This window comes from Salmo trutta, chromosome 29 (assembly GCF_901001165.1).
Source record: "Salmo trutta chromosome 29, fSalTru1.1, whole genome shotgun sequence".
NCBI lineage: Eukaryota > Metazoa > Chordata > Actinopteri > Salmoniformes > Salmonidae > Salmo > Salmo trutta.
Window position 1 is genome coordinate 26,220,829 of NC_042985.1, and position 251,290 is coordinate 26,472,118.

Sequence of the window (251,290 nt, forward strand, 5' to 3'; positions counted from 1 at the left end):
GCAGTGGCTTCTTCCTTGCTGAGCGGCCTTTCAGGTTATGTCGAAATAGGACTCGTTTTACTGTGGATATAGATACTTTTTACCTGTTTCCTCCAGCATCTTCACAAGGTCCTTTGATGTTGTTCTGGGATTGATTTGCACTTTTCTCACCAAAGTACATTCAACTGTAGGAGACAGAACGTGTCTCCTTCCTGAGCGGTGTCAGCTGCGTGGTCCCATGGTGTTTATACTTGCGTACTATTGTTTGTAGAGAAGAATGTGGTACCTTAAGGTGTTTGGAAATTGTTCCCAAGGATGAACCAGACTTGTGGATATCTAAAAAAAAGTTCTGAGATCTTGGCTGATTTCTTTTGATTTTCCCACGATGTCAAGCAAAGAGGCACTGAGATTGAAGGTAGGCCTTGAAATACATCCACAGGTACACCTCCAATTGACTCAAATGATGTAAATTAGCCTATCAGAAGCTTCTAAAGCCATGACATCATTTTCTGGAATTTTCCAAGCTGTTTAAATGCACAGTAAACGTAGTGTATGTAAACTTCTGACCCACTGGAATTGTGAAACAGTGAATTATAAGTGAAATAATCTGTCTGTAAACAATTGTTGGAAAAAGGACTTGTGTCATGCACAAAGTAGATGTTCTAACCGACTTGCCAAAACTGTAGTTTGTTAACAAGAAATTTGTGGAGTGGTTGAAAAATGAGGTTTAATGACTCCAACCTAAGTGTATGTTAACTTTCGACTTCAACTGTATATCATACACACACCGCAAACACCCTCTGTCCATTCTTCGTTTCTGTGGTATTCTGCTTTGTTTCCTCATTCTGTGAATCAGGAACTAAACAGCTTTGTAATCTAAGTTCAATGATCATGGATATGCTATCTATCTTCATGGTGATGACTCTCGTAGGAAAATGTCAAGGTCGGTAACTATTTTTATTAACAGTTTTAAGACTTGAATAATAGGGTTTGTGAGTCTACAATCGAGGAGCTTGTTTCTAACTTTGGAAACCTTTTTCTCTCTCAAAGGGAACACTTATCTAAATTATCAAGAGAAAGAGGAAGCTATATCCCTACAATGTGAAGAGAGAATTTGGCAAGTTGATCTAGATGAAGACAACATAGTGGATTGCACTTTTAATTGCAGTCTTAGTGACAATGAGAAGAAATGTGACCGAGATTTGATGTGCAATAATACAGCATTTGAATTAGAAAAAAAACCCTGCAAAAACATTATCAAACAATGTTTAAATATGAAATTGGAGAAACACGTCACTGGATTCTTTGCATGTTTTCGCACCTTTCCATCAAACGACAAATCAATATTCCCCTTTAAACCTTCAAAAGATCAGGTGGAATCATTTATTATGGCATTTGTTGAACCAGAGTGTAAGTTCACATTTCCTAACTTTCACAATTTCTAAATGATATACAACTCACATTACAGTATACTGTACAATATATTGTATATTGACATGTTTATGAAAATATTTAACATCAAATTATGTTCTGTTTCTGTAGTGGTGATACGCTACCCTGGTGTGGAAACTAAAACGTCTGTTACCAAACAGCATGGAGAATCAGTCAACCTTACATGTCATTTCACAGTAGCCAAAAATTACTCTACCTTTCCATTTTCAGTGTATTGGATCAAAACAATCAGTGGCAACAGTAGCACATGTCTTTATTCTTATTCTTTTGATAGTAATATACAATTATATGACCACCATTGTCTTATTGATGAGGCCCTGCTGAAACGAAGGTCATATACTTCATCTGAACCCCTAACAAACAAAAACTTTCATAACCTTAAGATCAGCAATGCCACATATTCAGACAGCGGACAGTATGTTTGTGCCTTACAGGTGCTTAAGAATAGCAAAGGGCACTGGAAGGTAATAACTAATGTCACAGTCACTGTGAATGGAGAATTCAACAACCACACCAACAGGAATGACACAGCCCCGTTATATCCTCCTGGTGAGTCACAGAATATTGTTATTACTAATACATAACATGATCATGAATAATACCTAATTGATCTTCATTCTGAATGCTTTGTGTTTTATTAAAAGGGGATCCTTACATAACACCCTATGTAGTGGGAGCCTTGTTCATCTCCTGCCTGTTTGTTGCTGCCATTGTCATTGTCATGATGAAAAATACCAGGATTTCGCAAGGTGAGTAAAAACCCACATACTGTATGTTCTATCATCAGATATGTGTTGTTGTTTTTTTAAAATCATATAATGTTTTTGACATGGGCTTTCTGTTTCTTTCTTCCTCCAGCAGAATCTCACACTCTGAGAATGAAAAGGTATTTAATTATTTGAAAATAACATTTCCGATAGCCATTAATTAATTACATGTTGCTGATATGGAATTTTATTATAATAAATACTTTATTTAATCATTGCAGAGAACAAGATGGAGAGGAGACTCTTAACTCAGACTGTAAGTTGGCATATTATTTCCGTAGAAGGAATTTGCAGTACTGACAGATTTTCAAACTCATCTAACCCCACTGCTCCCTCTTTCTGGGTGCAGGCTCCCCATATGCTGAGGGCAGAGGAGAGGATGAGGGGCTCTACTCACTTCTGAAGCTGACTGAAGTGAGAGATCCTGTGACTGCACAGAACGGAGCTGAAGAACATGCTGCTGTTGCTGTCGAGACCTATTCTGTAGTCATGCTCAATACTGAGTATGAGGCCTTTGACCCCCAGGCCACTCAGACATCATCCACCTGCTCCCTCAGGATTGGAGTGAAAGTATGAGTTACAAGCAGCCAATAGTTACTCATAGGATGTAGATAAAGTGAGCTAAAGATAATGTTTTCATGATTGGTCTTTCATATTGGATTTAGACCAGGATTGGGGCGGGGCTGCCAGGGGTTTGTTTGGGATGAAGGGTGGGAGGGGTTGAGTGTCGGTTAAAAAAACATTTGTGATTCTTATTGATTGTACAGGTTATGTGACTAAAAAAAAACTTAGCTCACAAAAATGAAGTTACATTAAAGTGAAAAGGAGGATTTACTTCCTTTTTTAATTGAATGTTTTTGTGTTTATTCATGCTCTACTGAACATTTCCACAAGATGGTGCTAGTGCTCAGAACTACTGTTGTGCTTACTGTTTCTCTGATATAGTGTAATATGTGTGATTACCTAATTATTTTGTAACATTGAATAAACATTGCAGAAATAAAATGTACGTGATTTTTTTGGGGGAGGGGGGGTCCATGGTACTCAATCATTGCAATATGAATTGGATTATCAATAGGCGACAGTGTATACTATACATGATTAATCAAATCAAAATTAGTCGTAAATAGACATAAATGAATGGACCAGACGATGCTTGAGGAATCAAGAGAGTAAGATATAGCACTTTCTGGGGCCCTCCCTACCCTCCGTTGTAGGTCAAAAGCCCTTAAGTTTATTTTTTCTTTTTTATCTTAAATCTGAACAGGAGTCAGTTACAGCTGGTCCCAGATCTGTGCTTGGGGGTGCAACATAGACCGATGCTCCTCCGCTGTCTGTCTCCTCCTGAATGTAAACATGGCCGTTGTGTCCATAGCAAAAAGGATAGCAAAGCCTTGGATATAATGCTGCTAGCTAGCTAAATACGAAAGTTGTCACTGCTGTATGCCAGCAGGGTTTACGTTGTGGAGTTCTTCTCTAGTAAGATTAGTGAATTAACTCACGGTCTGCAGCGAGGCGTTCGCAAAGTTCTGCGAATGGAATGCTTGCTAGTTAGCTAAAGCTAGCTAGGTTGTTTGACGAAGTAAAACTTGCTTGCTAGCAGCTAACTACAAGGCTAGCTGGCTACTAGTAACTTGCTCGCGAGGAGGACACCCAGAGCTCGCCAGCACAGTACAGCAGCTGTGTTGACACGAAACGAAAGGAGATACCCAGCAACAATCCCAGCCTGATCCAGATGGGGAAATATATCTCTAAAAATTGACTGTATTGTTGACTACTTCACATTTTCAGCAATTTATTTTTTTGCTGTTGTTATTGTGCTAGCTAACGTACAAGTTAGTTAACGTTTGACATTCTTTTTTCACTGAAATCTTGGAAGTATCCATTAATCATCTTCAGTCATTGGACTCAAGCTATTAATAATGTTTTCTGTGAAGCCCTTGAAACCAACCTTTAAATCCTACCTTCTGCCTGTACAGGTGAGTAACCTTACTTGACTAGCAAAGTTACTCTGTCCTCAGTATACTAACAGTTACTTGCTATTACTGAGCAGTTAGCTAGCTAGGATTACTTGTTCAATTCACTAGCTATATGTTGTGCATAATTTAGTTTGCTTATTATAGACCAACAATCTGTCTCTGTTTTATATTTCATGCAGACTGATCTGAAAAAAACTCCACAGCCACCTATCAAGAAGTTAGAGGCCAAGTTACTTCCAGGTGAGTTTACGGTTCCCTCTGCCACAGCTAGCTTGTTGTTTCTGACTGTTCTATTTGTAACTAACAATTATGTTATGAATATGTAGAGGCTACATAAATTAAACCACCCATCAAAATATCCCGCTCCTGAAAAATAACCAGTAAAGGCTGACCTCATCCAGCTATAGTCTTTCTTCTCATGCTAAGGTAGAAGATGATTGATATTTCAATGACCAGCCAGTGAAAACTCCCATATCTCTTCAGCCAAATGTAATTTCTTGTTTTGAATGTGTTGTCTATCAGTGCACCTCACTTGTGGTTTTCCCCACAGGTCTTTGGCATCCCTTATTGTCGCATCATTAGGCTGTGGTAATCTCATCCAACTGAAAGTCTATTTTCTCTGGGCTATCTCAAGTCACCATGACAATGCGGTGCCTGCCTGGCCCCCTTTTCATCACTGCAACTAACTGTGCATAATTTAGCCTTAGTTAACAATGGGCTGGTTCAGATATGCCTCCTGATTTTGCAGTCAAATCCCAGCTCAGAGAGGATGCGAGTTGGTTAATGACTGTGTCTTAAGGAGGTTACAATAAGAGATTCACAAGGGTATTTCCTGTTCACAGAGCATCGGTCACTGAAAACTATTTTTTGCCTTTTGTGTGTTTTTCTTCGCAACTTTGAATTTTTAATGCGTGGCAGGGCCTCAGGTTTGTTTACTTTTTTCCATTTAGTTGGCAGTGTTTGTGTGTGAGCTGAACTGACACCCAACCTCTCCATATTACATTTTGCTCCAGTGTATTAAGATAAACAAGGAGACATTTAAAGAGAATGGAAATAATGAAAAGTCTATATGTGTCTAACCGCCACTCATTAATCTGTGTACAGAGAGGGGCCATGACCGTCCACTCAATTCATGTTGCCCACCCATAAACTATTGTTGCAAAAAAGCCAACAACATTCTTAAGCATTTCGGTTCATTCATGGCTGTTATGGAGGCGGAAGCTCACTGATATAATGGAGCAAGATTGAGAAACACTTGACCATATAACCTTGAAGTATCATTAGGCCTATATCTGAGTCTGAGGGCAAGTTGTGAATCAGAGGTTGTGCTGTGGGACGAATTTCCCTTTGAGGCGTTCACTCCTTATAATTAAGCAACAGAGGATGGACCTTCCTTCATTCTAAAATAGAAGTGACTTGCCTGGTTGTACTTACGCTGCTGAAATAAAAGCAAAACCTCCCTCTTGCACTCTATTGCTATTTCCTCTGCTTTGCAGGGATCTACACTGACTTAAATTGGAATATGTTTGCGTACACAAATACATTTAGGAGCACATTGACTAATATTTGATGAAATAAAACTAGAATCCTTCATTTTTAAAAATTGCACAGCAATATTTAGGCGCATATGTGAGTAAAACTCCCACTGTATAGCCCTGCTTTGGTTGTATAGTTTTACCCTTATCTGTTGCAGCTGATTATTTTAAGAGGCTGCTATGTTTTATAGAGGGATACCGGTTGTTCCTTGACTGGAGGTTTAGCTATTGTTATTGCTGGGTTCTGCCAGTGGGTTTCAATGAATGCTGGCAGTGAAAGTAAACATGACGCACTCATGCAGTGCCACCTGGCCTTGCTTTACAAAATACGATAGTCACCTCCTCACCCTCAACCTGACTACAAACAGTTTAGCCTACATAGAATCTCAGGTTTGATTTTACACTATGGTCTATCTTTAGTTCATGGCTCTGTGAGGGTGGCCCTGAATGGATAGACTTTGGCTTTATTTGTGGGCATCCCAGCTCCTCGGTAGTGTTGCTATGCGACTTGAATGTGACCCATTCAAAAGGGTCTCTGATTGAATGATCCGTTCAAGTCCACACCAAACTGACCAGACAGAGGAACACAGTGGGGCTAACTCATCTCAGCAAATCATCTCAACTGTCCTCCTCTCTCTTCTATCTTTCCCTCTCTTTCTGTTCATCTGTCCTCCTCTCTTAATTTCTGTAGCTCTCTGTTTACCTCTCTGTCCTCCTCAGATTCTCTCTTCATCCCTGGCTGGATCCTTTGCTGGCTGCCCACCTCTAATTAGTGAACTGTCTGGTTGGGTTTCTCCCTCTTCTCTCTGAAAGTTTTTCTTTTTCTCCTCCTCTAGGCCCAGTTCTCTCACCCCCACACTCTCTCTCTCTCTTTGTATGTGACCTGTGTTTCTGGAGTGTGTGTGGGTGTCCAAACATAGACGACCAACATTGACTGTTTTGTTTAGGCTCCTCGCTGACACACTGTCACCTTTATGACACACGTTCATCTGAACTGTAGGCATCTGTAATGATAGTTAGACAGGTACTGTAATAGATGCTGTTGTTTTCTCAGTAGGAGAATGTGAGCTGAGGCCTCTCCTGAGGCGGTGGAAAAATGTGCCTAGCAGTGGTGTTTGCATGAGGCAAAGCTAACTCTCTGTACTCCCAAACACATTCTCACATCTCTGGCCCACATACTCCTACTGTCCTCAGTCTCTCTTCACCAGTTAGTTTGTCAGCACATGAGTTCTGCTCCATTAATCACACAAGCTAGGCTAATATGGGCAAAGTCATGAGTTTCTCAAAATGACGTGTCGCTATCCATCAGCAATGTGATGTTGATACTGGCACACTGTACTCTACTGTTGTACAGGTGGAATGCTGAAGCATATCCGTCCCTTTAACTGCCATCTTTGTGTTGTGACTGAGACATTTCTCCCTGGTCTCGTGTGACTCAGAGGATTGTGATAATCACTGTATACGGAGACCATGTTGGGTCTCTGAGCCTGTGTCCCTCACCACCAGATGTCCAAACTGTGATGTGGTCTGCTAGGTGCTGTACACAAACACAGGTGGCCTGCTTTGAAAGCTTCAAAACCCCAGGAAGCAAAGCAGGTTGTGGTTAGTTGGGTCAGTTGGCAGGTGTGATCACATGAATAGCCCTATATGATTTAGGGTTTTGTGGACTTAGTCAAAAAGGAGAACCAGATCCTAGGAAGTGTTTGTTTCCACCAGTATGGTTACATGATATACATGTTTTTGACATGCCAATCACACACAGGATAGGCCTTGTGATTGTTCTGAATCTGTGTTACCTCTGGTCACATGATAGACCACAACCTTGGCCAACTGACATTTATCTGAATAGGCACTGAAAGTAGCCAACTCTGTGATAAACAGAGAGTGCTATGATGTAAGCAGTTGATGACATGACCACAGTACTGTTAGATGTTGTGGTAACCCAGGTTACTTACTGGCAGAGTTGCAGTCCAGTGGGGGTGAAAGGCTGCAGTCCAGGCAGTTACTGTACCCTTTGTGTCAGACCTGTCAGCATTTGTGCATAAGTTAAAAAACTTGTGATGCAGTGACATGGGTGATATAATGTAGCTTGTAAACAATGTTTAACATGGAATACAGGTAAGAACAAACAGGCCTAGCCTTGGGCGTAATTCATTAAGTAACATGTTCACGTTTGTTTATTCGTCATATACAAGGAGTAGCCTACACAGTGCAAGATTCACCTGCAAGTCAGCATTTCATTGCACCGTGTACTCCATGTGTATATACAGTTGAAGTCGGAAGTTTACATACACCTTAGACAAATACATTTAAACTCAGTTTTTCACAATTCCTGACAATTAATCCTAGTAAAAATTCCCTGTTTTAGGTCAGTTAGGATCACCACTGTATTTTAAGAATGTGAAATGTCAGAATAATTGCAGAGAGAAGGATTTATTTCAGCGTTTATTTCTTTCATCACATTCCCAGTGGGTCATAAATTTACATACACTCGATTAATATTTGGTAGCATTGCCATTAAATTGTTTAACTTGGGTAAAACATTTCGGGTAGCCTTCCACAAGTTGGGTGAATTCTGGCCCATTCCTCCTGACAGAGCTGGTGTAACTGAGTCAGGTTTTTAGGCCTCCTTGCTCGCACACGCTTTTTCAGTTCTGCCCACACATTTTCTATGGGATTGAGGTCAGGGCTTTGTGATGGTCACACCAATACCTTAACTTTGTTGTTTTTAAGCCATTTTGCCACAACTTTGGAAGTATGCTTGGTGTTTTTTTTCCATTTGGAAGACCCATTGGCGACGTTCATCTCTAGGAGACAGAAGGCGTCTCCTTCCTGGGCGGTATGACGGCTGCGTGGTCCCATGGTGTTTATACTTGCATACTATTGTTTGTACAGATAAACGTGGTACCTTCAGGCATTTGGAAATTGTTTCCAAGGATGAACCAGACTTGTGGATATCTACAATTTGTTTTCCTGAGGTCTTTGCTGATTTCTTTTGATTTTGAAGGTAGGCCTTGAAATACATCATTAGGTACACCTCCAATTGACTCAAATGATGTCAATTAGCCTATCAGAAGCTTCTAAAGCTATGACTTAATTTTCTGGAATTTTCCAAGCTGTTTAAAGGCACAGTCATCTTAGTGTATGTAAACTTATGACCCACTGGAATTGTAATACAGTGAATTATAAGTGAAACAATCTGTCTGTAAACAATTGTTGGAAAAATAACTTGTGTCATGCACAAAGTAGATGTCCTAACCGACTTGCCAAAACTGTAGTTTGTTAACAAGAAATTTGTGGAGTGGTTGAAAAGCGAGTTTTAATGACTCCAACATAAGTGCATGTAAACTTCCGACTTCAACTATAAATGTACGGTCAGGCTCTAATTTGAGTGTACGGTCAGGCTCTAATTTAAGTGTACGGTCAGGCTCTAATTTGAATGTACAGTCAGGCTCTAATTTGCTCATAGACAATGCAGTGTATAATCTAAACGAATGCATCAAAAGAAACCAGCTAAATAGAAAGTGACAGATTACAGCTGGGCTGAATGGGTTAAACTCTTGCTGACTCTGAGGGAAAAACTGTCATTTTGACATGTGATGATCCTGTTTACAGTGCTGGGCCTGGTTCTCTTTGGCTGTTCCCTGCCTGTCCTACGGTAACCCTCTGCAAAGCAGCTCCAGCTGTTATAGTTTAGCGATGCTGCAGTGTCACTCACAACCGTACTGCCACGATATAAAACGAGAGGGAATCACCACTGCACTGCACTGCATTCATGTACTAGTCTATCATACAGTCTCTTCTACTTTAGGTCTTCACTTCATGCAATTGTAAATTCATGCTTAATCTATCATGAAATGCCAGGATATTTGCACTATGCAAAGGTAGCAGCTGCATTCATTGAACTGGTCATTGTTTAGATTTGAAGTGTTTAAGAGAGAGACAGTGGTTTGTCATAAACATTCATGTCCTTCAATGTTGCCAGCGAGGTTGAGAGCTAATTACTGTCAGACCTCTTAGGTCCCTGTTCAGTGACACAGGAAATGGCAACATCAATAAAAACAACATGAATGGTTAAGTCTAGAAAGTTAAGGCCTAGTTTAGGACTGGGTACACCTGTCTTTGATGAAGAGGGGTTTTGATCTGGATGTAAAACTTGAGAGGAGGACCTCGATCCATCAAGCAGCCTTACTAACCAAAGCGTTCTTTGTCCGTTTGAGGCTGGGCTCAGTTGAAAGTTTATGCTGAGCTCTCAGTTTTCTTAATGGCAGATCGTTTTCCCAGGAGGAGGACAGCTAGGCCCACCTGATCCCCATTCTCTGGCTCATGGGGTTTTCCTGGCAAGCCTGTAGTGCATGGGCTGAGTCTGTGAACTCCCACTGAATGGCCAGAGAGAGAGAAGGATCCTGGAGTAGAAACAGTCAGCAGTGTATGTGACTCATCATGGGCTCTTTTTTTATATTGAAAAAGAAATACCTCTTGGAGCTGTGTGCATCTGGGCTATGGAGGTAATTAAAAACATCTGTTTGTGAGGAGGAAAGGAAAGTCCTGTAAATGGAGGGAACCCTCTTTGGTTCAGACACCAGGTTCTGGTCAGGCTGTGGGTGTTTGTGTTTTTTCCTGAGATGCTACTGGAACCAAAGAGGGGTTAAAGAGTAGAGGTCAACGGGCAACTAGGTCTATAGGTTAGGCAACAGAGAGTGTTGTGTTGACCTCCTCTGTCATGAAGAGGTCTAGCTATTCTATGACAGGTATTTCCGTCACCCTGACCCAACGCCTCAGACTGGAATGTGGGATCATTAGAGCCAATTCGAGGGCCTGAGAGGAGAAATGCACAGATCACTCTCCGGCAGCGTAACAGGATGCCTCTGGCTGGATGGCAGAATCCTGAATGAGACTAGGAGATAGCCATCTCAGTATGTATGTGATCATTCCACTTCCATAGCACATTTTCCCAAGCTTCATTCATGTCATATTACTCAGCCATCAGCCCATGTTTTGTTTCATCGCTATAAGACTTAAAATAACTTTGGTTAACACTCACACCTTCAATTTCTGGCCATTTTAGGCCTATGTTTTCTACCTCTTTTTCTTTGAAACCTAAATGTCATGGTTCATGTTACTTCCTGTTTGTCATCCTCAGGGGAGATTGTGGTGAACGAAGTGAGCTTTGTGAGGAAGTGCATCGGAGCAGATAGCAGCCATGGTGACCTGTGGGGGAAGCTGATATGCACCAACTTCAAGGTTTCCTTCATCACCCATGATGCCCTCCCCAAGCAGGTATATTTTCAATGTGAGTGCACTCCAGTGGAGGCTGCTGAGGGGAGGATGGCTCATAATAATGACTGGAACGGCGAGAATGGAATGGCATCAGACACATGGAAACCGTGTGTTGATGTATTTGATACCATTTCACTGATTCCGCTCCAGCCATTACCACGAGCCCGTCCTCCCTAATTAAGGTGCCACCAACCTCCTGTGGTACACTGTGTGCCTCTCTCCCAAAAATGACTGTAGCTCTATGGGCTAGTTACCCAGACACGGATTCATCCGAGACAATCTCCATTACAATGTATTTTTAGTCCAAGACTAGTCTTAATCTGTTTCCCGGGAGACTGGCCCTACATGATCACACCTGAGTTTATTGGAGGTTTATTGGAGAAAGTGTGGTCAAGGCTGTCACATGATAAGCAACATGTGGGATTGGCCTGTTGTTTGTTGTGAAATACCCATCAACAAAAAGATTTGTAAGACACTGGTGTCTTTCTTCCCGTGTCAGATGTTTTATGTAACTTTCCACCCTGTGCTTTTAGACCACCTGTTTTGTGTTAAGCTTATTTTGATGCCTTCACCTCTTAAACAACTTAAGTGAGTCATCCCAGATCTGTTTACTTGAAAAACAAAAGTTTATAGGACTCGTGGAAGGATTGCACTGCTCTGGGAAATCAGCCTTGATCTTAACGGTCCTCATTGATGGCAAAATTGTGGATTTGCCTTTCAGTGCAAATGGGGTAACTTTTAGATTCACACATTTGCTCGAAAGTTGTCAATGATCTCCATTCATCAGCTGATTCCATGTTAATCATTACATTTCACTGAAATACGAAAACGACAGTATCATCATCAGTGTTCCTGGCAGAGCATTTCCAGATGGTTGAAATGTTCTCCTCTCAGCTGTTGATAACATGTGGTGCGCTCCAGTTAAAACCTCTGGTCTCCCTGGAACTATTGTGTGCTTTTTCCCCAGGTACCTCCACTCCTCACCATGTTGATCTCTGTGTTGTGTTCTGTTCTTTCAGAGGTTCCAGGTTGCCAACCGTCTGCTTGGAGAGCACGATGTTCCCCTGGCATGTGTGGAGCAAGTGGTGACAGGTAAGACCATGTGCTATTATGCTAACCATGGTGACGAGATGCCAAACAAACTCAAACAGCAATCTCCACCAAAATATAACTCTCAGTGGAAAGTAGCCTACTCGTATGACACTGGAAGTCCCTTTAGTTCAGAAATAAACAGCAGTTTAGGTTCCTGACAGGTAATGTTTTTTTTTAATAGCCTGTGTAAAATAAATTACCTATGAAACGCATTGCCCCCCACGATTCTGCCTTTATGACCGATATAATGGATTTTGTAAGACCCCCACACTTCTTGGACCGCTGCAGCTGTAACGCTTCATCAACACCCAGCTGTTGAATTATGAATGCACAATGGACAGGTTGTGCTCTCCTCCTTTGAAATCCCCATGAATGTTTTTTTTCTGATGGCTGAGGGACCAGTCGGACCTCTCAGATCCAATCACGTCCCATCTGGCTGACCCCAGTCTCTGTGTTTAGGCTGATACCAGGCTGATTTTTGACACACACCATTGACTTAAACCAGTTTTGGTGACTGCCTGCCTGCTCCCCCTGGTCACCGATCCATTTTTAGTATCTACATAGATGAGGTCATAGCCCAGACAGAGGGCCCTGGCTGAAAAGCCTGTTCCGGATTAACCTTGTTTGTGTAACTCATAGCCTCGCTCTCTGCTGACATGGCTGGGAGCGTGGCGCTGTTGTGCTGAGCTGATAAAGCATGAAGCAATGTTTTCTACTCAGTACGCCCTCAACAAAGGTCCTTTATGAGAGCCTTGGCTTGGCAAAAACACTGACCCAACACTCCACCCACCACAAACCGAGACGAGGCATTGGTCTTATCCTTGATGGTAAGGTAGTGAAGGTGTGTGCAGGTGGTGGTACACAGGCCAAGACTATATTCCTGGTGTGCCATGGAAACATGCAAATCATCCCCTTCTGGTTCTAAGATCATTATATACTGAACAAAAATATAAACGCAACATGCAACAATTTCAAGATTTTACCGAGTTACAGTTCATATAAAGAAATCAGTGAATTGAAATAAATTCATTAGGCCCTAATCTATGGATTTCACCAGTGGTGGAAAAAGTTACCAATTGTCATACTTGAGGAAAAGTAAAGATACCTTTTATAGAAAATGACTCAAGTTAAAGAGAAAGTCACCCAGTAAAATCCTACTTTAGTAAAAGTCTAAAAGTATTTGGTTTTCAATATACTTAACTGTCAAAAGAAAATGTAATTGATCAAATATACTTAAGTATCAAAAGTAGGAATCATTTCAAATTCCTTATATTAAGCAAACCAGACAGCACCATCTTCTTGTTTTTTGTTTATTTACAGATAGCCAGGGGCACGCTCTAACACTTAGACATAATTTACAAATAAAGCATGTGTTTAGTGAGTCCGCCAGATCAGAGGCAGTAGGGTTGACCAGGGATGTTTTCTTGATAAGCGTGTGAATTAGACAATTTTCCTGTCCTGCTAAGCATTCAAAATGTAACGAGTACTTTTGGGTGTCAGGGAAAAGGTAAAGAGTAAAAAGTACATACTTTTGTTTAGGAATGTAGTGAAGTAAAAGTTGTAAAAAATATAAATAGTAAAGTAGCTAGCTGCTTTTATAGAAAAGTTCAACCTCTTTGTTTATGTGGCAGTTAGCAGATGTGTGCAAACAGGGGTGGGGAACATAGTGTATAAAAGGTGTTTAGTTTGTCTCTGTAGATAGCTGACGTTGCCACCATAGTCTGTTCTTTCCTGCAAGTTTCCATACAGAGGAGTTCCTACAGATGGTACAAACGGGATGTCACATACTGCGGTCGAACCCAGCTCTTATCTGTACGCCCAGACTTATAACTGTCCCACAAGACAACAAGCCTGCATCAGTGGAAAAAACACTATCATATAACAATGGACAGTTATCTAAGTCAAAACAGCATAGTATGTCTAATTTAGTAATTTTCCACGACAACATTACTACAGCCAGCATGCCAATTGCACACTGTCAACTTGAGACATCTGTGGCATTGTGTTGTGTGACAAAACTGCACATTTTAGAGTGGCTTTTTATTGTCCCCAGCACAAGGTGCACCTGTATTTCAGCTCATGAGACATGGCACCAACACTTTACATGTTGCGTTTATAATTCTGTTCAGTATATTTCAGAGGGTGAAATAAACAGTTGAATCTTGTGGAAAATGTTTTACCATATGTAATACTCGAGGAACCTCTGAAAAAGACTTTTCTGTATTCAGAATAACATAAGTATATTTAGAGTATTACCCCATAAAGGGTCATCCGAACATGAAGAATGAAGTTCCTCATTTGTTTTTAGACAGCTCAGGTCTGGAGGATCAATTTCAGTTCCTACTTGGTTGAATTTCTCTGAAGCTCTGTGGTGACATAGATAATCAGTTTTTCTGTGGAATCTTTGGTCACTCAGCTGCCCACTTCCCACATGTACATTACCCCACACTATACTAGTGTTGTCCCAGATCTGTACTGTATGTGCTTTAGCCCAACTTCTCTAAAAAAAACATTAGGCTTACAGACCTGGGACCAGGCAACTACTGTTACTATTTGCTTATCCATTAGCCCTAATAATGTGTGCACCTTAGCCACGATCAAGGTACTAAACGATATCATAACCGCCATCGATAAAAGACAGTACTGTGCAGCTGTCTTCATCGACCTGGCCAAGGCTTTCGACTCTGTCAATCACCGCATTCTTATCGGCAGACTCAACAGGCTTGGTTTCTCAAATGACTGCCTCGCCTGGTTCACCAACTACTTCTTAGACAGAGGTCAGTATGTCAAATCGGAATGCCTTTTGTCCGGACCTCTGGCAGTCTCTATGGGGGTACCACAGGGTTAATTTCTCGGGCCAACTCTTTTCTCTGTATATATCAATGATGTCGCTCTTGCTGCGGGTGATTCCCTGATCCACCTCTACGCAGACGACACCATCCTGTATACATCTGGCCCTTCTTTGGACACTGTTAACTAATCTCCAAACGAGTTTCAATGCCATACAACACTCCTTCCGTGGCCTCCAAATGCTCTTAAATGCTAGTAAAACCAAATGCGTGCTTTTCAACCGTTCGCTGCCCGTACCCGCCCGCCTGACCAGCATCACTACTCTGTCTGGTTCTGACTTAGAATATGTGGACAACTACAAATACCTAGGTGTCTGGCTAGACTGTAAACTCTCCTTCCAGACTCATATTAAACATCTCCAATCCAAAATTAAATCTAGAATCGGCTTCCTATTTCGCAATAAAGCCTCCTTCACTCATGCCGCCAAACATACCCTTGTAAAACTGACTCTCCTACCGATCCTCGACTTCGGCGATGTCATTTACAAAATAGCTTCCAATACTCTACTCAGCAAACTGGATGCAGTCTATCACAGTGCCATCCGTTTTGTCACCAAAGCCCCATATACCACCCACCACTGCGACCTGTATACTCTAGTCGGCTGGCCCTCGCTACATATTCGTTGCCAGAACCCACTGACTCCAGGTCATCTATAAGTCTATGCTAGGTAAAGCTCCGCCTTATCTCAGCTCACTGGTCACGATAACAACACCCACCCGTAGCACGCGCTCCAGCAGGTATATCTCACTGGTCATCCCCAAAGCCAACACCTCCTTTGGCCGCCTCTCCTTCCAGTTCTCTGCTGCTAATGACTGGAATGAATTGCAAAAATCGCTGAAGCTGGAGACTTATAATTCCCTCACTAACTTTAAACATCAGCTATCAGAGCAGCTAACTGATCGCTGCAGCTGTACATAGCCCATCTGTAAATAGCCCATCCAATCTACCTACCTCATCCCCGTATTGTTTTTATTTACTTTTCTTCTCTTTTGCACACCAGTATTTCTACTTGCACATCATCATCTGCTCATCTATCACTCCAGTGTTAATTTGCTAAATTGTAATTACTTCGCTACTATGGCCTATTTATTGCCTTACCTCCTCATGCCATTTGCACACACTGTATATAGACTTTCTTTTTTTCTAATGTGTTATTGACTGTATGCTTGTTTATTCCATATGTAACTCGGTGTTGTTGTTTGTGTCGCTCTGCTTTGCTTTATCTTGGCCAGGTCACAGTTGTAAATGAGAACTTGTTCTCAACTTGCCTACCTGGTTAAATAAAGGTGTTTTGTGTTTGTTCCTCTCAGTGAACGATGCTAAGGGGAAGCAGAAGGTTCTGTGTTCCAACCAGAAGCTGAAGTTTAATCCCACCGAGCTCATCCTTTACTGCAAGGACTTCCGAATCATCAGGTTCCGCTTCGACGAGGCTGGGCCCCAAAGCGCCAAGAAGGTTTGCGATATAAGTTTTCTGAACAAAATGGACACTTTTGATGTATAAACACTATATACATTTACATGGTGTTGACTCTTGAATTGAACTTGAGGCTAGATACCAGCCATCTAGCATGGTAATCCTCCAACTCAACTCTGCCTCACCACTACAGTGGATTAGTTTCTAAGAGGATTTCACTGGTAATTCACTGTGGAGTGGAATGCCGCTGCTGTCAGTATAGCTGTTCCCAAAAGACTGCCACTGTCAGATTTAAATATTTTTTAATCATCTCTTGCTAGCCTACATGATTATCAGCGTTAAGTCCCATTATGTGAGTATGAGAGCAAACATGCTGCCAATGACACTAGTTAATCCTTTATTTTGGATGAGTAAGAATGCCATGTGTACTATGTCCTCTCCCAGAAAACCAAACAGGACTGTATGTGTATGGTAACCCCATTGACAAACACACTGAGGAGGCCCTTCTGGGGCGATGTAGGCTGCCCTGTAGGCTGCCCTGTATCCTCCTTTCTGTGCTTTTCCTCCCCTCTCCACCCCTCTTCTCCCCTCTTCTATTTCTGACAGCAAAGCCAACAAACAGGCCTGGTAAGAGCATTCACCTGGAGTATTTATTTTTATTTATTTTTATTTCACCTTTATTTAACCAGGTAGGCTAGTTGAAAACAAGTTCTCATTTACAACTGCGACCTGGCCAAGGTAAAGAAAAGCAGTGTGAAACAAACAACAACAACACAGAGTTACACATGGAATAAACAAGCGTACAGTCAATAACACAATATAAAAAAAGAAAGTCTATATACAGTGTTACCGAGCCCTGTGGGCCTGTTGAGCTCATGCTAGACAATGTGATGCTGTGTTCAGTGAGAAGGAGCCGGGTAGGAGGGAGAAGGAGCTGGGTAGGAGGAAGAAGGAGCCGTGTAGGAGGAGCCGGGGAGAAGGGAGCCGATTAGGAGGGAGAAGGGAGCCGGGTAGGAGGAAGAAGGAGCCGTGTAGGAGGAGCCGGGGAGAAGGGAGCCGATTAGGAGGGAGAAGGGAGCCGGGTAGTAGGGAGCCGGGTAGGAGGGAGAAGGGAGCCGGGTAGTAGGGAGAAGGGAGCCGGGTAGAAGGGAGCCGGGTAGGAGAGAGAAGGGAGCCGGGTAGTAGGGAGCCGGGTAGGAGGGAGAAGGGAGCCGGGTAGTAGGGAGCCGGGTAGGAGAGAGAAGGGAGCCGGGTAGAAGGGAGCCGGGTAGGAGAGAGAAGGGAGCCGGGTAGAAGGGAGCCGGGTAGGAGAGAGAAGGGAGCCGGGTAGGAGGGAGAAGGGAGCCGGGTAGAAGGGAGCCGGGTAGGAGAGAGAAGGGAGCCGGGTAGGAGGGAGAAGGGAGCCGGGTAGGAGAGAGAAGGGAGCCGGGTAGGAGGGAGAAGGGAGCCGGGTAGAAGGGAGCCGGGTAGGAGAGAGAAGGGAGCCGGGTAGAAGGGAGCCGGGTAGGAGAGAGAAGGGAGCCGGGTAGAAGGGAGCCGGGTAGGAGAGAGAAGGGAGCCGGGTAGGAGGGAGAAGGGAGCCGGGTAGAAGGGAGCCGGGTAGGAGAGAGAAGGGAGCCGGGTAGAAGGGAGCCGGGTAGGAGAGAGAAGGGAGCCGGGTAGGAGGGAGAAGGGAGCCGGGTAGAAGGGAGCCGGGTAGGAGAGAGAAGGGAGCCGGGTAGAAGGGAGCCGGGTAGGAGAGAGAAGGGAGCCGGGTAGTAGGGAGCCGGGTAGGAGGGAGAAGGGAGCCGGGTAGAAGGAAGAAGGAGCCGTGTAGGAGGAGCCGGGTAGTAGGGAGCCGGGTAGGAGGGAGAAGGGAGCCGGGTAGAAGGGAGCCGGGTAGGAGAGAGAAGGGAGCCGGGTAGGAGGGAGAAGGGAGCCGGGTAGAAGGAAGAAGGAGCCGTGTAGGAGGAGCCGGGGAGAAGGGAGCCGGGTAGGAGGGAGAAGGGAGCCGGGTAGGAGGGAGAAGGGAGCCGGGTAGGAGGGAGAAGGGAGCCGGGTAGAAGGGAGCCGGATAGGAGGGAGAAGGGAGCCGGGTAGGAGGAAGAAGGAGCCGTGTAGGAGGAGCCGGGGAGAAGGGAGCCGATTAGGAGGGAGAAGGGAGCCGGGTAGGAGGGAGAAGGGAGCCGGGTAGTAGGGAGCCGGGTAGGAGGGAGAAGGGAGCCGGGTAGTAGGGAGCCGGGGAGAAGGGAGCCGATTAGGAGGGAGAAGGGAGCCGGGTAGGAGGGAGAAGGGAGCCGGGTAGAAGGGAGCCGGGTAGGAGAGAGAAGGGAGCCGGGTAGTAGGGAGCCGGGTAGGAGGGAGAAGGGAGCCGGGTAGGAGGGAGAAGGGAGCCGGGTAGAAGGGAGCCGGGTAGGAGAGAGAAGGGAGCCGGGTAGTAGGGAGCCGGGTAGGAGGGAGAAGGGAGCCGGGTAGGAGGGAGAAGGGAGCCGGGTAGAAGGGAGCCGGGTAGGAGAGAGAAGGGAGCCGGGTAGGAGGGAGAAGGGAGCCGGGTAGAAGGGAGAAGGGAGCCGGGTAGAAGGGAGCCGGGTAGGAGAGAGAAGGGAGCCGGGTAGAAGGGAGCCGGGTAGGAGGGAGAAGGGAGCCGGGGAGAAGGGAGCCGGGTAGGAGGGAGAAGGGAGCCGGGTAGGAGGGAGAAGGGAGCCGGGTAGAAGGGAGCCGGGTAGGAGGGAGAAGGGAGCCGGGTAGAAGGGAGCCGGATAGGAGGGAGAAGGGAGCCGGGTAGTAGGGAGCCGGGTAGGAGGGAGAAGGGAGCCGGGTAGAAGGGAGCCGGATAGGAGGGAGAAGGGAGCCGGGTAGTAGGGGAGCAGGGTAGGAGGGAGAAGGGAGCCGGGTAGTAGGGGAGCAGGGTAGGAGGGAGAAGGGAGCCGGGTAGTAGGGGAGCAGGGTAGGAGGGAGAAGGGAGCAGGTTAGGGGGGAGAAGCAAGCAGGGTATGAGGGAGAAGGAACCGGGTAGGAGAGAGAAGGAGCCACCCTGGATATAACCTGCAAGCCCCTTGGAACATATGAAGCCGGATAGAGAGGTTTTAAAGTCACCACAAAAAACATCCAGGGAACAAAACATGCATTCAGCCTTCTAGTTTCTGATCACTCTGCAACCACAGATGCTGTTGCACCTCAGGTTCTGGTCCAAAAGGGAATTCTGTGTTATGTGGAGTAAGGCCTCCAAGAGTTCTTAGCAGCAGCCCTGAGTCCTCTGCATGGCCGTGGCAGGGAGACCGCAGACCTCAGTATATCTTCCTGACAGCCTGCGTCTATGTACACACGTGACCTTAGATCTCCAGCCAGAGCGCATGGTGCATGCCACATGGGAGCAGTTTGTCAGAGAAAGGGGGAGGTAGCGCTTGAAGGGCCTCAACACATACCTGAAAGATATTGAACTAAGAAGTAACTGTTAACATTACCTGGCTACTCTGCCTTCCAGGGCCTTTTATTTTTTTGGGGGGGGGGTTTGGTAACTCATGACAATTTGATTTGTTGTGTCTTGGGCACTGTTATGACAGCTGTTTTGAAGTCCAATGGTAACTCCTGGTTGTTTCTGATTACACATGGTGTTTTTTATGAATGGGTGTTTCTGCTGTAAGTATTGGAATGGTACGGAGTGGGATTTAACTGCACTTCCTGTGCCTATTTCTATATGGGGACACACAGTGTAATTACTGTGGGGAGCTAAACCAGGGCTTGTTCCTTGTTTTTCTTTGTGACATATGGAATGAAGCCATTCTATAATAGCTTATAATACCAAAGGAATTTACAGAGTTGGGAGCAGTCTCTCAAATATACACAGGCACATACATACATACATACACGCATGCATGCATACATACATACATACATACATACATACATACATACATACATACATACATACATACATACATACATACACGCATACATGCATGCATACATACATACAAGTCCCTTCCTTGTGTCCTGTGTTTTGGTCGCAGCTCCTCCAATGAATGGACAGCATTGTGTAATTCTATGCCACTGCCACCGATGGAAAGCTCCAAACGCCAGACTCAGCCCTCTATCCCAATAGAAATAGGCGTTCTGCTAAGGTTTGCTTTCCTAGGTTTCACTTAATGGAAATCCTGGCTGCCACGCTTAAGTCTGAATGCTTGGAGCAACTTAGCTACCCAGATAGTCCCAAGGCACACTTACAAATACATGAGTATGGTTCAATGGTTGAAGTCTTTCAAATGTTTGCCCTTGCTTTTCAACGTTTGTCTTTTATTAGAAATAGTGAGACATACCCTTCAAGGTGCAGAAAACATGACTTAGTGCCTCAGCTGTTGAGAATGTCTGGGCTAAATAATACATTCTACTGATTAAATGGTGGGATCTTGTAGTAAAGGTAGAGGCCTTGGCTACAAGGGGCACAGCTTGAAGTGTTATTGAAAATTCCCAAGCAGGTTCCTGAGTCTTTAGCCAATAAAATCATCACCTCTAAATGAATAAAAACAACTCCTGTAAAAGGTGAACAGAAAAACACTGGCCGTGGTCAGCAGACTCCGAGGCAGCCAGAATGTGCCTCAGAGTGCATTTCAACGACACAACTCATTGAAAAGGGACAGCATATCCTATGGAGTCACTGAAACCTGTCTCCATTCACAGTACAGAATTATCTGCCGTCACATCTTAAAGATTCTAGCAGACCATCTCCCTTAGATTGTATTGTTGGGGCCAGGAGATTTTCCAGACTCCCTGACCTGACAAGTGGTGCATTTCCATACAGGATTTACCGCAGGGTTTTACCCAAAAGTCTAAGACTTTTCTATTTCCATCTTTGTGTGCCGGCACCCATGTCTCATTGGGCCATGGCTCCGTCAGATCTGCTCTCACCTGGGGCCAAAGCCAGGCCACTGCTACTTTTCAGCCTGCATTTACATAATAATGGTTACTCTGAACTTTAACACCTCACAAAGCAACTGTTTTGATTCTTCAGAGGTTGTTTATTCTGCTCTTCACTAGTCCTCACTGCCAGCCTTAGCTATGGAAACAATTTCCCTAGTATAATATAAAGGCTGTAAAGGCGTTACAGTCAAAAAGCAGCAAAGGAAAACTTCCAGGCTCGTATAACTAGGCCCTACAGTGCATTCGGAAAGTATTCAGACCCCTTGACTTTTTCCACATTTTATGTTATGTTACAGCCTTATTCTAAAATGTATTAAATAGTTTTTTCCCCCCTCAACAACCTTAACACAATACCCCATAATGACAAAGCAAAACAAGTTTTTAGAAATCTTAGCAAATAAAAAAAAAATAAAAAAAAAAATATATATATATATATATATATATATATATATATTATTATTTTTTTTGCTAAGATTTCTAAAAACTTGTTTTTAATACATTTTGTATTAAATGCATATATATAATACATATATATATATAATACATTTGCGAAGAAATCTAAAACTGTTTTACTTTGTCATTATGTGGTTTGTATGTAGATTGCTGAGGAAAAAATGTGAATGTTATTCATTTTAGAATACGGCTGTAACGTAACAAAATGTGGAAAAAGTCGAGGGGTCGGAATACTTTCCAAAGGCACTGTATGTACTGTATATTTGCCTGGACCTGTTCAGTTCCTTCCTTTTGAAGTCATGTGTTTGCCCCACCCTGTGATTTAAGGTTTGCCTGGCCATCGCTCACTACTCCCAGCCCGCTGATCCCCAGCTGCTGTTTGGCTTTGAGTACGTAGGGAAGCAATACTATGGATCCTTGGGTAGGTACACAGTACACTGCTTAATCATCTTGTTCTGAGTGAAAAGGCTTTGAAACACCCTTATTCCCTGTGGCCTGCCAAACTGTTCTAGCTATCAATAGCATCCCCACTGTACATGTCTTGACATGTCAGGAACCTAAAGGAAAACATGCCGAATACACTGTTAACAGAACAATGTGATCAGTTGAGTTTTGTTGGAACACCGGGGCATCAACAGATATTTACAATTGTTGCAATGTTTGAGTTGAAGGAAATACAGCAAGCAGGTGTGTGTCTTTAATTAGCAAGAACTCACTGCTGCATGTGCAGGGGAGCGAGTTAATGGCGTAGATCCCGGAGGAGGACTGCAGATGCCCCTGTTTGACCGGCCCTCTGAATGGGACAGAGAGATCAAGAGAACAGGTGCAGCAGAGTGGAGGGTGTGCTCCATCAACGAGGGCTACATCGTCTCATCCAGGTGGGGCCCACATAGTTTAGGGGAGTGGGGATGAGGGGGAGGGAGGGTTACTGCAGGCCTTGAGCTCATTTTCTAAATGACATCATGGATTATTACCAGATTTGGATTATGATTAACATAGCTCATTAGAGTGTCATAATCCTCATCAGGCAGAATGATAATAATTTATGTAACACACTTAGGTAATGGCTTACATTGACACTTTATGTAATAGAATCTTTGTTGAGATGGAAATGTAGTTATTGCTTCACTTGCTGCCACAGAGTTATTTCTTTTCATATTGTGGTGAACCATTCAGAATCTGCTGTGGCTAATATGACGCCTGACTCAGTGACATCAAATGTTAACCTTTTGTCGTTTGGAGCATCTCTGTAATGCATATTTCCTCCTTATATTTCTCTCTCCAGTCTCCCAGAGTACTTTGTGGTCCCAGTGTCCCTGGCGGATCAAGACCTGAAGCAGTACTTATGTTTTTTCACTGCTCACCGCATCCCTGTGAGTGGCCAGCCTCTTTCATCCCCAAAAACAACAGCTTTTGCTAAATAAAAGCCGTTCATGCTGTTTTAGACAGAAACAGTCGGTCTAGAGAATTCTATCAAGTATTAATGACTCCGATTTGTTAAGTGCTTTGAGAGGAGTGACTATGCATTTGAGCGTATGTGAGTGTTTGTAAGTGAGAGAACGAGGGAGACCGTTTGTGTGTGACTGCTGAAACATGATAAGGTGGTGTGTGTTTGTGTGTGTTTCCTTAGTTGTGGTGCTGGAATCACCCCAACGGGAGTGCCCTGGTGCGCATGGCCAGCATCAGTGACCCACTGCAGCAGAGGAAGCTGGACCAGAGGTATAATAAGACTGAATGGAATATCAATGAATCCATTTATATTTGTTGATGTTTTCATATTGTTTACTACAATCGTATGTTTTCAATTTCCTTTCAAATAGTGTGATTATCATGTCAGCACTGTGATTTGTTATTTTGGCATAACTGACAAGTGAGATTGCCAAACTATTCTGTCCAGACTCGCAGTACCAAAGAGAAGTAAATAAACTGCCTGTCAAATAAACAGTGCTGTTAAGACCATTTCCAACAGTCTTTTCCTGCTCTGTGCTGTGGTAGGATCTGTAGTGCCATAACAAAGAGCCACCCACAGCGCAGTGACGTCCTCAAGTCCGACCTGGACAAGAACCTGCCCAACATCCAGGACATCCAGGCTGCCTTTGTCAAAGTGCGGCAGATCTGTGTCATCGGTAAGTCGGAGGAATTGAAATCAATCAATCAAATGAATGTTGTGATCTATTTGTTGCTTAATACATTTTTTTATGAAGGCACTTTGTTGTTCTTAGGATTTTATTGCTGTTCTTAGGGATTCTGAAAGCTCTTGGGATGTTTGACTGTGTGTTTGTTTGTGTGCAGAGCCCTTTGAGGAGTCTGAGGAGAAGTGGCTGTCGTCCATGGAAAGCTCTCGATGGCTGGAGTATGTCAGGTATGTACAAATATTTAGACGCCACTGGCCCAGCAGGTTGGCTCACCGTGCTGTTTGCACTGGCATTGCCGCTGTCCTGCATGAAGTTTCATTTAGAAAAGTACTAGCATTGATAAACGTTCCTGCTGGTTCTCTCTCTACCATCTGATATATATATTAGTCATTTTATTTACATTTTTTAATGGTGGTAATATTTCATGAACAAGTACAGGATAATTTTGGTTGGACTCAACTTTTGGTCAGAGTTAATGAATGTCGTACTTAAGATGTATGTGTAAATGTTACATATTTTTACCTAGAGTAAAGTCAACTGTATCCTTTCATATTCCTGGCTCCAGGGCCTTCCTGAAGCATTCAGCCGAGGTAGTCTACTTGCTGGAGGGAAAACATGTGTCTGTCATTCTGCAAGGTAACGAAATACATGGTTTTGTCCTTTAGTTGTCTGTCTCTGTCTGTCTGTCTGACCTGTATTTCTCTCTTTTCTCTCTCTCTTCTCTCTTTCACCTCTCTTCTCTCTCCAGAGGAAGAAGACAGGGACCTGAGCTGTGTGGTGTCCTCTCTGGTACAACTGATGCTGGACCCTCACTTCCGTAGCCTCACTGGCTTCCAGAGCCTGGTGCAGAAGGAGTGGGTGATGGCTGGCCATCGCTTCCTCGACCGGTGCAACCATTTGAAGAAGAATGACAAAGAGGAGGTAGGCTTAGTCTATTTGCATACTTGACATGGAGCTTGACATGGAGATGTACTTTGAAATGTTGTCATTGTTTTTGTGCCCAGTGATTTTAGTCATTTAGCAAACACTCTTAACCTTAATTGCTCCTGTAAGTCTCTCAGGATAAGTACCTTGCTCAAGGGCACATCAACAGATTATTCACCTAGTCGGCTCAGGGAGTCAAAACAGCAACCTTTTGATTACTGGCCCAACGATTTTAATCGCTAGACTACCTGCCGCCCTTAATCACAATATTCTCTACCTTTCCCCCTCTTCCTCTCCTACATCCCCTCAGTCTCCTCTGTTCCAGCTGTTCCTGGACTGTGTGTGGCAGATTATAAATCAGTACCCAGCAGCCTTTGAGTTCACTGAGACATACCTGACTGTGCTCAGTGACAGCATGTGGATCCCTGTCTTCAGCACCTTCCTCTTCAACTGTCCCCAGCAGCGCACTGAGAACAGCATGGTGAGGAGCTCACACACAAAAAGCCACAAACACAGGAAGTTCCCCCTTAACATAGTTGCGGTTGTATTCAACTCCGTCAACCCACCTCTGATATGATACAGCTCAGCTCTGTGTGCAGCTGTGTGCAGTATTAGTAACCTTACCTGTCCTCCACAGGATTTTTCTAAGAGTAAGTGCATCCCTCTGGGGGAGGAGAAGGCCCTGCGTTTCCCCCCTGTCTGGGACTGGTCACAGCAGTTCACCCCCAAAGACCAGGCCCTCTTCAACAACCCCATGTATGTTGGAAAAGGTGCCACCTGTGTTCAGAACGGAGCAGTGAAGTCCTTCAGACGCACCAAGGTCAGTTTGCTCTCTTTGTTTGAGAATGCAAATGAATACAATGAAAGAGAGAGTTGTCAACTAACCCTAAATAACTTGTAAATGAGTGTGTTCCTTTCTCTTCCAGAAAAACTACAGTTCTACACTCCGAGGGATGCCCTCTTCCCTGAGGAACATCCTGATGGACGGCCATGACAGCCTCACCCTGACCAGGCGGAACTCTCTGGTGCCGCGGCTCAAACCAGACTTCTCCCAGATCAGAGAAGTGGTGGAGAGCCCAACAGAGCGCTTCTTCAGGGACTGGGTCTCTCGGCCCGCAGACCTACAGGGGATGCTCATCCCCCAGCTCCTGCCTTCACACCTGGCCCTGTGGAGGCTCTACTTCCTGCGCTGGGTCCCTGAAGCCAGCATCCTCAAGGGCGGCCCTGTAACCGCATACCACAAGCTCTCCCAGCTGGCTGATGAGGTAGAGAAGCTGCAGAGCCAGCTACGCCAGTACAAGGGGGCCACTCCGGCCAGCACCCCGACCTCCAACCCCAGCGCCCCCCCATCAGACCACAGCAGGATGTACTTTAAGGCCGGTTCCACCCTCGAGCCCTCTTCAACTCCAGAGTACCTCAGCTCCTCCTTCCCCTTCTCTCCCGTGGGGAACATGTGCCGCCGCAGCATCCTGGGCACTCCTCTCAGCAAGTTCCTGAACGGGGCAAAGATATGGCTCTCCACTGAAACTCTGGCCAATGAGGCACTCTGAGGTCCCGTGGCTAAAGTTCTCACTCAAATCAGTGTTTTTAGTCCAGAAGGGATGTCCTATCATGCTAGAGGCCGGAGGCTAGCTCAGTTGAATGTGATGATGTGGCTGTTTTTTGCACAAGATTATTCATCTTTACTTAAATCGCACATTTCTTCAGGGGTTTGCCAGGGTTGCTCTCTGTAGGAAGTGAATTTTGATTTCCAGTTTCACTTTCTAGTTTTAGATTCAGTTGAGTACGTAGAAGAATGTTAGTGGAATATGATTTTGTAGTGACATTGATGTAGTGATGACACTTTGCGAAGGAAAAAAGGAGTTATGAGGAGGAGTTAAATCTGTGGTAGACACTTATTGCTTTATTTGTATCACTTAATATAGTTTAGTTGTATTTCTAGAGACCTTCTGGTAAGGTACTGCATTATTTCTAGAATGAATAATAACCAAATCATGAATAGTGAAAGGAGAAGGACAGACAGGGCTATTTACTATTAGGCCTTCTTGCAGGAAATGATCTTCAATCACACAACACACCAATAAAATACCAGGGAACAGGCACTGGAAAATGTCTTCACCGTTTGAGACAATACATTTGTAGACATTCATCAATCAACTTTTTCCTTGATGGCTTTGGCATTGAAATGCAACCGTTTCTGGACATGTATGATTTGGAGCTGTGGGCAGAAAAGAACCCCTGGGCATGCTGGATACCTGTCCTATCATTACTGTACACCCACACAGCCTGAACTGATGCTGCTAATGGCTGGACGCCGCCTGAACTGATGCTCAGACAATCGGCATGTCTATTCACCATAGTCAGGTGATGTGTTTCAGAGTGGGCTTGAAGTGGAGACATGTAAACAGTTGGAATCTGTTTTCTCTAATGAGCCCTCATTGCTCCTTCACCTGATATTAACAAGACAAATCCCAAATAAGAAGTGAAGCTGTATGAAATAAGTGAAGCTGTATGAATAAGAAGTGAAGCTGTATGAATAAGAAGTGAAGCTGTATGAAATAACTACTGGTAATGGTGGTGGTTGTTTGAATCATGAGAAGGTGAAAATAATATTGGCAAATAATGTACAGTTCTATTGCTTGAAATATTATAATATATAATATTATAATATTTTCTAATTATGGTACTTACTGATTTTTAGCCCCTACTTTTAGTTTATATTCCATTAATGCACAGCCCTTGTTTTACTTTACCACTAATTCACACCATTGGTGCACTCAGCATTGTTATTGTATAACAATTGTGCTCTTCATTTGACACAATTTGATATTGATCAACAGTGCACATATTTATTCAGTTATGCAAATGATCTTAAACAGGAATGTAGGAAATTCCTTTTTAGATGGAAATGTGGGTTACTTACTGTGTTCAATGTACCGGTTCACTTCTATCACTTATTCTACTATGCATGTTGTTACACCCAGAGTAATGACATTAGGAGAGACTGAGTACTTCAAAAGCTGCATCTGGAAGCCACATTTAAGTGCTTGATCTGAAGTACCATGTTGGGATTAATGTTATGTTGTACCTTTGTGCTCTGTGGAGTATCAATGTGTTAGGTCAAGTTTGGAGATACACATTTAATGCTTGCAGAACACTTGTTGGAAAATTGAGGGTTCTGAAGTGCAAAAGCACTGTCAACACTGACCACAGGGGATCACAGCTGTAAGGCCAAATGTCAATGTTAAAGAATTTAGAGCAAATAAAAATGCTAACAATTTCTGAAGTTGTTGTTTTTTTTATGGGGGGGCGTTTTGTGTGAATATTCTTGTACTCAGTATTTCATTGACACCCAATAAGATGGCTGCAACGCTTGTGACTGGACTGGATTGCGAAGCTGAGACGATTAGCAATGTCTGCAACACAGATTTATAAGGGAAACTGAAAATATTCACATGATATTCAAATTAATATATTAACCATGCTATATGCAGGTCTGATATTACATTCAAACCAGATCATACTACAGTCAGTGTATGGATAAGAAAATGCAAAGCTACTGTACACACTGTAACGTATATCAATAAGCATGCCACCAGCACCCCCTGTTGTAAATTCGGAGCATCAACCGGGAAAATTGCAAAAACAACACGTCACAATAATATACCGGTACTGTAAATCTGAGAAATTACGGCATTCGTAATTCAAGCACCTCCTAAAGAATCTCAAGGAGATACCCATAATGCTAAAATACCACCTGTTTTCATTGCCTGAGGATTGCCATTTAGAGAGGAACAAGGCAATGTGTGTTCTAAAGGGAAATAGATAATTGTGCATGCAGACATTCGGGGGGAAAATGGCAAATCAAGTATTCCTAGCAGAAGGTAAGCATGCGTATTTTTTTATTGGCTATGAAGCTCAAATTTATGAAAATGATCGGATTTATACGCTTCAAAATCATCCAGGAAATCGAATTTACTATGTCTGACGTCATCTAGGAGCGCCACTGGGTTTTCGTCTGCTGGCCTCCGAAATGGGCTCGACTAATCAGCCCTGATTTCATCCATATTTCTTTATCATATTAACTGTTCCGAAAGCTTAAGGCAGTCGAGGCATATCCACAATGGTATTTGGAGGTAAGTGCACGAGAAGACAGGAAGTCGTGGCGTCTTGAGATATATTTGACCGATAATAACAGGTGATAAATGGCTATCCAGCTAGCTAGCCATTACTAGTGTTCGCTGATGTCAAGCCATAAATTCTGACGTTGCCTGGCCTTCTCACTTCACTGTTATTTTCATCCCACGAAAGTTTCCTTTTCTAACTGCCCACAACAGTAGGTAATTGTCATCCAATTATTTGATCATGTTTTGTAGCCATTATGAGTATTCTCAAGCTTGTTTGAATGACATGAGGAAACACCCAACTAGATTGCTACTTTTTACTCCTATCACAACTCAAATTTCAGTTTTAGCTATGGAACTAGCAAGGGAGCGTAATCAATTTGATATCAGATGTGAACATGTTAAGTTATAGTGCAGTTTGTCCAATGTTCTACGTTGCGAATGACAACATGATCTATGCCTTGAGATCATTGCTCCTATTCAAAGAAGATGACAACAGCATTCTTCACCAAATAGGCCTACTGTAGCGAATAACGCTAATTTCTTCATGGACATGTCAAAGATTGGCTATATTGGGGGAAATGTTGGCACTAGATTTATGAAAATATCAAGCGTCCTGCGCTCCTCTTCACATGGAAAGTGAGGCATGTGATATGAATGTGGGTCATTTAACACGTTTTATATAAGGTTTTATAAAGAAAGGGAGGATATGTGTGGGTGGAAGAGGGTTTGTTGTGTAGGTGTTTAACAGTCTCATTTGTCTTCACCTTTACGTTTCCCTCCCCTGGCTTCCTACTAATTATCCAATTGACTGTGGAGAAAATACACAACCGTGTCATGGGACAAGACAATATAATTAGGCTAGTTGGGGGGAAAAAAGCTTCTGAATAATCTGAAAGCATTTCTGGTTGCAGCAGCTGAGGTAGAGATTTCTCCATTACTCTCTTACTCACTCTTCCTCTTGTGCTGTGATTCACTATGTCATACAGTTCAGCCAGTAACATAACTTGTTGCCATGGGGAGAAAGCAATATGGCACAGACCATAAATTAGCTGAAGTGTGTGCCTGATATTTATGGTGCTGTTGGTTTTCTCACCTCCTGTCATCACATGATGGCAAATAGGGCTAAGTATTCAAAGAAATAATATCCAGAGTTAAAAGCTGCAATATGTAGCTTTTTGGGCGACCTGACCAAATTCACATAGACGTGTGTTTTATAGATCTGTCAATCTCATTGAAAACCAGTCTGAAGCGGTAGATGTGTTCTATGTGCGCTATTTCTATTTGTCCCTTAAGCTTCAAACAGCTGAATATACAATATTTTTGGTTATGGAAAATATACTTCAAAGCGGTTTAGAAGGTACAATGATTCTCTATACTATACTTGCTTGTTTTGTCACCAAACTGAAATGAGGTGAACTATTAGAATTTTAGCAATCAGTAAATAGCGGAGCGATTTCTGCATAGTGCATCTTTAACTGAAATTCTGTTTGTGTCCATCATTTTGTGGATCTCCTGTGTCTAGGTCTGAAAACACAAGTTTCCTTTCATCTACTATCTCTCTCAAACATCTTGGCACTCTAAGCCTGGCTTGTGACGTGGGTCTAGTATGTGTTGATGTAGTATGTTAAGGTGAATCCCTGGGGTCGTCTGGCAGCTGGTCACACAGTCTCTCTCTGTGTTTCTAGGTGAGGCGGTGGACGAGGTCAGCTGCAGGTTCTCAGAGCTGGTTCCTGTGGTGCTGACTGCCTGGCCAACAGATTCCACTCCCCGTGCTGCACAGTAAAGAGCCTTTCACGCCCAGACAAGACCACACGGCACCGCCATGAAGCCGGGACACGAGCGCAATCAGGAGTGCCTGCCTCCCAAGAAGAGGGATCTCAACAACAGCACCAGTAGTAGTAGTGCGGGAGGAGGGGCAGGAAGTGGGGTGGGGGGAGGAGGGGGAGGGGGGGAGGAAGTGCCCTCCACTCAGAGCTCAGGGGTCGGTGGTGACACTCAGGGAGGAGGCACAGCAGAGGAGTGGCTGCGTGCTCAGCCTGGTCTACACTATGGAGTAGAAAGTGCTGAGGGCCTCCAAGGGCTGCCTGTTGACCAGTACAGCATGCTCTATAGGGTGGCTCTCCCCTCTGTCTCCTACTCCCAGACCAATCTACACCCAGTGTTAAGCCATATCTCTCCAGCTTACACTGTCCCCTCATCTCTCCTACAGCATCATCCAGGGATCTCCTATCCCCCTCTAGGCTATGCCCAGATCCCCCACTCCTCTTTCCAGTTTGTCTCTCCATACGGTGCAGTCCCTTATGCAGTCCCCCCTGGCTTTGTTCCCAGCACCCTGATCTCCCCCTCAGTTGCCCTCTCCCAGCCCCACCTGGTCCCCTACCAGTCAGTCATCCAGGAGGGGTTGGTCTCCCCTCCTACCCAGGCCCATGTATCTGCCCATGCCTTTGCCAAAGTGGGGTCGTCCGGAGGGGTCCCGCTGATGCTGACCTCGGAACAGGCTGCCCAGCACCAGCAGCACCTGGGCGCGCTGCCCGCCGCAGAGCTCAGTCCTCGGGGAGTGCCTGTCTTTTACCACCCTCAGTGCACCAGGGCTGCACCTGCCCCCAGGGACCCCTACAGTGGGGAGCAGGAGACAGACAGGGATAGGGAGGTGAATGGAGGGGAGAGGGAGCAGGCAGCCAGGGAGATGCTCCAGGACTCAGTCTACAATGCCAGGAATGCAAGGCTGCTGCAGGCAGCATCTGCCTCTGCAGCACTGGAGCACGCACAGGACAGAAGCCTGAAGAGCCGCAGGCTGGACGAGAGGGCTTCGCCTGGGCAGCGCAGCACCCCAGACACTGACCTGGAGGTAAGACTTGAGGTTTTGTTGTAGTTACTTACACGCATGTATTTATTTATTTTAAATAAATGTTTTATTTTCAAATTGTTCTCGAGTAAGAGTTTTGATTTGATTTTGAATTGTCCAAAATTCAGACTTTATTTAGTGCACTTGACTTTTTATAGTGTCTGCTGTGACAGTTGCACAATATCCATGTTCCCCTCCACTTCCTTCCTTTACTTTGTTGAGGGTGTGCTGATCATTGGGCAACCAGTCACATCCACACACTGCCTGCTGCTTCTAGGAAAGACTAAAAATGTTCTGGTTTGTGGTCTCGACTAGAGTTGATAGGAAACCACTGCTTTCTGAGGCTTAATAGTGGGGGTTGAGAGGAGGTACAGGAGGACAAAACTTCAGTCTTTTTTTTCTTTTTCTCAGACACAACAATTTATTACATTTTAAAGATAAAAAGGTTGATTGAAATGTGTTAATAAGATGTATCTTTTGTCATCCTCAAGGTTCAGCAGGTCGTTGGTCGCCTAGCCTCTCCTGTCCAAGGTGTGAGTGGAGGGCGCAAAGAGGTGTCCTTTGGTCCCCTGAACCTATCCCAGGGCTCCCAGAGAGGCAGAGAGGCTCATGGGGAGGCAGGGGAGAGTGCTGGCCGGACAGCGTACGCGATCCACCCTGCAGTGTATGGAGACCCCAGGGTGACGGCCCATCAACAGCAGGCAGGGCAGCCAGGCCACGCGGTCATCTTGGCCAATGGGCAGACAGTCCTGGTCCCCTTAGACTATCACCAACATCAACAGCTACCCCAGCACTACCTCAGCCAGACCAATGATGACACCTCTGCTGTCACCATGGCCTCCCCCACCACCTACTCTAAAGCCTCTGAGTCTCCAGCCAGAGTGTGCCTCCCAGACAGGGCTGTGGTGGAGCTGGCCGCCGTGGAGCAGCAGCCTATTTCTGTCCCAGTCGCGGCAGCCCTCACGCAGGCCCTGGCCCCGGCGCCCACCCCTGCCCCCTCCAATCCCTCCCATTTCATGAAGGGGGCCATCATCCAGCTGGCCACGGGGGAGCTGAAGCGCGTGGAGGACCTGCAGACTCAGGACTTTGTGCGGAGTGCTGAGGTGAGCGGGGGGCTGAAGATCGACTCCAGCATGGTGGTGGACATCAGGACCAGCCAGCAGAGACCAGGCCTGGTGGCGCTGCACTTCACAGTGGGCGAGCAGCAGAGCAAGGTGACCATCGACGTGCCCCCGGAGCACCCCTTCTTTGTGTTTGGCCAGGGCTGGTCCTCCTGCAGCCCAGAGCGCACGGCCCAGCTCTATGGCCTGGCCTGCCACCACTTGCAGGTAGGAGACGTGTGTGTGTCCATCACTCTGCAGCAGCCGCCCCAGCAACAGAAACAGCCCCTGCAGCAGCAGCAACAACAACAGCAGCAGCAGCAGACCCAAGCCAGGACTTCCACCAAAGTCAACTCCACATCAGGGGCCATCGGCCAGCCCATGGGGCCCCCTGCCCCCCAGCAGCCCAGGCCACAGCCTCACTTCAGGATGGAACGCGTCCACAGAGAGAGGGAGAGGGGGGATAAAGAGGAGCCCATGCAACTAGGGGGTGTTGTGCAGAGTGAGATGCCCACCAGACCAAATAGGACTTCAGCAGAGCACACTAGGAGCCAGAGCAGTTACTATTTGCACACGGAGGGTTCTGCTCGTCCAGGGGCGGGGGTGGGAGTGGTGTCGACAGTGTCGAGCGCGTCTCAGAGGCGCTGGTCCGCCCCCGGCCTTCAGAGATACATGAAGCTAGAGGAAGGGGCGCACCCTCAGCTGGGCCCCTCCGGCTCCTCTCGACCCTCCTTCATCCCACAGGAGGTCAAACTGTCCATTGAGGGGCGCTCTAACGCTGGGAAGTAGCACCAACCATGGCAGTCCACACCACAGGAGACTGTCAGAGGAGCGAAAGCATCAGAGAGGGGGAAAGGGGAAAAAGAGTGGAAATGTAGCCCCTGTTTGATATTTTGCACACCTAATAAGATTACAAGCTCTTTGTTTTCAGGGGAACTACCTGGTCTGGTGGCTGGTCAGGTCCGCTCTATTTGCCTGTCAGTCAGGACAGCTCCTGGTCCAGTGATCAGGAGATTGGGTCTCTGCTCTCCCAGGCTGACAGGGAGGGGATGCAGAAGCAGGGAGTGTATGTAGCTGGTGAATCACCAACCAAAGTCTTCAGACTGCATCTTCCTTCCTTCCGCCCTACCAACCCCTCAGAACCATCCTTATCAGAGGTGAACCAACCCTCAGAACCATCCTTATCAGAGGTGAACCAACCCTCAGAACCATCCTTATCAGAGGTGAACCAACCCTCAGAACCATCCTTATCAGAGGTGATCGCATTCACTGGACTTTCTCTCTTCTTTGACCAAACCATCTCCTCTGGAAACCCAAGACTGGGGAGAATATATAGCCCATGTCTGGTAGACAGACAGGGTCTGACCGTGACAAGAACATAGCCATCCTATTATGCTCTGTTTCCCCCCACATTTCTATTTTGGTCTGTTACCTTCAAAAGCGTTCTCCCAAAAAGAATAAAAGACTAAAGGTGTACTTGCGGTGCTGAATGGCTGGCATCGGTACATAGATGCTTTTCCCTCTAATGATGTTGGTTCTCTTGATGCAGACTCTTGACGTGTCATCGTCACTTAGTGTGCTTCTCTAGTAGGAGCAGAGGACTTCTACCAAGGCACAGACACTCCCTCGCCTCCCTGCCTCTCCTCGTTAGGCGCCGTCTGCTGAGAGAGGGTCTGAGAGGAGGGCAGGCAGCCTTAGAGGTCTTTCAATCAGCTCCTTCAATCAACCAATCACAACCTAGGAAACCGCTCACTCCTTTCATAACGCACCAACCACACTTCCCCGTTTTTCATTTTACGCCCCAACCCCACTTTGTGCCACGTTTACATGTCAGTTTTCCTTTCGAAAGAAACCAAAAGAGATGCATTCCAGTATCATAGTGATTATCAGAGTGACCACAAGACAACACTCATCTTCCCGAATGCAGCCCTCCCTGCCTGCTATACCTCTCAGCATTCCTCTGCCTGGCTGGTGACTGTTCACTGTCATTGTATTAGTAGGTACCACTACTGGAGGCACGGGCTGCTCCACCAATGTCACCTGTGGGAATGAAGCCTGCATGGAGCAGTACTGGCTGCAGGCAACTGGCCTGCTCAGGCTGCAGCCCGTCGTGGATGGGGAGGGCCAAAGAGTTGGACCCCCGCCCCCATAGAGCCATGTTGGCCCCCATAGAATCTCTTTCAGTGCAGCAGCCCCTGGGCCTATGAGGGGGAACCCTGTGTGTGTGTGTTGGAGGGGATGGAGTTGGCCCTGCTTCATACCTTTTTCACACTATTGTCTCAACACAAACTGGGGGGATCTTTTGGCTTGCTTTCCAGTGAATATAATTGGTTTAAGGTTAGCCTGCCATTTTCCAGCCTGGTTTAGGTTGTTCATGGCTAGCTAACTATGTGCCTCTGCTCGTTTAAAAGCAGGATGTCACTAGATATGTTATCTGGCCAGGTCAGCTTACACGATTGTGTGAAATGGGTATATGAGTCCAGTCAATCCTTGCTCAGTTACCAAAATCAAAGCAATAGTGGGTGTTCTGTTTATTTGGGGTATTTTGTTATTGTTTATATATAAATATACAGCTTGCTTATCAGACCTAATACTATCTTTAACCCTGACCTGAAACGTTCCTGCTTTTCAAAGGTGATGCACAATTTGGCTCTGAAATGTTTTGTTCTTTGTATGGTTATTACAGATTCACAATCAAAGCATGCCTTTTGAAAATTATTTTATTTAAAAAAACATGCATTTCTTCTGGAGAGAATAGTCTCATTTTTGATGGACTGGTGGTTCGGGCTCTGATCCTCACTGATATTATTCATTATAGTTTTATATGGTTTTATATAGTTACCCTATATGGTTTTATTCAAGTGCATCTCCCAGAGAGGCTTGACTCCAAATCAGTGGTGAGCATCTTAACTGTCCTCTGTTTTGTCCTCTCCTTTGTCTTTTAATCTACTTGTGTACATGGAGAATTGTTTTGTCCATGGCAATATTATTTCCAGTGGACCTTAAGATTGTCTTGTATTGCACATAGAAAACTTCACCTGTTGATTCACACTGACCTTGTAATGGGAATTACAAATGTTTTTGTAGTTATTCATTTTTTTTAAAGTATTCTTAAGGTAGTTTTGGCAATAGAGAAACTAACTTGCATGGTTGACACTGTTTACAAATTAGCCAAGACACAATGCTGCAGTTTCCTTTTTCGGACACAGATTTTAGTCACAGAAACTTCAAGTGGATGAAATCAAGATGAAGTGCAATTACAGCAGATGTAAAAATCCCTCAGACATTTAGTTTGATATGTCATTCCACAAAGCAGCCAAACATTTAGTTTGATATGTCATTCCACAAAGCAGCCAGACATTTAGTTTGATATGTCATTCCACAAAGCAGCCAGACATTTAGTTTGATATGTCATTCCACAAAGCAGCCAAACATTTAGTTTGATATGTCATTCCACAAAGCAGCCAGACATTTAGTTTGATATGTCATTCCACAAAGCAGCCAGACATTTAGTTTGATATGTCATTCCACAAAGCAGCCAGACATTTAGTTTGATATGTCATTCCACAAAGCAGCCAGACATTTAGTTTGATATGTCATTCCACAAAGCAGCCAGACATTTAGTTTGATATGTCATTCCACAAAGCAGCCAGACATTTAGTTTGATATGTCATTCCACAAAGCAGCCAGACATTTAGTTTGATATGTCATTCCACAAAGCAGCCAGACATTTAGTTTGGTATGTCATTCCATAAAGCAGCCAGATATTCCCATTAGATTATGGTAATTCCAGTTATTTTTTTATTCTAAAATGTCTTTACTGTTAATGCTCTTGTCAGAAAGACCTCAGTTGTGTCTAGTTTTAATGTCTCTGGTCACTTCTGAACCGGTAGTCCTTGTCTGTAAATGATGTGTATTTGTTTTGATATCACCTGTGTCATAAGATGTGCTCCAACACAGATCCAAGCATTAATATCCCAGGCACACCCATACTGTGTGAGATGGTAACTGTGTGTTAGAGCATCTCTCAGCTGACCTGTCTGTATCTGTATCCTGGGCTTTGAGCTCTGGGGTGAAGACTGGTGATTTGTGTGTGGTGACACCCAATGCCTTCTAATGGACTGGAGTCCCTCATCCATGCTATTTATAGATGACTGTGTCAAATCTAGTTCATACACCCCTTCCAACCCCACTGCCTCCACAACATTTCTGTTGAGTGGAGCCCCCAAGGACTCACGGTTCACTGAGGATAAAACCTCCGACTGTCTTCGACAACAAGGAGAGGGGAGGTCCGTTAGGCCTGATCAGGGCAGAGTCACATGCCATTTGATACTGTCATGATAACCAATCAGACATGTTGTTGAAATATGTTTTTAAATACGGTAGTGGTCAAATGCCATACAGAGATGAGCTGGGGGGTTTTCCATAGTGGAGCAGTAGACATTTAGCCATAAACCGCTCAATACTTAATTTATTTTTTAGTGATTACGTTTGTTAAATTTGTTTATGCTATAAGCAATACAGTTACACAGAATACCTGAAAACGTCATGTAGTATAAGCATGTGCTATGCAGTAAACTCTGAAGTAATCTGCTCTTCAGTGTCCAAGTGTACCTAGTACGGGGTAGGACAGGTTTGTAATGTATATAAGAAGGTGGCTGATGCAGTCATTGTACACTGATCTCTGAGTACTATTGCTTATCAGTGCCCACTCTTGGGTGTCTGAATATAGTGGATTTATTTTGTCAGGTTAGGTTTTTCTTCAGACCCTTAGTTGTCACTAACCTAAGTTCAGCACAGTGTTTTGTTCCAGTCAGCTCAGCCTATTACCTCCACCTTCCGCTGCCAGGCAGTACGGGCCAAATCATGACCAGAGATGGGTATGCACGTGTAACTCAAATTTTGATGTAAATCTGTCATTGACGTCTATGGATTTGTGCTGAAATTCAAATTATGTGCATGGATATCCAGTTAGATTTTGGCCTTACGATCTCTCTTGGTCACGTGTAGCAATACCTTGTTTAGATATGGTATGAATGTTAAGGTGTGTATTCAGCCCTGTAGGGTCAGAGTCTTCTCTTTGGTGAACTTTTACTCTCCAAAATGTACTGCCTTACCAAGGCCTCTCAGCTGGGCCGGTCTCACATTTTATAGGAGATGGTGTGAAAAAGGACGCTGTCAACAGCCTGCCTGTGTCTGTGCACTGTTGTCAAATGTTTTGTGAATGGGTTGCATCTCATGTCCCACCTCCCTGGGAGCTCTTCCAGAAAGCAGGATCAATGAGTTAGCCGGCTAATGGTCCCCCCAAAAAACGTAAATAACAGCATTTCTTTTTAGAGAATTATGAACTTGAAATTGGTAATGGTATAATTGACTTGACAACCAACAATCCATATTCAGGTTTAGTTTTCTCAATGAAAATTGAGATGTATTTGGCTGCTTATCAAAGTTAACTGGCTACGGTAATGATCCTGCTTCCTGGAACACTCCACTGCTCATCAACACACTCTTTCCTAGTTATTCCTCCAGATATTCTTACTTCAGTAAAATATCATTAACAGAACTCCTCACATGCACAAACAGCACTTCTGTGTCTTACCACCTCCTCTCCTCCCCTTGCCATGCCACACAACATGTGTATCAAACTCAGTATTCTGGTCTGGGACATCCATTCTAGGTGCAAGCAGTGCCTCCTGTTTCTTTACCTCTTCCTCTCTGTCTTGAACACAGTATGTGGTAGTGGCTGTATGACCACTCTGACTCTCAGCAGACAGGCACATTAGCAGCACGCCCTCTGTTACACTCAGACTAGCATCGTTCTCAGACTTCTGCTCGGAGCGTGAAAGTGCTACTTCAGCGGTTTTCTGGGTTCTTCTCTTGACTCTAACCATCGTAAGAAAGGGAAAACATTTGACCTGTACGTTTTTGACCTCACTCTTCTTATTACAATTTTATTCAAGAAAGAAAATTGCACTAATTTTCCATCCTTTATAGTATTATAAAATTAACGGTTAGTTAATTGAAGTTTTTAATTATTAGCGCTAAACACAAAACCCAATGAAACAATCACTTGACAGTTGTGCATGTTTGTAGAGATAATGTTTTGTATGGCTATTATCAAGCTTGTCAATATAACGCCTTAAGATCTGCTTTGTACAATGTGTTCATGGAATGATGCTTACAAGTGACCCAGTTTCCCTGTTTTTCTGTAGCTGCAAAGGTGGATCAGTTCACTCTTGTTGTATTGACCCCCTCTTGGCACTCTCCTGGTGTTTTATTCATAAGCAGAAAGGCATTTGGAGATGGACTGTATCTCTGGATAGGTTACAGTGAGGGATCATGTTGGGGTGAGTCCCTAGCACTGCTTGAAAGCTGGACCAGTAACTGACTGCTGTTGTTTTTTTAGTTGTTTTTTTTACACACGCACAACCCTCTGTTGTTAATGTGAGTGGACGTTGGGAGTAGGTCCCTGAAGGTGAGGTTGTGCTCAATGTATTTTAGTTCTGGCCATGTCTGATCTACATGGGAGAGAATGTGAGGCTTTTCAACCCAGTGAAAACTTTCCTTTATTGGTAACTGTATGATCTGTTTTTGTTTTGTGATTATGGAAAAAGGCTTTATGACCCCTGTATAAAGTAGCCCTGTTGGTCTGATCTTGTATGACTGAGGTAAATAGACTGGATGGGATGGTGTTGTTGCCAGGCACTAGAGATGCAGAATTAAATCAGGAAGATGAGAATGGTTAAAAGTTTTAATGGAGTTGTGTATTTTCAGATTTGACATTTGTATTTTGGCACTAAAGTTACTGCTTTTTACGTGACATTTGACCCGTTTTAAAAGAAACAGCATCCTTTTTTTAAAGTATAAAATCTGCAAAATATATGCAATGTTTATGTAATATTCAATCCTCAAATATAATCCAGGTTGTATAAACTTTTGTATTGTTTTAATATCGTATGGCCGTACCAATATGTATTGATTCTTATCAAAAGCCTTAGTTGTCTACCCAAAGTGCTCCCTTAGAATACAGTACCCTACACCTACCTGAACTTTACAAAGCATTAATAACTATTGTTGCATTTTTTTTTATTTGTACCCTTTTTGAATAAAATAGATTTGTACTGTATATTTGTACCGCTGTGAACTACTTAAGGCTGTTTTGTTTTTGTTTTGCTGTTTTAATTCTATGTACTTAAGGACACAAAGATATTGTATTTTTATTGTTACAGCTAACTTCTTGGAGACATTGCATTTATCATGTTAAGTAAACACAATAATATATATATACTTACTATTACCCTATGTCCAGAGTTGTGTTTTATTTGGTCTCTTCTTTGACTGGTCCACATGGAGAGGTGATATGTGGGTTCTGGAGCTAGTTCCAGGGTTATAAACCATCATCTGCAGCTTTGGGTTATCAATGATTTAATTACCACACAGGTCAAACTTGAGTTTCAGGGTCATGTCTGAATGAACTATAGAGTTGTTTAACTACAGTACACCAGTGAAATGTCCATTCCTATCATTCCATGTTTCTGCTCTGTTCACACCCCAGAGTTAGCATTGGATAGCACTACTCTGTAGGTGTTATAGAGGTTTATGACACTGTGTCTGCTATGAATAGAGAGGCCGTTGTGGCCTGGAGAGAGCCAGTCCATTTGAATGGCATGCTTTATTTGCTGACTGGTGCGTAGGGTGAACTGAAAGAGAAGAGACATTACTACACAGCGCGGGTGTCAAAGTCAATGTTTATTTCCACATTCTATTGCTGCTTTTAATATAATCTGTACATCTGTTAATCCAGTAGCAGAACGGCTGCCGTAAAAGTACCGTTCTGAGCAGTGACAAAGGGCATGAAGTGTTCTGTTTTTCACTTTTGTTTACCCTCATTGATTTTGGCCTTCTTAAAAGGATTTCCTTTGTAAACATGGACATCAAGAGAATATCCTGATAGACTAGTAAAAAGGCCAAAGTTCAAAGAACATCTTTAGATTAAATTGAACAAAAACAGGCAGGCATAGAATAACAGAATACAAGCTCATATTGAACCATTCTAGGACAAATGCAGTTTCACGACATGCAGTGTTAACCTAATCCATACTGTCACTCTAGGCAGAGCTTTAGAAAGTGCTGTTCAAAAGCACAAACAGAACCTGGGAAACTGTCAATACAATTTCCTTTTGTAGTATTTTAATGTCAAAGAAGAGCGTACTCCACATTTTCCATTGCATTATTCCACTGTGTGAGGATGAGGACACTGATATCAGCTGCCAGTTCAAATCAGTCAGAATACCCAGTATTCATTATTGAAAAGGTGTCCATACGTTCAGTACTTGGCAGAAATGTTGATACAGATTTTGTAGCAAAGATAATGACCGTGTGTGACAACTTTGTCTTGAGCATGGCTCTGCTCTCTGTGTATCTTAAATTAGGATAGTGATATGACCCTGCTGAAAAGAACTTCATGGACCAGGGCGCTGAATCTATGGCCAAAGAGGCCTCACTGAGTTGCATCGCCTGAGTTGCACAATTCCATACATTTGAGTCCATTTGTTTTTTACTGCACTCTGCATAGTTTTAAGAGTCAAATTTCCCTTGGAATAAACAGCACTGTTGCATAGAGGTTTGAACCGCTCCTAGACTCTTAAGGACAATTAGAATATAATAGCTTTTTCCCTGTTGAGAGGCATGCTATTCTGTTCTGGGCTTTAGCCTGGTAGTGGCTCAAACTGAGAAGCAGTCTTAGTTCCCATCTTAAGGAATACTCCAGAAAACTAATCATGTACTGTAACATTGTCAATATGTGTCTGCAGAGCTCAGTTGTGAAACATTGCGTATCGGAGGTAACCTTTGTGGCAAGAAATTGAGAACATATGACCAAAGAGAAGGAAAAAAACAAATACATACAGTATAGAACCAAGCATGGCAAAATGTGTACTTTCATCTATTATATACCAAACAAAAAAAATATCCCCCAATTTGTTTTACAAAATATATATTCACATGTTGCATAAATATAAATTGGAATGAGGTCAATGAAACAGATAAGACCAGAGATCTCTCCCAACTGGTCGAGGGTCAACAGGTTTAATAATGAGTCTAGAACATGCTCATTGGAGAGTGGAACTCTGCAAAGTGAGATCACTGGAAAAATGCAAAGATTAGTTATTCAAAATATAGCTTTTACCCTGACACATGCAGTTGAAGTCGGAAGTTTACATACACCTTAGCCAAATACATTTAAACTCAATTTTCACAATTCCTGACATTTAAACCTAGTAAAAATTCCCTGTCTTAGGTCAGTTAGGATCACCAATTTATTTTAAGAATGTGAAATGTCAGAATAATAGCAGAGGGAATTATTTATTTTAGCTTTTATTTCTTTCATCACATTCCCAGTGGGTCAGAAGTTTACATACACTCAATTAGTATTTGGTAGCATTGCCTTCACATTGTTTAACTTGGGTCAAACGTTTTGGGTAGCCTTCCACAAGCTTCCCACAATAAGTTGGTTGAATTTTGGCACCTTCTTTCTGACAGAGCTGGTGTAACTGAGTCAGGTTTGTAGGTCTCCTTGCTCGCACACGCTTTTTCAGCACTGCCCACAAATCTTCTATAGGGTTGAGGTCAGGGCTTTGTGATGGCCACTCCAATACCTTGACTTTGTTGTCCTTAAGCCATTTTGCCACAACTTTGTTAGTATGCTTGGGGTCATTGTCTATTTGGAAGACCCATTTGCCACCAAGCTTTAAAACTTCCTGACTGATGTCTTGAGATGTTGCTTCAATATATCCACATCATTTTCCTGCATCATGATGCCATCTATTTTGTGAAGTGCACCAGTCCCTCCTGCAGCAAAGCACCCCCACAACATGATGCTGCCACCCCCGTGCATCACGGTTGGGATGGTGTTCTTCAGCTTGCAAGCCTCCCCCTTTTTCCTCCAAACATAACGATGGTCATTATGGCCAAACAGTTCTATTTTTGTTTCATCAGACCAGAGGACATTTCTCCAAAAAGTACAATCTTTGTCTCCATGTGCAGTTGCAAACCGTAGTCTGGATTTTTTATGCCGGTTTTGGAGCAGTGGCTTCTTCCTTGCTGAGCGGCCTTTCAGGTTATGTCGATATAGGACTTGTTTTACTGTGGATATAGATACTTTTGTACCTGTTTCCTCCAGCATCTTCACAAGGTCCTTTGCTGTTGTTCTGGGATTGATTTGCACTTTTCGCACCAAAGTATATTAATCTCTAGGAGACAGAACGCGTCTCCTTCCTGAGCGGTATGACGGCTGTGTGGTCCCATGGTGTTTATACTTGCATACTATTGTTTGTATAGATGAATGTGGTATTTTCAGGCGTTTGGAAATTGCTCCCAAGGATGAACCAGACTTGTGGAGGTCTACAATTTTTTTTTCTGGGGTCTTGGCTGATTTCCCCATGATGTCAAGCAATGAGGCACTGAGTTTGAAGGGTAGGCCTTGAAATACATCCATAGGTACACCTCCAATTGACTCAAATTATGTCAATTAGCCTATCAGAAGCTTCTAACGACATGACATCATTTTCTGGAATTTTCCAATCTGTTTAAAGGCACAGTCAACTTAGTGTATGTAAACTTCTGACCCACTGGAATTGTGATACAGTGAATTATAAGTGAAATAATCTATCTGTAAACAATTGTTGGAAAAATTACTTGTGTCATGCACAAAGTAGATGTCCTAACCGACTTGCCAAAACTATAGTTTGTTAACAAGTAATTTGTGGAGTGGTTGAAAAACTAGTTTTAATGACTCCAACCTAAGTATGTAAACTTCCGACTTCAACTGTATGAGCATATTTCAATACGTTGGCTGAGTGTGGAAGGAAATATGACAATTTGGGGCATTTAGAAAAATGCTAGTAAATTAGCATTCTCAGTTCACATGTTGAGTCCTAAATGTCCTAGAGGTAACTAACATGTACAGAACAGTAACAGCAGCAAAGATTGTGGTTTGATGAGCCAAAAATTTCAATGCAACAGGAGATGCATAAAGTAAAAAGGAAATTATTACCAACTACTTGGCAAAGGTTATGAGTGTTGAGAGGGTACTTTGGAAAAACAGATTGAGGAAGGTCAATGTGACTAATAAAAGGCAAAGAGACCTACAGTAGTGGCAGTATATTTTGAGTTTTAGAGAATATGCTGGAATGGAGGATAATGTTGCTCAAAATAGGGCTCATTAAATAGTACAGCATATTCAGAGCACAGCGGATAGAAATGTGATGTATAGAACAGGGCCGTTTTCTATCGTTCCCGTTATATACCGTATATTTCTGACTGTCTTACTGAATGTTCTGTCCTGTTGAATATTCTCCCGGTGAGCTGTGAATACGTCCTAAAGATATAAACACACCCTCAAACTAAGGAAACAACCCACATTCTCTAATGTAGTGTACGTGTAAAGAAGCTTGGAGTCAGAACGTAGGCCACAGAGGGCTCGGCTTCAGCCCTTACTGAGGTAGTTGATTGGGTGGATATGAGCTAGCCAGAGCAGAGACCCACGTTGGCAGCGTGAGAGAGGTGTAGCTACCAGTAAACTCCAGCGACTGGGCTAGCAGAAGGGACCAGAGGCGAGGGAGAGAGCTATGGGCTACGTGAATCACTCCCACCACTGAAGGTCCATGTGCAAAAGATGGAAGGGTGTAACTGCTCCTGTCACAATGGGCTGCTAAGTCAGTCTGCTAGCCCCCAAAACAGAACAGATAAAATCTCTTTAGAACATGCTTTATCAATACCTACCATTAAGTGAAACATTCTTGAACCTGCTCTTATTTCCTGCTAGTCTGTAATAAATTAATGTTATTTGTTGACACAGGAGTTTGGGTATCAAGTCGTTGGACACACAAGCTGCTGGAATTTCAACCAGCATGGAATGGTTCTATCTGTGGCCATGGCAACCCATAGGTGTAGTGGAGTAAGTCATTGTAACTGTTAGTGGTCCAGTGTGCTGCCCCCAGTGACCTGGTCCTGCTAGGGCAGCTTCATGAAGAGGCTGTTGTCCAGAGAGGGGACAGGCATGGGGCAGGGGAACTGGAACAGGCTCATGTCTGCCGTCAGGGCAGCCATAGCAGCTGGGTCATGCTCTATCTGACCTCTCAGGGAGGGGTCAATCTTCTCCAGCCGCCGTTTCAGTCTCTTGGCCTCTCTCTCACGGATCAACCTGGCCTGCCTCTTATCTGGCGTCTCGTTGGCCCTCTTCATCCGCATGGCCTCCCTGTCGCGCAGAAGCCTCCGTGTCCGTTGCTCCTCTGTCTCCTGCAGCCTCTGCATCCGCTTGGCTTCGCGGTCCCGCAGCCTCCGCAGCTCCCGCTCCTCGGGCGACTCGTGCTCCCGCTTGGTCTTCTTGGCGGAGCGCTCGCGCTCTAGACGGTGCATGCGTGCCTCCACTGGCTCGTTCTTCCTGCGCATGGCCCACTTCCTCATGGGAGACTGGGCATCCACCAGCTGCTGGTAGGCCACACAGCTGTTGCACACCAGCAACACTCCGGCCGGGTGCACAGGCATGGGGCTCAGGATGTCTGGCAGCAGGGGTAGGCCTGGTGAGGGGCTGAGGGCATCAGGGAAGGAGGGGGGCGAAGAGAGAAGGCTGTGGTGCAGTGAAGGGAGTGGGTGGCCTGGGAGGTGTCCGAGACCTTGGCCATGGTTGTGTCCTGGGCCATGTCCTTGGTTGTGGCCGGGGTTGTATCCCGGGCCGTGGCTGTGTCCCGGGATGTGGCCTGTGCCACGGCCAGGGTTGTGTCCTTGGTTGTGGCCAGGCCCATGGCCGTGTCCCAGGCCATGACCGGGGTTGCCCATGGGGCTGCTGGAGAGAGACCGGGACATGGAACAGTTCTCATCTCCGCTGCTGCATTCCATACTGCTACCTGTGTTCAGGACCTCTCTGAGCTTCTCCCTATGTAGGGGGCAGAGATATGAGTAGTTACAGGACACAGCTGTTACAGGCTAGCTCAGACAGACAGCCTAACTCCCTAAACTCTGTAGATAACCCATGTCATTGTGTGTGTGAAAGGCTGAAGCACTATACTAGGGTATAGGACTGAAATGAGGTAGTAGTGGTTGTAGCTCCCTCCAGTAACCACGAGCACAACCGTTCCTTGATTTTAACTGGCGGCTTTATTCTGTAGTTTGTCAGAATTATCACCTTCCGTAAGAACTATAAAGTAAATGAAAATAGGGTTAAGCACACTCTTACAACTTTCTTGTCTTACGAGTGACTTATTAGCTTGATATAACTCTGAAGTTATATCCTTAATTATTATAAAGTTACCATCCTAATATAGAATTCAACCTTTACGAACTACACCCGAAGACATGAAAACTTAGCTAACACAGTGCGGGATTGCCTTCACTCCAAAGGTGTGTTGCTACGATAATAATCCCCGTTACAACAGTTCTTAGCCACGTAGTTCCGCTTGTCTTATCATTTCCCCTGCATAGCAAACACGTAAACAATTAAAACAACGACAGACTTACAGGTCAATTGTCAGTTACACTCCCACCAATCACCGGTGATTTCTGTGAAAGGGGTCTGCTGGTTTCTTGATCGGCTTCCAGGAGGGTGACTGTCTTATGGACGGGCCTCTCCAGATAGGTGGGTTTGGTGATGCGTTTACCTCTCTCATCCAGGGTTGAGTCGCTGATCAGTAACTTGAATCTTCTCAACCGGCCATCCAGTCCGGGTACACTTCTGTAAGCTTTGCCAATTTCCACTGGTTGCGTGGTGCAGTATCATCTTGCAAGATGACAATGTCATTAATCCTTGCGTTTCGTCTGTCTTTATTCCATTTCTGTCTGTGTTGGAGGTACTCTTTCTTTCACTGTCCAGAATTCATTGGCTAAGAATTGTACTCTGCGCCATCTCTTGCGGAGATAAAGTTCTTCCTTGATGAACTGTCCAGGTGGTGGTAAGATAATTGTGAACTTCATTGTCAAAATGTGATTTGGTGTGAGAGGTTCTGGACCTAATGGATCATTCAGATATTCAGTAGTTAGGGGCCTACTATTTAAAATTGCCATGACTTCATAGAGAAAAGTACACAGAGAAGCGCTGTCAAGTCTTCTGTCTGACTGATCAAGAATGGATGTTAAGACACTTCGTATCGTGCGGATTTTCCTTTCCCAAACACCACCCATGTGACTTAAAGATGGGGTGTCCGTGATAAACTCGCATCCAAGTTCCTTCAGTCGTTCTTGATCCATTTCTTTCAGGGCGTCCACAAACTCGCGTCTTGCGCCAATGAAGTTGCTGCCTTGATCAAATCTGATTTGACGAACATTACCATGTATGGCAATGAATGAACGCAGGGCATTGATAAAGGCATCGGTGGTTAAGTCATCAAGCATTTCAATGTGAACTGCTCGAGAGCCCATGCAAGTGAGTAGAAGCCCATAACGCTTTAAGCCTCTTCTTCCGCCCTTGGCATAGAAAGGTCCAAAGCAGTCCATCCCACAGTATGTGAAGGGAGGCGTGGTCTCCATGCATTCCTTCTGAAGATCTGCCATCCTTTGCTCTTCTGTACATCTGAATTTCCTGCATTTCACACATTTGTAGATGTGAGAGGAAACTGCATTGCTGCATCCTAGGATCCATATACCATTGGCTCGCAGCTCATTGATCGTCATTCCACGTCCTTGGTGTCGTACTCTTTCATGATAGCTACTTGTCAGTGCTGCTCATCAAGCACTCTCTCTTTGCAGGATTGCAGGATGCTTCACATGGGAATGAAGAGTTGCATGAGCCAAGCGACCTCCCACCCTGAGGATACCTTGCTCATCCAGAAATGGACTCAATTTATGCAACTTGCTTGCTTTATCTTTGGTCTTGATGTCTTTCTGGTGCATCTCATGGGAGAAGGCTGCTTCTTGAACCATCTTTATAATGGTGAGCTCTGCCTCTCTCCTTTCTTCTATGCTTGTAGCTTCACTGGACCTCAGTTTTAAGCCCATGGCTTCCTTGACACGTCGTTTGAGCCTGGCAATAGCTTTCGCCACTCTTGCCCAGTCGGATAACTTGTGAAGGTGATCTAGTAACAATCTTTCTTCCTTTGCCTGAGTATCATGGACCAGGGATCATGGACCAGGGATCAGAGGTTACATATCTCCATTGTTCGGGATCTGTGCTTTGCTTAATGCGTTGAATACGGTTAGCTACAAAGATGTGGAATCTTCTGGCTTCATAGTTGATGTAACCAAGAACTACCTTCGAGTCTGTCCAGAAGTATTTCTGTAGACCTTGTATCTCTAGCTCCTTTTCGAGCATGTCACTTGTTCGAACAGCTACCACCACTGCTGAAAGTTCCAGTCGTGGTATGGTCGTAACCTTGGAAGGGGCGACTCTCGACTTCCCCATAACTAGGGAGCAATGAACTTCTCCTGCTGTGCTGATTGTTCTGAGGTATGAGCACTCTCCATAACCTGAGGTACTAGCGTCGGAGATGTGATGGAGCTCATAACTCTGCACTTCCTTGAAACTTGATGGCAAGTAGCCTCGTTGGATCCTTACTTCAGACAAGTTTTGTAGACCTTGGAGCCAGAATTCCCACTGGGAACATTGGTCATCTGGAAGGGGGTCATCCTAGTCGATCTTGTCACGACACATCTGCTGCAAGATCTGCTTCCCTGCCAGGACAAAGGGTGCCACAAACCCAAGCGGATCATATACATAGGCTACTGTAGACAACGCTCCTCTTCTTGTGAGTGGGCACTCCTTGACAACTCCTCTAAACTGGAACTCGTCTGATGCGACACGTCACAGTACACCAAGCGCTCTCTCCATGTGTGGTTCACCAAGAGCCATATCCAGGTCTTTGGCACCCTCGGCACGTTCTTCCTTGGGAATTGTGTTGAGAGACTGTGAAATGAGCAGCTTCTGTACATTACTTCTTTCACAGATTTGCAGTTAGTGTAGTTCTCTCTTCTCGTCCTCTGAGTTTATCTTGCTCATACACTTGCATCCACGCCTTGGCAGCATTTAGTTTCTTGAGCACTTCTAGGTGCTCTAGCTCTCAACGCTTGTCGTCTGGCAGAATTTTCTACCTCTATCTTCACTCGCAGCCTAGCTTCTTCTAAGCTGCGTTTCACAGCCTCAGCTTCTTGCTCCGCTGTCCTCTTCTTATCTTCATCTTCGAGTCTCTGAAGCTCTTCTAGTTGGCGTTCTTGCTTAACCATTACTTCTAAAGGTGCTTGGTTAGCAGCAACTTCCACCGCAGCCTCTTGTCTCTTGACAAATGACCAGCTTGAGCGTCTGGAGATGACCTTTGAGTTGCTTTGAGACAAGGAGGAAGCACTTGAGTGCTGATAGTTGAGACTTGACTTATGTGCGAGTTCAGACATGCACAAGGAATTGCTGTCATTCCAGTGCAGCTCTATCTGGTTACTTTGACCTTATTCCTTGCCTTTTAAAATGACACCTTACAGTCTTGTGAAGCAGTTACAAGGTCTATTTTCAAGTATCAACTCTGCGGCATATATCATTGTCGGGAAAGTCGATTTGACGCAAATTTACATAGGCAAGGTTTAGATCTGTAGAGGGATGGCTAAACTTGTTTAAGAGGTCTTGTAGTAGGTCTTCAGAGCAACAGCCTATCATTAACAGTTTTTCCTCCTTTACCAGAGCCTTCCACTTCTCATAGCTGACCCTGAAACGATGTTTGAGCTGTCTCCACTTTTCGTCGCGCAGTTCTCTGCCTGTTTCAGTTAACCTGCAGATCCTCTCACCTCTTCGTGGCTCTTGTTGTGATGTCTCATTAGCAGCCTCTATATCGTCATTCTCTGGCAGCCGTGACTCCACACCAGTCTGGGTCTCTTCCTGCTGCTCTGTTTGTTCTGATGAAGGCTTGAAGTTTGCGAGGTGTTGCTGCGGCTGCTCAACTTGACCCACCCCATCTTTATCACCTTTAGTGAAACTACCTCTTCTGACATTCTAGGTAAGGTTTGGATAAGTGAGTAGGTAATTTATACTCCAATTCACTGTAATTTAAACCTTAGTACGTGGTATAAACATGTATAATGCTTGTAACAAAGGCTTGAATAAACACCTTACCAAACAATTACACTATTAACTTACAGGTGAAAATAGAATTAATAGGTGTACGCTGACCCTTAATGTTTGGTAACTAATATATATATATATATTTTTTTTATTTTTTTGTAAGTATCAAATAATATTTTTCCAGTAATACACATACCGACGATACATTAAGATAGAAAGAGCAAATGCATAATACCAGCGTCTTGATGAAATACACAACTATCTCCAGTCCTTACGAATTGTAATCTTAAAGTCTCTTATTAGCAGTTCACAAGGCTAGGACCACCTTGACTTGTACTTGCGTGTCTGACTTTCCTATTAGCCTTGACCTTATGTTGCTTCACGAGTGTTGACCCTTCTTTTTCAAGACCTCTGCAAATCCACCCTGCCATGCTGTCAATTAACTTCTGGGCCACATTCTGACTGATGGCAGCCCATTCTTGCATAATCAATGCTTGGAGATTGTCAGAATTTGTAGGTTTTTGTTTGACCACCCGCCTCTTGAGGATTGACCACAAGTTCTCAATGGGATGAAGGTCTGGGGAGTTTCCGGGCCATCGACCCAAAATATCGATGTTTTGTTCCCCGAGCCACTTAGTTATCACTTTTGCCTTATGGCAAGGTGCTCCATCATGCTGGAAAAGGCGTTGTTTGTCACCAAACTGTTTCTAGATGGTTGGGAGAAGTTGCCCTCGGAGGATGTGTTGGTTCCATTCTTTATTCATGGCTGTGTTCTTAGGCCAAATTGTGAGTGAGCCCACTCCCTTGGCTGAGAAGCAACCCCACACATGAATGGTCTCAGGATGCTTTACTGTTGGCATGACACAGGACTGATGGTAGCGCTCACCTTGTCTTCTCCGGACAAGCTTTTTTCCGGATGCCCCAAACAATCGGAAAGGGGATTCATCAGAGAAAATGACTTCACCCCAGTCCTCAGCAGTCCAATCCCTGTACCTTTTGCAGAATATCAGTCTGTCCCTGATGTTTTTCCTGGAGAGAAGTGGCTTCTTTGCTGCCCTTCTTGACACCAGGCCATCCTCCAAAAGTCTTCGCCTCACTGTGCGTGCAGATGCACTCACACCTGCCTGCTGCCATTCCTGAGCAAGCTCTTTACTGGTGGTGCCCCGATCCCGCAGCTGAATCAACTTTAGGAGACGGTCCTGGCGCTTGCTGGACTTTCTTGGGCGCCCTGAAGCCTTCTTCACAACAATTGAACCGCTCTCCCTGAAGTTCTTGATAATCCGATAAATGGTTGATTTAGGTGCAATCTTACTGGCAGCAATATCCTTGCCTATGAAGCCCTTTTTGTGCAAAGCAATGATGACGGCACATATTTCCTTGCAGGTAACCATGATTGACAGTGGAAGAATGTGATTCCAAGCACCACCCTCCTTTTGAAGCTTCCAGTCTGTTATTCAAACTCAATCAGCATGACAGAGTGATCTCCAGCCTTGTCCTCATCAACACTCACACCTGTGTTAACGAGAGAATCACTGACATGTCAGCTGGTCCTTTTGTGGCAGGGCTGAAATGCAGTGGAAATGTTTTTTTGGGGGATTCAGTTCATTTGCATGGCAAAGAGGGACTTTGCAATTCATCTGATCACTCTTCATAACATTCTGGAGTATATGCAAATTGCCATCATACAAACTGAGGCAGCAGACTGTGAAAATTAATATTTGTGTCATTCTCAAAACTTTTGGCCACGACTGTACATAAACAGTTTAGCCGGAGCTATAACAGTATCAGATTAAACACATGAATAAAGGAAAAATACCTCATTGGCTGCTTATTACAGGAGGGGGGAAATCAAAAACGTCACACTTATTATTCCTGGCATGAATTCACGCTTCATCCTTAATTATTATAACGTTACCATCCTAACACACAATTCAACCTTTACGAACTACACCCGATGACATGAAAACTTAGCTAACACAGCGCGGGATTGCCTTCACTCCAAAGGTGTGTTGCTACGATAATAATCCCCGTTACAACAGTTCTTAGCCACGTAGTTCCACTTGTCTTATCATTTCCCCTGCATAGCAAACACGTAAACAAAACAAAAAACGACATAAACTTACAGGTTAATTGTCAGTTACAGTGGTGGAGGAGGCACAGACCTGTTGAAGTTGTTGGTGTCGGTGAAGCGTGTCCCACACACAGCACAGTTGGAGAGGCGGTCCTCAGAGTGGATGAGAAGGTGGCGCCCCAGGGAGCCTGGCGAGCTGAGCGTGCGCCCACACACTGGGCACACGTAGTTCTTACTGCTGCCCATCAACGATGTGTGCTGCTCCACAGAGAGAGAGAGACCAACAGGGAGAGAGATGGAGTTATAGACAATTAATTAGGTAAAGCACAATGGTTTTCTTTGCTTGTCAGTGTATTTTATAAGCAACCTAAAAGTGAGGGAAAACCCCAACAGTGCATATCTAAAAATACACATACAGAGGGGAGAACAAGTATTTGATACACGGCCAATTTTGCAGGTTTTCCTACTTACAAAGCATGTAGAGGTATGTCATTTTTTATCATAGGTACACTTCAACTGTGAGAGACGGAATCTAAAACAAAAATCCAGAAAATCACATTGTATGATTTTTAAGTAATTAAATTTGCATTTTATTGCATGACATAAGTATTTGATACATCAAAAAAGCAGAACTTAATATTTGGTACAGAAACCTTTGTTTGCAATTACAGAGATCAAACGTTTCCTGTAGTTCTTGACCAGGTTTGCACACACTGCAGCAGGGATTTTGGCCCACTCCTCCATACAGACCTTCTCCAGATCCTTCAGGTTTCGGGGCTGTCGCTGGGCGATACGGACTTTCAGCTCCCTCCAAAGATTTTCTATTGGGTTCAGGTCTGGAGACTGGCTAGGCCACTCCAGGACCTTGAGATGCTTCTTACGGAGCCACTCCTTAGTTGCCCTGGCTGTGTTTCGGGTCGTTGTCATGCTGGAAGACCCAGCCACGACCCATCTTCAATGCTCTTACTGAGGGAAGGAGGTTGTTGGCCAAGATCTCGCGATACATGGCCCCATCCATCCTCCCCTCAATACGGTGCAGTCGTCCTGTCCCCTTTGCAGAAAAGCATCCCCAAAGAATGATGTTTCCACCTCCATGCTTCACGGTTGGGATGGTGTTCTTGGGGTTGTACTCATCCTTCTTCTTCCTCCAAACACGGTGAGTGGAGTTTAGACCAAAAAGCTCTATTTTTGTCTCATCAGACCACAAGACCTTCTCCCAATCCTCCTCTAGATCATCCAGATGGTCATTGGCAAACTTCAGACGGGCCTGGACATGCGCTGGCTTGAGCAGGGGGACCTTGCGTGCGCTGCAGGATTTTAATCCATGACGGCGTAGTGTGTTACTAATGGTTTTCTTTGAGACTGTGGTCCCAGCTCTCTTCAGGTCATTGACCAGGTCCTGCCGTGTAGTTCTGGGCTGATCCCTCACCTTCCTCATGATCATTGATGCCCCATGAGGTGAGATCTTGCATGGAGCCCCAGACCGAGGGTGATTGACCGTCATCTTGAACTTCTTCCATTTTCTAATAATTGCGCCAACAGTTGTTGCCTTCTCACCAAGCTGCTTGCCTATTGTCCTGTAGCCCATCCCAGCCTTGTGCAGGTCTAAAATTGTATCCCTGATGTCCTTACACAGCTCTCTGGTCTTGGCCATTGTGGAGAGGTTGGAGTCTGTTTGATTGAGTGTGTGGACAGGTGTCTTTTATACAGGTAACGAGTTCAAACAGGTGCAGTTAATACAGGTAATGAGTGGAGAACAGGAGGGCTTCTTAAAGAAAAACTAACAGGTCTGTGAGAGCTGGAATTCTTACTGGTTGGTAGGTGATCAAATACTTATGTCATGCAATAAAATGCAAATTAATTACTTAAAAATCATACAATGTGATTTTCTGGTCTCTCACAGTTGAAGTGTACCTATGATAAAAATTACAGACCTCTACATGCTTTGTAAGTAGGAAAACCTGCAATATCGGCAGTGTATCAAATACTTGTTCTCCCCACTGTATCTACAATTGTGGCATAAACGTATGTGGTTAACACTACACCATCAACAACAACACGAATGGAAGGAGGAAGTGGTTGGTGTCAAATGTGTAATTCTGGCTCAGTTAGAAGACACTGATAACTTAAAACAAGTTGAAACATCCAAACCTTAGGTTTGACACATAACCCAGAAACTGATCACACGACTGGATCATAATTATCCTTCCCTCTTTAGTGTAGTGATGACAGTATCTCCTAGGAGGTTTAAAGGTGATTATCTACCCCTAGCCCATTATCCCCCTGATCCAACCTCTGAGGCTAAGGAGGCTTTGGCCCCGTCTGAATACTTGGTGCCATGGTGGGCTGTCTGGTACTGTACTGTCCTCACCTGGTAGACGTGTGTGATGAGCTGCTCGGGGCTGCTGAACTCCAGGGTGCACAGAGGACACACACAGCTGTTCATCAGGTCGGCCCCCTCCTCGCTCTCCTGAGAAACACAGAGGCATCAGTACTACTGTACACTCAAATACTGTGGATGCTATGTGGAGCAACCATACAGATCTGTTTCATCAGTAATATGTATGCTAATGATTGTGTAATAATACAGTAAGTTATGTAATGGTGGTTCTGCCTACACTGAGAATGTAGGGCAAATATTACAAGAGGATTTCATGTGTACATCTAAAGGGTGGATATGCTCATCCTCTCTACAGTACCTCTATGGCTGGTCCTGGGAGCAAGAATCCTGACTGGTAGGCCATAAGGTTCTGTGTGTGTGTGTGTGTGTGTGTGTGTGTGTGTGTGTGTGTGTGTGTGTGTGTGTGCGTGTGTGGTTGAGAGTATGAGAGAGAATTACCCTCAGGCCCCCAGTGACTAATTGACTGTCACTATGACACATTGTATGACTCTGCCATGGTTGTGAATCACACCACACAACCCGAGATGCTTTCTGTTTCTGGGGTCTGAAGGTGTGAGGATATTCTGTAATCGCCAGTTTACAATTTACAAACGCAATGTATTCAGGCGTATTCTTGTGCTGCATCTCTTTTTGTAGGATTATTGAATAACATAATTCTGGAAATGGATAGTGCGGGGTGGGGCAATAACCTTTCCACATAAGTCTAGAGGGCCAGATGACCCTGAGATCTGTAGAACACTATCAAATCAGGAAGGAAATGCATGTGTGAATCAGCAACCAGGCAGGCCCGCACTCAGTGGACACACATGATAACAGTACTAGGAGGAGAGAACACCCCTCCATGGGTAACCCTGACAGGGACACTCACTTCTTTAACTCCCCTGTGGTGTGTTCTCTTGGTGGAGGTCATGTGGTCATCAGCTGAGGTGTTGGAGGATGAGTCGTGGTTGTCCAGGTCGCTATCACTGTCTTCTATGGAGGCAAACACAGCCCTATCAATATAGACAACAGAGCACAGAGCTAGTCATATTCTCCCACGACACACCCTACAGAGAGTATGTCACATTAGGGTCAGGGAAATGCCCTAAATCCCTACCTGAAATGCTGTCCTGCTGGGAATTGTTGCTGTGGCATTCGCTGTCCTCAATGAAATCGTCCCTGCCATCCATGTTAATAGTGTGGAGGGGGCCTGCAAAGCCGGTGCTGTGGAAGGGCCCTGTGAACATAGAGGAGTCACAGGGAGATGATAAGACCATCAGAGGGAGGGGTAATGTAAATATGCTCTCTCTAATTCTCTCTTTCTCTCTTTCTTTCTTTCTCTCGGAGGACCTGAGCCCTAGGACCATGCCTCAGGACTACCTGGCATGATGACTCCTTGCTGTCCCCAGTCCACCTGGCCATGCTGCTGCTCCAGTTTCAACTGTTCTGCCTGCGGCTACGGAACCCTGACCTGTTCACCGGACGTGCTTGTTGCACCCTCGACAACTACTATGATTATTATTATTTGACCATGCTGGTCATTTACGAACATTTTAACATCTTGACCATGTTCTGTTATAATATCCACCCGGCACAGCCAGAAGAGGACTGGCCACCCCTCATAGCCTGGTTCCTCTCTAGGTTTCTTCCTAGGTTTTTGGCCTTTCTCAGGAGTTTTTCCTAGGGAGTTTTTCCCAGCCACCGTGCTTCTTTCACATGCATTGCTTGCTGTTTGGGGTTTTAGGCTGGGTTTCTGTACAGCACTTTGAGATTTCAGCTGATGTACGAAGGGCTATATAAATACATTTGATTTGGGTAGCCCAATTTAACTCTAGGCAAATCCACCTAATTTTCAAACACTTAAAACACCGAAGCCAAATGCAGAAAATACGGATACAACTTCCTTATCATAATTCACATTCGAGCCACTAGAAATCCCTGCATTAGCATGTTTCTTTTCGCTGATAAATCCTGAAATAAATACACCATATTACTGGCCTGCTAATGTGCCTGGACCTTGTAGGCTAACAGCTGAGTAAAAACCCATAACTGATCCAAATGTTTGCCCAATGATGCAAGCTAGATGCAGCCATGTCTAAATGAACATTTAAAAACGCTAGGCTTTTGAGCATTATTCAAATGACAAACTACAGTGAATAGTCTACAGCCTAGACTAGAGTTTTGTACTCAATTGAAAACAATACAATTCTTCATTACAGTGTGTTGTTGTAGCCTAGGTAGGATACATTTCTTGTCCCAAAAACAAAGAATAGGGTAGCTTTTCCAGCTGGTACCAGGGGACTGGGAGGGAGAGCACTCAGCATAGCCTAAATAGCACACAGTGTAGACTACCTTTGATATCCTTAGCTGATAAACTTGTTTTTCCTTTTGTAAATTGACTAATATACACTGCTCAAAAAAATTAAGGGAACACTAAAATAACACATCCTAGATCTGAATGAATGAAATAATCTTATTAAATACTTTTTTCTTTACATAGTTGAATGTGCTGACAACAAAATCACACAAAAATAAAATCAATGGAAATCCAATTTATCAACCCATGGAGGTCTGGATTTGGAGTCACACTCAAAATTAAAGTGGAAAACCACACTACAGGCTGATCCAACTTTGATGCAATGTCCTTAAAACAAGTCAAAATGAGGTTCAGTAGTGTGTGTGGCCTCCACGTGCCTGTATGACCTCCCTACAACGCCTGGGCATGCTCCTGATGAGGTGGCGGATGGTCTCCTGAGGGATCTCCTCCCAGACCTGGACTAAAGCATCCGCCAACTCCTGGACAGTCTGTGGTGCAACGTGGCGTTGGTGGATGGAGCGAGACATGATGTCCCAGATGTGCTCAATTGGATTCAGGTCTGGGGAATGGGCGGGCCAGTCCATAGCATCAATGCCTTCCTCTTGCAGGAACTGCTGACACACTCCAGCCACATGAGGTCTAGCATTGTCTTGCATTAGGAGGAACCCAGGGCCAACCGCACCAGCATATGGTTTCACAAGGGGTCTGAGGATCTCATCTCGGTACCTAATGGCAGTCAGGCTACCTCTGGCGAGCACATGGAGGGCTGTGCGGCCCCCCAAAGAAATGCCACCCCACACCATGACTGACCCACCGCCAAACCGGTCATGCTAGAGGATGTTGCAGGCAGCAGAACGTTCTCCACGGCGTCTCCAGACTCTGTCACGTCTGTCACATGTGCTCAGTGTGAACCTGCTTTCATCTGTGAAGAGCACAGGGCTCCAATGGCGAATTTGCCTATCTTGGTGTTCTCTGGCAAATGCCAAACGTCCTGCACGGTGTTGGGCTGTAAGCATAACCCCCACCTGTGGACGTCGGGCCCTCATACCACCCTCATGGAGTCTGTTTCTGACCGTTTGAGCAGACACATGCACATTTGTGGCCTGCTGGAGGTCATTTTGCAGGGCTCTGGCAGTGATCCTCCTTGCACAAAGGCAGAGGTAGCGGTCCTGCTGCTGGGTTGTTGCCCTACTACGGCCTCCTCCACGTCTCCTGATGTACTGGCCTGTCTCCTGGTAGCGCCTCCATGCTCTGGACACTACGCTGACAGACACAGCAAACTTTCTTGCCACAGCTCGCATTGATGTGCCATCCTGGATGAGCTGCACTACCTGAGCCACTTGTGTGGGTTGTAGACGCCGTCTCATGCTACCACTAGAGTGAAAGCACCGCCAGCATTCAAAAGTGACCAAAACATCAGCCAGGAAGCATAGGAACTGAGAAGTGGTCACCACCTGCAGAACCACTCCTTTATTGGGGGTGTCTTGCTAATTGCCTATAATTTCCACCTGTTGTCTATCCCATTTGCACAACAGCATGTGAAATGTATTGTCAATCAGTGTTGCTTCCTAAGTGGACAGTTTGATTTCACAGAAGTGTGATTGACTTGGAGTTACATTGTGTTGTTTAAGTGTTCCCTTTATTTTTTTGAGCAGTATATATATATATATATTCACTGCAGTATTAAGCCTAACATTGAGCTTATGAATTATGGGCTAATATGCATACGTTTCTAATTTAGGAGACAGTCTACATCCCATGTCTGTCTGTCGCGCAATTACCCACCTGGGGTCTCTTCCTCTTAAATCTTGTGGAGTCCCAGAAAAAGCCAGACTACAAAAGCTTGTTGGACACTTATTTCGACATATTTTCTTTAGCCTACTAATAGCCTATTAGAGGAGAGAGACATGCTTGTAGAATGTAAAATAGGCTACAGCATTAAGAACATGCAGGGAGTTGGAAAGGAGAAGCCCATATTTTCCTATAGTAGGCCCATCTTAACACTGGGGTACATCCTGACAGAACACACGAGTGGCCTGCTTATGTACCTTTCTGGACCTTCTTAACTGTTGAGAATAGTCCCAAACTGATCCAAATGGTTGCATAACCAGGCCTAGGCTGTAGGCATATGCAGTTATCTTTTTACAAAATCGGACATTTGAGGTGTTATTCAAATTAGCCTACATCACATGGACAATAACTGTGTACTCAATTGATAACAGAAACTTTTTTTTCTTGCACTTTGACTGGTAAATATTTAGCTTATAGCACTAATATCGAGCTAATATTTAGCTTATTACGTCAGCTACACATTACCAGCCTCTCTGTCCAGCTGTTCCCATTCACAACAGGCTAGAGCAGGGGTAGACAACACTGGTCCTGGAGTGCTGCAGGCACTTCATGTTTTTTTATTTAATTGACCTGGAGGATCAGGTGTGTTGAATTTAGACAAACATTGAACTGATCAATTAGCTCAGTTGGTCAGGTGTGGTGCCTAGTTGGAACAAAATCCTGCAGATTGTTGAGGAGAGAAAGTGCATTGGTGTGATCACTTTTGGCCACTTATTATGAGAACACTGTTGCATTGCAAATAGTTGCACAGGACAGAGAGATGAGCAGTGAAAAATAAGACCCAAAGAAATTGACAACCATGAGAAAAATGGAAGTCACTTGCAAACCACTTGAGCAATGGTGTAATAGATATGCAGGCAATATGGCGTTTGTTGTTGAAATGCTACATTTAAATACAGTAGGAGTTAGTATATTGTTTTACATTAGGCCTACATTGACGTATTATTTGCAGTTGTCACTATGACAATGAACACACCCTGAAAGTACCGAATTGTCTGAACCAGTATCTGTGTGTTAGAGAACTCATGGTCACCTTAATAGACAGCGTGCAGTAGGATACGTTGATTGACAGGTGTAGGACTTCAGAACAATAAAAACGTTCCTCTAGTGTGGATGCTCACCCTGTGTTATAGTTATGTAGTCTATAGCTTATCATTATAGTTATTGGCTTGGTGCCTGGCCCTTAACTCTAACACAACTAACGTTATTATCACAACAGAACTAGCCTAGTAGGTCTAGCTAACGGAGAAAGTGGATGAAATCAATGTAAAATGATGCTTATATACTCGTTTACTTAACTTTTATACTGTATACTATAAAATGTCTCCTTCAAATAATTGACATTGGCAAATTTGCCACCAGCGAGCTGCAGTAGAGAAGTAAAGCGGAAGTCGAATCCATCACTTCCGTTGTTTGGCTGTGCCCATAGCAACGTTGAAAAATAAGAGTGGATAGGATGGGAAAGTGTGACCACTACATGCCGACTTTAGTTTTTTTTATGTTCTTGAAACGCAACACACACAGACGCAAACGGGATGCAATTGAACATCTTAAAAAGGCATCAGGTAGAAGTAAATTAATACACAAATAAGAATACAATTATATATCTTAAATGACAGCATTTGGGAATTTGGTTGTATAATCTTAAAGCCCATTCAAAAAACGGAAGATTGAGGAACCAAGGCAAAATGGGCAGTCACTTTCCATCATATTCTTGATTGAGGCTATCCTCAATGACATAGAAAAAATATATTTTTATTCATTTGAGAGTCAGGTGTGTATAAAAAGACAGTTGATATATTACAAGACAATGCAGGAAAATACAGCCAGTAGAAGAGCCTTGGAGGTAAAACGTGCTAGGCATAGGAATGACAGCCCTGGAACAGAAGATTGACAGGTCAGTAGTGCAAGGCGGAGCGTGATCATGAAGTCAGGGGAAGACATTTCTAGAGCACAGACCTGTAATATTTAACATGGAGGGCATAAACACCAGAGAGCCTGGTTTATAGCCTGCACTTCAGTTACCTGGTGTAGGTGCTGACTAGCCACAAAATCCAAGCAATCTACCACACTTAGCATACTGAAGAAAGTGCTTCAGATTAGAATAGCAAGCCTATCCAGCATTAAAGCAGTCGTAGCTACACATAAACCCATCATAGCTGCTATAATACACTAGCACAAGACGGTTATAGAAACACAACAGAATACATGAAAGGCCTAAACCTTTAAACACAATCATTCACCTAGCCTATATGCAGTTGACATGGATGCTTTCATATTCACTGACATGCCAATATAATGCTGCATCAACACATCGCAGAAGTACACATTGACACATGCACACACACAACCAGACCCCCAATTTTCCCAGAAGCAGAACGAACACACACGCTTATCCAGGCATGCTGCAGTCCCAGGGGGAAGCAGCCTGCACTCCTTTCCAGTAGCAGCCTGCAAGGCACTGTATCTCCCTCTCTCAGTACCACCCACACACTGCACAGCCTGGCTCACCCTCTGTCCTCCCTGCTCATACGCAGCTCTGACTGTTCTATATCCATACCAGCAGCTCTGAGGGGGAGGCCAATGCCTCATACCAAGGAGCCCATATGTGTCTGCTTAAACCCTCACATGGCGCTCAGCATTTTACAGCATCTCTGCTCATTGCATTAGTATCCCATATCCCCTCCGATCTACACCCAAGCTTGACACGGTTGGAATGGGAGCACAGGACCTCTCCAGTTGTTAGTGACGGTACACTCATTCCTGTCATCAGTATACGTTAACGGGAGGTTTTATTTTGATCATTTTAATATTTCTCGAAGGGAAAAATATATATTTAAACTGCAACAGTTTAGGTGCCATAGCCCTCCAGTTATCACCCTCTGCTTCTGAATGCAATGAATTCCCCCTCCCCTTCCTGTCCAGTCTTTCCATTCAGTGTGATGGAAGGAAAATCTTTCATCCAGTTACCTGAGGCTGGCAGAGGTAATTACAGCCTCTGTTCTAATCCTGGAGTAACACACCACTGAGGAGCATGGTCTGTGTGCGAGAGGGTTGAGGAATAAAATCTATCATTTTATTTTAAAACTCCCCTCTAATCTTCACAGGGCTGGCATTCCTGCATTAACTTTTTAGTGGAGTATAGTATGTGAAAATAGTTTGGGCACATTTCCCATAGTGATCCAGGCACTCATTAGCATTGGTAGAGTGGGTCTGATTGTTGAACTATGAACTGCTACAGACTGGCTCCATGGCACACAGCCAATGATTGATGTGAGAGCTACCCATCCCCCACTGCTAGGCTCTGTCTGTACATCTGTCTCTCTTCTCCCTCCCTCCCACCCCATGTCTCTGCCACTCTGATGTTATCTCTGAGTCTGCGTGTCTGTAGGCAGGAGGTGACGCAGTGTCTGACTGAATCCAGACAAAGACAAACTCATCAGCCAACAGACAGAGGGAGAGAGGAGGAGGAAGGGGGGACAAAACAAAACAGACAAAAGAGAGAATGCCAAAACTCTACTCAAACACTAAGCAATGGGGCTCCTGTTGAATTCAAGCTCCCCTCTTTTTACCCACCCTCTGCTCCAACACAAACAGACAGACGCCACACACACACAAAATACTGTCTGAATCTCCAGGAAGTGCTGGGGCCCCTGCCTTCCATCCATGTACAGGCACTGTGGTGTTCAGGACCATGGGAATGGTGAAACACAGACATCAGATAATCCCAGACTCCCAGATCATTTCTCACTTCGCCTAATTGGCGGCCTGGTATTTAATTAAGGCAAGGAGGACACCGCCATCACCCCTTTCTCCAGAATCCCTCCCTCTCTATGGAGCCCTCCTCTCCAGTGGAGTGTCTGAAATGATCCCAACTCTGCTCTCAGACAAATCAACACAAAATGACCCATCTGTATGGCTTCCTCAAGTATGTGTGTTGTGAAGATGATACATTATAGATCCACAATGAAGACTATTCTGATACAACCTGAACACATGCTATCAGAACAGACCTGTTTATCATCACTAACCCTTTCAGGGCTAATGAGACTTCTAACAGAGCTGCTATGCTTTCCCTCTACCCCAGCCATGATTGGCTCAGACAGGCTATCTGATTAGTTTTCCCATGCTGGTAATGTCTGTGCTCTACATCGAGGGACATTTCACATCAGTTCAGGACACACACACACACCACTTTTAAGGATTATTATTATTTTTAATTAAATGGTGGGTGAAAAAAAAGGAGAATTATCATTTTATAAACTATGTGGTATGTGGGTGTGCATGTGTGAATTTGTCTTGGACCAACTGTATGTGGTCATAGGAAAGTGCGAAAGTCTGGTTCATTCTGAGGGTAATAAAAAAGACCTTTGTTATTTCATAACTATCAGTCAGAAGTAGTATGTGAAGCTTGGAGATGTCACTTTAGAAGCCCCCCCAAAAACACCTTAAGATTGATAATGTATGTTGTTGTTTTACTATACTGTGTTTGAACAACAGATTTCTATGGACCAATACGTCTATCAGCACATCATGCATTCTTACTGTGTTACTGTTTCCTGTGACAGATGTTGTTAGCATATAGGGATTATTGAGGCCATTAGAACAATACGTATTTCAACACCATATTTAAACAAACTAGCCTCACCTGTGTTTAGAAAAGGACCCTAAAGGCTACATGGTCACCTCACTGTATTGTTGGGTTCGATCCCCTTGGGTGGACTTATGCGTCCTCAGGCATCCAGTAGCCTACACTGTGAAGGATCAGCAGGCCAATACATCATGCTCTCAGTTTGACCTTTTAGCATGCATAGGAAAAGGACATCATCATCACCATCAGTAGAAATGTTTGTCAGGCAACTACACAGCTACCAAACCTGTAGTACCTAGACTATACCTGCTCTGGAGTAGTCTCCCATTGGAATTGGAAGAATGTTGCTTGCAGATAGCCAAAGTAGTCATTTACACTGAAAAACACCCTCCGCTAAGCTGGTGACTATGACAGAGACACAACAGCACTCATGGAACAGAAACGTAAAAAATAGATTAACGAAACGTGTTTTAGTGGGTTCTGATTACAGGAACCAAGCAGTGCACCTTTCTAAGAAAAAAATATATGGTCTCTTATTTTGGCCCCATTGACAATGCTAGTGGTATGACCGACACTGCTATTCTCCACTGGCTGTACTGGTTCTGTATCTGAATCTGAGATGTCAACGTGAGAGCTTATCCATAGAAACAGAACGTACAGTCAATGCAAAAGCATGTTGTATCTAGTTTAAACTGACATTATATGAGGGACAACATCTTAAATGGATTCTGAGACCAAGAAGGGTAAAATCTGTCCTAATCTCAAGACTAACATTATTTATTTTCATTGGTAGGCTATATCGTACTCTCAAAACAAGAGTTGAAAACAGGGACCAGCATGCCACAGCAGGTTTTCATGCTGCCTCAAACAAAGAATCGAATTAAAAACCTAAACGCAGGTAAACACATGGAAATAACTATCTGAATAGTTTCCCTCAGAGAAAACAACCTGCGCATGCAATTGTGAGGTTGTCATCTCCATAAAAATATTAATATCATAGTATTAGTAGCCTAATAATGGTTGATGATCATTTTTTGGGTTCGAAGATACAGACAGTCTTCGGTGTCACGCGCGTTGATTCAATGCATCATCAAAATTATACAAATATTGACGTCGCGCCACATAGGTTGAACTAAAACATTGTATCAGGCCCTTGTATCAACGATGGTGATTGACACTGTCTTACAGTTCACAACTGCAACGGTGGCGAAAACAATTGTCTAGTTAGATGGATGGAAATGATCCTCCTCACTACTTTTCAACAAGTAAAAATTGCATTTACAATACCTGAGATACCTACAATTAACTTTGAAGGGGTTGTTCTGTTTTCGCCTGGACATATTATCCCCCACTCCCGGTTGGGGAAAAAATCGAATCTCCTCCTAGCTCAGACAGATTTGAAGATTCCCCTAAACAATCCAGCTGTATTCCGTAAAGGGACTCCCTTTCGAGAGTACAATATCACGTAAAAAAAATATTTAAAATAAATAACAAGATATCCGATGATCAAAATGGTTTACCCATGTAGAGATGAACACAGCTTACACCATTGGTGAGAGTCGGGGTCATTTAAATGAATACAAAACAAATAGCCTATATAAAAAATGTAAATAAGCCCAAATGGCTTTGTTACAATCTGATCCACTTAAATTTAAAACACTCTCCAGTCGATCTATATATAATTTTCAAATGATAGAAACTGCGATAGGGTCCTATCCAACCCGGCCTGAGATGGTATTTGCTCAGCAGCCCCGAGCAGTTACAATCCTGCGTTGCTGTCGCTTTGCCAATGCACTGCAGCGATACACAGGCAAAGCTTTTTCTTCTTCGGTTATAATGAAGTTCGCACATTTTGTTTGTGCATGCTGCCACCTACTGTGCGGTAGTGTGTGGTCGATCATGTCAATTTTTGACACAAAAAAAGGGGGGAAAGGAAAAAAAATGCACCACCAAATAACCCTACACTTATTTCATAAAAAAAATATATATATAATAATCGCCACCTCATTCCACTCCTTTGACCCTAACTGATCCTACACCAGTCCAACGGCCTGGGAGGACCGGACTCTCGTTCAACACACCTTGTATCTCTTCCGCAGTAAAACCTTAATACACCCAAGTACTGCCACCACAACTACTGCCACCACAACATCTACTTTCTGTGATTTACATTCCATTTCTGCAGAACAAATTGATAACCATGGCAATGAATGCTAAGAAGCCAACCTTACTGAAGCACAAATTCAAATCACTCTTTATTGGCCTAGGCCTACTACTCACCCTTGATCCATCATCCTCTACTCTCTACCCTGCCTCAGCGTGACACCTTTTGTTCTACTTTGACCCTGGCAACTTCAACTCGCACCAGGCACCAGATCCCCAGCAACACAATTGACCGTTTTTTCACACCGATAATACCTTCACCGATTTAACATTACCCAACTTATTTTCTACCCAGCCTTAGACTACACATGGATCAGCCAAAAGGCAGGATCCGCTTTCTCCAAAAATCTCACTCCCACTGGGCCAGAATCCTCCTTTGCATGACCATCGGAGGTCTTCACCTCACATGCCACCACAGATAATTCATCCCTGGGTTCATTTTCTGAGCCATCAGATACAGCAGAATACGGTTTGTACTTGGTGCCATTCTTCCTCAACACACATCTTCCCACTGCACTCGGCTCTTCTTCCTCCATAACCACGTCTAACCATTCACCACGCTCATGCCATGGCGTCATCTGCAGTGCTGCTTGCAGAACATGCACTGCTGGCCTTTTTCCAATACCCATCTTCTGGTCCTTAGCCCAATTTAGTAGTCTGGCTATCTCTGGCCTCTCCATGCTCCCAAAACGTGCCACAATCGTCAGCCAAGTCTCCTCCTCGTCATCCATCTTAGCAAACAATCTCGGACTGCATCTCTGACCTTGACATGGTCTTAATTTTCATCCCACAGGCACAGCTGATATCTATGTTCACAACATGCACACAGCAATGCATTGTGGGATGTTCAAAACATGAGGGTAGATGACATAGGAGCAGTGGACTACAGTCAACAATGCACACAATAATACATTGAGCCTACTTTTTTCTCTCCTCATTTCATGTATTATAATATTTGAATATTCCATATTTAAGGATTTTAGGCTGTATGTTAGGTCATTTTAAAACATTTTTTACATTTACATTTTAGTCATTTAGCAGACACTCTTATCCAGAGCGACTTACAGTAGTGAATGCATACATTTCATAATTATTTTTATTTATTTTTTTGTGCTGGCCCCCGTGGGAATCGAACCCACAACCCTGGCGTTGCACACACCATGCTGGCATTGCAAACACCATGCTCTACCAACTGAGCCACAGGGAAGACAAAACACACTGACAATTTTAATATTGTGAATTTGAAATAGGCCTATATTCACAAAGCCCCCCCAAAAGTAACAAAACAATTTATACCAACTGATTCAATGACATGGTTGCAAAATTCAGTCTGCTCTCCAACATTACAGTCACATAGCCTACCTGTTGTACGTGGCACGTTGCGCACTACAGCCTCTACCAAGAGGTCTAGACTAGAGGTCGACCGATTATGATTTTTCCGCGCCGATACCGATTATTGGAGGACCAAAAGGTCGATACCGATTAATTGGCCGATTATTATTCTGATTTTTTTTATATGTGTGTATATATATATACTACTGTAAGTCGCTTAAAAATAGAGTTTATTATTCAAACAGTTGAGAGTATTTATCTCCTAAGCAGACTCTTCAGTATCGTTGTCACTTCAGAGCTGTGTGTGTGTGTGTGTGTGTGTGTGTGTGTGTGTATGTATGTATGTATGTATATACACACACACAGCTCTGAAGTGACAACGATACTGAAGAGTCTGCTTAGGAGATAAATACTCTCAACTGTTTGAATAATAAACTCTATTTTTAAGTTACCTGTGATGAATGCTGAAAACAAAAACTGTAATTTCTATATGCAGGAAATCCTATTTTAATAATGTGCATGGTAAGAATTGACTACCAAAGTGCGAGTCACAATTCCCATGACACCTTCTAGCAAAATCTGAAAAGCAGTTCCTTCATTTATTCCATAGGATATTTTTAAATTAACTTAAAATAAGGTCTGTGTTTGGTTTAGGCTTACACCACCTTGCCAATTTTATAACTGTGTAGATATCCATAGGATATAACTCTGATCAATATAAGCGAAGATTCATTTTTTTGTAGAGTGGATTTATGAAAATATGTTGACAAACGTTACCTAGTGAGATTTACACGGGTATCAAAACGCCGAGGTGGTTTAAGCACAAAACACAGACCTTATTTGAAGTAGATCAAGACATTCTCTATGGAAGACATGAACGGTAAAATAACGAAGGAACCCCTTTCAAGTTTAGCCGCAAGTTATTACAGGAATTATGACGCGTCGACTATTTCTCTCTAAACCATATATCTTTGACTATTACGAGCCTGCTGCTGCCTACCACCGCTCAGTCAGACTGCTCTATCAAATATCAAATCATAGACTTAACTATAATATAATAAACCTTAGGTCATTAACATGGTCAAATCCGGAAACTATCATCTCGAAAACATTATTCTTTCAGTGACATACGGAACCGTTCCGTATTTTATCTAACGGGTGGCATCCATAAGTCTAAATATTCCTGTTACATCGCACAACCTACAATGTTATTTCATAGTTCCGTAAAATTCTGGCAAATTAGTTCGCAACGAGCCAGATTCTGTATACCCTGATTCTGCGTGCAACGAACGCAAGAGAACTGACACAATTTCACCTGGTTAATATTGCCTGCTAACCTGGATTTCTTTTAGCTAAATATGCAGGTTTAAAAAAATATATACTTCTGTGTATTGATTTTAAGAAAGGCATTAATGTTTATGGTTAGGAACAGTCGTGCAACGATTGTGCTTTTTTTTCGCAAATGCGCTTTTGTTAAATCATCCCCGTTTGGCGAAGTCTGCTGTCTTTGTTAGGAAGAAATAGTCTTCACAGTTCGCAACAAGCCAGGCGGCCCAAACTGCTGCATATACCCTGACTCTGTTTGCAAGAGAAGTGACACATTTTCCCTGGTTAAAAGAAATTCATGTTAGCAGGCAATATTAACTAAATATGCAGGTTTAAAAATATATACTTGTGTATTGATTTTAAGAAAGACATTGATGTTTATGGTTAGGTACATGTCGGAGCAAAGACAGTCCTTTTTCGCGAACGCGCACCACATCGATTATATGCAAAGCAGGACAGGCTAGATAAACTAGTAATATCATCAACCATGTGTAGTTAACTAGTGTTTATGATTGATTGATTGATTGTTTTTTTTATAAGATAAGTTTAATGCTAGCTAGCAACTTACCTTGGCAACGTAAAGCAGGTGGTTAGAGCGTTGGGCTAGTTAACGTAAGGTTGCATCCCCAAGCTGACAAGGTAAAAATCTGTCGTTCTGCCCCTGAACAAGGCAGTTAACCCACCGTTCCTAGGCCGTCATTGAAAATAAGAATGTGTTCTTAACTGACTTGCCTAGTTAAATAAAGGGTAAAAAATAAATAAATAAATAAAATCGGCAAATCGGTGGCCAAAAATACCGATTACCAATTGTTATGAAAACTTGAAATCGGCCCTAATTAATCGGCCATTCCGATTAATCGGTCGACATCTAGTCTAGACCTTTATGGTACAGGTGGTACTGCACTCAATTCACCCCATAACCACAGCATTGCTGGTTCAAAACCTGCTCCAGCTGTTCGCTCTTATTTTGGAGAAATCAGAGGGAAGTCACAACTGGCAGGGTTTGAAGACGGGTGTTTGCGACTGTCAAACACATTAGCTGTTACACTAAGAGATCAGAATCTTACGGTCACAACACACTACAAACATCCATCGAGGAGTCCAGCTCGCACTTCTCTAGTTCCCTGTGCCTGCACCCTTGGGGCACAGGAGCAATCAGGGGCCATCCCATTTCTGACAGTGTAGCGAAGTCGGAGTGGTAGTCCCGACTCTTTTGATGAGGTTGCTAGGTGTTGGATTAGGGCAGCTACACTACTGGTACCAGCAGTGGGAAACCCATGGTTTTTCTGGCTTTTAATGGACGTTTTTCACTGTTCACATTCTGGTTTGTGCATGGGATACTTTCGGAAGAAGGGGAATATAGTGCCTCCAAGTATGGGAGTGTACTATTGCTTCTGCTAAGAGGTCTGGACCTTTATTGCACATGTAGTAGTGTGCTTGTTGGTCCGAAACCTGGTGACGCTGGTTGAAACACCGCTCCAGTTGTTCCTATAAAGTATATTTTCAGATGGCGGAAAGAAATGTATAATATATTTTAAAAAGTATAAAGAAGCTATGAAGCGCGTGTCCTGATTGAACTTAGCGCGGCATTGTCTGTGAAGTACACTAGATGGAGCCCACAAACCTCACAAAATTACAAATGTCATAACATTACATGTTGACGTCATCACTGACTGCCACGAGGTGAGGTGTGCGAACCGCAGCACGACGTTTATAGACACATTATTACTCATCCGCACATTTCGGACACATCTAAATACATCAAATAGCTACCTAGCTAGGTAGAACACCAGCCAAGCAACATAATCAGATTGTGGTGTGATATAATAACAATACTCGAAGCCTGCATTAATATCTCTAAACGGCTCACAAGTGTAGCTATAAAGGCATGCATATGCTAGCTAGCTATAAGGGGTTATTTAGCTAGTTACTAGTAGCTATAGCATTATTGCAGTGGTAAAATAAACATTTTCGTATTACCGTAATGCTTACATACATACCAGCAACCCATGTTACTCAATCAAATATCACATAGCAATGTCGAAGCTGCTGGATTTGCTAGCCAATTGAGAGTTCTGCAAATCATTTGCACGCTCGCCTGTTTGAGGTCTTCGTTCCTTTCTCATTCCACAAACGTTGAAGTTTTGTTTTTTTCGGTGTAACCCTCCGCCTGCGGTAGAAGTGCTGAGGCTAGGAGAGCCACCATTTTGAATGTCTGGTCTGTTCCTTCCTCCGTCGCAAATAGAGAAGATTCCAGCTATTTTCTGGTATCAATACGGCTAGTGAGTATAACTTTATACAACTATGTCAGTTAAACAGATTTGTTTATTTGATTATAGCTGAAAAATCAGAACGACTTTGTCTTAAACCGCGGTGACAATAATCAATGTTGGCGCTACAGAGGATCGGAAGTGAGGCTGCGCTAACCAGCCAGTGTACGGGGGGGGTGTCTGTCAGAGAAGCGTTAGCCTGGTGTCGGCTAGCTGGTATGCTTACCTAATCTGTACTTGTTCGATCTTTAACCTTAGAAATCTGTTTTTATACTAAACTTTTACTTGCTTACACGCCTTTAATGTATGTCAATATTGCATTTGGTTATTTGCTGTGTTACTCAAACGAGATGTACCGGTAGGTATGTAGGAAAGGCAGCTATCTAGTTAACTAATCCTACTAGCTAGTTAACTTGCAAGCTAAGTCAGTGCGATGAAGGCCTCTTCGCGATTGCGTAGCTATCTAGCTATGCATTGTATGTTCACTTGCTAAAAGGGTTTACTTATGTCTGAGAAATTAGAAGGCTGTAATTGTGCCATGTTCGCCCTGAAATGGCCTCTGCTCGGACGTTAGATTGCTAGCTTGTTAGTGCCAATGCTAACTAGTGGTAACGTGACAATGCATAATATATTTGACAGGTGTGGTTAAATGTTCGTAAAGTATTGTGTTCAAGAGATGATTAGCAATGTAACAATCTTTCCGTGGGCTTGTGATCTACCGTAGCAAGCTAACCACCCTACCCAGCTAACGTTACTGGCTAGCCAGCTACTTAGTATGCAGAATGTAGATATGTACCGACGTGGAAGTTACCTAGCTAACTACTGTAGCTAGCCAATTATGTTAGCTAAGTAGCTAGCTAACGTTAACTTAGTTAGCGCAATACCTTGCTGTGTTCAAGTTGAACTGTAACGTATACCCACGCTTCAAATAAGATGTGTGTTTATACCTAGCTTGGGTATAACTGTTGTAACGTTAGCTTTGGCTGTTTATACGTGGTTGCAATGAATTTAAGGTTACTAACGTTACTTAAACTAGCTATCTACTATGGTATTGTTGCTACTTAACGTTAATTAGCTAGCTACAATACTCACATACTGGTTGTGGGGAAGTTACATTGAATGTTAATATACTAACGTTATTATGGAAGTTGTTTACACACCTCGACAAGTGTCAATTCTCAAGTGTGTTAGCTATTTGTAGCTAACCTCTTTCATTTCTTCAGTTGTGCCATCCCCAGACCTTTTAAAGAAATGGGTTATTATGCCACCTGCTTCACTTGTGATTATTAGGCTATTTATATGCCATTACAGCCATTGTTTTTTTTTATTTGGGCTTGCTTGCATCTGTGTAGAAAAGTTCTTAAAATATTTGACTCCTTTTGAATTGTGATTTCCTGTTTCCCTTTTGCCACCTCTTCTGTCAGTCGATTCTCCTGAAGTCAACATCAGTGTCATATACTCAGATCGACTTGCTTTTTAATTGCATGTTCTTTGTATTTGCATTAAACCAGCTGACAAGTGTCCATATTTCTACCTGCATTTTCAGCCTATTCAATGAAGGCTTTCTGAGAGTACACGCTTATATTAGTAGGCCAATACTTGGCTAAACCATGTAGGCCAATGTTTTGCATAAATGTACTGTCATACTACTTGTAGAATTGTTTTTAGGTTGGAATGGAGGTAGCAGCCTGCTGTAACACTACCAATTAAATATTCTGGTGAGAGCTTGGCTGAGCAGTGACAGCTAAATGAGTGTCAAAGAGAACGATATGCTGGGATATTGTGTTGAAAGGAGTGCTCCCTCTACAATGGTGGCATTGAATTGTTTCTGTAGCTTAATGAACTTCATCTGCATAACTTTGGGTAAGGAGAAAGTAAATTGTGGCACATACTCCTATACAGTTGCTGTATTATTGTATAGCGTCGGGGTTCTCAATTGGAAAGAGCCTCATTGATGGTGTGTTTTGTCTCTGGAGTCCGGACATTGGAAATTTAGTAGCCTATGCCCCCAGTGGACTCAACCGTGTGTTGAGGTTGTTTTCTCTTACCACTGGTTGCTAGGCTCAGCAGGCTTGTGTATCTTCTAGCGTCTCAGGAGAGGAATGGGCAATTCCATTCGCTCAGGAAATCTGCCACAGCTGGTGTCAGATATGATTCCTTCTGTGGCTATATGAGGGTGTTGATAACAATCACTATATCATCATTGTGTCTTCCTTTATGCCCAATTTGATCCCAAAGCAGTCTTAAATAGCATGATCAAATGCATCAGTATGCATTTGGAGGACAAGGGCCTAATTCAACTGGGACAGGAATAAGTTCAGGGGTGTTTGACATCCACCCCCTCTAATTGATCAGGATAATGTCTTGCGTCAGTCATTCCATTTGACAGCAATGTTTGCGTCACTTGGCTTGACCAAATGACACTGTGTTGGCTGTCCAAGCTCCTGTGAAATATAGCGGGACTAAAATCTGTAGCGTGGCCATACAGCTGAACAGTACTGTTTTCATCCTGGGAAAGTAAGTAAGGCTGAGCGAAGCGGATGTTGGTGAGTGCTTCTTTGGTGGTAGCTGCCCAACAGTTCAGCAAGTGCAAACTTTCTCCACCTATGGTCTTCATAATCCATCTATTGTGCTCAACCTGTCCTCTCTGTTGAGACCAAACGCATCTTTTGTGCAAGCTTTTGGGGATGTAATAAAGAAAAAATTAATAAAAGAATGTGTGCCTATAAAAGCTATTGCAACATTGTAGTAGAACAGAAATTTCCTCGAAGTCTTTGTTAGTCTAGCAGAGACTGGATTTTTCATCTGTTGTATGCGCACACTTATGAGCACAGAGGCTGATTGGGGCTTTGGTTACTTGTCAGATGTCAGTCACAGGAAATATACACCTTTGTTTTGCTCGAGTCATTAAGCCTAGGTGCTGAATGTGTGTTGTCATGATTCATGCATTTAAACAGATTGCTGGACTATAGGGTGTGAATTACTTGTTGCAGTTAATTGTACTTTCTTGTGCTATCAGGGTAGCGACGGAGGTTGCTAATGCATTGTGCCTAAGAAGAACACCTCTAAGCCATGTACGATTTACCATGGGATCTCATCTATGCTGCCCAGTTTCCATTTTAATGGAAAGGAGGGAGTCCGAGTCCCCCTGCTCTTCTGGAATGTGCACTGACCTTCCATTGCACTTTGATCACTGTGAATTCTGACATTATCAACATACTGGCTCATGCAACTATGTTCCTTTCTCTGCACCTTCCTTGTTCCATTTCATTTCCTCCAGACTCCACGGTAGGGCTGGGCGATATGGCCTAAAAATCTGTATTTTATTTTTTTTTCAAACATATGGGCTATTCACAATGTACACTATATGACCAAAGGTATGTGGACACCTGCTTGTCAAACATCTCATTTCAAAATCATGGGCATCAACATGGAGTTGGTCCCCCTTTTGCTGCTATAACAGCCTCCACTCTTCTGGGAAGGCTTTCCACTAGATGTTGGAACATTGCTGTGGGGACTTGCTTCCATTCGGCCACGAGCATAAGTGAGGTTGGGTACTGATGTTGGGCGATTAGGCCTGGCTCGCACTTGGCGTTCCAATTCATCCCAAAGATGTTCGATGAGGTTGAGGTTCGGGCTCTCTGCAGGCCAGTCAAGTTCTTCCACATGATCTCGACAAACCATTTCTGTATGGACCTCGCTTTGTGCATGGGGGCATTGTCATGCTGGAACAGGAAAGGGCCTTCCCCAAACTGTTGCCACAAAGTTGGAAGCACAAAATCGTCTGGAATGTCATTGTATGCTGTAGCGTTAATATTTCAATTCTATGGAACTGAGGGGCCTAGCCCATTGTTCCTCCTATACCAAACTTTACAATTGGTACTATGCATTGGGGCAGGTAGCGTTCTCCTGGCATCCGCGAAACCCAGATTCGTCCGTCGGACTGCCAGATGATGAAGCGTGATTCATTACTCCAGAGAACGTTTCCACTGCTCCAGAGTCCAATAGCGGTAAGCTTTACACTAGAGGTCGACCGATTGTTTTTTTTCAATGCCGATACCGATTTATTGGAGGACCAAAAAAAGCCGCTACCGATTAATCAACCGTTTAAAAAAAATTTTTTTATTTTTTTTATATATATATTTGTAATAATGTCAATTGCAACAATACTGAATGAACAATGAACACTTCTATTTTAACTTCATATAATACATAAAATCTACTTAGTCTCAAATAAGTAATGAAACAGGTTTGGTTTAAATAATGCAAAAACACAGTGTTGGAGAAGAAAGTAAAAGTGCAATATGTGCCATGTAAAAAAGCTAACGTTTAAGTTCCTTGCTCAGAACGTGAGAACATATGAAAGCTGGTGGTTCCTTTGAACATGAGTCTTCAATATTCCCAGTTAAGAAGTTTTAAGTTGTAGTTATTATAGGACTATTTCTCTCTATACCATTTGTATTTCATAGACCTTTGACTATTGGATGTTCTTATAGGCACTTTAGTATTGCCAGCCTAATCTCGGGAGTTGATAGGCTTGAAGTCATAAACAGCGCTGTGCTTCAAGTATTGCGAACAGCTGCTGGCAAACGCAGGAAAGTGCTGTTTGAATTCATGTTTACGAGCCTGCTGCTGCCTACCACCGCTCAGTCAGACTGCTATATCAAATCAGAGACTTAATTATAATAAACACAGAAATACGAGCCTTTGGTCATTAATATGGTTAAATCCGGAAACTATCATTTAGAAAACAAAAGGTTTATTCTTTCAGTGAAATACGGAACCGTTAGGGTTGCCACCCGTTCGATAAAATACCTAAGTCTAAATATTGCTGTTACATTGCACAACCTTCAATGTTATGTCATAATTATGTGAAATTCTGGCAAATGAATGATGGTCTTTGTTAGGAAGAAATGGTCTTCACACAGTTCGCAACGAGCCAGGCGACCCCAAACAGCTGCATATACCCTGACTCTGCTTACACTGAACTCGAGAAGTGACACAATTTCAGGCACCACATTGATTATATGCAACGCAGGACAAGCTAGTTAACCTAGTAATATCATCAACCATGTGTAGTTAACTAGTGAATATGTTAAGATTTATTTTTTTATTTTTTTTATAATATAAGTTTAATGCTAGCTAGCAACTTACCATGGCTCCTCGCTGCCTGTACTAGCGTAACAGGTGGTCAGCCTGCCACGCAGTCTCATGGATTGCAATATAATCGGCGTCCAAAAATACCGATTGTTATGAAACCATTGTGCATGGTGATCTTACCCTTGTGTGCGGCTGCTCATTCATGGAAACCCACTTCATGAAGCTCCCGATGAACAGTAATTGTGCTGACGTTGCTTCCAGTGGCAGTTTGGAACTCTGTAGTGAGTGTTGCAACTGAGGACATTATTTTGATGTGATACGTGCGGTCCCGTTCTGTAAGCTTGTGTGGCCTACCATTTTGCGGCTGAGCCGTTGATGCTCCTAGACATTTCCACTTCGCAATAACAGCACTTACAGTTGACCGGAGCAGTCTAGCAGGGCAGAACATTTTACAAACTGACTTGTTGGAAAGGTGGCAGCTTATGATGTTGCCACGCCTTCCCTGTAGCTCAGTTGGTAGAGCATGGTGTTTGCAACGCCAGGGTTGTGGGTTCGATTCCCACGGGGGGCCAGCACAGAAAAAAAAAATGTATGAAATGTATGCATTCACTACTGTAAGTCGCTCTGGATAAGAGCGTCTGCTAAATGACTAAAATGTAAATGTAAAAAATTTAAATCACTGAGCTTTTCAGTACAGGCCATTCTACTGCCCATGTTTGTCTAGGAGATTGCAGGGTGCGTGTTTGATTTTATACACCTGTCAGCAACGTGTGTGTGTGTGTGTGCTTGAAATAGCTGAATCCTCTAATTTGAAGGGGTGTCCACATACCTGTGTGTGTGTGTGTGTTTTTTAAATCTAAATAAGCTTTGCAAAACAATTAAAGGTCAAACAGTCAGCAATAATCTAATGAATTGAGGGCTTGTGAAGTTACCTAGGTTACATTTAAGCCTTCCACAACCACAAGATCCACTAATTATTTTGTAACAATAGTTTAACCAGCTTTTTTGCAATAATCACTAAACTGGCTTTGAAGTCTATGAAAATGCCCTTTTTTATCATTTTTTTACAAATTGAACTTGTTGAACCAATTATAATGCACAAATTACTAATAATGACAGTTCTTGTAGCAAGCATTATAGAAAATTAACAATCTCTCAAGCGCAAGCTCACGTGCCCGTGAGTAGCCAGCTAATTTCTATTTGAAGTTTAGCCAACTTGGATCTATTTGCTAGTTAAAAGGTAGGACAGTTGAATTGTTATGAACACACCCTTCTGTCCATCTCTAGCTGTTTGAACAGTTTGCTAGCCTGTCCACTTTGTTCAGATGTGTTAATCAACTGTTGTTTTTTCTCAATGAGAACGAGTTGCCAATTCTTTATATAATTGTGTTTATTGCACATTTATAAGACGCATACTAGACTGCTATTATGAAGGTGTTCTGCGGAATTGCTGCTAGCGGTACAGCAATGCTGTGCGTGAGAAATTGAGCCTTCATTTTCCAGAATCAATGATAATGTCTACTCCCATTTTAGTGTCTGCTCTGCGCGCAATTACAAAGTGTATCGTTAAAGGGGAATTGACTGACTCTGTTGGACCAAACCTCGAATTGAAACTGCTTATCAGAGGAAGAAGTGATCTCTAATATTTGTTGTTGGGGGTGGCAGGGGGAGGGACTGGGTGTGTGAATGAATGGGAAGGTGCATACAGCCTACAGTCATTGCACACAGCAGAGAAAGAAAGATGGAAACAGCCGAGACCAAAAAGACATGAGAACAAGCGGACAAACGCTCATAAAAATGAATAATATATAAGAACTTGATTCTTGTGATAAAGGCATTTGGAATATCGCGCAAAAACATGCATGCAAATGAATTTGATCGCCAAGCCTTACTCCATGGTGCTGCTAACTCGACCTGACATTTTTCTCAGGGGGTGCATGCTTCTATACATGTATAACTATACGCTCACCTGCCAGTTTATTAGGTACACCACCCTGTTCCCGAAAATGGATCGATCCTACAGACAGTGAGTCACGTGGCCATGGCTTCCAATATAAAGCAGGCATCAAGACATTCAGTTACTGTTCGATTGAACGTGTGATTGTTGGTGCCAGGCGCGCCCGATCCAGTATCTCAGAAACAGCTGCCCTCCTGGGCTTTTCACGCAAGGCAGTGTCTAGGGTTTACCGAGAATGGTGTGACAAACAAAAAACCATCTAGTCAGCGGCTGTCCTGTGGGTTAAAACTGCTTGTTGATGATAGAGGTCAAAGGAGAATGGCAAGAATCATGCAGGCCACAAACGGACAAATAGCAGCGCAGTACAATTGTGGTGTTCAGAACGGCATCTCGGGAAGCACAACTGGTTGATCCTCGTCACGGATGGGCAATTTCAGCACACGACTACACCGTGTTCCACTCCTATATGCTAAAAACAAGAAGTGGATCCAGCGGGCAAACGATCACCAACACTGGACAATTGATGACTGGAAAAACATTGCCTGAAACATGACAGCGAGTTCAGTTTACTTGAGTGGCCTGGTCAGTCCCCAGACCTCAACCCAATAGAGCATCTTTGGGATGAAATGGAACGGGCTGTTGGCAGCATGACTGTACCGCCATCCAATCTGCAGCATCTGCGTGATGCCATCGCGTCAGCATGGACCAACATCCCTGTGGAACGTTTCTGACACCTTGTAGAATACCCCAAATAATTCAGGCTGTTCTGGATTGGTGTACCTAATTAACCTGCCGGTGAATGTAAGTTAATTATCTAAGATGTGCCACATTTAAGTTGTATCCAGCTTAGGGCTCCAGCTATGCATTTGGTTTTCTAAGGGGCTAGATGTCAAGATAAGGCTTGTTGGTTACAGCAGAGACAATCAATTCCCTCCTGGATTAAGGTCATGTTGCCTAAAAAAATATATATTTTTTTTTGTTTAAAGAAATAGCACCATTTGTGTGCACTTACGGTAATACCGTATACCCTGGTATTGGAAAAAGTATTTGATGTGATAACATAACTGGTGTTATTATTGGATTGTCTGTAATCTGTTGGACCTTTTTGTGTGTACAGCCTTTATATTTTCCCTAGTTCTAAGAGGGTCTCTGCTCTGTCCATTTAGCAAGTGCATTCTTTTTTCAGTAACAGCGTCAGCTCTGAGGCGGCTAGATGCAGAAAATGGCTTTGTTCAGCAACTAATTACTGTCATCCCTCTTGCTATAACTGCTTAATTACATTATCCATGCTAACAGATAAGAGCCATGCTTCTTTTGAGATGGGAAGCCATAAAACACCTCTTCTCTGCACGCAGGAGCCAGCGGTAATAACTTTCCGTTTGTTCCTGGCATAGTGCGCGTGATGGATCCCCTGTTGTGGTGGTGGTGCATTAACACATACCCCTCTCACAAGGCCCTTCACTGCAATAAACAAGGCCTCTTCCAGACCCACTGCTGGTGCCAGGCCCTTGACCTTGTTCTGCGTACTCCAGCCTGCCCAGGGTTTCTCTTACATTCTCTGTCACTCTGCTGTGTCTGACTGTAGTACTGTAAGTGTACACTTTCTGAATGTACTACACTAGAGTGTAGGCCGCAGTGTTAATTGCTTTAACTCGGGTGTTGAAAGTCAAACGTGTCATTGCTATAGGGGTTTCTGAAAGCAGGAAGTAGAGTTTGTTTAGCACACCCAATGACGCCTTTGGAATGCCGAGATCTGTTGGTCTTTTGTCGTACAAGTCACTTCATATGACTTGGCACCTGTGTTTGATGTGTAGTTATTACACATTCGTAGTTTCCCCTCAAGGGAGACCGCATATCCATGGCTCTCATTGTGCCAGTTTGTTACTTCTTTCTTTACTGAATCTTTAAAGCTAAAAGCCTATTGAGCAATTTTGTCACACTATCTCTTAACTGCCAAGAGAGCAATCCTTCCTCTGTGTTTCTGGATTTCTCTCACACCACTGCTAGGCTCATCCTCACTAGCAGACAGTTCATGAAGGATTGTGATGCAGCTCAGTGCTCATGCACCATTTACCCAACGAATTCCTGCAGGGTTTTAACGCAGACTTTCTAAACCCAGAGGCGCAACATTGTGAGACTTCGGGAACGCTTGCGAAACGGAACAAACAGACCAGGCCGTGGCTTGAGAATTCAATGAGGGGAAGTGAAGTTCTTCCTTGGTTGTCAATTTTCTCGAAGTCTAAAGGCATCCTAGATTATAGAAAATGTCCTAATTAGTTGAACATGTTATTACTTCAACCTTGTGAGTGACAAACTGACACGTTTTCATTTTTGTCAAAAACGACTTTATATCGAAGGGGTGCCTTAGATTTGACGGCCTGCACATGCGCCGTTCAGTGCGAGACGACCGTTAGACCCGATGACGTGTTTCTGCGGATGAGCTTAGCTAGCCAAATTTACCATGACATCGCCTACAAGTGTAATCGGGGAGAAGCAGTTTTAACCTATCTTCATACTGTACTCTTGACTTAGTCAAGGTCTCATTTACCTGTTTGTATATTTGATCCTCTGAAATGGGCATGAGACTGATTTAGTCAACTAGTGTACAGATCCAACATGCAGGCTTCTTCTTCTTGACCAGAGGCCACTGGATTGTGGTAGTTGTGTGCACATACAGACTAGTTGGTCAACCTGCTGTACCTTGCAGGCCTCTGAGACCACAAGCTGTGGTGAATGTTATACCACACAGGAAGTGTACTTATCAAATAGGAAGTAGTACAGTGTATTTGTCATTATCATCTTGCCGCCTACCTATAAAATCAAATCCCTCTATCTCTGAGTCAGACACATATCATTAATGGGGTGAGAGATTAGACAAGCATATAATCATTTAATTCTGAATGCATCCTCTCATGGAGCAGCATTCTTGTTAGAATGGGAGTACATTAGTAACATCAGAGGCACGGTACTGTGAGTTCCCTTGTGTTTGCCAGGTCTGTACCTGGCTGACGTTTTAGAAATGGGGCACAGTGCTCCTATTATTATTCATCTGTCTGGCTGCATGTAAATACTGGAGAATGTAGTCTCACCGCCAAGCATGTGCCCCTTCAATATTTAATCACCCTTCACTGGTTTGAAACCTTAGTACTCTCTTCACAAGCTTCTGAGCAAGGAATTCTCCATTTACTTGTCACATTTGAGGCTGTACTCGCAGAACAATGCTAATTTGCTATTCAAATATTTTTCATCACATAGGCTACCAAAAAATACCATTACAGGAGTATGCATTTATCTTATAGAATGAATGAGCACCCATGGCTTCCTAATGATAACCATAATGAGCTAGACAGAAGTGGTGGTCAGGTGATTTTACTAGCCCCCCAGCTACGTGCACTGTAACTCAGAAATGCATACAGACAGACACTCTGTGGACCCACCATCACCCCAGGCATTTTTCTTTCATTCGTGTTAATGGATTTGTCCTCTTTATTTACATCTGTAGTAAAGCCTTAAGCAATACAAATGTTGGAGAAACAAATAAGTTACTCATATTATTGTCATTTTTCCCCACCATACTTTCATAATGACACAGACCTACTTTCACCTAGCGGCTGTCAGATTAGAATATGACTTTGCAGTAAGGCCACCTGTGCCAAATGTTTAGTTTCTCCGTGTTTTCCAGAGGATGCCAGCGCCGATCAGACTGCGGGAGCTGATCCGGACCATCCGGACGGCTCGGACCCAGGCAGAGGAGCGTGAGATGATCCAGAAAGAGTGTGCTGCTATACGCTCGTCCTTCAGAGAGGAAGACAACACTTACCGCTGTAGAAATGTGGCTAAGCTACTCTACATGCACATGCTGGGCTACCCAGCGCACTTTGGGCAGGTATGTTTAAAAAGAACACTGTTCTTAATTTATTAATCTACATCTGTGAATGTCTTGTTGTTTCTGGCAGTGAATGTGTCTCTCGCTGAAGAGAGCAGTTTTGTGAATGGATAACTACAGCTCAGCGTTCAACACCATAGTGCCCTCAAAGCTCATCACTAAGTTATGGACTCTGGGACTAAACACCTACCTCTGCAACTGGATCCTGGACTTCCTGACGGGCTGCCCCAGGTGGTAAGGGTAGGGAACAACACATCCGCCATGCTGATCCTCAACACGGGGGTCCTTCAGGGGTGCATGCTCAGTCCCTTCCTGTGCTCCCTGTTCACTCATGACTGCATGGCCAGGCACAACTCCAACGCCATCATCAAGTTTGCCGATGACACAACAGGCCTGATCACTGACACTGATCACTGACAACGATGAGACAGCCTATAGGGAGGAGGTCAGAGACCTGGTCGTGTGGTGCCAGGACAACAACCTCTCCCTCAACATGATCAAGACAAATGGTGGACGACAGGAGAAGGAGGACCGAGCACGCCCCCATTCTCATTGACGAGGCTGTAGTGGAGCAGGTTGAGAGCTTCAAGTTCCTTGGTGTCCACATCACCAACAAACTATCATGGTCCAAACACACTAAGACAGTTGTGAAGAGGGCACAGCAAAGCCTATTCCCTCTCAGGAGACTGAAAAGATTTGGCATGGGTTCTCAGATCCTCAAAAGGTTCTACAGCTGCACCATCGAGAGCATCCTGACTGGTTGCATCACTGCCTGGTATGGCAACTGCTCGGCCTCCGACCGCAAAGCACTACAGAGGGTAGTGCGTACGGCCCAGTATATCACTGGGGCCAAGCTTCCTGCCATCCAGGACCTCTATATCAGGCGGTGTTAGAGGAAGGCCCTAAAAATTGTCAAGGACTCCAGCTACCCTAGTCATAGACTGTTCTCTCTGCTACCTCACGGCAAGCGGTACTGGAGTGCCAAGTCGAGGTCCAAAAGGCTTCTTAACAGCTTCTACCCCCAAACCATAAGACTCCTGAACAGCTAATCAAAGGGCTACTCAGACCCCTCTTACGCTGCTGCTACTCTGTTTATTATCTATGCATAGTCACTTTAACCTCTTACATCTAGATGTTCCGCTAGCAGAACACCGCTCCAATATCCAATGATAGGGCGTGGCGCGAATTACAAAGTCCTCAAATCCAAAAACTTCCATTTTTCAAACATATGACTATTTTACACCATTTTAAAGACAAGACTCTCGTTAATCTAACCACACTGTCCGATTTCAAAAAGGCTTTACAACGAAAGCAAAACATTAGATTATGTCAGCAGAGTGCCCAGCCAGAAATAATCAGACACCCATTTTTCAAGCTAGCATATAATGTCACAAAAACCCAGAAGACAGCTAAATGCAGCACTAACCTTTGATGATCTTCATCAGATGACACACCTAGGACATTATGTTATACAATACATGCATGTTTTGTTCAATCAAGTTCATATTTATATCAAAAACCAGCTTTTTACATTAGCATGTGACGTTCAGAACTAGCATACCCCCCGCAAACTTCCGGTGAATTTACTAACAATTTACTAAATTACTCACGATAAACGTTCACAAAAAGCATAACAATTATTTTAAGAATTATAGATACAGAACTCCTCTATGCACTCGATATGTCCGATTTTAAAATAGCTTTTTGGTGAAAGCACATTTTGCAATATTCTAAGTAGATAGCCTGGCATCACAGGGCTAGCTATTTAGACACCCAGCAAGTTTAGCCTTCACCAAACTCCGATTTACTATTAGAAAAGTTTGATTACCTTTGATGTTCTTCGTCAGAATGCACTCCCAGGACTTCTACTTCAATAACAAATGTTGGTTTGGTCCCAAATAATCCATAGTTATGTTGAAACAGCGGCGTTTTGTTCGTGCGTTCAAGACACTATCCGAATGGTAAATAAGGGTTACGAGCACAGCGCATTTCGTGACAAAAAAATTCGAAATATTCCATTACCGTACTTCGAAGCATGTCAACCGCTGTTTAAAATCAATTTTTATGCCATTTTTCTCGTAAAAAAAGTGGTAATATTCCGACCGGGAATCTGCGTTTAGGTAAATAGACGAAAGAAAATAAAGCACGGGATCGACTCGTGCACGCGCCTAAGCCCATTGTCCTCTTATCGGCCACTTGCCAAAAGCGCAAATGTGTTTCAGCCTGGGGCTGGAATGACATCATTCAGCTTTTTCCCGGGCTCTGAGAGCCTATGGGAGCCGTAGGAAGTGTCACGTTACAGCAAAGATCCTCAGTCTTCAATAAACAGAGACAAGAAGAACAAGATCTTGTCAGACATGCCACTTCCTGTTCAGAATCTTCTCAGGTTTTTGCCTGCCATATGAGTTCTGTTATACTCACAGACACCATTCAAACAGTTTTAGAAACTTTAGGGTGTTTTCTATCCAAAGCCAATAATTATATGCATATTCTAGTTACTGGGTAGGAGTAGTAACCAGATTAAATCGGGTACGTTTTTTATCCGTCCGTGAAAATACTGCCCCCTATCCTAAACTGGTTAACTCTACCTACATGTACATGTTACCTTGACTAACTGGTGCCCCCACACATTGACTCTGTACCGGTGCCCCCTGTATATAGCCTCGCTTGTTATTTTACAGCTGCCATTTTAATTGATACTTTTATTTTAAATGTTTTACTTAACACTTTGTATTTTTTTTTCTTGACTTCTTAAAGCATTGTTGGTTAAGGGCTTGTAAGTAAGCATTTCACTGTAAGGTCTACACCTATTGTATTCGGCACATGTGACAAATAGAATTTGATTTGATGAGTTTTTTTGTTTTCCAGCTGGAGTGCCTGAAGTTGATTGCATCCCAGAAGTTCACTGACAAACGGATAGGGTACTTGGGAGCCATGCTACTGTTGGACGAGAGGCAGGACGTCCATCTATTAATGACAAACTGCATCAAGAAGTAAGGCAGACCAGAATCGCATTGGCTCAAACACACTATCCTGACAGGAACAGCTGCTTATTTGTAGTGTGGGAGTAGAGATAAGAGCTGTGCTGCGGGAGGTGGTGATGTGCACCAACACCAGTGTTCTGTTACTGCCAGAAATGTTACTCATGAGTGGTGCTCTCGCCAGAAGCGTGTGCTTCTGATGTTGGATACGGAAACAGCCCCATAACCTGCCGGACCAGCTGTTGCTTCTTTTTCTCAATCTCTTGCCTTCGTGCACATTTTTCTTCTTTCCTGTAAACCCTGCTCTATCCTTCGTCGTCCCTTTTACCCACCTCTTCCTGTTTCTTATATATTTTTTCTTTCTCTTCTACATATCGGCGCCATCCTATATTTCTGATCTATTATCTCCCTACGGGAGACAGGGATACAGCCACATTCCAAAGTCTAGGTTGAAAACAAAAGGCATTTGCCATTAAGACCCTTAGACTTTGGAATTGTCTGCCAGAGATCAGGCTTGCAGATTCTGTGCCTGTTTTTAAATCCCTTTTAAAGACACACTTTTATAAAGATGCTTTTAATGTATGATTTTAATTAGTTATCTTTTTTCCTTCTCCTTCCTCCTGTCTTTATTTCTTTGCTAGTACTTTTATTTTATGATGTGAAGCACTTTTACTTTATACGCTATATAAATAAAGTTATTATCTGCTACCCACTCATTCTTCCCCCTGTCCTTCCTCAGTGATCTGAATCACAGCACACAGTATGTCCAGGGCCTGGCCTTGTGCACCCTGGGCTGCATGGGCTCCTCAGAGATGTGTCGAGACCTGGCTGGAGAGGTGGAGAAGCTGCTCAAAACATCCAACTCCTACCTGAGGAAAAAGGTACCTCTCATTCTCACCTAGCCCATATTTACTCTTTACAAAGAAGTGTTAGTCAGGTGATCAGTTTATAGTTTGTTAGCAGACCTGCCAACCTGCACTCGTTTTATGTACCATGCACACAATTTGAGGTCAAAGTATGCTGGTACGAAAAAGTACCCCAAAATACGCTTCTATTGGTACCACCGTCTGAAGTTGGCGCTGAGCCAATCAGGACTTGGGCGAGGAGAAAAAATGTCAAGCTCTCCACTCCGGCCCGCCCCCCGTAGTAGTCTACTATTTTCCTCCCTCGAGCTGAATGACAGCTCTCCACTTTGTCCGTTGATACCGCTGATGTGTGACAAAAAAGGGTAGGGAAAATGGAGAACGAACTATTCTGCGAATACATTTTCCAAAGTTGTATGTGTTAGTCAAGCACATTAAGACAAATGTAGTTAGCTACAGTGTTTAGTCAACAGACATGGCAGAGAGAGCTGTTCCGCTAATACCGTCCTTCACAGAAAGTTATATTAGACTGTCTTAAGATTATTAGGCCTATGTTGATTTAATCAGTTGTTGATCTGGCCTCTTGATCCAGCTGTATGTCAACAGTAGGTAATGTGATAATAATCAGTTCACCAATGACAAGGCATGTTGATGAATGGTAGCCTAGTAGTCAGACCTTGATGGATTAGGTCAGGGATGGAGATCTGAAACAAGCTGATATAGTCCTTGTTCAGTTGTTTCATATTCCAAATAGCCTACAGTAAGCTAGACCACTACATTACATCCAGTAATTGAATTATTCTCTTATTCTAAATGTTCTCCCCAAACAAAATTTAAGGAGCCAGTTTACATTTTTACTAGACTATCCACATAAAGACACCAACTTCTTACGAGGATTGATTTTTGACAATAGCCAGTGAGAAATCAGAGCGCCAAATTCAAAACTACAAATCCAATAATTTCAATTTCTCAAACATACGACTATTTTACACCATTTTAAAGATGCACTTCTCCTGAATCCAACCACGTTGTCCGATTTCAAAAAGGCTTCACAGCGAAAGCAAAACATTAGATTATGTTAGGACAGTACATATACAAAAATAACCACACAGCCATTTTCCAAGCAAGGAGATGTCACGAAAACCAGCTAAAATTATGCACTAACCTTTGACGATCTTCATCAGATGACACTCCTAGGACATCATGTTACACAATACATGCATGTTTTGTTCGATCAAGTTGATATTTATATCCAAAAACAGCATTTTACATTGGCGCGTGATGTTCAAAAAATATTTTGCCTCCAATACTGCCGGTGAATCAGCACAACAATTTACAAAAATACTCATCATTAACGTTGATAAAATATTAAACTGTTATTCAAAGAATTATAGATGAACATCTCCTTTATGCAACCGCCGTGACAGATCTCAAAAAAGCTTCACGGGGAAAGCACACTTTGCAATAATCTGAGTACTGCACTCAGAAAAATACACCAGATACCCGCCATTTTGGAGTCATCTAAAATCATAAATAGCATTAGAAATATTCACTTACCTTTTGATCTTCATCAGAAGGCACTCCCAGGTCCACAATAAATGTTGTTTTGTTCGATAAAGTCCATCATTTATGTCCAAAATACCTCCATGTTGTTTGCGCGTTCAGTAAGCTACTCCAAATGTAGGAAGCGCGCAGAAAATTTCACGACGAAAAGTCAAAAAATTATATTTACGTTCGTTGAAACATGTCAAACGTTGTAAAGCATCAATCTTTAGGGCCTTTTTAACGTAAAACTTCAATAATATTCCAACCGGACGATTCCAATGTCTTGAAAAACGTTATGGAACACAGCTACCTCCTCACGTAAATGCGCGCCAGTGAACTCATGTCATTTTCTGGGTCACCAACTTCCCCCACCTTCTTGTTCACTCTCTGTTCACTGCAAAAGGCTGAAAGAAGGTTCTAAAGACTGTTGACATCTAGTGGAAGCCTTAGGTTTCATTTTGCACTTCCTAAGTCACTGTGTGTTAGGTAGGCAATGACTTGGAAAGATTCCAAGCATCAGATTTCCACTTCCTGGTTGGGTTTTTCTCAGGTTTTTGCCTGCCAAATGAGTTCTGTTATAATCACAGACATCATTCAAACAGTTTTAGAAACTTAAGGGTGTTTTCTATCCAAATCTACTAATAATATGCATATCCTAGCTTCTGAGTTTGAGTAGGAGACAGTTTAATATGGGCACGTATTTCATCCGAAAGTGAAAATACTGCCCCCTACATGTAAGAAGTTAATTAGAATAACAATAACAAACTAAATGTAACCTAGAAAAATGTGAGTGTCGTTGAGACCACCGCAATTTCATTTCGGAGACTTCTGTGTAATCTATGGATTTCACATGGCTGGGCAGGGGCACAGCCATGGGAGGGCACAGGCCCACCCACTTGAGAGCCAGGCCCACCCACTAGGGAGCTAGGCCCAGCCAATCAGAATATGTTTTTCCCCACAAAAGGGCTTTATTCCAGACAGAAATACTCCTCAGTTTCATCAGCTGTCCGGGTGGCTGGTCTCAGACGATACCGCAGGTGAAGAAGCCGGATGTGGAGGTGTCATGGTTACTCTTGGTCTGTGGTTGTGAGGCTGGTTGGATGTACAGCCAAATTCTCTAAAACGACGGCGGTGGCTTAAGGTAGAGAAATGAACATAAAATTCTCTGGCAAAAGCTCTGGTGGTCATTCCTGCAATCAGCATGCCAATTGCATGCTGAGACGTCTGTGGCATTGTGTTGTGTGACACAACTCCATATTTTAGTGGCCTTTCATCGCCCCCAGCACAAGGTGCACCTGTGTAATGACCATGCTGTTTAATCGGCTTCTTGATATGCTTCACCTGTCAGGTGGATGGATTATATTGACAAAGGAGAAATGCTCACTAACAGGGATGTAAACAAATTTGTGCAGAACATTTGAGAGAAATAAGCTTTTTGTACATATGGAACATTTAATTTCAGATCATGGGACCAGCACTCTATATGTTGCATTTTTATATTTTTGTTCAGTATCATTTAATGCTGTAATTCAGGAAATGTCAGTTTTAAAGGTTTTTCAAAAATGCAAAATGCTCCAACTTCCTGAGGGGGAAGTTGACTGACCCCCTCCAGATCTCCCCTATACTTCCCCCCCCCCCCCCCCAGAAATGTCAACACATTTCTGGTTAGATACTGAAGAGCAGCCAAGTACCCATAACAGTCTATAGCCTAACATTCCTACTGAGACTGTCTTCTGCCAAAATTGTTGTTAGGCACAACAACAAACAAGTGCATTTTCTTATGATTTGAGCAGTGTGGGTGTTGCCTCGCTAAAGTCGTACTCATAAAAAATATTTAAGGTTGGCAGGTCTGTGTTAGCATGTCATAGTTGAGCACTTTGGAAAACATTAGAATTCTCTCCCCAGGCAGCGTTGTGTGCAGTCCACGTCATCAGGAAGGTCCCAGAGCTAATGGAGATGTTCCTCCCAGCCACAAAAAACCTGCTGAGCGAGAAGAACCACGGTGAGACAACAGGGGGCTGGGGGCTACTATGTCCTGCACAGAGAGCATTGGGTTTGGTCACTCACAGATAAAATGGGGATACTGTGTCCTTCAAAGGGAAAATTGGACTGGTGCCCTCTATACAGTTGAAATGTCCTTCAGTGAACAGAGCTGGATTAATGACTGTTTCCTGATGAGCTGGGGGGGCTGCTGGGTCCTTCAGTTTTTCAATTGATCACCTCAGGTGTTTTCACTAGACACTGATGGTTGTCATAGTACAATGGCTGTTCTGACAGCTTTATAAAGTGATGCTCTTGTCAGAACCAATGTTGCTACGAATATGTTTCTAAACGAGTTTGACAGTTGAAGTTGCCCATAGAAACTGTAAGTTCAGTTGTGTTTTCCCCCTCAATGGTCAAGGTAAAGATTTGGGGAGGGTAAGTTGATGCTAGATACATACCTGTAGTTGCCTTGTAGTGCTAAATTTGGCCTTAATGACATTAAACTGACACTTACTAAGAGTGAGAATCCAGATTATAGACCACCACAACGGAACCAGCAAACAGCTTCCCCATAGACTATGTTCCTTATTTTAGTAACAATGCTGTGACATTGACTCCCAGGGAATTGGCAAGGAAATTTGTGCACATTTTGTGAACTACTACTGTTCATCAGGGATGCTGTTGTTTGTTGACCTTTTTTCAAACAACTAGTTTCTCTTTGTCTCCTTAAGGTGTTCTCCACACTTCTGTTGTCCTCCTCACTGAAATGTGTGAAAGAAGTCCTGACATGCTCTTACACTTCAGAAAGGTATGGCTAGCTACAATCTAATTAGTGAAATTACTGCTATCATGAGTCTTTGGGTAACAGCGTAACACGTCATCAAATCTTTAGGGAGTTAATTAAGCATTTCTCCTAAGCTCACTCTACATTTCATTCTCTCTTAGTACTCATTTTCCTTTCACTATGCCTGTTTTGGATATACTTCAAACATATTTTGCCTTTTGAAACCTTGGATTACATTTTCCCTTAAGGTTTGCTCTACATTCAAAGTAGGCCTATGTCTCAGTCGTATCTCCTTGCCTTGCTTTTTTCCCTTGCTGTATCTCTAGTGGTTCTGTACCTCGTCCCTTAGCCATAACAACCTTGAGCCAGCCTCCCACCACTCATGATCAGAACATTACTTTGAGCTCTCTAAAAGTGAATCTTCCCTAACATCTACCTCATATTTTTTCTGTCATTTGTCTTTGTTACAATTCCTGCATTGTGTTAGAATGAGAAGGTAAGAGTACATTCTGGTTTCATAGCTGGTGCATGCTGTTACTAGTAATCACACGGTCACTGTAGATGTAATCAAATCTGTGTTCCGTAAAGTACCTTTTTGTCTTTTTGATTTTTACTTTTACAGCGGTTATACGTTGGTGTTCTCTTTTGATATCATGACAGGATTTTTAAAAATGTTTCTTAGACATCCCTCACTATTGTCAATGTGTCATCATCAACCTAATGTGTAACTCATTTGATCACCATATGTTGAAAACAACATGATGGGTCTGTTTTCAATTGATCACCTCAGGTGTTTTCACTAGATACTGATGGTTTTATGTCTGTTAAAAGGGGGGTATGTGTCTGTATGTGTACAAATATATATTTCAGAAAAATATATTCGCATTGGTGCAAATTGTCTATGAATATTCTTGCCTAGCATTCCTGGTAAGAATTATGATTCGGGTTAAATTTCATCCAGATGTGATTGAATGTGACATCACAGTTCGATTAGCTTTTTAAAACCCAACATCCTAACTGAATGTTTTCATACAATCAATGCTGTCTTGATTACCATAACCCAGAAATGTAAGTTACATTGACAATTAAATCAAGAGAATGTAAAGAATAACTGCACATTCTACAAAATACTTTGTCAAGTTATTTCAGTAACAAGGTTGGACACCGATTCTTTAGAAATAAAGACCTTGACCCTTGATGGTACCCCTCCTCTCCTGTTGTTGGTCTTTTGTAGTTGGTTCCACAGCTGGTGAGAATCCTGAAGAACCTGATCATGTCTGGTTACTCTCCTGAGCATGACGTGTCTGGCATCAGTGACCCCTTCCTGCAGGTGAGACCTTTGACCTTGTGTTTAGTTCCAATCATTTGATCTTCTGTAACATCAACTTGGCTAGGCCAGTCAGTGATGCCCCTTCATTGCAGGTGCGGATATTGAGACTATTGCGAATTCTGGGCAGGAGTGATGATGACTCAAGTGAAGCAATGAATGACATTCTTGCACAGGTGAGAATATAGGTTAATCAATAGTACTCGAGGCTTACTGCCCTAGAGATATGGCCTTACAATCAGACTAACGGTTTCTTCGCCCTTGTAGGTGGCAACCAACACTGAGACCAGTAAAAATGTAGGCAATGCAATCCTCTACGAGACAGTACTGACCATAATGGACATCAAATCAGAAAGTGGATTGAGGGTGTTGGCCATCAACATACTGGGACGCTTCCTTCTCAACAATGACAAAAATATTAGGTAAGTAACACCCTTGCGGAACTAATTAATTGAATGATCTGAACATAGGTCATCAAAGTCTGAGGTAATATAACACTTTTATGGTGTATTTTTGTCCACCCTCAAGATATGTGGCACTGACGTCCCTACTGAAGACTGTACAGACGGACCACAATGCAGTGCAGAGGCATCGGAGCACCATTGTGGACTGTCTAAAAGACCTGGATGTGTCCATCAAGAGGTGAGACCTACACCTAAATGAGGAGAACATGAGTGACATACAGTATAGACATTAGTACATAACACACTAGTACAACACACTGCTAGTCACTGTACATACATTTCTCCACAAAATAAGGGTCAGAAGATGTAGAGATTTCCTTGTCTTATCGTCCTCCCATTTTCCTCTCTAGGCGTGCGATGGAGCTGAGCTTCGCCCTGGTGAATGGGAACAACATCCGAGGCATGATGAAGGAGCTGCTCTACTTCCTGGACTCCTGTGACCCAGAATTCAAAGCGGACTGTGCGTCCGGGGTCTTCCTGGCTGCAGAGAAGTAAGGCTCGGGTGTGGTCCAGTTAGAGCTGGAAGATCCGTAGAGATCAGTCTTTGCCAATCAGAAGGCTCTTGCTAGTTCCATAGCAACATTAAGCAGTTGCACCATGTGAAACCGTTCTCAACATCATCCCGTGGCTTGTAGGTCTTTACCACCTCATTTTGTTTGTATTGGCCGCTGCTCAGCAGTTGTAGTAGTGGTTCGAGAGGTAATAGAAGGATTAGTAGTGATTGCATGAGAGGCCATGGCAGCAGTCATTTTTGCATGTTGGCTGTTCACACAGATCCTGACTGAATGCCTCAGTTTCCTTGCATTAGGAATGTAGGCTTAGAGAATAGATTACAGTCAGTGGCCTCAAGCACCTCCAATGATTAACTATTGTTTCTGCATCCTCCGGTTAATGTGTGTGGCTTACTTACTAAAATGCTGTGTGATGAAAAAATGAGTGATCCATCGTCAGAGCATGACATTGTTGATACCATATATTTTCTGACAGCGTAAACCTCAGTCCAACTTTTTTCAGTTCATGGTTATATGATCCTCCGCTCAGTGTAATGCAGAGGTGACTGATGCGTGTTCTGTTTCACAGGTATGCGCCTTCAAAAAGATGGCACATTGACACCATCATGAGAGTCCTGACAACGGTATATGTATAATTTCATCAAATACTTTTCTCTGCACAGATGATGGTAAAATAAATAATTATGCTTGACTGTTGAGTGATGAATCCTTGAGTGATCCATCGACTGAACTGCAAATGATGATCTCATATCTGACAACAGCCGCTTTTTACCGTCTTAGACACGGTCTAGTCTTGAAATTGTTTTTGTCACTGACCCTATACAAAATTATCATCTGCCTCATTGTCCATTTTGAGATGTTTATTTTTAACAACACCTGTTTGTGTCCAGGCGGGGAGCTATGTCCGAGACGACTCTGTCCCCAACCTCATCCAGCTCATCACCAACAGTGTGGAGATGCATGCCTACACGGTGCAGAGACTCTACAAAGCTCTGCTGGATGACATCTCACAGGTCCGAGACATCTCTGGTCACACACACGTCATACACACCCCTTGTATGATAAGGGGAAAATACACACTGAAACAGCCGTAACCAGACAAATAAGTGGAACCTGACAATGAATATGTTGATTGAAACGTTATTGGATCACTAAAGATCACATTTGGAAGTAGCAAACAGTGTGCGGATGTTTCCCTTCCTCTCTGAGGAGGACTGGTTACAGTGAATCTGATCCTTCTGAAGTATAAGCGTTTGTCTCCCATAGCAACCACTGGTCCAGGTGTCATCCTGGTGTATAGGGGAGTATGGAGACCTGCTGGTATCTGGACAGTGTGAGGAGGAGGAGCCCATCCAGGTAGACTTCCTGAAGCACTCAATCACCTCAACTATTTCATCTAGAATGTTACACACAACACGTCTATGTGCACTGCCGACCTCAAGTTGAAGTGTATATATTTTCAGGTGACAGAGGATGAAGTCCTGGATGTTTTGGAAGGTCTTCTTGTGTCCAACTTGTCCACCCCTGTAACCCGTGGTTACTCCCTCACTGCCATCATGAAGCTGTCTACTCGCTTCAGCAGTGTCAAGTAAGTCCATCTGTGTTGAGCAGAGAGAATATCCAACAGGTTATGATGATTTTTCCCCCCCTTAGCTCTGAAATGAATGGCAGGACGCACACTCAAGGTTAACATTTTTGTCTTAAAATCTCCAGCCGAATCAAGAAGGTGGTGTCAATATACGGCAGCAGCATCGACGTGGAGCTGCAACAGAGAGCTGTGGAGTACAATGCACTTTTCAAGAAATATGATCACATGAGGTGAGTATGCTCCAAAATGTATTTCCATTTATTATAAGCACTTTTCTGTAGAAATGATTGGTGCTTCCCCTTGTTTACTGTAATTTCCGGACTATTGAGCGCACCTGAATATAAGCCGCACCCACTGAATTAAAAAATCTATATTATTTTGAACATAAATAAGCCGCACATGTCTATAAGCCGCAGGTGCCTACCGGTACATTGAAACAAATGAACTTTACACAGGCTTTAACGAAACATGGCTTGTAACAAAAATAAATAGGCTTTAACGAAACACGGCTTGTAACAAAATAAATAGGCCTTAACGAAACACGGCTTGTAACAAAAAATAAAAAATTTGCAGTAAACAGTAGCCTACCAAGAAAGTCATTGGTCACTATCTTCCTCCTCCTGTGCACTGAAACCACTGAAACCATCTCCTTCGGTGTCGGAGTTGAATAGCCTCAGAATTGCTTCATCCGATATTGGATCGTTTTCATTGTCGCTCTCGTCACTTTCATCCGGAGGCAAATCCCCCGCTGAGCCCTCTTCAACACGCAGCAGTCCAGCCTTTCGAAACCCGTTGATGATAGTGGATTTTTTGACAATGCTCCACGCTGTCAGGACCCACAAATTTGAAAGCGGGAAAAATCCATATATTAACCGCGTCATTGTTTAAGCCGCGAGGTTCAAAGCGTGGGAAAAAAGTTGCGGTTTATAGTCCGGAATTTACGGTAGTTCCCATTAAGTCAAGGAAATTTACCTATTTCCTTCTCCCCCCCCCCCCATCTCATTCTCTTCCTCTCTAAAGGCCTGCCTTACTGGAGCGAATGCCCATCATGGAGAAAACGGCCTCCAATGGCCCTACAGAGATCGTGCAGACCAATGGGGAGACAGAGCCCTCGGTGCCTGACACAAAACACCCGCCCCTAGTCACCCAGCCAGCCAACCAGGTGAGGGAAAGGTCACGGTCACATGACATATCTGTACTAACCATTGCTGGGAGGTTTTCTGTCACAGACGATGTGTAGCTGAATCAGTGGATCAACATCTGATTCAATCCGTATCACTGAAGTTCAGCGTTATACGCAAATGAAATGTTAAGGTCATTTCTGTTTGAGCTGACATATGTAGCAGCTTTTACCATGAATGCGGTCTTTGCTGATGTGGGAATGTTTAAAAAAAAATGCAGATTGCGCTGTAGCGCAGATCTTTAGCGATACGGATTGAATCGAGCCCTTAAACTCTGTGGTGAAAGTCCACAAATCAGAGTAAGTCTGCTAATGCTTTTACAAACTGGTCAAGCAAGGACCCCTGCTGATAGGAAAATTAAACTGTGCTGGGCATGTCAATCTATAGATTAATATATAAAGTAGTCTACATTTTCCTTTTTTGAGTTACAAAATATTTTACCATCATGTTCTAAAACAAAGCATAAATGAGATGTTATTCAGAGCACTGTTGTTTTGTCCAAATCCTCCCTGTATTACAGGTTTAATCTACAAATCTGCCTTGTATTACAGGTTCAATCTACATGTGCTTTATGATTTAGTTTCTCTTCTGTTCCAGGCTAATGACTTGTTAGACCTGCTGGGAGGTAATGATGTGGTGCCTGTGATCCAAACCACCCTGCCCACCAAGCCTGCCTCGGCTGGAGGAGAGCTGCTCGACCTACTGGGGGACCTCTCACTGTCTGGTAGGACCACAGTCTCTCTCTTTCTCTCTCTTTCTCTCCAGTCCAAAGCACAGGTGGACCAACCGTGGTCATTGGTTAGGGCAACTTGATTGGTTTCTTCTTTTCTCTTTCACCTATTCTCTCTGTCACCCTCCCTGTACCTTCCTTCATAAAGTAACCACACTAGTCACTCCACATCCTGCTTGACTTGGTCAGGAATCAACTTGTCTTGTGAACTATCACCAGTGGTATCACTGTTATGTCTGTGTGGTTCCCTGTATCCTGTTGGAACCCCCTGTGTTGTTGTCCGCCTCCCTAGGTGGTCCAGCTCCTGCCCCCTCTGTGCCCATCTCCCAGCCCCCCTTCCTCCTGGATGGCCTCTCCTCACAACCCCTGTTTAATGATATTTCAGCAGGTGAGAGCTAGCGCTCATCAGGGAAGCTTTCAAATTTGTCATTTGATCCAAACCCCTCTCCCGCCATGTTTATTTTTTTATTTGATTTATTATTTTACTTGGCAAGTCCGTTAAGAACAAATTCTTATTTACAATGACGGCCTTGCAAAAGGCCTCCTGCAGGGACGAGGGGGCTTGGGATTTAAATAAATTATATTTATAATATTAACATAAGACAAAACAAACATCACAACAAGAGAGACAACATCACATGACAACACAGCATGGTAGCAACACAGCATAACAACAACATGATAGCAACACAACATGGTTGCAGCCTAAATCATGGTACAAACATTATTGGGCACAGTCAACAGCACATTGGTCAAGAAGGTAGAGGCAACAATACATCACACAAAGCAGCCACAACTGTCAGTAAGAGTTTCCATGACTGAGTCTTTGAATGAAGAGATTGAGATAAAACTGTCCAGTTTGAGTGTTTGTTGCAGCTCATTCCAGTCGCTAGCTGCAGCGAACTGAAAAGAGGAGCGACCCAGGGATGTGTGTACTTTGGGGACCTTTAACAGAATGTGACTGGCAGAACGGGTGTTGTATGTGGAGGATGAGGGCTGCAAGTAGAGTACTCTCTGTCCCTATGTATCCCTTTCAAAACAATGCAAGCTTACACAAGTTCATACAATATTTTTGGGGGGTTATGTTTGGTACTACTTTTTCACTCTGAATTGTATTGACTTGTGCGTTCATGTCTTTAGCTATTCCCCCCATGACAGCATATAGCAAGAATGGCCTGAAAATAGAGTTCACCTTTGAGAGGGCCAACCCGAACATAGCTGTCATCACTATCCACGCCACCAACACCACCGAGGCTGACATGACAGAGTTTGTTTTCCAGGCTGCAGTACCAAAGGTGAGCCATGACTTGACAGTCACATTTGTGTAACTATGTAATATTAAGAAATATATGTGTGGTTCTATGATTGACTTCTGTAGCAATGTACAGCTTAGTGAAAGTTGGGAATATGCAGGTGCATGTCCTACGAAGCAGACTTGGCAGGAGCAGTCTTTTAAGCTCTGTGTCCCTCTCCTTCAGACATTCCAGCTGCAGCTCTTGTCCCCTAGCAGTAATATTGTCCCAGCACTCAACCAGGGAAGTGTCACACAGGTCATCAGAGTTCTCAACCCACAGAAGGTAAGAGATGTTCCTGTTTGTCCTGATCAATGGGTGCTATCAGAGGAATTTAGTGCAGAGGGCTCCTATAGAGTTCAGCTCTACATTGAGTAGTTCATATTGCTTTAATAAACACGTCTTTCTCATGATTTACAGCAACAACTCCGCATGAGGGTCAAGCTGACGTACACCCACAAAGGCTCACCTGTCCAAGACCTGGCCGAGGTCAACAACTTCCCTCCTCAGTCCTGGCAATGATGACCGTACCCTCTCACTCTTAAAGACCCCGCCAAGGGAACTATGGGAAAGATTCTCCCCTCCCCCCTTTACCCCGACTGATCCCCCTGTGACATCACTGCAGACTGCTGCCCTGGGGTTTGCATGGGAAGCAGCGGAATGTCTAACACACACAAAAAAGATGGTATGAAGACCATGATGACCGCAACAACGACGGCAACGACGATAGACATCACCAGAAATATGTGAAAACATATTAATTTACTAATCCTTCTTTTCCTTGATTGGTTTCACCTCAATCTGTCTGCTTTGCAGTTGCCACTATTTCTATCTCCTTGCCCTCTCAATGCACGTCCGCCCACATTGCACTCTCTGTGGTACGCCCACCCCTCTAAGCCACCATAGAAAATAGCTGTTGGCTATGAGCACTTGTTTAAGCAGTCTTTTTTTCTTTTGTTTCATGTTTTACAGGAATTTAACATGGGTATTTTTTTTCTTCCTATTTTCAAGCCTGAATGAGATGCAACTTAATTAACTCTATGAAATTTGCACACTGTCCGTTCACCACTTTCCCAATTGGGTTTGGAAACTTGGGGTACTTCGGCTCTCAGTATTTAATCTAGTTTGGTCTCCAAAGTGACTATAACACATTCTGTTATAAAGATCTCCAGCTCTATGCTTCAAATGCAAGGTCTTCGGTTGCAATACAAAGGTTAATCTCTCGTGGACAGATTCTGGGTGTAAACCGAAAAATCTGTCGGGATGGGATGCGTAGGATCAGTTTTCGTCACTGATTATTTGGATGTATCAGGATTGGCCGAAGTGCTTAAACTTCGACTGCTTCGCTTGTGTGGGGAAATTGGTGGAAGTGGGGGGGGCTTTAGCTAAGAGTTTCCTTTTGCGAGGGAAGAGATTTCGCAAACCGGAACTCACAATTTCTAATACGTATGGACCCACAACTACATCACGCAGCTGACCAAATTACGGGAGATTCTAGTTCTGGGTTAACTGAGATTTATAAAAATATTCACATTGACCTTTTCCCTCTTTAACATCCATTAACTTTGGCAGCAGAAAGGTTTTAAAGACCCAGAGCACTCATTAATTTTGGGGGAAACTTAATTTGACCCTCCATCCTGTTAAAAGGCAAAAGATGTGTGGAGTCGTTTTGAATTCCATCAGTTTTCTCTGAAGTCAGTTTGAGAGTTGTTTGAATCCCATTCACCTTGGTTGGCCAGAGAGGCCTTTCAGCAGGGTTGAGATACTGTAAATGGATAAAGTGCATATTTCGAAGGCTGGAGTGTTTGTTTGTTTGTCATGGGCTGGTAAACACACAGTATAGTTCCATTTTCTTTAGTTTGGTCAGCAGTTTGGTAGCCATAGTACGCCGCTATCTTGAAAAAGTATTTTCTGAGGTGGAATCTAGAGGATGGACATTTCTGCTTTGTTTGACTGCCCTGTATAGCACCGTTTCCCCCACATAGATGGGCACTATTTACAGTTTATTCAAGCCATGTTGTTAAATTCAACAGTTAATTGCTTAGATCAAGCCGAGGTTATTGAAGCAATATGGATATTGTATATCAGTGCGGGTCTGAGACACATCTTAGTTATAGGCAAATCCTTAAACAGAGATTCATTGAATATTAACTTTGTAAGTATTGAATCTTCCACGCATCTGAACAAACAGCCTGAAATGTAAGATTCACAGCTTTGGGACGTCAAAACATCTGTCTCTTTTTAGACTATTAACCTGGCTGGATATAGCCAGCCTAGAGACGACACGTACGTACATGTACATTAAGTCTATTTTGAATGTAGTTATATGCACTGAATGCTTTTCCTTTGCAGTCTTTTTCTGTGGCTCTCCTCTTTGAGGGCGCTGGCCATTTTGTTGGCACTATTTTTGTGGTAGTATGATTTTGTTTTTTTTGCAGTGATTTGACTTTAACATTATTGTCTGATATCAAAATGATGTGCCTTTTGACAACTAGATGGGAAGTCCCTAAACTGGTCTCATCTGATCTGTGTGAAGATGGTTTGTGTGTCAGGGAGTGCTTATTGTGGGTAATATCCTGACTAGAGAGCAGGCAAGACGGACAGGCTGGATGGAAGGAAGGAGTCGAAGAAGAATGTGACCTTTATATTTTAGACATCTCACTCTCTGATTTTCTGGCATTTAGAGTGGAAATGATGTAGTCGGATATCAGTGTAGCTTGGTGTGATTCCTTGGCTGTCATACTTCTCCAAATCAGAATCCCGACCTAGCTGTCGGAAACATTAACCTGAATACCTCACAATGTTTTCTCTTCCTCTTAACTATCAACAGTACCTGGATAGCTGTATTTAGTCTTATGTATGATCTGCAATCAAGTGGGCACCTGTCGGGCATCTCATTACTAACACGCTTAGCTGCCCCATGATGCTGTATGTGTTCAGACCTTCAGATGTTCAATCGCACTATATGCTTATTGATATTCACTATGCTACACTATCAAACTTTTGTGACCAAATCGGAGATGCTATTAGCTTTGGAAATAAGCTTTGGAAATATTTTTGAGCAATGATATGTGTATATGGAGAAAATGATTTCATTCTATTAACTTTTTTTTTCTTCTGTTTTTGACAATGCTATATTGGCTTTTTCTGTATATATTGAGGGCTTTTAATATTTGTCAAATATCCTTTCTTTCATCCCTTTTTTTAGATACCAACCATTTTCTAATACTTCCAATTACTCACGGTGTATATTGTCTGAATAGATCTTAATCAACAATATGATCTGAAGGAAAGACTTCCCTATTTCATCAGTCATCGCAAAATATGTATAATCAGCTGCCTGTACATTGTATATTATTGTAAAACGAAACGACAAAAGATGATCAAATTAAATAAAACCCCATTTGAAGACTTATACAGATTAGCTAAGGACTATAATTGTATACATATATGTAAAAAAGAATCATCTTGAAACGATGCAAATGAGCTGCGTTCTCTTCATATTCTTGAAGTTTGGACGTATCTTCTATTTTCTGATTTAGTGGGTGAGTAGGCTGCTGTTGATTTCTTATAGATGTCCTCTTAAGGTTTGGTTGGGGAGAACTGGTGTTGTCTGTCAGTGACGTACTGTACTACTGAGAGGTCTGTGAGCTGAGCACAGTGCTGCACAGTGACCGAGGTGGCACCTTGTCGGTATTCGTGGTCCTCAGAAAGGCCTAATCTGTTTTCATATGCTCCTTAAGAGGAGTAGGCCTCTTGCTAAGATGCTGTAATGCCTCCCTTGGTCTGTAATGTGCTTTATTGTTTTTTTTTCTTTCCCAGAAAAAGTAATTGGAGAAAATGTATGTTGTCAGACATGCAAGCTAATTAATGGACGGATGACCTACCTACATTGCACATGGTCCTTCTAAGAGAGTGATTCTCATTGTTGGGCCCCTTTTTACGTCTCCTATTCGCAGGTCATTCTGTGTTTTTCTCCGGTCCTATAGATTCTCTCCCCATTCATCTGGCATCTCACCTCCCATGTTAATTGTATTGGATTTCAGAGACATGAGAATGGGCCCAGAGTTTCTCTGAAGTGTTGAGGTCTTTTTTTCTCTTTTTTTTTACCCTTGTGATGCTGTTGCACATACCTTTTATTGTAAGGTGGAGATTGAATATCCTGAGTATTATCAGGCTATGAGAGGTTTAATCTGTGTGTGGTGTATATGATTCATTAAGTAGTTAAGTGCTTGTCCTCTCTTGGGGTTGACAGATACAAGGTGCTCTTGGCTGCCTGTCATCATCCACTCTATTACTGAGTCTGGTCATTGCTCCTGATGACTGCATTAAGGAACCCGTCTTGAGGACTGGTTTGTAGAGAGGGCAGAGAATAGGCCTGGTTCTGTTACAGGGAACCGGCCAGCGGGGTAGATGATGTTCGGGCTCTCTAAGATGAAATATGATCCTTTCTATTTATTGAAATCCAATTCAAAAATCAGGACTGAAGTGTGAGGCTGATCTCTCTGCTGTGTGTATGGCCTTTTGGTGTCTACATTTTTTTCAGAAGACCTGTGATCTTAATGCAGTGCTGCTTAACCTGTCATTGTGATATGACACAACTAAAACACTGAGCTGAAGCTGCATGTTAGCTGTGCTGTGAGCTCATTTCCACAAGGGGGAGCTGGTCAAGATAGAAGGCAATAGGGAAGGGAAAGACATCTCATACTTGTACCTTGTCTTGAATATTTTGTTTTTATCGGTTCGATTCCGTCAGCATGACCCTCTGTCAATCATGTTTGACCAGTTAACGCGTTTAAGGATACAGTGCCGTGCCCCCATATTGTTTTAAATGAGAAATGCTTATGAAGGTGAAATCCCATTGGTTTGTACACTGCATCTTAAAAAGGACATTTGTAATGGAAAGAACCCCTCAGAGGTCTGAGCAGCTTTTGAAGCGTTTTGTTTGTGTAATCAGCCAGTATACGTGTGTGTGTAAATATCTCTGAGAGTGTGTTGGCATGTCTTGCTACAGTCACCTGGTAGGACATGAAATTGGCTGCAATGATTTCAATTCACAACTTCTGAGCTGCATGTGAGAACCAATGTAAATAGTGTCATTTCTACTCTTTACGTAATCCTCTTTTTGAAATGCAAGAAAAGTTCAAATTTTTCAACAAATTCAACACACCACCTTGTTGGATTGTACATTTGAAAATGTAGTGTTTTTTTTAATTTTTTTTTTGTGGAAGTGGTTAAAAGTGCACACCACTCATTCGGATGTAATTGTTTTTTACTTCTATATTTAGCCAGGTGAATTCTGTGTGTAAAGGGGTTTGAAGGCGCATCTGACTTTAGCCACTATTATCCCTTTCCCTGTGAAATCATAAAGCGTCCATTGTACTTTTGAAAGAGAATCTGTATATGTAACCCTCAGATTTATCCCGACTATACAACAACATATCTGATTTGAGAAGGGGAGGAAAAAAACATTTTTTGAAATTCACTTTTCCAGACAGGTTTAACATTTTGAACTGAATCGGAGTCCCATGTCTTCAAGGTGGGTGTGAATGGACTGAAAATATGAATAATGATGATGTTGATGATTAAACCTGAGAGGCTGTAAACTACATGGGATATTTTAGACTTATGCTGTGTATTATTGTCTTTGGGTTGGAGGAAATGATGATCAAGAGTATAAATAAAAAGTCAAACAAAATTGTTGACCGGACTCATTAATTTATCAACTCTTAGGGAGTGCATTCGGCATGCTGACTGCAGGAATGCCCACCAGAGCTGTTGCCGTAGAATTGAATGTTCATTTCTCTACCATAAGCCGCCTCCAACGCCGTTTTAGAGAATTTGGCAGTACATCCAACCGGCCTCACAAACGCAGACCACGTGTATGGCGTCGTGTGGGCGAGTGGTTTGCCGATCTCGTCGTTGTGAACAGAGTGCCCCATGGTGGGGTTATGGTATGGGCAGGCATAAGCAACACACATCGAACACAATTGCATTTTATTGATCACCATTTGAATGGACAGAGAAACCGTGACACGATCCTGAGGCCCATTGTCATGCCATTCATCTGCTGCCACCACCTCATGCTTCAGCATATTACACAGCCATATGTCACAAGGATCTGTACACAATAACTGGTTGCTGAAAATGTCTGTTCTTCCATGGCCTGCACACTCACCAGACATGTCACCAATTGATGTTTGGGATGCTCTGGATCAGTGTGTTCCAGTTTCCGCCAATATCCAGAAACTTCAGAGCCAGTGAAAACATTCCACAGGTCACAATCAACAGCCTGATCAACACTATGCGAAGGAGATGTCACACCAGATACTGACTGATTTTCTGATCCACGCCCCTACCTTTTTTTTAAGGTATTTGTGACCAACAGATATCTGTATTCCCAGTCATGTGAAATCCATAGATTAGGGCCTAATGAATTTATTTCAATTGACTGATTTCCTTTTAGATCAGGCCTACACAGATATTTTCAGCTTAACATAGCCTATCTGACATGTTTCAGTATACATAGGCTACTTGTCCTACTAAACTAGATTGAGTCACAGTAAGGTTGGAGCGGCGTACAAACAAGGAGAATTCCGATTGAAGTTCCGGTATCTGTTTCCACGGGAGTAGTTTCTTAGGTCAGTGATTCTTGATTAGCTTTCGAGGAACATTATCAAGTCCAATCTGTTAAAAGTACCTCTGTGTGGGCTGGTAGTTGAGTATTGATTTTCTGTGAGCCAAACAAACTACAGTAGTGGAAGAAGCCAAGTCATGGCAGTCAATTAACAGTGATCCAGGTGGAATAGAAGTGACAGGATTCTCTCATCCAGCACTTTAACACACCTGTTTGCTTTTACAGTTGTGGTATATTGATGTCTGCTGATGAACCCATTGGCTGGACATTGCTATAAGTTCGAGAGGTCGACCGTTTAATCGGAATGGCCGATTAATTAGGGCCGATTTTTCAAATTTTCATAACAATCGGTAATCAGTATTTTTGGCGGCCAATTTTTTTTTATATATATATATATATATTTATTTTTTAAATGTATTATTATTATTTTTTTTTTAAACATTTTTTTTAAACATTTTTTAACTAGGCAAGTCGGTTAAGAACACATTCTTATTTTCATTTGACGGCCTAGGAACGGTGGGTTAACTGCCTTGTTCAGGGGCAGAACGACAGATTTTTACCTTGTCAGCTTGGGGATGCAACCTTACGGTTAACTAGTCCAACGCTCTAACCACCTGCTTTACATTGCACTCCACGAGGAGCCTGCCTGTTACGCGAATGCCGTAAGAAGCCAAGGTAAGTTGCTAGCTAGCATTAAACTTATCTTATAAAAAAAACAATCAATCAATCATAATCACTAGTTAACTACACATGGTTGATGATATTACTAGTTTATCTAGCCTGTCCTGCGTTGCATATAATCGATGCGGTGCGCATTCGCAAAAAAGGTCTGTCGTTGCTCCAACTTGTACCTAACCATAAACATCAATGTCTTTCTTAAAATCAATACACAAGTATATATTTTTAAACCTGCATCTTTAGTTAATATTGCCTAGTAACATGAATTTATTTTAACTATGGAAAATGTGTCACCTCTGCAACAGAGTCAGGGTATATGCAGCAGTTTGGGCCGCCTGGCTCGTTGCGAACTGTGAAGACTATTTCTTCCTAACAAAGACAGCCGACTTCGCCAAACGGGGGATGATTTAACAAAAGCGCATTTGCAAAAAAAGCACAATCGTTGCACGAATGTACCTAACCATAAACATCAATGCCTTTCTTAAAATCAATACACAGAAGTATATATTTTAAAACCTGCATATTTAGCTAAAAGAAATCCAGGTTAGCAGGCAATATTAACCAGGTGAAATTGTCACTTCTCTTCCGTTCATTGCACGCAGAGTCAGGGTATATGCAACAGTTTGGGCCGCCTGGCTCGTGGCGAACTAATTTGCCAGAATTTTACGTAATTATGACATAACATTGAAGGTTGTGCAATGTAACAGGAACATAGACTTATGGATGCCACCCGTTAGATAAAATACGGAACGGTTCCGTATTTCATTGAAAGAATAAACGTGATAGTTTCCGGATTCGACCATATTAATGACCTACGGCTCGTGTTTCTGTGTGTCATTATGTTATAATTAAGTCTATGATTTGATAGAGCAGTCTGACTGAGCGATGGTAGGCACCAGCAGGCTCGTAAGCATTCATTAAAAATAGCACTTTCGTGCGTTTTGCCAGAAGCCCTTTGCAATGCATTGCGCTGTTTATGACTTCAAGCCTATCAACTCCCAAGATTTAGGCTGGTGTAACCGATGTGAAATGGCTAGCTAGTTAGCGGGTGCGCGCTAATAGCGTTTCAAACGTCACTCGCTCTGAGACTTGGAGTAGTTGTTTCCCCTTGCTCTGCATGGGTAACGCTGCTTCGAGGGTGGCTGTTGTCGATGTGTTCCTGGTTCGAGCCCAGGTAGGAGCGAGGAGAGGGACGGAAGCTATACTGTTACACTGGCAATACTAAAGTGCCTATAAGAACATCCAATAGTCAAAGGTATATGAATTACAAATCATATAGAGAGAAATAGTCCTATAATTCCTATAATAACTACAACCTAAAACTTCTTACCTGGGAATATTGAAGACTCATGTTAAAAGGAACCACCAGCTTTCATATGTTCATGTTCTGAGCAAGGAACTTAAACGTCAGCTTTCTTACATGGAGCATAATGCACTTTTACTTTCTTCTCCAACACTTTGTTTTTGCATTATTTAAACCAAATTGAACATGTTTCATTATTTATTTCAGGCTAAATTGATTTTATTGATGTATTATTTTAAGTTAAAATAAGTGTTCATTCAGTTTTGTTGTAATTGTCATTATTACAAATAAACAAAATAAAAAAATTGTCCGATTAATCGGTACCGGCTTTTTGGTCCTCCAATAATCGGTATCGGTGTTGAAAAATCATAATCGGTCGACCTCTAATAAGTTCAGTACTCAAGAGGACAACTCAAGGGAGAAGTCATGAAGGAACAGGCAAGTGGTGCTTGAAAGACACCTGGCTGAATTTGCTGTTTCAGACCCACCCCCTATACTGCTTTTCCATGACCCTGAAGAGACATGAGTGCCTTGGTTACCTCTCATTCACTCCTCTTTTTTTTACATTTTATTTTTATTTAACCTTTAGCCTTTATTTAACCACATAGCCCAGGCCTGCCTTATTGACATATCTTGACATGCCATATTAACAGGGTCATGACATACTTGTTCCAATTTAGACGATAATGACATGGGATATTGGCTGCTCTGATTCCCTATGAGGAATAATTTGAGTGCTTATGTATAGATATACCATTTTTCAAAATTTAAGTATCATGAGCATTTAGGGCAGCTATAAGAATCAGCCTACATTCATGGCCAAAAGTTGAGAATGACACAAATATTAATTTTCACAAAGTCTGCTGCCTCAGTTTGTATGATGGCAATTTGCATATACTCCAGAATGTTATGAAGAGTGATCAGATGAATAGCAGTTAATTGCGAAGTCCGTCTTTGCCATGCAAATTGACTGAATGCCCCAAAAACATTTCCACTGCATTTCAGCCCTGCCAGGACCAGCTGACATCATGTCAGTGATTCTCTCGTTAACGCAGGTTTGAGTGTTGACAAGGACAAGGCTGGAGATCACTCTGTCATGCTGATTGAGTTTGAATAACAGACTGGAAGCTTCAAAAGGAGGGTGGTGCTTGGAATCATTGTTCTTCCTCTGTCAACCATGGTTACCTGCAAGGAAACACGTGCCGTCATCATTGCTTTGCACAAAGAGGGCTTCACAGGCAAGGATATTGCTGCCAGTAAGATTGCACCTAAGTCAACCATTTATCATCAAGAACTTCAAGGAGAGTGGTTCAATTGTTGTGAAGAAGGCTTCAGGGCGCCCAAGAAAGTCCAGCAAGCGCCAGGACCGTCTCCTAAAGTTGATTCAGCTGCGGGATCGGGGCACCACCAGTACAGAGCTTGCTCAGGATTGGCAGCAGGCAGGTGTGAGTGCATCTGCACGCACAGTGAGGCGAAGACTTTTGGAGGATGGCCTGGTGTCAAGAAGGGCAGCAAAGAAGCCACTTCTCTCCAGGAAAAACATCAGGGACAGACTGATATTCTGCAAAAGGTACAGGGACTGGGGTAAAGTCATTTTCTCTGATGAATCCCCTTTCCAATTGTTTGGGGCATCTGGAAAAAAGCTTGTCCAGAGAAGACAAGGTGAGCGCTACCATCAGTCCTGTGTCATGCCAACAGTAAAGCATCCTGAGACCATTCATGTGTGGGGTTGCTTCTCAGCCAAGGGAGTGGGCTCACTCACAATTTGGCCTAAGAACACAACCATGAATAAAGAATGGAACCAACACATCCTCCGAGAGCAACTTCTCCCAACCATCCAGAAACAGTTTGGTGACGAACAACGCCTTTTCCAGCATGATGGAGCACCTTGCCATAAGGCAAAAGTGATAACTAAGTGGCTCGGGGAACTCCCCAGACCTTAATCCCATTGAGAACTTGTGGTCAATCCTCAAGAGGCGGGTGGACAAACAAAACCCCACAAATTCTGACAAACTCCAAGCATTGATTATGCAAGAATGGGCTGCCATCAGTCAGAATGTGGCCCAGAAGTTAATTGACAGCATGCCAGGGCGGATTGCAGAGGTCTTGAAAAAGAAGGGTCAACGCTGCAAATATTGACTCTTTGCATCAACTTCATGTAATTGTTAATAAAAGCCTTTGACACTTATGAAATGCTTGTAATTATACTTCAGTATTCCATAGTAACATCTGACAAACATATCTAAAGACACTGAAGCAGCAAACTTTGTGGAAATTAATATTTGTCATTCTCAAAACTTTTGGCCAAGACTGTACATTGAGTGAAATTACAATGTCATGCATTAATTAAATCAAAATGTGTAATACGTGTATAGGAAACCTAATGAATAATTCAGTACGCCTCTACTCTGAAATGGGCAGTGCCTTATGAATAATATGTTACCCTGCCTCTCTAATGTTTATTGATTGGGTCTATCTGACAGCGGTGAGGTTCAGAGTCGTTATGGCGTCGCACCGAACGAGAATGTTATTTTTCAGCTGCCCCATGTATTGGAATTTACCAGTCATGTTCCACGTTCTTTTGGGGGTTTTGTAGTTAAATATACACATGCAAATGAAGGAAGAAGATAATATACCGGGCACGGTCAATGGCACCGTCATGGAGCGAAAAAAAGGTGGTGTCGAAGATAGCAGGGGTTGTATGGACACAATGGTCTACGAAGCGGGATCAAATCAAGCTGCAGGTCGTGGCGACCGCAATGGTACAGGAAACCGTGTCGGAACGGGGATACGCGTTCTAAAGGTAACTATCAAGCAGGTCAAATTTGAAGGTTTATCAAAATACTTCAATCGCACAGTACCCGGTTCTAACAGGGCCGAAGTGCGTGTGAAATTATACTCACGCGTCATCCAGTTTGAGCATCATTGATGTTCCCTTATATAGTGGTAATTATGTTGGCTTTGAAAGTATAGCGTTCAGTGCAACAATGTGTCGAACCATATCGCCAGAGAGCAGCTTCCTTTCACTGTAGCTCTTTCTAGATTGTAACAACAACATTTGACTGAACTGTTACTGTAGGCAGTCGTTCGAGATGTTGCTACATATTGTCGTGCTAAGCTGTTAGTCTATCCTACTGTAAATGTTTCATATGCTATATTTGCTGTTGTGTATCATTTGCAAATATGACAACAGTATAGCCTAGGCTATAGATCAGAACATGTCAAAACATGTTTTAACTTGCTGTTTATTGCTGAAAATGAATAGCTTAAGCTATTATGGATAGAGTAACATGTGTAAACTTTTCAATGTGTTTCGCTATTTAGGCTACATGTTTGTCATTGGATAAAATCCACATTGAAATTCTTAAATAACCTATTGACTGGGTTTTGCATAGGCTAACGGACCACCGGTAGGCCCCATCGAAATCTTGGACTGAGATTGTTCAGTCGTTTCGAGCCCTCAGTTAGCAAGCACTATTGACAAGACATGTGATTAACTGTTTCCTTACTCATTCATGTGCTGTTCTTCTGCCATTATGTCACTCATGAACCCATTATTCTCATTTACATAAAACATAATGGCTTGTGCCAATTATCCCCATGCATAATAATTTAGAAAATACATTTCATAGGCTGACATGAAACTCATCCATGCTTCTATGGATAGACTGCTTATCTCACCAATCTCTCATGTGATATTGTCATGGACTGGAGAATGACACATTCCAGTTACAATTGCACTAATAATAAATATCCAAAAGACAACTTCATTGGAAGGACCATTACATTTTATGTTCATTGAATCATGAATGGCTGCTGCTGCTGCAACTAACGGTAGCCTTGTATTCAACCAACCAAGATTTAAACTTATGAGTGGTGAGTTTATACACATATCAGTGGTGGTTGGTGCCATTATGATGATGGAGGATGATAATTGTTTTTCATGAGTATGGCCTTATTTCTATTACAGCATATTGGATGACTGTCATTCATATTCTATTCACCCAGCTCAATGTAACATCAATAGGTTTTAGGCTATTCCATGATACTTTCCCTGTACCTACCCATCATGAGGTTCATTAATCTAGCCTATGAATGAAAGTTTACAAGGCAGGTGCACATGTCGAGATACTTTTCAGTAATCAAGGTCACCGTGACACATTCAAAACCGCCTTGCACACTGTTGCAAGTATTCAGACCCTTTCAAAACCGCCTTGCACACTCATGTAAGTATTCAGAACCTTTACTTGGGTTCAAGTCCGGGCTCCAGCTGGGCCACTCAAGGACATTCAGTGACTTGTCCCAAAGCCACTCCTGCATTGTCTTGGCTGTGTGCTTAGGGTCATTGTCCTGAGCGCTCTGGAGCAGGTTTTCATCAAGGATCTCTGTACTTTGTTCTGTTCATATTTCCCTCAGTCCTGACTAGTCTCCCAGTCCCTGGCACTGAAAAACATCCCCACAGCATTATGCTACCACCACCATACTTCACCATAGGGACGGTATTGGCCAGGTGATGAGCGGTGCCTGATTTCCTCCAGACGTGACGCTTGGTATTCTGGCCAAAGAGTTCAATCTTGGTTTCATCAGACCAGAGAATCTTGTTTCTCATGGTCTGAGTCCTTTAGGTGCCTTTTTGGCAAACTCCAAGTGGGCTGTTGTGCCTTTTTACTGAGGAGTTGCTTCTGTCTGGCCATTCTATCATAAAGGCCTGATTTGGTGGAGTGCTGCAGAGATGGTTGGCCTTCTGGAAGGTTCTCCCATCTCCACAGAGGAACTCTGGAGCACTTTCAGAGTATCCATCGGGTTCTTGGTCACCTCCTTGACCAAGGCCCTTCGCCCCCGATTGCTCAGTTTGGCCGGGTGGCCAGCTCTAGGAAGAGTCAACTCGAGGGGGTTTCAAACTTCTGCCATTTAAGAATGATGGAGGCCACTGTGTTCTTGGGGACCTTCAATGCTGCATACATTGTTTTGTACCCTTCTCCAGATCTGTGCCTCGACGCAATCCTGTCTCAGAACTGGACAATTCATTCGACCTCATGGCTTGGTTTTTGCTCTGACATTCACTGTCAACTGTGGGACCTGATAATAGACGTGTGTGTGCCTTTCCAAATCATGTTAAATCAATTGAATTTACCACAGGTGGACTCCAATCAAGTTGTAGAAACATCTCAAGGATGATCAATGGAAACAGGATGCACCTGAGCTCAATTTCAAAACTCAGAGCAAAGGGTCTGAATGTTATGTAATATGGTGTCTGTTTTTTTATTTTTTATAAATTTGCAAAAAATGTAAACCTGTTTTGTGATTATGGGGTATTGTGTGTGTGTGTGTGTAGATTGAGGCTGTATTTTAGAATAAGGCTGTAACATTACAAAATGTGGAATGTCAAGGGGTCTGAATACTTAACGAATGCACTGTATGTTTATCCCTGTTTGACATCTCAGAACATGGTTTGTTAATTGAGCTTCTGATCACTGAGTTGTTGGAGCTTTATTTTACAGATTTCCTTTGCCCTGTCCTTGGATGGTTGTAGGGGTGATGGAGTGAAATGAGGGCAATGACTGACTGGGCAATGGTCTGCTCAGGGTCGTGGCAGCCTCTCTGTGAATGAGTTTGCCCGTCTTGTAGACTCATACAGAGAGACCTGTGGTGTGTGCCTTTGTTGCCTGTCGCCCTTGATATGTATGTTGTCATTGCACATAGTGAGGTTCTCTGCTTTAGGGAGAGAGTGTGTGAATATGTTGCCTGTCACCCATTGAGCTGTGTGTTGTCATTGCACATTGAGGCCTGTTGTGTGCATCTTTGGAGCTGTCGTGCTGAAGAGCTGCGGCTCGGGGCCCTGCTGTCTCCTCTGTTGTGTGTGTGTGTGCGTGTGCTGCGGTGCAGTGTAGTGTGGATGCCAGCAGCTGCCTCCCTGTGCCGGGCAGCCATGGGGATGCACGGCATCGTGGGAGGATGACTTCATCAGTGTCTAACTAATGACCTAATGCCTGGTCACCAGTCTCAAAAGCCAGGGTCCAGTTCACACAGCGCCGTTCTTGCCCTGTGTAAATATTTGTTCCGAGCTTCTCCAGATTTGAAAATAAGGCCAGTGATTCTGACATAAGCCACACACGTCATTCAGGGTTGGGCTCCCAGATTTAGCAAGGACCCCGTTTTAATTTCACCAACGCCCATGAGCTTTTTGCAGGTAATCTCATTTGAACTTTCAGTTTTGCAACCTGACAAATTGACTCAATTGAATTTGTCCTCTGGATGTGTTGGAACATGATGCAGCTTGAGATATCCTTGATTCTGAGCAAGGCTGCTGCAAGACAAGTTATCTTCTCTTACACGCCCAATACATTTACAGTGTATCTGTGGTGGCAGTCTTTTAATCTAATGTTTGTTTCTCCAGCGAAACATGAAGAGGAATGGAAGCAGAGGCTGTGTTACCAGGAAGACTCGCTTTGGATCGCGAGAGCGGGATTGGCTGAAAGGGGATGCCCAGCGAGGCTGTGTGTGTCTGTACGGGGGAACAGTTGACCCCCAGCCCCCAGCCTCGGGCCCACAGGCCTCCTCCACCCTCCAGGCAGACCTGCGGCTGGTGCTATGCTCCACCACTACCACGGTGGAGGAGCTGTGTGCCCAGAGAGAAGTAGAGGGACTATACCTGCAGCTCCATGGAGACCTGCTCAGGTAATACTCTCCTCTCCCACTGACACTCACGTCTAGTACCATGGTGTTATGTTCACAACTCTTGAATATGTTAGAAAGATGGCATTCTCATAGTGTCATTGGTTCTATTTATTGCTAGACAGTGTTAAAAACCAATTCTAAATAATCCCATTCATGTTCAATATCACATCTTTGTGCTTTATTCACCTAGTCTCAACGCTCCATCAGTCTCAAACTTTTTCATACTGTTGTAGTTACAAATTACCTCATTCCGGCACTGCCGATTCCTCCATTCTATTTTTACACATTGGGTCAGGTTTGTACTCTGTTTTCTTGAGTGCTTATGAGAACTGTGCTGCTTGTCTAGAACAGGAGCAGGCTCATAGATCTAGACTTTGACTGACCTATGTGGCCCACAATTCTGCACGTTCCGGTGGCCGTGTCCGAAATCTGTCTTGCCTTCTACTTACTTAAACTGCATGCTGTGTAATAATCGTACTACATGCTATTTAGAACTTATTGTTTAGTAAAAAAATAATGCAGTAAGCAACAAATATCAGTATATTAGGCTCCTTCTAATGAGAATGTGTCATCTAATGCACAATTGCATTGATTACCGCTATTCGTTCATTTTGATACAGCACGTCCCCTCAACTGATTATCAGCTGTTGTCAAACACGTGAGTCTCGAAAGACCATCTCTTCCTCAATAGTGTGCAGCGAATTCTACTAGATGAAAAGCCTAAATGAGAATGACATCCTGGCATTTAAAGCATACAACATTTTTCGAAAATGCACATACTATAAAACATTTTTTTCGCATACCCAGAACGCCTTCTATTTAGAAATGCAAGTACGGGTTTTCAGACACGGACAGTGACTTGACAGCTGTTTATGACAGCACTTTTCCATTTTCACTCCTCATGATGATGCCTCTGACACAGGCTATAATCTGGTTACACCCACTTGCTCTCCTCTTGGCTTTTTTTGGTCAGGCCAGGCAAGGGAATGCTTTTTACTCCCTCTAAGACTATTTTTGGTTAAACGCTCAGCAGGATGCACTAAATGGGTCATGTGGTTCAGTGTTGTGCAGAAGAAAAACAAGGTATAACATGACTGAGATTTGTAGTGAATTACACACCTTGCTGCAGGATGCTCTTTACCTCCCCCTATGGTATTGATTTTACCAGCTGGAGCCCTCAACCACGTGAATTGCATTTCTACATTCTATTAATACAGCTGGATATGCACTGGCAGTTTTGCACTATGCAGGTAAAGTGCTTTTCTGAAAAGACTGGATCAGCACAGGCATGTCTCTCTCTTTCTTATTTGAGCCTGAAACCCTCTCAGGTTTGGTTCTGTAACCACCTAGGCCTCTCCTCTCTCCCCTTAAGGGAACTCGGATCAAAGTAATTTCACATACAGGTGATACAATGTCAGATTTATCTCGGTAGTGCCATGTCTCCTCCCACACCCTGAAGACTGTTGGATAACTGTGCTGCCTGGTGGAAATGTCAACACTGAGTCATTTCGCGTACCTTTTGATTTTATTATTTGTGTTTGTTGTATTCTTGTTATTACAATTTCAAGGCCCATAGTAAGAGATTTTCCGGTACTTTGTACACTTTTTAGCCAGTAGTTCTGAAAGTATTGCTCAGAAGCCAAAGATGGACCCAGAAAATGTGTAGATATGTGCATCATGTTATTTCTCCCTCTCTGTCTGCTGTGTGTGCGTCTTGCTAGCTGTCACTCAAATGCCGAGGAGCTAAAGCTCATTGGCTGAAACTCTAATTGCTAGGGGCTGGCCATACGTGGAGGAAAATGGCGCTCCACAGCTTCCAGTAAAATCCCTTTCAAACTAGGGATTTTGTAGCTAATTGAGGTAAAACAGTAATTCTGCTCATAGATTATGCATGTATGAACTACACTTTGACACATCTAGCGCTAGATTTAAAATATGTGTGTGTGTGTGTGTGTGTGTGTGTGTGTGTGTGTGTGTGTGTGTATATATATATATATATATATATATATATATATATGTGTATATACATACATATGTATGTATGTGTATATACATACATATGTATGTATGTATGTATGTATGTATGTATGTGTGCGCACACACACACACACACATACATTCACACACACTTCTCTTAGACATTCTCCAGAATTTGGGTGATCACCCACATATACACAACAAATTAAGGGAAAGTATCTAGCCACCCAAATGAAGGAAAGGAGCTTTTTGGTGTCTTTTGACAGAGATTAAGTGACTATATTTTAGAGCCTCCTGTACTCGTGGCCACAAGGCAAGTGGATTTGTGAATAAATGTACATGCTCTCAGAGCTTGTGTGAATGGTCTACAGGCAGTCCTGTACTGACAGTCATCGCTCCGAGCCTGCCAGGGTTCTGTCTAAATCCTGTGTGAGGTGCTGGGGCCACGACTGTGTGTGACCAGCAGACATGATCCTGATTGTTAGACCCCGCTGGCAGAAGGAGTGTGGGCAGGGAAATGCCACAGCAGCCACCAGACGCTGTGTCACCTCACCATCGCCCTGGTGTGACAAGGGCTGTGGCTGGAAACTAGTCACTTCTGCCTTAGCATCATGGTAATCCTAAACTACAGTACATAGAGGCCCTGCGCTAGGAGTTAGCTATCACAGACGTACCGACTAGGGTGGGTCTCTCTCTTAGAATGTATGGAGAGAGCCAATGATGATGACTTCTAAAGTGGTAATGTGTAACAATTGCTTAACACTATGGGCTACTCTTTAAGATTAACCTGTAATGGACCAGTTAGGTTTGCTACTGGAGCAGTAGGGAGAAATGAAAACCAGATTACTGAATAATTTAGGAAAAGAATGTATCACCTTGAGTTAATATTGATGTAAAATGTGTACAATGAGCTCAACATGGATGAAGAACATCAATGGTACAATAGATATCGGACATATATCCTGCCTATAGTTTACTAGGGTGCACCCAACTCTGTCTTAATCTGACGGTTTCTCCGATTTCAAAGTTCAATAGCAATACAATAAACATGAATCCACTCAATTCACAAATACTGACTTATATTAACCACTATGACATGGAATCGAATGTGAGTGACTGTGCCTATCAAAAAACACTGAAAGGTGTTTAAGTGTAGCATGTGCTTATAACAATCCCAATGCAATGTATGATGCCTTGTAAGAAAAATCCTACCACACCGCAGTATGGCAGTGTAAATTCAGTGTTTTCCAAGGAAAATAAATCTTAGCATGCAAATCTTATTGATGTCCTAGGTTAAGGCATCCTTGGTGGAACTGAATCCATACTCAAAAAACCTGACCTGTTTTACAAACAGGATCCCACAATATATTTACCATGAGTACCTTTTCATATAACCATTAATATAGTGCTTAGCTTTAATCTCTTACAGGAATAAGAAAATAAAACTTGACACTAACTATTGCACTAGGCTCATGTGGACCGAACGATAATTAGCCCGGGCAAATGAAAAGTACTAGTGCTTACACCTACACGTAATTTCTTATAAAGTCATCTAAAACATAAGTGAACCAAAATGGATTGATGCTATATAGTCACATTTTATAAAAGTATGAAAACTAAAATAGTTTGCCATGCATGATTAGCATGATCACCAACGTTTGCTATTTCAATTGATCGATAACTGAGCTAGCCTAAATGTTAACGGCTTGTGCGTATGCTTGGTTCAGTATGAACACGCACAAAATGCTAGAAATAGCTTAGCTAGCCTAATCGCTAGCAGCTTGTTATCCTTATGAAAACTCACCCAATCCTGGCGCCAATCTTTCCCTCAATCCCTTCACAGCCCGTATGTATAGATAAGTGAGTGTTAATATCCAGTTCTCGCTTTTTTTAGTTCAGTTTTATACAACTTCTCAACAATTTGAAACGTAGTTTTTATTCCATCGAATGGCGGTAGCTCTTCACGTTCCGTTCTAGCTCTTTTATTTTTGTTGTTGGCGCCAACTGGTGTTATAACGTGAGGTTAGGAGAGGGACTAAGGGTATTTCGTTTTGATTGGCTCAAAATAAACTGCTCGTCATACAGCTTCTGACAGCGGAATTGTAATAGCTGTAAATTTAAACATATCAATAGTATAATATGATTGGTTACTGGAATCTCACTAGCAACGATAAGAATTCAACATTATTTGACCTGCGTTACAAATGCGTTAGAATAAGCAACACAATCACACACTGTATGCCACAAAGAGTTGTAAGATCTGAGGCTTTTTGATTTACAGCATATTATGAATTATATTGGGCAAAGCTGGGGCTTCCATAGACAGTGGGTCATTGTGAAAAATACCCTCACACATTTTGACTGGTTCTGGCTGTAATGTCTTCACAGTGGTTCTGTAGCAGATATCCTTGGTGTGTTCAGGTGCGGATCAGATGTGTTGTGTTGAAGGCGTGCCATTGCCAGTGACAGGCTGGAGGTCACAGATTGCGGGCACAGCAGACCTCATGTTTGATAGCAGCATGAGAGGCCCTTTAACAGGATTAGCCATGGAATGAGCTGGTGATTTCATTAGGGCAATAAGGCAGAGGACTCACACAGGGGAATTAAAAGAAAGGGGTTCCATCACCATACCATTCAGACGCGTTATTCAGATGAGCTATTGTTATTAGAGTGCATGTTGGTCATTAGCAGGTGCTTCATATGATTGATGTTCTTCCTCCATATCTAACTATGAACTTTGGACCTGATACCTGTGCGGAGAGAGTTTCTCTCTCTGCTTGATTGACATCCGGCACGGAGTCGGACTCTGTAGATGTTTTGATAGAGGAGCCTCGTCAATTCCCCGGTCTGAAAGTGAAACACCTGTGTCCAGCTCTGCTGATTGGCATGACAGCTGTCCTCTGGATCTTACCTGTCATAACACAGGGAATGATGGCTTGGAATGTCTCTGCTTGCGTGTGAGTGTGTGTGCTTGCGTGCATGCAAATGTGTGCCAGAAATGGTTGTTGAACTATGCCCCTTTGGTTGGATTCCAAGCGTGGAGGCAAAGATGTACACATTTAATTATACGTGTCGGGGAGAATCTGTGTGCCTGTTAAGGGTATTGATTGTGATTGGCGTATATCCTGACGCTTTCTATTTCTGTCACTGTAGGAGGCTGGACCCCTCTGAGCGCCCTCTCCAGATGGTGTATGACTACCTGGCTGCTATAGGCTACCAGGACCCTCTGCGGGTTCAGAGAGAGGCAGCTAACTCGGACCTCAGCTGCATGATCCGCTTCTACAGTGGTGAGTAGTGACCCAGGGGGCCCGTCAAGGCTCTCCTTCACTGGGCTCTGACTGGGCTCAGCCTGCTCTGCTGGAACCAGGCCTGGAGCCCTGTCAATGGACCTGGCTCTGTTGGTTATGGAGCAGTCTAAACTGTCAGCTTCTGGGATGGGTCTTGTTTTTCTGGTCCATAGTGTATGTGTTGGTGTGTTTTTGACGACGTGTGTGTGTGTGTGTCTTTCCGCTACTCTCCCGGCTGCAGGGCTGTTAGCACTACCCTGACTTAATGAAGTAGGCTTCACTCACCTGGATTGGGGTTTCTTTTTGCGTAACCTTTTTATGCATATAAGTCTTTGGGAAAAATTGTACTCTTTCTACTATTATCATGCTTTGATAGGTAAGGAAACTATGCATATCTGTTCATATTGTATCTCTGTGTCTGGTTCTGCATACTGTCTGTCTGTTTGCAGGAGCCAAGCAGCCTGGGCTTGTTGTACTTTAGCTTTCATACCGGCAGCAAGACACACCTCTGATCGTGCTGGCGGATCGGTCTGTCAGAGATTGTGGAGCAGCATTTTGTACTTAGAAGAATTCATGTTTTCTACTTAAAAGATTATGCTTTCTCTGTCTGCGCCTCTCTACACTTTAACACCTGAGTGAAGACACTGTCCTAGCTTCAGCACACATCTAGTCTCAATCTGTCTAGTACTTTAAGAGGAATCGGACTGGTTTATCAGGGCCAGAGTGGTGAACTACGAAGCAAGCTAGATCTACTCAGGGTTTTCTAAAGGTAGCCAGCTTCAGTTAGCTTTCCATTCCAGCTCAGGCTTCATCCATACTACAACAATGAATACTGCTCGTCTGCCTGCCGCTAACTCTAGCACGTGGCTAGTCGAAAACCAAACTCTTCATTTTTTACCTTTATTTAACATGGCAAGTCAGTTAAGAACAAATTCTTATTTTCTTATTTTCAATGATGGCCTAGGAACAGTGGGTTAACTACCTTGTTCAGGGGCATCACGACAGATTTTTACCTTGTCGGGGATTCGATCTTGCAGCCTTTCGATTACTAGTCCAACGCTCTAACGACTAGGCTACATGTCGCCTAAGACAATGCTGAAACATCAATCCATGGGCAAGTCAGTGCCGCATTTATTTTTGTATTTATGTTTTTTTGTACTTACCCCTTTTCTCCCCAATATCGTGATATCCAATTGGTAGTATGTCTTGTCCCAATCGCTGCAACTCCCGTACGGAGTCGAGAGCCATGCGTCCTCCAAAACACAACCCTGTCAAGCCACACTGCTTCTTGACACACTGCTCGCTTAGCCCGGAAGCCAGCCACGCCAATGTGTCGGAGGAAACTCCGTACAGCTGGTGGCGACCCAAGTCAGCGTGCATGCGCCCGGCCCGCCACAAGGACTCGCTAGAGCACGATGGGTCAAGGACATCCGGCCAGCCAAACCCTCCCCTAGCCGGACGACGCTGGGCAATTGTGCACTACCTCATGGGTCTCCCGGGATCGAACCCGTGGCTCAGACACTCAGGATCAATGTAGTTAGCCCGGAGTTAGCCTGCCCGGTGCAGGTTAGATCTGAAGGATTTGTTGCCATAAAAATTCACCTGGCTAAAAGGTGAGCCATGTTTGTGGTACCAGTTATCCCAAGTTACTCGATTTTACCAAAGTTACCTTGCTAAGTCCTCAAACTGCATTTGTAGTACAGGGCTGAGGTGACCTCTGTTTAATGTTTCCATTGTTTGAACCGGGTTGTATTGTGGTTTGGGTTGCTACTACAACAGTTCAATCCCACATCCTCAAGATGAGGGCCCATAAGTGGCTGCCTTCTCATCTGGGAAAGGGTTAAGTGACAGCTGCTAGTTCAGGCCTGTGAGGGATGTGTGTCAGATGCAACCCTGGGCGTGGGTAACCTTCATTATTCTGAGGCCAGGACGCAGCCCAAACAGCCATACATCAGGGCTGTGTGGTCCCTGACTGACCATCCTTCTTCCCTGGGCCTGGCGCAGGTTAGCGTTTTTTGTAGTCAATCTTGTTCTTTAGGCAACTCTGCAGTGGTCACTAGCTGGCACAACCACAAAGTCATAAAATCTGATTTTAAACCTAACTCTATAAGCACACTGCTAACCTTAATGCCTAACCCAAACCATAAATTAAATTTTGGGGCGGCAGGTAGCCTAGTGGTTAGTGTTGGACCAGTAACCGAAAGGTTGCTAGATCGAATCTCCGAGCTGACAAGGTAAAAATCTGTCGTTCTGCCCCTGAACAAGGCAGTTAACCCACTGTTCCTAGGCCGTCATTGTAAATAAGAATTTGTTCTTAACTGACTTGTCTAGTTAATTTTTAATTAACCTTTACGTTTTTTGTTTCATTAATTTAATTAACCTTTACATAACCTTTTATTTTATTAACCTTTAAATTTTTTGTTTCATAAATTTTTCAATATAGCCAATTTTGACTTTGCAGCTGGCCAATCTAAGGGGAAATTGCTCAGTTTAGCCCACAAGACAAGACTCATGACAATAAACGTCAAGCTGTGGGCCTGGCTGGCAGCGTCACCGCTCTGTCACAGCCCCACCAGTAAGTAACTATCCCTGAGTCACTGTGATGTATGGCACCAGGTACAGGATGGATGTGTCATGCTGGTTCATTTTAACACACTGGTCCCCTTAGGGGGGCGGGGAGATGGACAATGGTGTGATGTGTCCATATCATTTAGTCTCTCTCTCTCACACACCTCGAGTCTCACACTCCTCCCTCTTTGTGATCCTGTGTGGTAGTGGCAGGTCTAATGATCCTCTTATCAGTCCTGATAGGCTTTGCTGTAAGGAGAAGAGGAGCGGGGACCTGATGTTCTGTAATGCCTCTCCTATTAATAACCAGGCTGGTGCTGAGACTGGCTGGGCCGAGCACTGTGTTGCTGAGTCAGTGTCACTGTCTGACTGGCTGGGGCGTTGGCCGCGCCCATGCTGTGGTGAGAGACAGTGAGAAGGAAAAAGAGAGAATGAAAACTAGAGGGAACTAGAGCGAGAGGGGAAGAAAGCGTGACCACAATCTCTGGCTGGCAAAGCCTTCTCACACTCTGTCACACGCACACGCGGTGAAAGAGCCCCTCCCTCCCCATCCACTGACTGCACATGCTCAGGCATTCACCACACAGCCTCGTGATACCTCCCAGAGAAATCCTTCTGAACATACTCCGGCTGTTTCAGTGCATGTACTGTCACTATGTACTAAAATACACTTAAACTACAGTTAGTGGATGTGCATTTTGTATTGAGAATAAGCATGCCCCTCTTGTCTGTCTGGTTGATTCTCAGTGCTGTAACTCTGTCTTGCTGTCGGCTCTCCAGCACATTGCAGGCCTCATTCTCAGTCACAGTGCGTAGGCTACAGTGGGAACAGAACAGCGCTGGTTTCTCCCCTGCTCGGCCCAGTCCTGTGAGAGCTGGCTGTGCTTTGCCGTGGTGTTATTGAGCAGAGCAGATCTGTGACCCGGAGGTTGGCCAAGCCCTGGGAGAGATCTCCCTCACCTTTTATTAGCTGCTTGTGGGAAAACACAGGCAACTCTGGCACCCTGGCAACCTATTTAGGCTAGCAGGGTGGCTGGATTGGATCAGATGAGGACTCTCATACAGAACTATGGTAAAATGTCTTCCACTCTCAACCCATACAGTCATGGGGTAACAAGTCTTTCCACCCACACATCTAAGGGGTTGTTAAAGAGCTCTCCACCCACACAGTGGTGATGAAATAGATGGGCTGTGTTAGTTGGAGAACTCCATAACAACCCTGTGCTGTACATAGCTCTTTCTCAGGTGCCTGGCAGCCGTTGTCAGGGGTAACCTAACCCCCTGATTGAGCTGATGAGGGGATCTCTGCCGCAGCTGTAAACAGTACAGCCATCATAGGAAGAGTTTGTCATTATGTTCACGCTTAATGATGTCTTTGTAAGCCCTTTCTAAGGCCTGCATAAAGGCTTCACAAATCAGTTGTTATAAGCATATGCCATTCTATATAAAGGGTGGAATAAGGGTGATCAGTTGACACATGACAAAGCACCTCTTATCACCCTTAAATAGTTCAGCTTTATACGTAATAAAGTGTGTTGCTATTAAAGTGTGACCATGAATCCTGCATTCACTGTGCTGTATGTTGGTGCACATGCCTGTGCAAGGGCTGCGCTGTGCGCACCTTTCTAAAATGTGTTGGTATTCACACTGCAGAGGTGTTGAAGGGTTTTGCTAAGCACAGGTTTATGACTTCCTTCTCTCTTTCCATGTCAGAGAGGTGTTGATAAGGGAACATTGTGTGAGTTATTAAAATACACACGGCTCTATTTGTACAGGAAACTAATCTCCGAACCCCCCCGAACCACAGCCCTGTTGCCCACTCACAACAGCCTGCTGTGGCGCTCCAATGAGATGAAAACAAACATGGAGGGGGGAGTAAACATGAATAAATGCTGACTTAATAAAGCACTCTCTATGAAAACAGAGCTCCAGAGACCTGGGGGGTGGCGTACAGCTGCAGCTCTGAGGGGGCATGTGAGTCCTGGCGCTGGTCCACTGGGTCTGGCTTCACCTCGGCCGGTCCAGACCTGGTTCTGCTGCGGAGCTCTGGAGCTCACATCCAGCCTGGGAGCCTTAGTGTCTCAGCAGAGGGGAGTTAATCATATGAGGGCTGACCAAGTTTCATCAACTAATGAGTTATTGATCTGTCAGGATCTTATCAGAAAATACTAATGAAAACTAAGTAAACAGCATGGAAGCCCTAAGCTGCGCTGACAGGGGCCAGAGAAAACCGTAGGGGGTCCAGCAGCCAGGCCAAAGAGCCCCCTGGGCTGCTGCTCACACAGGGGTCTGCTGGCCCCTATTACAGACTGACCCATCTGTAATGGTCAGTGCCTGGAGGGACAGGTCAGTAGAGAGCAGACGGAGCGGGATTACAGTACACTACTTCCTGGTCTCACTAACTGATGAACTGAATAACAGAGGGAGGGAGAGGAGAGGGTAAGAGAGGGATGGCATGACCAGGGGGAGAGGAAAAGTGCTCCTACTCATGAGACATGACCCCCCCCCCCCCCACTGAGCAGCGTCTCTGCATCTCTCTACCTTCGCTTCTCAATATTATATGCAGATTCTAGATGTTAGTCAGCAATCAACTGCTAGAGATTTTCCAGGGTCACACACTGGCTCCTCAGCCTTGAGTCACGCAAATCTGTGGCTTAAAGAGCTGGGTGTCTCGGAGGTGGAGGGGATCCTGCCAGTTTAGATTGGTCTATTTCAATGCAATCTTTATTGGGAAATTACCCCTCCATCCTATTGCTGAACCATAGAGGGATGGGGAAGATGTGCATATTGGAAAGATGCTAGCTTGACTTTCTACCTTCCCATTGTTCAGTATCCAGTAAGCACTGCCATTGTCCCATAGTTCTGTCCTGTCTGACTTGTCTGCATTATTCTGCTGAAGCAGTTTTCATTTTATTTGATTTCCCTAGTATGGAAGCGAGCTTAGGGACTTTATGAATTGCATTTCTCACAGTAAGAATAGATCACGGAGGGGGCCTGCACGGCTCTGATTTGATGTTATTGCCAAAAATGACCTGCTGTTCTGATCCTGGGCTGCAGTAAGCCTGTGTCTCTGCCTCCACTGGCCCCCCACTGCAAGCTAACCTAATCTATGCAATATTCTTCTAGTTCTCCCTGTTGGAGACAGAACATCAAGGCAGTTGTTCAGTCTGTATGGACAGGGCTGTCTAGAGTCATGTCTGGCTGACAGCTGAAACCTGGTCTGGTTTGGGGGATTCTCAGGTTCTGATACTCCATAGGGAAAGTTGATGTACAAGTGTTGGGTCTACAGAATGCATTTGGCCCATTGCCACCTCCTTTGACTCTCGCTCTCTCTCTTTCTCTGTCTCTGTACGGTAGTTTCAATGCCACAGCGGACACTGTTTGACCTACCTCACTCCCCTGCCCATCTGGTGACTGTTGAGGAAAGACTTGACCACTGTCGCCAAGACTACCGTCAACAGGAGACACGGACATTAGAGCCGAGGGACAGAGGGCAGAGGTGTGAGGGGGGGTTCACCCAGGACATGCACTGTGATTTGTCACTCTGTCCCTGTGGCTTGGCAGTGTCTGAGCAGCGGAAGTGGGACTAGGTTTAGTTATTAGGCATGTCCTCTCTACCCCTGCTGCTGAGGACTCCCACCCTGCTGCTATTGGAACTGCTGCTGGAGTCTCGCCTGAGAGAGAGAACAGAGAGAGCGAGAACCGAGTTAAACAACATCTGCCGCTCTGCCAGACCTGTACACATTTTATGACCAATGAGATTGGTCCATATAATAAATCACTGGTGTGGGATTGGCTGACTGCTGCTCAGGGGTGAAGGGGTAATTATACACTCCCTGACATACCTGTATTTATTTGGACAGTGAAGCTAAAACTTTTAATTTGGCTCATACTCCTCAAATGCTAACCTCCCCTGTTAATGGTAATGATGAGAGGTTAACATGTCTTGGGGGTATGATCTTTGTGCCTTTAACTTAGTCACTCATTATTATTCCCGATTCATTCATGATTATCTGTAATCATGGTAGCATCCACATTAATGTAGAAGTGTTTAGAAAGATATATGTTGTTCTTATTTACAATAAAATAGACTCCAAAATGACACACTACATTATTTACCATTAATTTCAATTGGGAGCAACATAATCTGTAACAGAATGAAAACAAACTGAAAATGCATCCAACAAGATTGTATCGTATCTAGCATGATGCAGTCATTACGTGCTAGGAAAATGGGACCAAATACTAAGCTTTTGACTGACTACTTTAATACACAAGTAAATTTTTCCAAATACTTATGACACCTTCAAATGAGGGGACAAGACACATAGATTGCTTTCATTTCTAAACAGTAAAACAGATCTGTATGAAAATAACCTCAAATAAAAGGTAACATTCTGTACTGTTGCCTCAAATGAAAAATGTGATCTCAAATCCAAAATGCTGGAGTACAGATCCAAACTAAAAGTTATAGCTTCACTATTCAAATAAATATGCAGGGGAGTGTAGATGGTGCAGATGCACCAGGCTGGAGCAGACTTGTATTCCAAGGTACTCAACGTTTCCCTGGCAACTCTGACATGATAGGAAAGCATTTGTGTTTGCTTTGGGTGCAGCAGTTTGCTGTGAGTGGCTGAGACTTGTTTTCATTGTGATTGAATGCGAGAGTGATTGTCAGAAAGTGTTATTGTTGTGTTGGGAGAGGAAGTTGAAGTGTCAGTGTTCTCGTTTTCCCGGGCACACTGCAAACATTAGTGGGGTTGTCTTTCATTAAAGAATGAACAAAGAATCTTAAATTAGTGTTTTTGTGAACGTTTCAGGTCTGTTGGCTGGGTGTTTGAGCTGTGCTGACTGCTGTAAATTGTTGTACATTAAAGCCTAATGCAACAGGGGAAAAAAGTTGTGGTAATTGCGTACCATTGGTGATAAGGCCACATCTGATATACTGCGAATGTCATTAGCCTATATTATCAATTATAAACTGGGTAGTTCGAGTCCTGAATTCTGATTGGCTGACAGCCGTGGTATATCAGACCGCATACCATGGGTATGACAAAACATTTATTTTTACTGCTCTAATTAAGTTGGTAACCAGTTTATAATAGCAATAAGGCACCTTGGGGGTTTGTGATATATGGCCAATATACCACGGCTAAGGGCTGTATCCAGGCACTCTGTGTTGCGTGGCGCTTAAAAACAGCCCTTAGCTGTGGTATATTGGCCGTATGCCACCCCCCAGGCCTTATTGCTGAAGTAGGATCTTGTATTCTCCGTCATTCTGATAGCATGAGATGATAAAGTACGTACTTGCCAAAACCCTGTAGCAATGCAACAGTATAGGCTGTGGGTATTTACACACAACCATGTTAATGGGGGTGGCATTTTTCCATGGCCAGAGCAGGGAGAGCAGAGCACAGCTCAGTGTCTCTGTGTGTTCAATTTTTTTCAGCTTGATGCCGCTCTGTGCAGAGGCCTGCTCCTCAGATTTGGAGTCAAGTCCAGGGGGGATGTCCAATTTAGAAACGCTTGTTGACATCTTGCATGATAGTCAGAAGATCTCGAAGTAGATTTGATTTGAAGGGCTTTTTAGGGCTCCGCTTTGTTTAAAATAGCACTGTATTGTCCTTGAGCTACATTCTGCTGCCGTCTCTCAAAATGCAATCAAACCCCCAAATATTGAGTGACTTTCACTTTCCTGTTATTGCTGTACAAAACGCTAACTCTAGTTAGATGTGGTGTCTTCAGTCTGGCCCTCTGGCTCCATTGTTCAGAGAGGGCTTACATCTGTAGTGTTTCTGGGGGTTGTTCCAGCTTGGGTCATCACTGTGCGCTAGCTACAAACACAATATCAACCATTCCCTCTCTCACAACCCACTGCACCAGAGTCAACACTATTTATAATAATGAGGCAGTGTTTTTCCTGTGTGTGATGTTGGAGGTGAGAATGCTCAGTGGGACTCTGAGTCAGTAGTCTGAGATTGTATTGACGTGCTGTATTGGCATGCTGTGTTCTTGGATCATTTCACAGTGAGGTGGAAAGAACAGGGAGGTGATTATTAGGTGTTTAATTCAGTTGAAAGGCGAGATATGAAAGTGAGAAAGAGATTTGTGGTGAGGGGGCTGGTAACCAGCAGTTCATTGGGGGATAGAATGGGATGAAGGAGGAATGTGGCTGTTTGTAGTGGATTTGCTATGGGGCCAGTGGGAGAGAGCGTCCTGTCTGCCCGTGTCTATTCCTGGCTGTATGTGGATCCCCTACAGGGCTACAAGGCTCTGTCTTTGACAGGTCAGCCTCCTTCACCCTCACTGACACATAGAGGACAGGGCACTGATGCAGCTCTCCCCCCTCTCTCTATATCCTTCTTTCCCTCTCGATTGCTCTTCCCCTCTCCCTCTCAGGCTGGCTGCCCTTGGCCCCTAGGGCCTTTGTGCTGGAACTGAGGTACTCTGGTCCTCTTCTCTCTGACAGAGTGGAAGCCCGGGGATCAGAAACCTCTATTGATCCCCAGCCAGCGCCAGCGGCCCAGTTTTGCTGTCAAATGCCACTGTCTTGTTCATTATGGGTTTTCCAGACAGCACAAAATCAAGCAGCCTGACTTCATGTTGATCCCTGGCTGCCACTCCTTAGACGTGAAAGAGAAGAAAAGGGCAGAGAGAGCGAGGACATGTACGCCTGCCTCTGGGAGTTGGAGACAAGGAGGTGGTATTAAGAAAAACGCAAAAAAAAAGGACAATAAAAAGCTGTTGTGTGCCCTTTGTGCTTATTTGACCAGCCTTTAACCTGAGTGTACTTGAGGCCTGGCAGAGCAGAGGGAGGGAGGCCTGCTGTTTGTGTCCTTCAAAAGCAGCATACTCAGGCTGCAACACTACCCTCACCTCCCTGCTACATAATTAGATTGAACGAGGGTTTTGATGTGACAAAAGCCTGACTCATTCATCAACCTGACTGATGCATCTGGGTTAGAGCATCTCTGAGAACAATCGCAAAGTTGTGTGTGTGTGTGTTAATGAAAAGGGGAGACTGATTAAAAGCTAGGGACACCTCAAGTTGGGCCAATGAATGCTCACCGTATCACCTGGTGTTTTGATCAACCTTGTCAGCAGCCTAGACATGCAGAGCCCAGTGATCTCTGATCAGATGTTAGAGGGAGTGACACTCACACCTTTGATCTCTACCATGGATGAGCCATAGATTATAAAGCCTTCGAACTATCTTTAGATTCCATCCAGCGAATAAATGGGTTTTGATACGCTATTACAGTGTGTCATAGCAGATGTTAAGCATGCTCTAGAGATATCAGCTGTCTATGAGGAGGATAATGAGACTATAGGCTGGGCTGATCTGCTGACATAAGAACACTTCCAGGAAGAGATGTCCTATTCATTGACTAATGCATAGGTGACATCGTGACCTGTATCAGTGTGACTTCATGTCCTGGCAACGTCTAGCCCTCTCCTTGTCTTTGTCTCTTGATAACACTATCCCTTTTGAGAACATCTGGTATTAATTAACGTAATGTTTGTGTACAGGGTGTGGGTGGGATGTATGTGCACTATGTACGTACAGTATGTGTGTGTGATACAGTGTATTCGGAAAGTATTCAGACCCCTTGACATTTTCCACATTTTGTTAGGTTACAGCCTTATTCTAAAATCGATTTAATTGTTTTTCCCCCTCATCAATCTGCACACAATACCCAAAAATGACAAGGCAAGAACACGTTTTTAGACATTTTTGCAAATGTATAAAATAAAAAATAAACTGAAATACCACATTTACATAAGTATTCAGACCCTTTACTCAGTACTTTGTTGAAGCACCTTTGGCAGTGATTACTGTCTCAAGTCTTCCTGGGTATGAGGCTACAAGCTTAGCACACCGGTATTTAGGGAGTTTCTCCCATTCTTGTCTCCAGATCCTCTCAAGCTCTGTCAGTTGGATGGGGAGTGTCAGAAGGGTTCAAGTCTGGGTTCTGGTTGGGCCAGAAGGACATTCAGGGACTTGTCCAGAAGCCACTCCTGCGTTGTCTTGGCTGTGTGCTTAGGGTCGTTGTGCTGTTGGAAGGTGAACCTTCGCCCCAGTCTGAGGTCCTGGGCACTTTGGTGCAGGCTTTCATCAAGGATCTCCCTGACCAAGGCCCTTTTCCCCTGGTGGCTCAGTTTGGCCGGGCAGCCTGCTCTAGGAAGTCTTGGTGGTTCCAAACTCCTTCCATTTAAGAATGGAGGCCAATGTGTTCTTGGGGACCTTCAATGCTGCAGTAATGTTTTGGTACCCTTCCCCCCTCGAGTTCTATCTACAATTCCTTCTACCTCGTGGTTTTTGCTCTGACATGCACTGTCAACTGTGGGACCTGATATAGACGTGTGTGTGCCTTTCCAAATCATGCCCAATCAATTGAATTTACCACAGGTGGACTCCAATACAGTTGTAGAAACATCTCAAGGATGATCAATGGAAACAGGATGCACCTGAGCGCAATTTCGAGTCTCATAGCAAAGGGTCTGAATACTTATGTAAATAAGGTATTTCTGTTTTTTCTTTTGAATACATTTGCAAAAATGTCTAAACCTGTTTTCATTTTGTCATTATGGGGTACTGTCTGTAGATTGAGGAAGACAATTTTATACATTTTAGAATAAGGCTGTAACGTAACAAAATGTGGGAAAAGTCAAGGGGTCTGAATACTTTCTGAATGCAGTGTATGTGACCATGTTCTTTAACTAACCCCTCTCCTCCCCAGAGTGTCCAGTGAACGCGGACCAGCAGGAGCGAACCCTGCTGACCGGCGTGTTCAGCGTCAGGAAGGGGAAGACCCAGCTGCACAAGTGGGCAGAGCGCCAGGTCCTCCTGTGTGGCACCTGTCTGATTGTGGCCTCCGTCAAAGACAGCCTGACGGGGAAGATGCACATTCTGCCCCTGGTGGGGGGAAAGGTGAGGGGTTAGTGGTCAGGGGTTGGAGAGATGTTGTTTTCCAAACTCACACATTCCCCAGGGGTCAAAGAGAGACGGAGACAACAGCAGATCATAGAAATAACAACACAGCTGGGACTGACAGACGGACAGAGGGGATGCACTGTACAGCACAATGAGAACGGAGTAAATACACACTGTGTTTACACAGATGGCTCAATTCTGATCTTTTGCCCAATTATTGGCAAAAGAGCTGATATGATTGGTCAAACAACCAATTAGTTTAAAATAATATCAGAATTGGGCTGCCTGTGTAAATGCAGCCATAGACATGCACACTTAAGCACATGTCTCTGCCTTATATGGATGGAGCCAGTAGGCACCATAATGTCTTTATAGTAGTTTCTTGGGAACATCAGTGGATGTTTCTGTTCTGTACGTTCAGGTGGAGGAGGTGAAGAGGAGACAGCACTGTCTGATGTTCAGCTCAGCCGGACCTCAGGCCCAGACATACTTTGTTAACTTCGACACAGTGGCAGACTACCAGAGGTGGCATCGGCAGGCTTCAAAAGTAAGTGTGTTTACCTGTCCAGAGTTGATGTAGGACAATCTGTGTGCCAAAGCTTTGTGTATGTTTTCTCTGATCAATTATGCAAGGTCTCTGTCAGGAAACACAATGAGGGGTGGTCCTGGTTGGTTCCTCTGGGCTCAGAATCAGTGTACAGTATGCTGAGAGGGCAGAGTTACAGAGTGCCCACTACCTGGTCTGTCATCCAATTATAGTCCTGCTGTGGAACATAGGGGACCTCGGTGATTGGCTCTGCAGCGACGACAGAGGACCAGCAGTGTCTGGCTTTGATTAAACAACTGGCTAGGAGGGTGCATGGGTCATTGATTGTGTGTACTTGTGTCTGTGTGTACTGCGTGACTGTGTGTGTCTGTGTGCTTGCACATGGGTCTCAGTACAACTATATGAAGTTAGTATCCTCAGACCCTTTCTCTGTCCCTCACTGGCTGCTCTGCTCCTCTTGCTGTGCCTCTAATTTCTGAATGAATGGCCATTGTGTCCCAGCCCCTTACTGGGCCCTAACGAGCTCTGTGAATGCCTCCATCCAGGCAGAGCAGGCACACAATGAGCCATGGAGAAAAAAAAAGCAACTGAAAATGAAAATCCAATTAGTAGTAGATCCATGCTAAGTCAAGGAGCTTTCTCTCTCCAGCTCTCTCTCTCTCCTCACTACCTACCCACCTACCCACCTACCTACCTACCTACCTACCTACCTACCACTGTGGTGCGGATCACTGAGCTGGAGTGGCCCTGTTACTACGAGAGCCATTTAGGAGAGTTCCTATGGCGACATGATTGGCTGGAGATGAAGAGGGGAGGGCAGGCTGAAGAAGAGGGAGAAATAGAGAGATGTAGGAGTGAGAGAGAAGACGGAGGTATGGAGGAGCAGAGAGAGGGGGTGCTTGAGATGGAGGGGAGGATAGAGAGAGGTATGGAGGAGCAGAGAGAGGGGGTGCTTGAGATGAAGAGATGGAGGGGAGAATTGAGAGAGAGAGGTATGGAGGAGCAGGGAGAGATGAGGGGAGAAGAATTAGAGGAAGGGTGGAGGAGATGGTGGATTTCGGGCAATCCTCATGCCAGCCTGGACACAATCAAGCCCTTGTTTTTTTCTGTGTGTGTGTGTTTCTGAATCAGGGAGTGGGGTTGTTGTGGTGTTTGCTGTGTGATGGGGGCTGTGCTGGCTGGTTAATGGCTCCTTGCTCTGTATGTGAGTAGCTGAGCCTGGTGAGTGGCCTTGTGGCGGGCCCCGTTCCTCCCAGACAGAAAGGCTCGGAGGCTGTCTGAATGCACACAGGGAGGGGGTCATCTTCCACAACCACACACACTGGGCATCAAGAGCTCCCACTGCTGCCTAGCTGGCCTCTACCCTACAGGCTGCTCTCCTCTCTCAGGCCAGTCAACATGCAGGTCACTTCCCCAGCCTTTCTCTCTATTTCAATTTCTATTCTCTCTCATTTCCCCAAATCTCTCTTTCTCTCTCTCTCAACTCTGTCTTCATCTGTCTCTCTCTGACCAGTGCTCAATGTCCTTTTTAAAAGCTAGCTGATGATTATTCTAAGATTTTGTGTTTGTTTATCCCTAAAAGCAATGATGTGACGACATGCTCTGCTGAGCAACCAATCTGTTTTCTGTGGTGTTGCACAGTATGCAGTCCTGTGGTGGATTGAAGCGAGCATGTTTTCACACTGAGAAATGTATTAAGCTACAACCCCCAGACAGACAGTGTCCTCCCTGTGCTGACAACTATACTGTCTATCTTTTCAGAGCTGAAGGAAATGCTGTTCAGCTGCATTCTGCACATGTAGATAAGTGAGCAATGACTGATCGAGCATAGCCAATGAAAAGCGGTGGCGGGACAGGGAGTGCTGAACAATGCAAAAAATCTAGACTGAAATCAGATATAGTCAGGGGTGAAAGTAAGCCAGAGTGGTCCAGTACGGAGTCCTGGCAAAATAAATAGTAAGGGTACACCGTACCGGTAAAACACGAGCCTGTCATAATAATTAAAACGGATTCCAAGAAAACTGTAGGCTATTACACTATTTATCATTAGTCGTGTGAAAGATTTGTGAATAGACTTGAAGAGGTGTAGAATAGTGCTGTTTGGTTCGATGATAGGACTGAAATTTTGCCAAGGCAGAGATGAGTGGCCAAGACCGAGATGCGCACGGACAGTGTACACGTCATTTCAGCTTACAAGACTTGTAGGCCTAATGAAGGGCAATCACAGAATGCCATTCGTAAGACTTTGGTGTTTTGTAACTGATGTCTCTTGGCATTTATCAAATGGCGGGTGCACAGTGCACTGTATGGATGCCAGGATGATAGTTGGAATAGTAACAGAAGTCTGGACACTGAATGTAGGCTTCATATGTAGCCTACTATAATGTTAACTCCTGCGGAATTGTGTTCCTCGCAGTAAAATGATGGACCAAATGTACATTTGTCTCGAACAGGAGTGGCAAAATATGATTATTATTCTTTTTTTTTAGATGTATATTTGTAATAATGACAATTACAACAATACTGAATGAACACTTTTATTTTAACTTAATATAATACAGAAATAAAATCTACTTAGTCTCAAGTAAATATTGAAACATGCTCAATTTGGTTTAAATAATGCAAAAACACAGTGTTGAAGAAAGTGAAAGCGTAATATGTTCCATGTAAAAAAGCTAACGTTTTGGTTCCTTGCTCAGAACATGAGAACATATGAAAGCTGGTGGTTCTATATTCCCAGTTCTTCAATATTCCCAGTTAAGAAGTTTTAGGTTGTAGTTATTATTGGAATTATGACGTGTCGACTATTTCTCTCTATACCATTTGTATTTCATATACCTTTGACTATTGGATGTTCTTATAGGCACTTTAGTATTACCAGCCTAATCTCAGGAGTTGATAGACTTGAAGTCATAAACAGCGCTGTGAATCAAGCATTGCTAAGAGCTGCTGGCAAAACGCAGTAAAGTTTGAGCCTGCTGCCGACCTACCACCGCTCAGTCAGACTGCTCTATCAAATATCAAATCATAGACTTAATTATAATATAATAAACACAGAAATATGAGCCTTTGGTCATTAATATGGTCAAATCCGGAAACTATCATTTAGAAAACAAAACGTTTATTCTTTCAGTGAAGTACGGAACCGTTAGGTATTTTATCGAACGGGTGGCAACCCTAAGTCTAAATATTGCTGTTACATTGCACAACCAATGTTATGTCATAATTATGTAGAATTCTGGCAAATTAGTTTGCAACGAGCCAGGCGGCCCAAAAGGTTGCATATACCCTGACTCTGCGTTCAATGAACGCAAGAGGAGTGACACAATTTCCCTAGTTAATATTGCCGTTTAACATGAATTTCTTAACTAAATATGCAGGTTTAAAAAAAACAACTTCCGTTTATTGATTTTAAGAAAGATGTTTATGGTTAGGTACATTCGTGCAACGATGGTCTTTTTTCGCGAATGCGCTTAAATCATCCCCCGTTTGGCGAAGTAGGCTGTGATTCGATGATAAATTAACAGGCACCGCATTGATTATATGCAATGCAGGACAAGCTAGTTAACCTAGTAATATCATCAACCATGTGTCGTTAACTAGTGATTATGTGAAGATTGACATTTGAATTTTTTTTTAAATATAAGTTTAATGATAGCTAGCAACTTACCATGGCTCCTTGCTGCACTCGCGTAACAGGTGGTCAGCCTGCCATGCAGTTTCCTCGTAGAATGCAATGTAATCGGCCATAATCGGCATCCAAAAATGCTGATTACTGATTGTTATGAAAACTTGAAATCGGCCCTAATTAATCGGCCACGTCGATTAATCAGTCGACCTCTAACGTTTAGGGACCGTGCTGTGTAGGCTAAAAGTGCAATTTCTGTCAGCGACGTAGAAGCTGAAAGTATTCAATTTTCAACCACATAAAATATCCATCAAAGACTAATTGAAATACTCTCAGAAATATGTTGGATCGTTTTCACAGCTTTTCAATTATTTTCAAAGATTTTGTTGATGATCTGATGATCCCGCAGGTGAAGAAGCCAGATGTGGAGATCCTGAGCTGGCATGGTTACACGTGGTCTGCAGTTGTGAGGCCAGTAGGGTGTACTGCCAAATTTTCTGAAATGATGGTAAATGCGGCTTATAGTAGAGAAATGAACATTCAATTCTCTGGTGGACATTCCGGCAATTGCACGCTCACTCAAAACTTGAGACAACTGTGGCATTGTGACAAAACTGCACATTTTAGTTGCCGTTTGTCCCCAGCACAAGGTGCACCTGTGTAATGAATCGATTATGCTGTTTAATCAGCTTCTTGATATGCCACACCTGTCAGGTGGATGGATTATCTTGACAAAGAATAAAATGCTCACTAACAGGGATGTAAACAAATTTGTGCATAGAATTTTAGAGAAATAAGCTATTTGTGCGTATGGAACATTTCTGAGATCTTTTATTTCAGCTTATGAAACATGGGACCAACACTTGACATGTTGCGTATATATTTTTGTTCAGTGTAGATTGTTGATGATTTATGACATCATTCTGGTGAGCAAGTCTTTATTTAGTCTTCTAGACAAGCATCAAGTATTGACGAGAGGCTGCATGTACCTAATTATAGACACCGTGGCTTAGAAGTAGCCGACCAAATATAGGAAATTATAAGCAGAAAAAGATCTAAATGAGGCTTAAACAATTTATTTCCGCACCCCCCTTTCAAAAAAGTATTACACCATCCGGGAGTAAAGTGTGCAGATAGCCTACTGTACATGAGCCTTTTGAAGTAATTGTTTGACAATCAGATTAAAACATCATGACGGTGTGTATGCCACATTAAAAGGTAAGCTAATACATTTTGAAAGTTAAACGACAAATCGTTACTATTAGACCCATAGAGATGTTGTTTAAATTAATAGGGATTCTATGTAATTCTATGATTAGGACTATAACAATTTTAAAAGCACTTCCACACATAGAAGGCGCCGTTCCGGGAAGAAATTAAATCTACTTTCACCCCTGGATATACACAGCACTCACTGTGAGGATCATGATTAAGTACCACACAACTCTGTGCAGTTCATGCTGCCAAATCTACTAGACCACAACACTAGAGCTGTGTGAACATCCTGTTTTGTTATGGACTCACAACATGACCTTATCAGTATTCCTTTATTTATAATGCTCCATAAATAATTCTGTAATGCTGAAGACAGCGTATGATTCCAACTTCCCTTCTGTGATCGAATCATTATTGAACCGACTCAACCTTTTTTAATTAAAGTTGCCCGTTACTCTGTGTGGTGTGTGTGTGGTGTGTGTGTGTGTGTGTGTGTGTGTGTGTGTGTACAAACCTCATTTGCTCCATGCAGGTGGTTTCTGGTCAAAACCTTGTTCTATTATCACTAAGTTCATTAAAAAAACTATTTGGGAGCAGTAAAGGGACATGTCCTGTGTTTGCAGGTGGTTTCTCAGACCATCAGCCTGGTGGATCTGTCATGCTACAGTCTGGAGGAGGTGCCAGAGTACCTGTTCTACAGCCAGGACCTCACCCACCTCAACCTCCGACACAACTTCATGTCCCTGCAGGGCCCCGGAGGACTGCTCAACCTCCCCAGGTAAATACACTCGCTCACCAGGCAGGGCAGCACCCAACCACTGACACACCTTACTCAGGAAAACCCTACCTAATACTAAGTCCAAACATGCCAAGCAAAACCTCTAGCCCAATACCAATCCTGCCAAATCTCCCAACTCAACCTGCCCAGTAACACCCTTACCTCAATACTAAACCCTAATCCGTCGGCAGATCAACTTGTCCTCACTGTTACAATGCAATGTGTGGTAGTGTTACAACACAGTCTGACCGTTTTACCCAAATGCATTATGTAAGCATGTCATATGATGTTCTACAAGTACGTACGTTGTTTATCACAGATCTTGTTTTATGGTCTAGTCGGTGCTGATAAGTTCTCCTGACTGTATATCTCTCGTTTGTGGTCTGCTCAGAGAAAGTGGTTCAGCCTGCATATCGTCTTGTGGGAGGGTGGAGGGGCGCTTAGCTCAGTGTCCAATCCTATGTTACAACTGGAGCATATTTGAACAAGCTGGCATTCTCAAAAGAGATAATGCTATTAAATGTTAATGATCTACTACCCTCTGTAGTATTTCTTGTTGTATGGCAAGCATTACAGGAAGGGCCGAGATGGGATAAGTGGTGTACGTGTGTGAAGGGCTGTGGAAAGAACACATTCTAGAGGATCTACTGTACCGGGTAGCTGAGGGGAATAAAATGTACACATCACTGCATCTCTCTCTCTCTGTGTCTTGTCTGTCTGTGTCTCTCTCTGTGTGTGTTTCTGTCACTCCCTCTATCTGTATATTTTCGAGTCAGAGCAGGGCTAGGAGAGTGAGGCAGGCTGATGGAGCCTGGGGGGGGAGGGGGGGGTGGTTCTTCTCAGATGGGGTCTGTGCTCTAACATGTGTTGTGACTCACAACGGCCACCTCCATCCCCCATCCGTTCTGCATCACTTCATTCACTAAAATGCTTGTATTGCTACTTTGTGTGTGTGAGAGATGAGATTTTAGTTTGATAAGGATATGATACCCACCGGTCCATGAAGAGGACTCGATGCGAAAATGTAAAATATCAGCAGCCCGTTGTAACTAGGACACAAATTCCAATGGAGCGATTAAGATGAACGAGACTACCTGAACCAACGCAATGAGCCCACAAAATACATCTATTTTTATAATCAGACTTGACGCAACAAGCAAAGCGTTGCAAAAAGAAGAAATATTTATATTTGGTCATTCAATGAACATGTCAGAAAAGCCAGGTCCAGTCTTTCAAACCCTCTCTTTCACCCCAGGTTTTCCCAGCTGAAGAGCCTGAACCTTTCCCATAACCGCCTGGGAGTGTTTCCAGAGTCTGTCTGCGAGATCCTCACCCTGACAGAGCTCAACCTCTCCTGTAACGGCATGAACTCTGTCCCCGCACAGATAGGCAACCTCCAGAGGTAAGACAGTCACACATATACACCCTATATCAGTCCGCCAAAAATATACAGTTGAAGTCGGAAGTTTACATACACTTAGGTTGGAGTCATTAAAACTCATTTTTCAACCAGTCCACAAATTTCTTGTTGTTAAGTCGGTTAGGACATCTACTTTGCATGACACAAGTCATTTTTCCAACAATTGTTTACAGACAGATTATTTCACTTACAATTCACTGTATCACAATTCCAGTGGGTCAGAAGTTTACATACACTAAATTGACTGTGCCTTTTTAAACAGCTTGGACAATTCCAGAAAATGATTTCATGGCTTTAGAAGCTTCTGATAGGCTAATTGACATCATTTGAGTCAATTGGAGGTGTACCTATGGATGCATTTCAAGGCCTACCTTCAAACTCAGTGCCTCTTTGCTTGACATCATGGGAAAATCAAAAGAAATCAGGCCTCAGACAAAAAAGACCTCCACAAGTCTGGTTCATCCTTGGGAGCAAGGTACCACGTTCATCTGTCCAAACAATAATACGCAAGTATAAACACCATGGGACCCCACAGCCATCATACCGCTCAGGAAGGAGACGCGTTCTGTCTCCTAGAGATGAATGTACTTTGATGCGAGAAGTGCAAATCAATCCCAGAACAACAGCAAAGGACCTTGTGAAGATGCTGGAGGAAACAGGTGCAAAAGTATCTATATCCACAGTAAAACGAGTCCTATATCAACATAACCTGAAAGGCCGCTCAGCAAGGAAGAAGCCACTGCTCCAAATCCGCCATAAAAAAGCCAGACTGCAGTTTGCAACTGCACATGGGGACAAAGATTGTACTTTTTGGAGAAATGTTCTCTGGTCTGATTAAATAAAAATAGAACTGTTTGGCCATAATGACCATCATTATGTTTGGAGGAAAAAAGGGGAGGCTTGCAAGCCGAAGAACACCATCCCAACCGTGATGCACGGGGGTGGCAGCATCATGTTGTGGGGGTGCTTTGCTGCAGGAGGAACTGGTGCACTTCACAAAATAGATGGCATCATGATGCAGAAAAATGATGTGGATATATTGAAGCAACATCTCAAGACGTCAGTCGGGAAGTTAAAAGCTTGGTCGCAAATGGGTCTTCCAAATGGACAATGACCCCAAGCATACTTCCAAAATTGTGGCAAAATGGCTTAAGGACAACAAAGTCACGGTATTGGTGTGGCCATCACAAAGCCCTGACCTCAATCCTATAGAAAATGTGTGGGCAGAACTGAAAAAGCGTGTGAGCAAGGAGTCCTACAATCCTGACTCAGTTACACCAGCTCTGTCAGGAGGAATGGGCCAAAATTCACCCAACTTATTGTGGGAAGCTTGTGGAAGGCTACCCAAAACGTTTGACCCAAGTGAAACTATTTAATGGCAATGCTACCAAATACTAATTGAGTGTATGTAAACTTCTGGCCCACTGGGAATGTAATGCAAGAAATAAAAGCTGAAATAAATCCTTCTCTCTACTATTATTCTGACATTCCACATTCTTAAAATAAAGTGGTGATCCTAACTGACCTAAGACAGGGAATTTTTACTAGGATTAAATGTCAGGAATTGTTTAAATGTTTTTGTCTAAGGTGTATGTAAACTTCCGACTTCAACTGTGTCTTCTTTTCAGTTTGGTATAGAGTACATTCTAACATTCCCACTCTAGCTGTGTTAGGTAGGGTGTAATTCCATGGTGGTCAGTATGAGTATCAGTTCCTCTATGTACTGGATGTTGGGTTGGACATTTTGTGCTGCTGGGTGGAGTACACTCCACTCGCCCCGCTGCTCGCCTCTCCACATTAGCCCCTTTCTGGCCACATGAGCCCACATGCTCCTCTTAGCAATGAATCATTATTGAGCATGTTATAGCTGTGTGTGTGTGTGTGTGTGTGTGTGTGTGTTTTATTGACCCAATGCATTAAGTTCAGCTGTTTGTTGTTATGCAATCAGATGAAATAAAGCTTTCAAATCAGGCCAGTTTTCATGCTCTCAGCTCACTTTCTGCAGCATGATTTTCAAATATACAAACACTGACATTTTCACCTCTTATTATGGAATTCCAAACAGTTGTGTATCCTCAGAAAACAGAGATGAAAGAAATGTATTTCTGTTTCTGTCCCACAGTTTGCAGACCCTGTCTCTGGATGGGAATCAGTTGAGCTTTCTTCCTGAAGAGCTTGGCGGCCTAGCTCAGCTCAGCAGCCTGGGGCTTTCCTTCAACAACTTCCCCCACATCCCTGGTGTGCTGGATAGGCTGAGTGGCATGGACAGGCTAGCCATGGCTGGGAACAGGGTGGAGACCCTGGAGCTGGGGATCCTTGCCAGAATGAGCCACCTCAAGAACATCGACCTGCGGTGAGGAACTAGATCAGTCTGTACTCTCTGCCGTCGTACAGGCCCCCCGTCTTTCTTTCTATTCCTATTTCTCGCTCGCTGTCTCTTTCTCACTCTCTCTCTCTCTCCCTCCCTCATCCCTCAGTATACACTCCACTCATCAGTCACAGCATGCATAATGCAGGATCAATACACAATGGTAATAAGAGCTCACCTGTCAGTAAATCTCAGAGTTGGCAGCAGCAGTTCAATGCCCCCCCCCCCCCCCCCCCCCCCCCAAATGCCCCACACCCCGATACCTGACCCTGCCTCACCCAGCCAATTTCATATAAAACACCTTTCTCATCTCTCTATCCAGCTCTGATGCAGCCATTGATAGTGAGGTTGATCCCCAAAAAACCTGCAGTATCATCCCCTTGATTCCCTGTTACTGTTTTAAAGTTTAGTTGTTATTCATCTCTCTCCTCCCATATTTCTACCTCTCTTGCTCCCTCCCTCTCTTGCTCCCTCCCTCCCTCTCTCGCTCCCTCCCTCTCTGTTGCGCCCTCTCTCTTCTCTGCCTCACCTTGAGAATTAGTTATTGGGTGGAGGGATGGGCTGGATTTATGGGGGCTGGGTGCCTGCAGGATTAGGAGGCCAGTTGTAATTAGGACACAAATTCCAATGGAGCGATTAAGATGAACGAGACTACCTGAACCAACGCAATGAGCCCACAAAATACATCTATTTTTATAATCAGACTTGACGCAACAAGCAAAGCGTTGCAAAAAGGAAGAAATATTTATATTTGGTCATTCAATGAACATGTCAGAAAAAGCCACGTCCAGTCTTTCAAACCCTCTCTTTCAGAGAGCTGAACTTAATGCATTGGGTCAATAAAACACACACACACACACACAGCTATAACATGCTCAATAATGATTCATTGCTAAGAGGAGCATGTGGGCTCATGTGGCCAGAAAGGGGCTAATGTGGAGAGGCGAGCAGCGGGGCGAGTGGAGTGTACTGCACCCAGCAGCACAAAATGTCCAACCCAACATTCAGTACATAGAGGAACTGATACTCATACTGACCACCATGGAATTACACCCTACCTGCAGAGTGAGATCAGATCAGCGAGACACACAGGGGCAGTCTGGAACTCATCAGCCAGGCAAAGAGGATGAATGGACTAATGCTCTTCTCCGCTCCTCACCTGAACTGGCCTCTGGTTTGGAGGGGGAGCACCAATACTTTTTTTCTAGTTGCTGACTATATTCTGTCTAGTGTCTATGTCTGCTGTCAGCATTCTAACCCAGTGTTCTGTTTGTCTGAAGCCAGTGCTTTAACATCATGTTGATGTTAATATCTTCATTCTATATGTATGAGGCCTGTGTGTTAATTAAGAAATAAGGCCCGAGGGGGTGTGGTATATGGCCAATATACCACGGCTAAGGGCTGTTCTTAGGCACGACTCATTGGATACAGCTCTTAGCCGTGGTATATTGGCCAAATACCACAAATCCCGAGGTGCCTTATTGCTATTATAAACTGGTTACGATCGTAATTAAAGCAGTAAAAATGCATGTTTTGTCATACCCGTGGTATACCACCGCTGTCAACCAATCAGCATTCAGGGCTCGAACCACCCAGTTTATAATGCTGTTTATACCATGGTATTGTTGAATACTCATTTCTGATTGGCTTGAAGGGCATTCTAGAGCGTGCATTATTTCCCTATAACGCACGGAATATCAGCAGGGTTCACTGGCTAACGTTAGTATTCAGCTAACCACGGTTGGCGGTCATCAGCTATCCTTTAGCTATCCGAGTGACTATTGGCTAATGTCAGTCCGGAGCAAACATCAATTATTCCGGAACTAGCCAGCTGAAGAGTTCCATCAGCCGCTCCTGGGCTACAATCACCTATCCGGACCCATTTTACTGCCGATGCGGAGCCCCACCGGGACTTCACGACTGGACTACAGACGTTATCTGCCCGAGGGAGTTATCCAACTGGCCCCTACGTTGCGACGTAACCTGAACGCTCATCTGCGGCCCGCTAATCGTTAGCTGTCTTATCGGCTACTATCTGAATAGGTCTATCGAACATTTTCTTGGGCCACTATAACTATAACTATTCCCCTCTACCACACGGAACCCCACTAATCTACCGACGGAAACGCATGAGGTGGCTAAAAACAGACCATCTTCTGCCAGCTTGCTATCCATGGCCTGGCTAGCTGGCTGAATCGCCGTGACCCCAACCAACATCACTACTCACTGGACCCTTATGATCACTCGGCTAAGCATGCCTCTCCTTAATGTCAATATGCCTTGTCCATTGCTGTTCTGGTTAGTGTTTATTGGCTTATTTCACTGTAGAGCCTCTAGCCCTGCTCATTATACCTTATCCAACCTTTCAGTTCCACCACCCACACATGCAATGACATCACTTGGTTTCAATGATGTTTCTAGAGACTATCTCTCTCATCATCACTCAATGCCTAGGTTTACCTCCACTGTATTCACATCCTACCATACCTTTGTCTGTACATTATACCTTGAAGCTATTTTATCGCCCCCAGAAACCTGCTCCTTTTACTCTCTGTTCTGGACGTCCTAGACGACCAATTCTTATAGCTTTTAGCCGTACCCTTATCCTACTCCTCCTCTGTTCCTCTGGCGATGTAGAGGTGAATCCAGGCCCTGCAGTGCCTAGCTCCACTCTTATTCCCCAGGCGCTCTCTTTTGATGACTTCTGTAACCGTAATAGCCTTGGTTTCATGCACGTTAACATTAGAAGCCTCCTCCCTAAGTTTGTTTTATTCACTGCTTTAGCACACTCTGCCAACCCGGATGTCCTAGCCGTGTCTGAATCCTGGCTTAGGAAGACCCCCAAAAACCCTGAAATCTCCATCCCAAACTACAACATTTTCAGAAAAGATAGAACGGCCAAAGGGGGCGGTGTTGCAATCTGTCAGAGATAGCCTGCAGAGTTCTGTCCTACTATCCAGGTCTGTACCCAAACAATTTGAACTTCTACTTTTAAAAATCCACCTCTCTAAAAACAAGTCTCTCACCGTTGCCGCCTGCTATAGACCACCCTCTGCCCCCAGCTGTGCTCTGGACAGCATATGTGAACTGATTGCCCCCCATCTATCTTCAGAGCTTGTGCTGCTAGGTGACCTAAACTGGGACATGCTTAACACCCCAGCCATCAAACAATCTAAGCTTGATGCCCTCAATCTCACACAAATTATCAATGAACCCGCCAGGTACCACCCCAAAGCCGTAAACACGGGCACCCTCATAGATATCATCCTAACCAACTTGCCCTCTCAATACACCTCTGCTGTTTTCAACCAAGATCTCAGCGATCACTACCTCATTGCCTGCATCCGTAATGGGTCATCGGTCAAACGACCTCCACTCCTCACTGTCAAACGCTCCCTGAAACACTTCAGCGAGCAGGTCTTTCTAATCAACCTGGCCCGGGTATCCTGGAAGGATATTGACCTCATCCCGTCAGTAGAGGATACCTGGTTATTTTTTTTAAATGCCTTCCTCACCATCTTAAATAAGCACGCCCCATTCAAGAAATTTAGAACCAGGAACAGATATAGCCCTTGGTTCTCTCCAGACCTGACTGCCCTTAACCACACAAAAAACATCCTGTGGCGTTCTGCATTAGCATCGAACAGCCCCCCGTGATATGCAACTTTTCAGGGAAGTTAGAAACCAATATACACAGGCAGTTAGAAAAGCCAAGGCTAGCTTTTTCAAGCAGAAATTTGCTTCCTGCAAAACAAACTCAAAAAAGTTCTGGGACACTGTAAAGTCCATGGAGAATAAGAGCACATCCTCCCAGCTGCCCACTGCACTATGTCACCACCGATAAATCCACTATAATTGAGAATTTCAATAAGCATTTTTCTATGGCTGGCCATGCTTTCCACCTGGCTACCCCTACCCCGGTCAACAGCACTGCACCCCCCACAGCAACTCGCCCAAGCCTTCCCCATTTCTCCTTCTCCCAAATCCAGTCAGCTGATGTTCTGAAAGAGCTGCAAAATCTGGACCCCTACAAATCAGCCGGGCTAGACAATCTGGATCCTTTCTTTCTAAAATTATCTGCCGAAATTGTTGCAACCCCTATTACTAGCCTGTTCAACCTCTCTTTCGTGTCGTCTGAGATTCCCAAAGATTGGAAAGCAGCTGCGGTCATCCCCCTTGTCAAAGGGGGGGACACTCTTGATCCAAACTGCTACAGACCTATATCTATCCTACCCTGCCTCTCTAAAGTCTTTGAAAGCCAAGTCAACAAACAGATTACTGACCATTTCGAATCCCACCGCACCTTCTCTGCTATGCAATCTGGTTTCAGAGCTGGTCATGGGTGCACCTCAGCCACGCTCAAGGTCCTAAACAATATCTTAACCGCCATCGATAAGAAACAATACTGTGCAGCCGTATTCATTGACCTGGCCAAGGCTTTCGACTCTGTCAATCACCACATCCTCATCGGCAGACTCAACAGCCTTGGTTTCTCAAATGATTGCCTCGCCTGGTTCACCAACTACTTCTCTGATAGAGTTCAGTGTGTCAAATCGGAGGGCCTGTTGTAAGGGCCTCTGGCAGTCTCTATGGGGGTGCCACAGGGTTAAATTCTTGGGCCGACTCTTTTCTCTGTATACATCAATGATGTCGCTCTTGCTGCTGGTGAGTCTCTGATCCACCTCTACGAAGACGACACCATTCTGTATACTTCTGGCCCTTCTTTGGACACTGTGTTAACTACCCTCCAGATGATCTTCAATGCCATACAACTCTCCTCCCGTGGCCTCCAACTGCTCTTAAATACAAGTAAAACTAAATGCATGCTCTTCAACCGATCGCTGCCTGCACCTGCTCGCCCGTCCAGCATCACTACTCTGGACGGTTCTGACTTAGAATATGTGGACAACTACAAATACCTAGGTGTCTGGTTAGACTGTAAGCTCTCCTTCCAGACTCGCATCAAACATCTCAAATCCAAAGTTTAAATCTAGAATTGGCTTCCTATTTCGCAACAAAGCATCTTTCACTCATGCTGCCAAACATACCCTCGTAAAACTGACCATCCTACCGATCCTCGACTTCGGCGATGTCATTTACAAAATAGCCTCCAATACCCTACTCAATAAATTGGATGCAGTCTATCATGGTGCCCTCCGTTTTGTCACCAAAGCCCCATATACTGCCCACCACTGCAACCTGTACGCTCTCGTTGGCTGTCCCTCGCTTCATGCTCGTCGCCAATCCCACTGGCTCCAGGTCATCTACAAGACCCTGCTAGGTAAAGTCCCCCCTTATCTCCGCTCACTGGTCACCATAGCAGCACCCACCTGTAGCACGCGCTCCAGCAGGTATATCTCTCTGGTCACCCCCAAAGCCAATTCCTCCTTTAGCCGTCTCTCCTTCCAGTTCTCTGCTGCCAATGACCGGAACGAACTACAAAAATCTCTGAAACTGGAAACACTTATCTCCCTCACTAGCTTTAAGCACCAGTTGTCAGAGCAGCTCACAGATTACTGCACCTGTACATAGCCCATCTATAATTTAGCCCAAACAACTACCCCTTCCCCTACTGTATTTATTTATTTACTTATTTATTTTGCTCCTTTGCACCCCATTATTTATATTTCTACTTTGCACTTTCTTCCACTGCAAATCTGCCATTCCAGTGTTTTACTTGCTATATTGTATTGAATTTGCCACCATGGCCTTTTTTGCCTTTACCTCCCTTACCTCATTTGCTCACTTTGTATAGAGACTTATTTTTCTACTATATTATTGACTGTATGTTTGTTTTACTCCATGTGTAACTCTGTGTTGTTGTATGTGTCAAACTGCTTTGCTTTATCTTGGCCAGGTCGCAATTGTAAATGAGAACTTGTTCTCAACTTGCCTACCTGGTTAAATAAAGGTGAAATAAAATAAAAATAATAATAAAAGGGTAGAATCCAATGGCTATAGTTCTTACATGTTCTATGTTTGAGCTGCTTTGGAAAGCAAAGTCAAATTGAAAACATTATTGACACTGTTAAATTAACACTTCTAGTGGTAAATGTGTTAAATTATAGTATTATTATGGTATAAAAGGGATAATCAACTCGGGGCTCTGTGTTCTCTGGAAAATGCAACTCCTTGGAAGGTCAGTTCCACTCCTCTAGCGCGTCGTGTTGGAACACACCTTCCACGTCGTGAATGCATAGCCCCTTGTGTTGATTTTCCCTTACGTACCGTATGAGGCCTGGGTGTTAATGCTGTGTACCGTATGAGGCCTGGGTGTTAATGCTGTGTACCGTATGAGGCCTGGGTGTTAATGCTGTGTACCGTATGAGGCCTGGGTGTTAATGCTGTGTACCGTATGCAGGCTGAACGGTCTGCGCTGGGTGAAGAGTGAGGCCCTGGAGGCAGTGAAGCAGGTGATCCAGCTAGACCTGAGGGACAACCACTTGGCCACCCTGGACCTGAGCTCCATCTGCAGCCTAGAAACGCTGCACTGTCAGAGAAACCAGCTGAGGGCGCTGACGCTGAGTGGCTTCACCCTGCGCACGCTCCACGCCAGCAGCAACCGTGAGTGGAGCACCTCCCTCCCTAGCCCTGTCTCTCCAGGCCCTCTACCACTGTTACTATTACATAATACATATAGCCATCACTAGCTTGGCTGCTGATCACTGCTTTTCCTCTACCCACAGGCCTGACCACAGTCAACATCTACCCAGTACCCAACCAGCTGACACAGATGGACCTATCACGGTGAGTGCTGTGTGGCCAGGGCCTCAGTTTCTCAATCAGTAAGGAAGAGGTGTTATTAATGTTATTAATTCATCAACATTATTCTTCTCATCATGAACTTGGTATATTGGTACCTTTTTTCCTATACAGTGCATTCGGAAAGTATCCAGACCCCTTCACTTTTCCATATTTGGTTACATTACAGCCTTATTCTAAAATTGATTAAATAAAACAATTTTCTTCATCAATCTACACAGAATACCCCCACAATGACAAAGCAAAAGCAGGTTTTTAGAAATTTGAGCAAATGTATACAAAAGAAAAAACATATCTTATTTACTTAAGTATTCAGACCGTTTGCGATTAGACTCGAAATTGAACTCGGGTGCACCCTGTTTCCATTGATCATCCTTGTTTCTACAACTTGATTGGAGTAAATTCAATTGATTGGACATGATTTGGAAAGGCACACACCTATCTATATAAGGTCCCACAGTTGACAGTGCATGTCAGAGCAAAAACCACGAGGTAGAAGGAATTGTAGATAGAACTCCGAGACAGGATTGTGTCGAGGGGGAAGGGTACCAAAACATTACTGCTGCATTGAAGGTCCCCAAGAACACAGTGGCCTCCATCATTCTTAAATGGAAGAAGTTTAGAACCACCAAGACTCTTGCTAGAGCTGACTGCCCGGCCAATCTGAGAAATCGGGAGAAGAGCCTTGGTCAGGGAGGTGACCAAGAACCCAATGGTCACTCTGAAAGTGCTCTGGAGTTCTTCTGTGGAGATGAGAGAACCTTCCAGAAGGACAACCATCCCTGCAGCACTCCACCCATCAGGCCTTTATGGTAGAGTGGCCAGATGGAAGCTACTCCTCAGTAAAAGGCACATGACGGCCCGCTTGGAGTTTGTCAAAATGCACCTAAAGGACTCTCAGAACATGAAAAACAAGATTCTCTGGTCTGATGAAACCAAGATTGAATTTTTTGGCCTGAATGCCAAGCGTCATGTCTGGAGGTAACCTGGCACCATCCCTATGGTGAAGCGTGGGGGCAGCATCATTTTGTGTGGATGTTTTTCAGCGGCAGGGATTTTGACACTAGTCCAGATCGAGGGAAAGATGAACGGAGCAAAGTAGAGAGAAATCCTTGATGAAAACCTGCTCCAGAGCAATCTGGACCTCAGGCTGGGGTGAAGGTTCACCTTCCAACAGGACAATGACACTAAGCACACAGCCAAGACAACACAGGAGTGGCTTTGGATAAGTCTATGAATGTCCTTGAGTGGCCCAGCCAGAGCCCACACTTGAACCTGATCGAACATCTCTGGAGAGACCTGAAAATAGCTGTGCAGCAACGCTCCCCCACCCAACCTGACAGAGCTTGAGAGGATCTGCAGAGAAGAATGGGAGAAACTCCGCAAATACAGGTGTGCCAAGCTTGTAGCGTCATACCTAAGAAGACTTGAGGCTGTAATTGCTGCCAAAGGTGCTTCAGCAAAGTACTGAGTAAAAGGTCTGAATACTTGTAAATGTGATATTTCATTTTTTTGCTTTGTCTTTATTGGGTATTGTGTGCAGATTGATGGGGGCGGGGGAACTATTTAATCAATTTTAGAATAAGGCTGTAACAAAACAAAATGTGGAAAAGTCAAGGGGTCTGAATACTTTCTGAATTCACTGTATATGTACAGTTGGAGGTAAAAAGGTCTTCTATCCTCTCTGACCTCTGTGAAAAGGAACCTGATGGAGTACCTTCCAGACTGGGTGTGTGACAGTAGGAAGGTGGAGGTGCTGGATGTTACACACAACTTCCTGTCTGAACTACCAGCCAGGTTAGTCTCCCTACGAGGACTAGTTCGTCCTTCTCAAACTCCTCACTTCCAACTCCTCTAGTTATTCATCTAAAGATGTTCTAAACATGCATATTTGTTAAGGTAGATTTAAGGCCGTTACTTTGTCCATTATGTTGTGCTATATGTTTAACCTGTCCATCTCGTATCATCCGGATTTGGCTTTTAAACATTCTGCAATTATTATTAGGATGAGCACCATATTAATCTGATTACCTTTGGGCATCATTTAGCCAATGTCCGGCCAGAAATAACTGTCCCTAAAACATCAGCAGATGTGTTGACAGTCAGCTGATGAGAGGATTGAATTGGTTGTGTGAAGCCAACGTACGGCTTGTCATCTTTCTGTCAGCAGACTGTGATCTCAGTATGACGGTGCTGGAGCACTCTGCTCAAAGCAACCATCATTTAACGTTACCCTTTAACACAAATATTTGCATTTGAATAGACCAAAGCCTTCGCAAACAAGATAATATTCATCTTTTCGGCGTAGCTGCAGATGAGACCTCTGTTATTCCTTCTGGAGTAAATTGTGCTGTGTTGGTATCTTTAGGTAGCCAAGTTGAAAAAGACATTGATGGATTTGTTGGCTGTGGAGTTTCTGTACCTCAAGATTTTCCCCAGTTTCAGAAGTGATCAAATTCACAGCAGGAGATGTTCTCTCTCTCTAGCTCTTTCTCTTTCTTTTCATCTCCCTCTCCGCTAGACTGCTCAGCAGCCTGAGTCTGAGGAAGCTGCTGGCTGGGAACAATAGGCTCCAGAGACTGCCTGACCTACTTGACCACGTCCCCCTGGAAGTACTCGACCTCCAGCACAACAAGCTAGGCGAGCTCCCGGAGAGCCTCTTCTACAAGGCCTTAAAGTGGGTCAATCCCCCTTCCTCTCTCTCTTCACACCACCCTCTCTCCTATCCTTCTCTTTGGTGCTTGTCCTCTCTCTCCCTCTCTCTGCCTCTCTCTCCATTCCTGACAGGTGTTTTGAAGGCTACAGCTGATGCTCTGTCTCCCCTGGGCCTGAGGACGCTACTGCTGCTGCTTTAAACCCCGGAGCAGCAGTGGCCCTGTGCCTCTATTCAACCACAACAACCAATTAAAGGACAAAATAGGATCGGGAATATTGAAATGAAACACTGCCCTACAGTACATTCTCCTTACATCATGCAGTAGAAATACACTATAAATATTTGATGTGGTTGATGTATCTTGCTTAAATTGGTTGGCAGTCTGTAAGAGATGTCTTACTTCACGTAGACATGTGATGGCCCTGGTTAGCTGCTCCGGTAGAGGTGGACTGACTGGGTCCCCTGGGCTGTGTCTGCCAGGCTCTGGAGGGTGTGGCTCTGTGGACTAGTCAGAGAGTCGGACTGTAACGTGAGCCCCCCCCCCTACGAACAGCCTGACGCTCTACCGTTTCCTGGGCACCCATTAGGCCTGGGCTACTCTACTCTGTCTCCCATGCTGAGACATCGAGCGCCAGTGTGACGGCTGTAAAGTGCCTCATTGGTCAACAACGTTTGATTGTCAGTGTTTTAAAAGAGCCACCACTAGAAGATGTATTCTTATTGATTTTCTCCCTGTCATCCTTTATCTGAATCTGTTTTGTTAAAGGAAATTTATGGCCAGAGTGTTGGTAATAAGAGCATTTAACTCTCCTCTGTCATAACAGCTTTAAGAGGAAGTTCTGTCTAAATCATCTGATGTTGACTTGATATTACACATTTAAATCACTTGTATCACTGGCAATTAATTCTGGTTTCTTTCCTATTTACATACATCGCTCTCTGCTCCTCCTCCTAGCCTAAAGTACCTGAACGTGTCAGCCAATGCCCTGGAGATAATTCCCCCCAGCAGCCAATCAGAAGAGAGCCTCAGCACTCTCCAGGAACTGTACCTGACGGGGAACAAACTGAATGCGAACTGCGCTGCCCTGCTGGTGGGACACCAGAACCTCAGAGTCCTGCACATGGCCTACAACCAGCTGCTCTCTTTCCCTGCCAGGTAACCAACACCACACCCAGTTATACTGCCTTCATACAGTACCTATGAAGAATGGAAATGCCTTCAATCAGTGGACGTGTTCTACACAGGGGGTTAACCACTACTTTAGAGATTGCGTCTCTAGACATAAAATGTTTTCTATTGCTCCTAATATACTGTAGCTATTCTCTAGATCTGATATGAGCCATTGTTCTGTGGTGGAGACGTCTCTATACTGCTCTGTGTGTGCAGTAAACTGAGTAAACTGGAGCTGCTGGAGGAGCTGAATCTGAGTGGCAACAAGCTGAAGACCATCCCCTCCACTGTGTCCAGCTGTAAAAGGCTACACACCCTCATAGCACACTCCAACCACATCAGTGTGTTCCCCGAGATCCTCAACCTGCCAGAGATCAAGGTCAGTTTTACTCATATCTCTTTATATTAGGGCTGTCCCCGACTAAAATAAATATTGGTTGACCGAGAGTCGTCCTGTTCTTTCAACCAATCGATTGGTTGAAATATTGAAACTTATTTTTCCATATATAGACAGACACACCCTAATAAAATCAACTACATTTGCACTGAGCTAGTCTGATGCTTTAAGCCCACTGTTTGATTAAATAATTAAGACACACAAATGACTCAAGAAAGATCCCGATGGTCACACTGTGTCAAAGAAAGGACAGCGAGTGCCTGTGTGACTGGTGCACGTTGTCTCTCTCCTCCCTGCTGCAGCAAAAAGGCACCACAGCACAGCAAGTGTTTATTGCGCTGTCCATGCTGAAGCTGCAACATAATTACAGCCATTACCTGTTTCTGACTGAAAAGTTCTGTTACCGAGATCTCTAATTTGTTTAGGAAAAACATTCCCTATTCCTTCAACCCTTGTTCTCTTTACGTGAAACATGTATTCATCACGTGACCAATAGGCTATAGGTCAGGCCCTATCATAATCACATCAATAAATTGGTTATAACAAATTCTGAACACAGTAACACATGACAGCAAAATGGATGTGGAGGGTGTGAAAATGAAACTCAAAACAGGCGAATGTTTCCTGGTTGTGTGCCAAACAGTTGCTGTTTAGATTATAATATTCAATTTTTTTCTGACCATTGTAGAAAACACTAAGTGTACCAGAGTCTGTTCTAACGAAAATAAATAAATAGGTAAAGCCTTTATTACAGCAGACTAAAAACAGTTGCATGCATTTGTGAATTGAGGTTTATTTATTGTTTAGTCTAATTATTCAAAGCCCCCTTTGTTATTTAATTTTAAAACTAAAATGCTTGATTGCATTTCATGCATGAATGTCTCATCTGCTGTGTGATGGCATGAACGAATTGATGATTGATTGATTGGTACAGTAGCCTATATATTGAAATATAGGCCTAAGTAAGTTACGGTATCAAGACTAAACTGGACACGCTCTTAGGCCTACAGCTCGATGGTGGTTATACAAGGATACTATACCAAGCCTACTAATGACAACAACATTACTTATTATTATAATGAGGATCATAATGATAATTGTAATAATAACAATAAGAAGGAGATCAAGGAAAAGGAGGGTATAGGAGCGAGAGCTGGGTGCATATTATGTGTGACAAACAGGTGCTGTTAGATTACAATATCATTTTTCCGCCTGTTTGGAACAGTGTAAACAACACTAAATACATTATAAGTAATACCGGTCTGTACTAACCCAAAAAAATTGTAAAGCCTAAATTACAGCATAGCAAAGATTAAAAACAGACGAATCTGTGAAATTGCTTTATCTGACATTTTGCTGTTGCATGAGGCTTGGTGTTCACGGAATCAGTAGGCTATTAAACAAACACTCAAACAGGCAACAGAAGCAGGATCTACCGTTCAAAAGTTTGGGGTCACTAAGAAATTTCCTTGCTTTTGAAAGAAAAGCAACTTTTTTGTCACTTTAAAATAACATGAAATTGATCAGAAATACAGTGTAGACATTTGCTGATGTTGTAAATGACTGTTGTAGCTGGAAACAGCAGATTTTTTTATGGAATATCTACATAGGTGTACAGAGGCCCATTATCAGCAACCATCACTCCTGTGTTCCAATGGTACGTTGTGTTAGCTAATCCAAGTTTATCATTTTAAAAGGCTAATTGATCATTAGAAAACCCTTTTGCAATTATGTTAGCACAGCTGAAAACTGTTGGTCTGATTAAAGAAGCAATACAACTGGCCTTCTTTAGACTAGTTGAGTATCTGGAGCATCAGCATTTGTGGGTTCGATTACAGGCTCAAAATGGCCAGAAACAAAGACTGACGAGTTTCAGAAGAAAGTTCTATTTTTGTTCTGAGAAACGAAGGCTATTCCATGCGAGAAATTGCCAAGAAACTGAAGATTTCGTACAACGCTGTGTACTAATCCCTTCACAGAACAGCGCAAACTGGCTCTAACCAGAATAGAAAGAGGAGTAGGAGGCCCCGGTGCACAACTGAGAAAGAGGACAAGTACATTAGTGTCTAGTTTGAGAAACAGACGCCTCACAAGTCCTCAATTGGCATCTTCATTAAATAGTACCCGCAAACACCAGTCTCAACGTCAAAAGTGAAGAGGCGACTCTGGGATGCTGGCCTTCTAGGCAGAGTTCCTCTGTCCAGTGTCGGTGTTCTTTTGCCCATCTTAATCTTTTCTTTTTATTGGCCAGTCTGAGATATGGTTTTTTCTTTGCAACTCCGCCTAGAAGGCCAGCATCCTGGAGTCGACAAAAAAGTAGCTTTTCTTTAAAAAAACAAGGACATTTCTAAGTGACCCCAAACTTTTGAACGGTAGTGTATATGGATGATTTGTAAAGACATTTGACAGTTAAGATGGGGTTTCCTCTCTCCTCATTGTTTTTTGACAATTAGGCTAAGGCAAGGGCTGTTTCCTCATCTCTGCTTCTGCTGGCTCCGCCGCATTGTTTTCAATCCCAATATGCTGGTTAACTTTTCTATTATGCACATAGCAATATAGGGAAAGGCGTCAATTCTACGGCGCACTGAAGGTTATGTTTCAGAACTGTGGACAGCGACCGTATCCAATGCGGGAGTAAGCGCATTTGTTATTAAAAAATATTAGATTTATTAGTGTTGTACTGTTATTTTTACATAATATAACCAAATACAATTTCAGTATCACATGTCTTAGAGTGATGGACTGTGCCATCCCCATGGCCTCAGCAATGGATTAGTCCACTGAGACAGGTGTCTTGTGCACTGTTCGACTAATGAAATCTGGGTCAATCGACCAGTCGACTAAATGGCGTCAGTCCTAGTTTGTGTTTTGTTTATGCGTATGTCTTTTTAGATTTGTATGTCTTTATTACAATGTTATACCATGTAACCGTGTGTGTTATCTTCTCCCTCCACTCTGTGTGTGTGTGTGTGTGTGTGTGTGTGTGTGTAGCTGGTGGACTTGAGCTGTAATGAGCTGACTGAGATCCTACTGCCAGACTCTCTAACGGCCACCCTGCACGAACTGGACCTGACTGGCAACAGCAGCCTCTTGCTGGAGCACAAAACACTCAACCTGTTCAGGTGACACACAGAGACCACAGTGTCACGCCGCACAACGAAGTATCAGGCCGCTGGTGTACTTGGATAAGCTATGAGATAAATAATATGACCTGTGCTACGCTGTGAATTATGGTTTGGTAATGAGGTAATGCCCCCATCTCTTTGTGTCTCTCTCCTCAGTCACATCACCACCCTGAAGCTGGACCAGAAGCCAGCCATGACCACCGGGGACTCCCTGGGCTCCTCCACCCTGTGGAACCACGGCTACTCTGAGATGAGCGGACAGAGGAACAAGTGAGCAGGAGGGAGGGCTGAGGGAGAGAGTTACATTATGAGACAGTGGTTCCATGTATGTGAGAGAGCATCATAAAGTGTATTCTGCCTGAGTGAAGCCCTAATTCATGACAATCTGATGAGAGGGTATAAATGGGATTATGAGGTCACGTGTGGTTTTAGAGAGCACCTTTAAGAAGCATTTCCTCTTTGTCAGGGAATCGCTGTGAGCAGCACTACATTAAATGGTCTGAGAAGAGGATGTGCTTCTCATAGTCCATATCAGCCCGTTTCTTTTCTGCTCTGCCTCTTGGCTGGGATCCTATTTTAAACCTTACCCGGGGCTATAATATGCATGTTACTTAGTTATCTAACTGTACAGCCCCAGCACAGCTTCCACTGCCTGGGTGAATGTCTGTTGGGGCTGGCATCTAGGCCCCTGGGCAGCGGATCTTGTTTAATAGTAGGGAAGGCGGTGAAGCCTAATACTTCCTGTGGATACAATGGGTATAAAGCAGTGTCCCCTGCATCATTGATGGGGGCCCAGTTTGCCTGGCTGCTGCCCTAACAGGGCCTCACAGGGTCATGACCACCACAGTGTTACAGGGGGCCGTGTCTGGTGTCACACTCAGCCCCTGCGGCCTCTGTAGGATTAGGGATCTGTCTCACTGTGTTCAAGTATAAATGAGTTATTCCTGTTTGGCTTGAATTTGAGCAAGATTGTATGCTTATTTGCAAGATTGTATAATGGGATTTACACACAAAATGTAAACACATTTTGTTTACACTTTTTGTGTTTATCTTATCTATACATACGGTATTTTCTCTTCCTTGGGGACAGGTTGTGTGTGTCTGTGCTGGCAGTGGACCGCTTTGGGGATAGTGTTGAGGCGGCCTATGGCGTCTTCGACGGAGACCGCAATGAGGAAGTTCCTCGTCTGCTGCAGTGCACCATGGGAGATGTGCTGTCGGAGGAGCTGCTGCATTCCAGTGTGGACAGTGTGTACATGAGTAACACCTTCCTCACCTCACACAGGTATGAGCATCATGCGTACATAGACACACACCCATTTTGCTTGTATTACTTTAATACAAGCAAAATGTAGGAACATTTCAGTATTCTATGAAACAGGGGCGTAACTTTGGTTTTTGAAGTGGGGGGGCATCATTATTATTATTATTATAAAAAAATGTATCCAGTTGGATCAACACTCCAAACAACCTACCCGACCGCTCCAGGCGTCCGCATGGTCCTAAAGCACACTGTTGCCTCGTTTTGTATCACATTCCAAAGATAAAACTGGGGGGGACAAAAATGCAATTTCAGAATGTGGTGGGACATGTCCCCCGCCGTCCCAATGAACGTTGCGCCCGTGCTATGAATTACTGCTGCCTCTTAGGGAAGACAAGCCTACAATTGTACTATCCCGTGTTCATTTACATTTGATTAACTTAATTCACAACTGCATTAGCTAGTAATTAACATATGCAAATAAGATAATGAATATTCATAATGGTCTACTTTTAATGTTTATTTAACAAAGAAGCTAGCTAATTGCAGGGCATGTGCTGATAGTTGCATTCTGTGATGTATGATGCAGGAAACTGGGCATGGCTGGTCAGAAGCTGGGTGCATCTGCCCTGCTCTGCTACATCCACCACGAGCCGTCGGAGCTGGGCAGCTACTTCAGCCTGACGGTGGCCAACGTGGGCAGCTGCCAGGCGGTGCTGTGTCGAGACGGCCAGCCCCTGCCCCTCTCCAAGGTCTTCAGCCTGGAGCAGAGCACCGAAGAGATGGACAGGGTCAAACTCAGCAAGGCGATCATCACTGAGGTACTGTGGGGAGTCAGGCGTGTGTGAATGCACGTCTTTGTGAGGGCCTTTGTGTTCATTAACATCTACTTGTTAACATTTGATGTGATGCCTTGTGCTCAGAGGTATTCAAAGTGCAGAGCTGAGTCCCCTCCTGTGTTATTGTGTTGCAGGATAACAAGGTGAGTGGAGTGACATGCTGCTCTCGCCTGCTGGGATGCTCTTATCTGTCTCCCTGGGTGCTGCCCAAGCCATGGGTGCGCACCGAGCCCCTGTGTTCCCAAGATTACTTCCTGATCCTGGGGAACCGGGCGCTGTTTGAGCGGGTGTCCTACCAGGAGGCCGTGTGCACCGTGCAGGCCGTGAGGGACCCCCGCGCAGCTGCCAAGAAGCTCTGCACGCTGGCCCAGAGCTATGGCTGCCGGGACAATGTGGGGGCGGTGGTGGTGTCCCTGCACATCGGGGAGGACAGCTGTACCTGTGAGACACCTCACGCCAATACTGGTACTGGACCCCCTCCAACACCCCTCCCCGTCACTGCTCCCCCAGGGGACCTGGCCACGCCCTCCTCCAGCAGTGGCATTGCCTCAGAGTTCAACAGCGAGACTTCGGCCTCGGAGGTGGGGAGTGAGGCGGGCTCCACGGCCTCTGACGAGCACCCCTCCACTGGCCCCACGGCCCGACCTGAGAGGCGCTGTAGCCTCCACCCTGCAGCCACGCTCTGTGCCCCTGCGGGACACGGCTCAGCTGGGGTAGGGGGGCCCCACCAAGTCCTGTTTCAGCGCCAGCCCTCCTGTGCCACCTTCTCCAGTAACCAGTCTGACAACGGGCTGGACAGTGATGACGAGGCTCCCCTAGAGGGGGTCATCTCCAACGGGAGCAAGCTGGAGGTGGAGGTGGACATCCACTGCTGTGCTTTCCAGATCCGTTCTGGGCCAGCTGCGAGCCCCAAGGACCACAACCTGGACAAGACACGCTCAGACTACCCCAACGGAAAGATGCGTCGTCAGAACAGCGTGGTGGTGTCAGCCACTAACGGCTGCCTGCTGGCTGTGTGTGGCAGGGAGATCTCCGACCTGAAGAAGTCCCCCTCCACCTCCAGCCTCTTTGGGAAGAAGCTCTCCAACGGCTCCGTGGTGGCCCCGGAAGATAGCCACAACCTCATTGAGGTAGCCGTGGAGGCCCCTAAGAAGAAGTCGGGTTACTTCACTGCCCCTGCCCAGCAGGACCCCGAGGACCAGCTGGTAGTGCCTCCCAGTCTTGAGCAGGATGTTAGGGAACAGCTGAGGGGCCAGAGCCCTATGGTCCCTGGACCTCCACCTCCTTTCACACCCCCCTCCATCAGAGACCCTGTGTGGGACCACCCTCACCCTCCTGCTCCCATGATGCCCCAGCGGGACCTCGCCCCCAACCCTGTCCCTGCCCTACAGCAGGAAGTTTATGATACTGCCCTCTAGAGGGGGCCAGAGCACAGCGCCACCCTGTGGTAGTCCTGTGACAGTGCCATACCAGGGGGGCAGAGGAGGTCTCTCTGGCACAGGTGGGATATTCCAGTTCAAGTTTCCATTCAGCTCTGTCATGAAGATATGTGGGGCCTTGACTGTTCACACATGAATGCGTTACGTCACGTTCGACGTAGAGAGGTGCTTAGCTAACTGTCTGATGAACCTGGTGGAACTGTCTGAGTATCAGAGCTGAACAGGCACTGAAATCACCACCCATGAAAATAGGTTGTGAAAAGAAGGGGGCCACCGGAGGCCAAAATACCCCAGCCTGAACTAGAATACCTCATGCGTTTTAGACAGCAGAACCTTTTTGCAACATTTCCCTTTACTTGGAAGGAAGGTCAAGTAATGAAACAGTAGAAGAATTCCTTTGAGTGTGTTATCATTCCATTGCTGGGGGCTGCAGGGGCTCCTAGATCCCAGGGACAAGTCCTGTGACCAAAAGGTGAAAAAGTGCCTACTGTAGATCACTCAGCCCCAGATGTCCCTGCCTCCCTGCCTGTGTGTGTGTGTGTGTATGGAGGGGAGGGGGGGAGGGGGGGGACATCAGTATTAACGCTGGAGGAGGACGTCACTGTGTGACAGTGTCCTCCAGGGGCCACCAATGGTACAGCCACTTGTCTGTCTGTCGCTGTCTGTGTCTGTGTCTGTCGCTGTCCGTCGCTGTCTCTGTGTGTCTGTCGCTGTCTCTGTGTGTCTGTTGCTGTCTTGCTCTCTCTGTCGCTGTCTCGCTCTCTCTGTCTCTGTGTGTCTGTCTCGCTCTCTCTGTCTCTGTCTGTCTGTGTCGCTGTCTCTGTCTGTCTGTCGCTGTGTCTGTCTGTCTGTCGCTCTCTCTGTCTCTGTGTCGCTCTCTCTGTCTCTGTCTGTCTGTCTGTCGCTCTCTCTGTCTCTGTCTGTCTGTGTCGCTCTCTCTGTCTGTCTGTGTCGCTCTGTCTGTCTGTGTCGCTCTCTCTGTCTGTCTGTGTCGCTCTCTCTGTCTGTCTGGGTCGCTCTCTCTGTCTGTCTGGGTCGCTCTGTCTGTCTGTGTCGCTCTGTCTCTCTGTGTCTGTATGTGTCGCTCTGTCTCTGTCTGTCTGTCTCTCTCTCTCTGTCTGTGTCTCTCTCTCTGTCTGTCTGTCTGTCTGTCTGTCTGTCTGTGTCTGTCTGTGTGTCTGTCTGTCTGTCTGTGTCGCTCTCTCTGTCTGTCTGTCTGTGTCGCTCTCTCTGTCTGTCTGTCTGTCTGTGTCGCTCTGTCTGTCTGTCTGTCTGTCTGTGTCGCTCTCTCTGTCTGTCTGTCTGTGTCGCTCTCTCTGTCTGTCTGTCTGTCTGTCTGTCTGTCTGTCTGTCTGTCTGTCTGTCGCTCTGTCGCTCTGTCGCTCTGTCGCTCTGTCGCTCTGTCGCTCTGTCGCTCTGTCGCTCTGTCGCTCTGTCTGTCTGTCTGTGTCGCTCTGTCTGTCTGTCTGTCTGTCTGTGTCGCTCTGTCTGTCTGTCTGTCTGTGTCGCTCTCTGTCTCTGTCTGTCTGTCTGTCTGTCTGTCTGTCTGTCTGTCTGTCTGTCTGTGTCGCTCTCTCTGTCTGTCTGTGTCTCTGTCGCTCTGTGTCTCTCTGTGTGTGTGTGTGTGACCTGTTGACTGCACAATGGCAGCCGACATGGCTGGCAGGACTGGAAACTGGGCTGACTGGCCTTACTCTGTGGTACAAGGATTCAGACTGTGTATGCTAGAGGCAAGTAGGAACATAACAGCACGACCACTACCACCTACTGTATAACAGATTCAGAACAAGCACAGTGTGTTTTTGTTGGCAGGACAGAAAAGCTCATTGTTGTCTTGGCGACAATAAGTGCTGGTTTGAGTAAGAGGGGTGGCGTGAAGCTCACATGAGTGGCAACATCAATTCAACAGGTGTTTGCTAGAGGCAAGTAGATGGGGTATTGTGAAGGAACAACGGTTCAAGGGGCATGTAGAACACCTGACCTAATGCTGAGGAGGACGTTATCTTACTTTTCTTTCACAGTGTGGAGACAAGCCTTTGTCTGCTCCATATGTTCCATAGCTGTCAGAGGACCTTTGGTTTATACCATCCAACCAACGAGAAAAGTAAGTCGCTCTGGATAAGAGCGTCTGCTAAATGACTTAAATGTAATGTAAATGTAAAAGGGGTTTATCAGATTATGTTTGTGGAATTTTAGCAAAAATCTACAATATACAATACTCTTATCTACAAATCAACTCACCGGAGCTAATGATTGCATCATCTCAAATTTGTGTCCTGGGATGATGCGGATGTGGGTTAAAGTATTGACTGTATTTTGACACACAAAATAAAAACCCAGGTATTCTTATGTATTGGGTCAATGAGACATTAACTTAGACATTACATATCCACCTCACTGGATAATCAAGTGATGACATCACAATGGGCAAAGCACTTTTGTGTCACGATAAGAGCGAAAAAACTATTGAAAAAAACTAAAGTATTGCGTGTAAGCCATTCATTTTGCATCAGAATTTGAGTTCAGGCTTTATTTGGGGCATTTGCTAATGGTTTTAGTGTTGCTGAGGTATGGAGTGGTCCGCAGTATGGCCCTGGCTTTTATCTAGCACAAACATGGTGAAATATGTCAGTCATAGACATTACTTTGAATAAAGGCATCTGCATAATATGGGTCAGTAGACTGTGAATATGACATTTCTATAAAGATGCACTTGTGCTCCGCCGATGTTAGAGGATAGTATACCGCTAACTGACTCATCATTGATATAACAAAGCTGCAGACCAAAATCTATCCCCCTTGTGCCAAACTGCCTAACCCATTCTAGAGAGGACAACAGTCTGACTTAGTAAGAGGGGGCTTGTGGTCTGACTAGAGAATGACCAGGATGTGTTCCTAGATGCCGCTGTGAAAAGGCCAGTAGCATGGTTGTAGTGTTGTACTTACCATAGCTGCTTAGCTAGCTACAACCCTCTCTATGCTTGTTCATAGCCTTAATGCAGCGCTGCCAGTCCTAATGATGATGGGGACTGTCTTTTTCTGTTGGTTTTATTTCCTTTAGTGGAGCTGGTTTTGCACTTTGACCTTACGTGGCAAGATCAGGAGCATAGAACACCTAAAAATCCAATATTTTGCATTATTTTCTCCAAATTGCAGAGGGAGCAAGGCAAAGTAAATGTAAAGTTTCAGGGCAGTAGAACAAGGCTTGGGACCAGAGGGGTGGATTCTAAAGGTTTAGTAGAATTGGCAATATTTTAGATGCTCAAAAACCTCACAGCGGCTTCGAAATGGCTATTTACATTCTTAACGTTATTGACTGGAATGATTGGTGAATTTGCCTTTCTAAAGCCTGCTTGCTTATAATATGAGATGTATTACGTAAGTCTAATTCACTTATTTTGTCCCAACTTCAGACAAATCTGCTCTTCAAAGGATCGAACACTGTTTAAAGCACTTTGTACATAGGGAGATGAATATATTCAAAGATTGATATTTGAGTATTATGTGAGATATTTATCAAAAATGCACATTAACTCATAGGGCTTGAGTTGTTGTTGTTGTGGCTTCTGTCAGCCAAACATATCATGTCTTCTCTAAGAGAAAGTATCCAATAGAAGTGCTAATAATTCAAAGTCAAGTGTGAGAGAATTACAAAACTGCTTTTTCTGGTGGATGCAAGTTTGTCTTTTAGCACAAAGACGGGCATTGTTCTTCCTTGTTCAAGTCTTAAGGCTTTTTTGTATTGAGTCATTCTGCTTCCATGAGAGGAACAGCAGCTGGTGTTGAGGGGTAAAAGGTTAGCTCATTCTAGGGATGATAAGTGGCAGAAAGCAGGCCGTTTGAATATTGCTTTGTTTGCTAACGGAAGCCACCTGCTGTGCCTCAGGTGGCAACACAGGTACATGTCAGCACCACAGGTGTGGGTTTGCCCTCCACCCTAAAAACAAAAATAGCATTTCAGGACATACTAAAGAAACAGATTTGAGCTTGCACACATTTGACATTTTCATGTGGCATTTAAGTTGAGAACATAAGAACAGTATGAAGAGGAGATTGTCTTTGATGTGGTTGGTGGAACAAGATAATTCAAAGTTCTCAATCCTCTTAATGAATAGGAAGTTGGACTTCAAATACACTACACAATGTCGATGATTATGAACATGAATTCCCTCACATCAAATATGCAAAGTGTCACCTGTATATATTACTAACAGGTTACACACCTGACCTGAAAATAGGAGGATCCTTTTTTTCTTAACTATGACAATGAGTAGTAACTGAACATTCTTGTCTGTGTGCGTATGCATGTGTGTGTGAATCATGAAGTGCAGTGTTCTGCCATCGTGTGCGTTTTGACCTTTTGTCAACTCTCTCTGCGCAGTGATCCATGTAGAAAAGTTGATCAAGAGGCTCCATAATTGGGCCCTAGTTTGCCAAGTGGGGACCAGCAAAACACTACTAAGCTCTGTGCGTCCCAAATGCACCCATGCTACGTGCTCTAGCAGCCAAAAATGCATTCCGTATGTCAGAACATGCATCTGCAGATCCTTAGCCAAGTATTATTTGCTATTTTATTTAGTCAACTCTCCCTTGTTTTTGTAAAGAACCAAAAAGTTGACTCCTGCTAACAAGAGCTAGAAACAATATTGATTGAGAAGGTCATTAATCTAGATAGAGGAATAAATGTGCCTGTACATATGCAAACCGTATGTATAGCTACAGTAAGATGGAACACAGAGTAACAGATCAAGGTGACATCACAATGATGGCAAAGTATTCCCTTTAATTATTTAGTAGAGGAGATCAACTACTGTTCATGATCTGAGAGCACCATAATCCTATATAAATACAGCGGAGTGTGTGTGTGCTAGGGTATGCATATTTAAGTAGGTTATGGTGTCAATGCTTTTCTGATTCAGTTAATCCAATCTCTGAAAAACACATTCTAGGTTTTATTTCTCTTCTCAGAGGGAGAACATGCTGCCTGTTTGTAATTTGCGGTCTGAGTGAGAAAGTATGCACACGTGCATGCATGTGTTGCTGTTATATTTAACAGAATGAATTTCCATACTGTTAAATGATTATGGTGAACTCTGGAAAGAATCTGAGATTGAGGATGTTCCAATTGTTTAACATGTGACCAAAGTAAACATTGTTTGATCTCACCTTTCTTTCTGTACATTCTTTTCTAGAGATGCTTGAATATTTTCTCTCAATGCCAAGAAGCTGAGGTTTATTTTTGTACATTGTTTCATGCAAATGTATAGGTCCTTCTCCACTACAGAATCTAGAATAAAGGGATTCTATAGTATACCGTCACAGATTATTGTATTTTTATTTAAGACACTAATTCATATATTTAATGTCTGAAGCATGCCATATATAAATGCATATAAATATAAAATATATACAGTGCATATATGTGATTACTTTGTACAAAATGTTAACATTATGTTTGTAAGCCAAGGCATTGTTTTGAATATCTGGAGCATATCTAATATTTTTGTTTATATTTTAGCATGCAGAAAACTGCTACATATTTTAATGATGTTAAATATTTGATGTAAATAGTTTGAGGATACCTTGTGTTTTATAATTTAGGAAAATGACTAACCATGAGCACTTTTGCTGTTTGTCAGCCAGAATTGTACTCCTTAAAATTGAGTGGGCGATGGTTTATTATTTCATTTGAGATGCTGCTATGACTAGTTTTGAGCAGAAAAGCTGTATTTTTAATTAACTTTCAGCCAAGTAGCAATAAAAATTTATACTGTGAAAAACCTGGGCCTTGGAGCATTTCTATCATTTCCCTACCTTCTGTTCCCCTCGGTTGTCTTTCTGATGATAGAGTTGGCCAGACATTGTCCTCAGAAACACCATGGATTTGCTTCTCAGCTGCATTACGGAAACCGTTTCAGAACCAAATGGAAGAAAAACGAGATCTTTATTGGATTAATTCAGGTAGATCCCTTTCCGTTCGCTTCCGTTTAAGAAACGTTTTGCAACAGAATCGGCGAAATGAATACACCCCTCATCTCTTTGCTCTGCTCCACACCAATAAAGATTTGTTTTCAGTCCCACAGACAATAACTATTCTTCAAGGTAAGATAGAGATATTCTAGGCAAGAGGGTTCATGAGGAAGAGAAATGCATCTATTTAAGATTTTTATTAGAAAATGTTTTTGACACTGTAGATGTCTCACATCTGTAACATTTAGTAAAACAAGTGTGCGTTTTTGAAGTTTTATAAAACTTATCAGAACAAAAGTCACAAATGTACAAAATTGCTCTTTGTACAGTTCAACACTTTTTTTTTAATCACAGTTCATATAAAATGCACTAATATTTATAGCTGTTTGACTGAATTTGATCTCAACCCTACATTTGTATCCTTTATATTCACAGTGGGGGATGAGCAAACCTGTTCTAAGTTACCATCTTCCATCGCTCTCGGTCTCCATCTCACGCACTGCCCTGAAAGCACGGAAGGCAAGACCATTCCAAAGATGAAAACAATGATTCCAAGCACCCCCGAAGAGGCCTCCAGCGATGTCTGCTCCATTGAGTGCACACGCAAAGCCTTGATGCCCTTTGCTCTTGTAGAGCGCTTCCCTCTCCGTACAGGGGTTGTCGTAGGTCTCCTGCAGCTTGATGAAGTAGAAGGGCAGGGATGTAGCCCAGGCCGATCAGGAAGCTCACCAGGGCCTCACCCAGCAGCACAGGGGGCCAGCGGTAAGGGACTCTCAGGATCCTCAAAGCCAGAATGATGCAGGCATAAACCATCAGAGCCCCTCCACAGGCCATGCTGAAGATGTATGGAGGCAGCTTGAGCTGGTGGAACAGTTTGTCCAGCTCCTTGACCCTGTCGGCTCCAGTGAAAGCCTGTGCTCCTCCATAGTAGTACTGGTAGAGACCCCCGAGGCTAGCCAGGTCCCGGTAACCCCCGGAGTTACTGTAGGACACTCCTGAGCAGATGACGACCAGCAGGCTTACAAAGACCTCCATTATCTGGCAAAGACCTGAACAGATCAAGAAATAGCTAAATTCAAATACTTATCATACAGTAAGAGCTTCCGGGAGAAAGCGAGCTGAGTAGAAGGTCAAGTTATACATTTCACAAGAGATGGAGGTTTATGCAGCTAAATTGAGGTTGATCCAAGTTCAACCAACACTGCCTAAAGGAGTGATGGTTAATTTCAGTGGAAATTCCACCTCAGAGGGAGATAGAACATACAGTATGCCATAGTGTGAATTAAACATATCATGGATGAACAACCAATTTGGAGAAAGAAACCAAATACAAAAACTCCTAAACGTTGAGTAATACAGATATTATAATACAAAACTACAATCCCGTCATTATAAAGACCCTGTACCCTCGGAGAGGCCTGGTCATGTGGTTGGTTAGGTCATTCGTAACCTACCCAACTACATTCCTACTACAAGGGTGTAATCATTAGTCCAAAACGTTTTGCAACGGCAATCGGTTACGCCCAACGAAAATGAGAGTTTCTATTGGACAAATTCAGGTAGGTCCCTCCCCAGTTGGTTCTGTTCGGTTCCTAGTGAATAAATCCCAGGACCAATCAAACAGAACAACGCCTACTACACTGTACCAGCGAGATTCACCCACAAACAATTCTACCACCTCAACATTTCAGGTGTAAGTTGTTGCTGGTTGTTATTTAATTTAAACATGACTTGCCTCTGGCTGTTAAGGCATATCTGAGGTTGTACAGAGCCTGTCTGTTGTGGCTCATAGTATTTTGCCACAGAGGGAGACGTGGAGTCTTCTGTATACCTGCAAAGACAAAATCAGAAGTTGACGTCTGCCAAATCTTACATTGAAACTATACCACATAAACCCACCTTAACAACCCTCCATGGCAGAGAGCAGGTTTTGTATTCCAGGGGTGTGTATTGACTTTGGGTACCCAAAGAGTCAATGTGCCATTCAAACACTAGCAGACAGACATTACAAGGAGTCAATCCCAAACCAGTGAAACCGAAGCCTTCTCAGGCTGTGCAGTATATGCGGGCAATTCGACTGTAACAGAATGAGGCAGACACAGATTTTTCACTTTAAAAGGTATGCCAAACAAAAACCAATGATTGGAAAGTTAAACAAATGCTGCAGGGTTTCTCAAGCTCAAAAGTTTCCCATGTGTATCAATAATGATCCACCACCCAATGGACATCCAGCCAACTTGACACAACTGTGGGAAGCATTGGAGTTAATATATGTATTTATTTCACCTTTATTTAACCAGGTAGGCTAGTTGAGAACAAGTTCTCATTTGCAACTGCGACCTGGCCAAGATAAGGCATAGCAATTCGACACATACAACACAGAGTTACACATGGAATAAACAAAACATACAGTCAATAATACAGTAGAACAAAAAGTCTTTATACAGTGAGTGCAAATGAGGTAAGTTAAGGCAATAAATAGGCCATGGTGGCGAAGTAATTACAATATAGCAATTAAATATTGGAATGGTAGATGTGCAGAAGACAAATGTGCAAGTAGAGATACTGGGGTGCAAAGGAGCAAGATAAATAAATAAATACAGTATGGGGATGAGGTAGGTAGATAGATGGGCTGTTTACAGATGGGCTGTACAGGTGCAGTGATCTGTGAGCTGCTCTGACAGCTGGTGCTTAAAGCTAGTGAGGGAGATATGAGTCTCCAGCTTCAGAGATTTTTGCAGTCCGTTCCAGTCATTGGCAGCAGAGAACTGGAAGGAAAGACGACCAAAGGAGGAATTGGCTTTGGGGGTGACCAGTGAGATATACCTGCTGGAGCGCGTGCTACGAGTGGGTGCGGCTATGGTGACGAGTGAGCTGAGATAAGGGGGAACTTTACCTAGCACAGACTTGTAGATAACCTGTAGCCAGTGGGTTTGGCGACGAGTATGAAGTGAGGGCCAACCAACGAGAGTGTACAGGTCGCAATGGTGGGTAGTGTATGGGGCTTTGGTGACAAAACGGATGGCACTGTGATAGACTGCATCCAGTTTGTTGAGTAGAGTGTTGGAGGCTATTTTATAGATGACATCACCGAAGTCGAGGATCGGTAGGATGGTCAGTTTTACGAGGGTTTACGTTTGGCAGCATGAGTGAAGGATGCTTTGTTACGATACAGGAAGCCGATTCTAGCTTTAATTTTGGATTGGAGATACTTAATGTGAGTCTGGAAGGAGAGTATACAGTCTAACCAGACACCCAAGTATTTGTAGTTGTCCACGTATTCTAAGTCAGAGCCGTCCAGAGTAGTGATGCTGGACGGGCGAGCAGGTGCGGGCAGTGATCGATTGAATAGCATGCATTTAGTTTTACTTGCATTTAAGAGCAGTTGGAGGCCACAGAAGGAGAGTTGTATGGCATTGAAGCTCGTCTGGAGGTTAGTTAACACAGTGTCCAAAGAGGGGCCAGAAGTATACAGAATGGTGTCGTCTGCGTAGAGGTGGATCAGAGAATCACCAGCAGCAAGAGCAACATCATTGATGTATACAGAGAAGAGAGTCGGCCCGAGAATTGAACCCTGTGGCACACCCATAGAGACTGCCAGAGGTCCGGACAACAGGCCCTCCGATTTGACACACTGAACTCTATCAGAGAAGTAGTTGGTAAACCAGGCGAGGCAATCATTTGAGAAACCAAGGCTGTCGAGTCTGCCAATAAGAATGTGGTGATTGACAGAGTCGAAAGCCTTGGCCTGGTTGATGAATACGGCTGCACAGTAATGTCTCTTATCGATGGCGGTTATGATGTCGTTTAGGACCTTGAGCATGGCTGAGGTGCACCCATGACCAGCTCTGAAACCAGATTGCATAGTAGAGAAGGTACGGTGGGATTCTAAATGGTCGGTAATCTGTTTGTTGACTTGGCTTTTGAAGACCTTAGAAAGACAGGGTAGGATAGATATATGTCTGAAGCAGTTTGGGTCTAGAGTGTCACCCCCTTTGAAGAGGGGGATGACCGCGGCAGCTTTCCAATCTTTGGGAATCTCAGACGATACGAAAGAGAGGTTGAACAGGCTAGTAATAGGAGTTGCAACACTTTCGGCAGATAATTTTAGAAAGAGGGTCCAGATTGTCTAGCCTGGCTGATTTGTAGGGGTCCAGATTTTGCAGCTCTTTCAGAACATCAGCTATCTGGATTTGGGTGAAGGAGAAATGGTGGGGGCTTTGGCGGGTTGCTGTGGAGGGTGTCGGGCAGTTGACCGGGGTAGGGGTAGCCAGGTGGAAAGCATGGCCAGCCGTAGAGAAATGCTTATTGAAATTCTCAATTATAGTGGATTTATCGGTGGCAACAGTGTTTCCGAGCCTCAGAGCAGTGGGGAGCTGGGAGGTGGTGCTCTTATTCTCCATGGACTTCACAGTGTACCAGAACTTTTGAGTTAGTACTACATGATGCAAATTTCTGTTTGAAAAAGCTAGCCTTAGCTTTTCTAACTGCCTGTGTATATAACTTCCCTGAAAAGTTGCATATCACGGGGGCTATTCGATGCTAATGCACAACGCCACAGGATGTTTTTGTGCTGGTCAAGGGCAGACAGGTCTGGAGTGAACCAAGGACTATTTCTATTCCTAGTTCTAAGTTTTTAGAGTGGGGCATGCTTATTTAAGATGGTGAGGAAGGCATTTAAAGAATAGCCAGGCATCGTCTACTGACGGGATGAGGTCAATGTCATTCCAGGATACCCTGGCCAGGTCGATTAGAAAGGCCTGCTCGCAGAAGTGTTTTAGGGAGCGTTTGACAGTGATGAGGGGTGGTCGTTTGGTCGCAGACCCATTACGGATGCAGGCAATGATCGCTGAGATCTTGATTGAAAACAGCAGAGGTGTATTTGGAGGGCGAGTTAGTTAGGATGACATCTATGAAGATGCCCGTGTTTACAGATTTGGGTTTGTACTTGGTAGGTTCATTGATAATTTGAGTGAGATTGAGGGCATCAAGCTTAGATTGTAGGATGGCCGGGGTGGTAAGCATGTCCCAGTTTAGGTCACCTAATAGCACGAGCTCAGAAGATAGATGGGGGGCAATCAATTCACATATGGTATCGAGGGCACAGCTGGGGGCAGAGGGAGGTCTATAGCAAGCGGCAACAGTGAGAGACTTGTTTCTGGAAAGGTGAATTTTTAGAAGTAGAAGCTCGAATTGTTTGGGTACAGACTTGGATAGCCTGCAGAGTTCTGTATTACTATCTTTGCAGTAGATTGCAACACCGCCCCCTTTGGCAGTTCTATCTTGGCGGAAAGTGTTGTAGTTAGCGATGGAGATTTCAGGGTTTTTGGTGGTTTTCCTAAGCTAGGGTTCAGACACGGCTAAGACATCCGGGTTGGCAGAGTGTGCTAAAGCAGTGAGTAAAACAAACTTAGGGAGTAGGCTTCTAATGTTAACATACATGAAACCAAGGCTTTTACGGTTACAGAAGTCAACAAATGAGAGCACCTGGGGAGTGGGAGTGGAGCTAGGCACTGCAGGACCTGGATTAACCTCCACATGAAAAGAGGAGAAGTAGGATAAGGGTATGGCCAAAGGTTAGACGAACTGGCTGTCTAGCACGTTCGGAACAGAAAGTAAAAGGAGCAGGTTTCTGGGCACGATAGCATAGATTCAAGGCATAGTGTACAGACAAAGGTAAGGTAGGATGTGAGTACATTGGAGGTAAACCTAGGCATGAGTAATGATGAGAGAGATATAGTCTCTAGAGACGTTTAAACCAGGTGATGTCATCGCATACGTAGGAGGTGGAACAACATGGTTGGTTAAGGCATATTGAGCAGGGCTAGAGGCTCTACAGTGAAATAAGACAGTAATCACTAACCAGGACAGTAATGGACGAGGCATATTGATATTAAAGAGAGGCATGCGTAGCCAAGTGAACATATGGGTCCAGTGAGTGGTTGGGCTGACTGGGGACACGGCGATTCAGACAGTTAGCAGGCCGATGCTAACAAGGTAACAGTTAGTAGGCTGGGGCTAAACAAGCTAGCAGTTAGCAGACCGGGGCTGGCAAGTTAGCAGACCGGGGCAGGCAAGCTAGCAGTTAGCAGACCGGGGAAAGCAAGCTAGCCTCCCTGTGGAAAGCTATAAACACCTTCTAGAATCCATGCCCTGACGAATTGAGGCTGAGGGCAAAAGGGGTGCAACTCAATATTAGGAAGGTGTTCCTATTGTTTTGTACTCTGTATATTTCCACACTGAGGTTGGAATAATATTGTGAAAATTATAATAATGCCTTTTTAATGTTTTGGTGGGATGGAGTTTTGGCCTGCCTGGTGACATCACCAGATGGTAAATTAGTTAATAGACCAATAAGAAAGAGTTCCAAACCTCTCTGCCCATAGAGGGGTTGGTTGTTAAGCAGCAAAACCAACATGTGCTCAACTATGGGGCAAAACAGAGAAGGTTGGTTGTTGACAACATGTGAACTATATTTCTTCTCCAAATGTTTATTGAAACAAATACCTTTTCACAATGAGCACTTGTCTCTCATACATTATTCCATTTGTTGGTTAGCTAGCTAGCAAATTTGACCATATTAGCAGTGACATAAAATCAGTCAAAACACCTTAAAACAAGACATGGTATCAATAACAAGATACAATGAGCTGAAACAAGCCACCGACAATTCCCCACAAAGCAGCTTCTTGTCATTGTTGCTAGCTATCTGACCATTCAGAATCATAACGTGCGGCTACACCGATGCGTGTGTATCATTTCCGTAATGTCAGCCAACCTGTCTACAGTATAACAGCAAGCTTTCAGTTTTCCCCTCTTTGCAAATCTATTTTCATTTTAATTGAAAACAATCACAGTAACGTACTAAATTGTTACCCAGAAATTTGATATTGAGATAAAAATGTCTGCGTTGGACAAAACCACATTTACTTGAAGAACAGTGTAGATGCAAAGTTTGGTAACAGAACGACAGCACAAACCGTAAATGTGTTTTTGTAATAAAAAAAAGGTGGAAATTAAGTAGTCCTTGTGCATAGAGTTGTGCAGTATGGTTTGTTATGATTTTACAATGATTGGTTTTTGTTTTGCACATATTCTAAAGTGAAAAATGTGAGTTTCTGAATCATTCTGTTACTGTGGAATTGCCCATGCCCAGGATGGTAACAGTGGAAGCAACTCTGTGACAGTCAGATGGTCTCTTACGCTCTCTGTTGTCCTTGTTGACTACCGCCTCTGTGGCCAGGTGGTGGGTCCTTGTGAGAGCGGGGTGTCATATCCCGCTGTCGGTCAGAGTAGTCCTTCTCTCTGTCATCTCCAGAGCCCTTCTCATCTCTGTATCTCTCATCCATTTTGTCTCTCTTCTGCCACTCTCTCTCTCTTTGCCTTTCCCGGTCTCTCTCTTCATGTGAGGAGCTTCCTCTGTCCTGAGTGCGGTCCCTCTCCCTGCTGTTGTATCTCGTTATACTCATCCCTCTCCAGGTATCTGCTCCTCTCTGGCATTGTCTGGTCTCTTGGCCACTTCTCTGAAAAATTATTAGAATGAACATTGTCATGATTAATTGAGTATTAGTGTAAAGGTGTCATACAGATATCTCAGGGAGATCAGATGACAATCCCAATCTATTATTTGTGCATGTAGCCCTACTAAACATTGGTGGCAATGCTTGTTGGCACTAGTGACAGTTACCATGTGGCATTCCTCCGATTCAGAAATGACTGCCCCCATCTTTACTCAGTAATCTAACAGCAGCAGTAAGGGGTATCTCTCCTTAAGGAGCCCAGGGGCAGGGATGAAACCCGAATTATACAATATAGTCTGACTGTGACCCACATCCTGGGCGGTTCTTACCTTACCAGGCAAAAACGGCCCAGGAGAAACCCGCCAAAACCCACCCCTTCTTTCAATTGGCTCCTGGAAGCTTATCTTTTCATTGTCTTGTGGCTATTTCGGCATTCTACGGGGCGCAGTACCGCCCGGCGACACTGTGATACAGCTGCCCAGTGGGAAGCATTTCCCCATGACTCACTGCAACCCATAGAATGAGGAAGTAGCCTGGAGCCAATAGGAAGAGACGCATCAGGAGCCAAATGAAAGCGGGGCAGGTTTTGGGGGTGTTTTCCCTGTATGGTTCCAACCTGGTCAGGTAAGAACCACCCAGGACACGGGTCACTGTCAGACCCAACTCTAATGATACTGTGATGATTCTGCACATAACTGAATACACATTGAAAAACTGATAATGGTTTAAAACGTCAAACAGAAATGCTGACACTGACTCGCAACCTGGTCTCCGAGCATTTCGTATTATTCTGTACGTAAATCCGAGGTACACCATTTAGTATGATGTTTGGTATAGTTACATAAAACAGATTGTTACTTATGGCAAAACCGAAAGTATAACGTGAGCGTCTAGCAACCCAAAGGTCATAACATATCATACGAAATGGACATCCACAAATTAATACCATACGAAACGTAACATAACATACTAACCGGTGTGTCTCAGATTTACGTACAGAGTAATACGAAATGCTCTGAGACCAGGTTGTGACTCGAGGGCAGTAGGCACTAGGCAATAACGTTTGTTAGTATATTTGATGAAGATTAAAAAAATATATGCATTTTCATGTTACCTGTGACGAATGATAAGGCTCACAGGTATGCTGTTTGTTGAAGCGAACCAAACATTGAGATAACGAATTGATGAATGAAGAATCATAGAATAAAGAAATTAACAATACCTCTTAATTCTAGTTCTTATCTGGATTCATTTGTGCGAATGATTGGATTCTTTAAGTCTTTTACTTTTCCTGTATCTTGGCACTTCTTTCGTTTCCAAGCTCCTCCCTCTCACCTGTACGCCCTATAGAACTCCACCCCTACTACCAAAACAGCATTCCGAGGGCATGGGACAAAAGGGAGTGTAGTGTCGGTGGATAAAGTGGTGTTTCAATTGAGGAAGTGGCCATGTTGCTGGGGATCAGACATGTCCGTGCAAGTGAGACAGGTTGACTGTTCCGGGGTGAGAGCAGCGCAGCAAGTGTCTTATGCTGATGCGGTGATGAAAGTAGAGGATAGGATGGTGGGCAAATGGTGAGGGAGCCTGAGAGTATTATTTTTTTATATAACCTTTATTTAATAACTAGGCAAGTCAGTTAAGAACAAATTATTTTTTACAATGACGGCCAACGCTGGGCCAATTGTGCGTCACAATTGGGACTCCCAATCACGGCCGGATGTGATGTAGCCTGGATTTGAACCAGGTACTGCTGCAGTGACGCAGTATCTTAGGCCACCTGCGCCACTCAGGAGCTATCCCTGTGAGTAGTAAGGGATTCGAACAGTTTGTGCTTTAGTAAGGTTGGCTTCTAGGCGTTTATTGCTATGGTCATAACATAGCCGCACAGATGGAAAGTAAATCACAGAAGGTTGAATTTGTAGTAGCTGCAGCAGAGAAGTTTTTTGTGTTAGATTTTAGTGCAGAATAACTACAGGTGGTTTTAAGAGAAAGGGTTCCAGGTTCCCAGGCCGACGGCTCGGTTGGTGCCAAAGTAGTGGGAAGGGGTGTTTCCTTTAATTTCCTTTTCCCCCCACATTTCCCCTTTTTTATTATAATTTTTTTTTACAAATGTGCATGGATGGAATGTTGAAATAGCAGTAAATCTTAGTTATAACAACACAATCGGTCTGTCCTAAACAATACATAACTGACAGCTCTTTTAGCTCCTACTCAAGCTGTCAAACGTTCACTACTATATCCTCCTACCCGGACGTAAACGCACGCGTTCCCAGAGCACACTAGCCATCCGCGGCGCGCGCAGGCCAGAAGCGAGGAGGCGAGACAGAAATGGCGGCGACGGCGGGGGAAGCAGCGTGATATGATGGAGCAATAAAACAACCTAAAAATACAAATGTCAGTCCATTGTCGAGAAAACGAGAAAGATGTCGAATTAGGCCGTCTTTTGTAATAATTATTACAAAACAAACTAACACCTTCCCCGGAGAACGTCCATCTTCTGATTGGAAAAGAGAATCTCACAGGGAGCATGGCTTCTCAGAGTAACGTTAACCAGGTAACGTTAGAACTCTTCACGCTACTGATACGTCTAGGATTTTTAACTGTTTCACATTGTGACATAAGATTAATGAAAAAGTAGTCTTAAGTAATGTTACATTTGTAGATGTTACTTGGCCGAAATATAGTGGTAACTCGTGTCATTGAAAAGTGTGATGAAATTGCTTGCTAATGCTGCCCTAAATAGCCTATTTCCCCATTGAAACACCAGCATGGTACAGGCCCGAGGAGCCTCCATTCAAATTAGCCAACAGTACTCGAAGTAGGGTTAGCTGAAAATCAAAAAATTGACACAAATCGTGTGTGCACGTTTTGTGTTGCTAAAATGCCACATTCAAAAGACTCCCAACAGGTGTAATTTTCCTTTGACAATTTGTAGTTGATAAATTGCTGCGTGTATGTGCATGGCCCACCTGCTCTGGCTGATGCGACAGGCCTGTTTGATTTTCATAACTGTTTGTTAGCTAGCTTAGCATTTAGATATGAGTGAATTGTAAAAGTGCCGACGAGTTATAAGCAAGGTATTAATAAAATTGTATATGGTAACTTTTTAATTGATTTGTCTAGCCAGCTAGCTACCTAGCTTAATATAGCTAGCTGGATAACTAGCCACAGTTCGTGCGGACGCAGGTGGTGTGGCTAATGACATAGCTACTAGCTACAGTGGGCCTGATCAGAGGCGGTTTAGGTAGATTTCCGAATCTGAACCATTCAGGATTCTGCAAACGGTTCGGGACTTGAGCATTCTGCACTCCGTTTTTTATGTCCCCTTTAGAGCACGTAGCTAGTTGTGCTTCTTTCAAGGGAAGCTGACTCATGTGGACAGACTTCCATGATCTGTTTAGATGTAATGACTTGTCACGGCCTGAAGTCTAACTACTAGCTAGCTATCTATCCTACATTGAAAGGTAGCTAGCTATATCTTCTGTCCAGGTATAATAACATTAGTCAACTAGCTAGATATGGCTGTATACATCCATGTAGCTAGCTTGCCTGCTGGGGATTAGACTGGTGAATTTCAAAATGCACCAACCTATAGAACATCTGTTTTAATTCAGGAAATGGTCATCTAATTACAAGCTGGAATGTCCAATAAAATTTCAACCTACTCTACCAGTTGTCTGCGTGGGCAGGAATGAGACTATAATATATCCACAATAAATTATTATTAAACCAAGTTTTCAAAGTGCTGGTAGTGTTAGATTTCTCACATGAAGCATAAACACAATGCATATACATGCATGCGAGGCATGTATACTTACCAAGCTCGTGCTCTTGTTTACATGGTTTGTGCATGCTTCAGGTGATAGACATCTGAACACACTACCAGCAAAAGTTGGTTTAAAAATACTTTCCTGTCGATATATTCTCATTCCTGCCTATATAAGGACCAGCCACGCAGACAACCGGTAGGTTCAAATGAAATTGTATTCAACATTCTGGCTTGTAGAGAACGTTACCTAAATTAAACACTGACGTTCCAGACCTTGGTGGATCTAGAAAATCACCCATCTGCTCCCCCAGGCAAGTAGTTAGTAGTGCTGAGCGATTAACATAAATCTTGGTTATTTTTCATTTTTTAAACAACTAATTGACCGATGTCTGTTCAATTATTTTAATTAAACTTTTAGTTTTTTTCTTAACTCAATGCTCAGTTTCTGTAGAGAAATCGGTTAAAGTCTGAACTGTGACATAGTAGGGAGTTGTAGTTTTCAACAGGCTAATATTCTACGTACTTTGGTGCTGAAAACGTGCTGATTGACTACAATGACCATTATCTATTGCGCGCCATCCTACTTTTCCGGACTGTTTGGAGCGCTGAGCTATAATAAAAACGATGTGGAGCAGACACGGAGACTAAGCGACGAGAGAGTGTGCGGTTGAGAGGGGTAGAAAGCGGGTTCTTCATGTATTTTCAGGTAGATACCCCTTGATCGAAGTGATCGATGGTTGGTATTCAGAAGTCAAAGTATGCCTTATTTACTTTGAATAACAACTAAAATAGTTATTTTGTCAGACAGCATAGGCAGCAGATCTATAGAGATGAGACAGTCACTTCCATTAATTGTTTATTTTATTCTGTTACATCATTCAACCCGCATAATTCATAGTGCATTTAATGTCCCAAAGAATTATTGAAGATCATGAGTGTTTTTAATAAAGAAAACAACTGACCTAAAAGCACGAATCGCGCAGCACTACTAGCTAGCTATGTTATAAAAGATCATAGCAAGCTAACAGTTTAGCTTCGAGCTAATATTCTATCATAACTATTACTGTTAACTTTCCGTTGCTAATGTCTGCTTGCTAGCTAGTGTTGGCTAGCAGCTTGTTAGTTTGCAATGGGGGTCCGCTAAGATATTAGCTTTCAAGCTGCAACAACAAACATCTCTGCCACATGACAAAATGTGTCGATTGCTGGAAATTAGCTTAAACTGACAGATTCTCTTCGCTGCCAAGAGACGGCCCTTTAAAAATGTTCCTTCCCAGGGCCCAAGACTTGTTTCATCTGACCATGCACTACCGAAGTCTTAATAAAACTCATTGTAAGCTATATTTATCAAATTCAAGTTGTGTTCTGATTGAGGGAGTCCCACATGAATTTACTATCACAAAAGGGGTCCCCGGCTGCAAAATTTTCAGAACCCCTGGTTTACAATACAAGGAATGGCAGACGTTTCAAATTTGAGGGTATAATATACAGTGCCTTCAGAAAGTATTTACACCCCTTGACTTGTTCAGCATTTTGTGTTACAGCCTGAATATAAAATTAATTGAGGTTTGTCACTGGCTTACACACAATACCCCATAATGTCAAAGTGGAACTATGTTTTTACATTCATTAAATGAAAAGCTGAAATGTCTTGAGTCAAGTATGGTGAAGTTATTAATTACACTTTGGCTGATGTATCAATACACCCAGTCACTACAAAGATACAGCCGTCCTAACTCAGTTGCCGGAGAGGAAGGAAACCGCTCAGGGATTTTACCATGGTGACTTTAAAACAGAATTTAATGGCTGTGATAGGAGACAACTGAGGATGGATCAACAACATTGTAGTTAACTTCTCTGGGCTAGGTGGGACGTGATCGTCCCACGCTATTCAACAGCCAGTGAAATAGCATAGCGCAAAATACAAAACAGCAAAAATCTCATAAATCCATTTTCTCAAACAATCAACTATTTTACACCATTTTAAGGAAGACTCTCGTTAATCTAACCACATTGTCCGATTTCAAAAAGGCTTTATAGCGAAAGCATAAAATTAGATTATGTTAGGACATAAACTTCACAAGAAAATCCACACAGCCATTTTCCAAGCAAGGACATGCATCACAAAAACCAAAAGTACAGCTAAAATATTCACTAACCTTTGATCTTCATCAGATGGCACTCATAGGACTTCATGTTATACAATACATGTATGTTTTGCTTGATAAAGTTCATATTTATATCCAAAAACAGCATTTTACATTGGCGCGTGATGTTCAGAAAATGTATTCCCACCAAAACATCTGGTGAATGTGCACATCAATTTACAAAAATACTCATAATAAACGTTGATAAAATTTAAAACAGTTATTGAAAGAATTATAGATACACTACTCCTTGACGCAACCGCTTTGTCAGATTTCAAAATAACTTTACGGAGAAAGCACATTGTTCAAGATTCTGAGTACATAGCTCAGCCATCGAAGCAAGCTATACAGCTACCCGCCAAGTTCTGGCATCAACAAAACTCTGAATTAGTATTATAAATATTCTCTTACCTTTGCTGATCTTTGTCAGAATGCACTCCGAGGACTCCTACTTCCACAAGAAATGTTATTTTTGTTTGAAATACTCCATATTTATGTCCAAATACCTCTGTTTTGTTTGTGCGTTCAGATCACTATCCAAAGGCATAATGCGTGAGCGCAGTACCAGAGACGCAAAGTCAAATAGTTCCATTACCGTTCTTAGAAACATGTCAAACGTTGTTTACAATCACTCTTTAGGGTATTTTTAACGTAAAAATGCGCTAATATTCCAACCGGACAATAGCGTATTCATTCCAGGAGAAAAAGGAGGGGCGTGCTGGCGGGATTGGGCATCACCAAGCCCTTTGTCCTCAGGCAGTCCACTCATTGACTGAGCTACTATTCTCTGCCCGGTAACAGGAGAATGATGAAAAAACTTTATGAAGGCTGTTGACAGCCAATGGAAGCCTTAGGAAGTGCAACGTGACCCCACAGACACTGTAGTTTCGATAGGGATTCAAAAGAACTACAATTCTCAGATCTCCCACTTCCTAGTTGGATTTTTCTCAGGTTTTTGCCTGTCATATGAGTTCTGTTATACACAGATATCATTCAAACAGTTTTAGAAACTTCAGTGTTTTCTATCCAAATCTACTAATAATATGCAAATATTTGCCTCTGGGCCCAAGTATTAGGCAGTTTACGCTGGGCACGCTTTTCATCTGAAATCGAAAATACTGCCCCCTATACCTTGACAGGTTAATGTGGCAAAGCAATTCACTTTCCGTCCTCAATACATAGTGTTATGTTTGGGGCAAATCAAATAATATATATCTGAGTACCACTCTATATTTTCAAGCATAGTGGTGACTGTATCATGTTATGGGTATGCTTGTAATCATTAAGAACTGGGGAGTTTTTCAGGATAAGAAGGAAACAGAATGTATCTAAGCACAGGCAATATCCTAGAGGAAAACCTGATTCAGTCTGCTTTCTACCAGATGCTGGGAGATTAATTCACCTTTCAGCAGGAAAATAACCTAAAACTCAAAGCCAAATCACACTGGAGTTGCTTACCAAGAAGACAGTGAATGTTCCTGAGTGGCTGAGTTAGTTTTGACTTAAATCGGCTTGAAATACTATGGCAAGACCTGAGAATGGTTTTCTAGCAATGATCAACAACCATTTAGAATTTTGAAAAGAATAATGGGCAAATATTGCACAATCCAGGTGTGGAAAGCTTTTACACATACCGAGAAAGGCTTGCAGCTGTAATTGCTGCCAACGGTGATTTTTAACACAGGAGTCCCCTAACATTTTATATTCTTAATATAAGGCTCTGGTATCAGGGATTGAGCGAAGTGGCATTGAATGCACATAAAGGAGACACTCATTTATGATTCACAATAAAATTACATTTTACACTATATAAGATGTCTCGGGGCATAAAAGAAAATTGATTGAATGACAATGCCGTTGCAGAAAATGGAATGTAACTGCAATGTATGGGTTGTGCACAAGGAGCAGCAGAAGCCACATCTTTGCATTATGACTCAGGGTTGCTAGATTGAAGAAAAGGGCAGAGGAATGGTAGCTGTTAGACACCGTTCCACACCACAGCAGTGGGTTGTCTGAGAGTTGCGTACCAAAGTACCATCACAACATTTTTTAAGTTAGTAAATGAGTGCTAGGAATCTTCAGCTGAGTAAATGCTTCCACGTATTGTGGACGTCAAGCATAAAATGGTTCATGGGCCTGTATAGTTTCTACCTAAGTATATTGTACTGTGTATTTGCCCATATTTTAGTTTTTGACAGTTTCGTCAGTTGGTGTACAGCATGGATTTGGGAATGGTGGATTGTCTAAATGTCACATGACAAATGTGCGGGTTAGGAGTGGGTAGCTGTGGGTAAACCTAGACCTAATTACAGGTTTGTAACTGAAGATGGCAACCTCTTGTCACAGTGAAGATCTGATGTGTTAATTAAAGTCAAAAAAATTAACAACGGAAAGGGTTATGGTTAATTTCCAAGGATGATCTGATATTTTGGTGGTGGCCTTCATTTTTTGAATGGTGAGCTCCTGATTCAACATAATGTAAATGGATCATGAGGCTCAGCGTTGCCTGGCTAGTTAGGTATTTTCCTGAACAGCAGGGTGGAGCAGTGTTTAGAAAGCAGAGCTGCCTCCCATTTGTCGTACCCTTGAAAGGTCCTGCAAAACCATCAATCAGCTGTTGGTAGTGTTTGAATGACATCGCCCTGTATTAAAGTGTCTCTTATGTGAATAAATTATAGTGTTCTTCTCTGTCATGTCTCTGCTCAGTGTTTAGTTAATGTTTTTTCAGTTCTTGGGCATCACTCACTGTGCTAGCTCATCATACTTAACTTTTCTTCATAAGAATGTAATACGCAAGCCCCGGCATGCATCATCGGTTGATTCAAAACGTGTTTGACCTTATTTGTAGTGTTGCATATTCATGGTATGCCAAGTTTACTAATAGTGACTCTTTGCATTCCAATTTGTGAGGCCTTGTAGAGCCGGGCTGGCTGAGTCCCAGTCCAATAGGGAACACTGGGTAGTAGTAGTAGTGATGAGGGAGTCCCAGTCCTTGTAGGTATACCTCAGGTGGGAGTTGGTAATGTCTGGTAACTTGAAATTCCAGTGGAACATCTTGTTTGACTGGCTCTTGTTTGACATGTTCTAATACACCCCCACTCCTCTAAGCCATCCACTTCCTTAAAGCTGTCTTCCTCATAAAGCAAACTTTGGATGTATTTATGTTTATAGTTAAGCAGAAGCCTCATTGATTGCTATCTGCAATATATGATTATCATTCTACTCTATTGACATAAAGTATACTAACATTAGAAATGAGCATGTGTTCAGTTTCTCTAGTTTAGCTCCTTTTATCAGCTACAATGTAATTGTGCTTTATATTTCATATGGATCCCACCTTAGAATGTAAGCCCCACCCCTGCTCCCTGATCTGTAATTAACCACATTCATTAAAAGTGTGTGTGTGTGCGCACGCCGTCTCACTGGAGCATGTTGAAGTAATACAGTTGGCCATTTTGTGGTAATCCTCAATCCAAACGAACAGCGAGGGAAGCTTAGTGTGGTACGTGTAGCACGCCTGTAGAAAGAGGCAAAGTGACATTCTTTCTGTTGTGATTGTATTAGCTGTCCTGAGGCCATTGGATTATAGCTGGCTGTTTGTCGCTTGTAGTGCCATTTCAGCAATGTTGGGCCCTCATTTGCAAAGAGTTACATATGCTTGAACTGCACTTTCTTTTCTCTGTGCCTCCCTTTTCATGTCCCACAGTTAAATGCGCTGGGAGGATTCTGTGTGGTTAGCGAGCTTGTTTCAACCTTTTTCTTTACTGCTCCATATCATTGGACACCTTCCCCTCACCATGCACCACCAACACTTGTTTTGTTTAGAAATCATTTTTTATTTGTTGCCTACTGAAAGATTTCAAGAATGTATTTTCAGGCTGTAATGCTATGCAGATATGTTTTTGGCCCCTGCTATTCTGTAATGAGCCAAACCAAGAAAAGTCGCCATGCGATTGAAGGACCAATTCACGTCGGTGTGCAGCAAGTGCAAGAGACCTTCAATTACGCAGTGCGACTGGGATTAAGATAACCTGCCTTCCCCATGCTGGCTATAATTATCTTTACAAAGTAGTGTATGGCTGTGGCCAGCACGTGGCTGGCTAGAGTACTATCCCACTGTTAGTGTCTGGTCTGGAGGGGGATTGCCTTGTCAGGTTTGTACCGACATTTTAACGCCTTCCCTAAAGATTCCCGTTTAGATGAACACACATTGATTGGCCTTGGTCCAGTTGGGTTACAAACTGATTGATGATGGCAGAAGGGTTTGGTGTGTGTGTGTGAGATTTGGAGATTCCTATATTTGAAAGTATTTGAAACCTCCGATGTGGGTCATTGAAAATTAGCAATATGGACTTGTTATTTCTGCATGATTCTGCAAACAATAAGAATGACCACCCCACTTCCAATTTATTAATATGGGGAATTTGGTTGTGTGTAGTGTGTAAAGTGTTGCCAGTACTCAACTCAATTTGCTTAATCATATTAGTGTGGAGTCTTGTGTAAAAGGTGCAGCTAGAAGGAGTAATCACTGGACAGGGCTTAACAGTAACTTTTTTTTGTAACTTGTCCAAAACCACATGTCACTTGTCCAAAAATAGAAAAATGGTCTAACACCATTTTTACATAGTTGTATGTTACAAGGAACCACTTTACAAAATAAAATGCATTACTGTATTTTTTTACCATAGAAAAGAGAATCAGACGGCAATGTTGGCTGCACTCTCCTTATTGACGACTGCATATCTGTCTCAAAATAAAACACTGCCCCTTTAAGGCTTTCCTGAAGGATGTCTGGCCACCTTTTGGTAGCCTATAAATTACTGCAACATTAAAATGTCAACCTTGTACTTTAGTATGTCTACGGTTTAAAACACTCTGGGACGACAGATCCAAAATTCATAACCACTGCAGATTAAATAAAAGTGTAAAAAAAACAATGAGGCAGTAACTTTTTTGTAATCTAATCAGACAGTTTTGCTTAAAATGTTGATCAATTTTTATTCATTTTATAAGCTCAATAAAAAAGACCATTAAATAATGAAATAGTTTCAAAATGTTGGCCACCTCCGCTCAGATTCAAGGTGGGTGATGTGCAGTGTGCACCATGCACTGTCCTTCACTCTCCGGTCTTGTGACCATTTGATCTGAATGAAGCGTGCCTCGAGTATGTCGACAAAATCAAGCCTTCAGATGTTAATTATCCTTCATTATATTTGTCAAACATGACTGGTGTTTAGCCAATATTTATGTAATTCTCATAAAAGTTTGACTACATTTTCTGGCGCCTCCTTCATATCAGCATCGGTTTGGACCTGAGGCTGTACCCAATATATGCATATCACATATACTTTGTCATGTAGGAATTATTATTCCAATGTTGGCCTCTGATCCAATTCTGATTTGGAGTAATTGTTTGATATTGTGATTACATTTTTTTACTTGTCAATTGGGGAAACTTAAATCTATATTATTATTGTCCAGCAAGCATTAATATCAAGCCCAGCTGGATGAACCCATGGGATTTGAGTCCAAACCAGCATACCAGATAATGATACTTCACTGCCATTAACATTTTCCTTCCCCAGAACATTGTGTGAACATTTTTTAAGTTGTTACATTTGGGGACATAAGATTGATCAAATAATGCATTGTAGCCAAATGTCTGCTAAGATTTCAAAAGTGCTGTTTTACTCCACTTGTGAAGAAATGACAAAAAATGGCCTACAGTACAGTTGTTTTAAGTTCATTCCCGCCTTAGAATGTGCTACATATTGGCTGAAGCCATTGAGTCGGGTCTCTCCATTTGGCTCAGTTCTCTGGGAAGTGGGCTGCCGGGAGCCATTTTGCCATTCTAATGCTGCATGACTCGTCACTTTTCCATGTTGTCCCTTATTTTTACCCAAACCCATGGCGCAATCTGGGCAGACTGATTATAAGAAAGGCCTCTCCCAGTAGGCCTAGTTTTACCTCTCCAACGGGTCTGTCACAACTGTGTCAGTTCATCAGTAAGAGGTGTACTCCTCGTCTGTAAAATTCTCCGTAGACAAATGGAGGGCTAATGTGGACTTTTTTCAAAGTGTGTTTCTCATGGGGTCTTGGATGTTTGAGCAATATTTCACACTTAGGCTTCCTACACATGTTAATATCGAAGATACCATATGTGTGTGTGTGTGTGTGTGTGTGTGTGTGTATATATATATATATGTGTATATGTATGTATGTATGTATGTATGTGTATATATATATATATATATATATATATATATATATATATATATATATATATATATATATATATATATATATATATATATATATATATATATATATATATATATATATATATATATATATATATATAGTGATTTAAATAATAATATATTGATTTAAAAGGTTGCACATGACTATCCTCAGTATGTTGAATCATGTGTTTTATGTAAATGTATATTTTCTCTCTGCAGTACATCTTCGGGGAGTTCAGCCCTGATGAGATCAATCAGTTCTTCGTGACTCCACGATGTTATGTTGAGGTAAGACAATGAGTTTTGAATGAAACATTTATTCACATATGTTTCCTCCAGCTTATAGCTGTTTTGACACGATATAGTCTACGGTGTTAAGTGTTGGAGTGCCGGTGGCTCTTAATGTTAACCAGGTCGATCTTAAGAATGGCCTTTTGGAAGCTCATTAACACCAAAACCGCTGAGTTTATAGATTTAGTCCAGTGTGTTTATTTACTTTGTCATTGTCTAAAACACAGAAGACAATGTTTTATTGCTCATGTTCTCAGTTTAGTGAGTGTGAACAATATAAGACAGCACAAAATAACATGTTTTTATCACCTATACTGTCATCTGCCTCCCTCCAAAGTGCACATTACACAGATGTGATTCATTGATAAGCAGGAAGGCCCAGACTGACAACAGTTGTGGTCTGAGGTTAACGCTATGTTTGATTATTTACTTTAACTAGAAATTGTTTTTAATTTGTAATCTAATCTCTCTGCTCTTTGACAGCTTCCCCCCTTCAATGACAAAGTCTCCTGCGTCAGTCAGTCTTCAGGTAAGAACGTCTACTGGATTGCTCTGATTTATTTAAGTTTGTCTTGTAGACATTCCGAACGTCATCTGCATGAGGCCGGGCCAGTGCTCTCTGGGTTGACCTCACTCTTGCCCCCACATGATGTAATGGTTATGACCAAAGTCAAACATACGCCCGTCTGTGCTAGTTGGATCCAGACCTACCTGACTGAACTGCATGTAAGAGAGTGACAGTTTAAGTCTGAATTGACATTGTTTTAAGATAAGATTTTACTTGTAAAAATATGTCCGAACATACCTGCAGAACAAGGATTTTGGCGCCACCAAGTTACAAAAAGTCTGTCAACCATACCCCTCCCCTGCTCATAACACTTGATTCTTACTCTGATTTGTATGAATTATTCAGGAAGTTACTGCACTCCTGCTGTGCCTTACATTACGGAGTCTATGAGACGGCAGGTTTGCGGTGAGTTTTGGGTCCGACACTCTGTGCTTATTACTTGTTGCTGAAGCACTCAAACCCAGGTCTTAAAAACTGGTGGCTTTCTAAACCTTGCCCCTATTTACTCTCATTCTTGTCCGTACGATCTGTGAGGCTTTGCATGCTTAGATGCCGTTAAATATCTCCTCTCTATTGCATTAAACACATTGGCACCGTAGCAGTGCTTTAAGTTGACTTGTGATTGATTTGTATACCCCCTCCCTCACTTAACTGGATGGATTGAGAAAACCCTTTTTTATTGGACTTATAAGGGCATAGTAATGGTCTTATATGGAAGCTAACAATTACAGTAGGTATTTTGTTTTGCTAGGGTTTATCACTCTCAATTCATCATTATGACTCTGGAATTAAATCCTTTTGGTTAAAACACTAACAAAGGACACTCTAATCCACAGAGAAGAGCGAATCTCGACGTACTCTCTAACCATACCTTACATTCCCCCTTAGGGTTTCCGGTGGCTGGTTTGTATGGATGATCAGTCGTGTCTTATATAAACCCCGGCCGTACCATTTTCAGTGTTGGGATGATCTGAATTTACTAACGTTTTCCTCGTGTTCACCTTCAGCTGTTTCTCTCACTGCCTATCATCTTTCAATTTGAAATGTTAGCAACTTGTTAAATCTAATCGATATTGAACTTACTGTTCATTGCTTGATACTTTTTTATTTGTGTACATTTACATTTAAGTCATTTAGCAGACACTCTTATCCAGAGCGACTTACAAATTGGGAGTGTAGTACTCAAGGTCAATGTTTGATATATTCAATTGAGTTTGTGACAGTTAATAAAGTTGTAAATTGTTGTATATTTCATGATGCCAAAATTTGTTTTGAATGCCAGATATTGGCGAAGTAGTAAGTATGAATAATTGGTCACAACAGTATTTAGTGCCTTATGTTCCCAAGCTGACTGACATATCCTCCTCTGCAGGTGAAGACTACCAGCGCATTGAGTTTGGTGTGGACGAGGTGATGGACTTGGAGCCTGTGGGAGTGAAGGATCCTCTCTTCAAGGTGTCCAGCACTCTGAACCCCCAGGCTCCAGAGTTCATCCTGGGATGCCAGCCGTCTCAGAAGGCCCCGCAGACAGCCACAGCCCTCTCTCCGGCAGCAGACGTCCCAGACGGAGCACAATACAACTCACTGGACGTATCCGACGGCCCGGACGGACCTGATGGCCCAGACTCTGAGCCCTCCGCCATGGACAGCAACCAGAACTGCCAGGATGGGGACGGGGGCCCGGGCAGCCTGGGCCAGCGGGAGAGGAAGAAAAAGAAAAAGCGCCCTCCAGGATACTACAACTACTTGGAGGGCTCAGGTCCCAATAGCGGTGGCATGGGTGTGGACGGGCCTCCTGGAAAGGGGTTGGTGAATGGACACGCTCTTAGCGGCCCTCACCTCGGGTCGCAGGACATGGTTGGTAAGGCGTTGTCAGGGGGCGGACTTTCCACCTCAGCCCCTGTCGCTACGGCAGCAGCGACGGATGCGTCGGCTGCTGTGAATCAGAGGACTTGTGATAGCCCTGATGAATCGTCTTTGGACTTCACGAGTGGAGCCGCCTCTTTATCAGATGGTAAAGACGCGGCCTCCTCCTCCTCTTCTTCCTCCTCCTCTCAGAGCAGTGGGGTGGCAGAGGGAGGCAGAACTGCAGAGCAGCAGCCTGAGAACATGGCTCCAGAGAGCCCTGAACTGCTGGGCAGCGGCAGGCACAGCCCCTGCCCCACCTCCCCTCCTCCCCCCTCGGTTGCTGTGGCCAGCCCCCCTGCCACCATTGCTACTGCTACTACTGAAGAAGAGGAGGAGGCTAGGGACAGTGGGGTGGCTAATGGGCTGACTGAGCCCCATGCTGGCATCAGTGCAGACAGACACAAGGAGGCCTCTGAGGCATTGGAGCAGCCCCAGCAGCAGCCCCCAGCTCCCTCAGTGGAGCCTGCTTCCTCCCCAGACTCTGAGGCCCAGCCGGCGGTGGCAGAGCAGCCTAAGTCGCCTGCCTCTCCGGCTGCGCCCGCTGCCAACCCCCTCAAATCCTGGGCTAGCCTCTTCCACAACTCCAAGCCTCTGCCTGGAAGCCCTCAGGCCTATGTGGAGGTGAAGAACGTGGTGGAGGTAGTGGCTCCCTCCCTGGCTGCCGTGGAGCAGCATGAGAAGGCTGGGGAGGTGAAGGAGAGCCCTGTCCATGTATCAGAGGATCCCATGGCCCCTAAACTTGCAGGTAGTGTACTCACAGATAGACCCACTGTGTGAGGAAGGAGAGGTCACAGGTTAACCCTTATGTCCTTTGGAGTGTGTTAGGGCTGTCCCTGACAAAAAAAAAAAATATATATATATATATATATATATATATATATATATATATATATATATATATATATATATAATCATGGTTGACCGAAAGTCATGTTCTTTCAACCAATCGATTGGTCTACATTTTTTACGTTTATTTTTCCATATATAGACACCGTGTGTGTTTTAATAAACTCAATACATATATAGTTAATTTTATCTGACGCTTTAAGCTCACTGTTTGATTAAATAAGACACAAATGACTCAAGGGAGCCAGAAGACAAAAATCTTAACCTGTCCCGAACATCCTCCCGCTCCTACTGGCTTTTGCAGATTTTGCCATTACTGTCCTGAAGTTGCCAGCAATAGGCTACGTAAGGAGTCGGCAACCTTTCTCATGTGGAATGCCAATTTATTTTTGTGGAACAGTTTCATTTAATTTATAACAATATCCTTCGGATCTCAAAATCATTGTCATGTGGTTAATCAAAATCTAAATGATGCAAACCTAAAAGTAACTATGTAAAAATAGCCTATAAAGCCAACAAATTAAAACAATGCATCCAACAGGTAGAAAATATCCTGATTTTAAATCACATTGGCTACGCATGTGTTGTCTAACGAACTTGAAATGTTGTATCAGCTATTAACTTGAGTCCAGCCTAAAGCTCCTTGCAACATTGTATAAAATATTCTGGGCCCTCAGTTTCCCGTGCCAGTGAACTCTGGACACACAGCTGTAGGCTATTTGTGCTAGGGATAAGAAGTAATCAGGTAGGCCTATTTTATGACGGATGAGAGCATGACATTTATATATTTTTTAAATGCATTGAGGAATCATTGTCAATCTCAATGGATGTAAAAACAGACTCTGTTTGCTTGCTGTTTGAGGTGAAGAAAACATTACATTGAGAAGCTCCACGACTCATTAGTGGTGGTGCGTTAAGACAATCAGAAATACTATCAGATCCCCAAATGGGCACATTTATATTCCTACATTTACGCACAGGCCAGGTAGCCTATAGGCCTACTTCTATGCGTAATCAGGTGCACATCCTTACTCAACATTGACAGGAGCGCTCCAAACAAAAGACAATGACTAAATTGACAACTCGTAAATGGAATGAAATAAACCAAAACTTGTTTCTCACAGGTGTAGCATAGGTTGTGCGCTCGGCAAATAACCTGTCCGCTCTGACAGTGAAAACGGTAAAAGACTGGAATAATAATAATATTGAATGCATTAAGACTTTACTGTAACCAAACAAACATTATAGATTAGAAATGATAGGAATTAGCCGTGTGTACTACTGGTGATATATGTAATGGGGAACTGATAGACACTAACAATCAAAAGCAAACAATACACACAATGAAGTTAGGAAACAATGAATGTGCACAAATTAGCGGGAGAGTGCATTATGGAGAGAGACGTGCATTGTGCAGCCACACTCGCCGCATGGGACTGTGCCATCCCCGTGGCCTCCGCAATGGATTAGTTCACTGTGATGGCCGCCAATAAGACGGGTGTCTCGTGTGCCATATATTTGCAACTGCTCGACTAAAACAAATCTCGGTTGACCAACCAATTGACCAGTCGAGTAATTGTGGTCAGCCCTAGAGTGTGTTGACGAAATTATACCCATTGATTATTATAATAGTAATTCATTTGTGCACATTGAATGTTCTGTATGCATGTGCTGAAGTTCAGCCTACCGTCCACTTGGTGTCAACATTGGGACATTTAGTTAGACTGATACAGATGAGCACCAGGTGGTGCTAACACTCAATGCTTGGTAAGGCCCTGATTGCTATGACACATCTCCGTGACATGCTTTACCTCACCACCCTATTTTCCCCAATAATGCCCCAATGAATGGAGCTGGGGAATGAATGTCAGGCCATGTGAGCCCAGGGAGACTCCCATGTAGCCAACTGCCCTTGCTGGTGTCAAAGAGAGTCATTGTATATAGCAGTAATACTAATACATGTTGAAGGCCTCTATTCCGGACTGCATTCATGAGAATACAGGCAGAGGGTGGGCTAAAGCTACTGCTTTACCAATAATGTATGAGCAGCACTAATTATACCCATTACCATGACATCAACCTTATGGATTTTCAGATGCAGTAGACTAGAGCAGGATAGATCTCTGACCTCACCCCTTTCTCCTAACACACACACAGAATATAAAAGAAAATTGCAAGGCTGCATAATGAGTTGATCTTGTAAGCTGCCTAATTAAAAGGGATATGTAGGATCATATCCTGGTTACTCACTTCCCAACAACAGCCTCCAGGTGTTGGGACTACACAGGGTACACTGGTGGTTTTAAACAGCCTGTGACAGGGAGGATTGCCATGTCTGGGTAATGTGTGGTTATTGTCTTGATGGGATTATTTCTTGTCTCACTCAGTGCTATGACCCTGGGGTTCCTCAGGCCTCATGGATATAGTCCTGTGTCTGGAGGAAATATACAGACAGGCCTTATCTCAGTGGGTTACTTAAGCCTCCTTGTAAATTGTGGTTGACACTGCATTTTTGTCATCCTTTTAGTAAACTGGGATTTTTCATCTATTCAGCACCCTTATGAAGTATTTATGAGAGAGAGGGGTTCTGGGCAGCCTAATGTGCTTCTGTCTAGATAAACCTGATGATTTCCTGTGCTCTACGGCTGTAAATAATTCAACCAGGCTCCACGTGGTTTCCTTCACCGTCCAGTAGAAAGGCTTATTTTGTACCCACAATACAGTGCTCAGACTTTCACACTCCGGTCAGGAAATGAACAGAAAGCTATTTATAGGACCCTGGTGTCACCGCTACCACATCTCATTTTGATTTCCAACCCAGTATACTATCTTATCTCTGGACTGGATTTTATCTGGAGTGTGCATTTACTCTTTAGCCAAACTATATTTCTCTTCTCCTGGAATGACCGTTTCACTTTTAGCAAACCTGTTATCTATAAAAAAAACATGTTTCTATAATTTGGAGGAAGTTCATAATATGCTATGTACGTAGGCGAAACTATCAAAAGAAATTGCTGGTATTTTTAACCTTTTGTTTTCTCGTTGTGATTATGTGCTATTGTTTTATGATACTTTCTATGTTGTAATGTCTGTCCACGTTACCATGGAAGCTGTGTTGCTAGTGACAGTCTCCCTTCCTAGGCGTGGCACAGTATCTCCTTGTTCTGACAAACCAGCCTTGTGTGCCACTGTCATGATGTAGAGTTGGAAGAAGGGACACCACAGTCTATATAGCACAGTATGGAGTAAATAGATTTTTTTTTTTTTGCTTCAGGGTTACAAACTAACTTCTATTTTAACTTTTTGTTTGATTTAGTAAGGGATGTGTGTTCAAAATCATGTGTACTTGTTTGAATCCCCAGAACTAATTGAGAATGTGAAGTTGATACACAAACCAGTGTCTTTGCAACCAAGAGGACTGATCAACAGGGGAAACTGGTGCTATATCAACGCTGTATCCTTTTCTCAGCTGCATGCGAAATGCTTGAATCACACCATGTCAAAAACAAAGTTACATTAAATGACTGTATTTAGTGTTCCAATGAGGTGATTTTACCCTTGACTGCCACCCCCAAGACATTGCAGGCCCTGATTGCTTGCCCCCCCATGTATCACCTGTTGAAGTCCATTCCCCTGTTCAATGACACCCAGAGACCCTGTACTTCCACACCCATGATGGACAACTTGTAAGTAGCCTCTCTCCCTGGGAGCTGACTGGCTGTTTTTAAAAGGGAAATCTCACAATCAATGGAGGTCTTGTTTGTGTGCAAATAAGCAGCGATGACAAATTCCTGCCTGAGCTAAATTGGTGAAACTGTGTTAAGGGTATTGAGAGTAGGTGTTAAATGTGTGCTCACTGCATTGGGTTGTGTGTGTACTTCCTTTGCTAATTACAACTCCCTGACCTTGTTCCTCCCCCCATTCCCCCCATTCCCTCCAGTGTAAGGCTTGTCAATGAGTTCAGCAATATGCCTGTGCCATCCAAAGCCAAGCAGCAAGGTAAGCTGTCTGTCAGCATCTTCTAAAAGAGCTAGAGTTTCTTTTATTTCCTGTTGACGTTAATTTGATGTGTTCCTTGTTGCTTTTTCCGTAGCTGCTGGCGAGAAGATAATAAAAGACATTCGACCAGGTGCTCCTTTTGAACCCAACTACATCTACAGACTCCTCACCCTCATCAAGTCGAGTCTCTCAGAGAAGGTAAAGCCATTGGACATCCAGTGTATTGATTTCATTTGAACGTTTTAGAGATGAATATCGTAACTATCTTTTTTTATGTCTGCTTGTTGTCATGTTTTCCTTTGCTCCCATTTACACACACACACACCAAGCCCCTCCCCCTGCCACTCACAACAACAAAGATGAGAGATCACTTCTTCCTCTCTTGACAAGCGGCTTCAACTTGCCATTTGCGTTTGCGGTTTGGTCCAACAGAATGGGTCATATAGTCACAAACACATTGAGACATTATTTTACTGTAATGGAGGAAGTTAACCTTTCTAACGATTCCCTTTTATGTCTCAACTCAAGTTGCTCGCAGAGCGGACACTACTAAAACAGGAGTATCAATGAACATTGGTTCTGGAAAATTTATGCTCAGCATTTTAGCCAAAGACTGTTATACTAGCTGTCTATTCTGTGTTTTATAAATGTGCAATAAGCATAAAACACAATTTACATAAGGAATTCTAATGCTGAGAAATAAGGTAGGCTGCATGATTTCAACATCTGAACTAAGTGGACAGGCTAGCATGCTTTTCAGACAGCTGGAGACACAGAATGGTGTGTTCATAACAATTGAACTGTTATACCTTGTTAGCTAGCAAATAGGCCCAAGTTGGTTAAACTTGAAATATAAAGATTAGCTGGCTACTCACTAGCGCTTGTGCTTGACTGATTGAGATGTGTTAATTTTCTATAATGCTTGCTACAAGTTAGTCATTATTAGTGAATGTGCATTATACATGATTCTGGTTACATTTGTAACAAAAAGGTTATTTTCATAGACTTAAAAGCCAGATCAGTAATTATTGCAAAAAAAGCAGGTCAAACTATTTTGGTAAAATAATGAATTAGTGGGTCTTATGCTTGTGGAAGGCTTATATATTTAGCGTAGGTATAATTTCACAAGCCCAAAATTAGATTATTGCTGACTGTTTGAAATGCAGTGTATTTGACCTTTAATTGTACAACAAAGCATATGAAGGGAAAACATATTAACATGTATATCTTGAATTGCCGAGTTTTAAATAATAATCAAGAGGTGATTATTTTTTAAAGCCGTATCGCCTGGCCCTACTATCAATAACATCAATAAAAAACTATTTTTTCCCTTTACGTTTCAGACGGGTTTTATTTAGAATGTTGAACCATCCAGACATTCCACACTTTCAGGTGTTCAGGGACTTGGAGCAAATAAACTGAAACACGTTGTATCACCTGTTTCCTGACACTGATTTTATGTAAAATTCCACATCCTCATCAGTACACTTGAGTCTATGCACCAGAGATGTTCAGTCTGTACCTGTCTGATGGTACAGTACATGGATACATGTACAAATATCCATCTGTTGGTGCATGAGATTTGCTGACTCATTACTAATTTCAGAACCAGATAAGGTACAATTAAAAAAGCTATTCCAAATGGAATGAGGTAGTTAGCTCCTGAATCAGGCATTCCCTATGTGGTTTAGATTGCACAGGTGAGACAATGTGCACACTGATGTCCTGTCCTGAAGCTCAGTAACAGTGGACAGGGCCTGTGTCTGCTGAGTCAGTGATGTTACATTAGAGTGCAGGCTCTCTTGGCACCGTGGTCTCGTTAGTGCTGATGGTTGTGCGTTCTCTGTCAGGGTCGACAGGAGGATGCGGAGGAGTACCTGGGCTTCACACTCAACGGACTGCATGAGGAGATGCTGGCTTTGAAGAAGCTAATCTCCCCTCAGGAAGAGAGTAAGTAGTGCCGTAGTCTAAATCTGATGCATGAGGTCATACGATTATCTGTTAACACGTGCTCTCTGCTTATGAACTGAACTGATCTAGTCCCTGTTCATTTCACATCATTTCCTTATGTTCTTTGGCCTCACTGCTGAAGGTGGATCTGCTCTATGATTGCCATTGACTGTGGTTCTAAATCAGTTGTCTCTTCTCCTGTCTTGATCAGAAGCCCCCACACCCAACGGCCCAGAGTCCCAGTCAGGTGTGGATGATGATGCTGCTGATAAGGAGGAGGGGAGCGAGGACGAATGGGAGCAAGTGGGCCCCCGAAACAAGACCTCCATTACCCGTCAAGCTGACTTTGTCCGCACCCCTATCACTGACATATTCGGAGGGCACATCCGGTAGGGTAACGCCGATGACTTGTGTTGACTTGTGATGTGTCAGGAAACTCACTTATAGTTTCTTTACATGTGCGGTGTTGCTTATTATGGAAACTTAATGTTGTTCATGATGATATAGTCAAGTCAATGTTTTGGTGGACCCAAAGCCTTCACTACTATTTCCTTGGATGATATGCATGAGGCTTGGAAAGACACCCTGACTTCTCCCAAATGAAGCCAGAGTGATGGTCAGCTGCTGAGTGTTTCTCCCTGCCCAGAGCTTATTTTTCTTAAAGCCTAGCAGCAGAACTGTGGCACCAGTGGTGTCCTTGCCCTTCCTTTTATTATTGGCTGTGGCGCAGGTGCCTGGTATGACATGAGAACTGAGAGAGTATAGTGCCATCTTTATCTGGGCCCTCTTGGGCTGGTTGCCCTGGCACTGCCTCTGGCCCCCAGCTCCAACCTCAGTTGAGAATGCCATCCCAAACAGGCCTGCCACCAGCTGGCTCTGGACTTTCTCTGCTCCAGAAGTTCTCTTTAAAATAACAGCCATTGTGGCCCGGCCTGTGGTCGGTGGCCTGGACAGCCAGGCGTGGGGGGCACACTCTCGCAAAGAAAGAATCACAAAACAACTTTGAAAGTGTAGGACCTATGAGGGTGTGACTGGGCCAAATGACATGCTCTCTGAGGTTTTTCTCTCTGAGGTTCTGTTATGGCACACGCCTGGTCTGACTGGTTTACAGATCACTTCAGAGGATTATTTTTCTCTCAATCAGTAGTAAATGGAACATAAGGGCAGACCTTCAGGAAGGTCTGGGTTGAACTATGCATACCCACAGAGTTCAGCTACAGTCACGTTTTCAGCCACTCGAGTCAGGGTAATTGGTTTGGCTGAGGGGAATCATTGGAGCAGGTTTCAAATTATTATCACCATTTACAGAGATTAGCATGACCTTTTCACTCATATGGCTGTCAGAGGGTTATGAATGTTGGTGTTGTTTTTGCCATTTGAACATTTTGGATCAGTTTCTGCCACAAAGAGGAGAATTTGAGGAAGGGGAGATGATTCATGAAGGTGTAGTTTGGAGAGACGTGTAGAGAGACTCAGTACTATGACCCATCCACTTTCCACACTTTCCTTCAAAGCTGTGATGCTGAGGTGAAGATGTCGTTGAGAGACACTCAAAACCCATTACTGTATTTCATTGTCTGAAGTGGGATATATTTGTCTTTCTGTCCTATGCAGGTCGGTGGTGTACCAGCAGAACTCTAAGGAGTCAGCCACCCTGCAGCCCTTCTTCACCCTGCAGCTGGACATCCAGTCAGAGAAGATCCGCACCGTTCAGGAGGCCCTGGAGACCCTGGTGGCACGGGAGTCAGTTCAGGGCTACACCACTAAAACCAAGCAGGAGGTAAGGGTCTTACACACAGTACACCTATGCTACTACTAAACCAGTACAAGGCTTGGATGAGTTTGCATATCGGTCATTCTGATTTCATGCTCAATCGCTTGGTTTTTTCCCCCCACGTGCAATTAGATGAAGTATGTTGATCCAAACTTGAATGCTGCTTTGAAAACCTCAATTGATTTCCATTGTTTTTCTTCTGCAATCCGAAACAAGGATGTGCAATGTTGGCAGTTAAAAGTTAAAAATGTAGTGTTTAGACAATGAGGATATTTGTTACTGTGGTGTCTCGTTTCTTTCAACGGGAGTATTTGCGATGCTCAGCAGCACTCTCTAGTACACAATGCACTCTCCCCTTGATGGGCCCCTTCTAATGGGCTGAAGTGGTCAGACTCTGACAGATCGTCTTCCCATTGGCCTTGTTTCTCTTAATATACTGAGGGCTGTGTTGTGCGTGTGGACTCTGAAGCATTGTTTATGCTTCATGTCCTCTCTGACTTCGCTGCCTGGTGAAAACACATTGCTTTAAAGCCGCAGTATAAGAAGACACATGTGCCTTGCCTGCTTCCTCTGTATGGAGACAAAACTGGTGAGGGCAACATCTGTTGGACAGCTGTAGTCGGGGCCTCAACATTGTGTTGTTTACCAACCTCATCAGCTTTTATTTTACAAGACAGTTGTTACAGTACCTTGATATCGTTTTAGAAGTAGCTGGTAGTTGGGGTCACTGTCCGCTTCTGACAGTGAAGGTATAAAACCCCAGTGATTCACAAGTGACTAGATCAAAGCTCACAGCAGGCTCTTAGTGTAGGCCTGTGTGACAGTGTGTGCTGGTTTTGTTCAGAGTCTAATCCCTGGGTAAATTGGGAGATCCTGTTCTGGTTTATATTAGCTGTTTGATGTGGTGCCACTGTGTCAAATAGTCCCCTGGCTCAGTTTGCTAATCTCTCCTGTGTTTGCAGATTGAGATCAGCCGGAGAGTGACCCTAGAGGAGCTCCCTCCAGTGCTGGTGCTCCACCTCAAGAGATTTGTATTTGAGAAGACTGGAGGCTGTCAGAAACTGATCAAGAACATTGATTACCCTGTAGACCTGGAGATCAGCAAAGGTACGTGAATCACAGAAAAGCTTCCACAAACCATTGGGTGAAGTCCCCACTTAAAACATATGCACCAATTATTGAATTAACTCTTATTGAATGTGTGTTAAGCTCTCTGAACCCTGGGTGAGAAAGGCAATCATTCATAACACACTTCTCACACAGTCAGCATCTGATCATATTCCATTACAGACTAGTCTTTCCACAGTCTGGGTCCTAGTTAGACACACACAGGTGTAGCTCACTTGTCTGACATCACTTAAACGAGGGTGCCTGCAAAATGCTGGGAGGTCACCATCAGCAGCAGGGAGAGATGATTTGTGGGTTGACCTCATACGTTAAAGGCCTCCTCATCCAGCCCCAACACCCAACCTCACACAGATTTACAACTGAGCTGGCCAGCCAGCCTGCCTATGTTTACTGCTCTGCCCAGCCTACTCTACAAGCCCTGAACCAACAGCACACAGAGGAAATATTTAGAGACCCCCCCCCCCACACACACACACACACACACACACACACACACACACACACACACACAAAAACAACATTTTAGATTTCCTCTGCCAAGTAGGTCAACATGTCCATAATATCTGAGGGAGTCTCTGTATTCATCTCTCCCATGTGGGGTTTCTGTAACTAGTCATAAAGGCACGTCTTCCAAATCCCCACAGACATAGTCCCAGCAGCTTGAGGATATTAGTACTGTAGCTTTACAGAATAAGCATCAGGATGTGGAGAGAATCCCTGGCTCTTTCCAATGTAAAAACTGGGTCCAGTGTGTTGGGTCTCCTGCGGTGTATAAATTATAAAAAGTTGGCTACATTTTATTTTGGTTTGGCATGAGCGGCAGCCTGCCAGCATTTTGCGTATGATTTACCAAATGCTACACTGGTGTATTTTTATAGCCACCTTTATTTAGACGGGCTGGTTTTCATGGCACACAGACCCAAATAACTATAATTGATGATGCTATGAGGGATATCTTACACGTTTTGTTTCTCTCAGTGATGTGGCTGTACATGATTAATTTGTTTCTCCTTAGATCTCCTCTCTTCAGGGGTGCGGAGCAAAATATTCAAAGGCCAAAGAACCTACAGGCTCTTTGCAGGTATGTACTGTATATACCGATTTATGATCAACTACACACATCTCCTCCTACACCCACAGTATCACACAAACGGTCACGATCATTCAATTATATGCAGTAATAGGGCATTGGCCCTATGCTACAGGCAACAACATATATAGTCAAGCATAAGATGTATTCAAACATTAAGTTCAATCGTTCATAGGATTCTCCTTCGATGTGTTCAGACTCGCACTGAGGTTTCCTTTAGAGGAAAACCCATTTATGATTTTTGAACACTGATACCGATTATTGGAGGACCAAAAAAGCAAATACCGATTAATCGGACGATTTGTGTGTGTGTGTGTGTATACAGTTGAAGTAGGAAGTTTACATACACTCAATATCTCAAACATATGACTATTTTACACCATTTTAAAGACAAGACTCTCGTTAATCCAACCACATTATCCGATTTCAAAAAGGCTTTACAGTGAAAGCAAAACATTAGATTATGTCAGGAGAGTACCCTGCCAAAAATAATCACACATCCATTTTCAAAGCAAGCATATATGTCACAAAAACCAAAACCACAGCTAAATGCAGCACTAACCTTTGATGATCTTCATCAGATGACACTCCTAGGACATTATGTTATACAGTACATGCATGTTTTGTTCAATCAAGTTCATATTTATATCAAAAACCAGCTTTTTACATTAGCATGTGATGTTCAGAACTAGCATACCCACCGAAAACTTCCGGTGAATTTACTAAATTACTCATGATAAACGTTGACAAAATACATAATTATTTTAAGAATTATAGATACAGAACTCCTTTATGCAATCGCGGTGTCACATTTTAAAATAGCTTTTCGGCGAAAGCACATTTTGCAATATTCTGAGTACATAGCTCGGCTATCACGGCTAGCTATTTTGACACCCACCAACTTTGGGGCTCACTAAACTCAGAATTACTATTAGAAAAATTGGATTACCTTTGCTGTTCTTCGTCAGAATGCACTCCCAGGACTTCTACTTCAACAACAAATGTTGTTTTGGTTCCAAATAATCCATAGTTATATTCAAATAGCCCTGTTTTGTTTGTGCGTTCAGGTCACTATCTGAAAAAAAAATAAAATAAAATATTCCATTACCGTACTTCGAAGCATGTCAAACGCTGTTTAAAATCAATTTTTATGCTATTTTTCTTGTAAAATAGCGATAATATTCCAACTGGGCAACGTTGTATTCATTCAAAGGCTGAAAGAAAAATAAAATGGAGTCGTCTCGTGAACGCGCATCTCAGTCTCACTGTCCCCAGGCTGACTACTTATAAACTTTCCTGCTGTTCTTTGCCCAGAGACAGCAGACACCCCATTCCACTTTCTGGCGGCTTTAGAGAGCCAATGGAAGCTGTAGAAAATGTCACGTTACAGCACAGATGCTGTATTTTCGATAGAGATGCAACAGAAGGACAACAAATTGTCAGACAGGGCACTTCCTGTATGGAATCTTCTCAGGTTTTGGCCTGCCATATGAGTTCTGTTATACTCGCAGACACCATTGAAACAGTTTTAGAAACTTTTGAGTGTTTTCTATCCAAATCTACTAATTATATGCATATTCTCGTTTCTGGGCAAGAGTTGTAACCAGTTTAAATCGGGTACGTTTTTTTATCCGGCCGTGCAAATACTGCCCCCTAGCCCCAACAGGTTAACAAACTATAGATTTGGCCAGTTAGTTAGGACATCTACTTTGTAACAAGTAATTTTTCCAACAATTGTTTACAGACAGATTATTTCACTTATAATTCGCTGTATCACAATTCCAGTGGGTCAGAAGTTTACATACACTAAGTTGACTGTGCCTTTAAACAGCTTGGAAAGTTCCAGAAAATGATGTCATGGCTTTAGGAGCTTGTGAAGCTTCTGCTTCTGCTAATTGACATCATTTGAGTCAATTGGATGTGTATTTGTGCATGTATTTCAAGGCCTACCTTCAAACTCAGTGCCTATTTGCTTGACATCATGGGAAAATCAAAAGAAATCAGCCAAGACCTCAGGTAAAAAAATTGTAGACCTCCACAAGTCTGGTTCATCATTTGGAGCAATTTCCAAATGCACGAAGGTACCACGTTCATCTGTAAAAACAATAGTACGCAAGTATAAACACCATGGTACCACGCAGCCGTCATACTGCTCTGGAAAGAGACGCATTCTGTCTCCGAGAGATGAACGTACTTTGGTGCGAAAAGTGCAAATCAATCCCAGAACAGCAGCAAAGGACCTTATGAAGATGCTGGAGGAAACGGGTACAAAGTATCTATATCCACAGTGAAACGAGTCCTATATTGACATAACCTGAAAGGCCGCTCAGCAAGCAAGCTGCTCCAAAACTGCCATAAAAACTCCAGACTACGGTTTGCAACTACACATGGGGACAAAGATTGTATCTTTTTGGAGAAATGTCCTCTGGTCTGATGAAACAAAAATGGAACTGTTTGGCCATAATGACCATCGTTATGTTTGGAGGAAAAGGGGAGGCTTGCAAGCTGAAGAACCACATCCCAACCGTGAAGCATGTGGGTGGCAGCATCAAGACATCAGTCAAAGTTACAGCTTGGTCGCAAATGGGTCTTCCAAATGGACAATGACCCCAAGCATGCTTCCAAAGTTGTGGCAAAATGGCTTAAGGACAACAAAGTTGAGGTGTGGCCATCACGAAGCCCTGACCTCAACCCTATAGAAAATTTGTGGGCAGAACTGAAAATGCGTGTGAGCAAGGAGGCCTACAAACCTGACTCAGTTACACCAGCTCTGTCAGGAGGAACGGGGCAGAATTCACCCAACTTATTGTGGGAAGCTTGTGGAAGGCTACCTGAAACGTTTGACCCAAGTTAAACCATTTAAAGCAATGCTACCAAATACTAATTGAGTGTATGTAAACTTCTGACCCACTGGGAATGTGATGCAAGAAATAAAAGCTGAAATAAATCATTCCCTCTACTATTATTCTGACATTTCGTATTCTTAAAATAAAGTGGTGATCCTAACTGACCTAAGACAGGGAATTTTTACTAGGTTTAAATGTCAGGAATTGTGAAGAACTGAGTTTAAATGTATTTGGCTAAGGTGTATGTAAGCTTCCGACTTCAAGTGTGTGTGTGATAATGACAACAATACTGAATGAACAATGAACACTTATCTTAAAACCTCTTACATCTAGATGTTCTGCTAGCGGAACACCACTCCAATATCCAATGATAGGGCGTGGCGCGAATTACAAACTCCTCAAAAATCCCAAAACTTCCATTTTTCAAACATATGAGTATTTTACACCATTTTAAAGACAAGACTCTCCTTTATCTAACCACATTGTCCGATTTCAAAAAGGCTTTACAGCGAAAGCAAAACATTAGATTATGTCAGGAGAGTACCCAGCCAGAAATAATCAGACACCCATTTTTCAAGCTAGCATATAATGTCACAAAAACCCAGAAGACAGCTAAATGCAGCACTAACCTTTGATGATCTTCATCAGATGACACTCCTAGGACATTATGTTATACAATACATGCATGTTTTGTTCAATCAAGTTCATATTTATATCAAAAAACAGCTTTTTACATTAGCATGTGACGTTCAGAACTAGCATACCCACCGCAAACTTCCGGTGAATTTACTAAATTACTCACGATAAACATTCACAAAAAACATAATTATTTTAAGAATTATAGATACAGACCTCCTTTATGCAATCGCTATGTCCGATTTTAAAATAGCTTTACGGTGAAAGCACATTTTGCAATATTCTGAGTAGATAGCCCGGCCATCATGGCTAGCTATTTTGACACCCACCAAGTTTGGCACTCACCAAACTCAGATTTATTATAAGAAAAATTGGATTACCTTTGCTGTTCTTCGTCAGAATGCACTCCCAGGACTTCTACTTCAACAACAAATGTTGGTTTGGTTCCAAATAATCCATAGTTATATACAAATAGCTGCGTTTGTTCTTGCGTTCAAGACACTATCTGAAGGGTGACGCGCCGGCGCGTATCGTGACAAAAAAATTAGAAATATTCCATTACCGTACTTCAAAGCATGTCAAACGCTGTTTAAAATCTATTTTTATGCGATTTTTCTCGTAAAATAGCGATAATATTCCGACCGGGCGACGTTTTCGTTCAAAGACTGAAAATGTAAAATGGACTCTTCACGAGCACGCGAACACCAGTTTCATTGTTCTCAGATCGACCACTGTCCAAATGCGCTACTGTTTTTCAGCCAGGGACTGCAGAGTCATCATTCAACGTTCTGGCGCCTTCTGAGAGCCTATGGGAGTCTTAGAAAATGTCACGTTACAGCAGAGATCCTCTGTTTCCGATAAAGAGGCTATAGAAGGCCAAGAAATGGTCAGAGAGGGCACTTCCTGTTTAGAATCTTCTCAGGTTTTGGCCTGCCATATGAGTTCTGTTATACTCACAGACACCATTCAAACAGGTTTAGATAACTTTAGGGTGTTTTCTATCCAAATCAATTATATGCATATTCTAGTTTCTGGGCAGGAGTAATAACCAGATTAAATCGGGTACGTTTTTTATCCGGCCGTGAAAATACTGCCCCCTATCCTAAACAGGTTAATATAATGCATAAATAAAATAATGAAACGTTCAATTTGGTTTAAATAATGCAAAAACACAGTGTTGGAGAAGAAAGTAAAAGTGCAATATGTGCCATGTAAAAAAGCTAACGTTTAAGTTCCTTGCTCAGAACATGAGAACATATGAACGCTGGTGGTTCCTTTTAACATGAGTCTTCAATATTCCCAATTTATTCGTTTTAGGTTGTAGTTATTATAGGAATTATGATTTGTCGACTATTTCTCTCTATACCATTTGTATTTCATATACCTTTGACTATTGGATGTTCTTATAGGCACTTTAGTATTGCCAGCCTAATCTCGGGAATTGATTGTGCTATGCTTCAAGCATTGCTAAGAGCTGCTGGCAAAACGCAGTAAAGTGCTGTTTGTTTGAATGAATGCTTACGAGCCTGCTACTGCCTACCACTGCTCAGTCAGACTGCTCTATCAAATCATAGACTTAATTATAATATAATAAACACAGAAATATGAGCCTTTGGTCATTTAATATGGTCAAATCCAGAAACTATAATTTCGAAAACAAAACATTTATTCTTTCAGTGAAATATGGAACCGTTCCGTATTTTATCGAATGGGTGGCTACCCTAAGTCTAAATATTGCTGTTACATTGCATAACCTTCAATGTTATGTCATAATTATGTGAAATTCTGGAAAATTAATTACGGTCATTGTTAGGAAGAAATGGTCTTCACACAGTTTGCAACGAGCCAGGCAGCCCAAACTGTTGCATATTGGGCTTTTTTCGCGAATGCACATTTGTTAAATCATCACCCGTTTGGCGAAGTTGAAGTAGGCTGTTATTCGATGATGAATTAACAGACGCCGCATTGATTATATGCAATGCAGGACAAGCTAATTAACTACACATGGTTGATGATATTACCAGGTTAACTTGTGATTATTTTTAGATTGGTTTTTATAAGATACGTTTAATGCTAGCTAGCAACTTACTTTGGCTCCTTGCAGCCACAGGTCCTTTTGATGCTGCACTCGCGTAACAGGTGGTCAGCCTGCCACGCAGTCTCCTCGTGGATTGCAATGTAATCGGCCATAGTCGGTAATCAAATGACCGATTTATGAAAACTTGAAATCGGCCCTAATTAATCGGTCGACCTCTAGTTTCCTTTCATACTCTGTTTACTCCACATGCTGTCTCAGTGACTGATAAAATTGATACTCTTGAGTTGAGCTACCTTGGAAGGCTCGCTTCGGCAACTGTGTTTTTGATAAGAAGCAGATTGAACTTCTCAGAGCCATGACTTTGCTCTTGGAACAATTTTTTTTGTTTTGGACAAATCTCAATTGACAAATCTGAATTCACCCGTCGCTAAGCCACACCCCAGAATTTTCAGCAGCCAATCGCAGCCCTCCAGTGGAAAGCAATTGTTGTCAAATCCGACTCCTCGGACAAGTTCACGCTTAAATCTCATGAAACCAGTGAGTGCTATAGCAAAAATAGTTTTCATTTATTTTTTAAATAAAATGGCTAAATAATAGAACAGTGCACCACTAATACTTGGTACTGTGATTCCTGAAATACAGAGCCTATTTTTCAAATCTGAAATTAGGCTTTTGTTACATTGTTTGCTAGCTCAGCTGGTTGGGTAGCTGTCTCATTGACCACCAAACGTTGCTAATGCTAGCTAGCTAGGCACTTAATGTATGTTAGTTAGCAATGTTATGAATCTGCTGTTGACATCAGGATAAGATTTGAAATCACTAGTTAGCTCAAAGTGGTTATAGCTTTGACTGCATGCTGACTGTGAATTCAGAGCCATTTAGTGGCTAGCTAAACTACAAACATAATTTTACCAGGTTCCTGTGAAGAAATTGTAATGACAGTCCACCACAACATAGCTGACCCAAGAGTTTCCTGACTAGCAAGGGGTGGTCTGTTTTTTACATTTCATTGTGTATTAGAAACACAGTTTGAGATCATTGTGAGGGGATTTCACCAGTGGTTTAATGGGGAATTGGGCTTCCTGAGAAAATGTTATCCGAGGTTGCAACAGTAACCAAGGGGAGCGGGGCTTAGCGACGGGTCAAATCATATGTAGAAACTTTTAGTGGGTGCAAAATGCTGTTTCTGCAAACTTCTCTATTCCCTACCAAATTCTACAGTGTAAACATACCTGTTTAATGTACTGGACAGTATTATGACTTGTCTATGGAGAAAGGTACAGTGATTCCAGAGGGCTCCTTGTGGAATGATGCCTGAGGTAGCTAGTGTTGATCTCAGCTGTGAAATGACGCAAGAGTTTCGTTCTCTGTGGTAACCATGCATCGGTAAAACCTCATTCTCCCACTCCTTTCTTCCTCCTAGACCCAGGAAGTCTTTCTAGACTAGAGCATTACCCCAGACTTTACCACAGCCCTGACCCCCCCACCCCTATAACCTCCTCCCTGGCAGGGCCAAAGGGAATAAAAGTTGGCCTTCATTAGGAAGCTCTGCCTGCTCAATGAAAACTGTGCTGGTGTAGGAGTGAGTGGCCAGTGTTCAGCTAACTGTTATTTCCAGCAGCTCATTCAGCATGTAGTTCTCCTGCCCCCTCCTCCCCTCCCTTCACGCCTGACTGACCAGTTCAAACAAAGACAACCTCCACTGTGGATATGGGGGTCCTGTTAATCTCCCCGTAGATTGTCTTGAGCCGTTTATTTTCCTTTCAGAGCAGAAAAGGGCACTCCTCACTTGTCAAAAATCTGTTAGAGTAACCCCTGGCAACTGTTGCTATAGCTGTGCAGTTAATCTTTTACTGTAAGATCCTGGAGGTAAACGTTTTGCCTTCTCTCTGACCATCTGGCCCATGGGATAGAGAAAGTATTGATGCTACACATGCTACTCAGCGTGTGATGTGATAACATAACAGTTTAGTAAATATGTAATATAAGTGCCTTTGGAAACTTTAATCATGCAATTTTAATGTTCTGGTGCCAGTGAAAAGGTGAACCTATACAATCAAGCACTTAGGGGAAAAGTTGGCTCAACCACACACTGGTATGTCTTGTTTCCCTCCAGTTAAACCAATCATTCAGTTGTGGTTGCACATATCTGTTGTAAGATGAGGGGGGTAATGATGTTACTCCTTGCCTATAGTAGCTTATGATTTCAGTACAAAGAATGAGTTACCGCCTGAATCTAGTTCTGTGTCCAAATCAAACGGATCTAACAAGATTGCCATGTTTACTCAACTTAATGATTTATTTCTGCCTGGTAATAACTGTCACTGTGGCTTAAATCCGAAGCCCACTTTTAAACGTGGTCTTCATGGTATCGTAGTGTTCCACGTTAAGGGCATTAAGTCCATTTGGAACACGTGTTGCCAGCCCAGCTTGTAAATATGAGCACAGAATGGACAATGTTATTTTCTTTCCACATTCTCCTGCTGTAGTTACTAAGGTTTCTACATTTGGTCATGATTGATGCATTGCCAAGAATTCTTATGACACTTGATCAGATATGTGAAATAAGTGTAATATAAGCTTTAACTATATGCTTACAACATGATATTCAATGCCTACATCAATAACACACTGAAATGGAGGCCTCTCTGTAAGGCTAGCAACTCTGGTCTACATGCCTAGGGTGTTCCAGAAAGTTGTCTGATATCAGTAGTTAGTTACTGGCTCTGACCTTGTGTAGCCAGAACCAGATAACAGAATGGCCTTTTCATTTGGACATTTTAGTCATTTAGCAGACACTCTTATCCAGTTAGTGCATTCCTCTTATGATAACTAGGTGAGACAACCAGTTCATTTTTCCTCAAATTTCAGTTTGAATTCCGCCTCTGAAAAGCTTCTATTTTATGTGTCTCCCTCGCAGTTGTCTATCACCATGGGAACAGTGCTACAGGCGGCCATTACACCACGGATGTCTTCCACATCGGTCTGAACGGCTGGCTGCGCATTGACGACCAGGCAGTGAAGGTCATCAACCAGTACCAGGTGGTGAAGCAGACTGCTGAGCGCACTGCCTACCTGCTGTACTACCGTCGCGTTGACCTGCTGTAGACACCACACACGCGTACATGCACACTCACACAGAGGAACACTCATTTTACACATATTCAACTACACATACACACTCCCACTACAGACATGCACATACACATGCATACATTCAAACACACACACAAACTAATGAACAGGAACACTGCCCAACTTCTTCTCTTGCAAGATTTTCTTCTTCCTCCCCCTCATCCCTGCTTTTCCAGAGAGCCAGCTTTTCCAACAATGCCTTTTTTCCTTTTATCTTTTTTGAAAGAATTAGGGGGGAAAAGGACGCATTGTAAAATAATTTCCCTGTGATGGCTTCCTCTTCTCTGTGCGCCACTGCTGTTTTTTTTAATGCTGCGAGGAGAGACTGTTGAATGGACTGAGGGGAGGGGACCTTGAGACTCGCCTCTGAACCTACAGCCTCGTTCAGACTGGGAACAGTGGGTACTTTACCCACAGGACGAACTATCTATCTACAACACAAGGCTGCAGATGGACGGTTGGACTGCTGGAGAGAAGTTGTAATTTTTTAGTTTATCTACTCAAATGTTTGTTTTTTTGGGAAAATGGCATAAAATAATCAGTTTTGCCTTTTAGCAAGGGGAGTTGTTGTCCTAATGAATTTGCAGCAGTTTAAAGACCTGTTGAAATTTTGCCGGAGTTCGTCGGAAAAAGGCCCAGCACCAGCAAACGACAAAACGTTATCGGATGAGTCTCTAACTCCAGAGGCAAGATGCTCTTCATGGCCACCATCTCTTCTTACTTCACCTTCCTCACTTTCCTGATGCTTTTAAATCTAGGTAAAACTTGAGCCATCAACAAAATAGAAAAAATGACAGGAGAAAAGGTGCTGCTACAGTGTGCTGAAACTAAACAGCTTTGTTTGAAAGAACCTTGTGGTTTCTTGGTGTGGAATTAGAATGACTATCTAAAACAATTTTAATGCGCTTTAGGATTTAAATGATGATTTAAAAAAAAAAAATAAGCTTCTGTGCACGTATAATATATCTGATCAATAACAAGATGTGGATGTGCTAATGCACACTTGCAGATATTTTAAGATTTAAAGCTGTAAAAAAAAAAAAAAAAAAAAGACCTCTGAATCTAGGTGAGTGTCACCTTGTTTGGCTCCCAGTTCTAAGGTTTTCTGAGTACTCCGGAGCACTGGAGAGATGACGATGAAGACTGAGATTCCACCGCAAGCACCGGCCCTTGTTCATTTTATACCTATTCTTTCCCCCCTCATCCTTCATTTTATCATTTTTTTCCCCCCTGTTCTGGTCTAAAGGTTCCATCTATGTATAGACGGCCTGCCTCTGTAGAGTTGAAACAGCCACGTGACCCCTTACCCCCCCAACTCACCAGAAAAAGGGGGCTGCCTTAGGTTCGCTATGCGAGGCTTTCTAATCCAAATCTCCACTCAATGTATGAGTCCAACCCAGTGAGCGTGACAACTAAGTCATATGTCTGTAAAGTTTTATGGGAATGTACCCTACCTTTGCATTTCCTCTTTTGTGGCTGAGTGCAGTTCCTCTCCAGTGAGAGAGACTGTCCATGTTGAGGGGAAGTGGGATCACATCTGCTGCTTGGCTCTAGAAATGAAATCCCCCACAATAAATGCGCACAAAAGGAAATCATGTTTTGTTTGAGACTTTGCTTTTTGCGTCATTATTATTCATTGATTGTGTTTTTGAGTTTCGCTTAAATGTTATTTTGTTATTTTTCATTTGTTCAATAACACCATGACAGTTTCCCCAGAATTATACTATATTGCATCTAAATTGATATTTGAGCGAAATTACCCTAGGTAAAGCACAACAATGAATAAAATTGGACAAGTTGTTTGCTTGATCATATTTTCTTTCGTCATTATTTTTTATTTTTCCTCCACTAAGTTTGATCCATAGTCTAATCTTAAGGGACATTTCAAGCAAACCAATGTCAGAATCTGTCAGTATTTAATCCTTTACAAAAAGAACATAACTGGTACATTACTTTGCTGAAGGCTTGGTGCATTGTGGTTTACCCTTGTATACTCTATGTCCTTAATGTGCAAAGCAGACCATTTTCTAAAGATATTTCACATACAGTATACACTTTCTCACGTACACACACTACGTGCACACACTTGGCCATTGGATAAAGCGAGGTACACAACTGGGAATGGGTCTTTTTGTAAGGCGGCTCTCACACTTTCCCATTTCTGACCACTGGAATGTTGGGGCAGTGTGAAATAATTTTTCCCACATCGGAATAGCAGGGCATGCATTTTAGATCTTACAGGAAGAGCTTATTTTATCCCATTTCTCACTTTGTAGTTCTCTCACTGATGGTAGCAGAGACTTATTCAATATACCTGTATCCCCTTTTATTTAAAGTGACTGGAAACTCTGAGTAATGGAAAAAGTTATCTTACAATGTGCATTTTCTGTGTTGCATACTTTGAGTTTGGAGCAGTGTCATTTAAATTGCCCACACTATTCCCTTCCATGAATTAGTGTTGTATATTTTGTCCTGAAAATGTGTTATGTTAAAGTGACTGCAAATTCGTAGTCTAAACCATGCAGAATTTGGTTCCCTCAAGTCATTTGCTTATTACTTATGGGTATGTAAAGTTTTTAAAAAATCCCCAAGTGAAACCAAAGGATACTTCACATTGACCCTGTTGCCTTTCATAATTGCGCTAATGCTTCTGTCTAATTTTGGTTTCACCTCTGCATCTTAAGTTCTGTTGCCACAGCTCATGATTCATTCAATCAGCATGACTCAGTCATTCCATATGAGGAAATTGAGCTGATCTGTTCAGATCATTATAAAACTCCTTTATAAGTGTTAGTTCAATTGTGCTGATGGCTATGTGGTCATATCTGATACAGTCATTGTGACAATGTCGGTTTGAAACAGACCCCGAAGAATGTTTTGAAGAAGATGGTTTGAAACAGACACTAAAGCTGTCAGAAAGCTTTCTGTTGTACACATTTTATCCCTGAGTCTTTTTTTATGATTATGGTCAGGATATGTGCTGGCGAATTGCTTCAATGATGTCGTTCTGTTTAGTTTGTGCTTCCTAACACGGTTGTCTGCTGAGGGCTTGTGTTGGGATATCAAGCTGAAAACAAACTATATGCTGTCTTTTAATCTTAATCCTCCAGCATTCTACTCTTTTTGTTTATTGTTCAAATAAAAGATTGTGTTAAACCGAAGCTGTTTGCTAATGGTGTAGTCAGAAGACTGCTTAGCTTTCTTCTAGTACTAACATCTAGTCTCTACACACCTTCAACTGCCCTAGTACAGAGAATGTCACAATAACAGCCTGCTCTCAGACTAGACGTAACATGGTAAATGTGAATCCGAGACACTCAAATTAGTATGTTATGTTTGGTATGGTTACGTAAGACAGACAGTTTACTTAAGGCAAAAACAAAAATAGGGTGGTTGGTCGGTGTGGATAGGTGGGTGTGTAATGCGTACGTCTAGTAACCCAAAGTTTGTGATTTTGAATGTCATCATGGACAAATGTAGCATTTTAGCTAATTAGCAACTTTAGCTAATTAGCAACTACTTACTACTCAGCATGTTAGCTAGCCCTACCCGTAACCTCAACCCTTTAACCTAACTTCTAAACTTAACTCTAACCCCTAGCCTAGCTAACGTTACCCACCTAGCTAGAATTCCTAACACACGTTTTGCAAATGCATAGCATATTGTACATTTTGCTAATTTGTAACATATCATACGAAATGAGTGATTGACAACCACAAATTAATATGTAGCATACCTAACGTAACATATTCATCTAAATTGATTGTCTTGGATTCAAGTACAGAATAATACAAAGTGCTCTGTGAACAGGTTGACAAACAAAATCATGAAATAAAGTAGAAACTGGTCCTCACAGTATATACTGCATGTATTGTAGCCAATCTAGAAATAATCACCTGTCTTGTAGCCTACCAGTATCTAGAAATAACCACCCATGGTCTCATTCCTCATTTAGTGTGCACCTACAGTATATGATGTGCAGTATTTACAGTATGCTGTAGCTGTTCTCCCCTGACCAGGACTGTGGTCAAGCTGGCTGCCTCTGTGTCCTGACTACAGTCTGGTTCAGGGAAGTGAGCTTGCTTCTGTTTCATTTATACAAGCAGGCCCATCATTTCAGATTTTGACAGTGATGGATTTTCCCCCCTCTGTATTTCTTGCTATAATATGGCTTTTTGCAGGGATGCGGGGTGCAGGTTTTGCTCTCAGACTTGAACATGTAATTAAGTGTGGTATTTTTCTTGTTAATATCACAGCACAGCTAAAGATCCTCTTTATAGGCCTGTGGCCTGGGGGGGAAATTACAGCCCTGGGCACCCAGTGACAGACCACCTATATACTCAGAGAAGTGTCTCTTTTAGCCACACTGAGAAAATTCTAGGTTGTAAGGGAGCTTGTTTTACCTCTTCCATTTTTAAGGCATGAGTGAATGTTTATAGCCAGAACACATTTTTTAAAAGCCAGTCATTTGTAATGGGCATGTTGCAGTGCAAACCCTGGCATGAATGTACACTGAAAACGGGCTACACTTAACATGTTGGTAGGGGTTGTAAAGTGACGTTTCAACCTTCTATGAGATACTTTAACATTACCTGTGACGATTTGAAAACTAGCACCATTGCTTGTGCCACAGAGGTTTGACGCTGTGGGAGAGATGGTCTAGTGAGGGATGGCTGAATCAGAAGTACTTAGAACATTGAGTGAACATGAAGTTCAGAACTCTCCTATATGGGGGGCTGAGTGCGAACTCCCCCATTCTTTATGAAGCATGTGGATGGAGAGAAACCTGATCTACCCCTAGATAAAATGTGTGTGTGGTTACATACATCCATATCAACACCATAGCCTCCCCAAACCTGTCCCCTAACCACCACAGTCCTTATTTTCAGAATCATTTTTCTTGGCTCTAGAAAACAATGCAATTTGAGAGAACCACTTCCTGTCTGTAGTAACCAGCGAACTCTCTCCGAGGGGAATCGCACAGTTTTATAGTTTCCCTTAGAACAACATTTTTCTGAGGTTTAGCATACACAATTCAGTAGTTTGCGTTAGAATGGTAATGAGCAGTAACCGTTACTGCCGCCCCCTCCACTGTGTTGGTACAGGACTATCCTGGCCCAGCCAAAAAAACTACACCATGAGACTGGAATCCCGGGCATGAACTCCCTCCACTGGTGCTGTGATGGTCCCTGTGCCCTCCAGCTACGCCGACCTCACCCTATAGCCCCCTTGGCTCCTCACTCTAATGGCTGAGCCCCAAGAGACTTGCCACCTTGCCCTCTGTGATACTCCCACCTTCTTGTTCACCATCAAGTCCCATATGCTGCAGTCCTACATTTCCCAGCCTAAACTATCATGGATGTCTTATTTCCTATCTACTGTATGTGGAGCATCTTTCATGTTCTATTCTATTCACCCAGTCTCATTCGGTTCAGTTACACTGTCTATACCCCATTACCTCCATTCACCTCTTCCCTCCCTCCCCCTCTGGCTACATAACTCTCTTACCATCTCAAGTGATTCCTGTTCAGGGATTCCACATAGTGCCCCCCTTAGTCACTAGGGGAAACAAACCGTGGCGACCAGGATTCGAAGGATCTCCCCCCTCGCCAAATAAACTCCAAAGCAGCGGTACGAGGGAGCAAGAGGGTGTTCTGAAATCCCCCCCCCACGTGCTTCTCAGTGTAGCGTGGCACCTGGACAAAGGCCCATTCAGTCATGGTTGGAATCCTGTTACCTGAGTTTTAGGAAATGCTGGAGATCTCCTGGTCCATGGTGGATTGCATGATAATGAAGAGCAGTGCTCGAACTGACACAGATGGGAGGATGTTTGAGTCACCTTTCTCATTTGGCTTTGAACCCCCAGATACAGTCTAGGATGTGAATAGTCCCCCGGCGAATTAAATCTGTAAGGACTCAATTCTATCTGAAGTTTGATTCTGAAAGATCCTCTTCCTCTGTCCACCTCTCTTCCCACAGGTCTCAGGGAACAGTACCCTCTGGTGGACATAAATCACACAACCATCAAGCCTGTAGAGATTGTTTGAACAGGTTTAGACTTTGCCTTCTTCATGCCACCAGTCATTGTAGAGAGATTTTCTCATCCTCTGACCTAGCTGTCTATTGACACATGAGTGGTAGTGCTTGGGCACCTGGGCACAGTGTTTAAACTGCTGAGTTTCACTGAGGGTTTCTCGGGTGATTTGAGTAAAAAAGAAGAGGCCTTCAGCCAGTTGCACACACTGTGGCCTCTTAGGCCAACAGAGGGGTTTCACATAGAAAAAAGTAAATCACCGGATTAAGTGTTCCCCGTCTCTCACTGCTGCTAACCAGTAATGTTACTGTGGTTACCTTAATGTTGTTTATTTTGGCCTTATCAGAGCAGTACAGCAAACATTTCTATGATTGAGGAGTAATGTAAATACAGTATATGTGCTGGTTTCTTAGCAAGACGGTGGTGGATGTAGATATTTCCAGCTTTACAGCACTGGCATTGCAGGCCAATCATGGGAGGCTAGGGGGTCAAGGCTTCACTCTGAAGGGTAGAAGAAGTAGGACAGAGTACCCTGTTTGTGAAATTCTTTCAGGACAGGTGAAGGAATCATTTGTTGTTTTTAAAAACCATCAAGAGGAAATGAAAGCAGGTCCATCTCCAGACAGAATATTAGTCCATGGAGCTCCTACATCAACATGGAACACCTGAAAGCCATGACTTATTTTAGGCAAGGGTCCCAGAACTACTATAACGACAGGGGAGATGTGTTAATAATATGGGCATAAGACTTACATACATGTACATTGAGTATTCAAAACACTAAGAACACCTGCTCTTTCCATGACATAGACTGACCAGGTGAATCCAGGTGAAAGCTATGATCCCTTATTGATGTCACTTGTTAAATCCACTTCAGTCAGTGTAGATGAAGGGGAGGAGACAAGTTAAAGCGTTTTTAAGCCTTGAGACAATTGAGACGGATTGTGTGCCATTCAGAGGGTGAATGAGCAAGACAAAATATTGAAGTGCCTTTGAAAGGGGTATGGTAGTAGGTGCCAGGCACACCGATTTGTGTAAAGAACTGCAACGCTGCTGGGTTTTTAACGCTCAACAGTTTCTCGTGTGTATCAAGAAAGGCATACCAAAGAACATCCAGCGAACTGAACAGCTGTGGTAAGCGTTGGAGTCAACATGGGCCAGCATCCCTGTGGAACGCTTTCTACACCTTGTAGAGTCCATGCCCTGACGAATTAAGGCTATTCTGAGGGCAAAAGGGGGTGCCACTCAACATCAGGAAGGTATTCTTAATGTTTTGTCCACTCAGTGTATGTGCAAGATTGACAAGCCCAGAAACGCATAAAAGCCACCGCAACAGCTTTCTGATGTCTCTCACTGGTTTATTATACCTGTATGCAATAAAACGTGGATTCTGGTAAAAGTCTTTTGAAGAAATTGTTTCTCAGTCAGAGTAATTTACCAATTGTAATTTATCAGTGGTCTGGGTTTGATCTCATAACTTTTGCTTTGTCTTGGCTCTGGTGGAGGATTGGAGAGAGACTTTGTTAAATGGAGCAGAATTCTCAAGTCATTTTCAAATCCCTTTTGAGAAGATTCATTCCTTGTGAAATTCACAACCTAAATGTTTCAGAGCAATATCAACTTTATGGAGGAATTATGGGTAGAACATTTTTAGCTATTTAGGTCACTGTGCAGCTGGCTTTTCTTCTGCTAGGTAAAATACAGTGACAACGTGATGAACCATCTTCTCAGCATCACACATGAAGTCTCGGCTTCTCTGTTACCGTGCCAACCCTAATCCATGTCTGGCGGGTCAACACCCCTCGTGTCCGCCCGTGCCAAGTGTCATAAACTTTTGTTTCTTCTATGTAACATGTTTGTTAGTGCATCTTTCATGTGCTGCTGCTAAGTCAAATGAAGGCCAGCTGACATCTCTTTTTCATCTCCCTCTGTGGTCTCATGTGGCTGTGTGTTTAGATGACAGTCAGATCATGATGGAGTACTACCATGCCAAGTACCATGCCTTTACATCCACAGGTCTGGGTCAGTACAGAAGATGTAGGCATGTATGCTATACTTTACATGTGGAGTGTGATGTAGAGGTTGGTGATGCAGTGTGTGAATCACAGTGTGTGTAAAGTTCCACCTTGGATTCCCACTCTGATGGGAGTCTTGGTCTCTATACCTGGGGGTAGAAATGTGAATTGCCCATGGGTTAAGTCATCCTCACAGAGACAATGCTGAGCTGTACCAGAGGGAGGGAGATAAAGAGACTGCTCTGTCAAACTGGGTACTTGGTACAGATGTGAATGAAGTGTTTGCACATGTGAAGAGAGAAGAGCTAGTAAGAGCACCACCTATTCTTCATTCCTGTTTGATTTACAACTGTTCTGTTTTAGAACCAAACTGCCCCTCCACTCTGCTATGGAAATAGGACATTATGTCATGGCATACCTTGAGTGGCATCAAAGCAAGGCATCAAAATAAAAAGCCAACAAGTGACTAGTTGTTCAACCATAAACTAATATCATACCAGCTATCATATCATATGAAGGATATATTACAATACAGCTATAGAGAATTATTAATACTAATACAATTATACACAAATTACATTATCACTATCAAAATAAAGCAAATTATAATAATATCGTATGTGGAATTATTCATTATATTTGCATGTATCCGACTATAATGATATACAATCAGGCAATAATCTTTGATAGGCTAATGGTAATTATCGATGAACTGTCTAAGAAACTCTGGCAAAGCTTTTGGATTGGAAAAGAAACAGAAAAGTTATACAAAACTCTATTACGCATTTCGATTGCTCTGGTTCGTAGTGAATTACATACTTTGTGTTTTCCTTTCGACATCAATCGTCAGAGCGCAGGATGCTTGCCAAGAACATAGCCTTCTTGAGGAGGGAGCTGTGGGAGTGACTAAAGAAAGAAGAGTTAAGATTTGTTTCCCTCCTCGCTCGTTCAGCAGGGTCTCTATATAAAGCACTGCGATGCCGTCGTAAAGTTAATCAAGTCACAAAGTTACTCTGCCCTCTAGGACTGCAGCCAACGAGTACAGTTCCACTTCAGCACCAATTTAGCAAACGGGAAATACTCAACTGGCGCAGAAGCTTTTGGATAATTGCCGGATAATTGCCAGTGATTGAGGTTAGCATGTTTTTCTACATTTAATCACGTGTATTCTGCACCATCTATTCACCATGTAATCTTATGCTTTTGGGTGCCACTGAGTTCAAACGTTTTATAATGTTCAGATTTGATAATATGTTAATGTATTTATCAAACAAATGTTTTCCTTCATCAATGTTGTTGTTAATGAATTAGCCTGTCATGAAATACTAAATGTTTCAACATTGTTATAACACATGCAAGTGCAGTGCTCCAGCCATCATCACTGTCCACATTTCCGCTTCTGTGCTATAATGTCAATCCCAGTTGTCAATTCCTACAGAGCAATTTAATAACATTTCTGGGTTTGACATTGGGGGAAGTATTGGACAGAAGAGCTACTGCAGAGCCACCAGGTGAAAGCCCACCAGCTCCTGTATATGTAAGCATGGTGGCCTGTGTGTGTGTGTGTGTGTGTGTGGCTGGCTGGCTGCTCTGTCTGTCACTCAGGTATAACATTCATGAGAATGATGAGAAAGGCCCAGAAATAAAGGCTGGTGTAGGTTTGGTGTGAGAACGTAGGCAGGGACACAAAGAGAGGGCCAGAGGGGTTTGGTGGAATGGTTGGGCTGCCTCAGGCCAGCCGGCTGGCTCCCATCGCTGGCTGTGGCTGCTTGGCTCTGTGACAGTGTGTTGACACAGACCGGCCGTCAGACCTCAAGCCGCCGTTCCAGGCTGAGAGAGAGAGGGAATTGAAGGATGCAGGGAGCAGTGCTATGACTGCTCTCTCTCTTTCCTTCTTTCTCCCTCTGCCATGCCTTCTCCTGCCGGCTGATTTAGTAGCCCTGCTGTTTGTCTTCTCCTGGCCAATGGGGTTGTGGCTGAGGCTGGGAGCCTGCCTTGTGCCCTGTGTGCTGTGGCAAAGGAAGATGTGAACCACACACTACCTCATATTCATACTAAAATCTTCTGTTTTAGTAAAGAACTCTGCATCTGGCTCTTCCCCCCTCTCTCTTTATTTGGCTTTCTCTCCCTCTATTTTCATCTCTCTATCCATCATTTTCTCATTAACTAATAACCTTTTCTGCTGTAGTTCTTCCCTACTCCCTCTCTCCCTCTACTGTTTTAGATTGTGATTTTGCAGGTTAGCCAGAGGAGGATCAGAGAGAGGTCACAGAGATGATGGACTTCTTTGCCCGGGAGAGTGAACCTGACTACATTATTCTCTTTCCACCCAGATTATATATCACTCTGGAATACAGGGTCATTAAGGACAATTGATGGCTTTAATGAAATATCTGCACTCATGTTTACTGATAGATCATAGTTCCAAAGGGGCTGTGTAAGACTCTGACAAAAGAAGAAACTAATTAACAATGTGAATTTCCTTAGTCACTGTGTTGAGCAATCGATGTAAGATAACAATTAGTCATTATTATGGATCTGAAAGGATATCCCCAGCTAATTGCTGAATTATGAAAGAGCTGAAAAGAGCTTTGAAAGGATTTGGCCAAGCTGAAGATGATCAGGTACAATGTGGAGATTAAACTGATGAGATATTGTCTGACCACTGAAAGCCTTGTAGAGAGAGTGTATCCTTGGATATGGAGTAATACCACTCATTTAATTGCCTCACCTGTGAATACTACAGTACTGTGGATAATTGTTGCAAAATCTCTCGGGACTCCACCTTGTTCTTGTGGTAATAGTTATGCAACTTGTTCTCAATGTGGTGAGATCTGCTGTGATATCATTTCCGGACTGATGTATTGCAACCAGTGAAAATGCATCAATTAAAATGGTTCAATAGCTCTAGTACAGTTTCCTATGGCAAAAACCAGGGTTCTCTGGCGTTAGCTCAGTCGTCTGTCTGGCCATGTGCTTTGCTCTGTAGCCTGCTTTGTTGGCTGGCCGGCTCACAGTGTGTTTTCTCCCAACAGCATCGTCTCTGCTGCGCTCAGGACCAGAGCTCACACAAGGCTGCCCACTGTAGTCTGCCCAGCCTACCCAGAGCCCTAGACACAGACGCCCAGAGACCTGTCCCAGAGACCGGAGATGACTGCTGCCATGCCCTGCTGGCTCTCAGCCCTCACCCTCGCCCTCCTGGTCCTCTCTGCCAGGGAAGGAGCTGCCCTCTTCCTGCCCGACTCAAATGAGCTGAGGCAGCTACTGAGCCGGTACCAGGATGACCAGAACAGCACCGATAACACAGCGGGTAGTAGGACCCGACGGGCCATCCAGTGGACAGACCGTGGGGAGATTCTACAACTGCACAACAAACTGAGGGGACAAGTCTACCCCACCGCATCCAACATGGAGTACATGGTGAGAAATGCAATCCTGAAATGTACACTACTGTTCAAAAGTTTGGGGTCACTTAGAAATATCCCTGTTTTTGAAAGAAAAGCAAATTTTTTTGTCCATTAAAATAACATCAAATTGATCGGAAATACAGTGTAGACATTAATGTTGTAAATGACTGTTGTAGCTGGAAACGGCAGATTTTTAATGGAATATCTACATAGGTGTACAGAGGCCCATTATCAGCAACCATCACTCCGGTGTTTCAATGGCACGTTGTGTTAGCTAATCCAAGTTTATCATTTTAAAAGGCTAATTGATCATTAGAAAACCCTTTTGCAATTATGTTAGCACAGCTAAAAACTGTTGGTCTGATTAAAGAAGCAATACAACTGGCCTTCTTTAGACTAGTTGCGTATCTTAAGCATCGGCATTTGTGGGTTCGATTACAGGCTCAAAATGGCCAGAAACAAAGAACTTTCTTCTGAAACTTGTCAGTCTATTCTTGTTCTGAGAAATTAAGGCTATTCCATGCGAGAAATTGCCAAGAAACTGAAGATTTCGTACAACGCTGTGTACTAATCCCTTCACAGAACAGCGCAAACTGGCTCTAACCAGAATAGAAAGAGGAGTAGGAGGCCCCGGTGCACAACTGAACAAGAGGACAAGTACATTATAGTGTCTAGTTTGAGAAACAGACGCCTCACAAGCCCTTAACTGGCAGCTTCATTAAATAGTACCCGCAAAACACCAGTCTCAACGTCAACAGTGAAGAAGCGACTCCAGGATGCTGGCCTTCTAGGCAGAGTGCAAAGAAAAAGCCATATCTCAGACTGGCCAATAAAAAATAAGATTAAGATGGGCAGAGAAACTCTGCCTAGAAGGCCAGCATCCAAGAGTCGCCTCTTCACTGTTGACGTTGAGACTGGTGTTTTGCGGGTACTAAGGTGAAAAATCCCTAATTGCTCCAGGGTTGCCATTGATATTGGCTGACCCTGGCCGTGACCCCCCCCCCCCCCCCAGTTGGGATAGGCAAAAAAACACATTTCCAATTCACAAATGTGAAATAGGACAAATATAAGCACCCACCAATGTATTATTACTAGATAGTACAGAGAGATGGAGGTAAACATCAACATCAGTCTCTGTTGCTCAGGAAATACCAAGGTCTTATGTTTATGAGACAGTGATATAATGTAGGTGAGTGTTTATAGGCTCCACTTTCAATGGGAGGGTTTTGGTTTTACTACTGTTAGGTTCTGAACAAACAGAGTAAAAACTCATGGACATCTAGAAAAAGCTCAAACCGAGTTTATTCACCCACTGGTTCATACAGCTGCAAAGACAAAGACATGATTACACAAGAACAAATATTTATACCTTCCTTCTCGGCGCAGTCAACATCTAGACAGCCAATACATCTCTGTTGCTAGTCAAGAACTTAATTGGTTCCTCTCACTGGTGTAGTCATGGCCCTGCCTGATGCAAGAACCTTCCTGGGTGTGGAAGTATATGTGTGTGTAATAGGACTGTTCCTTCTCACTTCATCTGACCTCAGGCTGACTTCCTCACCCTGGTCCACAACTGTCCTACCTTATCAGTGACTGAAACCAGACTGTTTGCCCTTTGCTTCCCTCCTTAGGAGCCATGATATTTAACAATACCATGTTTTGACAGAATGTAAACTTTCTGCACTCCCCCTTGTCTCACTCAGTAACTTTCTCTACACCTAGGTTCTATCTACCCTACATTGATCCCCAACATATACATTCATTATACATGTAAAGTAATCAATAAGTTCTAGTATGGTAACATGAATAAGTATATTTCAAGCTAGAACACAACACCACAACAATCTTCTCTCCTGGAAAAGATGAGCTCATGGTAGTCAACTGCTGGCAGCCTGGAGAGGAGCTGGCTTACTGGGAGGATAATTACACCGACTCTACACTACCTGCTGGGAGTCAGACACTGCAGAGAGGGGTGAATGAGGACAGGGTAGGCCAGGGGAGGACAGAGAGAATCAGAGTGGCCAGTGGAGGAGAAACAGAGTGCTACATGAAGGAGGGATGGATAGAGTGGGAAGGGGACTATGGAGAAGAGAGAGCACTGAATGTTATTGAGAGGGATAGTGTTTATGAAATGTGGTGACTGGGTAAGGGTGTGCTGAGGTTAAGGTTATTATAGTTTAGATGGACAGACTCGGGGGGGGGGGGGGTTGATGTAGTACAGATGTACTACTGACAGTGTGATGTCTTGTCTGTGTGACTGTGGTCTGGCAGGAGAGGAAGGGCCATGAAGTCTCCCTCTGCCCTGCTCTTCTGTTCTCTGCCAAGGCCTCTGCCAACAAGCTTGGTTCTGAGGACAGGACTGGGGGTATAGCCGAGCTGGCATAGTCATGGGCATGCATATGTATGTGTATGTATTTGTATGTGTGGTGGTGGTGACCACCAAGGGCCTGGAAATGTACTGAGGAGAGACACTGTGAGGCGCCACACTGTACGAGTCCTCTCCTCCCCCCTCCTCCGCCATATCCTAGTGGTGAGAGTGGTGGCAGAGATGAGGTGCATCCACCCCCTTTCCACCCTCTTTTCCACGGGTAGAGAGAGAAACCCGCTCAGGAAATATGCCTAATTCAGCTGTGATTGCTGGGGATTTGTAGTGGAGCGGGGCCAGGCGCTGCTCCACTCACATTTCCTGGGCTAAAGCTAATGTTTTACTTGTATCCAGATCAATTTCAGCTGCCTGGGAAGGAAGAGGGAGAGCAGAGGCCTACAAAGGTAGCTAGCGGTTAGGTAGGTAGCTATGAGGAGACAGGAGGAGCATTATTATATGGAGGGGATCTAGCTGATGGCCTGATATTAAAGCAGCTGGGCTAAGTCTAGCTGTGGTGATGGCCATGGATAAAGGTAGTTCTGATGGGTCTGTCTCACTGTTCACTGATCATATGTTGGAGTGTGTCACAGGTGTCATTAATGATACTGAAATGTGTGAGTTTTAGTGTTACAACTTTTTTCTAACAGTGTTATTTGTGTGTTTCCAGGTCTGGGATGATGAGCTGGAGAGGTCAGCCACTCACTGGGCAGAGGCATGCCAGTGGGAACATGGACCTAAGGACCTGCTCATGTCCATCGGTCAGAACCTCGCTGTTCACTGGGGCAGGTAAGACAATATGACACACACACAAATGCATACACACATGTACACTTCGCGCGCACACACACACACACACACACACACACACTCTTTGTGCCATATGTTGTCTGCTACTGAGTCTATGTGAGTCTGTAGTGTGGCTGTTGTGTGTGGATGTACACTGAGTGAACAAAACATTATGAACATCTGCTCTTTCCATGACATAGACTGACCAGGTGAAAACTATGATCCCTTATTGATGTCACTGGTTAAATCCACTTCAATCAGCGTAGCTGAAGGGGAGAAGACAAGTTAAAGAAGGATTTTTAAGCCTTGAGACAATTAAGACATAGATTGTGTATGTGTGCCATTCAGAGGGTGAATGAGCAAGACAAAAGATTTAAGTGCCTTTGAATGGGGTATGGTAGTAGGAGTCAGGGAACAGTTTCTCGTGTGTATCAAGAATGGTCCACCACCCAAATCACATCTAGCCAACTTTTGGATGCCTACGGGAGTGCAGCTCCGGCTCAGCCCAGTCCAAGCTCTTCTCTGTCCTAGCACCCCAATGGTGGAGCCAGCTTCCCCCTGAAACTAGGACAGCAGAGTCCCTGCCCATCTTCCGAAAACATCTGAAACCCTACCTCATCAGACAGTGTCTTTTTTCAAATGTTATTTTGTTTTTATTGAGGAACACAAAGAAAGTACAAATGAAGTAAAAGAACAACAAAAAAGATCTGTCAGTTACAGCGTGCATCATACGTTCATCAGATTAGTTACATCAACATCCTCTTTGAATTAGGCAATTTTCAAGTACGAAACCCATTTTTCCCAGTGTTCCTGACCTCTCTCCTGTTGAGTTCTTAGAGCAAAGGTCATATGCTCCATATGGTGTATTTTTTTGACAATGTCTATTCATTGTGTCACGGTGGGAGGGTCTTTTTGCAGCCATTTCCTAGTGACAGCCTTTTTACTTGCTGCCAGTAGGACCTTCAAGAGGTACTTTTCTCTGTGTAAGTCATCAGCTATTTCATCCAAGTACAAAGAAATGAATGTTTGTTCTATGTCAAAATCCATTATCTTTCCAATGTTAGATCGTATAACATTCTTCCAACAGAATTCTCTCCATGACCTTGAGTTGGTGGAGCTTTGTTGAGTCTCAAATATGTTCAACCATGTTTCATCAGTTATTTCCATGTTAAGTTCCTCCTCCCATTTCTGTTTAATATAGTTTGTAGATTGTTTCTTTGAGGATTGAATACCCAAGTAAAGATTGGAAATATTTTTTTTGATACCCCAAGTTGTATGCGTTAGTGAATACTTGGATACATTTTTGAGGTGCTCGAGGGTCAATCACTTTTATCTTCCTTAAGAAATAGTGTTGAACTTGTAGGTATCTGTAAAAATCTTGTTTATCCAAGCCATGTTTTTTACTTAGGTCCTGGAAGTTCTCTAGGTCCCCATTCCTTATAATTGTACTGAATGATGTGATGCCTTTCTGCATCCACTGTTTAAATCTGCTATCCTGAGTTGCAGGGATGAAGGTGGGGTCGTATGGGGGCAAACTCAGCAGTTTGACCTCAGCAGTTTGGCCTGATTTTGCTTAATTACCTTAAACTATGTCTTAAGAGAGAAATTAATCCACTGATTTTGTCTAGGTCTCAATTGGGCTGACACAAAATAATATTTTAGGCTCTTCAAACAGTATCTTAAATAATCCTCCTCCTCACCTCGACCCCCCCCCCCCCCCCACAAAAATGTGACCCCCCCACATACACACTCCACCTCCACTTCTAGCTCTGACTCTACTGATAACTGTTATAGAAGAAAAATGTCTTTCTATTTGTGTGATATGTGGTTGTCCCATCTTCAGTAACTATCTTAAGATGAATGCATTAACTGTATGTTGCTCTGGACAAGAGTGTCTGCTAAATGACTAAAATTAAACATTTAAAAACATGGGCCTGCATCCTTGTGAAAAGCTTTCATGCCCTGTCAAATTGAGGCTGTTCTTTTGGGGGGGGGGGTGGAGTGCAACTTAATATTAGGAAGGTATTCATAATGTTGGGTATACTCAGTGTATGTGTTTGTGCTGTGTGTTTGTTAGTGTATTCAGAGCATTGCAGCCTGACAGTGGGGCTCTTTGTGTATGACAGTGGAGGGCTCCCTCAGCAGGTGCCATTCCAGGAATCCGCTTGCTCGGGCTGTCACAGTCCCCTCTCTCCCCCTCTCCCTTTCTCTCTCTTCTGATGCCGGCTATGTCTGTTTTTCTCCCTCTCCACTGCGATTTTGTAGTCTCAGCACTTTTCAATACCGTAAAAAGAGATGTTTACAATAAAGGGCCATAATTGATTCGACAGGCTGTGGAGCCGTGTTTAGTTTTTGTAATTTTTTTCTCAGCGCGGCTCGTGTTCCTCAGTGTTGGAGGGAAACAGGCTGTGAGTGTGTCTGCTGGGTCAGAACTGGACTAATCAGTGGAGGCCTGAGGAGAGGCTGGTGCAGTGTGTCTCAAGCCCAGCCAAAGCACCTGGCAGCCCCCTCAGATATCCCTCATGTGGCCCTGGCAGCTGGAGGTCCTCCTGTATGAGCTCTGTGCTGCTGAGGCTGATGCTGCTCTCTCTGTGTCTGCAGGTACCGCTCCCCGGCCAACCACGTCCAGGCCTGGTATGATGAGGTGAAGGACTACACCTACCCCTACCAACATGAGTGCAATCCCTGGTGTCCCGACCGCTGTTCAGGGCCCATGTGCACCCACTACACCCAGGTGAGTCTTGGCTGGGGGAGAAAGGGGTTGGGGGTTCTGAATTTGGAGCTTTGAGTTCATGAGTACTTCCCTCAACAGTTCCTCCATGAACAGCATACCACATTTGGATCGAAATCCATATGAAATTGTTTTTTTTTTCAGATTCCCTTTGAACTAATATAGATGATCTGTGTATGAGCTTGTGCAGTGTTCAAGGTCATATGTCTCCTCTCTACCATCAGTCTATAATAGACAGCACGTGACTTTTAAAGGTGATGCTGCTGCAGGTATTCAGGTCCTGTGTAAAAACGTGTTACCTGCAGCCTCTTCAATGGGTGTCCATTAACTAAAAACTGGGGGAGTGCTTTAAACAGTGTGGTTACCATAGGACCACATGGGGGCACAGTAATGTAGTGACAGGGGAAGATATGTGCTGCCTCAGGACCATTAAACCATCACAGCAGAAAGGGTGAAACAAAGGGTAAGAAAGAGGAATAAACAGCGGGGAAGAGAGGGACAAGAGGGGGATAAAGAGGGAGAATTGGCCTCCTCTCCTCAAAGACTTTACTTTGTAGCTGGGATGGGTTTGTGAAAACAGCCTGACCCATCCTCCTGCATCTGCATACTTCACACGGGAAACCAGGTCACTAGCATCTGGAAACACTTCCCAGACACACCAATCATCTCTGTGTTTGACCTGGATTCCTTTGAAGATGGAATGTGGTGAACAATGCCAAGTCTGAACACCCTCTCCTTGTTTCTGCCTTTCATTTTCTAGAAATACTAGCGTAGCGTAGCATAGTTGGGGTCCAATCCCTATCATAACACTGCTAAGCTAGGTTATGCTAGCCCCTCCGGGTCAGTATCCTCACAGTCAGTCTCTGGGATGACACAGAGCTTTACCACAGGCCCCAGCCCTCATCATCACATCTCTGTGTATGCTGTAGTTGTGTAGCAGTGCGGTGTCTATGCTGAGTCATTGTCTCTAAGTCAATACTGCCTGTGGCCTCTCACTGGCCCAGGAAAGGGACACACATTCCTGAAAGAGAGAGGGGAGGAGTGAGAGTCAGAGAGAGGGAAGGAGAATTAGGGGTACAGGGGGAAAGAGTGGTATTGGAGTCATGTAATAAGCTCTCAGTAGTAGGACTGCCTGGCTGTCAAATCCATAGGTGATGCCTATAGCTTTACATTTAAGTAATATATATAAAAAATGTATTACTATAGTGCTTGTTATTTTTCACTTTTGTATTTGGCGTTTGATTTTTGAGTGATACTGTTATTGTACTGCATTGTTGAGGAGAGTTAGCAAGCAAGCATTTCACTGTACTTTGTGCATATGACCATTAAACTTTGATTTGATTTAACTCCATCTCCATATTGACAGAGGAACTGGGCCTGTCCAGAGTTGTCTTTGTTCGGTCTGAGCAACTGCCAGTATCATTTATTTACATTATTAAACTGGATCATGAGAATGATCACAGAATGTCGCAGGAAACAAACTGTGGTCACATTCGACATCTATCTCCCTCTGACTGGGGCCTAATGAAAGAGCAGCCTCTTCTAAGGGCCCCTGTGGCCCCATCAATCTGCCTCCAACACCCCAGCATGGGAGCCACTTCCTGTGGCAGGAATGAGGGATCTATGAGTGAGAAAAGGAAAGAGGGAGGTCTACAGCGACGTGGTGCTTCCTACTAATGTGTCTGTGAGGCTCTTTCTCTGACCTCCATAGCCACCCATGACAGGCCCTTTCAAAGGCTGCAGGGCTCCAAATCACATAGTTTTAGCTTGTAGAGTTGTCTGCACTTTTATGTGGAGCTGAGGAACTGTATCAGTGGAGATGGATGTGTGGTCATAGAAAGACCAACGAGTCAGCAATGCGAATATCCTTTTATAATAACAATGTTAATGGAAGTGTTGTCTTCTCTGCAGCTGGTCTGGGCCACCACTAGTCGTGTGGGGTGTGCAGTGCACGTGTGTCCCAGGATGAACGTGTGGGGGGAGATCTGGGAGAACGCTGTTTACCTCGTCTGTAACTACTCCCCCAAGTAAGACCAACTCACTAACGTTACTCTCATTTCCCCACTCATTCACACATCACGTCTCCAGTGTTCTGTTTTACATACTTCTTACCACCACATGGGGTGTTTATCTAATACCAAACACTTTTGAGGGCACATGTCAGGATGTGAATTTGTCTGTCCAATGTTACAGTTAAAATGTCTGTCTAAGAAGTATTTCATGGCACATTGAGGCCAATTCTGAAATTCCAGCAGAAGTTCAAATATAAAAATAATAAAGGAAAGAGAAACAGGTCCTAAGCAGAATGTTCCAGACAGCCCTCATTTAATTTCCAGAGGGACAGCATGTGTGTTTTCATTATCCAGCTGGACTCAGGGTTTTAAGAGTGTGTGATAATGTGCAAAGAACATGTGAATAATTACAAGGCCATGTGCCATGGCGGCTGAGTGCTGATTAGTTTCCAGCCAGTCATCCTGACCACTGTGCTCGTTCCTCCTCCCCAGGGGAAACTGGATCGGAGAGGCCCCTTACCAACATGGCCGCCCATGCTCCCAGTGCCCTCCTAGCTACGGAGGAAGCTGCAGGGACAACCTCTGCTTCAAGGGGGACTCTCAGCGTTCTGAGACTGAGGACATGAACGAGGTGGAGAAAGCTCAGATTCCCATGTCACCCCGCACCACCGCCAAGCCTGTCCCCAGACCCAAACCTGCTGCTCCCAAGAAGCCTTCCACTCCCAAGGCTCCCACCAGCACTTTCCTGGGTGAGTTTGACTAGTGGGAATCATGGTTGGGGGCTTTCAGAATTGACTGTTTGAATGTAGTGTTTGGGAAGGAATGCCACTGAAATCCCCAATTGACCAGTAATTTATTTGTCTCAGCCCAAAACATCAAGTGTGAGACCAGAATGCGTGACAAGTGCAAGGGAGCAACCTGCAACAGATTCAACTGCCCTGCTAACTGCCAGAACAAGAAAGGGAAAGTGTGGGGGACGCTCTTCTATGATGTGGTGAGTCTCACACTGAAGTCCAACATTTCACACTATACATTTTGTATGCCTGAATGTGTTTCTAAGGATTATTTTTCTGTTTTTACAGCAATCAAGTATCTGTCGTGCTGCTATTCATTATGGCATCATCAATAACAATGGTGGTCTGGTGGACACTACAAGGAAAGACAAGTTGCCATTCTTCGTCAAGGCAACAAAGAACGGCATTGAGTCATTCAGGTAGATATTTCTGGCAGTCTTTATTTTCTGTCGTCATTCTGCCTGCTATGCTCATTCATGGTTTGTGAAATGAATGATTTCCTGAAATGTAATGGTCTTCTAACGTCTGGCTTTGATCTCTTGACAGTAAATACAAAGCCGGCAATGCATTTGTGGTGTCCAAAGTGGAAAGTAAGTCAAACTTTTTCCAGAATAAGTGGATCATGCACACCCTTGTTTTTAGCTTCTTCACCTGATGACTATTGCAGCTGTTAATGGCGTATGTCTCCTCTCTGTGCCACAGGACAATCAGTGGACTGCTATGCAACAGTGGCGGAGATCTGCCCCTTCAAGAAGCCCTACTCCAACTGCCCAAGGTGCCTAGCTCCTCTCCCCCCACCATGTTTCACACGCACAACAAGAAGTGATGACTTGTGAATTAAGGGCTTTGCTTTGTAAGCAAAATCTAATTAGAGTCAGATTCCTGCTCTGGGCCAAATTCTTTAAACCTTCAGTACAAAACCACTGGAATCTCCTAAACATGCAGATTCTGCTAGAAGGAAGCGTCAGTCTTTCCTCTGTTCTACAGAAGTTCTACGGAAAATGTGTCAGGGTTATTCATAACATGACATACAGTCGTGGCCAAAAGTTTTGAGAATGACACAAATATTAATTTTCACAGTCTGCTGCCTCAGTTTGTATGATGGCAATTTGCATATACTCCAGAATTTTATGAAGACTGATCAGATGAATTGCAATTAATTGCAAGTCCCTTTTGCCATGCAAAAAAAACATTTCCACTGCATTTCAGCCCTGCCACAAAAGGACCAGCTGACATCATGTCAGTGATTTTCTCGTTAACACAGGTGTGAGTGTTGACGAGGACAAGGCTGGAGATCACTCTGTCATGCTGATTGAGTTCGAATAACAAACTGGAAGCTTCAAAAGGAGGGTGGTGCTTGGAATCATTATTCTTCCTCTGTCAACCATGGTTACTTTCAAGGAAACACTTGCCATCATCATTGCTTTGCACAAAAAGGGCTTCACAGGCAAGGATATTGCTGCCAGTAAGATTGCACCTAAATCAACCATTTATCGGATCATCAAGAACTTTAAGGAGAGTGGTTCAATTGTTGTGAAGAAGGCTTCAGGGCACCCAAGAAAGTCCAGCAAGCGCCAGGACCGTCTCCTAAAGTTGATTCAGCTGCGGAATCGGGGCACCACCAGTACAGAGCTTGCTCAGGATTGGCAGCAGGCAGGTGTGAGTGCATCTGCACGCACAGTGAGGTGAAGACTTTTGGAGGATGGCCTGGTGTCAAGAAGGGCAGCAAAGAAGCCACTTCTCTCCAGGAAAAACATCAGGGCAGACTGATATTCTGCAAAAGGCACAGGGATTGGACTGCTGAGGACTGGGGTAAAGTCATTTTCTCTGATAAATCCCCTTTCCAATTGTTTGGGGCATCCGGAGAAAAGCTTGTCCAGAGAAGACAAGGTGAGCGCTACCATCAGTCCTGTATCATGCCAACAGTAAAGCATCCTGAGACCATTCATGTGTGGAGTTGCTTCTCAGCCAAGGGAGTGGGCTCACTCACAATTTTGCCTAAGAACACAGCCATGAATAAAGAATGGTACAAACACATACTCCGAGATCAACTTCTCCCAACTATCCAGGAACAGTTTGGTGACGAACAATGCCTTTTCCAGCATGATGGAGCACCTTGCCATAAGGCAACAGTGATAACTAAGTGGCTCGGGGAACAAAACATCGATATTTTTGGTCCGTGGCCAGGAAACTCCCCAGACCTTAATCCCATTGAGAACTTGTGGTCAATCCTCAAGAGGCGGGTGGACAAACAAAAACCCACAAATTCTGACAAACTCCAAGCATTGATTATCCAAGAATGGGCTGCCATCAGTCAGGATGTGGCCCAGAAGTTAATTGACAGCATGCCAGGGCGGATTGCAGAGGTCTTGAAAAAGAAGGGTCAACACTGCAAATATTGACTCTTTGCATCAACTTCATGTAATTGTCAATAAAAGCCTTTGACACTTATGAAATGCTTGTAATTATACTTCAGTATTCCATAGTAACATCTGACAAAAAGCAAACTTTGTGGAAATTAATATTTGTCATTTTCAAAACTTTTGGCCACGACTGTACATTACATTTAGCTAAATGGCAAATTCTTGCATAAATCCTCCATTTCTCATTGTTGCAACATAAACCATGGGTCTGCCCATTCAATCGTATTTGTCAATAATAATGCATTCTCAATGTGTGTCTCCCTCAGAGTGTTCTGTCCGGCCAACTGCAAGAACGAGCCATCCTACTGGGCTCCGGTGGTTGGGAACAGCTTCTACACAGAGGTAAGTACTGGACATAGTCACTGGGTATACAAGAATGGCCTCACCACGCCTGTCCTGTCCTCCTGACCATGCTGAAAAGCTGAGAGGTCATACTGACAGAGGACAATAAGTTTGTCCCAACTGGGCCTGCCAGACAGATACACCTCAGTGTGTCTGCTCCCCAGAGAACTGTATCAGATGAGCTTCAACGCTTCAATGCCATACAACTCTCATACAACTCCATACAACTCTCCTTCCGTGGCCTCCAAATGCTCTTAAATACAAGTAAAACTAAATGCATGCTCTTCAACCGATCGCTGCCGACACCTGCCCGCCCGCCTAGCATCACTACTCTGGACGGTTCTGACTTAGAATATGTGGACAACTACAAATACCTAGGTGTCTGGTTAGACTGTAAGCTCTCCTTCCAGACTCACATCTCCAATCCAAAGTTAAATCTAGAATTGGCTTCCTATTTTGCAACAAAGCATCCTTCACTCATGCTGCCAAACATACCCTCGTAAAACTGACCATCCTACCGATCCTCGACTTCGGCGATGTCATTTACAAAATAGCCTCCAATACCCTACTCAATAAACTGGATGCAGTCTATCACAGTACCATCCGTTTTGTCACCAAAGCCCCATATACTACCCACCACTGCGACCACCGCTCTCGTTGGCTGGCCCTCGCTTCATACTCGTCGCCAAACCCACTGGCTCCAGGTCATCTACAAGACCCTGCTAGGTAAAGTCCCCCCTTATCTCCGCTCACTGGTCACCATAGCAGCACCCACCTGTAGCACGCGCTCCAGCAGGTATATCTCTCTGGTCACCCCCAAAGCCAATTCCTCCTTTAGCCGTCTCTCCTTCCAGTTCTCTGCTGCCAATGACCGGAACGAACTACAAAAATCTCTGAAACTGGAAACACTTATCTCCCTCACTAGCTTTAAGCACCAGCTGTCAGAGCAGCTCACAGATCACTGCACCTGTACATAGCCCATCTATAATTTAGCCCAAACAACTACCCCTTCCCCTACTGCGTTTATTTATTTTGCACCTTTGCACCCCATTATTTCTATTTCTACTTTGCACTTTCTTCCACTACAAATCTACCATTCCAGCGTTTTACTTGCTATATTGTATTTACTCTGCCACCATGGCATTTTTTTGCCTTTACCTCCCTTATCTCACCTCATTTGCTCACATTGTATATACACTTATTTTTCTACTGTATTATTGACTGTATGTTTGTTTTACTCCATGTGTAACTCTGTGTTGTTGTATGTGTCGAACTACTTTGCTTTATCTTGGCCAGGTCGCAATTGTAAATGAGAACTTGTTCTCAACTTGCCTACCTGGTTAAATAAAGGTAAAAAAAAAATTATAATAATCTGACTGGAACACTGACCTGATTTATGTTGGACAGCAGATGAGTGAGGTCTAGCCCCGTTGAACACTTAAGAGACTGTGGCCTAAGGCGACCACGAGCAAATTCTGAATAGCAGTGTGAACACAGTCGGAATGGGAGCACTGGTGATGCTGGCCTGGTAATGGTCGCCAGTAATGTCTCTCCCAGTGCTGGGTTCGACCACACACAGCTGCTCAGCCCTGGCTGGCTGGCTGAATGACTCATAACTGGCCCAGAGATTGTATGCCTGAGGTCTGAGGCATGGGACTGTGTCAGGAGAGGACTTTAGGACCAGTCTCAGAGAGGGAGGAGCAGTGGGACACACTGTCACCTCTGTTATTGTCACATCATCTCAGTTCCTGTCAGATCACCTCTATCACTTCCTAATGACCTGAGGGCAAATCTCAAATGATACACTATACTCCATACAGAGCGCTACCTCTGGCCAGAGACACATACGGCTCTAGTGACAAGGAGTGCACTATATAGAGAATAATATGCCATTGGAGACACGCCATATGTCATTCTAACATCACCTCTGGCCTAAGTTGCAAATTGCATGTGTAAGCTAATGTGAGACTGCAGTGGATGAAAGGAGTGAAACAAATAATGATGCTCCCCTGGGAACCATTTTGGACCAAAATTTACCCAGTTACATGAAGTTGATGTTTTAAGTGTTGTTGCCTCGAATGAACTTGTTGACTCTTGTTTTCCCCCAACATTATTTCACTTAGATGTAGTCCAACTGGACACATCAGTTTCCCAGAGATCTCAAACAGGGCCTAATGACTGTATTTTGTCAGGGCAGAGCCTGATTCTACCACTTAAACATTCACAGCGCCAACACTGAGCAAAACACAGCAGAAGGAGAAGTACAGGCCTATATTGACATGACAGAAGTCCCCAGCCACCAGTTCGGTTCACCAGAGACTAGGGAATGTGGCCTGTGTTAGGCTAGACTAGTGTGATGGAGTGTGATGAATGAGCTTCCAGGTTAGTGATAAGGACCCAGGGTCTGACACGCTGGAGCCAGACTCAGTGCTTCGGACTGGGGGACAGGAGGCATCATACCCTGCCTTGGAACCACGTGTGGAGTGTACAGCTCTCTGCTGCTGTCTGTCATCTGTAATCCAGAGTGGGGCAGCAGTTTACATCCTGATAATAATGTGCCTGGCTTCGGCCTTGCTAATGTCATGCATGTGTACATGTACAGGATTTGTACAAATGGAATGCTCTGGAAACTAATACATTGACTGTATTTGGTGTGGCTCTGTGCACTGTATGTGCCTGCACTGTACCTAATACAAGAATTATTACTGATATAGTGAAATGGAATAATAAGCCATGATTGCTGTATCTGATATCATGAGAGGTATATTGAACCCTCTCTTCTGATTCCCCCCTCCCTCAGCGCTCCAGTATCTGCCGAGCAGCCATCCATGCCGGGGTGATCCAAGCCGGCGGGGGCTACGTGGACGTCCTGCCCCTGGATAAGAAGAAGAGTTACGTTGGCGTCCTGAAGAACGGCATCCAGTCAGAGAGGTGGGTGCCTGCTCTACCCTCCTCTTCCCCTGTAAAATACCCTTCCCTGCCCTCTCCCTTCCCTCGCACACCCCTCCCCTGTCAGGCAGAGGTCTAGGGCTCAAGCACGAAAGCCATTGGCGCCAAGTCCATGTTTGGCACACAGGGGTGCAAGAGTAATGGTGTGGTGTGGTGTGCGGACGGCCCACACATGAACTCTTTGCTTACTTTACCCGGACATTCAATGGAGTGTGTAAAGTGCTGCATGGCCAAAATCAGCTGATCTAGAGTACAGTGAAATCTAATGCTGAAATCAAGGGCCCCCTCACTGGGACCCTCACCTTAACCTTAGTGTGAGTGAGGACATGGACTGTCAGTGACAGGGAACAGTATGGTATTACAACCATTTCCATCAACAGTCAGCCCCTGGTGTGATAGAGACTGATCCTGAGGTTGAGTGATGACCCAGCTGTTAGGAAGTGGGGCGTACATGTAGCTGGTTGGGTGGACGGTTCTTTAATAAGGAGGAAATAATCACAGCCTGTCCATTTACCCGGGAATGGAAAAGCTGTCGGCGGTAATTGCAGCCAATCTGATGCCAATGGGACGGGCATCATCCTGACATTACTGAGATTGGCAGGCCTTCAAGGCCTCCACTACTGAATTAATAACAAAGCCGTCAAGCCCAGCACAGTAGTCAATAGTGGTTGTTGGAAAGATCACTCAGTCACTGTAACAGCATGGCTAACAATGAGCCAGTGTTTGAGTCGTTTCCAGATACGACCACTGTGATTACGCTACTCTTATTGTAGGATGTCATGAGCAACAGGCTGACTTGAATTGGAGCCACACACGAACAATGACAAAAATACATTTGGTCCACAAAACAACTGACTGACTTGACAGCAATATGTTTTTTCTTATTTTAGTTATATTTAGATTTATGTCACTTTAATCTTAGTAATGAGTTGAAAGGACACTGGTTAACTGTTTGAGTTCATGAATGAATGCTCAATGTAACCGTCTTTCTCACTTCTCTTTTGCAGTAAGAGCAATCCAGACGGTGGCTCGTTCCGTGTTTTTGCTGTGAGGGAGTGAGTCTCCTCCATCTCAGGGCCTCTCACTCATTGTTTCAGGGACTAACAGGGTCCCCCATCTGCTCTCAAGGGGCAGGAAGTGCCCACAGGTTCGATGCCATGGCAACTCCTCCCATCTGTCTCTGTCCCCCACTTTGGGAGGAAGCATAACTTCCCGTTGGACCAACAGACACTTCTCCCTCTCTTAGCTAATAAACAGTAGCTGACTGCTCAATTCGGTGGCTAACATCACAAAGAACCCTTCTGTCTTCTCCTACCCTTCTCACCTTTAAACTCCAGATGTGGATATTTTTGTTAGATACACAAGCGGTAAATGCAAAATGATGTGTAACATCAAAGACCAATAGAACAGCTGGTGCTGGATCTCTGCGTCTTGACATGTAGTTAGATTTCAAATCAAATATGTCATATTTGTTTATATTTTATGTTCTTAATACAAAAGTCAATCATTGGTCTCCATACACAGGAATGTATATTGATCACTGTATTTAATCATTCTGTACATATTTAATTAATTAATTTTTTCCTTCTTAAATGGGTGTATATTGACAGTTTTATATGTGTTGATAATGTATTTTGAAGCTTGTCTCCGCTTTCCTAACCCATTTATGCTTTCATTGTGGTCTTTACCTTTGGCGGATAGGCCATGGTGCTTGAGTTAGGAGAGGATCTGTGTTTGGCTGGACGAGCTCACAGTGGACAGACAGGCAGACAGAGACAGACAGACTTGGGGGTTGCGTAGGAAGGGAAGGGGAATGAGGAGGGGAAGGCATACCTCCAAGGAAAATAAACCTTTCCTGAATACAGCTTGTACGACTTCCAGTGTCAATAATGTTCAGACGATCTGGTTAAGGTACAAAAACATTGTAGCAATATTCTGTCCACGGTGAGCTCAGGAAGGCAATGGGAGCTTGTGTGGGCAGGGCTTTCAAAATGGTGGCATATCTGGCTTCATCCAAGGACATTCACAGATGAACGATGTTCTTGTTTGAAAAATGATTCCGTATTTATAATAGCTCACTGCTTTATTCCCCCCTTTCCTCTCTTGATGCCATGTGTTTTGATTGAATAAGAAAAATACTCTACGATAGGTTGAGTTTGTCCCCACTTAAGACAGTTGAATGTTGTAGGTTTTGTAGAAAGAGGGTCTTATACAGTCCAATGTGAGAAAGGTGTGCCGAGTGTTCCTATCAGCAGGCTTCAGTTAGGATTCATGACTAGGTAATGATTTGTAAAATACACAGAGGATGCAGAACATGGATCTGTTTAAACCACTCATACCCAGGGATGTAATACATAGTTACTTATCCAGCAGGAAGGCATACAGAGGCAGGCTTCAGTTGGGGAATATCCTCTTAAATGCTGAGGCTTTGTTGTGAGAGGAGAGTAAATCTATGTAAATTGATGCTGGAGGTTTTGGGTCTCCTAAAGAAGGACATTAGGTATCCTCTATCTATCCCTAAGCTAGACTGGACAGCAGTGCAGCCAATCTCTTTGTTTTAGTTTTCATCTTTCTACGTTTTTTTTTAGGCTACCTCAGTCTTATAGTACATGGGCAATCTTTAGGGAAATGTTAATGGTTTGTACAGCTTTGTAAATGGAGTGTAATACTTAGATTTGTCTTTTCTGAACTGTTCTCTATGCTGTAAAGCTATCTTTCTAAATATATGTGGTGTGTTATTTTGTTTGTTTGTCTAGTTTGTATGGTGTTTATAGGCATTGGATGGGGTTTTTGTATTTTTTTTGCACAATTTGAAAATAATTAAAGTTTGAAATAGTTAGAATGTTTGTTTATTTTGTACGCTGGATATAGTAGGATACAATGGGTACATTTGCCTTGGTAGTAGGCACATGTTCCTTTAGCAATTTAGCATAAATACTTATTTCTCAACAATCCAACTACAGCAACACATCTTGTACAGCAACACATCTTGTACAGCAACACATCTTGTACAGCAACACATCTTGTACAGCAACACATCTTGTACAGCAACACAGCTTGTACAGCAACACAGCTTGTACAGCAACACAGCTTGTACAGCAACACAGCTTGAACCAGATCATATGACTGGAGCAGTCAGATGACAAGCATGCTAAGGTCCACAGCAGGCATGAATGGAATAGAGACCTAGGCCACCCAGGTTAGGCCTATTATCTTTGGAACAACTTCACAGACACGATCTGAACTGGCCTTGGTCTGCCTCTGGTGGGTACAGACATGCAGGAATGGGGTGTAACAGATTCCCACTCAGTTAATAGGATCACTTATCCTTAGGAAACACAGAGATGGTATGCTGATACTGTAGTCCTGTAGATCTGAGTTAGCACAGAGATGGTATGCTGATACTGTAGTCCTGTAGATCTGAGTTAGCGCAGTACAGAGATGGTATGCTGATACCGTAGTCCTGTAGATCTGAGTTAGCACAGTACAGAGATGGTATGCTGATACCGTAGTCCTGTAGATCTGAGTTAGCACAGTACAGAGATGGTATGCTGATACCGTAGTCCTGTAGATCTGAGTTAGCACAGTACAGAGATGGTATGCTGATACTGTAGTCCTGTAGATCTGAGTTAGCACAGTACAGAGATGGTATGCTGATACCGTAGTCCTGTAGATCTGAGTTAGCACAGTACAGAGATGGTATGCTGATACTGTAGTCCTGTAGATCTGAGTTAGCACAGTAATGACACAAGTATGCTACTCAATAGATGTAAAATAATAATGTTAGACATTTCATCAGGGTTTCTTGCTCTTTGTACTTCGCAGCTTTCCACATTGAGGACAGACAAATGGAGACGCATTGGAAATAAGGACTCATGAACCATTGGAAGAATGTCTAAGTTTGAGATACACTCTTTAAGCAGTGGTACGTTCTGATTCTGTCATTTAGAAAGACATACAGTAGTAAGGTCATGTGGTGTTACTTCAGCACACAAACCCAGACTGGGCCTTTGTTATTGACCTGATGTAGAGACATCTGAAAAACACCTCAGTCTAACACTGGCAAGAGGCTGTGTTTAATCACTGGGCCTGGCATAATTTGAGAGAGAGAGGAGAAAAAAGAGAGGAAGATCAGCAAGGGCCTGGCTGAAGCTTGGAGCTAGGTCTGCTGATAAACAGCTGTTATTGGCCTGCCTGATGACTGTTTTACTCCCAGTGATGATGAAGATGGAGTGTCGCTCTCCACTCAACCTTTAACGACCCTCAAAGTGCAGAGAGAGAGGACCAAGTGTTATGCAAGTTTGTTCCAGTTTGCTCTTTCGACGCTCTTGGCACACGCCGCGTCCGTTTGAATGTCATACAAATACACGTTTTTAATTTCCTCCCTGCTATGTTGAAACTGAGGCTCTGAACGGCTGTTTATGTGTCTGTATGTGTGTCTGTTATCTCCAGAACACTGGATCTTGGCATAACGACTCCAGCAGGCTCACCCATCCAGCAGCCAGCTGCTCCTCTCCATCTCCCTGCTTCTGCTTAAGATTACCTTCCATCGTGCTGCAGACTGTTTGGTTGGGTTACTGTAGTAGTGGGAAGCAGCAGGGGATGGATAAACAAATAGGCCTCACTTGTCTTGTAACCCAGCCACTAATGCACAACAAACAGCAGGGCCTTCAGCGGAGAACCTGCAGCCTCGGCCCTTATCCTGCCCCACTGCAGCAGCAGCAGGAGCAACACACTGTATCGACCAGCTGCTCTCCATAAGTAGCCTGGAGGAGAGCCCTGTCTCCTCTGCTGGGGATATCAAATGTTCTATGCACTGACCTCAGTGTGTGTGTGTTGGAGGGGCTCTTAAAAGCAAGGTATCTGGCTGAGGTCCCTGTAGCTAGGACTTTGCACTCCTTACAATCATTTACAGTATGCTAGTGAGCAGCTGAATTTAACCTCCAGGGACTTTTGGTTGAAGATCTCTCTGCTATTATTGGGTGCCATTATCAACCACAATGTCAAAGACTACGGGCAGACTACGGTCAGAGACTAATTTAGAGTGACTTTGTGCTTGCCTTGTTTCCCCCTGAAATTTGAGTGACATGAAAGAGGACATGTTGCACAAATTACATTAAACAACTCATTAACCCTTTAATTCATACAGTAGATCCTCCTAAAACTGTGGTCTTTAAGTCAAGGCCTGGCAGCTCCATTTCCTTTCCATCCTTCAGATGTGCTGGACAATTCCTGCATCTCACCTTCACACATCGTTTAATCAACATCTGTGTGGGGGCTGGAAGTCATTTCTGAGGAAGGCCGTACAGTAATTACTGTAGTGCAGTCCTTTGGGGGAAGTGGCCATAGCTGTGCGTCCTGGAGGAAGCACCGTGGAGCTTCCAGGATATGCTGCATGTTATCAACCTCCTGTTTGTTGGCTTGATTTAATGAGGCTTCACAGGCCAGGACTGCTGACCTACTAGCATGGCTCCCCTTTCTGGGGGCCTTGTACACCTCTGTAACATTCCCCTGGACAGTGTGCTGTGTGTCCTGTGTCCACCACTCTCCATGCTGCTTGTCCAACAGTCTACAGTTCATGATGAAAGACACTGTCCACTCTACTCAAACAGAGAGATGATCAACATGGGCATGTTCATAGTCAACAGTACCAGAGTTGGGGAAACCACTTGGACACTGTGACCTACAGCTATTAGCGTCTGCGTCCAAGTTAATAAATGAATCTGTCATTTATCGGCTGCTGACCCTTGGCTGGTATACACTGTATGGTGAAAACATTCCTGCAGACCTCAAGGCTCCTCAAGATAAACACAGCATTAATGAGATGTACAGGTTGTGGACAGCATCGATGTAAACGCAGTAGAGGAAAATATCCTAGTACATCATACAGTATTTCCCCAGGCGATGTGAGAGAAGATCCATCTGGGTTCTCCGGCTGTGGAGCCATGGATGTTGAGTTATTGCTGTATTTGCATCTGTTAGGGAGTTGTTGTTCAAACTAGGTTAACATAGCCCACATGCCCTGCACTCACTAGGGGAAGACCAGGATGTTAGAAGAAGACTGCACCAAAACAAAAAGAGGACTCCAGATTTAAACTAATATGACAGACTAGGTAAATTAAGTGGGTTTTTCCCTCCTGGGGGATTGATAGTGATGCAGCATGTGGTCTGAAGGGAGACACATGGGGCCTACTGGGTTAGTGGTGTGGGAGGATGTAGGATAAAGGACTGGATTTTGATCCAAATGGAGGAATGTGCAAAGGTGGCTGATACTGCTGTGATGTTAGGGAGGATGCTTGGCTTCATTGGCCTGCTGCTTAGCAACACTATGGGGTGATGTTTCCGAATTTCTAATATATCAATATTAAAAATCAATGCGCTTCCTTTAGCATAGGTGTATGGATCGGCTAATGTTATTTATTCATTATAACTCCCAAAAAAAGGTAGCAGGAGATGAAGTGCAAGAGGGAGGACAAAGGTCACGGGAAGGACCCATTTGACAAGTGTTTTAGGTATGATCAGATTGATGGAGGAGGATGGTGCATCCCTGCCTTATCTACACAGTATCCCCTGGCAGCATATCAGAAGTCACTGCAAGAGGGTGCTTGGGCTGAGGACTTGACGCTAGGGTTAGGGTTATGGTTGAGCCGGGATGAGGACATTAAGCTAGGGTTAGGGGTAGGCTTGGCCCCACAGGGTCCCATTCACCCAACCTTCTCACTCCTCACTGCTGTGGGGGTTGAGGTGTCAGGGGCCCCTAAATAACATGAGCAGAGGAAACCTGGGGTAGCCCCTGAGGGCTCTGGGGTGTAGAGTGGAGGCAGTAAATCACCTGCAATCTGTGAAAGTAATCACTGGCACACTACCCAAACACAACATGGTGTGGCAGACATCTCCAATGCTACATTGTGATCCACATCTGAGAATACAGTACAATACAGTTACATGAGCCAGAGACATCAGTGAACACATTCTACATTTCATACTGTACAGTGTGTAATCCATCTTCATTTCTCTCCGGTTTATTCAGCCTGTCATGACCTTCTAAACAGGCGAAGACACGATAAACACAAACCTACCAACATACACACACTCTGGTATTACCCTTAAGGTGGTGTCTACACTGTAGCGTGAAGGTTTGAACTGTGAAGGACTTCTAGCAAGTTGTCTTACACAATACAAATCATAATGCAACGTTTCAAATGCTTCCAAACGACTGCAAACTAACACAATTACACTTTGTTGTTTGATTGACTCATCCCTCAGTTATTTGTGTTTGATTCAGTCTCTTCTATTGTTTCAGTATAAAAACAGCTCTCATTGATGAATTGACTAGGTCCCCCTGGGGAGTGGAGTAGATTGCTGGCACAGAGCGAAGCCACTCAGACCAGAGAAACAAAGAGTATCTTTCACAGGACTGATGGGGAATCTGTGGCGATGCTGCATACTACTTAGTTAGACAGACCGTTCTGACTGGAGCCACAAACCAACATTGTAGTAGGGACTAGAGACGTACAGTAAGCTCCAAAAGTATTGGGACAGTGTTTTATTGTAAATAAAAATAGAACATGTTTCTAAACACTTCTACATGAATGTGGATGCTACCATGATTACGGATAATCCTGAATGAATCGTGAATAATGATGAGAGAGAAAGTTAGACGCACAAATATCATACCCCCCCAAAAATGATGAGAGGTTAGCATGTCTTGGGGTGTGATATTTGTGTATCTTTCTCACTCATCATTATTCACGATTCATTCAGGATTATCCGTAATCATGGTAGTATCCACATCAATGTAGAAGTGTTTATAGACATATTCTATTATTATTTACAATAAAAGTGACTCCAAAATGACACAATACATTATTTACAATTTATTTATATTGGGCACAAAATAATCTGAAACACAACCAAAACAAACAGCAAATGCATCCAACGAATGTGTCGAGTCTCAAGCTTGATGTAGTCATTGCGTGCTATGACTATGGGACCAAATAATACACTTTTGAGTACTTTAATAAACATATAAGTGAATTTGTCCCAATACTTTTGGTCCCCTAAAATGATTGGACTATGTACAAAAAGTGCTGTAATTTCTAAACTGTTCACTCAATATGGATGTAAATATCCTCAAAGTAAAGCTGACAGTCTGCACTTTAACCTCATAGTCATTGTATAATTTCAAATCCAAAGTGCTGGAGTACAGAGCCACCTATCAAAATATGTCACTGTCCCAATACTTTGGAGCTCACTGTATATGAGGATGAGGACTGAGCGATAAATTGTTCTGTTTTATCACACTGACAGTGAAACAGCCCCCAAGTTTGTTTTTTCAGTGACGCACTTCCATGCTGGGAAGTGTCCTGAAGATTCACAGCCTAGTGATCAAACATGGGTGCCTGTGGATACATAGTTCAACCAATGAGCAGTGACTGACTGGTGCCAGCTTTGGAATCCTGAAATGTCTAGTAAAAATCATAAATCCATGTTGTTTTTGAAGACAAACTTGTCACCCAGCAGTGATTCCAAGTTGAAGAATAGATGATGTTGTCGCGAACCGTCTCGAAGCCCGTAACAAAAAGGAGACAATGTGGAGATAAAGAATAACAAAATATATTTATTAACTGAAGTAAAGTAAATACAATTAACAATGGTGTGTGTTTAGTCAGCAGTCAGCAGTGTAAGTGAGTGGTCGCGTGTATACATGTGATAATGAGGGGTATTGAAAGGTGCCAACGCAAACAAACCAAATGGCCACAAAAATGCCACAACCAAAATCTGTCTGTGTCTGCATGGAGAGAGTCTCCCCAATGAATGGGGAAGAGGTGCATTTATCCTGGGACACACCCGAGCCCAGGTGTGTCTGCATGGAGAGAGTCTCCCCAATGAATGGGGAAGAGGTGCATTTATCCTGGGACACACCCGAGCCCAGGTGTGTCTGCATGGAGAGAGTCTCCCCAATGAATGGGGAAGAGGTGCATTTATCCTGGGACACACCCGAGCCCAGGTGTGTCTGCATGGAGAGAGTCTCCCCAATGAATGGGGAAGAGGTGCATTTATCCTGGGACACACCCGAGCCCAGGTGTGTCTGCATGGAGAGAGTCTCCCCAATGAATGGGGAAGAGGTGCATTTATCCTGGGACACACCCGAGCCCAGGTGTGTCTGCATGGAGAGAGTCTCCCCAATGAATGGGGAAGAGGTGCATTTATCCTGGGACACACCCGAGCCCAGGTGTGTCTGCATGGAGAGAGTCTCCCCAATGAATGGGGAAGAGGTGCATTTATCCTGGGACACACCCGAGCCCAGGTGTGTCTGCATGGAGAGAGTCTCCCCAATGAATGGGGAAGAGGTGCATTTATCCTGGGACACACCCGAGCCCAGGTGTGTCTGCATGGAGAGAGTCTCCCCAATGAATGGGGAAGAGGTGCATTTATCCTGGGACACACCCGAGCCCAGGTGTGTCTGCATGGAGAGAGTCTCCCCAATGAATGGGGAAGAGGTGCATTTATCCTGGGACACACCCGAGCCCAGGTGTGTCTGCATGGAGAGAGTCTCCCCAATGAATGGGGAAGAGGTGCATTTATCCTGGGACACACCCGAGCCCAAGTGTGTCTGCATGGAGAGAGTCTCCCCAATGAATGGGGAAGAGGTGCATTTATCCTGGGACACACCCGAGCCCAGGTGTGTCTGCATGGAGAGAGTCTCCCCAATGAATGGGGAAGAGGTGCATTTATCCTGGGACACACCCGAGCCCAGGTGTGTCTGCATGGAGAGAGTCTCCCCAATGAATGGGGAAGAGGTGCATTTATCCTGGGACACACCCGAGCCCAGGTGTGTCTGCATGGAGAGAATCTCCCCAATGAATGAGGAAGAGGTGCATTTATCCTGGGACACACCCGAGCCCAGGTGTGTCTGCATGGAGAGAGTCTCCCCAATGAATGGGGAAGAGGTGCATTTATCCTGGGACACACCCGAGCCCAGGTGTGTCTGCATGGAGAGAGTCTCCCCAATGAATGGGGAAGAGGTGCATTTATCCTGGGACACACCCGAGCCCAGGTGTGTCTGCATGGAGAGAGTCTCCCCAATGAATGGGGAAGAGGTGCATTTATCCTGGGACACACCCGAGCCCAGGTGTGTCTGCATGGAGAGAGTCTCCCCAATGAATGGGGAAGAGGTGCATTTATCCTGGGACACACCCGAGCCCAGGTGTGTCTGCATGGAGAGAGTCTCCCCAATGAATGGGGAAGAGGTGCATTTATCCTGGGACACACCCGAGCCCAGGTGTGTCTGCATGGAGAGAGTCTCCCCAATGAATGGGGAAGAGGTGCATTTATCCTGGGACACACCCGAGCCCAGGTGTGTCTGCATGGAGAGAGTCTCCCCAATGAATGGGGAAGAGGTGCATTTATCCTGGGACACACCCGAGCCCAGGTGTGTCCTATTTCTCTGACGACCCTCCCGGCTCCGCCCACAGACATCCCATTAAGGAAAACAAGAGCAAAGAGAAAGAATTCAGCAGACAGAGCGGGAGGGTCGTTACAATGTGGATAGATTCATTTAAAAGTTTAGATTTGTGTGTATTGTTGTGAAATTGTTAGATATTACTTGTTAGATACTACTGCACTGTTGGGGCTAGAAACACAAGCATTTCGCTACACCCGCAATAACATCTGCTAAACATGTGTTTGTGACCAATAAAATGTGATTTGATCTGTGTCCGATTGTGACTGACCAGAAACCTGCTGTGCCACCAGGTTGACTCAGGGTAAAGAAATGACACCACACAGTCACTAGAAGCCCTCTGATTGAATAGCGAGAACCGGGACTCATTCATGGAAACCACTTCTCTACAGATTTACATAATCAAATCAAACATGGGATCCTGTGGATGTTAGAATCAGTTAAATGTAACTAAATGTAATCGAAAATGTAATCTACGTCATCCCCAAAAGCAATTATTTATAATGAGAGGGTCATAAACAATGACTAGTAATGCTGCATACTCCGAGAAAGGTTAATATCTCACCTTTCTGGTAAAAATAGTTATAAATTGCTGAGGTGTAGTCACTTCTCAGGACACAAGCTCAAGTACACAGTAAAAATGCTAAAAATATGAAATATATGATATTTAGTATTTCCTACTCAACAAAACTGTATGAATAAGGCTTGAAATGATTTATATGCTTTCTAAACATAGTATAATCAAATTATAAAATGACAATCTATAAGATTTCGCCTTCTTTATAACTGTAAAATACATGTTTATATGTTTAGCATTAGAGAAAATGTCCATATTTTCTAAAGGTCTCTCTTGATCAAAACGTCTGTCCCCATCGCTGTGAACATGTCGCATAGCTCAGGCTTGGCTTCCTGAACTCGTTAGGAACTAGCCTTTCATTAATATTCCCCGGCTACGACGAACAGAAAGTGTTTTTTGTTTAAAATCTATGAATTATTTTAGATGACTGGCTATAAATCGATCTCTGAATGTGCTACAGAGACGAAACCTCTCTCTCTTGCTGCGCTATGGTGTAGATTCCAACTGCATTGTTAGTGGCTGTGACGTAGGGTTCAGCCAGGAGTTAATGGACAATTGGAAGAGCGAATTAAATGGTAGGAGGAACATCCCAGTGCTCTTAAATTGTGTCAGATTTCACATCCTGCTTCACGCAGGCAATAGAGACATACATACTGTGTCCGTGAGAATCAGAGCTACTGCTCAGTGCAAGCCAAGATGAGACCTGAGAGATGGGCTGTGACCACAGCAGCACTCCCTAACATGGCTCTGCTCCTCCTCAAAGGACTCTGTCTCCTACCCATCACTGGCATATTTGGCTAATGAAGACTCTATGCATCAGTGTTGTATAACCATCCTCTCAGCTCAGTCTAAACAGTGTAGAGACTCAAAAGTGCACACTCATACACACCCGTCATCACTGTGTTATTTTCCAACATCATACACAGGAGCTGAATCAGGGTTAAGGCCCGGGTAAATTGGTCTCCTGCTGCTTTGTATATATTGACTGCTTATTGCTCTCCTCTATGAATCTGGTCTGTGCTTTAGCAGTATAATTTGTTGTTACTGGGATGCTCTGAGAGAAGCAGAAGGAATAGTGGGAAGTTAAGCAGGGGTAAACAAGGCTTTGAGGCAGTGTTATGGTGTGTTTAAACAACTCTGTGCTTTAGTGGAGCTGAGCTGGGACGGCGCCAGAGGCTGAGAGGGTGACTAGCTGTTTGGGTGAGGAGGATGTAGCCTGTGAGAGGTACTGAGAGGTGGGACAGTCCTGACCCCAGCCTGGCCTACCAGATGGTCTCTCATCACTTGAGTCTTGTTTCCTGACAAGACTATAAACTCAATGATTAAAACAAAGCATAAACAGTTTCCTGATCCTGTTGAAACAAGCTTTCTGCTTATGACAATAGGTCCTAATGGAATAGAGTGGAGTACAATGACTCTACTACTGCTTGGACTGTAACTGTAATGACCGTACAGTAGTCATCCCTGCGAATAACACAAATTTGCAGGAGAGGCGATAGACGGGTGGTGTCGCGCACACCTGGAGCCCCTGGCACTACCGCCTGGCCTCGGGGCAGGCCTCTGAATCAGTTCCATGTGACGTTGTTCTGCTGTTTACATAACGGGGATGTCAAAGCAGAGGAGTGGAATTGTGGGTCGAGGTGCAGGGCTGACGGATGACTCTGCTCATTGGTTTGGTGTGTAGGGGCTTGGTTAGTGGTGCAGACCCTTGGGGGGGGGGGGGGGGGGGGGTGTTACTGTACCAGCTCAGGTCTGGTTCCAGTTATCTCCATGTGGGACTGGCTCTGGACTGGGAAACAATACCCTCCACAGACAGGTACCAGGCCTTAGAAAGTACTGTACCCTTGGCCCTCACAAAATCAATGATAAAATAAACATTTACATTTTAACCTGACTTTTTAGTCCCCAGCCTTGGTTTATAAATGCATTAGTGTTTCGAGGGACATTTCCATAAAGTGTGGCTGCGCTCATGACGCAGAGAAATCCCACATTTTTTCCAGGTGTCCTTGTGTTGTCAGCAGTTTAATATAGTGGTGTTTTTCCTATTTTCCTAATGTAAGTCTACTATCTCTAGCGTGCTAGCTGAGCTGGGTACCTCCGAGCTGAGGACCTCGTGTCATGCAGAGTACAATATGAATTGGATCATGGAAGGATTGGTGATAAATTGCCCCTCTGGGACCCTCCCTCTGTCTCTGTGTCTGTCAGATTCCTCTCAGGAGCTAAAAAAAAAAGTGGTTCAAATGGGGAGATACGTCTCCACAAGGTAAAACTCTCTGGGAAAAACGAACCGCAAAGTCCCTTACCCCTCTCACATTCAGAGAAAAAACACCCCTTACTCTGAAACCACTATCCTCCCCTTATATCACCACCATGAATTCTGAGAGTACTCAATAAAAGTCATTGCATAAATGTGTTGTTTCCATTACGTTAGAGGATAGGCTTTGAGTGATAAAGTTTACATGGCTTCTTATGTAACAGGTTGTGTTAAGATGTTGATGCACCCCTTATGATGGGCTAATCCTCTGGAATGGCAGTGGGGACCATTATGTTCCTTTTTTTCAAACCTGATCGTAAAATGCAACCCAATGTTTTCCACTCCAGATATGGGTTGTATTTAAACAGTACCTGTGGGGCAAGTAATATGTTTATATCTACATTAGACCTCAACCAGACAGGTATATGTTTCACTGTCCTCTCATGGCAGATGAAATGTCAGCTGAAGGGGGCTGTGGATCTGTCTTCTGAGAGAGCTTTGATGTTCTGTTTTGGAGATCTCGCTGTTCTCTAAAGGTTGCTCCCATTTCAGTCAACCATTCCTGGCTTTCTTTTATTTGCCGTACAAGGCAACATTTGAATTGTCCCTTGTAATTCACCCTTACATAGGAACACCAATTCAGAATAATGTATGAGGTACAGCACATACAGTACAGACCAAGTCCCTCATGTATGCACAGTATATTGTTGATTACTATATTTTCTCATTGAAGTAGACAAGTACAGCCCTTTGCTTATCTGAGTCTGTGCATGACAATACTCCTTTACGGTCCAATGCATCCATTTTTATCTCAATATCAAATAATTTCTGGGTAAAAATGAAGTATCTTACTTGTTTTCAATTGAAATGATCAAAAAGAAACACAAATGGTTTCTTAGCAAATAGCAATTTTCTTAAGCAAGTATTTTGCTAGAACTATCTGAGTGGGGAGGAGAAAACGGAAAATGTGCTGTTATTGGTCTATTTCTTATTGGTCTATTATCGAATTTACCGACTGGTGATGTCACCTGGCAGGCCAAAACTTCCTCCCACTAAAACAAGCTGAAATTTCAGGCAACCTTTTCAAACAGCTCTTACACTAAAAGGGCATTATCATACTTTTCACAATTTCGCAGTATTATTCCAACCTCATAGTGTGAACATATATATAAAACACAGGAAAATCACATTTTTGACTGCACTGGGCCTTTAACACTCTATCTACACCTGCAATATGAATCATGTCTGTGTGATTTGAGGGTTTAAGTTCTGGCCAAACTAGCCACAACTCATAACTTTAACTAATAGTCAGGATATTTTCTAGGTATAATCTTCTAAGAAAAAATTACCACTTTAATGTGTTGTCATCTGAGTGTTTATTGGACTAGAGCTTTTATAAATCATGTCATATGTTTTTAAAAGTTTTTTTTTACCATGTGAACCAATGTTTATATATTTCGTCAGTCAGTTGAGACACTAACAGGCTGGTGTTGTATGTAATACTTACCTAACGGTACCATGACAGATTTAGTTCCTTAGCTTTGTTGTCTCATTAATGTAGGCTCTCATGGGAATGCCCCCTTATCAGCTTGGCTTAAGGAGGCTGATGGTAATCAGCATCAGAATGGGAGCAGTGAGGCCACATTTCCCATATTACTCACTGAGGCCTGTGACGCTGATGCCTGAGGAGTGTTGGCACTAGCTGCCCATGCCAACACAAAATGTCAGTCAGTCTGGGTCCCGCTGTCCCGTGGTATTTTAGTTAGCCTTGTGATGGATGTGTTATATCAAGCTCTGAAAATCCTTACTCGGACCTTGTAGCAGGGTCCCTTCCTGCTCTCCAGGGGTGGGGCTCTGGGAAAGGTTGGGTTCCCAGGCAGAGAGGGACAGACTGGGTGTGAGACGTGTTTTCCAGGCCCGCTGGAGGCCTCGTCCCGGGAGCCTGGAGCAGTGGGACGATGGGAATGTGGGAGAGAGAGCGAGAGACCACCCTCTCTCCTGACTCTGGGCTAGCGGAGTGTTCCCATTCCTCTCTGTCTCTCTCCCTGAACCACTTACCATGCTATATGTCCCAAAGCCTTTACAAGCAAACTGCAGCTCAGATGATGTCCTTGTGGTTCACAGGAGAATAGCACTGACGTGTCTGAAATGTCATGTTCTCATTGAGGTCTTACACTCTGACACATCTTCCCACCAGGGTGTACAGATTGTGATGAATGTACGTCATTTATACAGTTGCCTGTGCAATTATGTCTGATTATTGCATATGGACAATTTTGAGTGTTCATCACAAAGAAAATGTTTTCCCAACTGATTTTGGACTATATAGCGTAACTAGATCAAATTTAAAATGTGCACTGTTTTTGTTGCTAGAGCGAGCCAATAAGTTATCATGGTATAAAACACAAACTGGATTTTTTTCTATTTTTCCCAGACTGTAATTTACAATCACTAATCATGAAAGTGGTGGATGGCTTTATTTGCTCTAAAGTACATAGTTATATATCAAATCAGCCCAAGACATCTGGAGCCTGAGGGGGTGGTGAAGAAACCCTTGTGTCTTTTGAGTCTGAACCATCAATTATATTTTGGGTTGGTGTGGTTGACTTTGACGTCTGAGCCCACTCACTGATGGTGGTAGTGGTTGTCTTCTCTAGCCGTTGAGGAGTTGTAGTGGCAAGCCAGCGTTGAATCATTTTATGTTTCCTAGGGAGAGAAAAACACGCACTGACACGAGTGCAGAGGCGTCACGGCGGACTGCTGACGTAGGTCAACAGCACAGGGACTGGTGGCTTCGGCTGCTTGTACTGCTTTGTTGCCACTACTACTGCAGCCAAGAGAGATGAGTGTTCCTGGAACAGACGGGTTCAGTTAGACAGACAGACAAAACAGAACTCTTACTGCTGAAGAGAGCTGCACATTCTGTTGCTCTGATTATGTGTCTACCGTCCTAGTACAGATCTATACACTCCAGATCTGGATAATACATTCTTTTGTTTGTCTCTTTTTTTTAAATGTTCCCTTAATTTTCTTCCTCTCTGTCTCTCTCTCCACCTAATTTCCCCCGTCTCCCTCCCCATACGATCCACTGATCAGACTTGATTTACTCAAGCCTCAGCTCCCCTTTTCCATTTTCCTCTCTCCATAGTTCTTTCTGAAAAAGCCTATAACTTAAGCATTGTCCACTCTTGCACATCATATCTCAGTGGCTGGAGGATGTTCTATGTGTCAGCTCTATATAATGTCCCTCTGTCATAATAAGACAATATACAGCTCAGGACAGACAACATACACTGAGTGTACAAAACATTAAGAACACCTTCCTACTATTGAGTTGCACCATGCATTTTGCCCTCAGAACAGCCTCAATTTGTCGGGGCATAGACTCTACAGTGTCGAAAGCGTTCCACAGGGATGCTGGCCCATGTTGACTCAAATGCTTCCCACAGTTGTGTCATGTTGGCTGCATGTCCTTTGGGTGGTGGACCATTCCTGATACACAGTGGAAACTGTTGAGCTTGATAAAACCCAGCAGCGTTGTAGTTCTTGACACAAACCGGTGCACCTGGCTCCTACGACCATACCCTGTTCAAAAGCACTTAAATATTTTGTCTTGCCCATTCACCCTCTGAATGGCACACATACACAAACCATGTCTCAATTATCTCAAGGCTTAAAAAGTATTATTTAACCTGTCTCTTCTCCTTCATCTGACTGAAGTGGATTTAACAAGTGACATCAATAAGGGATCATGGCTTTCACCTGGATTCACCTGGTCAGTCTATGTCATGGAAAGAGCAGGTGTTCATAATGTTTCGTACACTCAGTGCATATAATATAAAGATATAATATTTATCTTTTAGATGAATTTCTATTTCCTTGCTAAAGAACCATTTGATTGAATAATGCTTGTTGGCTTGTGTGGCCTATAAACTAGGGCGAATGGGTTGATTGACTTCTATTGTTTTCAAATTGGAGCCAATATGTTCTATAAATCTGTATGAAATCTGGGTCGAAAGACTTCCCTTGTTGGCCGTAAAGAGCCTATAACTAAAGCATTGTTGGTTGTGGCACATAATGTACTGTATGTTAGTGCCATATCAAATTCCTCTACCAAGTAGAAGAGTCTCATTAGTGATTCTGTCATAATATTTAGGTTGGCATTCACTAGCTGGCACAGCCACAAAGTCATAAAATCTGATTATAAACATAAACAAAACCCTAACCTTAACCACACTGCTAACCTTATGCCTAACCTTAAATTAAGAATAAAAAGCTAATGTTTGTTGTGTTTTCATGAAATGTTAGAATATATAATAAAGCCACTTTTGACTTTGCAGCTGGCCCATCTAGTGGAAATCACTCAGCTCTGCTTCCAGGACAAGATTCATCCCAATAAACGTCAACCTGCATAAGACTGTTAACAGCTTGGGATGGCTTTGCCCCATCCAGGATACATGTCCACTTAAACTTCTATTGATTCATTAGAATGTTTTTTGCCACTTGTGTGGTCTGTAAACAAGGATGAATGGGTTGATTGACTTTCTTACCAATTGTAGCCAATGTCTGTCCAATAAATCTCACAGAAATCTGGGTCATATGTCTTCCTACGTAGGGCGAACTAAGGAAATTACACTGACAGATTTTGAACACAAGAAGATGAAACCTTTCCTTTCCTTTATAAATCAAATGTTTTCACTTGCCAAGATGCTCCACCGGCCATTAACTTAAATAATCAATATCTAATTGGACTAGTTTTGCTGTACTTTCACATGGAAACAGAGACCTGCATGAGAAGACTACAGTATTTAAGGTACTGTATTTCCACCTGGAATTCACTGGAGGCTGTTTTCTCTTGAAGGCACAGTTCTCTCCCCTGCTCTGAGCCAAATGTGATCATCCTGCATTGACAGTGCTATGTGCTGAGAAATGGTGGACAGTTGCCTGGCTAAATCAGGCCTTTCAACGAATCAGGCCTTTCAACGAATCAGGCCTTTCAACGAATCAGGTCTTTCAACGAATCAGGCCTTTCAACGAATCAGGCCTTTCTGCCAGTCTGGGTCAGGGGAGGGTTATAGCCAAACCCTGAGGTTGACCAAGACACGATCTGATGCAGGGGGGGGTGTTTACGTCTGACATGGTCATGGTCATGGTATGGCAGGCCGAAGGAGGTTACAGACTCATGTTATTTATGTTACTCTTAAAAACACCTGAATATAGTAGAGCTGAAACAGGATCATTTGTCATATCTGTTTTCTTGTATGAAGGTTGTTGTTTTGTAATGCTCATACATATATATGAATGCAAATCACAGCTTAAAGTTTGCTACAAAAAAATACATAAAAACCTAAATGAAAAAACATTATTATTCCCCTTCTCCACCTTTCCAGGGACTAATTTGACCCTTCACTTCACTCCCAGTATGACTCCACATCTGGTATCCAGCTGTACTGCTAATGAGCCCAAACCACACCGTTTCAATACTCTGCCATATTTGACATTAAAGAAACTCCGGGGCGCTGACCAAAACGGAATGCCTGTTTAGCTTGACGTAAACATACATGTTAATTGATTATAGGAACGAGGAGTGTACATCGGAATACTTTATTCTACGTACTAAAGAGCCCTTCTGCTCTATGTCCCATACAGAAAAGGCCATGTTTCCTTTCCTCTGAGTTCTCCACAGCTATACTGTATAGTACAGTACCTGCCATAGAGCACTTTCCATGAGTGGAAAAACCCTGTGCAGTGTGTGGACGGAGGCCTGCTGTGAGGAGTAGAGCACAGCCTGTGTGGGTTTGTCCCTGTGGACTGTCTATGTGATCAGGTGCACAGAGGGCTCCCCTCTACAACACACCACACTGTCTCTGCTGCCAAGAGGCTGTCGCCGCGCAACTAGACTGCAACTATACTGCATTTCCACAGGTCTCTCTCTCTCTCTCTGTGTGGGTGTGTGTGTTTGTGTGGTAGTTTGTACGTGCAGACGTGTGTTTGTGTGAGGCAGGGAGTTTGGACGCCAAAGAGAGTTGACCCACTTTTGTCTGCAATTACACAAGAGAGGAGGGGGAAATTCCCCTGTGAATTCTCAAACAATGTCTTTACAGTGGGTAACCACTGACTCAGGGCTCAGTGATGGTGCTGTCGCTGTCGCTTCACCCTCTGCTGTTACTCAGAAATGAAACCATAACCCAAGAAACCACAACAAATCACAATAGCAAAGAACGTGTCGTCTACTTCAGTATTGCCTTTGGTTAAAGCAGGGAAAGGAAAAACATGAATACACGTGACTGTAACGCTCGTCGTAAGTGGTAGTTGAAGTGGACCAAGGCGCAGCATGGTAAGTGTCCATGATTACTTTATTCATAAACACACTCAAACAAAATAACAAAAGCGAAAACGAAAACGTACAGTTCCGTCAGGTACAGACACTAAACAGAAAACAACCTCCCACAAACACAGGAAGAAAACAGGCTGCCTAAGTATGATTCCCAATCAGAGACAATGATAGACAGCTGCCTCTGATTGGGAACCACACTGACCCAAAAACATAGAAACAGAAAAACATAGAGTTTCCCACCCGAGTCACACCCTGACCTAACCAAACATAGAGAATAATACGTTTCTCTAAGGTCAGGGCGTGACAGTACCCCCCCCCAAAGGTGCGGACTCCGGCCGCAAACCTGAACCTATAGGGGAGGGTCCGGGTGGGCATCTCCTCTTGGTGGAGGCTCCGGTGCGGGATGCAGATCCCCCTCCACTTGGGGCTCCCCTCACTTTCGTGGAACCCCGGACCGTGGATCGTCGCCGGAGGCTCCGGACCCTGGATCGTCGCCAGAGGAACCATACCATAGATCATCGCCGGAGGCTCCGGACTGGGAACCCCCACCGGAGGCTCCGGGCTGTGGACCGTCGCCGGAGGCTCCGGCCTGAGGACCGTCGCCGGAGGCTCGGGCCTGGGGACCGTCGCCAGAGGCTCCGGCTGAGGCTCCGGCCTGGGGACCGTCGCCGGAGGCTCCGTGCCATGGATCGTTGCTACAGGCTCCGCGCCATGGATAATCGCTGGAGGGTTTGTGCCATGGATCATCACTGGAGGCTCCGGGCCATGGATCATCACTGGAGGCTTTGTGCCATGGATCATCACTGGAGGTTTCGGACCATGGATCATCACTGGAGGCTTCATACGTGGAGCCGGAACAGGTCTCACCAGACTGGGGAGACGCACTGGAGACCGGGTGCGCAGAGCTGGCACAGGATATACTGGGCCGTGGAGGCACACTGGAGGTCTGGAGCATAGGGCTGGCACAACCCGTCCTGGCTGGATGCTTACTTTAGCCCGACAAGTGCGGGGCGCTGGCACAGGATGAACTGGGCTGTGAAGGCGCACTGGCGACACAGTGCGTAGAGCTGGCGCAGGATATACTGGGCCGTGGAGGCGCACTGGAGGTCTGGAGCATAGGGCTGGCACAACCCTTCCTGGCTGGATGCTCACTTTAGCCCGACAAGTGTGGGGCACTGGCACAGGACGAACTGGGCTGTGAAGCTGCACTGGCGATACAGTGTGTAGAGCTGGCGCAGGATATCCTGGACCGAGGAGACGCACCGGAGACCAGGAGCGCTGAGCCGGCACAATCCGTCTTGGCTGAATGCTCACTTTAGCCCGGCAAATGCGGGGAGCCGGCAACGAGCGCACCGGGCTGTGAATGCGCACCGGATATACGGTGCGCATAACCGCATAACATGGTGCCTGACTGGTCACACGCTCCCCACAGTAAGCACGGGGAGTTGGCTCAGGTCTCAACCCTGACTCCGCCAATCTCCCCGTGTGCCCTCCAACGTTCCTCCCTTGCTGCTTCCACCTGTTCCCATGGGAGGCAATCCCATCCGGCCTGGATCTCCTCCCACGTCCAGGATCCTTTGCCATCCAGGATGTCCTCCCATGTCCAACCACCCTGGCCACGCTGCTTGGTCCGTTTTTGGTGGGAGGTTCTGTAACGCTCGTCGTAAGTGGTAGTTGAAGTGGACCAAGACGCAGCGTGGTAAGTGTCCATGATTACTTTATTCATAAACACACTCAAACAAAAGCGAAAACAAAAACGCACAGTTCCGTCAGGTACAGACACTAAACAGAAAACAACCTCCCACAAACACAGGAAGAAAACAGGCTGCCTAAGTATGATTCCCAATCAGAGACACCGATAGACAGCTGCCTCTGATTGGGAACCACACTCGGCCCAAAAACAAAGAAACAGAAAACAT

At 43.7% G+C, this 251,290-nt stretch overlaps 8 protein-coding genes, 1 long non-coding RNA gene and 1 pseudogene across 26 annotated transcripts; 8 read left to right on the top strand and 2 right to left on the bottom strand.

Annotated features, from left to right (window-relative positions):
- The first annotated feature begins 685 nt into the window (after window positions 1–685).
- On the top strand, window positions 686–3,203 carry LOC115167249 (uncharacterized). Of its 4 annotated transcripts, none has more exons than XM_029721464.1 (7): window positions 686–922; window positions 1,030–1,389; window positions 1,522–1,980; window positions 2,076–2,180; window positions 2,290–2,317; window positions 2,420–2,454; window positions 2,548–3,203. In XM_029721464.1, the coding sequence occupies exons 1-7, from the start codon at window positions 865–867 to the stop codon at window positions 2,772–2,774; spliced, it is 1,272 nt and encodes a 423-aa protein (XP_029577324.1). In that variant the 5' UTR covers window positions 686–864; the 3' UTR covers window positions 2,775–3,203. The 4 variants fall into 4 exon arrangements, with proteins under 4 accessions (XP_029577324.1, XP_029577326.1, XP_029577328.1 ...); XM_029721466.1 differs by having other exon boundaries at window positions 2,293–2,317; XM_029721468.1 differs by having other exon boundaries at window positions 1,030–1,980.
- Window positions 3,204–3,503: 300 nt separating this feature from the next.
- LOC115167248 (myotubularin-related protein 10) lies at window positions 3,504–28,038 on the top strand. Of its 2 annotated transcripts, XM_029721462.1 has the most exons (16): window positions 3,504–4,177; window positions 4,357–4,417; window positions 10,856–10,992; window positions 12,012–12,084; window positions 16,245–16,387; window positions 22,025–22,118; window positions 22,428–22,575; window positions 22,983–23,070; window positions 23,328–23,416; window positions 23,693–23,823; window positions 23,990–24,059; window positions 24,398–24,468; window positions 24,581–24,753; window positions 25,067–25,237; window positions 25,394–25,576; window positions 25,683–28,038. In XM_029721462.1, the coding sequence occupies exons 1-16, from the start codon at window positions 4,121–4,123 to the stop codon at window positions 26,304–26,306; spliced, it is 2,313 nt and encodes a 770-aa protein (XP_029577322.1). In that variant the 5' UTR covers window positions 3,504–4,120; the 3' UTR covers window positions 26,307–28,038. The 2 variants fall into 2 exon arrangements, with proteins under 2 accessions (XP_029577322.1, XP_029577323.1); XM_029721463.1 differs by lacking the exons at window positions 3,504–4,177; window positions 4,357–4,417 and having other exon boundaries at window positions 10,859–11,005.
- Window positions 28,039–28,770: 732 nt separating this feature from the next.
- On the top strand, window positions 28,771–30,728 carry LOC115167737 (uncharacterized). Its single transcript, XR_003870545.1, has 2 exons — window positions 28,771–28,892; window positions 30,569–30,728. It is a non-coding gene; the product is annotated as an uncharacterized LOC115167737 (long non-coding RNA).
- Window positions 30,729–30,851: 123 nt separating this feature from the next.
- LOC115167251 (ataxin-1-like) lies at window positions 30,852–40,130 on the top strand. Its single transcript, XM_029721472.1, has 2 exons — window positions 30,852–31,731; window positions 32,220–40,130. Exons 1-2 carry the CDS (start codon window positions 30,985–30,987, stop codon window positions 33,615–33,617), a joined length of 2,145 nt encoding a protein of 714 aa, XP_029577332.1. The 5' UTR covers window positions 30,852–30,984; the 3' UTR covers window positions 33,618–40,130.
- A 4,014-nt stretch (window positions 40,131–44,144) lies between these two features.
- On the bottom strand, window positions 44,145–70,082 carry LOC115167254 (zinc finger protein 821). Of its 8 annotated transcripts, XM_029721485.1 has the most exons (7): window positions 63,377–63,393; window positions 63,166–63,277; window positions 55,429–55,548; window positions 55,201–55,304; window positions 54,303–54,401; window positions 52,023–52,189; window positions 44,145–45,762 (listed from the first exon to the last, which is right to left on the bottom strand). In XM_029721485.1, exons 3-7 carry the CDS (start codon window positions 55,499–55,501, stop codon window positions 44,841–44,843), a joined length of 1,365 nt encoding a protein of 454 aa, XP_029577345.1. In that variant the 5' UTR covers window positions 55,502–55,548; window positions 63,166–63,277; window positions 63,377–63,393; the 3' UTR covers window positions 44,145–44,840. The 8 variants fall into 8 exon arrangements, with proteins under 8 accessions (XP_029577345.1, XP_029577342.1, XP_029577338.1 ...); XM_029721482.1 differs by lacking the exons at window positions 63,166–63,277; window positions 63,377–63,393 and adding an exon at window positions 69,892–70,082; XM_029721478.1 differs by lacking the exons at window positions 63,166–63,277; window positions 63,377–63,393 and adding an exon at window positions 64,591–66,257 and having other exon boundaries at window positions 55,201–55,301.
- Window positions 70,083–70,084: 2 nt separating this feature from the next.
- On the top strand, window positions 70,085–102,052 carry LOC115167252 (AP-1 complex subunit gamma-1). Of its 4 annotated transcripts, none has more exons than XM_029721474.1 (23): window positions 70,096–70,173; window positions 80,903–81,104; window positions 83,973–84,097; window positions 84,825–84,966; window positions 88,399–88,495; window positions 89,208–89,284; window positions 89,748–89,756; window positions 90,495–90,590; window positions 90,683–90,763; window positions 90,855–91,009; window positions 91,116–91,229; window positions 91,402–91,542; window positions 92,132–92,186; window positions 92,454–92,576; window positions 92,830–92,919; window positions 93,027–93,151; window positions 93,277–93,381; window positions 94,172–94,313; window positions 94,930–95,056; window positions 95,355–95,450; window positions 96,203–96,357; window positions 96,541–96,639; window positions 96,775–102,052. In XM_029721474.1, exons 2-23 carry the CDS (start codon window positions 80,904–80,906, stop codon window positions 96,874–96,876), a joined length of 2,457 nt encoding a protein of 818 aa, XP_029577334.1. In that variant the 5' UTR covers window positions 70,096–70,173; window position 80,903; the 3' UTR covers window positions 96,877–102,052. The 4 variants fall into 4 exon arrangements, with proteins under 4 accessions (XP_029577336.1, XP_029577335.1, XP_029577334.1 ...); XM_029721473.1 differs by lacking the exon at window positions 70,096–70,173 and adding an exon at window positions 70,302–70,377 and having other exon boundaries at window positions 80,901–81,104; XM_029721475.1 differs by lacking the exon at window positions 89,748–89,756 and having other exon boundaries at window positions 70,089–70,173; window positions 80,901–81,104.
- A 5,359-nt stretch (window positions 102,053–107,411) lies between these two features.
- LOC115167255 (PH domain leucine-rich repeat-containing protein phosphatase 2) lies at window positions 107,412–156,556 on the top strand. The gene is made up of 19 exons (XM_029721486.1): window positions 107,412–107,775; window positions 111,370–111,650; window positions 116,781–116,914; window positions 128,224–128,414; window positions 128,839–128,964; window positions 134,431–134,585; window positions 135,841–135,987; window positions 138,128–138,358; window positions 144,735–144,937; window positions 145,060–145,120; window positions 146,837–146,932; window positions 147,657–147,812; window positions 148,747–148,947; window positions 149,179–149,341; window positions 152,351–152,481; window positions 152,641–152,754; window positions 153,575–153,769; window positions 154,335–154,566; window positions 154,719–156,556. The coding sequence occupies exons 1-19, from the start codon at window positions 107,581–107,583 to the stop codon at window positions 156,000–156,002; spliced, it is 4,296 nt and encodes a 1,431-aa protein (XP_029577346.1). The 5' UTR covers window positions 107,412–107,580; the 3' UTR covers window positions 156,003–156,556.
- A 5,619-nt stretch (window positions 156,557–162,175) lies between these two features.
- LOC115167258 (MARVEL domain-containing protein 3-like) lies at window positions 162,176–170,888 on the bottom strand (annotated as a pseudogene).
- A 178-nt stretch (window positions 170,889–171,066) lies between these two features.
- On the top strand, window positions 171,067–207,041 carry LOC115167256 (ubiquitin carboxyl-terminal hydrolase 10). Of its 4 annotated transcripts, none has more exons than XM_029721488.1 (15): window positions 171,067–171,087; window positions 181,891–181,959; window positions 182,446–182,491; window positions 182,876–182,935; window positions 183,903–185,183; window positions 188,647–188,738; window positions 188,861–188,970; window positions 189,225–189,283; window positions 189,378–189,481; window positions 191,134–191,233; window positions 191,445–191,622; window positions 192,848–193,013; window positions 193,970–194,114; window positions 195,151–195,216; window positions 203,666–207,041. In XM_029721488.1, exons 1-15 carry the CDS (start codon window positions 171,085–171,087, stop codon window positions 203,851–203,853), a joined length of 2,667 nt encoding a protein of 888 aa, XP_029577348.1. In that variant the 5' UTR covers window positions 171,067–171,084; the 3' UTR covers window positions 203,854–207,041. The 4 variants fall into 4 exon arrangements, with proteins under 4 accessions (XP_029577348.1, XP_029577349.1, XP_029577347.1 ...); XM_029721487.1 differs by lacking the exon at window positions 171,067–171,087 and adding an exon at window positions 171,740–172,067; XM_029721489.1 differs by lacking the exons at window positions 171,067–171,087; window positions 182,876–182,935 and adding an exon at window positions 171,739–172,067.
- A 5,779-nt stretch (window positions 207,042–212,820) lies between these two features.
- LOC115167259 (cysteine-rich secretory protein LCCL domain-containing 2) lies at window positions 212,821–232,580 on the top strand. Its single transcript, XM_029721491.1, has 13 exons — window positions 212,821–213,063; window positions 214,965–215,349; window positions 218,369–218,487; window positions 221,089–221,221; window positions 223,130–223,245; window positions 223,723–223,979; window positions 224,097–224,224; window positions 224,313–224,443; window positions 224,571–224,614; window positions 224,727–224,799; window positions 226,714–226,789; window positions 229,590–229,720; window positions 230,746–232,580. Exons 2-13 carry the CDS (start codon window positions 215,080–215,082, stop codon window positions 230,795–230,797), a joined length of 1,530 nt encoding a protein of 509 aa, XP_029577351.1. The 5' UTR covers window positions 212,821–213,063; window positions 214,965–215,079; the 3' UTR covers window positions 230,798–232,580.
- The last annotated feature ends 18,710 nt before the right edge of the window (window positions 232,581–251,290 follow it).

Bases quoted from the DNA above. Each gene is read 5' to 3' on its own strand.
- LOC115167249 (XM_029721464.1), top strand. From the start codon at position 865: ATGATCATGGATATGCTATCTATCTTCATGGTGATGACTCTCGTAGGA. The intron at 1,390-1,521 runs GTAAGTTCACAT...CTGTTTCTGTAG, and splicing joins GGCATTTGTTGAACCAGAGT to TGGTGATACGCTACCCTGGT. The intron at 2,181-2,289 runs GTGAGTAAAAAC...TTCTTCCTCCAG, and splicing joins AAATACCAGGATTTCGCAAG to CAGAATCTCACACTCTGAGA.
- LOC115167248 (XM_029721462.1), top strand. From the start codon at position 4,121: ATGTTTTCTGTGAAGCCCTTGAAACCAACCTTTAAATCCTACCTTCTG. The intron at 4,418-10,855 runs GTGAGTTTACGG...TGTCATCCTCAG, and splicing joins AGAGGCCAAGTTACTTCCAG to GGGAGATTGTGGTGAACGAA. The intron at 22,576-22,982 runs GTGGGGCCCACA...TTCTCTCTCCAG, and splicing joins GGCTACATCGTCTCATCCAG to TCTCCCAGAGTACTTTGTGG.
- LOC115167251 (XM_029721472.1), top strand. From the start codon at position 30,985: ATGCTCTATAGGGTGGCTCTCCCCTCTGTCTCCTACTCCCAGACCAAT. The intron at 31,732-32,219 runs GTAAGACTTGAG...GTCATCCTCAAG, and splicing joins CCCCAGACACTGACCTGGAG to GTTCAGCAGGTCGTTGGTCG.
- LOC115167254 (XM_029721477.1), bottom strand. From the start codon at position 64,639: ATGACCCCGACTCTCACCAATGGTGTAAGCTGTGTTCATCTCTACATG. The intron at 55,305-55,428 runs GTAGGGATTTAG...TTGCCTCCATAG, and splicing joins CCAGCAGGACAGCATTTCAG to AAGACAGTGATAGCGACCTG. The intron at 45,763-52,022 runs GTCTGTGCCTCC...CCCCCTACATAG, and splicing joins GACACCAACAACTTCAACAG to GGAGAAGCTCAGAGAGGTCC.
- LOC115167252 (XM_029721474.1), top strand. From the start codon at position 80,904: ATGCCAGCGCCGATCAGACTGCGGGAGCTGATCCGGACCATCCGGACG. The intron at 91,010-91,115 runs GTAAGTAACACC...TCCACCCTCAAG, and splicing joins AACAATGACAAAAATATTAG to ATATGTGGCACTGACGTCCC. The intron at 92,187-92,453 runs GTATATGTATAA...GTTTGTGTCCAG, and splicing joins TCATGAGAGTCCTGACAACG to GCGGGGAGCTATGTCCGAGA.
- LOC115167255 (XM_029721486.1), top strand. From the start codon at position 107,581: ATGCAAATGAAGGAAGAAGATAATATACCGGGCACGGTCAATGGCACC. The intron at 116,915-128,223 runs GTGAGTAGTGAC...TCTCCTCCCCAG, and splicing joins CATGATCCGCTTCTACAGTG to AGTGTCCAGTGAACGCGGAC. The intron at 152,755-153,574 runs GTGAGCAGGAGG...CCTTGGGGACAG, and splicing joins ATGAGCGGACAGAGGAACAA to GTTGTGTGTGTCTGTGCTGG.
- LOC115167256 (XM_029721487.1), top strand. From the start codon at position 172,041: ATGGCTTCTCAGAGTAACGTTAACCAG. The intron at 181,960-182,445 runs GTAAGACAATGA...GCTCTTTGACAG, and splicing joins CTCCACGATGTTATGTTGAG to CTTCCCCCCTTCAATGACAA. The intron at 191,234-191,444 runs GTAAGTAGTGCC...TGTCTTGATCAG, and splicing joins AATCTCCCCTCAGGAAGAGA to AAGCCCCCACACCCAACGGC.
- LOC115167259 (XM_029721491.1), top strand. From the start codon at position 215,080: ATGACTGCTGCCATGCCCTGCTGGCTCTCAGCCCTCACCCTCGCCCTC. The intron at 215,350-218,368 runs GTGAGAAATGCA...GTGTGTTTCCAG, and splicing joins CATCCAACATGGAGTACATG to GTCTGGGATGATGAGCTGGA. The intron at 224,615-224,726 runs GTAAGTCAAACT...TCTGTGCCACAG, and splicing joins TGTGGTGTCCAAAGTGGAAA to GACAATCAGTGGACTGCTAT.